General features: G+C 43.7%; 4 protein-coding genes, 1 long non-coding RNA gene, 1 other non-coding gene and 4 pseudogenes across 15 annotated transcripts; 7 read left to right on the top strand and 3 right to left on the bottom strand.

Moving 5' to 3' along the window:
- Positions 1-791: 791 nt before the first annotated feature.
- LOC129022342 (mitotic-spindle organizing protein 2B) lies at positions 792-9,570 on the bottom strand. Of its 3 annotated transcripts, XM_054468458.2 has the most exons (5): positions 9,004-9,565; positions 8,683-8,830; position 8,464; positions 7,544-7,723; positions 792-1,050 (listed from the first exon to the last, which is right to left on the bottom strand). In XM_054468458.2, the coding sequence occupies exons 1-5, from the start codon at positions 9,171-9,173 to the stop codon at positions 893-895; spliced, it is 657 nt and encodes a 218-aa protein (XP_054324433.1). In that variant the 5' UTR covers positions 9,174-9,565; the 3' UTR covers positions 792-892. The 3 variants fall into 3 exon arrangements, with proteins under 3 accessions (XP_054324433.1, XP_054324431.1, XP_054324432.1); XM_054468456.2 differs by lacking the exons at positions 7,544-7,723; position 8,464 and having other exon boundaries at positions 792-1,052; positions 8,684-8,830; positions 9,004-9,553; XM_054468457.2 differs by lacking the exons at positions 7,544-7,723; position 8,464; positions 8,683-8,830 and having other exon boundaries at positions 9,004-9,570.
- A 317-nt stretch (positions 9,571-9,887) lies between these two features.
- LOC129022344 (sphingomyelin phosphodiesterase 4-like) lies at positions 9,888-39,514 on the top strand. Its single transcript, XM_054468460.2, is given in 21 exon segments — positions 9,888-9,949; positions 14,303-14,386; positions 15,935-16,021; positions 17,261-17,403; positions 17,563-17,638; positions 18,027-18,145; positions 18,247-18,298; positions 18,423-18,574; positions 23,392-23,523; positions 26,517-26,589; positions 29,694-29,780; positions 33,579-33,724; positions 34,242-34,332; positions 34,785-34,885; positions 35,657-35,820; positions 36,434-36,639; positions 36,993-37,226; positions 37,476-37,607; positions 37,755-37,788; positions 37,791-37,882; positions 38,041-39,514. Coding segments are annotated over 20 exon segments (2,490 nt in total). The 5' UTR covers positions 9,888-9,949; positions 14,303-14,347; the 3' UTR covers positions 38,371-39,514.
- Positions 39,515-45,966: 6,452 nt separating this feature from the next.
- On the top strand, positions 45,967-51,824 carry LOC129022339 (coiled-coil domain-containing protein 74B-like; annotated as a pseudogene).
- Positions 51,825-53,344: 1,520 nt separating this feature from the next.
- LOC129022705 (mediator of RNA polymerase II transcription subunit 15-like) lies at positions 53,345-55,520 on the bottom strand (annotated as a pseudogene).
- Positions 55,521-61,634: 6,114 nt separating this feature from the next.
- Positions 61,635-151,971, top strand: LOC129022338 (POTE ankyrin domain family member J-like). 7 transcript variants are annotated; one of them, XM_054468449.2, is made up of 18 exons: positions 61,648-61,974; positions 73,200-73,312; positions 84,054-84,165; positions 100,026-100,192; positions 102,476-102,589; positions 109,566-109,678; positions 111,375-111,486; positions 119,658-119,960; positions 124,616-124,730; positions 124,891-125,064; positions 127,816-127,922; positions 129,236-129,373; positions 131,843-131,913; positions 137,627-137,697; positions 139,105-139,149; positions 140,136-140,302; positions 148,950-149,070; positions 150,576-151,970. In XM_054468449.2, the coding sequence occupies exons 7-18, from the start codon at positions 111,443-111,445 to the stop codon at positions 151,902-151,904; spliced, it is 2,685 nt and encodes an 894-aa protein (XP_054324424.1). In that variant the 5' UTR covers positions 61,648-61,974; positions 73,200-73,312; positions 84,054-84,165; positions 100,026-100,192; positions 102,476-102,589; positions 109,566-109,678; positions 111,375-111,442; the 3' UTR covers positions 151,905-151,970. The 7 variants fall into 7 exon arrangements, with proteins under 7 accessions (XP_054324425.1, XP_054324424.1, XP_054324427.1 ...); XM_054468452.2 differs by having other exon boundaries at positions 119,769-119,960; positions 150,576-151,969; XM_054468453.2 differs by lacking the exon at positions 109,566-109,678 and having other exon boundaries at positions 119,769-119,960; positions 150,576-151,969.
- On the top strand, positions 130,620-130,726 carry LOC129022737 (U6 spliceosomal RNA). Its single transcript, XR_008496534.1, has one exon. It is a non-coding gene; the product is annotated as a U6 spliceosomal RNA (small nuclear RNA).
- Positions 151,972-163,670: 11,699 nt separating the features above from the next.
- Positions 163,671-197,812, top strand: LOC129022337 (uncharacterized). Its single transcript, XR_008496373.1, has 4 exons — positions 163,671-165,761; positions 170,887-171,156; positions 192,749-193,051; positions 197,360-197,812. It is a non-coding gene; the product is annotated as an uncharacterized LOC129022337 (long non-coding RNA).
- An 11,903-nt stretch (positions 197,813-209,715) lies between these two features.
- On the top strand, positions 209,716-253,411 carry LOC129022336 (spidroin-2-like). Its single transcript, XM_063659651.1, has 7 exons — positions 209,716-209,835; positions 211,923-212,033; positions 213,290-213,436; positions 213,557-213,678; positions 215,410-215,547; positions 250,587-253,087; positions 253,309-253,411. Exons 6-7 carry the CDS (start codon positions 252,363-252,365, stop codon positions 253,373-253,375), a joined length of 792 nt encoding a protein of 263 aa, XP_063515721.1. The 5' UTR covers positions 209,716-209,835; positions 211,923-212,033; positions 213,290-213,436; positions 213,557-213,678; positions 215,410-215,547; positions 250,587-252,362; the 3' UTR covers positions 253,376-253,411.
- LOC129022334 (ribosome biogenesis protein BMS1 homolog) lies at positions 229,760-236,671 on the bottom strand (annotated as a pseudogene). The gene is made up of 7 exons (XR_010125247.1): positions 236,444-236,671; positions 233,529-233,717; positions 233,265-233,445; positions 232,971-233,027; positions 231,756-231,878; positions 230,418-230,565; positions 229,760-230,071 (listed from the first exon to the last, which is right to left on the bottom strand). The product of XR_010125247.1 is annotated as a ribosome biogenesis protein BMS1 homolog (transcript).
- A 5,247-nt stretch (positions 253,412-258,658) lies between the features above and the next one.
- LOC129022333 (double homeobox protein A-like) lies at positions 258,659-259,281 on the top strand (annotated as a pseudogene).
- The last annotated feature ends 28,615 nt before the right edge of the window (positions 259,282-287,896 follow it).

The following is a 287,896-nucleotide window of genomic DNA, read 5'->3' as shown; positions in this document are numbered from 1 at the left end:
GATTTCCTAAATTCTAGGAAAGCAGAGTCAGGGTTTTCAACTGAATCTGTGATTTTTGGGCTTCTTTATTGATGGGTCATGCTGGCTAAAAGGGAGACTAGAAGTGTTGGAGGTCTGTGGATGGGGCTTGTCCATGAAGTCTCTAAAGCTGTGGGTCAAATGTGTAAGGTCAGGACGTTTTAGAGGGGGAAAGAGTATTAACCGAGTTCGGCACAGCATTCGTGACCCACAGAAGGTCACAACGCACCCATGCTGACCCCAGTGCTCCACGGTAACCTGGAAGGCAGAGTTCGCCCTCTGTGCGCACACACAGCCACCCTGTCCCTCAGCACTGTCAACTGTCTTGGTAGAAAACCTCCCATGAGGTGGGAGATCGAGACCATCCTAGCTAACACGGTGAAACCCCGTCTCTACTAAAAATACAACAAAATCAGCCGGGCGTGGTGGTGGGCACCTGTAGGCCCAGCTACTTGGGAGGCTGAGGCAGGAGAATGGCATGAACCCAGGAAGCGGAGCTTGTAGTAAGCCAAGATCACACCACTGCACTCCAGCTTGGGTGACAGAGCAAGACTGTTTAAAAAAAAAAAAACCTCCCACATTTCACTCCAAGTGAAGCTTGTTGAGTGAAGACCTGGCAATCCAGACACCTTTTCTCAGAACCCAAATCAGGTTCAGGAAGTTGACCCATGGTGAAGGGACCTGGTTAGTTCACTGTGGCACAACCAGGACCGGCACAGAAACTTCATTCTAAGTGTGCCTTAATATAAAAAAAAAAACCGGTAGAGAACGTCTGACCTGGACCCTCTGCATCTCAGAAAGGTTTATTATCAACCGAAGGAGATAACATGCAGCCTTTGCTGGGGACAAAGATGTGACAAGTCTCTGCCCCATCCTAGGTGCTGCCCCGCGTAGGGCTCTTCCCAGGCCCGCCCCCCTTGGGCAGCCTGGTAGCGCTGGGCTGGCGTGGCATCCTCTGGCTGGATCCTTCGCGGCTGCTGCGTTCCGCCAGGGCCAATGCTCCCCCGAGGGCAGCGCTGCCTTTGTTTCTCCCTGAGGAGACACAAAGCACAATGATTAGGAATGGGCGCGCCCCGTAACTGCAGCACCTGCTGTACTCGTGCTCCTTGGGCAACATTTGTGTCTACACATTTCCATCAAAGCCACTTCAGCTAGAGGCCCTGCATCAGCTCCAAGTCCTGAGACTCAGAACCACTAAAGACAGGTCACGCCCCAGAAGACCTTGGCAGTGTGCAGGGGACCCTTTAGGATGTGTCCTAGGAACGAAGCCACGCAAGGAGCACACTGCCAAGGGAACATTTTGAAAGGACACATGCCACGGGCCCATTTAGGGAAAGGTAGGTGCGGCTGGTCCACACCCAGCCTGGTCAGCAAACCTAGTCTGCCCTGATGGTGCCATCAGCGGCAGCGGCAGCAGGGACACGCTGCCTCATCCTCAAGGCGTGTTCACGCTGGACTGTACATCTGAGCTGCCCCAGATGGTGACAGGCAGGAAGTACTGCAGTCACCAAGTCCTGGAATTGGGTTTCTGATTTTGATTTTGGAAGCTCTTTCATTGTTTCCTACCTACCTGAGTGTTCTGCAGTGGTCAAGCCTCTTGCTTTTGGGTTTAGCTGCCAGATTCCAGACAGGGTTCCTGCCACAGTCTGAATGCTTGAGACTTTCCTTCTGACCACCAGAGGCTCTCTCGGATGAAGACCACTGGTTCAGTTTCTTTGATTTGTAATTTGCTTACTTTATTCTTTAAGATAGCCAAGAAAGATCTGCAACCACACTTGGGCCAGAGCTTTATTTTAATGGGATGGATTTCCCTGGGCTCAGGATGTTGACAGCATCAGCAAGACTGACAGGACCCTCCAAGATACAAACGTGCCTGGGTAGCAGGCTTGCCCATGGGGTCACAGCCCCCATGCAGAGTGCCTTGGCCAGGGCTCTCCCCTGCTCTGGCCTGGTGGGGTCTGGCCCATGGGCTCTAAACAGGGCATGTGTCCCCTGCCTGACTCAGTGTTGGGTCCCCCATTTCGTCCCCCCAGCGTTTCCTTTGTCCTGACTGAGGGAGTGCCTTGACCACTCTGACCTAATCAGTTACATGTTCCTCCTGCAGGCTCAAACCCTGGCTGGGGCTTGCATGTTCCCAGACACTGATACACGTTTAGGTTGTTGCCTGGAACACTGAAAGATCTGACATGTTGCTAAGCACGTGGAAACTTGTCCCACCCCAGCCAAATTCCTTGCAGCCTCATAGAAACTCCACACCCCACCCCCTCAGTGGGGTGTGCCTAGGCACAACCTCTTTCCTGGCTGTTCCTCATGAGGGCACACTGCAGCCCCCTCTGTATGTAAGTTCCCTAACAAATGCTTTGGACTGACCACCTTGGCATTAAGTGTTTCTTCCTTTGGAATCCCAACTGGCTGTCATCCTGGAAAGGTTTGGGGCAGTCCCTTGTGGGAACTCCCCTGCCACCACTTTTAGGGTGACTCCAGACAAGGGTTCAGCCAACAGAACACCCAGCCTCAATCCTGGTCCTTCCCTGGCCTCTTATCAAGTGTAGTCAAATACCCTGCAATGGGAAACTGGATTCCTGGAGAAAAGATGCAACCGGGTGTCTAGGGATCCATTAGGTCATTTCTGTTTCACCATCTGTCACCTTGAACAAGCAGAGACTCCTGTGTCTGAGATGCCGTGGACCCCTGCTCTTCCAGAGGTACCTCCAGCTCCCTTTCTATGCTAATACCACAAAATTCTCCCCATATCCTGCAGCGATAGGACGGCCCTCCTTATGAGTTTCCGGGGAGTTCTTCCTCAGAGAATGAGATCTTTGCTCATTCTTGCCTGGTGGTGGTGAGGGTTACAGCGGTGTCATGCTTGGGACTCTGTCAGCTTGGCACACTTGACTCAACAAAGATGGAGTCAGGGTTGCCCTGAGCCAAGGAGGAGCGCAGTCAGGAACACGTGGTGGGTGACGGTTGGCCACCTCAGCCCAGCAGTGACTCGTAAAAAAGGCACAAAGCAGACAATGGCCACCACGCATCTCTTGTGGTACAAACTGCCATTATTCTAGTCCCCATTGACTGGTCAAGGGGCGAGGATTCTGTCTTCCATGAGCAGACGGGCCCCGCCACCCTGCAGCACCTCCCACACTGGGCCAGCATCCTCCTCTGAGGCCACAGTCCCTCCGCAGGCCAGGCCAGACAGTCAGATCTTCTGTGGCCGTGGCCTAATTTGGGTGCTTAGGTGCCCATGCGCTCTCAGCTCCCCACAGCACCTGGCATGGCAGGCCGCAGACTTGGGCCTGATTCAGAGCCAGCTTCCCTTTAGCTTGCCGCCATCTGAGCTTCCTCTCCTCCCCTCAGTAATGACCCAGTCCTTTCTGGAAACAAGGATGAGAGGCAAGCAGAAAAGAGCAAATAATGCTTTTTTTTTTTTTTTTTTTAACAGTGGTGGGGGAGCGGGGTTTAGAGACTGAGTCTTGCTCTGTCACCTGAGCTAGAGCACAGTGATGCAATCACAGTTCATTGCTGCCCCAAACTCACGGCCTCGAGGGATCCTCCTGCCTCAGCCTCTGATGTAGCTGGGACTACAAGCATGGGGCCACACCTGGCTAATAATGCTTATCTTTAAATCTGACAGGGTTGACAAACCCTGGAAATGGGAAACCAACGTAACTGTAAGCCATAACTGATATTAAGAAAATCCTGGAAATCTTCAGGAATTTCATGCTCTCGGGGTTAGTGGGGAGCCCTGTTCAGGCCTCCTCACTTTATGAAGGATGAGAAGGCCCAGAATAGAATGGCCTGCAGTGCCTTGCAGTGGGAAAACCAGCTTTGCTTAGCCCTGCTCCCTCGGGAGGGGCCACAGAGTCAGACGGGCTAGACAGTGGGATTGAACCAAGTGTGGCTGCAGGTTGGGGTGTGAGGGCGGGGTGACTGATGCCCTTATGCCTGGTCCCTGGAGGGCCCTCCTAAGCGCCAAAGATAGTCAATGACCATTGAATGTTAAAAACAGCCTGGCTCAGCAGGGGTCAGTGGCTCATGCCTGTAATTCCAGTGCTTTGGGAGGCCAAGGCAGGAGGATCCTTTGAGGCCAGGAGCTAGAGACCAGCTGGGACAACACAGTGAGACCTCCATCTCTACAAAAAATTAAAAAATTAGCCAGGTGTGGTAGTGTGCACCTGCAGTCCCAGCTACTCAAGAGGAGGTGGGAGGACTGCCTGAGCCCACGAGGTTGAGGCTGCAGTGAGCTATGAGTGTGCCACTGCACTCCAGCCTGGGTGACAGAGCAAGACTGTCTCAAAAATAAATAAATAAATAAAAAGTAAAAGAAAATGCAGAATTAGCTCAAATACTTTAATTAATCTAAAATATCCAACGTATTATTTCAATATGTAATCAGTACATAAGTTATTCATAAGATGTTGCATTCACCTTTGTTCTTTTTCTTGTTTGTTTGTAGAGATGGGTGGGGTCTTGCTATGTTGCCCAGGCTGGTCTCAAACTCCGAGCTTCAAGTGATGCTCCTGCCTCAACCTCCCAAAATGTTGGGAATACAGGTGTGAACCAATGCCCAGCCTCATTCACTTTGGGTTTTTTTGTTTATTTTTGAGACAGGGTCTCACTCTCTCACCCAGGCTAGAGTGCAGTGGTGCAGTCACAGCTCACTGCAACCTCAACCTCCCAGGCTCAAGCAATCCTCCAACCTCAGCCTCCCAAGTAGCTGGAACTACAGATGTGTGCCATCATGCCCTGCTAATTTTTGTATGTTTTGTAGAGATTCAGTCTCTCTGTGTTGCCCTGGCTAGTCCTGAACTGCTGAGCTCAAGAGATCCAGTAGCCTCGGCCTCCCAAGGTGTGGTGGGTTTTTTGCATTCCCTTTTGTACCGGTCCTTTGGCATCTGCTGTGCATAACACACGCAGTGCAATGACCACGCCAACCATGTGTGGCTCGAGGTTCCTGTATCAGGCAGCACAGCTCAGGTGAGACTCACGGCTTCCACACTCCAAACGTCATCTTACATGCATGCTCTGGACAACTTTTAAAACGTATAGTTTCCCTAAACTTAAATAGAACGCTTGACTGAATTTATTTTTCCCTCAATGACTCCAGACTCTCACCAAGACAAGCATCACCCCTCTGTGCTTCTAGGGTTTTCTGTTTCCCCTTCCCTGTGGGTATGAGTCTGGTGGTGGTTGTCCCCACAGGCCGTCTGGATGGCTGGGGGTCAGGCATCTGGAGGACCCAGGGTGCCTGCTGCAGCTCACAGAGGCAAGCTCAAAAGGGCCTGGCCCACAGCCTGGATAACTCCACACCTGAGTCCTGTGGGAAACCTATGGCCTCCATGCCCCTTAGCCAGATCACTCCAACAACCCCCCTTAAGTCCTCCACCCCAGATTCTGCCATTAGCAGGGCAGCCAGAGGTCTGTGTGGTCAGATGCTGTAACATGTGGGCCTCAGAGAGCTCTCAGCATTCCATCTGTGGCCTCTGCCTCTCACTCAGCAGCACACTCCTGGTGTGGCCCCACGTCTGCCCCATTCCCCTCCACTGCCTCCTCAGGTTCCACTCTATCCCCACGGGGCCTCTGTGCCCTCATGTCCTGGCTTTCTGCCACCCAGCCTACAGGACCTGGGCTATGCTTCCAGGACAGAGCCCTTGAGGAACAAATGACCCTGACAGGCCCAGCACTCCAGGCCACTCCTGTCCTCGGGTAAATTCTCTCGGAGCCCCCATTCGCTCACATGGCACCCCCTAATCCTCCCGGCCCCTCTATGCCTGAATTTCCAGTGCCACAACCCCCACATACATCTTGACTGTGCCCCCCACCTGCCTCCTCTCGCCCCGGGCCTACCAGCACCTGGACAGCACTCTGCCTCTCCCACCCCTCCCACTGCCCCAGCTCACACCTGTGGGGCTCTGCCGGCCCCTCCTGCTCCGCCCTGTGTAACCCTTGCTGTTCTCTGGGCTCTGAAGCCTCCTCCCATCTCCATTGCTAGTGGTTTTTCTTTTCTTTTCTTTTTTTTTTTGGGATAGGGTCTTGCTCTGATGCCCAGGCTGGAGTCCAGTCACAAGCTCTCGGCTCACTGCAACATCCCCCTCAGGCTCAGGCGATCCTCCCACCTCAGCCTCCCAAGTAGCTGGGACTACAGATGGGCGCCGCCACCACCACGCCCGCCTGGCTAGTTTTTTTTTTTGTTTTGTTTTGTTTTGAGACAGAGTCTTGTTCTGTCACCCAGGCTGGAGTGCAGTGGCGCGATCTCGGCTCACTGTAAGCTCCACCTCCCAGGTTCATGCCATTCTCCTGCCTTAGCCTCCCAAGTAGCTGGGACTACAGGCACCTGCCGCCATGCCTGGCTAATTTTTTTTGTATTTTTAGTAGAGATGGGGTTTCACCGTGTTAGCCAGGATGGTCTCGATCTCCTGACCTCGAGATCCGCCCGCCTCGGCCTCCTAAAGTGCTGGGATTACAGGCGTGAGCCACCGCACCTGGCCCTGCCTGGCTAGTTTTTGTATTTTTTGTAGAGATGGGGTCTTGCTATGTTGCCCAGGCTGGTCTTGAACTCCTGAGCTCAAGGGATCCACCTGCCTTGACTTCCCAAAGTGCTGGGATTACAGGTGTGAGCCACCACACTGCTCTCGCTGGTGGTTTTCCTCACTGCCTCTCACTGGACTAAGTGTGATCATCTCACTTCCCTGCCACGCCCTCTGCCCTGAGAGCTGGGCCTGGCACCCAGAGCCCTGAGTGAGTGCTGAGTGAGCAGCAACATCCCCTGGAGTGACAAGGACTCTGTTCCCAGTTTCTCCCTCCTGCTGGACACTTGCCCTCAATTGCTCATCTCAGCCTGCAGTGCATATACCCCTACTCCAGGCCTTTTCCCTCAGCCCCTCTCCATCTCTCTTGGGCCTGAGCTCTAGGTGGCAGTGAGGTAGGCGCTGTTAGGAGGCGCATGCAGGAGGTGCGACCAAAGACCCCTGGCTCTGGGCCCCTGATCACACCTGGTGACACCTGGAAAGTGTCCCAACTCAGGAGTGAGGCGGACAAGGGAGCTGAGTGCTGGAGTGTGGCCATGGGACCAGCACATGGCATCTGTGTGGCACTGCCCAGGAGACTCTGGGAAGGTGGGAGTCTCTGTTTCAGCCTCCAGACTTCCTGTCCAGGTAGGGGACAACTTCTAAGAGGCTGAGGTGTTTGTCACGCCTGGGGCTGTGCTCTCCAGCACAGCACACCGCGCCCTGGCCGGCTGTCTTCCCCTGGAGCGGGGCTCTTTACACTCACCACAGTTCGCCTCTGGGGTGTGGGAGTGTTGGTCCTGTCCCCGGATGCCAGCCCGACTGTGGGGTCTAGAGACTGCCACATCATGTCTCTAATAAACCGAGTCAGAAATCGTGCCCTGTTGCTAAGCAGCAGGGCAGCAGTGGCCTGCATGGTGCTGCCCTTGCAGCTCAAAGCTGCTTGGGCCTCCTGGGGACAGGCAGTTTCCATGGAAACAAGGGAGAGCACCAACCCCCATAGATAAGCCAATAAACGCAACCTGCAAAAGGAGAGAACAGGCAGCAAGAGAGGCGGAGGGAACCCGGGGGGCCTGGAGAGAGAGGCGAGTGTGTGGCAGCCGGGCTGTGGAGCAGAACCGGAGACGCCGCAGGCTGCGGGCTGGAGGAAAAGGAGGGCCTTGCAGGGGGGCTACTGTTCCTGGCAGAGAGAAAGTAGGCCTCTGGAGGTCAGAAAGAGACACAAAGAGATCAGACAGAGCGAGGGTCAGTGAAGAGGCCAGCACGAAGGTGCCCGGGCCCTCTTGGGTCAGGAGGCGTGGGTGCCCAGGCCCTGGCACTCCCCCCATGAAGGCAGCCTGCTCTCCACGCCTTCTCAGGATGCCTGTGCGGGTCTCCTCGTGCTTCCAGGCAGGGAGCCAGCTCTGGGCCTCCTTCCTTTGGCCTGGGAAGTTGTGCTGCATTTCAGAGAGCCATCGGGAGCAGAAGCAACATGCGGAGAGGACGAGCAGGGACGGAGGCTCCACCATGACACTCTCAGTCCCAGCATCTCCTCAGCCCAGTCACTACACTGGAGAGGGAGGCCCTTCAGACCCCGCAGGCCTCTGCACCATGGGAGTTCTGCAATCATCAGAGGCAGGAACTGGGCCCAGGTGGGGTAAAGGCAGGAAGACCTCTGCCTGTCCTGCTTCCTGGGCACTTCCCTGGATGCTGTGTACCACAGGACAGAGATCGAGACTGTCTTTTGAAAAACATATTTAGAGACAGGATCTCACCCTGTCACCCAGACTGGTCTCAAACTCACGGCCTCAAAGGATCCTCCCGCCGTGGGGTCCCAAAGATTATAGGCGTGAGCCACGGCGCCCAGCCCCAAACCGTCTTGATTCCCGACTTTATAGGATGAAGGCCTGAGTGAAGACGTGGGGAGGAGCTAAGCGGAGAAGCCCTACCCAGCCTGGACCACCCTGGGACACACACTCTGCGTCCACCTGACCTGGACGTGCCTCCTAAGGCTGGCAGCGAAGCCCGGGAGCAGAGCCCACGGATGGGCCCTACAGGTGCTGGGCCTAGACCGACAGACAGGCCCGGCCACTCAGGGCCACGCCACCGCTGTGCCGCGCCTGCCCCCTCCCCGCCCGCCACCCCCGCCACTGGGGCAGGGACAGCGGGCCCAGCTCTGAACTCGGGTCTCGGGCACGCTCGACGTGGGCAGAGACACGGCCGCAGGGTCCTGGGGCTCGCTCGCTAGCCTCTGCCCGGCACACATGGACTTGAGCATCTGGAAGACGGCGAGGGGGGCCACGTTCAGCTTCAGCAGGTCCACCAGGATCCTGGCGGGGACAGACGCGGGGCCGGTGAGCCCTCTCCGCCCGGCGCGGCCACCTCCCTGAAGACCCGACAAGGACGGGAGCGGGGGCTCCTCCCGACCAGCGGGCCGGGCGCACCCGGAGAGCAGAGGTCGGGGGTGTCTGGCGAGCATGCGGCCCCCACCCGCCCCGCTCACTTGAACACGTCGGGGTCGATACCGCCGCCCGCCGCCTGCGCCAGCTCGTACAGCTCCATCTCCTCGGTGCTCAGCACCTTCTTCCGCCGCAGCGCCAGCTTCTGCCGGGCCGCCTCCAGCCCCGGGGGCGCCGCCGACCCCGGCCCAGGCCCTACACCCTGCGCCGCCATCCGCGCGGCCCGCGGAAAGGTGCGCCCCGCCCCGCCGCGCCCCCTAGCGAATGCGCCCACCGCCCTCTCCCTGCAGGCCAGCGTCTGGCCTCCAGGGCGGTCTTGGCGGGAGCTGCGGGTGCGGCGGGAACGGCGGGACCGGCGGGAGCGCGGGGACGGGGCTGCCTCCGCTGCGTCATTGGAGCCCAACAGTTAGTGGGCGCTCACGGTGTGCTGAGCGGCGCGCTAGGCGTCGGGAGTGGCATGGCGGACTGCAGGGGCCAGCTGCTTGGCGGTTAGGGCCTCTCTGATAGATTGCATTGGTCGTGCTCGCTTAGGTGGCAGCACCCAGCCCAGTGCCAGGCATACATTGGGCGCTCAGTAAATGCCTCTTTCAAGAAAGCGTGTAATTTTCTGGTCCACACCGGTGCACCACTAGGGGTCGCTCTTGGGGGGGGGCACTAATCAACAACCCTGCTTACGCGCACGCGCATTTCTTGCTGGGGAGAAAGTGCGTGAGCACTACCTTGGGGCGCCAGAGGCCGCCACAACCCACGCGCATTCAGCTGCGGACCACTCCCTCCCCCCCGCACTCCTGCCTCGCCACTTCCCCTCCCCGCCCGGCCTGCCTTCGCTTTGCGCACGCGCCTTTTGACGTAACGGCCCCAAGAGGTAGAAGCGCTTTTTCCGCCCGGCTGCGGGGCGTGGCTCTGCGCGCAGTTTGATGACGACGTTTCGGCGCCGTGGCGGAATGGCGGCTTCTACCTCTGAGGCGGGGGACGCTATGGGTCCCACAGGTGAGTGGCGCGGGACGCGCGCGTGAGACGGTCCGGCGCCCTGGGGGCTTCCCCGAGCCCCTACGGAGGCCATCTCCGTTCCTCCGCGAGCCGCAGGACTCGGCCTGCCCGGCGGCTCTGCCCAGGCCGGGCACGCTGGGGAGTGGAGGGCTCCGGTTGAGTCTTCCTGCCACCCCTCTGGGCCATGCCTTTGTGCCACCTTCCGCGCGGCTCGTACACTCTGTCCTGGTCCGGTAGGTGTTCTTTGAAGGTTAACCGTCGTTGAAGGAATTGAGGGAAGGAGAGCTTTGTGTTGAAGTTGAGCTTTGGGCTCAACAGGCGGTGTGGGAGGCAGAGCCGTGTGTGGGTCCCAGCTCGACCCTTCCCCTGTGTGCTCCACTTCTCCGAGCCTTGGTTTCGGAGGCTCCCGAAGCCCAATTCGCAGGAGAGTTGGGAACAAATGGGCGCGTGTTGCTAAGGGAGGTCTTGGCATGACAGAATTTGCTTGGAATGATTGGCGTTGCCCAAGGGCTGTCGCTGTCAGAAAAAAACAAAACAAAACAAACAAAAACAACAAACGGGTTCCGAAGCAGCTCCTGGAGAAAATAGATGTTGGAGAGTCGCGACGAAGTGGACTCTAGGTGCATGGCAAGCAGAGACCTGTGACGGGGGAGGGTGGCCATGGCAGGGTCAGAGAACAGGGGTGTGGGAGACACCTGTTGGGAATTCTCGGGTTTGAATTTCCTCTCTTGGAAATTTCCTAGAAATTCCTCTGGGCCTCATTCTTTCAGTCGCTGCCCATGAAAGCTTCTTCTGAGCAGAGGTGCTTTCCCCTTCATCATCTCTAGAGCTCCGCACTTATCCAGCAGTCCACAGTTTAATGCTGCTTTGATCATTTTGCAGTAGTGCAGTGCTTTCTTGACCAAGTGCCTTAGGACTGAGGCGTTTTTCTTTAACACTGCAATTGATAGCTAGGTTAAGAATTGAGGCCTGGCGCGGTGGCTCATGCCTGTAATCCCAGCACTTTGGGAGGGATCACGCGGTCCCTGATCATGTGGTCAGGAGTTCAAGACCAGCTTGGCCAAGATGGTGAAACCTCGTCTCTAGTAAAAAATACAAAAATTAGCTGCGCGTGGTAGCAGGCGCCTGTAATCCCAGCCACTTGGGAGGCTGAGGCAGAGAACTGCTTGCACCCAGGAGGCGGAGGTTGCAGTGAGCTGAGATCGCGCCACTAGACTCCAGCCTGTGCGACAGAGCGCAGAGCGAGACTCCGTCTCAAAAAAAAAAAAAAAAAAAAAAAAGCTGGCCGGGTGGGGTGGCTCACGCCTGTAATCCCAGCACTTTGGGAGGCTGAGGCGGGCGGATCACGAGGTCAGGAGATCGAGACTATCCTGGCTAACACGTGAAACCCCGTCTACTAAAAATACAAAAAAACAATTAGCCGGGCGTGGTGGCGGGCGCCTGTAGTCCCAGTTACTCGGGAGGCTGAGGCAGGAGAATGTTATGAACCCGGGAGGCGCAGCTTGCAGTGAGCCAAGATCGCGCCACTGCACTCCAGCCTGGGTGACAGAGCGAAACCATCTCAGAAAAAGAAAAAGCGGCCGGGCACGGTGGCTCACGTCTGTAATCCCAGCACTTTGGGAGGCTGAGGCAGGCCGATCACGAGGTCAGGAGTTCGAGACCAGTCTGGCCAACATAGTGAAACCCCATCTCTACTAAAAATAAAAAATTAACTGGATGTGGTAGCATGTGCCTATAATCCTGGCTGCTCAGGAGGCTGAGGCAGGAGGATGGCGTGAACCCAAGCGGAGCTTGCAGTGAACCAAGATAGCACCACTGGACTCTAGCCTGGGCGACAGAGTGAGACTCCGTCTCAAAAAAAAAAAAGAATTGAAAAAACTTGGGAGATGTTCCTATCGCCGAGAGGCAGAGATTCCTGTCTCCTCTCACTCTACAACTGCCTACATGGCCTCTTTACACCCAGTCTCTCTTCCTCCACAGACTGCCAGGTGCCACCCCAGTGCCTTTACTTGTGTATGGGCAGAGCTGGGCCAGGAAAACTGTAACTAGCCTACCAGTGGGACTTGGCAGACTTCCTGTCTGTGAAGTCTAGGTCTGAGCATTTTTCATTTCTGACCTGGGTGAGCTGAGAGGTAGGAATCTGGAAAGCTGATCTTAGTTTTCTTTCTTTTTTTTTCTTCCATTTTTTGAGACACAGTTTCCCTCTGTCACCCCGGCTAGAGTGCAATGGTGTGATCTTGGCTCACTGCAACCTCCGCCTCCTGGGTGCAAGCAGTTCTCTGCCTCAGCCTCCCAAGTCGCTGGAACTACAGGTGCCCGCCACCACACCTGGCTAATTTTTGTATTTTTAGTAGAGATGGGGTTTTGTCATGTTGGCCAAACTGGTCTCGAACTCCTGGCCTCAAGTGATCTGCCCACCGTGGCCTCCCAAAGTGCTGGGATTACAGGTGTGAGCCATGGTGCCTGGCCTTTGATCCTAGTTTTCTGATGGCTTATTCAAAGGCTCCCTTGGCAGAGCTTGCTCTTCTCCTCCGTTCATTGCATAGTGCACAGGTAATATGGAGGGGATTTGCCCCTGTCTCAGTTTTGTGAGGTGGTCTTTGTATTGGAATCTTGATTCTGCCACTTACTAGCTGGGTGGGAGTAAGTGAGTTATCCCATTTCTGCCTCTCCTTCATCATCTGTACTTATCTGCAGTCATAGTACTTCTGTACCCATCGGGTTGTTGTGAGGTTGGTTTTTCTATTCTTGCATGACAAACTTAGCAGCTTAAACCAGCACCCGTTTATTATCTCATAGTTATGTATGCAGAAGTCCAGGCAAGCTCAGCTGTGCATTACAAGACTAAAATCAAGGTGTTGGCAGCTGCTCTTATCTGGAAACTCTAGGGAAGAAGCTGCTTCCAGGTTTATTTAGGTTGCTGGCAGAATCCATTTCCTTGGAGTTGTAGAACTAAGGTCTTTGTTTCCTTGCTGGCTGTCAGCTGGGGACTACTCTGTAACTTAAGGTCCACTAACTTAGGACTCTAATTGGATGTGCAAAATGCCGTCACAGCAGTACCTAAATGAGTATTTGATTGAACAAACAGGGGTCGGGAATCTTGGGCTGCTATCTTTAGAATTCTGCCAACCACTGAGGATTAAATGAGGAGATACATAGAGAGCATTTAGAGTGAGTCCTGGTATATAACAAATGCTGTACAAACATTACTAAGGATTCAGTACCACAAACTTGGCTCTGAAGCTGGCCACTGTGGGCTGCAGGAAAACAGTGTTTCTTTTTTTTTTTTTTTGAGTTGGAGTCTTGCTCAGCCTCCTAGGCTGGGGTGCAGTGGCGTGATCTCAGCTCACTGCAACCACCTTCTCCCGGGTTCAAGTGATTCTCGGGTCTCAGCCTCCTGAGTAGCTGGGATTATAGGCACCCGCCATCATGCCTGGCTAATTTTTGTATTTTGGTAGAGACGGGGGTTTCACCATGTTGGCCAGGCTGGTCTTGAACTCCTGACCTCAGGTGATCCTCCTGCCTCAGCCTCCCAATGTACTAGGATTACAGGCGGGAGCCACCGTGCCCGGTTGAGAACAGCATTTCTATAAAAGATGGGAATAGCTGGCCGGGTGTGGTGGCTCACGCCTGTAATCCCACACTTTGGAAGGTTGAGGCGGATAGATCGCTTGAGTCTGGGAGTTCAAGAGCAGTCTGCGCAACATGATGAAACCCCCATCTTTACAAAAAGTACAAAAATTAGCTGGGCTTGGTGATGTTTGCCTGTAGTCCCTGCTACTTGGGAGGCTGATGCAGGAGGGTCACTTGAGCTCAGGAGTTTGAGGTTGCAATGAGCTATGATCACACCACTGTACTGCAGCCTGAGCGACCAAGCAAGACCCTGTCTCTAATCAATAAATAAGACATGAGAATTGGCAATGTAATGTGTGTTGTGAATTGGTAATGTAATGTGTGATATTCTCCTGGGCATTGTGAAATTATGTAATATTTTATCAGGGCCAGGTGCAGTGGCTCACACCTGTAACCCCAACACTTAGGAGGCCAAGGCAGGAGGATCAGTGGAGCCCAGGATCCTGGGCATCATAGCCTGACAAACTAGCCCGGGCAACATAGCGAGACCGTGTCTCTAAAAAAAAGAAGAAAATTAGCCAGGCATAGTGGCACGTGCCTGTACTCAGGAGACTGATGTGGGAGGATTGCTTGAACCCAGGAGTTTGAGGTTGCAGTGAGCTATGATCATGCTGTCGCATTCCAGCCTGGGCAACAGAATGAGACCCTGTGTCTAAAGAAAAATATAAAAAGATTCTGCTGTGTTGCAGATGTTGAGATTTTGTCTTTGTTTTTCCACAGTGGTTTGCTAAGAAGGCCATTTTCAACTCTCTACTGGAGGCTGCTATGGCGTTCCCTCACCTGCAGCAGCCCAGCTTTCTACTGGTAAGTATCAACTGCTTGCATGAGTGTCAGTGTGGCCATAGTTTTGTAGCTGTGGGACTTGAGTGTTCTTCCCATTGCCTTGAATAATTCTATAGTGGTTGTTTTTTAGGGGCATGTGATGGAAACAATGGCAGACTCCTTAACTTGACTGTGCCTCCTTATTACTACAGGACCTTGGGGTTACTCAACCTCTGGGCTCTGGGTTTTCTCATACAAGTTCATTCAAATTCTATCTTCTCTACTTCCCAAGGGTATGAGGAGGAGGAAGAGCAAGTGAGAAGGACGTATATCAGAATGTTCATGACTTGTAAATTCTTAAATAGATACCAAGCATTCTAATGATCAGTCATAACTGTCATCAGTGAAAAACGGAGACACTGTTGTACTGAGGGCTGCTAGGTTGCACTTTAAGTATTAAACATGATGCTGAGAACTGAGTGCAGTGGCTCATGCCTGGAGTTCCAGCTACTGAGGCGACTGAGGCAGGAGGATTACTTGAGCCCAAGAGTTTGAGACCAGCCTGGGCAACATAGTAAAGACTTAGAAAGAAAAAAAAAAATGACACTGAGAAGTGAGAAGTTAGATATGAGGCAAGTATTGGTGATGAAAGTTCCTAATTTTAGTTCTTAGGTGTTTTTGTAAACATTTATGTGGAAGGACATTCTTCCTCAGTGCACCCCACTAGAGTCAACAGGTCTGGCCCATGGCCAGATAGCTCAGGTCTCCATCTCTGTCTCAATCACTGTGAAATCCACCCTCGTTTGGAGGTAGACAAGGTCTTAGATATCCTTTGGCAAAGATCTCTAGGTTGAAATTATAGCCGTTTCTCCTGATCTTTATCCATTCGCACAGATGCCCTTTTTCTCCTTGTAGTCAGGGTGCTTTCCTCACATCCCACGGCTAGGTAGATTTCATTAGTCCTTGTCCTGAGTCTTTTCTGGCCTCTTCATTGCCTTCATGATTAGTGTCTGCTTGGCTGAAGCCGTCTATAATGTTTGTCTGCCCTGTGTTTTAAGGTTATTGGTTTAGTGGTTCAGTGTCTACTGAATAAAGGACAGCTCATTTAAGAGAGCTTCTGCCATAGCCATGATGTTGGGCGTTCTTACTGATGATCACAACGGTGTAATCATGGTGGTCCATCAGGCTGGAAATTTCCAGTTGATGCGTATAAACTCAGTGGTACTCTGTGGTTTGTGAGGAGTGCCCTTAACACAATCAAGATCCTCTTCTGGCTCTGGGGCTGACTCTGGGACCAATCCCTACTTATGGATTGTAGAAGTCAATCCTGTTCTGATCATGTGCAGCACTCTGAGGGGGTACTGGGAAACAAGGCTGATAGTTCCTGGTCCAGAGAGCATAGAACTACGGCCTCTCCTAGTAGTACTCTTTGGGCCACTGACACACATGAGGGGCTGGGGAACCAGGCCAGTGGTTATGGGTCTGACTCATAACCTATTGCTTGGATTTCTGTTTGACTCAAGCCAGAGTATCACTAAAAGCGGCAGAGTGAATGTCCTCGTGATTTTTTCACTTTGTTCTGTCTTCTAGGCTAGCCTGAAAGCTGGCTCTATAAATAAGCCCTTTGCACAGCAGTGCCAAGACTTGGTTGAAGTCATTGAGGATTTTCCAGCAAAGGTATAGTTCTGCTAATGTCTCTTTTTGGAGCATGTCTTACACATTCGTTGAAGAACTTTATTATAATTCCTAATTTCCCTCCCCGCCCCCACCCCGAGCACTGCCTGGCACAGAGGCCTGGCCATTATCATGACCATTATGTTTATGGACACATCTAAACATGTGAACTTGTAGATCAGGGGTTCTCAGCCACAGGTGCTCTGTCCCTCAAGGGGACACTTGGCAATGTCAGAGACATTTTTGGTTGTCACATCTGGAGGTAGATGGGGAGTGTGTGCTACTGGCATCTAGGAAGTAGAGGCCAGGGTTGCTGGAAACATTCTGCAAAGCACAGGACAGCTCCCTGCGACAAAGAAGTATCTAGCCCAAAATGTCAACAGCACCAAGGTTGAGAAACCCTGATGTAAATACTAAAAATATGTATTTAAATCACACCTGGAATTGTCAAGCCCAGGAAGCTGGCCTAGACAAGGAGTTAATACCAAATGGCAATAGGTTTCAGGGGCTTCACTCTGGAAAGGATGTTGCTTTCCTTTCTGATAGAGCATCCTTCAAGTCAGAAGTTTGCATCACTTTTTAAAGAATCTTTTTTTGTGGTGGCTCATGCCTGTAATCTCAACACTTTGGGAGGCCGAGGTGGGAGGATCCCTTAAGCCCTGGAGCTCAAAATCAGTCTAGGCAACATACTGAGAACCTATCTCTACAAGAAATTTAAAAATTAGCTGGGTGTGGTGGTGTGTGCCTATAGTCCCAGCTACTCAGGAGGCTGAGGTGGGAGGATTGCTCGAGCCCAGGAAGTCAAGGCTGCAGTGAGCCATAATTGCACCACTGCACTGCAGCCAGGGCAACAGAGTGAGACCCTGTCTCAAAAAATATGTATTTTTTTTTTTTAATTTTATATTTTTTAATTTTCTTCATCGTTTCTGTTTATTTATTAATTTTTCTTAAGTTTTCTATCACACACAAAAAATGTATTTTGATCAGAGGCTGACTTACTTAACTGGCCCAAGTCTAAAGCAACACTGCTTGGTATGCCATGTACCCCATTGGAAGAACCCAAAGCTGCTCTTGTCGTTGGCACCATGGCACCAGGCTTCCTTTGGGTGCAGGGCTGATCCCGTAGGTCTCAGCCAGGGAGTGGCCTCCTCAGAGGGAGCTGGGCGGCAGGTGGTGCAGGACTAGAGCCGGGGCAGGAGTGGGTGCTGGTCCTGCCTGCGGCTTCACCACACATTGTTTCAGGAGCTGCACACCATCTTCCCATGACTGGTAGAGAGCATTTTCGGCAGCCTAGATAGTGTCCTTGTTGGCTGGAACCTCCGCTGCTTACAGGGGCGCGTGAATCCCGTGGAGTACAGCATCGTGATGGAATTTCTCGACCCTGGGTAGGTAGGTTGGTCACCGGAGAGAGGCTGGGTGATTCCTTACGGTGATTCCACCTTTAAACCACTCTCTGAATTTTTTAAGATTAAGAAACAATCAAAGCAAGATAATTTGCATTTCCTTTGCCCTGTTTTTGTTTGTTTGTTCAGTTTCATGTTCAGTGGCCCAATGATGAAGTTGGTTTATAAGCTTCAAGCTGAAGACTATAAGTTTGACTTTCCTGTCTCCTATCTGCCTGTAAGTAAACCACAGTGGCGAGAGTGGTGCTCGGGGCAGTGGGCCTTGCACAGCCCTGTGGTGATGGGCAATCTTCTCCAGTCCTCTGAGGGCAAATTGAGGAGTGATTCGTTCCGGGGGTATGAGAGGCAAAGGAAATGGGTATTGCATGGCTGCTACCCTTGCTGTCTGCAGCTTTTTATGAGATGGTAGGAGAAGTTCTAAGCAAAGACTCTTGTTCAGGCACTGCTCAGAGGCAGGGCACTGTCCCCACAGGTGGGTTCTGTGTGTGGGTCTCTTCCCCAGCAGCCTTCCCCGAGTGCTCCTGTGCATGTGGGGCACTGCGTATCGGGCACTACGCACCAGCACCTGCCCACAAGCCTCACTGCCTCTCTGCCTCTCTCTGCAGGGTCCTGTGAAGGCGTCCATCCAGGAGTGCATCCTCCCTGACAGTCCTCTGTACCACAACAAGGTCCAGTTCCCCCACACTGGGGGCCTTGGTCTGAACCTGGCCCTGAGTATCCTTTGGTGGCCCTGAGGTAGGGAGGCTGTGGGTGGTCCAGCACTTGACACTAGAGGGTGGAGGTGGCTCATCAGCCCTGCGTGTTTGACCCTGACGTTGCTCTCAGATCATTCGAGTATTACATATTCTTCTTTGCCTTGAGCCTCATCACTCAGAAGGTAGGGAAGGGATGCCTTTTGCTGGGAGAGGTGGGGCCACAGCCCAGGGCTTCCCTGCACTTGTTGGTGCTTGGTGGCCTGGCAGTGTCCAGAGCCCACGCTAACAACTAGCTTGGTTTTCCAGCCACTCCCTGTGTCCCTCCACGTCCGTACTTCAGACTGTGCCTATTTCATCCTGGTGGACAGCTACCTGTCATGGTTCCTGCCCACCAAAGGCAGTGTGCCCCTGCCACTCTCCTCCAGCCCAGGGGGGACCAGCCCCTCACCACCTTCCAGGTAAGGCTGCCCTTTGTTAAGACCTGGCCCTTCCATAAGGGAGTGGCCTGGTCACTTGCATCGCCCACAGGGACAATGTTGCCACTCTTTGTCCAGGGTTCCCCAATTTTTCTTATGCCTCATTCCCCACCCCCAGCTGTCTTAGCACAGACTGGAGGGTGGGGGTGTGGAGGGCAATCTGTCCTTAGTGTTCAGTGTCTTTGGCCATCACTGAAGCTATCAGGTCCCTGGAGGCCTGCATGGGAATGGGTTGTGTTGTGTGTGGAGCAGCCCTCCCCACAGGCGGTGTCTGAGGCAGTGAGCAGGGTAGAAAGGTTGTCCTATGAGCAAAAAAAAATGGAAATCTCTGTGGGCCCCAGGAGCAGGTCTTGAAGGGGAGGCCCTGGGCCAAAGAGCCTGTTTTGCCAGTCCAAACAGGCTGAGCCTGATGCGCGCCTGCACAGGTCGGGAGTGTGAACCAGGGGCTCTCATGCCTGGCTGTCCTGGGTCCTCAGTGGGCACTAATGCAGGGCCTCTTGGCCGACTTCCCAGGAGACCCTCTTGCCCCAGCAGCAGCTGCTTGTGTACCTTTGACCCTCCTTAATCTCACTGGCCTATCGCCTTCCCCAGGAAGCTGCATGCAGGCCCCTTCCTGCAGATGCTGGCCCACCCCAGATCTGCTGGCATGTGTAAGGCAGGCCAGGCCTTTACCTACAATTCACGTGTGGACAGATTCCCCAGAGGGTGGAGGGGAGAAAGGGAGCGGCAGGGAGGAGACGCTGCCCAGGTGGCGGCAGTGATCAGTGACCCTGAAATGTTGCTGATCCTGTGGAGGACTTGGAGGTGAGGCGGATTCACACCCTCTTAGATGCAGAATTCAGCTGCCAAGCAGTTTTTGATGCCTGGTTTTTTTGCTTGTTTTAACTTTTTGGGTTTTTTATTTTAATTTTTTCTTTTAGAAATTGTATATGTAGGCTGGGAGTGGTGGCTCACGCCTGTAATCCCAGCACTTTGGGAGGCTGAGGTGGAGGGATCGCCTGAGGTCAGGAATTCGAGACCAGCCTGGCCAACATGGTGAAACCTCGTCTCTACTAAAAATACCAAAATTAGCTAGGCATGGTTGTGCACACCTGTAATCCCAGCTACTCGGGAGGCTGAAGCGGGAGAATCGCTTGAACCCAGGAGGCGGAGGTTGTGGTGAGCTGAGATTGCACCACTGCGCGCGCGCGCACACACACACACACAGACACACACACACACACACACACACACACACACACGAAAAGAAATTATATACATATGGTTTGGGTTTATTTATTTATTTATTTATTTTATTTTATTTATTGTTTTTGGAGACGGAGTCTTGCTCTGTCGCCCATGCTGGAGTGGTGCAGTGGCACGATCTTGGCTCACTGCAACCTCCGTCTCCTGGGTTCAAGCGATTCTCCCGCCTCAGCCTCGCAAGTAGCTGGGATTGCAGGCACAGGTCAGTGTGCCCAGCTAATTTTTGTACTTTTAGTAGAAATGGGGTTTCACCATGTTGGCCAGGCTGGCCTCAAACTCCTGACCTCAGGCAATCCGTCCACCTCGGCCTCAGACAAAGTGCTGGGATTACAGGTGTGAGCTACTGCGCCCAGCATTTTTTTTTTTTTTTTTTTTTTTTTTTTTTTTTTTTTGAGACAGGGTCTGGCTGGGTTGCTCAGCCTGGAGTGCAGTGTTGTGATCACAGCTCACAGCAACGTTGACATCCTGAGCTCAAGTGATCCTCCCACTTCAACCTCCCAAGTAGCTAGTACTATAAGCGTGCACCCCCACACCTAGCTTTTATTTTATTTTTTTGTAAGATGGGTCTTGCTATGTTGCCCAGGCTGCTCTAGAACTCCTGGGCTTGAGTGATCCTCCTGCCTTAGCCTCCCAAAGTTCAGAGATTACAGGCATGAACCACTACACTGGTCCACTGTGGGTTTTTTTTTTTTTTTTTTTTTTTGACAGGGTCTTACTCTGTCGCCCAGGCTGGAGTGCAGTGGCGCTGTCTCTGCTTCAAGTGATTCTCCTGGCTCAGCCTCCCAAGTAGCTGGGACTACAGGTGCCTGTCACCACGCCCAGCTAATTTTTGTATCTTTAGTAGAGACAGGGTTTCACCATGTTGGGCAGGCTGGTCTTGAACTCCTGACCGCAAGTGATCTGCCTGCCTCGACCCCCTAAAGTGCTGGGATTACAGGTGTGAGCCACTGCTCCTGGCCTAGCCATTATGTATTTTTAAAGACGGTCTTACTTTGTCACACAGGCTGGAGTGCAGTGTCACAATCATCACTTGGTGGCACAATCATCACTCAAGCCAGCCTGTCACCTCAGTGACTATAGGCATGCATCACCACAGCCAGCTAATTTAACATTTTTTTTTTTTGCAGAGATATGGGGATCCCTCGCTGTGTTGCCCAGGCTGGTCTTGAACTCCTGGCCTCAGCAATCTTCCTGCCTCAGCTTCCCAAGTAGCTGGAATTACAGGTGCAAGCCTCCACACCTAAATTTATTTTGAAATAACTTCAGACTTACAGGTAAGTTTCCATGCATAATAAAAATAACTTGCAGGCCGAACACCGTGGCTCACACCTGTAATCCCAGCACTTTGGGAGGCCAAGGCGGGAGGATCACTTGAGGCCAGGAATTCAAGACCAGCGTGGGCAACGTTGGGAGACCTCATTTCTACAAAAAAAAACATTAGCCAAGTGTGGTGATCTGCAACTATGGTCCCAGCTACTCAGGAGACTGAGGTGGGAGGATCACTTGTGCCCAGGAGCAGTGAGCTGTGAGCTGTGAGTGTGCCACTGCACTCTAGCCTGGGGTAACAGAACAAGATCCTGTCTCGGGAAAAAAAAAAAAAAGAAACTTTCATAGACCCTTCACCCAGATTTCCAAATTGTTAACAGTTTGCTGCATCTGTTGTTTTCCACCTCTATTGTATGTGCTTTTTTTTCTCTAAGCCAATATGAGTAAGCTACAGGATATGACACCCCTTGACCTCTTAATATTTCAGTGTATTTCCTAGAAGTGAATGCATTATCCTATATAGTCACAGTGCCTATAACCACACCAGGAAGTTAGTATTGCCACCAGGCAACACACTGTGTGCAGTGATGTTTCACAGGCTCACCCACTGTATGCAGTGATATTTCTAGTCCCCTTCAGTCAGGAATGGTCCCTTGCCTTTCTGTCTTTCCTGACCTTGACCCCTCCAGAGCATGCGGCCGCCCCTTAGGCTGACTGGTATTTGCTGGTGACTAGGCCAAGCATGGGCTTTGTTGGGAGGAGCACCGTAGTGGGACACCTGGTCCTTGCCAGGTGCCCTTTTATCACTGGGTGTAAAAGGTGTTGGTCAGGTTTTTCCATTGTAAAATACTTTGTGCCCAGATTAAATAGTAATGAGGCTGGGCACGGCGGCTGATGCCTGTAATCCCAGTACTTTGAGAGGCTGAGGTGGGAGGATCGCTGGAGCTCAGGAGTGTGAGACCAGCTCAGGCAACATAGCAAAATCCCATCTCTACCAAAAATTTAAAAATTAGCCAGGCATGGTGGTGTGCGCCTGTAATCCCAGCTACTTGAGAGGCTGAGGTGGGAGGATTGCTTGCATCCAGGAGGCGGAGGTGGCAGTGAGCAAAGATCATGCCCCTATACTCCAGCCTGGGCTACGGAGAGAGACCGTATCTCAACCAAAAAGAAAAAAATTAATAGTGAGTGCCTGGGCCACATAGCACGACCTTGTTTCTACTAAAAAGGACAACATCAGCCAGGCATGGTGGTGTTGGTCCCAGCTACTTGGGAGGCCTAAGTCTAGGAGGTTGGGGTTGCAGTGAGCTGTGATTGCATCAGTGCACTCCAGCCTAGGCAACAGGATACGATCCTGTCTCGAAAAAAAAAAAAAAAATTGATAGCGAGAATTTACTGGGAAGATGTATGGAGACTATGTAATTATCAGTAGTATTAACATCCACTTTTGATTCTCCCCTTTTTTCAAATTGATTTTATTTGCAGACAGGGTCTTGTTCTCTTACCCCAGGCTACAGTGCAGTGGTACGATCTCTGCTCACAGCAACCTCAACCTCCTGGGCCCAAGTGATCCTCCCGTCTCAACCACCCAAGCATCTGGGACTACAGGCAGGCATCACCACACCTGGCTAATTTTTGTATTTTTTGTGGAGACAGGGTTTTGCCATATTGCCCAGGCTGGAAATTTCTTAATTTTTTAGAAACAGGGTCTTGCCCTGTCACCCCAGGATGGAGTGGAGTTGGTACGATCATTTGTCACTATAGCCTCAACTCATGGGCCCAGGCCATTCTCCCTCCTCAGCCTTCTAAGTAGCTAGGACTACAGGCACATGCCACCAGGCCCAGCTGTTTTATGTTTCAGTGTTTTTGTGGAGATGGGTTCTCACTTTGTTGCCCAGGCTAATCTCAAATGCCTGGCCTCAAGAAATCCTCCTGCCTTGGTCTCCCAAGGTGCTGGGATTACAGGTGTGAGCCCCTATGCCCAACATCACTATTGAGTCTTGACCAAATCAGCTATTAATAGGGCGGTTACCAAACGGTGGTTCTCTAACTTTATCCCTCCTTCATTGATTAGTGGGTCAGTGGTCACTCTGTGGTAAGGAAGACTTTTCTCTTGGCTATTTATTTATTCAGGTATATCAGTGTAGATCAGGGGGCTGGGGGGGAGGTATGCATTGTGCTATTGAACAAGTTGTAATCTGTCCCTGCTCTCATTGATTTTGATATCCAGATTGCCCCTGGCTAGGCCAGTGGGAGCCTTTAACTCGGGCCTGTTTCTGTGTCTCCCTCAGGACACCAGCCATGCCCTTTGCTTCCTATGGCCTCTACCACACTAGCCTCCTGAAGCGACACATCTCTCATCAGACGTCTGTGAATGCAGACCCCGACTCCCATGAGATCTGGAGGTCAGAAACTCTGCTCCAGGTGAGAGTTGAGCTGGTCAAAAGAAACTCTTCAGCCAGCTGGGCACAGTGGCTCACGCCTATAATCCCCAGCACTTTGTGAGGCCAAGGTGGGCAGATCACCTGAGGCCAGGAGTTTGGGACCAACCTGGCCAACATGGTGAAACCACGTCTCTACTAAAAATACAAAAATTAGCCAGGCACGGTGGCAGGTGCCTGTAATCCCAGCTACTCGGGAGGCTGAGGCAGGAGAATCGCTTGAACCCAGGAGGTGGAGGCAGCAGTAAGCTGAGATAGTGCCATTGCACTCCAGCCTGGGTGACAGAACTAGACTCCATCTCAAAAAAAAAAAAAAAAAAAAAAGAAAAAGACAAGAAACTGTTTACCACCTTCCACTATGTGGGGCAGAGTCCCAGAGGCAGCCCCTCAGCCCGGGGCTGATTCTAAATTGTTGGTATTTTCCTGCTATGACATTTAGAAAACATGAAAATAAATCTGCCCACCCTTCTAACTTAAATGTCATTGACGGTGTTTTTCATCCCAGGATCCCCTGTCCATGGAAATTGTTTCGTTTTGCCTGTGGTGATATTATTGTTGCAGAGTCTTTTGGTTTCCATGACATTGAATGGTGAGGGGTCTGTGCAGCCTCCACAGGCCTTCCATTGATTCAGGGGATCCAAGTAGTAGGTGACTGATTTCCTTGTCTGCCCAGAGGGGCTCCAACCTGTCAGGATGGTATGGGCTAGCTCACTTCCTGAGTGCTGGCCAACTCCCAGGTCCTGGCTATGTCTTCTAGGCACACATCGGAGAGATTCAGCAGGTGCTGCTTCTAACACTGGATCCTGGGGCTGACTTGGTAGCCACAGCCTTGCTTTTGACAGCCTGGCATGTAGATAAGATAGGTTTCTATCTCCCATCTTGTATATAACTCCTAGTATTTGGGGTGCTGCACTTTTTGAAGCCTCCATACCATTTCACAGCATCCTTGCAGGGTGGAATGGTAAGAACTGTTGCGCCTGTTCACAGAGGGGACCATGATGCCCAGATGACTCTTGGCTGTGTGGACTGTGGGCTGTGCTGGCCATGAAGAGGGCACAAGATCATGACACAGGGCTTATAGGGCAGAACTGGAAGGTTCTGCTGTTCCCTGGACCAAAGCCTTTTTTTTTTTTTTTTTTTTTTGAGATGGAGTCTCCCTGTGTTGTCCAGACTGGAGTGCAGTGGCACAATCTTGGCTCCGTGCAACCTCCACCGCTCAGGTTCAAGTGATTCTCCCGCCTCAGCCTCCCGAGTAGCTAGGATTACAGGTGTCCACTGCCATGCTCAGCTAATTTTTGCATTTTTAGTAGAGATGGGGTTTTACCGTGTCTCGAACTCCTGACCTCAAGTGATCCGTTTGCCTCGGCCTCCCAAAGTGTTGGGATTGCAGGCTTGAGCCACCGTGCCTGGCCCTTTTTGTTTTTTTAATTAAGAAAAAAAATTTAATTGTAAGATATACATAACATAAAATTTATTGTCTTAACCATTTCCAAGTGTACAGTCAGTAGTGTTAAATACAGTCATGTTGTTGTGCATCCAATCTCCAGAATGCTTTTCATCTTGCAAAACTGAAACTGAACCAGCCCGGGCGCAGGGGCCTCACACCTCTAATCTTAGCGCTTTGGGAGGCCAAGCAGGGAAGGATTGCTCAAGGCCGGGAGTTCAAGACCAGCCTGGACAACACAGTGAGACCCCATCTCTTTGAATAAAAAACAAAGAAATCAAACCATTAAACAATTCCCCACCCAGCACCTGGCAACCACTATTCTGCTGTTTCTATGGATTTGACTCCTAGATCTCATACCCAGAGTATTTGTAGCACATAGTACTTATTTGTGTGTGACTAGCATGCTTCACTTAGCATAATGGACTAAAGATTAATCCATGTTACAGCATGTGTCAGAATTTCCTTGCTTTTTAAGGCTGAATAGTGTTCCATTGTGTGGATGTACCACATTGTGTTTATTCATTCATCTCTCGGTAGACACTTGAGTTGCTTTTTTTTTTTTGGAGACCAAGTTTTGTTCTTGTTGCCCAGGTTGGAGTGGAGTGGCGCGATTTTGGCTTACCGCAACCTCTACCTCCTGGGTTCAAGTGATTCTCCTGCCTCAGCCTCCCGAGTAGCTGAGCTGGAATTACAGGCATGCGCCACCATGCCCGGCTAATTTTGTATTTTTAGTAGAGACACGGTTTCTCCATGTTGGGTCAGGTTGGTCTCAAACTCCTGACCTCAGGTGATCCACCTGCCTTGGCCTCCCAAAGTGTTGGGATTACAGGCGTGAGCCACTGTGCCCAGCCCCTTTTTTTTTTTTTTTAATCAGAGTCTAACTTTGTTGCCAGGCTAGAGTGCAGTAGTGCAGTCTTGGCTCACTGCAGCCTCAAACTCCTGGGCGCAAGCAATCCTCCCACCTCAGACTCCCAAGTAGCTGGGATTATTGGTGTGATGCCCCACCACACCCAGCTAATTTTTGTATTTTTTGTAGAGACAGATTTTCACTATGTTGGCCAGGCTGGTCTTGAACTCCTCGCCTCAGGTAATCCACCCACCTCAGCCTCCCAAAGTGCTGGGATGACAGGGTTGAGCCACCGTGCCTGTTGGTTGCCTTTTTACTCTGTCAATAGTATTTTTTCATGCTCAAGTGTTGATTTTGATGAAGTCTAGTTGTCTATTTTTTTTTTCCTTTTGTTGCCTGTGCTTTGGGCATCATATCTAATTAATCATTGCCCAATCTAGTGTTACGAAGTTTTCTCCCATGTTTTCTTCTGAGAGTGTATGGTTTTAGTGCTTATCCTCAGGTCACTTACCCATTTTGAGTTATTTTTTGGCGATGGTGTGAAGGAAGGGCCCAGCTTCACTGTTCTGCACATGGGTATTCTGTGTTCCCAGCTCTGCTTGTTGGAGACACTGTCCTTTCCCCACTGGATGGTCTGGCACCATTGTTGAGAATGGTTTGACTAGCTAATGCTTTTTTGCCGGTTTTTGTTGAAATGTGGGTTCATCACTATTCCTTGGAGATGTATCAAAAAATGCAGTCCCCTCACGCCACAGTATGTTTCCACAGTTTTCCTTCCCACCTCCTGCTTCTGACCCTGCTCAACCTGCTGCTTCTTATCCTGCCTCTGAGTGAGTTTTCACAGGCTGGATGGTGAGAAGCAGAAACCCACCACCCACCTGTCACTCAGAAGCCGAATAAGAAGTGGGCATCGTTCTCTTGTTTCCGGTGGCGGGCAGGGGGCGTTGCACCCTGACCTGTAGATATTTGAGGCCTGGAAGTCTGGCCTCTCCGGGTCCATCCCTGTGCAGCTTCCTGAGCCCCCTCCCTGGCAGCGGGAACAGATGAGGTTGTGGTGCTCTTGCTCTGGGGGCAGGGGAGCTGCGATGCCTCTGGGAGCCACTTTCTTGTCAGTCTCCTTGACCATCAGCAGTGCCTTTGTGCTTTCCCACAAAGGGGTGGCCTGGAGCCTCCTTTGCCTGCTCCCCCTACTCCCCCACCTCCTCCAGAGCATGAGCAAGCAGCCGTTCTCGTGGCGAGTGGCACCTGTTGGCCCCTGCATGCAGCCTGGCTTGCCTCCTCTCCCTCTGCCTCGCCTCTCCCCACTCTCTCTCTGGGCAGCACGCTGCTTTCAGATGCATGGAGGTGGCAGAGGCCCTGGGTCGTTCTTGCTGTTGCTGTTCCTGGAGCTAGCACCACCCCTGGACTGGTCAGAGTGAGAAAGCAGCTAGGTGAACCTTACATCTCCAGTCAGTCATCCTCCATGGAGCAGCTTGACTCATGCCCATCCAGGCCCTTGCCTAAAGTGGCATCAGCCACGTTGTCTGGTGCCCATGGCGTCTGTGCATCAGCATGCTTGGGAAACTTTGGCTTTGTCACTGACAGAATTATTGAGGGCTTCCTCCAGAATGTGGGTGATGGAGTTAAACTTCAGAAGAGCATCCTGTCACTTTTCCTCTGGTTCTGGTGAAGAGCTGTGGGTGTGCTTCTGCCACAGTCTCTGCAGCCAGTTCCATGGCCCCATGCTTTGCCATGTGGAGGCTTTCTCAGAGCATAGGGTCCCCCAAATCCTCACCCTCAGAATCACATGGGTGGAGAATGGGGAAAAGCTGAGGACCCCATCTTGGGCCTCCTGAGTCACAAAGAGCCTGCAGTGCCCTTCCTGTTTCCAGAGCAGACTTGCTGCATGACCCTGGCTGGTGCCTGGGGGCCTGGTTATTCCCTGGGCCCGCTCCTCCCGCGGGGCTCTGGGACACTCACTCAGCACTCATGCATGTGGCGTGGCGTGGCCTGGCAGGGGCAGGGGCCACTGTACTGCATTGTGTTCCTGTTGCTTCTTCTGCCTTCTGAGGGAGTGGAAGCACACCTACTTTCAAGAGTCAGCCAGAAAGGCTCTTTTGGGCTGTCACCTGTGAGGATTCTGTGTCCTCACGGGCCAGAGGAAGGGCAGGGGGCTGTCCCTGTGGAGGGCAGGAGGTGCAGTTCCCTTCTTCCCCACATTTGCTTCCTCTTGGCCAGACCTTGGGGTGGGTGGACCCTGCTCAGAATACCTTGCAGTGGCCGGACCAAGTACCCAGAGATGCTCCGCTCTTCGCCTCTTCCAGTTCAGGCAAAACACAAAACGCAAGAAAACTTGGTGGGTGGGAGCCAGAGAAGGGCAGCTGTGGAGGTCTGTGTCTCCCAAGGCTTCTTGCCGCTTGCCCAGGCCTGTGCTACATGTACTGCCATGCAGAAATCCTTGCCCATCCCCACTAGCCCTTATTTTCAGATGCAGGAAGTGAGGCTCCTGGGGTCATCCTCCTCACCCTGCTTGAGTCTAGGGTGCGTGCTTGCTCCCCAGTGGCCCTGTGGGCAGTAAGGATGGCCATGGCGCTGTAGGCCACTGTGTTCCTGCAAGCAAGGGCAGAGCCACACTGGGGAACTATGTGTCTGATTCCTCCCTGAGCCCCAGGTCTGGCACAGAGGAAGGCTGTGGAGGGCAACACCTCCCTGCCCTGCTTTTTCACTCCATGCTCTGCGTGTCATGGCGACTGGCGTGTGTTCTGATTTCTCCTGTGTGGAGCCCAGTGGGTGTGCTGCTTGGGCAGGAGGCATGCTGCTGGCGGGGCAGGATGTGCGCCAGGCCGGCTCTGGCTGCACTGGGCTGAAGGGGTGCTTCGGCAGGCCGTGGTGCTGCAGGGCAGTAGGTTGGAGGGTCCTGGCTAGGAGCCAGCTCAGCCTCAGGTTCCTGCTGCCTCTGGGTTTGTGTGGCTGTGGCCAGATCCTCGGGGGCTCCCGCCCTTGGGAACCCACTGTATATGGAGGGTGGGAGTTTCTGGTGCTGTAGGAGAGGCTGCCTGCAAGAGTCAGAGCTGATGTGCACACCGCCTTAGCTGACGTTCGGACTGTGAGGGTGGAGGGCAGGGCCTGGTGGCTTGAGCCTATGCTCCTCGTGTCTGTGCTACCCTTGGGGACCTGTCCTCTCCCTCAGTTCTCAGAGAGCCAGTCATGGAGGAGACATTGATTGAGTTTTAGACACATAGGGATTGATCATGTCTTATACCAATTTGGTAAATTTCTTAAGGCAACCCAGGGAAATCCAGTCAATTCCACATGTGTCTTCTGGGCAGAGTCCTCCTCCTGGAACATGTTCCGCTGGTTTCTTTTCTGAGCCTCAGGATCTTGAGGTCTTGGTGGCTGGCAGTGTGTCCCAGCAAGGGCCCTGGGCTCTTGGAGGGCTCTGGTTTGCATGTGCCACAGATAGTGTGACCTCAGAGTCACTGGGGAGAGTGGGTCCCATCTTGAAGGGCAGTGAGTTGGGCCCCTCCAAGGAGCTAGAGAGGCCTTTAGGCCCCAGCAATACTGAGGGGCCACCCAGGTAACCTGGAGGGTCCCTCTGCCCGGGCCTCCAAAGCGAGGAGAATGTGGCCACAGCCCTGGCCTGGCTGCGGAACGGGGTGCTGCGCTGGCCCGCGGCTGCTGGGATTGCAGTTGTTTGGATTGTCACTGACCGTGCTTTGTTTTTGTTTTTTTCTCCTCACTCCTGGGCTCGTTCTCATTGCTTTCTTTCTCTCTCTGCTTCCCCTTCCCGCATCTGGTCCTATCTCTCCCCTTCCCCACCCCATCCTCTTGTCCTCTGCTCTTCTGCCTCTTCTGGCATCAATCTGTTCCATGTCTCAGCTGATGGTTCTGCACTACCGACTCAGTGTCTCCAACGCCCTCTATAGCCCCGCCCAACCCAGCCTCCAGGCCCTCCATGCCTACCAAGTACTGGCTCATTCGTTCCCTTCCCCCTGCCCAGAGTGCGTGTCCATGCCTGGCAAAGCAAGGGGCCGCTGGGGCCGGCCACTGGTGACTTAGAGGCTAGCTCCAAGCAGAGCAAAGCCCCTGTGTCGGGGGGAGGCAGGGGTCAGCCTCCAGCCTGGCTTGGCCCATGGCTTTGTAGACTAGCTTGGTTGGGGGTGGGGGTGGTGGCTGTGTGGCAGAATGAGGCATGTGGGCATGTGGCCCTGGCTGTCTAGGCTCCCGGCCAGTGGAGGTGTCACAAGATCTCCAGTATTGGAGGCCCCATGCTTGGCCCTGGTTTGAAGAGCTGGAGTCCTCAGGCATCAGCAGTGGCTGGGTTCACTGCACTCTGCAAGGTCTGGCACTCAGGAAGGAGCTGAAGACGCAGAGGCCTGGGACTTACGGGTGGTGTGGGTTCTGCCTTGTTCAGAACTGTCACCCAGCCTGGAGGTGCTGTGACCCAGAGCCTGTGTGTGAGGCAGGGGGGTAGGAAGGACCTGGGGCTTGACCCTTATAGCCCACAGAAGCTGTCAGTCCTTGACAGCCCAGCCAGGACCCGGGCCTTCACTCGGGGAGCCCTGGCCACTCATACACACCTCCAGAGGCAGATTAGAGTGGGTGGTGACCTCATAGAGGTTGTGGCTGCCTAGGCAGAAATGACAAGTGTGTGGATGGCTTTGAGGTCAGGGAAGCAGAGTTCAGACCTGTAGGGGACTTCAGGGATGACAGAGGAATCTGTGAGAGCTGGGGGAGATGGGTTGTGCTCACAGCCAGTGATCTGTCCCGTTCACCTGGGAAGGAGCACACATGAACAGGAATTTGAGCATAAGATGAGAAAATGTGTTGGCCCCGAGCGCTGGTGGGCTGGGATGGCGGCCACAGCACATGGGGGCACCTCATTCTGCAGGAGCCACTGCAGAGGAGAGGAGGGACCTGAGGGCTTGCGCCAGGGAGAGAGGACAGTGTCCAGAAAGCATCTGGCAAACCCCATGGTGGGATGGGTGACCAGCGAGACCCAGGTGGTGTGAGCTGAGGTGCTGTGAGTCTCAGCCCAGTGGGAAATGTGTGGCTTTGGGGACACATCCTTAAGAAGCAAGCAGGTGTGACTGTGGCCAGGGACTCCATGTGGGAACATGGCCCAGGAGGGGTGCAGAGCTGAGGGAGAAGTTTGGCTCAGCAAACCTGTGGGAAAATAGCCTGAGAGGGTTCCATGTGACTGCCGGGGGCAGGGGCGGACAGTGGGCCCTCCAGACTTCAGAAGGACCAGGTGAGGTGGGGCAAGTGCACCAGCAGGGGAAGGCAGTTTTCCAGTTCCCATGTGGAGGTCGTCCCCTCCCCTGAGCTGCAGGGTGGATGTTACAGCTCAGGATCCCAGGCCAGGATTGGAGGGAGGGCCTGGGCTGAGACTGGAGGAGGAGAAAGACCGTGGTCTAACTTCCCACCCCACTGGTGCCCTTCTAGTTGCGCAGTATAGGTACAGGTATTATGTCTCATACTTTTCTCCTTCCGTCTTTTTTTTTTTTTTTTTGAGACGGAGTCTCCATTGCCCAGGCTGGAATGCAGTGACATGGTCTCGGCTCACTGCAATCTCCACCTCCCAGATTCAAGTGATTCTCCTGCCTCAGCCTCTTGAGTAGCTGGGATTACAGGCATGTGCCACCCACCCGGCTAATTTTTGTATTTTTAGTAGAGACGTAGTTTCACCATGTTGGCCAGGCTGGTCTCAAACTCCTGACTCAAGTGATCCGCCTGCCTTGGCCTCCCAAAGTGTTGGGATTATAGGCGTGAGCTCCCGCACCTGGCACTTTCTTCCAAAAGAATGCAAATTCATTGCCCAAAGACTTAACAATACAGATAGAGGAAAATAGCCAGCCGCGATGGCTCACGCTTGTAATCCCAGCACTTTGGGAGGTTGAGGCAGGCAGATTGCTTGAGCTCAGGAGTTTGAGACCAGCCTGGGCAACATGGCGAGACCCCTGTCTCTACAAAGAAATACAAAAATTAGCCTGGTGTGGTGGTGTGTGTGCCTGTGTTCCCAGCTACCCAGGAGGCTAAGGTGGGAGGATCCCTTAAGCCCTGGAGGCAGAGGCTACAGTGAGCCCAGACCACGACACTACACTCCAGCGTGGGTGACAGAGTGAGACCCTGTCTCAAAAAAAAGAAAATGCCTCCCACCCCATAGCTCCATCTTCAGACTCAGCCACTGATCTGTGGGGTGTGTCACCTGGATCTGTGGGGACAGTTTCCTGACGGGGAGACTTGAGTGGGTAGCGATATGGGCAGTGGCCCGTGTGGGGTCTACAGCATCCCAGGATATACCCGGAGGCCGGGCCCTGTACCAGCCTCAGCAGCACAGATGTGTCAAGGACCAAAGGGCTAGTGGACAAGCATGGAGAGGTGAGCATGTCCACTGAGACTCAGGATTCTGCCTTCAGCGCCCCACTTCCCTGCCCTCGTCTACTCTCGATGCTCCCACCTGCCCTTCCAATGCTAAGCAACCAGAGGAAGCCCATGGCCACCAAAAAGGCTTTCCTCTCTGGCTAGATCTCCAGGATCCTGCTTGTATGTTACAAATCAAAAGTTTGGCCTAGGCTGGATGCAGTGGCTCATGCCTGTATTCCCAGCACTTTGGGAGACCTGAGCTCTGACCAACATGGTGAAACCCCATCTCTACGAAAAATAAAAATTAGCTGGGCATGGTGGCACACACTTGTCATCCCAGCTACTCAGGAGGCTGAGTCAGGAGAATCGCTTGAATGTGGATGCGGAGGTTGCAGTGAGCTGAGATCGCACCACTGTGCTCCAGCCTGGGCGACAGAGGGAGACCTTGTCTCAAGAGAAAAAAAAAAAAAAGTTTGGCCTAATATGCTTGACTGTGCTTTTGTCTTGGGGTTTTCCTGACCACAGGTCCCTGGGCAACAGAGGAAGTGACGCCCGGGGCTTCTACTGGGCCGAGTTCTCATCTGGCTGTGTCCGGATGAGGAGCAGGTGGAAGGAATTGGGGAGGAAAGTGAAGCCATGGGGTTCTTATTTTTGAACAAGGTCTTACTCTCACCAAGGCTGGAGTTCAGTGGCACGAGCCTAGCTCACTGCAGTCTCAAACTCCTGGGAGCAAGTGATCCTCCCACCCTAGCCTCCTGAGTCATTAGGACTATAGGTGTGCACCACCACACCCAGCTAACTTTTAAAAATTTTTTGTAGAGACAGGGTGTCCCTATGTTGTCTAGGCTAATCTCGAACTTCTTCTTAGCGATCTTTCCGCCTCGGCCTCCCAAAGTGCTGGAATTGCAGGTCTGAGGCACCACACCTGGGTTCCATGTGCTTTTTGCACACACTTGGGAGGCAGGTGGGAGACCCTGGATCCAGAGCTTGTGGGTGATGCTGGCTTTCTCCTGCCCTGGGGATCAAGACAGGCACCAGTGCCCAAGGACACAGCCTGTGCCACCTGCTGCGAGTTTGCAGCGGTGCAGAAGCAGGGCTGGGAGGCCCTCTGCAGATGTGTCTGTCTTAGTGAGGCCTCCCCAGGGTGGGCTGTGTGGGCGCTGGGCCAAGCACTTCCCTACCACAAGCTGGTCACAGTTCAGACCAAGCAGTGCAAGGCACATCCGCTGGGTGCCAGGCACAGTGGTGCCCCAGGGGGTGGCCCCACTCCTGGCCTGGCTGTGCCTCCTATGGGGAAGCAGAGCAACTGGCTCGGGGCGGGATGTGGTCAGACCTGGAGGCCGAGTGCTATAGGTGCTGTGTTCCGTCCCAGGCCCTCACCCCTCCTTCTCCACCTAGGAGTCGTTCACGCCTACTGAGGAGCATGTGTTGGTGGTGTGCCTGCTGCTGAAGCACCTGCACGCCTTTGCCAACAGCCTGAAGCCAGAGCAGGCCTCACCCTCTGCCTACTCCCATGCCACCAGCCCGCTGGAGGAGTTCAAACGGTGGGTGGCCCTTGCGGCTTCCCACCGCTGCTGTCTCCCCCACTTTCCCCTCCTAAGGTGTCGCCCACAGCGACCTCTCCCCAGGGCATGGAGGGCAGGGTGAGGGGAGTCCCTTTCTGCTCACAGAGCACGTGAGGCCTCTCCAGACTGGCCAGAGAGGCCCCATTGTGCTGCCATCTCTTGCATCTCATATTCTTCAATCCTGTCAGAAGAGCTGGGGTGGCCCTCACTGCCAGGCCCACCAGGGCCAGCAGAGTGGGCTGTTTGTATGGGACTGAGGTGAGGTGTGTGCAGGAGCTACACTGACTCGGCCGCCTGCGTGCTGTGTGTCCTTGGGATGTTCCCTAACCTCTCTGAACCTTGGTTTCTTCCTCTGAAGAATGGGGCTGAACCTCCCAGAGGTGCCCAGTGCTCTCCCCAGGCAGAGCCGACCCTCACTGATGGGAGCCCTGGGCTCATCTGTGAGCGGGGCCTCCTTACTGGGCAAGCAGCAGGTGACCCTCCCCATCCCCTGCAGGGCCGCTGTCCCAAGGTTCGTCCAGCAGATACTCTACCTCTTCTTGCAGCATTGCTTTGGCCACTGGCCCCTGGACGCATCGTTCAGAGCTGTGAGTGTTGGCCCCGTCACACGTATGCCTGTGTCCTCTGTGTGCCTTGAGGTGGGAGGTCCTCTGGGGCAGATAAAGGAGCAGAGCAAGTGTTATCACAGAGGCCTTGGCAAGGAGGGGGTCTTGGAGGGCCACATTGTTTTTTCTGTTTGAGTTTCCAAAGCTAACGCTCAGGAAAGCCCTGCCCTGTCCCACCTTTCTGGTGCAGGGCAGGTTCCCACCCTTTCCTGACCAGGGAGCACTCTGCCCCCTGGGCTGGGAAAAGCCCACCCTGGCTTCTGGAGGGCCAGCAAGAGAGCCAAACCTCACAGGGCTGTGCGCGTCTCTCCTGCGCCCTCTGGGGGAAGTGGGAAGAGTCAGTCCCACCCAGCTGCCTCCTGGTACCTGGGCTCCAGGCCACCGGAGGATTTGGCCCCCAGCCACTGAGCCCTCAGCACACACCTCCCCCACAGGTCCTGGAAATGTGGCTGAGCTACCTGCAGCCGTGGTGGTATGCGCCTGACAAGCAGGCTCCGGGCAGCGACTCCCAGCCCTGGTGTGTGTCGGAGAAATGGTGAGCCTCAGCCCCTCTCACAGACAGGCCACTGGCTTCCACGGGTGGATATTGCTCCAGTGGGTGGAGACCAAGCCAGCGGCCTGTGCTGGGGTCAGCCTGGCCCTGGTCCCCGTGGCCTCCTGAAGTCCTCTCCCAGCCCCTGCCGAGTGGAACACAGACCAGCCCTTCCTAGGCTCAACTTTGCCAGGCCCTAGAATTGGTTTCTCATGGAAGCCGTGGGTGACCCATCCTGCCCTGTCCTCTCTCCCTTCTGTCCCACATGAGTGTTCAGCCACCCCCAAACTATCCCTTGACCTTCATCAGCACAGAGCAGAGCAGTGGTGATCAAGCAGGGGATGAGGGAGGCCGTCTTCCCCTCATGCCCTGCTTGATCCTCACAGCAGACCCCCAGGCTTCTGTGGCACCTGGCATGGCCCCTGACCCCTCCCCTCCTTGCTAAAGGCATTCCCCTTTGGACCTTCTGGGGGATCCTCCCTCAGCCCCCTCAGGCTCTGGGCCGGCCTCTGCCGTGGTGGCCTCCGTCCACTTGGAAAGGGGCCTCAGCCTTGCTAAGGATGTGGCGTCCTCAGAGGGCCTGGGTCTTACCTGCCTCTGTCCTGCCCTCCCTGCCTGCCCGTGACCCCCTGAGCTGTCATCTGTGACAGCTTGTCATCTTGGCCAGGGAGAGTCTGAAAGCCCAAGGGTGAGCAAGGGCATTAGGGGCATGGACCGGCGCAGACCCTGCCTCCAGTTGGAAGGCTGGCCCCAACCTGCCACCTCGGTCCCCAGGGCACCCTTTGTCCAGGTGAACCTGCTGATGTACACCAAGTTGTTTGTGGGCTTCCTGAACCGCGTGCTCCGCACAGACCTGGTCAGCCCCAAGCATGCGCTCATGGTGTTCCGAGTGGCCAAAGTCTTTGCCCAGCCCATCCTGGCTGAGATGATTCAGAAAGGTAAGTCCTCAGCCTGAGTCAGCCGGGTAGATGTCGACCCAGCCAGACCAGGGCCAGGCCCTTAGCTGGTGGTGGCTGGTCTTTAAGAGGGACCCACATGCCCACAGTGGGCCCCGGCAAAGGGTACTGTGGAGACTCCTGGGACACATCTCTGTGGTGAAGTCTGAAACCGGCTGCATCCTGCCTGCCCTGCAGCCGCCAGGTACTGGGTGGGGGATCGCAGGTGTGCCCACAGAGGGGGGCTGCACGGTCCAAGCCGCGTCCCCGTGACCCCGCTGTTTCTCCCTGGCAACTCGTGTTGGCCGCTTCAGGAGGTGAGCCTGGTCTCTGCCGTGCATTCATCCTGGCTGGGTTGCGCGTTGGTTTCTGTCGATCCTCCTGTTGTTTACCTCCTGCAGACACCGCTAGGGGCTCTGTGAGCCACCAGCTCCCCCATCCGCCCTCCCCAGGTCAGCCACCTACTGTGTGGGAGATGCTGCCAGGCAGGGCCTCAGGAGTACACCCCTGGGTCATGGCTCCCCAGACACCTCGGAGGCACCCCAGAATCCTAAGGGCAGCAGTCAGGTACTCTGCCCCCCGGAAGTGGGTGCCAGGTTCGTCTCCTGCCTTCTAGGTGAGCAGCTATTCCTGGAGCCAGAGATGGTCATTCCCCACCGCCAGCACTGACTCTTCACGGCCCCCACATTCACTGGGAGCTTCCTGTCACCCTGGCCATCAGCGGTCACAGATGCCTCCTTCAAGGTGAAGAGCCACGTCTACAGCCTGGAGGGCCAGGACTGCAAGTACACCCCGATGTTTGGGCCCGAGGTCCACACCCTAGTGAGTGGGTCAGCGGTGCCTGTCCTCAGGGCCCCTGGAGCCATGGGGCTGAGCAGAACCCGGGAAGTGCTGTGATCCAGCAGGAAGGAGGGAGGCTGGGTGTAGATTTGACGCCGTATGTCCTTCCCCCGTTTTAGTAAAGTCTAATTTTTTCCTGATAATGAAGGCAGTGTTTATTGGGAAATTTCAAATGTAGAAGATCATCCTTTAGTCTTTAAAAGTCCTCTGGCAGAAGCCACTCCTCCTGACACTCGGCAGTCTGGCTGTGCATTGCTCTTGGGGCCCCTGGCTGGCCTGCCTGGGTGGCAGCACAGGCCTGTCCTGCTGGTGACCTGCCCACGCCTCCCTTGCAGGTCCTGCGCCTCGCTCAGCTCATCACACAGGCCAAACACACAGCCAAGTCCATCTCGGACCAGTGTGTGGAGAGCCCGGCTGGCCACTCCTTCCTCTCATGGCTGGGCTTTAGCTCCATGGACACCAGCGGCTCCTACACAGCCAACGACCTGGACGAGATGGGGCAAGACAGCGTCCGGAAGACAGATGAATACCTGGAGAAGGCCCTGGAGTACCTGTGCCAGATATTCCGGGTATGAGCTTTGGGGCCTGCCCCATGGCCATAAGGGTCCCCTTCCCTGAAGGATCCACTCCACCCAGCCTGTGGTCAGCCACGTACCAGTCCCAGGCCCCACACATGGACCCAGTGTTGTGGGAGGCAGGCCCACACCCCGAGCATCATATCTGGATCCCCTTGTTGCCACTATTGTAGGCTGGTGGGCTGAAGACTTGTCCCCTCCCTTCATCTTGATGCTGAGGGCAGTGGCACTTCTCTCTGGCAGCTCAGCAAAGCGCAGCTCAGGCAGTTCACACTCGCCTTGGGCACCACCCAGGATGAGAATGGAAAAAAGCAACTCCCTGACTGCATCGTGGGTGAGGACGGACTCATCCTTACGCCCCTGGGGCGGTACCAGGTGAGAGGCCTGTGTCTCAGAGGCGCATGGGCTGGGCCCTGACCCGTCCCCAGCTCCCTCCTCTCTCGTGAGCAGAGGCCATCAGGTTCCTCTGAGTTGTGTGCGGGGCTGTGTTTTCTGACCCGTCCCCATGGCCTGGCTTTCTAGATTATCAATGGGCTGCGAAGGTTTGAAATTGAGTACCGGGGGACCCGGAGCTGCAGCCCATCTGGAGCTATGAGATCGCCAGCTTGGTCCGCACGCTCTTCAGGCTGTCGTCTGCCATCAACCACAGAGTGAGTGGGCAGGAGGGCTGGCCTGGCCTCTTTGGAGAGGGTTCTAGATGCTCCTGCCTGGGGTGCAGTCCTGGGGTGACCTGTGAGGGTGGGGTACTGCTGTCCTGAGGCCTGTGGTGCCACCACCCCACACCCCCATGCCTCTGTCTGTGCTTCAGTTTGCAGGACAGATGGTGGCTCTGTGTTCCTGGGATGACTTCCTCGGCCGCTTCTGTCGCTACCACCTCACAGAACCTGGGCTGGCCAGCAGGCACCTGCTGAGCCCTGTGGGGCGGAGGCAGGTGGCCGGCCACACCCTCGGCCCCAGGCTCAGCCTGCGCTTCCTGGGCAGTTACCGGACGCTGGTCTCACTGCTGCTGGCCTTCTTCGTGGCCTCTCTGTTCTGCGTCGGGCCCCTCCCGTGCACGCTGCTGCTCACCCTGGGCTACGTCCTCTATGCCTCTGCCATGACACTGCTGACCGAGCGGGGGAAGCTGCACCAGCCCTGAAGGTGTCAGCTGCCTTCAGAGCAGGCTGGAGGGATTTGCCACACAGCCCCACCCTCGGGCCTGAGAGGACCTGGGAAGCCCCTCCAGGAGGGAACACGGTCATCCTCGGGTTTCTGGAGTGGGGTTCCTGCAGCCGCAGAGGCATCTAGAGGAAACGCAACCAAGAAGGGAAGGCAGGTGGGCCCCAGCAAAGGAGTGGCTACCAGGGCTCAACAGCCACGCTCTGTGACAGCGCAGAGCTCAGCGCCGGCCTTTCTCTCCCTCTGCCAAGGACTCATGGCCAAGCCAGCTCTCGGGGCCTTTTTTCCAGTGCCCATTTGGGTACTCTGCTGCACCAAGCTTGGGAGCCAGCCTGCCAACAGCCGCCTGGGCCTGGCCTCCCCACTGGCTGGCCTTGAGGTGGGCAGAGTGGGTTGTGGCTCGTCCTCTCCCTGTGTGGGACCAGGATGGTGGCTCAAGTCTCCACTCCAGGAAAGAATCAGTTTCTAGAGTTGTGAGAAAACTAGAGTGGCTCTCCTGATTCTTCACTGTGAGGGGCATTCTTCATGTTCTCCCAGCTGTTCCAAGACTGGGCTGTAGAATTCCATGTTTCAGGAGCCTAAGACCCTACCAGAGCCTGGGTGCTTCACCGCAGACCCCAAGCCATTGAGCACATCACCCAGAGCAGTGGCCAACATCGCAGACCCCTGTGCCTTGTCACAGATGGGTGCTGGTCCTCAGGCGTTGGGGACACTGCTGGGTCAATGGGGTCGGATTCTCCCAGTTTCTGCTCTGCAGCCAAAGATGGTTAGAAGCATTCTCACTTCACTAACATCAAGTGCTCAAAGACATGGCAACCGTTCAATGGTACTTAAGTATTCAAAATATACAACTAAAGATTCTCTGACAGAAACCAGCACGGGGTCTTCACCTTCATTCACCCCACAGACGACATGTGAGGGAGAACAGCATCTCAGTGGTGATTTCCAAACCAAGCCTTTGTTTTCAGTGTGGGGTTTCGGAGGTTTGCTTTAATGTTTTTCAAATTGTAAATGTTGGGCTTTGTATTTTGATGTAAACTGAGAATAATGGCATTTTAGGGCCTGTGACCAAAAATCAAGCTTGTAATGACCATGGATCTGAATAAACCTGTCCTTGATTCTAAGTCTTTTGGCACCTGGGCTCAGTCTCTAGGAGGTTCACCTGTGCAGAGTCCCCGAGCACACGGGGGCTGCAGAAACAACTGTTGGGCACCCTGTTGGCACCTCCCCCCAGTGTCCACAGGCCTGGGCCTCTGGCTTCCTATGCTTTCCTCTCAGAGGCACAGTAGACTTTGCCCCGTCTTTACAAAAGATTCAAAAAGTTAGGCATGGTGGTTCACATGTGTGGTCCCAGCTACTTGGGATGCTGAGTTTGGAGAATCGTCAGGGTCCAGGAGGTCAAGGCTGTAGTGAGCCTTCATCATGCCACTATACTCCAGCCTGGGTGACAGAGTGAGACCCCGTTCTCAAAAGCTGACCACTGGGAACATGTGCCGCCAAGTCTATGGCTTCCAAGTCTATGACTTCCAGAAGCTCCGAGGATTGCGGGAGTTGCTGGGGGCTGAACTGTTTGGTCAGGAGTGGGGGGCAGACAAAAACGCATTGAGAACCAAGAACAGCAATGCTGAGTGAGGGGTCAGGGTCTTGGTGGCTGGGACCTGGACAGCGATGGCCACAGGCCAGCTGGTGCTCAGTGGCTTCTGCCTGGGGAGCGAGGGCAGCAGCGGGCAGCTAGTTTCCAGCCACTTCCAGGTAGGGGGGTAGGGACTTCGCCAATAAAATGGGATTTAAATTTTGCCAAGAATTCTCACTGTAGAGAAAATGGGACTGCTGGGACAAGAGCAGAATCAAAATGCAGTTGTGGGTGCCCGACCAGGAGGCACTTGTGAGGGACTTCTGGGGAAGGACTGGAGTTGGAGCAACTCAGGGGAAGGGGAAGCAGTTCTGTCTGGGGCACAAGGAGGAGGGAGGCCAGGCTGGAGGCAGGAGCTCTTGCACGTTCTCGTCTCCACCCCGGACGCTTCCAGAGTGGTTTGCCCTAACTGCCACTGCCACTGCCTCCTCAGCTCCTAGGATGCCCTTGACTTTTTGCCATCGGGCCACACTCCCCTGCTAACAGGCCAAATCCAGATGCTTTTCTGACCACGTGGCCCAGAGCCTCTGGCAGCGCAGCTTCAGGCTGTCCTGACACCACCCCTGCCCCCTGCACCTCTGCATCGTCCTCCTTGCCCCGAGGCAATCCTGTTCCCTGGATCCCATTCGTGGCCTACTCCCTTCCACGACCAACACATTCTGCTGCTAGGATATACCAGCGCCCCCATGATCTGAGGTAAGTCAGATTCTGATCATCTTGTGCAAGCAACTCACAAGCAGAGGCCCTGTACAGTCAGGAGAAATCTATACCTTTCCCCTTGGACATCCAAGAGCAAGTTAGATCCCCTAAAGGCCAGCTCTCACCAATAACCCTGACATTTCTAATATAAATGAGAGAGAACTCTTTTTGAGACAAGGTCTTGCTATATTGCCCAGGCTGGAGTGCACTGCACCATCACGGCTCACTGCAGCCTCTAACTCCTGGGCTTAAGCAATCCTTCCGCCTCAGCATCCCAAGTAGCCAGGACTACAGGCATGCGCCACCGCACCCTGCTAATTTTTAATTTTTTTTGTAGAGACAGGGTCTCACTGTGTTGCCAGGCTAGTCTTGAACTCCTGGGCTCAAGTGATGCCACCGCCTCCGCATCCTGAAGTGCTAGGGTTACAGGTGTGAGCCACCACGCTGGAGAGAGGACCCTTATGTAGCCTTCACGGTAAAAATTAAGCTAGCTTCCCTTGACTCCCAAAACCAGAATTCCTAACATAATTTTCTCAAGTCACAAGGTGCCAAAATATATCAAATTATTTCCCAGTCAAGAATTCCTACTTTTGGCCAGGCGCAGTGGCTCACATCTGTAATCCCAGCACTTTAGGAGGCTGAGGCAGGAAGATCACTTGATGTCAGGAGTTTGAGACCAGCCTGGCCAACATGGTGAAATCCCATCTCTACTAAAAATACAAAAATTAGCTAGTGTGGTGGCGCATGCCTCTAATCTCAGTTACTTGGGAGGCTGAGGCAGGAAAATCGCTTGAACCTGGGATGTAGAGGTTGCAGTAAGCCAAGATCGCACCACTGTACTCCAGCCTGGGTGACAGAGACTCCTTCTCAAAAAATAAATAAATAAAAAATAAAAGTGATAAATTGGCAGCTGGCGCCAGGGAGCGGCCATTTCCTGATGGGCCACATCTATTTCACTAAAGTGTTAATTGAATGCAGATTCCAGGGAGAAGCAACTTCCCAGGCATGTGCATTAAGAGACAAAGTGGTGGAGTATGACCTTTGGGGGGCACCCCACCCAAAAACTTCAGATGGGCATGCATACAGTTTCCTAAACACACTGCATGTGCTCAACTCCCAAGGGTAAGGAGGGTACTGTACATGTGGGTATCCCACCCTAAGGGAAGGATCATGGGAAAGGGGCCAGTCTAGAAAGTCCTAGGATCAAGGTTAAACACCACACTTGACCTGCATGTGCCCACTTAGGTCTCTTCCAAGCATACTTTCTTTCTTTCCTGTTTTAAAGCCTTTTAAAATACACTACCACTCCTGCTCTGAAACTTGCTTCGGTCTCTTTTTCTGCCTTATGCCCCTCAGTCAAATTCCTTCTTCTGCGGAGCCAAGAATTGTGGTTGCTGAAGACCCATCCGGATTCACTGCCAGTGACTTGGACACCTTCCACTGCTAACACTATTAACTCGGACACCTTCCACTGCTATCACAATAACACTTGGTTATTGTGTTTATCGGGAGAGTAAGTATGGTTTAAGGAGATGTGTATGGGTGCCAGGTTGACAAGGGGTGGATTTGTGATGGTTAATTCTATGTCAACTTGTCTGGGCCACTGGATGCACTCATATCTGGCTACGCATTATTTCCTGGCAGGTCTGTAAGGGTGTTTTCAGAAGAAAGTAGCATTTAAATTGGTAGTGCAAGCAGCCATGCATGCATTTCTGGAGTAGCTTCCCTATAGTTTGCAGGAACCAGGGCAGGCAATAAGAGCCCCATCCTCCAAATACTGGGGATCTCTGCTCTGATTGATGATGGCTGCTGTTGATTGTGAAAATGCAGACAGAGGCAGGCAGCCACTGCTGCAATCTCTACCGCTATGTTTGCAACCTCCCTCCTCAACCCTCACCGCCTCCCTGGGGACACACCTTCCAGGAGGTTTTTATGGATCAGCACCTCCTCCTGCCTTCATTTTTCTTTTCTCCTTCTTGGGAACCAGATGTTTAGGACTAGGACAGTCAAAAGCAACCATATACCAGGCACAGTGGCTCATACCTGTAATTTCAACACTTCTGGAGGCTGAGGCAGGAAGACTGCCTCAGTCCAGGAGCTTGAGACCAGTCTAGGCAACACAGCAAGACAAAAAAAAAAAAAAATTAGCCAGGCATGGTGGTATGTGCCTGTAATCCCAGTTACTAGGGAAGCTGAGGCAGGAGGATGGCTTGAGCCCAGGAGTTCCAGGCTGCAAGTGAGTTATAATCGCGCCACTGCTCTCCTGCCTGGATGAATTTCTCTCCACTCAGGAGATCCTCCCTCCCAGCAATAATATTGCTGCTATTCATTCCAGCTATCCATAAACCATAATTACTGAAAACATGTTGCCATAATTTTTTTGAACAACCTGTCATCTGTTAAAAATAATAATACAAGATTATATTTTATCTTAATTTATTCCTTCTCTAATGCACTTCCCTTTTTTTAGATCCAAATTTCCTATATCATTTTCCTTCTTTTTTTTGAAACAAGGTCTCTCTCTGTTGCCCAAGCCGGAGTGCAGTGGTGCAATCACGGCTCGCTGCATCTCAGCCTTCTCAGTAGCTGGGACTGCAGGTGTGCACCACCATGCAGGCAAATTTTTTAGTTTTTTGTGGAGACAGGGTCTGGCTATATTGCCCAGGCTGGTCTCCAACTCTTGGGCTCAAGAGATGCTCCTGCTTTGGCCTCTCAAAGTGCTGGGATTACAGGCATCAGCCATGCACCTGACTTTTCATTTCTGTTGTGTTTTTGACTTCCTACATTTTCTTTTTGTTTTTTGAGACAGAGTCTCACTCTGTTGCTTGGGATGGAGTGCAGTGGCAGGATCTCAGCTTGCTGGAAACTTTACCTCCTGACTTCAAGCAATTCTTCGGCCTCAGCCTCCTGAATAGCTGGGATTACAGCCATGCACCACCATGCCTGCCATTTTTTTTTTTTTTTTTTTTGAGGTGGAGTCTTGTTCTGTCACCCAGGCTGGAGTGCAGTGGCATGATCTTGGCTCACTGCAAGCTCCGCCTCCTGGGTTCACGCCATTCTCCTGCCTCAGCTTCCTGAGTAGCTGGCACCACAGGCGCCCGCCACCATGCCCAGCTAATTTTTTGTATTTTTGGTAGAGACGGGGTTTCACCATGTTAGCCAGGATGATCTCGATCTCCTGACCTCGTGATCTGCCCGCCTCGGCCTCCCAATAATTTTTGTATTTTTAGTAGAGATGGGTTTTCACCATGTTGCCCAGGCTGGTCTTGAACTCCTGACCTCAAGTGATTCGCCCATCTTGGTCTCTCAAAGCGTTGGGATTAGAGGTGTGAGCTACTGTGCCTGGCCAACTTCTCACATTTTCTTTCTTTTCTTTTCTTCTTCTTCTTCTTCTTTTTTTTTTTTTTTTTTTTTTTTTGAGATGGAGTCTTACTCTGTTGCCCAGGCTTGAGGGCAGTGGCATGATCTAGGCTCACTGCAACCTCCGCCTCCTGGATTCAAGCGATGCTCCCGCCTTAGCCTCCCAAGTAGCTGGAATTACAGGTGCATGCCACCACGCTAGCTAATTTTTGTATTTTTTAGTAGAGATGGGGTATCACCATGTTGGCCAGGCTGGTCTGGAGCTCCTGACCTCAAATGATCTGCCCAACTCAGCCTCCCAAAGTGCTGGGATTACAGACATGAGCCACCCTGCCTGGCCTTCAAATTTTCTTTAGATTATTTTTTAGAATGTCTACCTCTCTGTTCCCATTATCAGTCTGTAATCTCATGTTGTCCACTTTTTCCATTAGAGCCCTTAGCATATTAATCATAGTTGTATTCCATTTCTTGGTCTGATAATTCCAACATCTCTGCCATATTTAAGTCTGGCTCTGATGTTTGCTGTGTCTTCAAACTGTGTTGTTTTTTATTACACCTTGCAAGTTTTTGTTGAGGGCTGGTCGTGCTCAACCAGTAAGAGGTAAATGGACTTTCTGTGTGAAGTTTTATGTTGGTCTGGTTAGGGGTTGCGCCATGTGTGCTGTTTGTTAACTGGAGGTGTCAGAGGCTTAAACCTCCTCTAGTGTCTTAGTTTTTGTCTCCCTGTTGTCTTTACGGTTTCCTAGAGATTTCTCGAATAAGCTCTGAGATGAGCAGTTCTTTCACTTGTATCCCCTGTTATTATACAGGAGCCCCGTTGATGTGGCAGTAAGATGTGGGGAAGGGGAGGCAGAGCAGGCTGGGGTTAGCTATGTTCCCTTCCTCCAAGTTTGTTGGTATCTGGCAAAGTTACGATTGGCCTGGCTGTGATTTCTTTCTTTTTTTTTTTTTTTTTTTTTTTTTGTGAGGGCAGGCCTTGTAAAGAAAAAAAAAGACTTATTTTTATTTTTATTATTTTTGAATTTATTTATTTATTTATTTATTTATTTTTTTGAGATGGAGTCTCACCCTGTCGCCCAGGCTGGAGTGCAGTGGCGCGATCTTGACTCACTGCAACTTCCACCTCCTGGGTTCAAGTAATTCTCCTGCCTCAGCCTCCAGAGTAGCTGGGATTACAGGCGTGAGCCACTGCGCCCGGCCTCTATTTTTAGGCAGCATCTCACTCTGTCACTTAGGCTGGAGTTCAGTGGTGCCATCATAGCTCACTGCAGCCTCGACCTCTGGGGTTCCAGCAATCCTCTCACCTCAGCCTCCCGAGTAGTTGGGACTACAGGCGCAAGCCACCATGCCCGGGTTTTTTTTCTTTTAATTTTTATAGAGACGGGGTCTCACTTTCCATCTAGCCGGGAAAGGATGCCTGGATGCCTTTTATTATTATTATTATTATTATTATTATCATCATTTTTTAGACAGTCTCTGTCGCCCAGGTTGGAGTGCAGCGGTGCGATCTCGGCTCACTGCAACCTCTGCCTCCGGGTTCAAGCTATTCTCCTGCCTCAGCCTCCCGAGTAGCTGGGATTACTGGCTCCTGCCACTACGCCCGGCTAAATTTTGTTATTTTTAGTAGAGTCGGGGTTTCCCCATGTTGGTCAGGCTGGTCACGAACTCCTGACCTCAAGTGGTCCGTCCGCCTCGGCCTCCCAAAGTTCGGGGATTACAGGCGTGAGCCGCCGCGCCCAGCCCTGGATGCCTTGTAAATCACTGCTCACCCAGGAAGAGCCAGCGACAGGCCCCGCCCCCGCCAACCGCCTCGCGCCCTCCGTGGCCCGGTTTCCATGGTGACGGGGCGCCAGGCTAGGGCGGCCTGGCCACTGAACCGGGGTGCAGTGGCAGCGGGAGGGTACCTGGCGATGGCGATATGAGCGGTGCGGGGGTGGCGGCTGGGACGCGGCCCCCCAGCTCGCGGACCCCGGGCTCCCCGGCGCCGGCGCCAGCGCCCCTCTGTGGGTGTCCAGTCCTTTAGGCCGCAGAGCCCGCAGCTCAGGCAGAGCGACCCGCAGAAACGGAACCTGGACCTGGAGAAGAGCCTGCAGTTCCTGCAGCAGCAGCACTCGGAGATGCTGGCCAAGCTCCATGAGGAGATCCAGCACCTGAAGCGGGAGAACAAGCGTGAGCCGGCGCGGGGCCCTAGGCCAGCCCTGCCTCCCCAGGCACACTCAACACTGCGGCTCGCGCAGCACAGAAACACAGCCACGAACTCCAGCACACGCCTGGGCTCAGGGGGAACACAGGACAGCAAGCCCGCCCTGGGTCCTGCCACGCTGAGCTGCCCCCTCCTCCCAGAGGGAGACCCGCGTGGCCCCCGGGCACTGCCGACCCTGTCTGCCTGTCTGGTGGGGCAGCATAATTTCAGATGCTGACTCCGCCAGTCCTCTCCTCTCCAGGCAAGGTCAGACACACCTGTTAAAAACTTTATAGAGGGGGCCGGGCACGGCGGCTCACGCCTGTAATTCCAGCACTTTGGGGGGGCCGAGGCGGGCGGATCACGAGGTCAGGAGATCGAGACCATCCTGGCTAACACGGTGAAATCCCGTCTCTACTAAAAATACAAAAAAATTAGCCGGGCGTGGTGGCGGGCGCCTGTAGTCCCAGCTACTCGGGAGGCTGAGGCAGGAGAATGGCGTGAACCCAGGAGGCGGAGCTTGCAGTGAGCCGAGATCACGCCACTGCACTCCAGCCTGGGCGACAGAGCGAGACTCCGTCTCAAAAAAACAAAAACAAACAAACAAAAACTTTATACAGGGAAACGTGCCCAAGTGCGAGTGCACAGCTCTGTGAATTTCTTCTAGCTAAACACATCGGATCAGGAGCAGGAATCCCCCCGCCCCCCACCCCATCCCCGCTTCGCCTGTGCCCACGCTGTCCTCCGGTGGGGCCTTGCCACCTGCACCCTTAGCTGCTCCTCACCCCCACGCCCCCCCTTCTCCCTCCCTCCTCCCCCATCCCTCCTGCCCCGAGCAGAAGGAGGGCCCGCCAGGATGTGGGATGTGGCTCCGCTCCTCGCTCCTGCTTCAGGAAGGCTCCAGCAAGGGCACCAGTGCCCGCGGCCTCCTCTCCCGCCCCGTTCCCTGGTGCTGCCTTACCTGAGTGTCGAGTATCCCATCACCAGGCGTCTGTTTTGTCAGGACCCCCCCCTCCTCATGTCTTCTTGAGCCTCAGGACGCCCCGTTCCTCATATCTTCTTGAGCCTCCCCTCAGTCCCTGATGCCCACGGGATCATGACACCGCCATAGCCAGGGGTTCCAGAGTTCACCTCTGTACCCCTAAAGCCCAGGTTCTGCCTGGCAGTGTGGACGCCCTCCAGTCATCTCAGATGGATGAGGCCGATATGCTGGGTGGGCTCTGCCTAGGGAACAGCCAGGGCCATTCCTGGCCTGCCACCCACGGTAAAGGCGTGGTGGAGAGCGGAATCCATGGGGCAGGGCCCAATCAGCCAGTGGTGGGGCAGAGCCCAATCAGCCAGTGGGGAGCCAGGACTCTCGGGCTCAGCAGCGGGGAGAGGACAGGCCAGGCTTCTTCTCTCAGAATGGCTGTAGTTTCACAAGTGCTGAGGAGAGCGTGTGCTTGCTTTCAGATCTCCATTACAAGCTCATAATGAATCAGACATCACAGAAGAAAGGTGAGAATTGGGCCCTTCAGTGCCTGATGGGTGGGATGCTCTTGCCACCCAGGGGAGCCCCTCCAGACTGTCCTTGCCCACCTGGCTGCACTGGCCCCTGTATGCCAACCCAGTGGGGACAGGTTTTGGGGGACCTGGACAGATGCTGCTACCTCTAGCCGTGGCTGGATGATGTTATGCAGCCAAGCACAGCAGGTGCTGCTCTCAGTAAGCCCAGGGCCTGAGGTCATTGCGGTGGGGAGGTGGGTACAGGGTGCTTCCCAGACCCTCCCTCCTCCAAGTAGAGCTGAAATGGGAAGGAACCCCTGGGACGGCCCCTGGCCCTGCTAGGTCTTTCCCTCAGATTGCTGCTGTGGCCAGACCCAGGATTTCCAGCCCCGTGACTCTGAGTCCTGACGTGCTGGGGGCCCAGGGGCTCTGGACACACTCCACCCAGGGATCCACCAGGGACAAAAGAAGGAAGCAGAGTCCTGTTTCCTTGCCACTTGTCCAAGGTACTTCCCATCCTGACAGCGGCCCCCACCCAGCCCAGGATTCTGGGTTGTGGTCTTGAGCTCACTTCCCAGTATCTGGGGCCGGGGCTGACATCAGGAGGACATCTGACTGATGGATGGAGCCAGCCTGGGAACATCACAGCTGGGGCAGTGCCTAGGGCTCTCCCTTTCCAGGGAGACATGGAGAATGGGGTTGAGGGAGGGCCCTTCCCTAGCCGCTGTGGCAACTCCAGTGAGCTGTTCTTGGCAAAGTGTGGCCCAAGTCAGCAGCCCCAGCCCTGCAGTGCCGGGGACCCTGACAGGACATGGAAAGAGGCCATGCTCTCCCTCGGGACCTGCTGTTCCATGTGTCCCAAGCCCTCCTGCTTTCCAGATGGCCCCTCAGGAAACCACCTTCCCGGGGCCTCTGCTCCCTTGGGCGCTCGCTGGGTCTGCGTCAACGGAGTGTAGGTAGAGCCGGGAGGACTCAGCCCTGCCAGGCTGAAGGAGGGCTCCTCACGGACACACAGGCCAGGAGGCAAGCGTGGGCGTCTTGCGGGCGGTAGCGCCAACACTGTGCGCTCTCCTGCAGACAGCCTCTCCACGTCAAGCTTCCAGTCTGTCAAGTCCATCTCTAATTCAGGTGAGCTGGCTGGCGTCCATGTGCTCACAGGGGTGAGTGCCCCACGGGGACCCCAGCCTGGGTGGCCTCTAGGGGTGCTGACCAGGCGCCCTCTGCTGGGCCAAGCTCCAGGATTTGGGGCTGAAGGTGCAGCTGAAAAGAGCCCTGCAAGCTGAAGCCACCAGGAGGGGATTAAGGGGGGTGGGCAGGACCAGGGACCAGTCACAGGGCAGTAAGGCCTCACAGCAGGCACCCCAGGGTGGGGCAGCAAGCAGGCAGGAGGGACCTCCCCGGGTGGCCTTCTAGGGAGGATGTACCCTGGCTGCCCAGCAGAAGCCCTGCTTGGCTGTGTCCCCGCCACAAGCAGGCAGGACACAGGAGGGATGGCACTGCCCAGAGCCCTGGGCTCATGGCACCTTCTGCAGAGTGAGCCGGGAGCAGAGAGCCTGTTTTCCCCACTCTGTGAGGCCGGGCATTTTCCTCAGCCCAGCCCTAACCCCCACCATTCCTGTGATGGGCCCAGGCGCTAGATGGGCCTTGTCCTTGCCGAGGAAACCTATGCAGGCTGGGTCCCAAGCCTCTCATGCAGTTTCATTTTACCCAAAATGGGGCCAGCTTCCACTATCTTGATTGTTCTAGAGTGTTCACAGGCACCACCCATGGGCTTCACCCTCAGAACCTCATTGATACCCCCAGAACCCTCCAAGGCAGGCTGCCCTTTACAGAGGAGGAAACTGAGGCAGGGGCAGGGGCTTCTTGCGTACACACAGCTGATCCTGGAAAACCTGGGCAGTGACTGTCGGTGCCTGCAGTGACTGGCCTTGTAGGGTCTGACTTGCAGCCAACTCTCAAGGCAAGGCCAGGCCCCAGTCCGGCTCCTTCAATAAGCAAGATTCGAAAGCTGACGTTCCCCAGAAGGCAGACCTGGAAGAGGAGCCCCTACTTCACAACAGCAAGCTGGACAAGGTTCCTGGGGTACAAGGGCAGGCCAGGTAAGGCTTGGGTGTTCCTGGGGTGCAAGAGCAGGCCAGGTAAGGCTTGGGTGTTCCTGAGGTGCAAGGGCAGGCCAGGTAAGGCTTGGGTGTTCTTGGGGTGCAAAGGCAGGCCAGGTAAGTCTTGCCTGCACCCTAAGAGCCCCATGACTACATTTACTAGGCTCATGCCCTGCAGTCAGCCAACTGCTCTGGCCCTAGCTCCAGGGGCCTGTCTCCAGGGCTCATGATAGCAGATGATGGCCACGCTCTACCCATCGGTGGGCGCTGTCTTCCTCCCCTCCCCTGGGGGTCCTGCAGAGTACCTGTGCTGACCTGAGCCCACAAGGGGGGCCAGTAGCAGCCCCTAAACCACTTCCTCAGAGAAAAAGTAAAGTAATATTCTTACCAAGAAAAGTGAGTTGCATTCCTACTGCCTCTGGCCACAGCCTGCCTTTGGAGGGCACTAGCCAACAGGTCAGAGCAGGACCAGGTTCTGGTGATCCTGAGTTTCTGGGACTGCCCTGGGATGCTACAGAGTGCACACTTTCAGTAGTGCAACCAGCAGGACAGGCTCCTGTGTCTGCACATCCCGAGACCAGGCCTGGAGCAAGATGCCCCACTGGGTGTGGGGTCATGACCAAGAGCAGCCTGGCAGCTAGCTGGTCACCCACTGAAGCCCATCTGACCCTTAGGGCACCTTCAGAGAGAAGAAAGGGACAGGCCCCAGTCCCAGAGACCCCCATCTGGTGCCCAGAGCACCCTGCTGAGTGGGAGAGGGGAACCAGGCCCTCTTCCCCACATTGGCCTGGGCACTGCCTGGGGAGGTATGCTGGGTGGGTGGTTAGATGCACCTGGGCAGGTCACCTCTGGCTGCTGCAATGACTGTTTCAGAAAGGAGAAAGCAGAAGCCTCTAACGCAGAAGCTGCCTGTATGGGGAGCAGCCAGCACCAGGGCACGCAGATGGGGGCGGGGGCACACCCCCCAATGATCCTACCCCTTCCCCTGCGAAAGCCCACCACACTTAAGCAGTGCGAAGTGCTCATCCACGAGCTGTGGAATACCAACCTTCTGCAGACCCAAGAGGTGAGGCCCTGGGTTGTGGGGGTGGCCCTGGGTTGTGGGGGTGGCCCTGGGCAGTCTGGTGCTGCCATAGGCCCCACCATGCACCTGCGCCTGCCTTTGAGCTGCAGCACCTCAAGTCCCTCCTGGAAGGGAGCCAGAGGCCCCAGGCGGCCCCAGAGGAAGCTAGCTTTCCCAGGTAAGTGCCTGGTACACCCCTGCCCCATCCCTGGGGGCCTATCCACAGCTCACTGCTGAGTCTTCCTTCACCCAGGGACCAAGAAGCCATGCATTTCCCCAAGGTCTCCACCAAGAGCCTCTCCAAGAAATGGTAAGTCCCACAGGCATGGGGACAGTGGGGCAGCCCTGCAGCCTGGGCCCCAGGGAGGGAGTGGGGAAGGGAGGGTGGCGATGCAGAAGCAGAGCTCGCTGAGGCCTCTCTGTGCCCCCGTGAGGGCCATGCAGGCCCCACTCCCCAAACACTCCACTCCCAGGGATGCTCACGGTGGCAGTCCCTCTACCTATCCCCAGCCTGCTTCTGAGCCCACCTGTGGTGGAGCGTGCCATCCTGCCCGCACTGAAGCAGACCCCAAAGAACAACTTTGCTGAGAGGCAGAAGAGGCTGCAGGCAATGCAGAGACGGTGCCTGCATCGCTCAGTGCTTTGAGCCACCCGCATCTGGTCAGTGCCAGGCCCACCAACCTGCAGCTGAAGACTGGCTCTCTATAGCATTTCCTGATACTTCCACTACTTTTAGGCCTGGCTAAATTCCAAGATAGATGACACTCAAGATAGATAAAGTACTTGATCTCCAAACTGACAAACTGTTTATTTTCTAGCTGTTATTTTGCTATTTGGCATTTACATAAAAGCACATGATGAAGTAGGATCGCCTTACCTGTTGAAACTGAAAATAAAGCTTGTTTATTTCCAAGTTGTGTGCCTGGTTCCTCACTGGCTATCAGGCGTCACATCCCTTCCCAGTCCCAGACCTTGGCCTCTAGCCCAGCCCCCGCTGTCTGCAGGGACCTGCCTGGGCAGCCCAGTCTTGCTCATCCTGGGACCTGCCAGCGGCCCTGGGAGAGAAGCATTGGCAAAGCCGTGCACATCCTCCCTGGAAGTGGGAGGGCTTTTCTGGTACCCTGGCTGGGCTGGAGCTGCGTTCCAAACACATAATCACTCTATCTCTTGCCCAGACTGCACACTCCTGGGGGCAAGAGGCTGTCCTCTCCTGCCCTGACACAGCACTGCAGCCAGGGGGTCCGGCCAGGCTCGCCCTCCTCCTCGGAGGGCTGTCTCCAGTGCTGTGGCCATGCCTGCACCACCCCTTCCGCCACAGCACAGCCATGTCCACTGTTGGGGGTGGGGTGGCCAGCTTAGTGCCTACCCTCAGCCAGCCACACAGTCTTCCCAGGCCCATGGCCCCACTTCCTTGGCATTAATCTCAGCCTCTTCCTGCTTCAGGGAGCAGGAACTTTGCCAGGAAGCTGGGAGATGAACCAGGCCAAGGAATGGGACAGTGTGTCAGAAAGGACAGCCGAGGCCCAGGGGCTTACAGCATCCTAACAGGACAGTGGGCCCAGTTTCATGGAGCGGGGGACACCGTGAGGAGTCCTGACAAACAGAGGAATAACAAGATTATAACAATCACAGATGAGGGGGTGGTACACATAAAAAGGGGGGACTCTTGTCACCAAAGGGCTGCTGGCCAGTGCCCAGGGTAGCGGGCAACATAGGGAGGCGCTCACTGCATGGCCCCACTCACCGCCAGGCCTGCTCTCTCTGGGTGGCAGCGCGTAGTGTTCTGAGGATGCGGGTCAAGAGGGCCTCGCTCTTCATCCTTCACAATGGGGACACGGCCCTCACATGAGTGACACAGGGGTGCCGGCAGCAGGATCCCTCATGCCCCTGCTCCCTGGGGGCCCCACAGTGCTCAGCAGGAATGCCGTGAGGGCTGAGGCCCAGCTGGTGGTGGGGAGCTGGCAGCAGCCACGGGCCAGCCCTCCCTCCGATAGGCAGCCTGTGCCCTGGACTTAGGGGCTTCCCTGGGGGGTGCCCCACCTGCCCAAAGCAGCACAGCCTGAAACCAAAACTGTGAGCAGAGAATCTGATGTGTGTTTGAAGGGTTTCCTACGTCCTCTGTGTTCTCCTATAGAAAGGAGCAGGGGTGTGTCGAGCACACACAAGGAGCTCTAACAACACCCTGAGTGCACCCTCATGCTGCTGAGACGGACCTGGACCCTGGACAGGCCACAGCAAGCAGCCCACTCCACCGCGCCCGTCTCAGTCTGTACAAGTGCGGGATTTCATTTGGCAGATCCCCAAGGCAGGAGAGAAAAGGAGGAAAGCTAACCTAACTCCAGGCTCTCCATGGACGCCAACACCTAGAAGTGTCTGACAGGAGGCATGCGTCCTGGGCCCCGATGAGGCTGCGGGCCATCCCTGCACTCCTGGCTAGGCAGCCAAGAGGCAGGCCTTGTGGATGCTCCGGGCACAGGTGCTGAGCAAGGTGGTAACCGAGTGCTTGTCCGGGAGCTGTGGCCGCCTGGAGGTCACGCAGTGGTGCACCGACCTGAGGAAGGGGTTGGTGCCTGCAACAGAACAGTGGGCATGAGCCTGAGGCAGCTGGTGCTACACCCACGCCCTGTACACCCGGCAGTGCTCTGGGAAGTGGCAGCCCCAGGACTGGCTGAAGCACCAGGAGGAGCTCTGCATGCTGCCTGCCTGGCCATCGGGCTCTCCTCCCAGAGCCTCGTCAGTGAATAACTGAATCTGAATGGGATTTGGATCCCAGGGCTTTGCCTCTGACAACCTTGGGGACCCAGCCCTGGCTCTGCTGTGTGCCAGCACTGGGCTCAGGGAGACTGACCCCTGTCAACATGACTCTCTGGAGCCACATCACCCAGATGGGGCCTTGTGTGCCCAAGCTACTGGTAGGACCTGTCAGCCCCGCTGAGCTCCCTGGTGGCCTCTGGGAAAAGCAGGGTTTGTCCTTGAGCCGTAGGCTTTCTCACCCCTCAGCCACTGAACACAGCCACCCTGGAAAACTGACCTGACACAAGATGAAGGGGCAAAGGGACACAGAAGAAGAGCAGAGACCCCTATTTCTCAGGTGACCACTGGAAAACCCACTCCTGCCCGCGCAGGGGGAGTCAGAAGAGGGGAGGGAGGGGCCTGAGCTGGGAGGTGCTGGAGTGCACAGAGGCTGTCCCTGCAGCACTGGAAGCCTGGTTTTCCAGAATAACCGCTGCCTGCCCTGGGCCCCCAGACAGCTCCCTCTGGGTCTGCCCACTGTATAGCCACTGCCAGTCCATCCACAGTGGACTCTGGGTAGGGTAGTCGATGGGCACATGGCGGCACACTTGGGAGGTCCTTGTTGTTTGCAACACACGAGGCTGTACCTGTGACCCAGACAAGCCCTGGCCTGCCCTGCCTCACAGCCCTGCTCCCACACAGGACTCTTCACACCCCGGGAGATTCTGATGAGGCTTGCGGCAAAGCCTGGATCTCTCTGACTCTCGGATTTCCAAACCTGAAGCCAGAGTCCCCTTCATCGATGGGTGCCCAGAGGTCGTGCCTGCCACCTCCCTAAGGCCCCAGGCAAGCAGAGCCGCATCTGTGTTGGGGAGGTGAGGGTGCGTGGGCTCTGGGGGTGGGGACAGAGGCAATGGCCAGTCTGTCCTGGGCCCAGTGTATGTGAAGACAGAGCAGACAGCCTGCCGGGACGTGAACACAGGATGGGGTCTGGGCACTGTGCCCTCCGGCTTGGACAGCAGAGGCCTGGGGCTGCGGTCGGGGGTTGCTCTCCTGCGCCAGCCTGGCCCTCCTGGACACGCCCAGCTTGCAGATCAGGCAGACAGTACCATTGTTGCTGCAGTGAGAAGGGTCCAGGTTTATCATGCACTTGGGCTCCAGCCTGGCCACCAAGCCCTGGAGCATGCTGGGGGATCACACTGGGCACACATGGCCCAGGGCCAGGCAGCCACCCTCCGTGAAGCCCAGCCCAGCTGGATGTACGTGATGGGTGGGCTGTGGATGGCAGTGGTAGTTGGAATGAATGTGTGGTACAGGGGATGGTTGAAGAGGGTGAGTGGATGTTGGCCAGGACAGCATCCAGGAGCAGCTGGCATAGATACTGCTGTTTGGTCGGTGGCACCAGGGGCAGTGGGGGAGTGGGCTGGAGGCAGGATGGGCACGGTCAGCAGCCCGGAACCCGAGCGTTCCCGACGTAGGGGGCTTTCCCACCCCAGGCCCGTCCTCACAGCCAGATTCCTGAGGCCTCTCTCTCAGCCTCCACCCTTGTGCAGACAATGTTGGCCGATCCTGGGTATAATCCCCACCCCCACAGCCTTGTCCTCCCCAGAGTCCCTGACCCCTCTGGGTTGGGTGGCAGAGGCACCGATGGGGGCCGCAGACAGAGAGTGACTTCTCCCATGTTCCCACCCAGCACAGCAAACCTGGCCTGGAAGAGGCCTGGTGGGCAGGGTCTCAGGTCAGGCCCAGCCCCTACCCAGCCACCCTAACCTTGAAGGCCCCTCCCAGCGGTGCTCCCAGAAGTTCTTGGGGGAGCCCCAATTCTCCCAGGGATGCCCAGGATCCCACTCACCACTGCCATGTCAGTCTTGAGTTTTTTTTTTTTTTTTGAGACGGAGTCTCACTCTGTCGCCCAGGCTGGAGTGCAGTTGCGCCATCTCGGCTCACTGCAAGCTCCACCTCTCAGGTTCACACCATTCTCCTACCTCAGCCTCCCGAGTAGCTGGGACTACAGGCGCCTGCCACCACACCTGGCTAATTTTTTTTTTGTATTTTTAGTAGAGACGGGGTTTCACCGTGTTAGCCAGGATGGTCTCGATCTCCTGGCCTCGTGATCTGCCCGCCTCGGCCTCCCATAGTGCTAGGACTGCAGGCATGAGCCACTGCGCCTGGCCGATATTTTTAAATAAAAAATTACAAAGCTGTTTTTCTTAAAATGTTACAATAAAATTGTATCTGTGTGTAAAATGTATCTATTTTATGTGTACGTGTGTGTGTCTGTGTGTGTGAGTGTGAGTGTGTGTGAGAGACAGAGAGACAGAGACAGAGAGAGAGTTATGAATTAGGAAGCATATGTACCAAAACATTAGTAGTAGTTATATTTGAGTAATGAGATTATGAATGATTTTCACTTTCTTCTTTATACCTTATCAATCATCATCTCAAAATGTACAATCAGAATTCATTATAAGCTATTGTTTGTTTATTTATTTATTTATATTCACAGTGGTGCGATCTCAACTCACTGTAACCTTGGCCTCCCAGGGTCAAGCAATCCTCCCACCTGAGCCTCCGGAGTAGCTGGGACAAATCAAAGTTAAGTCTTCTTCAGTTTAAAATAACTTGTTATAATTATGTTGTTTAGCCTCATGGTAACCAGAAAACAAAAATCAATAATAGACACCCTAAAAATGGAAAGCAAGCAATTAAAACACACTACCAGAAAGAAAAAGTTACCTCACTACAAATAAAGACAGGAAGGAAGGGAAGGAGGAAAGAAAAGAAAGAAAGAGAGAGATCAGAGAGAAGAGAAAGAGGAAGGAAGGGAGAAAGAACAAAAGAAAAAAGAGAGAGTAGCAAAACAACCAGAAAACAAGTAAAAAATGGCAGTAGTATGTTTTTACCAGTTAATAATAACCTTTAATATAAATGAATTAAATTCTCCAATTAAGACACAGTGGCTGAATGGATTAAAAGACAAGACCCAATTATATACTGCCTACAAGAAACTCAGTTCACCTATAGACATACATAGACTGAAAGTGAAGACATGATAAATGATATCCCATACCAGTGGAAACAAAAAAAGCAGGAGTAGCTCTACTTAGATTATATAGACTTTCAGTCAAAAAAAGAAAAAAATGAAGATAACTATATGAGAAAAAGTAAACAGCAGCATAACAATTATAAGTGCATATGCAACCAGCACTCAAGCAACTAAATACTGAAGCAAATATTAACAGACCTTAAAGGACAGACTGCAATACAGTAACAGAATACCTCAATCCTCCGCTATAATCAACACCCCACTATCATCAATGGACAGATCATCCAGACAACAAAACATCATCAGTTAAACTGTACTCTATACCGAATAGACCTAACATTTACACAGCTTTCCACTCTGCAACTGCACAATGCACATTCCACTGAATAGCATATGGATTATTCTCCACAACAGACTATGCGTTAGGCCAAAAAACAAGTCACAACACATTTTTAAAAACTGAAATCATGGCAGGGTGCGGTGGCTCATGCGTGTAATCCCAGCACTTTGGGAGGCCGAGGAGGGTGGATCACAGGGTCAGGAGACAGAGACCATCCTGCCTAACACAGTGAAACCCCGTCTCTACTAAAAATACAAAAATTAGCTGGGCGTGGCGGCGTGCACCTGCAGTCCTAGCTGCTGGGGAGGCTGAGGCAGTAGAATGCCATGAACCCGGGAGGTGGAGCTTGCAGTGAGCCAAGATTGCACCACTGCACTACAGCCTAGGCAACAGAGCGAGACTCCGTCTCAAAACAAAATAAAACAAAAAAAAACCTGAAATCATATCAAGTATCTTTTCTGACCACAGTGGAATAGTACTAGAAATCAATAACAGGAGGAAAAACTGTACAACTATATGGAAATTAAAATACATGCTCATGAACAACCAATAAATAAATGAAAAAAAAGAAAATTAAAAATTTATTGAAAAAATAATAGAAACACAACATAACAAATCCTGTGAGATGCAGCAAAAGCAGTTGTAAGAGGAAAAGGGCATAGCTATAAACGCCTACATCAGAGAAGTAGAAAGATCTCAAATAGCCAACCTGATAGTACACCTGAAGTAATGAGAAAAATGAGAAAAATAAAATGCTGAAATTAGTACAAAAAAAATCATAAAGATTAGAGAAGAAATTTTAAAAATAGAAACAAAAAATACAAAAAGTCAATGGAACAAAGAGCTGGATTTTTTAGAAAAAAATCAAAACTGACAAGCTTTAACTAGACTAAGGAAAAGAAAAAGAAAACAAAATCATAGATGAAAAACAAGACATTACAAGTGATAACACAGAAATATGAAGGCGTGTAAGAGATTACTAAAAACACCTATATAAAAACAAATTGGAAAATCTAGGAAAAGTGATAAATTTCTGGACACATAACAAATTCCCAAGATAGAATGATAAACAAAAAACCAGAACAGATCAATAATGAGTAATGTAATTAAAGCAGTAATAAAAAGGCTTCTGTCAGACAAAAACACAAGAATCATGGTTTTACTGCTGAATTCTACCAAACATTTTTAGAAGAGCTAATGCCAATTTTACTCAACATATTCCCCAAAAAATGAAGAGAAAGGAAGTCTTCGAAACTTGTTATATGAGGACAGCATGACCCTGGTACAAAAACCAGACCAGGAAACAACACAAAAAGAAAGCCACAGGCATTTTAAATATCCCTGATGAACACAGATGCAAAAAAATCCTCAGCAAAATACTTGAAAATTGCACTTGATAACACAATAAAAAGATGATCTGCCATGATCAAGTGGGATTCATCCCAGGAATATGAGGATGATTCAATAAAACACAAATAAATAAATGTGCGACATCACATTCAGCGAATCAGGAACAAAAACCATATAATCATTTCAGTAGATGCTGAAAAAAATAAAAATCAACATTCCTTCATGACGAAAACTGAACAACATGAGTACAGAAGGAACATATCTCAGCGCAATAAAGGCCATATATGACAAACCCACGGCTAACATCATAATCAATGGGGAAAGGTTAAACTCTTCCTTTAAGGCCTGGAACAAGTGTGGCTACTTTGACGCCACTTTTATTCATCATAGTACTGGAAGTCCTAGGTAGGGCAATTAGACAAGAGAATGAAATAAAAGGCATCCAAATTGGAAAAAAGGAAGTCAAACTGTCTCTGTTTGCAGGTGACATGATCATATATATACATAAAGAGAGAACCCTAAAGATTCCACAAAATCACCTACTAGAAATAATTTAGTCAAGTTGCAAGATACAATATCAACATATAAAAATGAGTAGCACACCCATGCACCAACAGTGAAATATCTAAGAAAGAAATCAAGAAAGCTATTTCATTACCAAAAAAATTATATCTAGGGATAAGCTTAACCAAAAAGACAAAAGATCCCACAATGAAAACTATAAAACACAGATGAAAGCTATTAAAGCAGACACAAGTAAATGGAAAGACATTCCATGTCCATGCACTAGAAGAATATTGTTAAAATATCTGTATCACCCAATGTGATCTACAGAGTCAATGCAATCCACGTTAAATTACAAAAGACATTCTTCATAGAAACAGAAAAAAAAAATCCTGAAATTCACATGGAAATGCAAAATACCTCAGATAGACAAAAAAATCTGGAATAAAAAGAAAAGCTGGAGGCATCACACCTGACTTCAAAACATACTACAAATCTGTAGTAAGCATGGTAATACCAAAACAGCATAATAGCATCAAAAAAAGGGGCGGGGGAGAAACGGAGAAACGAAGGAATGACAGACATAGACAAGTGAAACAGAATAGAGAAATCAGAAATAAATTCACGCATTTATGGTGTACTCATTTTTAACAAAGGCACCAAGAACACACATTCGGGAAGGACAATCTCTTCAATAAACTGCTGGGATAACTCAACACCCACATGTACAAGAATACATCTAGGCTTTTATCTTACCATATACAAAAATCTACTCAAAATAAAGATTTAAATGTAGGACCTGAAATTATAAAACTACTAGAGAAGAAAACATAGGATAAATGCTTCATGAAACTGGTTAGGACAAGGAATTTTCAAATAGACATCAAAAGCACAAGCAACAAAAGCAAAGATGTAATTACATTAAACTTGTCAAAAGCACAAGCAACAAAAGCAAAGACGTAATTACATAAAACTTAAAAGCTTCTGCAAAGCACAGGAAGAAATCAGTAGAACGAAGAAACAACCCAGAGAATGGAAGAAAGTATTTGCAAACTATGCATCAGCCAAGGGGTTAATACACAAAATATATAAATAACTACTCAAAAGCAAAAATACAAATAATCTGATTAAAAAAAAATCTACCCCAAATCTTTGTCTCCCACCATTATCTTCCCACCTTCTTTTCCCGACCGTCTTTGGCCTCCTCCCCCTCGCCACCCGTTTTCTTCCACCATCTACCCCAAAACTTTTTCCCCACCATTTTTCCCCACCGTCATTTCGCAAAGCCTTCTCTGCTCTCTCACTCACCACCCTTTTCCCCATCCATTTACCCAAACACTTTCCCCACTGTTTTTTCCCACCATCTTTTCCCTTTCTCCCTGGCCACCTTCTTCTCCCCCATCCCACTCTCATCACCCTCTTTTGCTCCTTCATCTAAGCAAAAACATTTTCTCCTGTCTTTTCCCAAAGCCTTCTCCCCACTCCTGCTGCTCACCACTGTCTTTTCGCCCTTCATCTACCCAAAAACTGTTTTCCTCATCGTCTTTTCCCCCGCTCCTCCTTGCCACCCTCTTTCCCTTCTCTACCCAAAAACATTTCACCATAATCTTTTCGCAAAGCCTTCTCCCCACTCCTGCTCACCTCCCTCTTTTCCCCCTCCATCTACCCCCCAGAATATTCCCTACGGTCTTTTCAGTCTTCCCCCTTCCCACTCGTCCTCTTCTTTGCCCTATCCTGCTTGCCACTCTCTTTTTTGCCTTCCGTGTACCCCAAACTATTTTCCCATTTTTTTCCCAACTCTCTTTCCCCGCTCCCTCTCGTCACCCTCTTTCCTCCTCGTTACCCTCTTTCCCCCCTCCATCTACCCAAACACTTTTTACCCACTGTCTTTTCTTTCTCCACCGTCTTTCTTTTCTGCCCACTATCTTTTTGCAAAACCTTGTCTTCCTCTCGCTGGCTACCCTTTTCCCTTCCCCCACCTGTTACCCTCTTTTCCCCCTCTATCTACCCAAAACCTTTTCTCCCCGCTGTCTTTTCACAAAACCTTCTCTCTCGACTGCTCAACGCTGTTTCTCCCCCCACACCACCCTCTCTTTCCTCCTCCCCTTGCCACCCTCTTTTCCTCCTCCATCAACCCATAAACATTTTACCCACCATCTTTCTGCAAAACCTTCCCTCCCTCCCGCTCCCCACCCTGTTTTTCTCCCTCCATCTACCCAAAAACTTTTTTTCCCACTCTTTTCCCCACCGCCTTTTTGCAACGCGTTCTCCTGCTTGCTATCCTCTTTTCCCTTTGGCACTAACCACCGTCTTTACCCCCTCCATCTATCCCAAAACTATTTTCCTCCTCTTACAGCTCCCGCCACACTGCCGTCTCGGTCGCGGTTACCACCAATCGCAGCGAGGCAAGCCACGGTGGAGCGGCTCCAGCCTCCAGCGTACGGCTAGTGATTACCCATTCCCGGTCCTCTAAGCCGGGCACTGAGCAGCTCCACAGCAAAATACAAGAACCTGGAAGAGCCTGACTTCCCTTCAGCAGCAGTCATATACGAGGTTATATACAGGAGGATTCCTGACTGCATTTTCTGATTGGATGAGAAAAACCCTCCAGGGTTACTCGGATTGGACTTTATTATCATGTTCTGATTGGATGAGAGCCTGTCTTAAGGCAACCAATCACAGCATGAAAATAAAGTCCAATCAGAGTAGGCCTAGAAGTTTTTCTCTCATCCAATTAGAACATGTAGTCCGGGAGCCACATGTAGGTAACCTCAGTACGTAAAGCATACGGAGGCGGTGTCAGGTCATTTCAGGCTCTCCAGTTTGGGCTTTTGGTATCCGGCATGGCTGCTACCTGTTTCTTGCTGGAGCCCCGGACACTGGCTCACTGCAGTTGGTGGTGTTGACAGAGCGGTAGGAGGGCGGCCGGTAGCGGGAGCTTCTCCTGCCGGGCAGGAAGACGAGTAGAAGGGACTGGCACCGACGCATGCTGGAGGCTGGAGCCTGAGCCACTGGGGCTCGCCTCGCTGCGGTTGGTGGTGACGTGGGACACTGCAGCTCGGCCAGAGTGGTAGAAATGTCCTGGTGTAGGTGAGTTATCCGGGGATGTACTGCCCGCCTGTGGGGGCAGGGGTTGGGTGTCCTATTGGGGCTCACTGCCCGAGGCTGCACTGCCTGTGTCAGGGGGCTGGTTGGGGGCACTCTCCGAGGTTGCATTGCTGGCAGTGGGGGGGGGGGGGGTTGGCTGGCTATCGCGGGCTACACTGCCCGCGGTGGCGAGGGTGTTGGGGGGGAGGCAGGTTGTGTGCACTAACGTGTACTGCCAGTGGCGGGGGGCGGGTTAGGGGCGCTATTTTCTGCTGCACTGCCCGGGGCAGGGAGTGATTTGGGTGGTTATTTGGAGCTACAATGCTGGCAGTGGGGGGTGGTTTAGGAGTGTTGTTGGGTGCTGCACTGCCCTTACTCAGGGTGCGCTATCAGGAACTGCGCTACCTGTGGTGGGGTGGGGGCGGCGATTTTGGGGCACTGTCTTGTGCAGCAACACCTGTGGCTGGGTCAGGTTGTGGGCACTATCGGGTGCTACACTGCCTGTGGAGGGGGTAGTTGGGGGGGGTATTGGGGTTACACTGCCTGCAATTGGCACAGGGTGTGTTGGGTGTGCTGTCCGGGGGCTACATTGCCGGCGGCAGGGGTCAGGTTAGGGTTGCTATGGGGGCTATACTGTCAGTGGTGTTGGTCGGCTGCAGAGGTGCTAGCGACAGCAACAGCCATGGTCTCCTTGCTCCTTCGGGTGACTCTTCTCGTTTCCAGACTCCAGAGTGTAGAGGGTGATCTCCTGCTCGTGCAATCTTGAGCATGGCAGGGCCCCCACACCCACTGTGGTTCTCCGGCCTGCATCTCCCACCCACACCCCATGCTCTGTGTTGGGGAGACCACCTGGGACTACCGGGTGGGATTAGTGGGCATCGCGGGGGACTGTGGGAACAGGGCACTGTGGGTGGAGGTGTCAGGAACAGGAACCAGCAGTTCAGTGGGGAGGACTGGCTGGGTCTGAGTTTCTCCTACTCCTGCTCCCCGAGGAGTGCAGCCCTGGTGGGCCCAGCAATTTCTGGCCAGCTGCACCTGGATGGGGGCGGTTTCAGCGAAGGCACTCACACCCACTCCAGTTCCTGGTCAGCTTTTGCCAGAAAGAAAGGCTGGACTTCGGAGGGTGGGTGTGAGTGCCTCAGCTGAAACTGGTTCCTGCCACCCAGTGGCCAGCGTGACAAGGTGAGGCTCTAACGTTACCACTCCCTGCATCCCATTCTAGGTTTTTCTGGCTTTGCCTGTCTAGCTGCTCCAAGCCAGGCTAGAGGAGGAGGAGAAGGAATCACCTGTGGTACGCTGGAGCCAGCATATGGCGTGACTCTGCAGCTCACCTCGTGTGATTGGTGGCAGCCACGGAGACTGCAGCTCGATAGGAGTGGTAGAGGGTGCCCGCGGGGGCAAGGTGGTGGGAACCTTGTAGGGTGGGCTGCTGCGCTGATGGCGACAGCAATTGTATTGGCATTGGTGTTAGTGGTGGTAGTGGCAGCAAGTCTGGGGACCGGGAAGGGGGAGCAGGAGCGCTGCAGGGCCCAGCCCAACCTGGGGTGGGGAGGAACCTGCCGGTGCTGTACCATGGGCCTCGGTGGCAATGGTGGAGGTGCACTTAGGGAAAGGAGTCCTTCCCTTTCTCTTGCAATCTTTGGAGGGTGCCCTCCTTCTGAGCCAGGCATGAGTGGCAGCATTGTCTCATTCTTATCCAAATTTACGGGGTGACTGTGTGTGTGTGTGTGTGTGTGTGTGTGTGTGTGTGTGTGTGTTTGAGACAGAGTCTCGCTCTTTTGCCCAGGCTGGAGTGCAGTGGCGCGATTTCGGCTCACTGCAAGCTCTGCTTCCTCGGTTCACACCATCCTCCTGCCTCAGCCTCCCTAGTAGCTGGGCCTACAGGCACCTGCCAATTTTATTTTTGTATTTTTAGTAGAGACGGGGTTTCACAGTATTAGCCAGGATGGTCTAGATCTCCTGACCTCATGATCCGCCCACCTTGGCCTCCCAAAGTGCTAGGATTATAGGCGTGAGCCACCGCACCCGGCCATTTTTTCCTTCTTTTTTGTTGTGATAGTCTTGGACTTTTTCAAATTTTGTGAATTGGGGAGGGGATAAAAGGTGTCATAATAGGCCTTCTAATTCCTGCACCTGTTCTTTTTGCTTTTTCTAGTCTGTATATTCTTCTTCTTATCTTCTTGTTCCTCTTCATTTTCTTTTGCTTCTGCTTCTATTTCATGTTTCTATTCTTGTTTCTCCTCCTTTTTTTGTTTTCTTTATGCCAAGCAATGGCCTTAACAAACAACAAGCCAAAATTGTCACTGTGTTGTATTATTAAAATAACTGGTCCCTTACTATGTTTTAGGGATGAGGAAAAAAAAATAGGTTGTATAATTAGTTACTTGAATAGCTATGCTTTCATGATTGTGTTAACCCACTTATGCTTAGTGTTCCATTATTGGAATGGTAAGCATGAGGGAGTTAATTACATCCTACTGCTCAAGGTCATTGAGAAGGTCTGATTTTTCACTCATGCAAAAATTCAAAAAATTGCTGCCTCTGGCATAAATGGGCTAATGCGTTATGAGTAGTTATTCAGAGAATCAAAAAATGAAGCATCACATAAAATATTGGTAGCAAACAGCCATTTCATCTCTCTCACATATTTGGAGCTATGCAAGAGTCACGGGGTAAGTTCTAATTTATGAGATTATTAAGTGAACCGTATTGCCTTCATTTTCTTTCTCTGCCACCATTTCCTTTTTTTTTTTTTTTTTTGAGATGGAGTTTCGTTCTTGTTGCCTAGGCTGGAGTGCAGTGGGGTGATCTTGGCTCACTACAACCTCTGCCTCCTGGGTTCAAGCAAGTCTCCTGCCTCAGCCTCCCGAGTAACTGGGATTGCAGGCATGTGCCACCATGCCCAGCTAACTTTGTGTTTTTAGTAGAGACGGGGTTTTTCTATGTTGGTCAGGCTGCTCTTGAACTCCCGACTTCAAGTGATCCACCTGCCTCAGCTTCCCAAAGTGCTGGGATTGGAGGTGTGAGCCACCGCGCCTGGCTCTCTGCCACCATTTTCAAGAGTATTGTCATCTGCCTGAGCAAACCTGGTTCATCACCATCTCTTTGCAAGAGAAAAAGGAAGTGGGGAGAATTGTGTGTAATTTTTTTTTTTTTTTTTTTTTTTTTGGGATGAAGTCTCGCTCTTGTTCCCCAGGCTGGAGTACGATGGCCCGATCTTGGCTCACTGCAACCCCCGCCTCCCGGGTGAAAGCAGTTCTCCTGCCTTGGCCCCCTGAGTAGCTGGGATCATAGGGGCCTGCCACCATGCCTGGCTAATTTTTGTATTTTTAGTAGAGATGGGGTTTCACCATGTTGGCCAGGCTGGCCTAGAACACCTGACCTCAGGTGATCCACCCACCTCGGCTGGCCGTGTGTATTTTAAGGCAAAGATTCACAACCAAAAACAAGGCTTTATTAACTTTTGTATCTAAGAACCTGCAGTGTTGAGCCCTCTTTTATTCCTAGTATTACTACTTTCGGTATGAACTTTTTATTTTTATTTCACTGATTCCTCTAGAAGTTTATGCATTTTCTTGACTGCTTTAAAGACAATCTATATTGTATCATTTTTCAAGCCCCTAGAAATGTGTAAGGCCTATAATTTGGACACTTGTTATTTTTAAGGTTATGAGCATGTAATATACTGTTGATACATGGAAGAATATGTATAAATACCACTAGATAGCTTATATTGAAGAGATAATATCTAAATTTTTGTCCAGAGTTGATTGGGTGCAGTTTCATAGGTGTGTTTCTCAATACATTGTGTCCATGTTTTAAAGCATATAGAAATTTGAATACTGTCTAACCTCATATAGTCCTTGTTTATAGGTTTAATATTTCTAAAGACTAAAGACGTCACAGCTCCCTTTAAGATTCAGTAATATTAATAAAATTTGAGATATACAGGGTTAGAATCCAACAAATTCAAAGGAAAATTGTTAAATTATATAGCTGTATAGCAGGAGTGAAATCCAGGCTCTAAGTTCCAAGGGGGCCATGAGCTATCATCATACAGGTGCATCAGTGACTGGGCATAGAGTTGGCAAAATTATGTAAGAGAGCGAGCTATGGATCCTAATTATGTGAACATGAATTTTTCAACTGCATGGTGCCTCACTTTATCCATCATTATAGTGGGGACAGTAGTAAGTTTTTCTTTTTCTGCTCAGTTGTCTGAATTATTACCCCAGTCTGTCTTGTTGCCACTCTTGATGCCCACATGAGAGGATCTAAGGTAATTTCTGACAACCTGGGACTCCTTAAGGAAAAACAGAAGGTTCCATAAACCCCATTTTAGGACGAAACCTCTGTTTTCCTCATGGAACCCCAAGAATTTTAAGCAGACAGGTCCATCTCAAAAATCTAAGGCTCTTCTCTGTTTTGCCTTGCATTGACCTTTTTGGTTTGGGTGGGCATCAGAAATTAGGGGAGAGAGATCTAAAGAAAATTGTTGATATGATGATGTATTTATTGTAAGAAGTGTTATGAAGAAAAGAAATGTTATATGAGAGAGGATCTTATATGGCAAATTGTTGTCCTAAAGTAGAATGACTAATTATGAAAGAGGGAAATACAGGACAGGTCAGATAAATTTAATCATGTCATAGATGGTCTGTGGAAGTTGTGTTATGGTTCATAAAATGGGAAAGAAAAACTTAACAACTGCTAGATCTTTTCTTGTCTAGAAGTGTTGTGTATGTGATGTATATATAATGGCTCGGCTTAAAAGAAGATGAAAGCTCTTAAATATTTTGTAAGAAAAATAGAAGCTCTAATGCCTTTTATTTCATGTGACTTCAGTAATCTTTGGGAAATAAAGATGGTGTTAAAATCAGTGGTAAAATAGAAATATCTTCAAAATTTATCCATTTGGTCTAATTTAAATCAGAGGTTAAGTTTTAGAAGTGTTTTAATGTCATAAATTGATTCTTTGACTTTGGAAAATAGTTTTGTTTACCTGGTTTGGAGCCGTTAGATTTCTAGGTAAGGTCTCCGGACAGGTGGAGTTAGCCATGTCTCCTAGCTATGCTGGAAAGAGTCAGATTTTATTTGCAGTTCTGTCTTGTATCCTAGACTCTGCACCTGGTATGCAATTAAAACTTACTGCTGCTGCTAATCTCTGGGTTCCATTTAAAATCCTTCCATCACATGACTACTATCCCTTGTACTAAATTTTTCCACAATTAAATACTTAAAATCATTTTTGCTGACTTGACCCAACCATTAGTGATATATTTTAAAAATGCTTATAATGTGTCACAATATATTTAGCAAATGTAGGGGATGACGTTTTTACTTTTGTCAGCATTTACATAGCATTTATGTAGCAATGCTATCTCAAGTATTTTTAGTCATTTAAATGTTAGATATGCTTTTGATTCCTTTGTTTCTATGTAAATAAATATAATTATGAGATATTTAGTAAGTAGTATCAATTACATGTTTCACTTACGGAATATACAATAAAGTTAGGATTATTTTTATACACTACATCATATTTACTTGTTGGCTTTACAATAACTTAGAAATAATATTCTGGATTAACTGTGTGACTCTTGAGAGAGGGAGTTTGTGCAATTATAGTCTTTCCAAATTTTTACTAGATTTTCAAGACTTACGCTAGAACTTTGAGAACAAGGTAATAAATAAGCATATCTGTTAATATCACCTTTGGTCAACTGTTGGCTAGACCCAATGATAATGTAGGAATTAACATAATTTTTCCTACTAAAGGTGTTGGATTTGTTCTGAGAGACCACAGTTTAAAGTCATTGACAAAGAAAGTTTAAAAATTGTTAGATTAAAAACTTTTAGTGTGTTTGAAATTGTTTTGTAGAAAAATATCCTGGTTTGCATTGATAGGTTTTTTTTTTTTTATAAGAACTAGACCAAGAGAAAGGGAGAGTAGTGATAAATGTCCATGTTTTCAAGTTGAGAAGTAACAATCTGTATTACAACAGATGGATTTGATGTCAAATTACAAATGCTGAGAACGTTATATGTAACTGACTTGCCAGAGTAATTATACAAGGCAAAGAAAGGAAAGGCATCTAAATAGGAAAGGAAGGGGTGAGATTGTCTGTGTTTTAGACTCCACAAAAAACCCATTAAAGCTGATAAACACTATATTCAATAAAGTTGAGAGTTACAAAATTAACATTGGTTTCTATACACCAATGACAAGCTATTATCTGAAAAATAAAGTAATTCCATTTATAATAGCAACAAAACTAATATATAAGTAAATAAAAGAGCAAGGAGTAATTTTAATGTAGGGTGTGAACAATTTGTATACTGAAAATTATAGCACATTGATGAAAGAAATTGAAAGCGACAAATAGAAAAAATCCTATATTTATCAATTGAAAAAATTAATATTGTCAAAATTTCAATGCTACTCAAAGCATTCTACAGATTAAATGCAACCACTATCAAATTCCAATGTCATTCTTCACAGAAATAGAAAAATTAGTACTAAAATCTGAATGGAACCACAAAAGATGCTGAAAAACCAAAGCAATCTTTAGCAAAAAGAACAAACCTGGAGGCATCAGACTACCTAATCTTTGACAAAGCAAACAAAAGAAAATGGGAAAGGACACCCTATTCAACATATGGTGCTGGCATAATTGGCAAGCCACATGCAGAAAAATGAAACTGTTCTTCAAAAGGTTAAGTACAGCATTACCACATGACTCAGTAAATTCACTCCTATGTATACACCAAAAATAAATTAAAACAAATGCCTTACACATACAAGTATTTATATCAACAAAAAGTAGGAAACAACAGAAATGTCCATGAATGGTGGAGTGGATTAATAAAATGTGGTCTGTCCATAAAATGAAATATTACTTGGCAATGAAAAAGAAAAACATGTTAATACATGCTCCAAAAAGGATGAACATTGAAAACATGATAAGTGAAAGTAGGGAGTCACACGTAACTATATTATTATGATTCCACTTACATGAAATGTCCAGAATAGGCAAATCCTTCCAGAATAGGCAAATTCTTACGAAGTAGATGGATGATTGCCTAGGGCTGGGAGGGGTTTAAAGGAAGAATGGGGAAAATGGGAAAAGATTGCTAATGGGTGCAAGGTTTGTTTTAAGGAGCATAAAAATGTTCTAAAATTACATCGTGATGATTGTTTAACCAGTTAATACACTTAAAAAATTGAATTTTATACTTTAAATGAGTGAATTAAATAATATAGAAATTATATTTCAATGAACCTGTGAAAAAAGTTTAAAAATATGTGGTATGCATAAACAAAAAGTTCCTTATTTTATTTCCATAGGGTTTTGGGGAAGAGGTGGTGTTTGATTATATGAGTAAGTTCTTTAGAGGTGATTCACGAGATTTTGGTGCACCCAGCACTTGTGCAGTATACACTGTATCCAATTTTTAGCCTTATATTCCTCACCCCCTCCCACCCTTTCTCCCAAGTCCCCAAAGTCCGTTGCAGTATTCTAATGCCTTTGCATCCTCATAGCTTAGCGCCCTCTTACTAGCGAGAGCATACGATGTTTGCTTTTCATTCTTACGTTACTTCACTTAGAATGATAGTCTCTGATCCCATCCAGGTTGCTGTGAATGCCATTATTTTTTTCCTTTTTATGACTAAATAGTATTCCATAAGATGTATATATGTATGTATGTATACGTGTACATGTATATATCATAATTTCTTAATCTATTCATTGATGGGCATTTGGGCTGGTTACATATTTTCGCTATTGTGAATTGTGCTGTTATAAACTTGCATGTGCAAGCATCTTTTTTATATAATGATTTCTTTTCCCTTCTGGGTAGATACCCAGTAATGGAATTGCTGGATTAAATGGTAGTTCTACTTTTAGTTCTTTAAGAACTATGTTTACCATAGTGGTTGTACTAGTTTACATTACCACTAGCAGTATAAAAGTGTTCCCTTTTCACCAAATGCCCACCAATATTTTTTGTTTTTTGATGTTTTGACTGTGGCTGTTCTTGTAGGAGTAAGGTGGCATGGCTTGGGTTTTCTTTTTTTTCTTTTTTTTTTTTTTGAGATGGAGTCCGCTGTGTTGCCAGGCTGGAGTGTAGGTAGTGGTGCAACCTTGGTTTACTGCAACTTCCACTTCCCAGATTCAAGTGATTCTCCTGCCTCAGCCTCCCAAGTAGCTGGGACTACAGGTGCCTGCCACCATGCCTGGCTAATTTTTGTATGGTTTTCACCATGTTGGCCAGGGTGGTCTCAATCTCTTGACCTCGTGATCCACCCACCTCAGTCTCCCAAAGTGCCGGGATTTCAGGTGTGAGCCACTGCTCCCGGCCCGACATTGTGGTTTTGATTTACATTTCCCTGATCATAGTGATGATGAGCATTTTTTCATGTTTGTTGGTCATTTTTTATATCTCCTTTTGAGAATTGTCTATTCAAGTCCTTAGCCCATTATTTGAAGGGATTGGTTTTTTCCTGCTAATTTGAGTACCTTGTAGATTCTGGATATTAGTCCTTTCTCAGATGTATAGATTGTGAAGATTTTCTCCCTTTCTGTGGCTTGTCTGTTTACTCTGCTAATTGTTCTTTTGCTGTGCAGAAACTTTTTGGCTTAATTAAGTCTCGCCTGTTTATCTTCATTTTATTGTCGCACTTGCTTTTGGGTTCTTGGTCATGAAGTCTCTGCCTAAGCCAATGTGTAGAAGGGGTTTTTCCAATGTTATCTTCTAGAATTTTTATGGTTTCAGGTCTCAGATTTAAGTTGACTTTTGTCATCTTAAGGTAAGATGTCTCTTAAGGTAAGAGATGGGGATCCAGTTTCATTTCTTGGCATGTGGCTTTCCAGTTATCCAAGAACCATATGTTGAGTAGGGTGTCTTTTCCCTACTTAATGTTTTTGTTTGCTTTGTCAGAGACCAGTTGGCTGTAAGTATTTGGATTTATTTCTGGGTTCTCTATTCTGTTCCATTGGTCTATGTGCTTATTTTTATACCAGTATTATGCTGTTTTGCTGACTATGGCCTTGTAGTATAGATTGAAGTCAGGTAATGTAATGCCTCCAGATTTGTTCTTTCTGCTTAGTCTTGCTTTGGCTATGCGGGCTCTTTTTTGATTCCATATGAATTTTAGAATTATCAGGAGCCACTGGGTGCCATGGAAGCTTTGGGATAACTTGAGGGCGCATCCTGGGGAAAAAACACCTCCTGTCTGTGGCGCTGACTGCTGAGGACAGCGCTTCGGCGTGGCTTCTCCGTGGCCCAGCTTCTTTGGGGCGTTTTTCTTTCATGGTGAGTACAGAAGCTTTCGTTTTCTGGAATGTTCTGTGTATTTCTGCTAGATTCTCAGTCTTTTTTTTTCTCTCTTGATATCTTACCATTAATTTTACAGTAATGCTCATTCCCTGAGGGCTTTTGAGGTTGGAACGTGTAGGAGGCTTTAGGGCTGTTTCTGAGGGAGACTCCCCATGTAGGCGGAGAAAGAGGAAAGCTCTGGCTGTGGGAGGAAGGGGAAGCCTGGCCCAGGTGGGGTGTAGGGGCCAGGCCCCAGTTTGGCTTCCTTGCTTTCAAGCCTCAGGTGGAAGGAAAGGATCCAACTTAGCCTCCAGGGTTTGCTGATTTTGGAGATACAGTCTCGCCCTGTTTTTGGAGATATGGTCTCGCCCTGTTGCCCAGGCTGGAGTGCAGTGGTGGATGTCAGTTTACTGCAGCCTCCATTTTCTGGGCTCAAGGGATTCTTCAGCCTTAGCCTTTCCAATATCTGGGCCTATGTCCCATGCCCAACTATTTTTTTTTTTTTTTTGTATTTTTGGTAGCGACGGGGTTTCGCCATGTTTCCTAGGCTTGTCTCAAACTTCTGAGCTCAAAGCAATCCTCCCGCCTCAACTTACCAAAGTGCTGGGATTACAGGCGTGAACTACTGCGCCCGGTCTGGTGAATTTTTAAATCTGTGTCCCTGACTTCGGGACATAGGGGTCACTTTTCTCCACTCCCTGCAGTGCCTGCCTAACTCTGTCCCTCTAGTCATGGCCACCTGACTGGGGGAAGGGACCTTGCGTGTGGTTTACTGTCCTCTTTGCAGAAATGTCTATTCAGGGTCCCTGCTCAGTTTTGGGTGGATCATTGGTTTTTTTGTTGCAACTTAGTACTGTTAATGTGTTGTATATTTTCCATAACAACCCCTTAGCCGATTCGTGATTCCTCAAAACGTTCTTCCAGCCTTTCTTTTTGGGTTCATTGTTTCCTTTTCCTTGCAAAAACTTTTCACTTTGATGTAGCTATGCATGATTTTTTATGGCCAGGCATGATGGTTCATGCCTGTAATCCAAGCACTTTGCAAGGCCGAGGTGGGCAGATCACTTGAGCCAAAGAATTTGAGACCAGCCTAGGCAACATGGCAAAACTTCATCTCTACAAAAAATACAAAAAAAATTAGCCAGGCATGGTGGTGTGTGCCTGTAGTTCCTTCCAGCTATTTAGGAGGCAGAGGTGGGAGGATCACTTGTGCCGGAGAGGTCAAGGCTGCAGTGAGCCATGATCATGCCACTGCACTCCTGCCTGAGTGACAGAGTCCCTATAGTTATCACTTCTATGATTCCCTCAAATTTTCTAACAATTTTTTTGAGACAGAGTCTCATTCTCTTACCCAGGCTGGAGCACAGCGGCATATCAGGGATTGTGAGTCCTCCAACTTAGTTTCTGTTTCTCAGGATTCCTTAGACATTCAGGGCCATTTGTGGTTCTATGTGATCATCAGCACTGTGTATTCACATTTCTTAAATTTCTGTGCATAATAAAGAATATAACTAGAGAGTATGCCGGGACTGTTGTTCCTCTGGGACATTTTGATTCATGTATATTTTTAGTAATGATCAAATCAGGGTACTTGGCATATCTGTTCTCTTATACAGGTATTCTTCTTTTTGAGAACATTGGAATTGCTCCCTTCTAGCTTTTCTGAAAAATAATAGCATTTTGTTAACCAGAATCACCGAGCTGTGGTATAGAACACAAGAATGTATTTGTCCTAACTGCAACTTTGTTTCCATAACCAATCCTCCCATTCCCTCCTTCCCCTCTCCTCAGAAAACCACTACTGTGCCTTCTACTTATGGAAGGCAAAGTTTTCTGGATTCCATATAAGTGAGATGAATCTGCTTGTTTTTCTATGCCTGGCTTATTTTATTTAACATATTTTCCAGGTTCATCCATATGGCTCCAAATGAAAATTACGTTACTTTGTTATGCATGAAGAGTATTGCGTCGTGCAGATAAATGCTGCAGTTTCCTCATCCCTTCATCTGTGGATGGACAGGTAGGTTGATTCCATATCTTCTATATTGTGAATAGTGCTTCATGAAACATGGGAAGGCAGGTAACTCCTTAAGGTACTGGTTTCCTTTGCTTTAAATGCATATGCAGTGTGAGGAACATCCCAACTTTTTCACAGTATATTCACTAATTCACATTGGCATCAATAGCACGTAAGTGTTTCCCTTTTTGTAAATCTACATTGGCTGCTACTTTCCAAAAATGTTATTGCTGTTTTTGGTAATATTCATTCTCAATGGAGTTTGATGGTATCTGATGTTGGAGCGTGATTCTGACTTACATATTTGGAGTATTTAGTGATATGGAGAAACTTTTTTTCACCTGTGAATCAGTTTCATGTCCTTTGCAGAAGTGGTTGTGCAGGTCCTTTGCATATTTTTAGCTTGTGAATTTTTTTTAATCTTTTCTCCACTTAGTAGCTTTAGTGCTTGAATATGTTAGATAACAACCCCTTCCAAAATTGCGATTTTCCACAATTTTAACCCAATCATCCTTTCCGCCAAGGTAAGATGCTTTCTCTTTGGGTTCATTGTTTTTTCCCCAGTGCAGAAGCTCTAAAGTGTTGGTCTCACAGTTTTTTATTTGCTTTTGTCAGCAGGGATTTCTGTGTCCAATCAGAGAGGGGAAAAAGAGATCACAAAGTCATTGTATTGTGTATAGGTATTTTTGCCTGTAAGACCATGTGTTATTTGGTTTTCTGTTATTGTGTTAGTTTGCTTAGCATAGTGACCTGCAGGTCTATCCTTATTGCTGCCAAAGCCATTAATTTTTTTTTAAGCTATGTAGGATGTTGTGGTATCTATGTACAGCACTTTTAAAACATGTAATCAACTGTTAAGGGGGTACATAGGTCGATGTTATTTTATATTTCCATGTGAATAGCACTTCCAAGAACATACCCATGCCTGTGTCATTTTGAAAGGAGGATTTATGATTTATTTTCCTTTGTGTAGATACCCAGTTATGCGATTGCTCATTTGGATGGTAGTTCTAAGTTCTTTGAGGAACCTCCAAACCACTTCTCATAGTATGAGAACTAGTTTTTATTCCCACCAAGCATGTAGCGGGGTTTGCTTTCCTCCGTTGCCTTGCCACCATGTTAATGCTTGGACTTAGGACAAATGGCCATTCTGACCGATGTGAGATGGTATCTCAGTGTGCCTGAGAGTTGCATTTCTCCAATGATGAGTGATGTTGATGTGTTTGTTCATGTTCTCTATCCATTGTTTGAATGGTTTGTTTTTCTGCCTCTTGATTTTTTTAAGGTCATGTTAGAGTCTGGCTATTAGACCTTGGTGAGAAGCATAGTTTGGGAACTTTTTCTCCCATCCTGTAGCCTATGTGTTTACTGTGCTGGTGATTTATTTTGCTATCTGGCAGTGTTATAGTTTCTTAGGCCCAGCTTGTCCTTTTGGTTTTTCTTGCTGTTGCTTTTTGTCTAACTGCTTTCCAAAGCCCGTATTGAGAAAGATATGTCCTAGGTTTCCTTGTAGGACTTTCAATAGTTTGAGGTCTTCTGCTGAAATCTTTCATTGACCTTGGGTTAGTTTTTGCATCTGATGAGAGTTAAGGCTCCAGTGTTGTTTATCTGCATGTGGCTAGCCACCTAGCCCAGTGCCCTTCATTGCGTAGTGAGCCTTTTATCCATCTGACGTTTGGTATTTCAGCATGGCTTTGGAGTTTCAGGACATTTTGTGGTCCCACGGGAATTTTAGCATTGTTTCTCTATGTTGCTTTCAAGAAACAAAATTAGCCCTGTCCTAAAGATGTACAACTAGAGGATAGAGTGGGACATTTGGGTCCATGCATGCATCCTTTAGGGATGAAATCAGGGTGTTTAGCGTCATTTTTTGCCGTGTAGAGTTTTCACGTCTTTGAGTGAGGAGAGTGAGAACCCTCCTTTCTGGCTGTCTTGAAAACTACCCTTTGGTAAAGTTTTCTGTAATCATCCTGCTGAGGAATAGAACAGCAGGTTTCATTCCTCTTATGCAATGTGTCACTTTGTACCTGTTTCCTATGCCCACCCATGCCCAGCCTTCTGTTCCAACCCTGGCAAGCACGATGGTGCTTTGTAGGTCTGTGTGAGATAAAGTTTCCTAGATTCCTCATGAGTGAGGTGCGCCAGTGTTGTCTTTCCCTGCCTAGTGTGTTTCATTTACCATAATGTCCTCCAGGTTCCACAGTGTTGCCACGGATGACCTTATTTCAGTACATGTGTCTGGCTGAAGAGTATCTGGTTGTGACTGGATACTGCAGTTTCTGGATCTCATCCTCTGCGGGTGGATAGGCAGGTTGATTCCTTATCTTGGCTATTGTGACTGGTTCCACAGTCAGCGTGGAAAGGCAGATACGTCTTCTGTGTACTGATTTCATATGATTCCAGTAGCGGCACAGCTCAGTGAAATGGTAGTCATATTTTTAGTTTTCTGAGGAACCTCCAGGTGGCCTCTGTAGTGTGCGTACTAATTTACCTGTTAACAGTTGTGGATAAGAGAGCTCTCCTCTTTGGAAATTCACAGCATTTGTGGTTTCCCTTCTTTTAAGATACATGAAGGTCTTTGTTATACTCATTCCACCGAGAGAGACACAGTAACTGAGTCTTGCTCTGATTTTCATTTTTGCCATGATTAGTGATGTTAACCAGGTGTTAACAAGCATACTTGTTTTCAGTTTTGCGTTCTTTGCAGAAAAGCCTCTTTAGTTTCTTTATCCAGTTTTGGTTTGGTAATTAATTTCTGTTTTCTGGTGTTTTTTGCTAGTTGGTAATGTTAGTTACTTACACCTTTTCCAAAAAATGCCTCATCAGCTGTGTTTTTCTCCAAACGCTTCTTATCATCCTTTGTATGTTTCTTTCTTTTCATTCATATTTTTCATTCTTTCTTGCCCACAAGCCATGTAATCTGATGCAGTTTCAGGTGTGTGCAGTGTTCTGGTTTTCCCTTACGTTGGTGACTGATGAAGTTAAAGAAATTCACTAGCATATCAGTCTGTTGCCAGTGAGTTTTGGTTGTTGCTTGTTTGTATTCTTTTTTGTCTTCTTTATTTTTTTGTTTTCCTTTTTGCAAACCATGAGCATAGATCCAGGTTGACCCTGGTATCTGCACACTATATGCTTTCTTCTTAGAGAGTGACTTTTATCAAGTTCTGGGTTTAGGTCTTTCATTGACGTTGAATGAATTGTTGCGAATTTCACACAATAAGAACCCTATGTTATATTGCCTAGGGATATCCAGTTCCCCGAACACTGTATTAGACAGACTCTCCCTTCCCAGGGTGACTTTTGTGGTTCTTTTCAAACATGTGCTTACTCTTATGTTGTGAAAGGAAAATATCTTGGTCCCCCGAAATCATTAAGGAAAACTCAGGCTGGAAACTGCTTAGGGCCAACCTGCTAGGATCCTATTCTATTGAAAGTCACCCCTCTGCTCACTGAGATAGATGCATATCTGATTGCCTCCTTTGGAGAAGCTAACCAAAAACTCTAAATAATGTAATTATTTGTGTATCACTTATCCGTGACCTTGAAGCTCCCTCCCTGCTTCCAGTCTTCCTGCCTTTGCTTAAAGTTGTTCAGCCTTTCCAGAACAAACCTATGTACTACTTAACATATATTGATTGATGTCTCATGTCTCCCTAAAATGTATAAAACCAAGCTGTGCCCTGACCACCTTGGGCACATGTTGTCATGACTTTTCTGAGGCTTTGTCACGAGTGTGTCCTCAACCTTGGCAAAATAAACTTTCTAAATTAACTGAGACCTGTTTCAGATTTTCTGGGTTCACCTTTTGGTAACCATGGGGGATTCTGAGTGGAGATGCCCCTGACCTTTGGCAAATCTCCTGTCAGTGCTTGGGACCAGCGTGAGCTCACTTTATGACCCAAACCAATAGGACAATTTGCTGAGGTCTGAGAGCACCCCCTCCAGAGAATCCCTCATCCCCAAAAATTTGGTCAAGATCTAAAGTTTATTTTGCTGTACAACTCCTCTTTTTTTTTTTGGAGTTTTACTTGCGTCCAACAAGACAAGTTTTCTTACCTCCATGATGTTGGAAGGCAGGTAACTCCTTTATGGAGTTTGAGCTCACTTCTTCTAATAGGCAAGTTTGTTTTTTGTTTTTTGTTTTGAGACGGAGTCTCGCTTTTTTGCCTAGGCCGGACTGCAGTGGCCCTATCTTGGCTCACTGCAAGTTCTGCCTCCCAAATACATGGCATTCTCCTGCCTCAGCCTCCCAAGTAGCTGGGACTATAGGCGCCTGCCACTATGCCCGGCTAATTTTTGTGTTTTTAGTAGAGATGGAGTTTCACCTTGTTAGCCAGGATGGTCTCGATCTCCTGACCTCGTGAACCACCCGCCTAGGCCTCCCAAAGTGCTGGGATTACAGGCATGAGCCACCGTGCTGGGCCTGTTTTTTTTTTTTTTTTTTTCCTGCTTCTAGGATGGTAGAGAGCAGTTTACAGCCTGATACCCATCACTACTAGCTAAGAAACTGATTTTGGATTCTGTCTTGCAAATTCCTTTTAAAGAATCAACATTTAACAACCAGCTGGTGTTAATTTTTGCTTACACTTGGAGTGCTCAGAAATCATATAATTTGTGTGACCATTGTTTGGCAGCATTTTGTCCTCGCTGAAATATGGTAATAAGATTAAAAGAGTTGTTTAAAGGAGCACAATTGTGTAAAAGTCAGCTTAATTAAAAGGGTAACATCCGGATGTGTGTGCGTGTGTGTGTTTGTATTTGGAAGACCTTCATGTTTTTGTTTTTTTTTTTGTTTGTTTTACTCTCCTAAGACCTTGTCTTTTTGTTGTTGTTGTTGAGTAAATGTGTTTTTTTTTTTTGTCTTTTTCTTCTCTGTTGACTGAATTCTGTTTTCACTTGATTTTTTTTGTGACTAAAATAGTTATTGCAACAGAGGCTACTACTCTTGGGTTTTTAAGGAAGAGTGTAGTTTAATTTTATGTTTAATTTGGCTCGAAGAAAAATATTAGTGTCTCCCTCTAGCACCACCAGACTCTTTCTTTCTGTGCTTTATGAAGTAAATTTCACTATTTGATTTTCACCTGAGTTGTTTGCTTTAATGTTCAAATTTAAGGGTAGTTGACAACTGCCTAGGGTTGTGAAACAAGTTATCAAGAATCTGAAAGTCTAAGATAGAAAAAAAGGGGGGAAGTCTTTAAATCTATAAAATGTACTGTGACAGCCCAATGCGTTCACCTTGCCCGCTACCTAGACAGAACCGATTTATCAAGATAGAGGAATTGCAGTGGAGAAGGAGTAATTCATGCAGAGCCGGCTGTGTGGCAGACCAAAGTTTATTACTCAAATCGGTTTCCCCGAGCATTCGGGGATCAGAGTTTTTAAAGGTATTTGGTGGGTAGGGGCTTGGGAAGTGGGGAGTGCTGATTAGTCAGGTTGGAGCTGGAATCATAGTGGGTTGAAGTTAGGTTTTCTTGCTGTCTTCTATTCATGGGTATGATGGCACAACTGGTTGGGCCAGATTACCGGCCTGGGCAGGGTCTGCAACACATATCAAGCCCTGATCTTAGGTTTTACAGTAGTGATGTGATGTTACCCGCAGGAGCAATTTGGGGAGGTTCAGACTTTCGGAGCCAGACACTGCATGACCCCTAAACTGTACATTCTAATCTTGTAGCTAATATATTAGTCCTGCAAAGGCAGACTGCTCCCCAGGCAAGAAGGGGTTCTTTTCAGGAAAGGGCTATTACTAATTTGCTTTCAGAGTCAAACCGTGAACCAAATTCCTTCCCAAAGTTAGTTGAGCTTACACCCAGGAATGAACAAGGACAGCTTAAGGGTTAGAAGCAAGATAGAGTCGGTTAGGTCTGATTTCTTTCACTGTCATAATTTCATTAGTTATAATTTTGTAAAGGTGGTTTCAGTACTTCCATCGATACGCCTAATAGATTTTTATATGTATTTGTGTGTTGTGTACAGAATGTTCCACTACTAAAAATATATAAAAGAGCTCTAATTAATTGGCTTAAAGAAAAATGAAAGCGCTTAAGTTAGATACTAAAAAAGACTAGTCAAATGCTTTTTCAACTTTATGTAACTTAAGTAAAATCTTTAATAAATAAGCTAGCATTAAAATTATTGTAAAATAATACTAGAAATGCCTTAAGAATTGGCAGCATACATTTTTCTTTACATTTAGTAATCAACCGATTTCATACATATTCCTGCCAAATACTACAAGGTGTCAAAATTTGGCATTGGGGTTTCAAAACTATAAACCCAGCCCAAAACGGGATGCTCTTTACTTGAGTAATTTTTAATAAGTAAGACATTGATGTGGGTTTAATAAAAATAGCTGCATGTTGAATTTAACAAGATTACCAGCACTTCTCATCCTGTGGCTTTTGGCAGTCTAGTCCACAGACAATAAGGAAAGGACTGTTACTGCCTTTGTTTCAAATCTAAACTATAAACCAGGTTCCTCCCAGTGTCAGTTCTGCCTGTGTGCAGGAATGAACAAGGACGGTTTGGAGGTTATGAGCAAGATGGAGCCAGTTAGGCCAAATCTTTTTTCACTGTCTCAGTTATAATTTTGCAGTGGTGGTTTCATAATTTTAAATCATGACTATCAAAGATTTCATAAATCTAGGTAAACAATTAGGTAAATGTAATGGGATAAATACTTGTAGACAAACATAATTTAGAATATAAAGTTAAATTAAATAATAGATAATTCATTATTTGGGTATTTTCCAATAAACATATATTGTAGGAAAACATTCTTGCCAAAAAAAGTGTGTCTTTTTTCTAAAAAAAAAAAGGTTGAACAAGTTTTGTGTAATTCAAAGCTTATTTAAAATTATGTATAAAACAAGGTAAAAGGAACCGGGAAATAAAAAAAAGATGTAAAGAGGTTGTTTTTGAGGTAAAAAGAGCTTAAAGAGAAATACTATTACATAAGAAAGAATCCTGTCTAGTAAGTTTAGTCCTAAAATAAAATACTTGGTTGTTTAAAAAGAGGGGATGTTCAGAATAAATCAGAAAGTCTGACCATGTCATGAACAGTCAGTGTAAAGTCACAACAAGGATTTATATGTTTAAAAAACCCAAAAAGTTTTATATAATAAAGTTGTCATATTAAATTTTAGTTTGCTTTGGAAAAAACTGAGATTTTTAAAAAATTGAGGTTACTACATCCGTGTGTCTTCCTGTATATGCTTTCAAAATCCTTGCAACATTGAGTTACAGGGCTTTTTTAACTCCTAGGTCTAAAAAGGACACTTAAGTCCTGCTAAATCTTAAACACCCACAGCAATTAAAGGCTCATCTTCAGGCCCCATAGAAGATGCCAATTCAAATAAACTGCTGCATTCCTGAGACACAGGGCAAGAAATGATGAAAGCTATTCAACTCCTCAAGACCCAGGGACTATTGTGAAAGAGGTGGGAGCATAAGATTGTAAGGGCAGATTTTGAAACATAAAGTAGGTTCAGTTTCTCTATACATTAATTATTAATGTCAAAGGCACACTGATGCAAAACCAGTATATGGCTGCTTGTGTCAGATTAACAAAGTTTTCTTGAAGCATTAACCAACTGCTTAGTACAGGTTATAAAAGGCTGATGGAAGTTATATTTTGTAATCAAGATACATTTTATAGATTGTTTACAAAATTTTTAAAAACAAATGTAATTGGCTTCATGCTGTTTTTAAAAAATCCTTGAATTATCACTTTGGTTAAATAAATGACTTTACAATGACCTGTAATCCTATTTTTAATATCAAATGTGTTAAACATTTTATATTTGACAAACTTTCCAAAATCAAATTATATATTATGTCTTTTTCTATCCTAAATAATCCTTTAAGACATTAGGTTCTCTAAAGTCTGAAAATGACATAATTTGGCCTTTTTCTATCCTAAATAATCCTTTAAGACATTAGGTTCTCTAAAGTCTGAAAATGACATAATTTGGCTTATCTGGTATAAAACATTTGGAAATGTTGTCAAATATGAAATGGTGTTTGGCTTTCTTTCAGATCCATTTGTATATGTTTTTGGTATGTTTCCAAAATGATGGGAAACTCCTGTAATTCTGAAATAACTTAGTATACATTATTCATAATAATCATAATTGTTATGTTAAAATCATTGTGTGCCATGGAGGAAACAAAGTCACTTGTCAATTGTGTCTTTTAACTATGGCTGCCTTAACTTTTTTTCATCAACAGACAGTTGTCTTGTTTTGAACCCTCTTTATAAGGTGGGTTTATAATCAGCTATAGGACTCTTAACAGGTGCACTTAAGTTCAGGTTTTCTGATAATTTTAGAAATTGTTACATTGGAATAAAGCAAAAAATTTAAAAATTCTCATGGAGAGCTGAAATGTTCATGACTATCAAACAGAACAGGAATTAACTGAGATAACTGAACCAATAGAAAACTGAAGTAATCTTTTTGACTTTTTGCTTAAAACATTGCTAATACTTTTAGTTTTTTAGAGTTAAAAAAAGTTTATTTACAGCTTTTAACAATAACATTGTATATTCTTGTGAACAAAATTTGGAGCATATTTGTTTTTCTCTCCCTAATTTCTCTAGAATTTGGAAACTGAGTATTCTTAATTTATGGCAGTATAGTTACTTGCATAAGTGCAATAAGAATCTTTTATTTTGGAATAGGATACAGTTGGAGAATTTGGTTATTTTATCAAGGGTTTGACTGAAATGGTGTGCTTCCCTTTAAGGAATCAAAACTGACTTATGAAGCCAATAAAACCCTTGGAAAAACTGGCCTCATATTTTGTGTACACAGTCCCTGTACAGGGTTTTGACCTGTCGTAAATAAAGAATGTCACTTTCTGACAGGTGCAGAAGCCCCAGGTTTATATTGGAACCTCAAGAGGAGAGGAAATTCACTGAAATCATAGGTATTTGATGGCACAAATCCATGGCTGGGCTTGGCTTTAAAAAAGTCTTATCTAAGATTCCTGCTATGGAACAAAGTTCCATCAAAGCCAATTTAAAAGTCTATGTAAAAAATAATTGTTGCACTATATGCAAATAATTAGGCCAAGTAAAATAAAGCAAATTAGTTCTAACATGATTCATCTTTAGTAGAAATTTGAAAACTGGAGAGAGAAAAAATTATGTTTCAAAACTACAGTAGACCTGTTTTTAGATTCTAGTCTTGCCTAATGTTTTTTCAGTTTTTATTATTTTCTACAGTTTGGACCGAATTCTAATTTTTCTTGGCTACAAGTCTTTAAAATAATGTTTTCCGTTTTTTTCAATTATTCCTAAACGAAGCTGTGCTTTCTTAAAACCCTGCGAACTGAAGCCAGACAACTTAAACTTCAGAAGAAAATAACAGCAACCGGTTTACATACATAAAAGCCACTTTCATACCTGCCTACTGAGGTATGGACTGCAGAGTAATGTGGCTTATATTGATTTTTCCAGGATTGTTCTTTTGTTTGTTGTTGTTGTTTTCTCCCTTCCTCCCTACTATTTTATCTTCACAGGATGTGAGACTTCACAACCTACTAAAAATGAGCTTTTGGGACCTACTTATCTAGGAATAAACCCTCCTAGCCATGGGAGATCAGATGAAACCCTAGACCAGGGACTCATTTTCTTGTAAAATGCTGTTTCCAAACGATTTTTTAAAAAGAAAAGGGGGGAAATGTGAAAGGAAAATATCTTGGGCCCCTAAAATCACTAAGGAAAACTCAGGCTGGAAACTGCTTAGGGCCAACCTGCCTCCCATTCTATTCAAAGTCGCCACGCTGCTCCCTGAGATAGATGCATATCTGATTGCCTCCTTTGGAGACTAATCAGAAACTCAAAAGAATGTAACCATTTGTGTATCAGTGATCTGTGACCTGGAAGCTCCCTCCCTGCTTCCAGTCTTCCTGAGTTTGCTTCAAGTCACACGTTTCTAGACCAAAGCAATGTACTTCTTACATATATTGATTGATGTCTCATGTCTCCCTAAAATGTATAAAACCAAGCTGTGCCCTGACCACCTTGGGCACATGTTGTCGTGACCCTGAGGCTGTGTCACGAGTGTGTTCTCAACCTTGGCAAAATCAACTTTCTAAATTAACTGAGACCTTCATTTGAGTTTGCTGCTGGACACCCTCATTGTGTTCATTGGCCTGTGTTTCTCTGTTAATGCCTATCACGAATCGCTTGGGTAACTAAAGCTTTGGGAAGTAATTTAAAGTGGAAGAGTGTGATGGCACTCCACTGACTTTGTATATAGTGTAGGAACTGCTTTGGGAATGCGGGGCATGTCATTGTCCCACGGGATTTTTGGTAGTGTGTTGTGATTCTATTTGGAAAACAAAAATAGGACATGGTCTATGTTTTTATTTAAAGGGTGCAACGGGCTTTTTTACATGAATCAGTGAAACTGCAGGACCTAGCATCTCTGTTTCATGCTACAGTGAGGATTTCTTGATGGAGAGAGCATTCCAAATCCTTTCCAACAATATTGAATATTGTGCTAAGATATTGTTAAGCCTAGTCACACTGCTGTGCCGTAGAACACCAGAGTACCTGCGTCTCATCTGAGCATCCCTTTGTAGCCATTTCCAATCCTCCCCCGAGCCTCTGGTACCCACTGTTGACATTGCTACTCTATGAGATTCACTTTGTTAGGTTCCATGTGCATGAGATTGCGCAGTATTTGTGTTTGTCTTCCTCTGCCTGGCTCATGTTTTTTAACTTAATGTTCTCCAGGTTTCTCCATCTTGCTGGTAGTGAACTCATGTCCGGAAATTTGATGGCCAAAGAGTATACCGTTGTGCATATATCCTTCAATTCCTGCATTTTTTCATCTGTAGAAAGACAAGTAGGTTGATTCCCCACCTTGGTTATTGTCCAGAGTACTTCATGAAACATGGGAAGGGAGATACCTCCTTAAGGTAGGTTTCCTTGGCTTTGCAGGTATACCCAGTGTTGGGATGGCTAGAGGAACTGGTGGTTATGTTGCTAATTGTTTCAGAAACCTCCAGGTGTCTCCCAGTGGGTATACGAATTTGCATTCAAACCAGTAGTATGTAATAGTTCCTCTGTCTGCAAATCTACACTGCCCTTATCTTCCAAAGTTTTATTGCTGTTTCTGATCATACTCGTTCTCTGGGGAGAAACTCTTCTGATGTGGAGAAACTTTTCTGTTACCTGAGAGTCTGTTTCAGGTTTTTTCGGAAATGCCTATGCTAGTCTTTTGGGCATTTTTAGCATGTGTATTGGTTTTTGTGTTTTTGTCCACTTAGGACCATTAGTTTCTTGAATATGTTAGATAAGAAGCCCTTCCAGATCCACAGTTTTCCATAATTTTCTCCCAGTCTGTGAGATGTCTTCTGTTGGGTTCAGTATTTTCTGTCTTGTTTTGAAGCTGTGTGAAGCTCTGAAGTTGTCCTTAGTCTCACATGGTTACATTAGCTTTTCTTAGTGGTGATTTCTGTGTCCCTTTGAGAAGAAAAGCGAGATGGCGAAGCCATTGTATGGTCTATGGGTATTTGGTTCCTATGTCTTCCTTTTTTGTTTGTAGTTTCAAGGTTCAAGTTTCCCCACAGTAGACACACACCCTATGTGTTTTCCTTGGAGATTTTGGTTTCAGGATTGAACTTAGGTGTTCAGTAGATTTTGTGTCGCTTTTTGTGTCTTGGGTAAAGGAAGGGTTCAGTCCTTTGCACATGACCCCCCAGTTTCCTGAACCATTGTGCCTTTGGTGTGCTTTTGGGGGGAACAACAAGAATCCCATAGGTTCATTGTTTATAATTGTGGGTTGATTATTTGGCTCCTTCACTGTGTCCATTTCGTTATCTTTCTGTGTTTATGCCACTAATGGATGGATTGGGTCACCGTAGCCTTTTTGTTTTGTTTTGTGTGTTTTCTTATGTTTGCTTCCTTTTTTCTATTTTTATTCCCAAAGCTGGGTTTTCTAAAATGATAGGTACTTTTATTGTGATTGAGGAGTACACCTGCAGGTTCACTTCACTACATGGCTCTACAGTAGAATTTTGATGCTTGGGGTCCTAACGTACCTGTCACCCAGGCGGTGACCACAGCACCAGTTGGATCATTCTTCCTCCAAGGCTCCCTGTCTCCCTCCTTTTTCTGTCTGGTAGTACCCAGCGTCTGTTGATTTCATCTTTATGTTGATGTGTATTGGGTGTTGAACTTCCACTTATAAAATGAGAACCTGCAGTGTTTGGTCTTCTATTCTTGCCTCAGTTGCTTAGCAGTGGCCTCCAGTTCCACCCATGTTCCTACCGAGGGCATGATTTTGTTTCTGTGTTTGATTTTCCTTAGTGATTTTTTAGCATTCTGTGATGTATGGGTACCACATTTTAAAAAAATCTCATTTTCTGTTGGTGGGCATCTAGGTCAGTTCCACATCTTTATTCCTGTCAGTAACACTCCTGTGGACGTGTGAGTGTCTGTGTCTTTTTGATAGATGCATGTGTTTTTCCCTGGGGTAGATGCACGGGGTGGGATTGCTGGGTCAAAGTGTAGCTGTGCTTTCCATCTTTTTTTTTTTTTTTCCAGAAATCTTCAGATTGATTTCCCCAGTTTGAGATCTAGTTTCAAGAGAATAGCCATGTTTGTTTTTCTCTGCTGCCACACCAGCATGTTATGTTTTGACTTAGGACAAATGGCCACTCTGACCAGCATGTGATGACACTGGTACCTCATCTCATGTTGAGCGTTCCCCATGCCTGTTGGAATGGCAATCCCTTGGAAATGTCTTCTCAGTTACTACCCATATGTATGTTGCTCAGGCCACTGTGTGGCCCCAGCACCGTTGGTTTGCATTGGGACTTGGGGATTGTTTGTCATTGTTAGCCAGGACAAATGTTACACTGCTGTTCCTACAGTGAGTAGTGGGAGTGGGGTATGGGGACATATGCTTACGCCCACAGTTCCATCAGAAATCCCACTGCCTTAAGACAGTCTCATGGAAACCCAGTCCCAGCCTTGCAGCACTGGGTAGCCCTGTGGCGTTTTGACATTGGGTGTGTCTGCATTGTTGAAGTCACTCAGCATGTTGCCATGTGTTTATCCACTTAGGTCAGTGTTAAGGGAAGTTCATCACCTCTACTTCTTCAGTAACTGCTGTCTGGTGCATCAACTGAATGCATTTCAGGCTTATAAGCAGTTCCTCCAGATCTATGGGTGAAAAAGGCTTTCACCTTGCCCACCTCCCCAATGAGTGACCAATGTCTCATTGTTAGTGCATCTGATGCACAGAGATTTAGTGGTCTGAGGGAGGTCAGTCGCCAAGCAGAGATTGAAATCACATTTGTATTTACATTATTACTTTTCTACAGCTTGGTTTCTTGGAGGGTTTCACACTATTTAGTCTGGACTGAATCCTTGAATTACTTTACTTTGTCTACCAAGGCTTTCAAAGAACTTGATAAACTTGTTCTAATTAGCCGACGTATTCATCCATGATGTCCGTATACCAGGTCTAAAAATAAAACATTTCTTATTGCACACAGGACATGGAAGGCAATCTACACATTTTCAAGTGTAGACTTTGCTTGTGACTCTTTTGTGAGGAATAGTCATTGTTACTTTAGGAAAACCCTGAGTTTATCCAACTCTTGTTAGAATTGGATAAGTGTAAAAACCTACAATAGAATGCAAGTGTGAGAGCCAAGTCCTCTGGTAAAATAAACTCATATTATTATTTGTATGTGTCTGGTCATTGTATTAATAAAATCAGTTTGTTTTGGCCGAAACACATGGTTGGCCTTTACAATAGATGTGAAAATGGGCTTATAGATCATTGCTCTTTATTGTGACTATTAGGTTATATTTATTGCCAAACTCTTTAAACACCTTCTAAGCAGTGAATTTTCAGTGCATTGTTGTTTTTCTTCAAGTACAAGCAGCCCCTTCAGTTTTACCACATTCATCTTCCACACACTGATGAACCCTATGGAGACAGCAGGAATTGACGTAGAACCAGAGGGAGTAGTTAGGACAGACATTCTGGTTCATTCATTCTGATTCTCACTATTGTAAGTGAGTAAAGTTCATTGAATTTTTCTTCTGATGAATAAAATGGACAGTTTTCTCGGTGCATTGGCTTACTTTTGAAAGAGCAGCCCTAAAGACTTTACTACTGATTAGTAAAGTCTAAACTGCTTTCTGTGTATTTTTTTAATTCAACTTTTATTTTAGATTAAATAAAAATGTGCAGGTTTATTGTGTGATACTGAGTTTTGGGGTACGATTGAAGCCGTCACTAAGGTAGTGAGCATCTCACCTTCTCCTTCTCTTCACTCTGTTACAGAGAACAGACCCTCCCGGTCTTCAGTGCACTCTAAATACTGGCTAATTCTGGCCAATGGAAGGCATCTGTGGAAGAAAAAAGCCTCAGGTCGTGTGCTATCTGTCTTTATTCACTGTGACATATTAGGTAGTGGTCACAGCCACTCACCATGGCCCCAGTTTTTAATAACGTGACCCTGCTTTTGTGTTCCAGTAACTTCTGTTGTTTTCCCAATCCTAAGTATGATAGAAACTTCCTGCTGCTGCTAATCTCTGGGTTCCATTTAAAATCCTTCCATCACATGAATACTGTGCCATGTACTAAATTTTTCCATAATTAAATAGTTAGAATTATTTTTGCCTACTTATTTGAGCCCCTTAGTGATATGTTTTAAAAACACTTACAATGTATTACAATATATTTAGCAAATGTAGGGAATGACATTTTTACTTCCCATCAGCATTTATGCTAGCATTTATGGAGCAATGCTATCTAAAGTATTTTTAGTAATTTAAACGTTATATAATAGATATGCTTTTGATTCCTTTGTTTCTATGTAAATAAGCATACTTGCGATATTCAGTAAATAGTATTGAATACATGTTTCATTTATATAATATAAAGTTATGATTTTTTTTAAACTACATCATATTTGCTTGTTGGCTTTATGATAACTTAGAAATAATATTCTGGATTAACTGTGTGACTCGTGAGAGACTTTGTGCAACTATGTTTCCAAATTTACTTGATTTTCAAGACTTACACTAGAACTGTGAGAACAAGGTAATAAGTAAGCATATGTATTAATATCACCTTTGGTCAACTCTTGGGTAGCCCCAATGGTAGTGTAGGAATTAACATAATTTTTCCTACTAAAAGTATTGGATTTGTTTTGAGAGACCACAGTTTAAAATCATTGACATACAAAGTTTAAAAATTGTTAGATTAAAAATTTTTTAATGCATTTGAAGTGGTTTTATAGAAAAATAGTTATCTAACTTGGTTTACATTGATAGGTTGTTTTCTTGGATAAGAACTAGACGAAGAGAAAGGGAGAGTAGTGATAAATATCGAGATTTTCAAGTTGAAAAGTAACAATCGGTGTATTACAACAGATGGATGTGATGTCAAATTACAAATGCTGAAAATGTTATATGTAATCATGTAGCCAGAGTAATTATACAAGGCAAAGAACTGAAAGCCATCCAAATAGGAATGAGGCTGGAGTTCAGTGGCACCATCTCAGCTCACTGCAACCTCTGCCTCCTGGGTTCAAGTGATTCTTCTGCCTCAGCCTCCCAAGTAGCTGAGACTACAGGCATGTGCTACCATACCCAGCTAATTTTTGTATTTTTTTTTAGTAGACACGGGGTTTCACCATATTGGCCAGGCTGGTCTCAAACTCCTGACCTCGTGATCCACCTGCCTCCTTGGCCTCCCACAGTGCTGGGATTACAGGCATGAACCACTGTGCCCAGCCAACATAGAGATAATCTTAAAGACTCCATCAAAAAAAAAAAAAAACTTTTAAAGCTGATAAACACATTCAAAGTTGAGAGTTACAGAACATACAAATAGTATTCTTGTTTCTATACACCAGTGACAAACTATTAACTGAAAAACAAATTAATAAAGTAATTCAATTTATAATAGCATCATAACAAATATATAAGTAAATAAAAGACTAAGGAGTAAGTTTAATGAAGGATGTGAAATATTTGTATACTGAAAATTTATAGCACTGTTGAAAGAAATTGAAAATGACATAAATAAGTAGAAAAACATCCTATATTTATGGATTTGAAAAATTAATATTGTCAAAATTTCCGTGCTACCCAAAGCAATCTACAGATTAAATGCAACCACTATCAAAATCCAATGCCATTCTTCGCAGAAATAGAAAAATTAGTCCTAAAATCTGAGTGGAACCACAAAAGACGCTGAAAAACCAAAGCAATCTTGAGCAAAAAGAACAAAGCCAGAGGCATCAGACTACTTGATTTCAAACGATATTAAAAAGTTATACTACTTAAAACAGCATAGCACTGGCATAAAAACAGACACCTAGACCAGTGTGAAGGAATATAGAACCTATAAATAAATCCATGTGTCTGCGGCCAATTGATTTTTGATAAAAGGACAAAGAATACACAATGGGGAAAAATTCTCTTCAATAAATAATGCAGAGAAAAACTGACTATTCATATACAGAAGAATAAAATTGGATTGTTATTTCACTGTTTATACCAACATCAAATAGCAGTGGCTAAAAGACTTAAATATAAACCTGAAACTGTAAAACTGCTACAAGCAGAGATAGAAGACCATATGACGGTGGCCTGAGCTGTGATTTTCTACAGATGACCCCAAAAGTACAGGCAACAAAAACAAAAATACACAAACGAGATTCCATAAAACTAAGAAGCTTCTCTGCACAGCAAAAGAAACAGTAATAGAGTGAAGAGACAACCCACAAATGGGAAGAGAATATTTTTAAACCATACCTCAGGTAAGGGGTTCATACCAATAATATGTAAGGAACTCAACCCAGAAATGAGAAAACAAGCTTACTAAAAAATAAGCAAAGGACTTGAATAGACATTTTCTAAAAAGTGACATAAAAAAGGCCAGATTTTTATCAAAAATGTTGATAAAAAACATCAACATTCCTAATTATCAGAGAAATAGAAGTCAAAACCACGAAGATATTACCTCACAGATGTTACTGAGGCTATTATAAAAAAGATGTGGCCGGGCACGGTGGCTCACACCGGAAATCTCAGCACTTTGGGAGTCCGAGGCAGGTGGGATCGCCTGGGGTCAGGAGTTCCAGACCAGCCTGGCCAACATGGTGAATCCCCGTCTCTACTAAAAGTACAAAAAATTAGCTGGGCATGGTGGCACGCACCTGTAATTCCAGCTACTCGGGAGGCTGAGGCAGAAGAATCGCTTGAACCTGGGAGGTAGAGGTTGCAGTGAGCCAAGATCGTGCCACTGCACTCCAGCCTGGGTGACAGAGCAAGACTTCATCTCAGTAAATAAATAAATAAAAATTAAAAAAGGATGGAAGATAACTGTTGATTAGAATGTGGAGAAAACCGTTGTACACTGTTGGTCAGAATTGAAATTAGTACCACCATCTTGGAAAATAGTATGAAGCTTTCTCAAGAAATTATAAATATATTTACATTATGATTCATCAATGCCTCTTCTGGATATATGTCTAAAGAACTTAAAATCAATATGTCAAAGAGATCTGCATTTCATGTTCATTGCAGAATTATTCATAATAGCTATGACTTAGAAACAACCTAAGTGTTTATCAACTGAAGAATGGATAAAAAATATATGAGAAATTGAAACCCTTATACACGATGATGAGACTTTAAAACAGTCTGGCAGTTCTTCAAAAGGATAAATATAGAATTACCACATGACTCAGTAAATTAACTCCTGTGTATACACCAAAAAGAAGCTAAAACAAATGCCTACACAAAAAGTAGCATACAAGTATTTATAGCAACAAAAAGTAGGAAACAACAGAAATGTCCATGAATTGCAGAGTGGATTAATGTGGTCTGTCCATATAATATAATAGTATTTGGCAATAAAAAAGGTATTAATACATGCTTCAAAAAGGATGAACTTTAAAAACATAAGTGAAAGCAGTGAGTCCCAAGTAACTATATATTATTATGATTCCATTTACATGAAATGTCCAGAATAGGCAAATCCTTAGGAAGTAGATGATGATTGCCTAGGGCTGGGAGGGGTTTAAAGGGAGAGTGGGGAAAATGAGGAAAGATTGCTAATGGGTGCAAGGTTTCTTTTAAGGAGTATAAAAATGTTCTAAAATTATATTGTGGTGATTGTTTATCCACCCAGTTAATACACTAAAAAATTGAAGTTTACACTTTAAATGAGTGAATTAAATACTTTATTTTTTTTTCTTTTTATTATTATTATTATTATTATTATTATACTTTAGGCTCTATGGTACATGTGCGCAACGTGCAGGTAAGTTACATATGTATACATGTGCCATGCTGGTGCGCTGCACCCACCAACTCGTCATCAAGCATTAGGTATATCTCCCAATGCTATCCCTCCCCCCTCCCCCCACCCCACAACAGTCCCCGAAGTGTGATGTTCCCCTTCCTGTGTCCATGTGTTCTCATTGTTCAATTCCCACCTATGAGTGAGAATATGCGGTGTTTGGTTTTTTGTTCTTGCGATAGTTTACTGAGAATGATGATTTCCAATTTCATCCATGTCCCTACAAAGGACATGAACTCATCATTTTTTATGGCTGCATAGTATTCCATGGTGTATATGTGCCACATTTTCTTAATCCAGTCTATCATTGTTGGACATTTGGGTTGGTTCCAAGTCTTTGCTATTGTGAATAATGCGGCAATAAACATACGTGTGCATGTGTCTTTATAGCAGCATGATTTATAGTCCTTTGGGTATATACCCAGTAATGGGATGGCTGGGTCAAATGGAATTTCTAGTTCTAGATCCCTGAGGAATCGCCACACTGACTTCCACAAGGGTTGAACTAGTTTACAGTCACACCAACAGTGTAAAAGTGTTCCTATTTCTCCACATCCTCTCCAGCACCTGTTGTTTCCTGACTTTTTAATGATTGCCATTCTAACTGGTGTGAGATGGTATCTCATTGTGGTTTTGATTTGCATTTCTCTGATGGTCAGTGATGGTGAGCATTTTTTCATGTGTTTTTTGGCTGCATAAATGTCTTCTTTTGAGAAGTGTCTGTTCATGTCCTTCGCCCACTTTTTGATGGGGTTGTTTGTTTTTCTCTTGTAAATTTGTTGGAGTTCATTGTAGATTCTGGATATTAGCCCTTTGTCAGATGAGTAGGTTGCGAAAATTTTCTCCCATTTTGTAGGTTGCCTGTTCACTCTGATGGTAGTTTCCTTTGCTGGGCAGAAGCTCTTTAGTTTAATTAGATCCCATTTGTCAATTTTGGCTTTTGTTGCCATTGCTTTTGGTGTTTTAGACATGAAGTCCTTGCCCATGCCTATGTCCTGAATGGTAATGCCTAGGTTTTCTTCTAGGGTTTTTATGGTTTTAGGTCTAACATTTAAGTCTTTAATCCATCTTGAATTGATTTTTGTATAAGGTGTAAGGAAGGGATCCAGTTTCAGCTTTCTCCATATGGCTAGCCAGTTTTCCCAGCACCATTTATTAAATAGGGAATCCTTTCCCCATTTCTTGTTTTTGTCAGGTTTGTCAAAGATCAGATAGTTGTAGATATGTGGCATTATTTCTAATGGCTCTGTTCTGTTCCATTGATCTATATCTCTGTTTTGGTACCAGTACCATGCTGTTTTGGTTACTGTAGCCTTGTAGTATAGTTTGAAGTCAGGTAGCGTGATGCCTCCAGCTTTGTTCTTTTGGCTTAGGATTGACTTGGCGATGCGGGCTCTTTTTTGGTTCCATATGAACTTTAAAGTAGTTTTTTCCAATTCTGTGAAGAAAGTCATTGGTAGCTTGATGGGGATGGCATTGAATCTGTAAATGACCTTGGGAAGGATGGCCATTTTCATGATATTGATTCTTCCTACCCATGAGCATGGAATGTTCTTCCATTTGTTTGTATCCTCTTTTATTTCCTTGAGCAGTGGTTTGTAGTTCTTGAAGAGGTCCTTCACATCCCTTGTAAGTTGGATTCCTAGGTATTTTATTCTCTTTGAAGCAATTGTGAATGGGAGTTCACTCATGATTTGGCTCTCTGTTTGTCTGTTATTAATGTATAAGAATGCTTGTGATTTTTGTACATTGATTTTGTATCCTGAGACTTTGCTGAAGTTGCTTATCAGCTTAAGGAGATTTTGGGCTGAGACAATGGGGTTTTCTAGATATACTATCATGTCATCTGCAAACAGGGACAATTTGACTTCCTCTTTTCCTACTTGAATACCCTTGATTTCCTTCTCCTGCCTAATTGCCCTGGCCAGAACTTCCAACACTATGTTGAATAGAAGTGGTGAGAGAGGGCATCCCTGTCTTGTGCCAGTTTTCAAAGGGAATGCTTCCAGTTTTTGCCCATTCAGTATGATATTGGCTGTGGGTTTGTCATAGATAGCTCTTATTATTTTGAGATACGTCCCATCAATACCTAATTTATTGAGAGTTTTTAGCATGAAGGGTTGTTGAATTTTGTCAAAGGCCTTTTCTGCATCTATTGAGATAATCATGTGGTTTTTGTCTTTGGTTCTGTTTATATGCTGGATTACATTTATTGATTTGCATATATTGAACCAGCCTTGCATCCCAGGGATGAAGCCCACTTGATCATGGTGGATAAGCTTTTTGATGTGCTGCTGGATTCCGTTTGCCAGTATTTTATTGAGGATTTTTGCATCAATGTTCATCAAGGATATTGGTCTAAAATTCTCTTTTTTTGTTGTGTCTCTGCCAGGCTTTGGTATCAGGATGATGCTGGCCTCATAAAATGAGTTAGGGAGGATTCCCTCTTTTTCTATTGATTGGAATAGTTTCAGAAGGAATGGTACCAGCTCCTCCTTGTACCTCTGGTAGAATTCGGCTGTGAACCCATCTGGTCCTGGACTTTTTTTGGTTGGTAAGCTATTGATTATTGTCACAATTTCAGCTCCTGTTATTGGTCTATTCAGAGATTCAACTTCTTCCTGGTTTAGTCTTGGGAGGGTGTATGTGTTGAGGAATTTATCCATTTCTTCTAGATTTTCTAGTTTATTTGCATAGAGGTGTTTGTAATATTCTCTGATGGTAGTTTGTATTTCTGTGGGATCGGTGGTGATATCCCCTTTATCATTTTTTATTGCATCTATTTGATTCTTCTCTTTTTCTTTATTAATCTTGCTAGCGGTCTATCAATTTTGTTGATCCTTTCAAAAAACCAGCTCCTGGATTCATTGATTTTTTGAAGGGTTTTTTGTGTCTCTATTTCCTTCAGTTCTGCTCTGATTTTAGTTATTTCTTGCCTTCTGCTAGCTTTTGAATGTGTTTGCTCTTGCTTTTCTAGTTCTTTTAATTGTGATGTTAGGGTGCCAATTTTGGATCTTTCCTGCTTTCTCTTGTGGGCATTTAGTGCTATAAATTTCCCTCTACACACTGCTTTGAATGCATCCCAGAGATTCTGGTATGTTGTGTCTTGGTTCTCGCTGGTTTCAAAGAACCTCTTTATTTCTGCCTTCATTTCGTTATGTACCCAGTAGTCATTCAGGAGCAGGTTGTTCAGTTTCCACGTAGTTGAGCGGTTTTGAGTGAGATTCTTAATCCTGAGTTCTAGCTTGATTGCACTGTGATCTGAGAGATAGTTTGTTATAATTTCTGTTCTTTTACATTTATTGAGGAGAGCTTTACTTCCAAGTATATGGTCAGTTTTGGAATAGGTGTGGTGTGGTGCTGAAAAAAATGTATATTCTGTTGATTTGGGGTGGAGAGTTCTGTAGATGTCTATTAGGTCCGCTTGGTGCAGAGCTGAGTTCAATTCCTGGGTATCCTTGTTGACTTTCTGTCTCGTTGATCTGTCTAATGTTGACAGTGGGGTGTTAAAGTCTCCCATTATTAATGTGTGGGAGTCTAAGTCTCTTTGTAGGTCACTCAGGACTTGCTTTATGAATCTGGGTGCTCCTGTATTGGGTGCATATATATTTGGGATAGTTAGCTCTTCTTGTTGAATTAATCCCTTTACCATTATGTAATGGCCTTCTTTGTCTCTTTTGATCTTTGTTGGTTTAAAGTCTGTTTTATCAGAGACTAGGATTGCAATCTCTGCCTTTTTTTATTTTCCATTTGCTTGGTAGATCTTCCTCCATCCTTTTATTTTGAGCCTATGTGTGTCTCTGCACGTGAGATGGGTTTCCTGAATACAGCACACTGATGGGTCTTGAGTCTTTATCCAGTTTGCCAGTCTGTGTCTTTTAATTGGAGCATTTAGTCCATTTACATTTAAAGTTAATATTGTTATGTGTGAATTTGATCCTGTCATTATGATGTGAGCTGGTTATTTTGCTCATTAGTTGATGCAGTCTCTTCCTAGTCTCGATGGTCTTTACATTTCGGTATGATTTTGCAGTGGCTGGTACCGGTTGTGCCTTTCCATGTTTAGCGCTTCCTTCAGGAGCTCTTTTAGGGCAGGCCTGGTGGTGACAAAATCTCTCAGCATTTGCTTGTCTGTAAAGTATTTTATTTCTCCTTCACTTATGAAGCTTAGTTTGGCAGGATATGAAATTCTGGGTTGAAAATTCTTTTCTTTAAGAATGTTGAATATTGGCCCCCACTCTCTTCTGGCTTGTAGGGTTTCTGCTGAGAGATCCGCTGTTAGTCTGATGGGCTTCCCTTTGATGGTAACCCGACCTTTCTCTCTGGCTGCCCTTAACATTTTTTCCTTCATTTCAACTTTGGTGAATCTGACAATTATGTGTCTTGGAGTTGCTCTTCTCGAGGAGTATCTTTGTGGCGTTCTCTGTATTTCCTGAATCTGAATGTGAATGTTGGCCTGCCTTGCTAGATTGGGGAAGTTCTCCTGGATAATATCCTGCAGTGTTTTCCAACTTGTTTCCATTCTCCCCGTCACTTTCAGGTACACCAATCAGACGTAGATTTGGTCTTTTCACATAGTCCCACATTTCTTGGAGGCTTTGCTCGTTTCTTTTTATTCTTTTTTCTCTAAACTTCCCTTCTCGCTTCATTTCATTCATTTCATCTTCCAGGGCTGATACCCTTTCTTCCATTTGATCGCATCGGCTCCTGAGGCTTCTGCATTCTTCACGTAGTTCTCGAGCCTTGGTTTTCAGCTCCATCAGCTCCTTTAAGCACTTCTCTGTATTGGTTATTCTAGTTATACATTCTTCTACATTTTTTTCAAAGTTTTCAACTTCTTTGCCTTTGGTTTGAATATCCTCCCGTAGCTCGGAGTAATTTGATCGTCTGAAGCCTTCTTCTCTCAGCTCGTCAAAGTCATTCTCCATCCAGCTTTGTTCCGTTGCTGGTGAGGAACTGCGTTCCTTTGGAGGAGGAGAGGTACTCTGCTTTTTAGAGTTTCCAGTTTTTCTGCTCTGTTTTTTCCCCATCTTTGTGGTTTTATCTACTTTTGGTCTTTGATGATGGTGATGTACAGATGGGTTTTTGGTGTGGATGTCCTTTCTGTTGGTTTTCCTTCTAACAGACAGGACCCTCAGCTGCAGGTCTGTTGGAGTACCTGGCCGGCCGTGTGAGGTGTCAGTCTGCCCCTGCTGGGGGGTGCCTCCCAGTTAGGCTGCTCGGGGGTCAGGGGTCAGGGACCCACTTGAGGAGGCAGTCAGCCCGTTCTCAGATCTCCAGTTGCGTGCTGGGAGAACCACTGCTCTCCTCAAAGCTGTCAGACAGGGACATTTAAGTCTGCAGAGGTTACTGCTGTCTTTTTGTTTGTCTGTGCCCTGTCCCCAGAGGTGGAGCCTACAGAGGCAGGCAGGCCTCCTTGAGCTGTGGTGGGCTCCACCCAGTTCAAGCTTCCAGGCTGCTTTGTTTACCTAAGCGAGCCTGGGCAATGGCGGGCGCCCCTCCCCCAGCCTGGCTGCCGCCTTGCTGTTTGGTCTCAGACTGCTGTGCTAGCAATCAGCGAGACTCCGTGGGCGTAGGACCCTCTGAGCCAGGTGCGGGCTGTACTCTCCTGGGGCACCGTTTCCTAAGCCCGTTGGAAAAGCACAGTATTCGGGTGGGAGTGGCCCGATTTTCCAGGTGCCATCTGTCACCCCTGGAAAGGGAACTCCCTGACCCCTTGCGCTTCCCGAGTGAGGCAATGCCTCGCCCCTGCTTCGGCTGGCGCACGGTGCACTCACCCACTGACCTGCGCCCACTGTCTGGCACTCCCTAGTGAGATGAACACGGTACCTCAGATGGAAATGCAGAAATCTCCCGTCTTCTGCGTCGCTCGCGCTGGGAGCTGTAGACCGGAGCTGTTCCTATTCGGCCATCTTGGCTCCTCCCCTTTAAATACTTTATAAATTATATCTCAATGAACTTGTGAAAAAAGTTAAAAAATATGTGATGCATACACAGATACACAAAACCTTCTTTTTATTGTATTTTTTTATTTCCATAGGTTTTTGGGGAACAGGTGGTGTTTGATTATATGAGTAAGTACTTTAGAGGTGATTAGTGAGATTTTGGTGCACCCGACACCTGAGCAGAATACACTGTATCCAATTTGTAGTCTTTTATTCCTCACTCGCCTCCAACCCTTTCCCCCAAGTCCCCAAAGTCCATTGTAGTATTCTAATGCCTTTGCATCCTCATTGCTTAGCTTCCACTTGCGGGTGAGAGCATACTGTGTTTGGTTTTCCATTCTTAAGTTAATTCACTTAGAATAGTACTCTGCGATCTCATCTTGCTGTGAATGCCATTATTTTTTTCCTTTTTATGACTGAATAGTATTCCATGGAGTGTGTGTGTGTGTGTGTGGGTGTGTGTGTGTATTATATCTATAATATATATAATAATTTCTTAATCTCATTGATTGATGGGCATTTGGGCTGGTTACATATTTTTGCAGTTGTGAATTGTGCTGCTATAAACATGCGTGTACAAGTATCTTTTTCACATAATGACTTCTTTTCCGCTGGGTAGATAGCCAGTAATGGAATTGCTGGATTAAATGGTAGTTCTACTTTTAGTTCTTTAAGAAATTTCCACACAGTTTACCATAGTGGTTGTACTAGTTTACATTCCCACCAGCGGTGTAAAAGTGTTCTTTTTTCACCATATTTCCACCCACATTTATTATTTTTTGATGTTTTGATTATGGCCATTCTTGCCAGGAGTAAGGTGGCATGGCATTGTGGTTTTGATTTGCATTTCCCTGATCATTAGTGATGATGAGCGTTTTTTCATGTTTGTTGGCCATTTTTATATCTTCTTTTGAGAATTGTCTACTTAAGTCCTTAGCCCATTCATTATTTGAAGGGATTGGTTTTTTTTCTGCTGAGTTATTTGTAGATTCTGGATATTAGTCCTTTCTCAGATGTATAGATTGTGAAGATTTTCTCCCATTCTGTGGGTTGTCTGTTTACTCTGCTAATTGTTTCTTTTGCTGTGCTGAAACTTTTTGGTTTAATTAAATCTCACCTGTTTATCTTCATTTTATTGTTGCACTTGCTTTTGGCTTCTTGGTCATGAAGTCTCTGCCTAAGCCAGTGTGTAGAAGGATTTTTCCAGTGTTATCTTCTAGAATTTTTATGGTTTCAGGTCTCAGATTTAAGTTGACTTTTGTATAAGGTAAGAGATGGGGATCCAGTTTCATTTTTTGGCATGTGGCTTGCCAATTATCCAAGCACCATATGTTGAGTAGGGTGTCCTTTCCCCACTTTATGTTTTTGTTTGCTTTGTTAAAGATCAGTTGACTGTAAGTATTTGGGTTTATTTCTGGGTTCTCTATTGTGTTTCATTGGTCTATGTGCCTATTTTTATACCAGTATCATGCTGTTTTGCTGACTATGGCCTTGTAGTATAGATTGAAGCCAGGTAATGTAATGCCTCCAGATTTGTTCTTTCTGCTTAGTCTTGCTTTGGCTATGCGGGCTGTTTTTTGGTTCCATATGAATTTTCAAATTATCTTTTTTAGTTCTGTGAAGAATGATGGTGATATTTTGATGGAAATTGTTTTGAATTTGTAAATTGCTTTTGGCATTAAGGTCATTTTTACAATATTGATTTTACCCATCCATGAGCATGAGAGGTGTTTCCATTTGTTTGTGTCATCAGTGATTTCTTTCAGCAGTGTTTTGTAGTTTTTCTTGTAGAGGTCTTTTACTTCCATGTTAGGTATATTCCTAAGTATTTTGTTTTATTTTTTTGCAGCTATTGTAAAAGGGGTTGAATTCTTGATCTGATTCTCAGCTTGAACATTGTTGGTGTATAGCAGATCTATTGATTTGGGTACATTAATTTTGTATCCTGAATTTTTGCCGAAATTATTTATCAGTTTTAGGAGCTTTTTGGAGGAGTCTTGAGGGTGTTCTAGGTATACAATCATATCATCAGCAAACAGTGACAATTTGACTTCCTCTTTACCGATCTGGATGCCCTTTATTTCTTTCTCTCATTCGATTGCTCTGGCTGGGCCTGTCAGTGCTATGTTGAATAGAAGTGGTGAGAGTGGGCATCCTTGTATTTATTGTTCCAGTTCTCAGAGGAAATGCTTCTAACTGTTCCCCATTTAGTATTATGTTGGCTGTGGGTTTGTCACAGATGGTTTTTATTACCTGAAGCTATGTCCCTTCTATGCATTTTTTGCTGAGGTTTTTAATTATAAATGGATGCTGGATTTTGTCAAATGCCTTTTCTGTGTCTATTGAGATGATTATGTGACTTTGCTTTTAATTCTGTTTATGTGATATATCACATTTATTGATTTGTCTGTGTTAAACCAGAAGAGCTAAGGTGTTCTCAGGAGCCACCGTGTGCCGCAGCAGCTTCGGGATAACTTGAGGCTGCGTCCTGGGGAAAAACACCTCCTGTCCGTGGTGCTGACGGCTGAGGACAGAGATTTGGTGTGGCTTCTCTGCGGCTGGCTTCTTCGGGGAGTTCTTCCATCGTGGTGAGTACAGAAGCTTTTGTTTTCTGGAATGTTCTATGTATTCCTGATGGGTTCTCCTTTTTTCTCTCTTTCCATCTTAGTGTGAATTTTATAGTAGTACTCATTCCCTGAGGGCTTTTGAGGTTGGAACGTGTAGGAGGCTTTAGGGCTGTTTCTGAGGGAGACTCCCCATGTAGATGGAGAAAGAGGAAAGCTCTGGCTGTGGGAGGAAGGGGAAGCCCGGCCCAGGTGGGGTTTTGGGGCCAGGCCCTAGTTTGGCTGCCTTGCATCCAAGCCTCAGGTGGAAGGAAAGGATCCCAGCCACCTCCAGGGTTTGCTGATTTTTTAATTGTTTTTATTTTTTTGGAGATAGGGTCTGGCCCTGTTGCCCATCCTGGAGTGCAGTGGCAGACCTCAGGTCACTGCAGCCTCCACTTTCTGGGCTCAAGGGATTCTCCAGCCTCAGCCTCCCCATTAGCTGGGCTTGTGCCACCATGTCCAGCTATTTTTTTTTTCATATTTTTGGTGGCCATGGGGTTTTGCCATGTTGCCCAGGCTTATTTTGAACTTCTGAGCTCAAAGCAATCCCCCCACTTCAGCTTCCCTAAGTGCTGGGATTACAGGCGTGAACTACTGTGCCTGGTCTGCTGAATTTTGTTTTTCTTTTATTTTTGGTAGAGGCAGAGTTTTGCCATATTGCCCAGGCTGGTCTCAAACTTCTGAGCTCAAAGCAATCCTCTCGCCTCGGCTTCCCAAAGTGCCGGGATTACAGGCATGAACTACTGCACGTGGTCTACTGAATTTTTACATTTGTTTCCCAGCCATCGAGACATAGGGGTCACTTTTCTCAACACCCCCCACCCCCCACAGTGTCTGCCTCTAGTCACGGCCACCTGACTGTGGAGGAAGCTCCCTTCCATGTGGTTTAATGTCTTCTTTGCAGAAATGTCTGTTCAGGTTCCCTGCTCAGTTTTGGATGGATCATTTTTTTGTTGTTGCTACTTAGTACTATTAATGTGTTGCATATTTTCCGTAACAACACCCATTAGCAGATATGTGATTTGTTCTCCCAGCCTTCCTCTTTGGGCTCATTGTTTCCTTTTCCTTGCAAAAACTTTTCACTTTGATGTAGCCATGCATGTTTTATTATGGCCAGGCTTGATGGTTCATGCCTGTAATCCAAGCACTTTGGGAGGCCAAGGTGGGAAGATCACTTGAGCCAAACAATTTGAGACCAGCCTAGGCAATGTGGCAAAACTTCATTTCTACAAAAGAATACAAATAAATTAGCCAGACATGGTGGAGTGTGCCTGTAGTTCCAGCTATTCAGGAGGCAGAGGTGGGAGGATCACTTGTGCGGGAGAGGTCAAGGCTGCAGTGAGCCATGATCATGCCACTGCATTCCAGCCTGAGTGACAGAGTCCATGTCTCAAAAAAAATTTTTTAATCTTTTTAGTAACATTCATTTCAATAAGAGTGAAATGACATCTGAGTGTGGTTTTGAAGTACTTTTTTTTGATGAATAGTGATGTTGAGGACCTTTTCTCTTACCTATTAGTTTTATGTCATCTTTGCAGATAACTCTGTTCAAGTTTTTTGCTCAATATGAGTTCAGATATGTATTTTTATGCTACTTAGTATTGCTTTTTTCTGTGTACATGTTTGGTAACAACAATTTATCACTTCTATGATTCCCTCAAATTTTCTAACAATTCTTTTTTTTGAGACAGAGTTTCATTCTCTTACCCAGGCTGGAGCACTGCGGCATATCAGGGATTGTGAGTCCTCCATCTTAGTTTCTATTTCTCAGGATTCCTTAGACATTCAGGGCCATTTCCATGTGATCATTAGCATTGTGTATTCACATTTCTTATATTTCTGTGCGTAATAAAGTATATAATTAGAGAGTATGCTGGGACTGTTTTTCCTCTGGGACATTTTGGTACATGTATATTTTTAGTAATGATCAAATCAGGGTACTTGCTGTATCTGTTCTCATACAGGTATTATTTCTCTGTTGTGATAACATTCAAACTGCTCCCTTCTAGCTTTATTGAAAAATGTACTATTTTGTTAACCAGAGTCACTCAGCTGTGGTATAGAATGCAAGAATGTATTTGTTCCAACTAACTGCAACTTTGTTTCCATAACCAATCCTTCCATGTCCTCCTTCCCCTGTCTTCGGAAAGCCACTACTGTACCTTTTACTTATTGAAGGCAAAGTTTTTTGGATTCCATATAAGTGAGATGAATTTGCTTGTTTTTCTATGCCAGGCTTATTTTATTTAACAATATATTTTCCAGGTTCATCCATATGGCTCCAAATGAAAATTACATTATTTTGTTAAGGATGAAGAGTATTATTGCATTGTGCAGATATACTGCAGTGTCTTCATCTCTTGATGTGTGGTTGGATAGGTAGGTTCATTCCATATCTTCTATATTGTGAATAGCGCTTCATAAAACATGGGAAGGCAGATAATTTTTTTTTTTTATTTTTTTTTTTTTATTTTTTTTTTTTATTGAGAAATGCAGCTCTAGTGCCTAAATTTATTTTTTTTTTATTTTTTTTTCTTTTATTGTAATTATTATTATTATTATTATTATTATACTTTAGGTTTTATGGTACATGTGCCCAATGTGCAGGTAAGTTACATATGTATACATGTGCCATGCTGGTGCACTGCACCCACCAACTCGTCATCCAGCATCAGGTATATCTCCCAATGTTATCCCTCCCCCCTCCCCCCAACCCACAACAGTCCCTGAAGTGTGATGTTCCCCTTCCTGTGTCCATGTGTTCTCATTGTTCAATTCCCACCTATGAGTGAGAATATGCGGTGTTTGGTTTTTTGTTCTTGCGATAGTTTACTGAGAATGATGATTTCCAATTTCATCCATGTCCCTACAAAGGACATGAACTCATCATTTCTTATGGCTGCATAGTATTCCATGGTGTAGATGTGCCACATTTTCTTAATCCAGTCTATCATTGTTGGACATTTGGGTTGGTTCCAAGTCTTTGCTATTGTGAATAATGCGGCAATAAACATACGTGTGCATGTGTCTTCATAGAAGCATGATTTATAGTCCTTTGGGTATATACCCAGTAATGGGATGGCTGGGTCGAATGGAATTTCTAGTTCTAGATCCCTGAGGAATCGCCACACTGACTTCCACAAGGGTTGAACTAGTTTACAGTCCCACCAACAGTGTAAAAGTGTTCCTATTTCTCCACATCCTCTCCAGCACCTGTTGTTTCCTGACTTTTTAATGATTGCCATTCTAACTGGTGTGAGATGGTATCTCATTGTGGTTTTGATTTGCATTTCTCTGATGGCCAGTGATGGTGAGCATTTTTTCATGTGTCTTTTGGCTGCATAAATGTCTTCTTTTGAGAAGTGTCTGTTCATGTCCTTCGCCCACTTTTTGATGGGGTTGTTTGTTTTTTTCTTGTAAATTTGTTGGAGTTCATTGTAGATTCTGGATATTAGCCCTTTGTCAGATGAGTAGGTTGCGAAAATTTTCTCCCATTTTGTAGGTTGCCTGTTCACTCTGATGGTAGTTTCCTTTGCTGTGCAGAAGCTCTTTAGTTTAATTAGATCCCATTTGTCAATTTTGGCTTTTGTTGCCATTGCTTTTGGTGTTTTAGACATGAAGTCCTTGCCCATGCCTATGTCCTGAATGGTATTGCCTAGGTTTTCTTCTAGGGTTTTTATGGTTTTAGGTCTAACATTTAAGTCTTTAATCCATCTTGAATTGATTTTTGTATAAGGTGTAAGGAAAGGATCCAGTTTCAGCTTTCTACATATGGCTAGCCAGTTTTCCCAGCACCATTTATTAAATAGGGAATCCTTTCCCCATTTCTTGTTTTTCTCAGGTTTGTCAAAGATCAGATGGTTGTAGATATGTGGCATTATTTCTGACGGCTCTGTTCTGTTCCATTGATCTATATCTCTGTTTTGGTACCAGTACCATGCTGTTTTGGTTACTGTAGCCTTGTAGTATAGTTTGAAGTCAGGTAGCGTGATGCCTCCAGCTTTGTTCTTTTGGCTTAGGATTGACTTGGCGATGCGGGCTCTTTTTTGGTTCCATATGAACTTTAAAGTAGTTTTTTCCAATTCTGTGAAGAAAGTCATTGGTAGCTTGATGGGGATGGCATTGAATCTGTAAATTATCTTGGGAAGGATGGCCATTTTCATGATATTGATTCTTCCTACCCATGAGCATGGAATGTTCTTCCATTTGTTTGTATCCTCTTTTATTTCCTTGAGCAGTGGTTTGTAGTTCTCCTTGAAGAGGTCTTTCACATCCCTTGTAAGTTGGATTCCTAGGTATTTTATTCTCTTTGAAGCAATTGTGAATGGGAGTTCACTCATGATTTGGCTCTCTGTTTGTCTGTTATTGATGTATAAGAATGCTTGTGATTTTTGCACATTGATTTTGTATCCTGAGACTTTGCTGAAGTTGCTTATCAGCTTAAGGAGATTTTGGGCTGAGACAATGGGGTTTTCTAGATATACTATCATGTCATCTGCAAACAGGGACAATTTGACTTCCTCTTTTCCTAATTGAATACCCTTGATTTCCTTCTCCTGCCTAATTGCCCTGGCCAGAACTTCCAACACTATGTTGAATAGAAGTGGTGAGAGAGGGCATCCCTGTCTTGTGCCAGTTTTCAAAGGGAATGCTTTCAGTTTTTGCCCGTTCAGTATGATATTGGCTGTGGGTTTGTCATAAATAGCGCTTATTATTTTGAGATACGTCCCATCAATTCCTAATTTATTGAGAGTTTTTAGCATGAAGGGTTGTTGAATTTTGTCAAAGGCCTTTTCTGCATCTATTGAGATAATCATGTGGTTTTTGTCTTTGGTTCTGTTTATATGCTGGATTACATTTATTGATTTGCGTATATTGAACCAGCCTTGCATCCCAGGGATGAAGCCCACTTGATCATGGTGGATAAGCTTTTTGATGTGCTGCTGGATTCCGTTTGCCAGTATTTTATTGAGGATTTTTGCATCAATGTTCATCAAGGATATTGGTCTAAAATTCTCTTTTTTTGTTGTGTCTCTGCCAGGCTTTGGTATCAGGATGATGCTGGCCTCATAAAATGAGTTAGGGAGGATTCCCTCTTTTTCTATTGATTGGAATAGTTTCAGAAGGAATGGTACCAGCTCCTCCTTGTACCTCTGGTAGAATTCGGCTGTGAACCCATCTGGTCCTGGACTTTTTTTGGTTGGTAAGCTATTGATTATTGCCATAATTTCAGCTCCTGTTATTGGTCTATTCAGAGATTGAACTTCTTCTTGGTTTAGTCTTGGGAGGGTGTATGTGTTGAGGAATTTATCCATTTCTTCTAGATTTTCTAGTTTATTTGCATAGAGGTGTTTGTAATATTCTCTGATGGTAGTTTGTATTTCTGTGGGATCGGTGGTGATATCCCCTTTATCATTTTTTATTGCATCTATTTGATTCTTCTCTCTTTTTTTCTTTATTAATCTTGCTAGTGGTCTATCAATTTTGTTGATCCTTTCAAAAAACCAGCTCCTGGATTCATTTATTTTTTGAAGGGTTTTTTGTGTCTCTATTTCCTTCAGTTCTGCTCTGATTTTAGTTATTTCTTGCCTTCTGCTAGCTTTTGAATGTGTTTGCTCTTGCTTTTCTAGTTCTTTTAATTGTGATGTTAGGGTGTCAATTTTGGATCTTTCCTGCTTTCTCTTGTGGGCATTTAGTGCTATAAATTTCCCTCTACACACTGCTTTGAATGCATCCCAGAGATTCTGGTATGTTGTGTCTTGGTTCTCGTTGGTTTCAAAGAACATCTTTATTTCTGCCTTCATTTCGTTATGTACCCAGTAGTCATTCAGGAGCAGGTTGTTCAGTTTCCACGTAGTTGAGCGGTTTTGAGTGAGATTCTTAATCCTGAGTTCTAGCTTGATTGCACTGTGATCTGAGAGACAGTTTGTTACAATTTCTGTTCTTTTACATTTATTGAGGAGAGCTTTACTTCCAAGGATATGGTCAATTTTGGAATAGGTGTGGTGTGGTGCTGAAAAAAATGTATATTCTGTTGATTTGGGGTGGAGAGTTCTGTAGATGTCTATTAGGTCTGCTTGGTGCAGAGCTGAGTTCAATTCCTGGGTATCCTTGTTGACTTTCTGTCTCGTTGATCTGTCTAATGTTGACAGTGGGGTGTTAAAGTCTCCCATTATTAATGTGTGGGAGTCTAAGTCTCTTTGTAGGTCACTCAGGACTTGCTTTATGAATCTGGGTGCTCCTGTATTGGGTGCATATATATTTAGGATAGTTAGCTCTTCTTGTTGAATTAATCCCTTTACCATTATGTAATGGCCTTCTTTGTCTCTTTTGATCTTTGTTGGTTTAAAGTCTGTTTTATCAGAGACTAGGATTGCAACCCCTGCCTTTTTTTGTTTTCCATTTGCTTGGTAGATCTTCCTCCATCCTTTTATTTTGAGCCTATGTGTGTCTCTGCACGTGAGATGGGTTTCCTGAATACAGCACACTGATGGGTCTTGAGTCTTTATCCAATTTGCCAGTCTGTGTCTTTTAATTGGAGCATTTAGTCCATTTACATTTAAAGTTAATATTGTTATGTGTGAATTTGATCCTGTCATTATGATGTTAGCTCGATGTTTTGCTCGTTAGTTGATGCAGTCTCTTCCTAGTCTCAATGGTCTTTACATTTCGGTATGATTTTGCAGTGGCTGGTACCGGTTGTGCCTTTCCATGTTTAGCGCTTCCTTCAAGAGCTCTTTTAGGGCAGGCCTGGTGGTGACAAAATCTCTCAGCATTTGCTTGTCTGTAAAGTATTTTATTTCTCCTTCACTTATGAAGCTTAGTTTGGCAGGATATGAAATTCTGGGTTGAAAATTCTTTTCTTTAAGAATGTTGAATATTGGCCCCCACTCTCTTCTGGCTTGTAGGGTTTCTGCCGAGAGATCCGCTGTTAGTCTGATGGGCTTCCCTTTGATGGTAACCCGTCCTTTCTCTCTGGCTGCCCTTAACATTTTTTCCTTCATTTCAACTTTGGTGAATCTGACAATTATGTGTCTCGGAGTTGCTCTTCTCGAAGAGTATCTTTGTGGCGTTCTCTGTATTTCCTGAATCTGAATGTTGGCCGGGAAGGCAGATAATTTTTTATGGTGCCAGTTGTCTTTGCTTTAAATGCATACCCAGTATGAGAAACTCCCAACTTTTTTTCACAGTATATTCACCAATTTACATTGACATCAATAGCATATATGAGTTTCCCTTTCTGTAAGTCTACACTGGTTGCTGCCATCCAGAATTTTTATTGCTGTTTTGGTAATATTCATTCTCAGTGGAGTTTGATGGTATCTGATATCGGAGTGTGATTCTGACTTACATGTTTGGAGTGATTAGTGATGTGGAGAAACTTTTGTTTCACTTGTGAATCAGTTTCATGTCCTTTGCAGAAGTGGTTGTGTATATCCTTTGCATATTTTTAGCTTGTGTATTTTTTTAATCTTTTCTCCACTTAGTAGCTTTAGTGCTTGAATATGTTAGATAATAACCCCTTCCAAAATTACGATTTTCCAGTTTTCCCCCAATCATCCTTTCTGCCAAGGTAGGATGCTTTCTCTTTGGGGTCATTGTTTTCTCCCACATGCAGAAGCTCTAAAGTGTTGGTCTCACAGGTTTATATTTGCTTTTGTCAGCATGGATTTCTGTGTCTCATGAGAGAGAGAGAGAGAAAGTGAGAGAGAAAGAGATGGCAAAGTCATTGTATTTTCTATGGGTATTTTCCCCCTAAGTGAGAACATGTGGTATTTGGTTTTCTGTTCTTTCCTTAGTTTGCTTAGCATAGTGGCCTGCAGGTTCATCCTTCTTGCTGCCGAGAGCATGAATTTGTTCAAGCTGTCCTGTGTCATTTTGAAAGAAGGATTTATGATTTGTTTTCCTCTGTGTAGATACCCAGTTATGCGATTCCTCATTTGGATGGTAGTTGTTAAGTTTTTTGAGGAACCTCCAAACCGCTTCTCATAGTTTGAGAACTAGTTTTTATTCCCACCAAGAGTGTAGCAGTGTTTGCTTTCCTCCACTGCCTTGCCAGCATGTAAATGTTGGACTTTGGAGAAATGGCCATTCTGACTGACGGGAGATGGTATCTCAGTGTGTGTGTGAGTTGCATTTCTCTGATGATGAGTGATGTTGAGGTTTTTTTTTTTTTTTTTTTTTTTGTCTATTGGTCACTTGTACATCTTATTTTTACAAGAACGTCTTCATGTCTTTTTGCCCATCGTTTGATTGGGTTATTTGTTTTTCTGCCTCTTGATTTTTTTAAGGTCACGTTAGAGTCTGGCTATTAGACCTTGGTCAGAAGCATAGTTTGGGAACATTTTCTCCCATCCTGTAGGCTATGTTTTTACTATGCTGGTGATTTATTTTGCTGTCTGGCAGTGTTTTAGTTTCTTAGGCCCAACTTGTCCATTTTGGTTTTTCTTGCCATTGCTTTTAGGGACTAAGTCATCTAAATTCTTTACCAAAGCCTGTGTTGAGAAAGGTGTTTCCTAGTTTTTCTTGTGGGACTTGTATAGTTTGCAGTCTTCTACTGAAATCTTTCATTCACCTTGAGTTAGTTTTTGCATCTTGGGAGGGAGAGGTAAGGCTCCAGTGTTGTTCATCTGCAAGTGGCTAGACACTATCCCAGTGCCATTCATTGCACAGTGAGCCCTTTCTACATCTGAATTTTGGTGTTTCAAAGGTCAGATGGTTGCAGGTATGTGGGGTTGCTTCTGGGTTTTCTATTCTGTCTAGGTGGAGGTGGGTCTGTAGCTTTTCTATGAAATTTGAAATTGGAGAGTGTGGTCCATCTGACATTGTCTGGATCTCCCAGCATGGCTTTGGAGTTTCAGAGCATTTTGTGGTCCCATGGGAATTTTAGCATTCATTGTTTCTTCACATTGCTTTTAAAAAACAAAATCGACCCTATCCTAAAGGTGTACAAGTAGAGGGTAGAGTGGAATATTTGGATCCATGCATGCATCACATAGTGATGAAATCAGTGTATATAGTGTCATTTTTTGCCTTGTAGAGTGTTCCTGTCTTTGAGTTGAGGAGAGCCAGAACCCTTCTTTCTGGCTGTCTTGAAAACTATCCTCTGGTAAAGTTTTCTCTAGTCCCCTTGCTGAGGAATAGAACAGCAGGTTTCATTTCTCTTATGCAACGTGTCACTTTCTACCTGTTTCCTGTCCCCACCCATGCCCAGCCTTCTATTCCAACCCTGGCAAGCACTATGGTGCTTTATAGGTCTATGTGAGATAAAGGGTCTTAGATTCCTCATGACTGAGGTAATGTGAGGTTTGTCTTTCTCTGCCTAGTGTGTTCCATTTACCATAATGTCCTCCAGGTTCCACAGTGTTGCTGCAGATGACGTGATTTCAGTACCTGTGTATGGCTGAAAAGTGTTTGTTTGTGAATGGATATTGCGGTTTCTGGATCTCATCCTCTGCTGCTGGACAGGTAGGTTGATTCCTTCTCTTGGCTATTGCGACTGGTTCCAGATGTGGAACCAGATGGGAAGGCAGATGTGTCTTCTGTGTACTGATGACATATGATTCCAGTGCACACCCAGCGGTAGCATGGCTCAGTGAAATGGTCGTTGTATTTTTAGTTTTCAGAGGAACCTCCAGGTGGCCTCTGTGGTGTGCATACTAATTTACCTTGTCAGCAGTTGTGGATAAGAGAGCTCTCCTCTCTGGAAATTCACAGCAGCATTTGTGGTTTCCCTTCTTTTAAGATATATGAAGTTCTTTGTGAAACTCTTTCCTTTGAGAGGGACATGATGTCTGAGTCTTGTTCTGATTTTAATTTTTCTTATGATTAGTGATATTAACTAGGTGTTAACAAGTACATTTGTTTTCAGTTTTATGTGTTCTTTGCAGAAAAGACTCTTTGGTTTCTTTGCCCAATTTTGGTTTGCTAATTACCTTCTCTTTTCTGCTGTTTTCTGCTAGTTAGTAGTGTTAGTTACTTACACCTTTTCCAGAAAAGTCTCCTTAGCTGTGTTTTCCCCTATACCTTTCTTACCATCCTTTGGATATTTGTTTCTTTTCATTCATTGTTTTCATTCTTTCTTGCCCCCAAGCCATATAGTCTGATGAGTCTGATGCAGATTCAGAGGTGTGCAGTGTTGTAGTTTTCCACTACATTGGTTACTGATGAAATAAAGGAAATTCACTAGCATACAAATCTGTTGTGAGTTTTGCTTGTTTGCTGTTTGTGTTCTTTTCTTACCCCCATATTTTTTCATTTTCCTTTTTGCAAACTGTAAGCATAGATCCAGGTTGACCCAGGTATCTGCACACCATATACTTTCTTCTCAGAGAGTGATAGTTTCAAGTTTTGGGTATAGGTCTTTCATTCATGTTGAATAGATTATTGTGAATTTCACACAATAAGGACTCTATGTTGTTATTTTGCCTAGGGATATCCAGTTCTCAGAATGTGGTATTGGACAGACTCTCCCTTCCTGTGGTGACTTTTGCGGTTCTTTCTAAACATGTGCTTACACTATATCAATTTGAATTTACTCCTGGGCACCCTCATTGCGTCCATTGGCCTGTGTTTCTCTGCTAATGCCTATCATAAATCAGCTGGGTAACTAAAGCTTTGGGAAGTAGTTTAAAGTGGAAGAGTGTGATGGCACTCCATCGACTTTGTGTGTGTAGGAACTGCTTTGGGAGTGCCGGGCATTTCATTGTCCCACAGGACTTTCAGAAATGTGTTGTGATCCTATTTGAAAACAAAAATTTCACATGGTCTATGCGTTTACTTTAAGGGCACAAGGGACTGTTTGACATATGGATCAGTGCTGTTGTGATCAAATTACAGGACCGCGCATCTCTGTTTCAGGCTATAGTGAGGATTTCTTGGTGGAGAGAGTATCCCGATCACCCCTTCCCGCTATATTGAATATCATGCTAGGATATTGTTAAGCCTAGTCACCCTGCTAAGCCATAGAACACCAGAATTCTTTCCATTCATCTGAGCGTCACTTTGTAGCAGTTTCCAAGCCTCCCCTCAGCCTCTGGTACGCACTATTGACGTTGCTCCTCTATGAGATTCACTTTGTTAGATTCCACGTGCATGAGATCATGCTGTGTTTGCATTTGTCTTCCTGTGCCTGGCTCATTTCCTTTAACTTGATGTCCTTCAGGTTTCTCCACCTTGCTGGAAGTGACCTGATGTCTAGAAGTTTGATGGCTGAGGAGTATACCATCGTGCATGCATCCTTCATTTCCTGCATTTCTTCCTCCCTGGATGGAAAGGTAGATTACCTCCATACCCTGATTATTGTCCAGAGTACTTCATCAAACATGGGAAGGCAAATATCTCCTTAAGTTTCAAGTTTCCTTGGCTTTGCCGGTATACCCAATGTTGGGATGGTTAGAGGAACTGGTAGTTGTATTGTTGTTTCAGAAACCTCCTGCTGTCTCTCCCAGTGGATGTACAAATTTGCATTCCTACCAATAGTGTGTGAGAGTTTCTCTGTCTGCAAATCTACACTGCCCTTATCTTCAAAAAGTTTTATGCTGTTCCTGGTCATACTCGTTCTCTGGGGAATTTGGCAGTATCTGAGTGTGGTTGAGATTTACATTTAGGGGATGATTACTGATGTGGAGAAACTTCTATTACCTGCGAGTCTGTTTCAGGTCTTTTCAGAAATGCCTATGCCAGTCCTTTGGGCATTTTTAGCGTGTGTATTGGTTTTTAGCTTTTTTTCCACTTAGGACCATTAGTTTCTTCAATATGTTAGATAAGAAGCCCTTCCAGATGCACAGTTTTCTGTAATTTTCTCCCAGTCTGTGGAATATCTTCTGTTGGGTTCACTATTTTCTCTCCAGTGTTGAAGCTGTGTGAAGCTCTGAAGTTGTCTTTAGTCTCACATGGCCACATTAGCTTTTGTTAGCAGTGATTTCTGTGTCCCTTTGAGAAGAAAAGCGAGATGGCAAAGCCATTGTATGGTCTATGGGTATTTGATTCCTATATGTTTTCTGTTTGTAGTTTAGGTTCACAAGTTCAAGTTTCCCCACAGTAGACAGGCACCCTATGTGTTTTCCTTGGAGGTTTTGGTTTCACAATTGCCCTTTGGTGTTCAGTGGATTTTGTGTTGCTTTTTGTGTCTTGTGTAAGGGAAGGGTTTATTTCAGTCCTTTGCATGTGACCCCCCAGTTTCTTCAACCATTGTGCCTTTGGTGTGCTTTTGGGGGAAAAGCAAGAATTCCATGGGTTCAGTGTTTATAATTGTGGGTTGATTATTTGGCTCCTTTGTTGTGTCCATTCAGTTATCTTTCTGTGTTCATGCCACTAATGGATGGATTGGGCCACTGTAGGCTTTTTCTTTTCTTTTGTGTGTTTTCCTGTATTTTCTTCCTTTTTTTCTATTTCTATTTCCAAAGCTGGGTTTTCTAAAATGATAGCTACTTTTATTGTGATTGAGGGGTGTACACCTGCAGGTTCATTTCACTACGTGGCTATACAGAAGACTTTTGATGCTTGAGGTCCTAATGTACCTATCACCCAGGCGGTGAACACAGCACCAGTTGGATCATTCTTCCTCCAAGGTTTCCTGTCTCCCTCCTTTTTCTGTCTGGTAGTACCTAGCATCTGTTGATTTCATCTTTATGTTCATGTGTATTCAGTGTTGAGATTCTGCCTGTAAGTGAAAACCTGTGGTGTTTGGTCTTCTGTTCTTGCCTGAGTTCGCTTAGCAGAGTGGCATGCAGTTCTGTCTGTGTTGCTGCTGAGGGCATGATTTTGTTTCTGTGTTTGATTTTCCTTGGTGTCTTCTTAGTATTCTGTGGTGTATAGGTATCACATTTAAAAACATCTGATTTTCTGTTGGTGGGCATCTAGGTCTGGTCCATGTCTTTATTCCTGTGAGTAGCACTCCCTTGAACATGCAAATGTGTGTGTCTTTTTGATAGACACATGTATTTTTCCCTTGGGTAGATACACAGGGTTGGATTGCTGGGTCAAAGGGTAGCTCTGCTTCCTTTCCGTCTTTGTTGTTGTTGTTGAGAAATCTTGAAACTGCTCTCCGCAGTGTGAGACCTAGTTTGCATTACCCCAAGAGTGTAGCCGTGTTCACTTTTATCTGCTGCTACACAAATATGTTTTGTGTTTGGACAAATGGCCATTCTGACTGGTGTGTGATGGCACTGGTACCTCATCTCTGATGATTAGTGATGTTGAGCATTTTCTTGTGTCTGTTGGTCTTTTTTAGGTCTTGTTTTGACTAGTGTGTTTGTGTCATTTGCCCATTTTTTACATGTGTTATTTTTCTGCTTCTTGATTTAGGTAAGGTCCTCTAGATTCTGGCTTTAGAACTTGGTCAGATGCTTGGTTTGGGAACATTTTCTCCCATCATGTAGGCTGTGTGTTTACTGTGTCGGCAATTGCTTTGCTGTGCAGCAGGTCTGTAGTTTCTTAGGCCAGACTTGTACTTTTTGTTTTTTCTTGCATTTCTTTTGGGTACTAAATTGTCTAAGTGGTTTGCAAAACCCTATGTTGAGGAAGGTGTTTGATAGGTTGTCTGTTAGGACTTTTATATTTGAAGTCTTCTATTTCAATCTTTGGTTGATCTTGAGTTAATTTTCCATATGATGACAAGCAGGGCTGCAGTGTGAATTCTCCTGCACATGGCTAGTCATGTATCCCAGCGCCATTCGTCGCATAGTGAGCCTTTGCTTTATTTCTTATTTCTGTGGTTTTGTCAAAGGTCAGATGGTTGCAGTTCTGCCAGGCTACTTCTGCATTTTCTAACTTGTCTAGGTGAAAGCTAGGTCATTTTTTTTCTGTTATGATCTATTCTGATTTCTTGGGTTCAAGAACAGATAAATAAATTTTAGAAACTGAAGAACCCACTTACATTCTCAAGGTTAGAAACCATCACCTTCATCCTATTCTGTGATGTTATGGGCTTTATTGAGTTACATCTTTGCCTTTTTCCCTCAAGTCTCTCCTCTGGATTTATTTTGTGAAATTAGATTCTGAGTCACATTTTGTTGCATAAACTGTGCTTGAGCAAAAAAAAGTTTGTTTTTTTTTTTTTTTCTAAAAACATCCTTAGTATACATGGGGTGAAGAACAACAAACATGTCTCCTCTTTTCACTAGTTACACCACTACACTCCTTTCCAGCCTCTTTGCTGCTGCATATGGCCATTCAAATGAGCCCTGGCTAAGTACATGTCGACAGAAGTTAATGTTTGCTTCTTGCAAGCCTGGCCCATGATTCTATGTTCTGATTTAGAACATTCTGATTTAGAACATAAAAAGGAAGTGAGACTTGCTGAATGAGATAGAGAAAGCACTCTTGAACGCTTCCTCTGACAAGCTCCGAGGCACACTAGTTGTCTTGCAGTGCTTTGGACAGCTACTCGTTTGTTGGACAATAATTTCCAACATGGGGACAACCCAGAGCATTTTCCACGTTCATATTCTGCTTCAGTTGCTCATGGTTTTGATCAAAGCCAGACAGTGACTAATCCAGGAGACTCAGACCCCAGGCCAGTGTGGAGTCCTATAGTTGAAGACAGGCTGGACCGTCAGAGGAAGAAAACAAGTAGCCATTTTTTCTGGATTTTCACTTTCTCTGTTTTCAGGAAACCTGAAGCCAGTTATGTTATTCAGGCATGACTGAAAAGAGATTATTTGAATTGTTTTGGCGGCACCAAGAAATGTGCCAATGTGACAGCCAAAAAAGCAGAAAGACCAAGGCATTGAGAGTGGGAGAGCCACTGATGATGCTGGGTCTGGTAGGCTTTTTGAGATCTCCCAGCCCCAAAACAGCCAAGCAACTCTGTCCTGGGCTGTGAGTGGGCTCAGCCCCTGTGTACACCCATGCTTGGATTCTGGCACACATGGCACCCACAGGAGGCAGCGCCCCCCCAGGAGACCGGTTGGCAGGACCCTGTCTCCACACGCGAAGACGGCAGGCAGAACCCACACGTCCTCTACTTCTCCCAGTGCCAGTCGCCCGTGGGGGTTCACGATGAGACCCATGGGTCCAACCTGCAGGCAGAGTTGCCACCCCAGCCTGAGGCAAAGTGGCCCTTTTTCTGCCAGAGCGGTCTGCTTTCCCTTGGCCAAAATGGCCTCAAATGACAGGGACAGAACAAGGCACAAGTGCCCATTAGAGTGTCTGAGCCCACCTGGTGTCTGCTCCCACACATCTCCTGGGAGGTCGCAGCAGGCACCCAGGCCTGGGCCACAGCTCACCCCACATTCAGAGGTGGATAGCACAGCTGCCCTGTGCAGGCCTCAGGGAGGAAAGGGAGAAAGAGAGATGACAAAAGCGAGACACAAGAAATGCAGCAAAAGCACACAAACACACACACTGACACTCATCTGGGGCAGGCCATCCTCTCACCGTGACCAGCAGTGCAGGCAGCCAAGAGCCGGGCAGGAGGCGGTGCCGCTATCCCCTGAGTTAGGGTCTGGATCCAGGGAAGAACATAGAGTCCATAGAGTCAAGGGCCACTCACCTCAGGACCTGCAGTTTGCAGGGAGGGGATGCTGTGAAAAGAACTATTCCAGGTCACAGCTAAATATGTCTGACTTCAGGAAAATATTTCAAACCAAAGTACATTTATGGAAGATTCTCGATGATATAAAAAAGCACAGTTTAGAAAATGTGAAAGCAATCACCAGACAGATTCATGTATTTTCATCTAAATTTAGTTACAGAGTTTTTCTAAAACTGGGATCAGGCCAGGTATGGTGGCTCAGGCCTGTAATCCTAGCACTTTGGGAGCCTGAGGCAGGAGGATCACTTGAGGCCAGGAGTGGGAGACCAGCCTGGGCAACATGGGTGAGACCCCTCATCTCTACCAAAAATACAGAACTTGGCCAGTCATGGTAGCACACCCCTGTAGTCCCAGCTACTCAGAAGGCTGAGGTGGGAGGATTGCTTGAGCATGGGAGGTTGAGGCTGCAGTTAGACAAGATTGCACCACTGCATTCCAGCCTGGGTGACAGCCCGTCTCACAAAATAATAACAATAATTCCCAATTTTAATAACTATTCTGGAGTTGTGTAGGTTCTCACTCACGTGGGAGCTAAAAAAACTTGATCCCATGGACAAAGAGAATACAATGGCAGTACCAGAGGCCGGGAAGACTGGGTATCTGGAAGGGAGAATGAAGAGAAGTTGGCTATTGGGTACAAACCTACTGTTAGAGGAAATAAGCTGTAATGTTTGACAGCAGGCTGTGGTGACTAAGTAACATTAGTATGTGTAAATATTCAAAGTAACCAGAATACACATTTTATGCATGTAACAAGTATTTGTATGTACCCTACAAAGAGGTAAAACATTATGTGTCAGTAAGATGGAGAGGTTATGCCCAAGCCTCCAGAGAGGGGCTCCTTGGATCCGCACAGCACGTCCTGCCCACCTGCATCCACTGCTGCACTATGCTCCTCGTATCTGGGCCTTCATGCTCTGCTCCCCAAGGCAGGTGGTGCTGACTCAGGTGGCCACACTGTGGACCTGGGTGTTGGTGGCCCAGAGGGTGGGTGCTAGAGGCTTGCTGCCCTTCTTGTTCCACTGGGACCAGATGGAGCCAGGCAGTGATAGGGTATCACCTTCTTGACCAGATCCTGGAACACAGGAGTGTCACCTGGCCCCTCGTCATCCCAACTTAGCACCCAAAGTACCTTCGGGCCTGGGCCATGGCTGGCTGGAACCCAGGATGGTTAGGATGCAGCTCAAGCCTTGTGGCATCTCTGGGTTCTCTGTCCACTGAGGGTGCCCTGGGACGCAAAGCTGGTGGGAAGAGGTTGGCATTTCCCCAGCCTATCCTCACTCATGCCAAGCACCCCAGACTGTCCTTCCTGGTGCATTGCCCTGGTCACATTCTCCAGGGCAGCTCAGGGCTTTGTTCAGGGATTTCCCATAGTCAGGTGTCTGATAAGTGTTGAGACGTGCAAGGCCATGTGGGCAGATAGGTAGGTGCTCTTTGGTGAGCACCCCCAGCAGGGCAGTCCCCCACCCAGGTGTCTGCCTGCTCCTGCTTGTGTTTTACTGTTACAGCACTTCATGCCAGGGCCACCAGCTCCCATCCCTCCTGTCAGGAAGGACATAGACAGCAAGTGCCTGGGGGTAAGGCATTTGCCAGGTGACACAGGTGGCGAGTGCCGGAGCTGGGATTTGAACCCGGATCATGGCACTCTGTATGGGGCAATGGAAGGTTTGAGGATGCCCATGTAGGAAGGAAGGGCAGCCTGGCCCCACTGAGCCCAGCTGCTCCCTGTGACCCTGGAGGAAATTGCTCAGCCCCCAGCTGGGGAGACAGTCCAAGAGGCCAGGCTTCCTCTTGCTTCCTGGCTCAGGGGATCACAGAGGAACAAGGAAATTTAGTGTGGGTGTCTTCTTTTGTTTCCTTCAAAATTTAATTTAGTATAAGCAAGAGGAGCTTTAGCTTAACCCTGCATATCAGGCAAGACTTCAGTTACAAAATAGTACTTTTTTTTTTTTGCACTTGTGATTGGCTTTCTCTCTACTTCTTTTGGTAAGAGCAGGTTGGTGTCCAGGCTCAGAATCCATTTTTCCTCCCACACCAAAGCACCTGTGGTTTGGGTGAAGCAGCCTGGAGCCTGGCTGCATAAAACTTCGCAGCAGGAGGGTCCTGGCAGGAGTGTTGAGGTGCCACTGCCCTGGTCCAGCTCAGAGGCCAGCACCAGGGAGGCTCAGTGTCCTGTTCCCAGGATCTGCACATGGGGTTGCCTTTCTGCATCTCCCCATCAGTAGTAGGTGCTCCTCCAAGCCCCCTCTTGCCGGCCTGGACACAGCGGCCTGCACCTTGACCCTATTGCATGCCAGTGGAGCAGAGCCCCCCAGGCCAGAAGCCCCACAGCTGTTGGCCCTGGCTTGGACAGGCAGGGGGCACCAGGGCAGGAGCTGGCTGCAATCCTGTGGCCCCAAATGCCCCCTTGCTGATGGCCTCGTGTTCTGGGTGTGGAGCAAAGAGGAGCAGGTGTCGAAGGCACCTCAGGCAGGTGCTGGGCTCGGTGGGCGTCTTGTGCTCCATGATTTTATTTTAATTTTATTATTATTATACTTTAAGTTTTAGGGTACATGTGCACAAAGTGCAGGTTTGTTACATATGTATACATGTGCCATGTTGGTGTGCTGCACCCATTAACTCGTCATTTAGCATTAGGTATATCTCCTAATGCTATCCCTCCCCGCTCCCCCCACCCCACAACAGTCCCTGGTGTGTGATGTTCCCCTTCCTATGTCCGTGTGTTCTCATTGTTCCATTCCCACCTATGAGTGAGAACATGCTCCGTGATTTTGAGGCCATTTGCAGCCAGCTCCGCCAGCCCATGCTCCGAGCTGCAGCAGCTACCATGCACAACAGCACCGCCAGGAGTGTCCTGGGGGCTTTCTTCAGAGGAGGCTGTCAGCATCCTCAAGTTCCAGCCGCTTAGCCCCAGTCCTGCTTCAAGAAGCTTTTTTTTTCACCAGAGGCTTCTCAATGGCCTGAAAGCTCGGCTGACTCCCAGGAAGTTTGCAGGGAGCACCAGGCTGTCAGTGACATTCGTGGCGCCAAGACTTACGCGGGTTGCACGCATCGGCCACTGTCTGTGCCACGTGCACTGACGCCACCTGAGATGCCCACGCCGCATGGCACGCGCACGCCGCACTCGCACTCCGCACGTGGGCAGCGGCTTGGCTGGCTTGTAACGGCCTGCACGTGCATGCCGCGCACGCACGCTGCACGCGCACGCCAGACGCGCATAACGGTTTGGCTGGCCTGTAACTGCTTGCATGCACATGCCACACGCACGTAACGGCTTGGCTGGCCTGTAACGGCTTGCACACACATGCTGCACGCGCGTTAATGGCTTGGCCGGCCTGTAACGGCTGGCATGCGCACGCTGCTCGTGCGTAATGGCTTGGCTGGCCTGTAGTGCTTGGCTTGGCTTTGCGTTCTTTGCTTGGCTTAGCATTTGTCGCTTGGATTGACATTTCCTCCTTGGATTGACGTTTCTTCTGTCACGTTCCTTTGCTGGGCTTGACCTTTTCTCTGCTGGGTTAGGCATTCCCTTGGGTGGGCCGGGTGTTTTCTTGGGGGGTGGGGTTGGCCATTCCTGGGGTGGGCATGGTGTCGCCCTGGGTGGGTGTGGGCTTTCCCCGGGTGGGTGTGGGTTTTCCCTGGGTACGGTGGGCTGGGCTCCCTTGCTGGGGTTGGCAGGTTTTGGCTGGGATTGACTTTCCTCTTCAAACAGATTGGAAACCCGGAGTTATCTGCTAGTTGGTGAAATTGGTTGGTAGAGGCGATCTGCTCGCTACTACCGGCCTCCCCTGGCTGTTAAAAGCAGATGGTGGCTGAGGTTGGTTCAATGCCGGCTGCCTCCTCTGTGAAGAAGCCATTTGGTCTCAGAAGCAAGATGGGCAAGTGGTGCCGCCACTGCTTCCCCTGCTGCAGGGGGAGCGGCAAGAGCAACGTGGGCACTTCTGGAGACCACGACGGCTCTGCTGTGAAGACACTCAGGAGCAAGATGGGCAAGTGGTGCCGCCACTGCTTCCCCTGCTGCAGGAGGAGCGGCAAGAGCAACGTGGGCACTTGGGGAGACTACGATGACAGCGCCTTCATGGAGCCGAGGTACCACGTCCATCAAGAAGATCTGGGCAAGCTCCACAGAGCTGCCTGGTGGGGTAAAGTCCCCAGAAAGGATCTCATCGTCATGCTCAGGGACACTGACGTGAACAAGAAGGACAAGCAAAAGAGGTAACCAGGCCTGGGCTGGGAGGAGGTGGGATGTGGGAGGATGATGGGGACATACCCTCCTGGCGGGGGAGGAGGGGAGCCTGGTTTTCTCGCCTCCGCAGGCCTCACACCACCCTGGATGTGGAAACCTCAGAGAGGTCAGGGCACAGGCCCCTTTATGAGCAGCAACACAAAAACAAAACTTTAGCTGATTTCCAATCAAATTATAATTTCCCTCATAGAACACTAATAAACTGTTTTAAAGTGATTTAACTCGCAAAATTGTCGATGCAGCAGATTATTTTTAATCTACAGATTTTAAAACAATGTTCTATACATTATAGAAAAGTGTATATTGAAAACTAAGAATGAAGCCCCATAACACATCAACTTCAGGGCTAAATATTCTTCAAATAAAATCCAGTATGGATTTTATATCAATGTACACTATGTAAGTATGTTCTTTACTGAGGAACCTTAGAAGGAAACTGAAATGGGAAGATGGTTCCTGTGCTTGAATAGGAAGATTGAATTTTCTTAAGATGTGAGCTTTTTGGCTGGGCACAGTGGCTCATGCCTGTACTCCCAGCACTTTGGGAGGCCGAGGTGGGCAGATCACAGGGTCAGGAGATCGAGACCATCCTGGCTAACACGGTGAAACCCTGTCTCTACTAAAAAATATAAAAAAAATTAGCCAGGCATGGTGGTAGGTGCCTGTAGTCCCAGCTACTCAGGAGGCTGAGGCAGGAGAATGGCGTGAACCCAGGAGGCGGAGCTTGCAGTGAGCCGAGATCACGCCACTGTATTCCAACCTGGGAGACAGAGCAAGACTCCGTCTCAAAAAAAAAAAAAAAAAAAGTGAGCTTTTTCTATTTATCACTTTTACCTAAGCCAAATAAAAATAGCAGTTTTAGCGTTTTTAAATTACACATGCTGTCTTTTATTGTTGTGATAAATTAATTTTTTTGTAGCAGAATGGAAAAAGGCTTGCTTTTCCAGATGTCAAAATGTGCATGTTATTTATTTCCACAAATTGTTTACTAGCAGCTGAAAAGACATCAATGAATAAAACAGAATAGGAAATTTAGAAATACCCAAATATATGTAGGAATTTAGTGCTTGATAATGGGACGTTTTGTATTATTTAAAAAAGATGGGTTGTTCATAATTCATTTTTGGAGAAAACTAGCTAGATGTTTATATCACAAAAATCCGAGTATAGATTAAAAATTTTAAACATACAAAAAGAGAAACATACCAGAAGGAAACACAAATGCCTATTTATATATGCAGATATATATATATAATTTCTTTTTTTTTTTTATGGAGTCTCACTCTATTGCCCAGGCTGGAGTGTGGTGGTGCGATCTCGGCTCACTGCAACCTCTGCCTCCTAGGTTCAAGCAATTCTCTGCTTTAGCCTACTGAGTAGCTGGGATTACAGGCGCCTGCCACCACGCCTGGCTAATTGTTTTGTATTTTTAGTAGAGATGGGGTTTCACCATCTTGGCCAGGCTGGTCTTGAACTCCTGTCCTCGTGATCCACCCACTTTGGCCTCCCAAAGTGCTGGGGTTACAGGCATGAGCCACCGTGCCTGGCCTATATAGGCAGATATAATAAAATAAGCACATTTTAAAATTGGGCAAAGTACTTTTTTGCATGTCTACCAGTGACCTATGCACACAGGAAAAGATAGCGTTCCTGGTAGAAGAAGGAATTTAAGTTAGAAGAGGAATGAAATGCTGTTTTCTATTTAAGTTAGAGGAGGAATGAAAGGCCGGGTGCAGTGGCTTACGCCTGTTATCCCAGCACTTTAGGAGACTGAGGCAGGTAGATCATGAAGTCAGGAGTTTGAGACCAGCCTGGCCAGTGTGGTGAAATCCTATCTCTACTGAAAATACAAAAAATTAGCTGGGCATGGTGGCATGCACCTGTAATCCCAGATACTCAGGAGGCTGAAGCAAGAGAATTGCTTGAACCAGGGAGGTGGAGGTTGCAGTGAGCCAAGATCATGCCACTACATTCTGGCATGGGTGACAGAGTGAGACCCCATCTCAAAAAAAAAGGAATGAAATACTGTTTTCTATCCACAAAGTTTGTGAGGATGAAGAACAGTGGTACTTATATAGCTGTTTAAAGTTCAAGTTGCTGCAGCTTTTCAAACAGGCACTTTAGTGGTAAGAACCACATTTTAAAAATGTTATGCTTTTTACTCATCAATTCCATTCCACTGAAATATCTTTACCAAATAGATGTCTGTTTTTCTTAGTATTGCTTAAAATAGCAGTGTATTTAGAAGAGCCCATATAAAGATTCCATGAACAAATTTCAGTGCATCCATAGGATGGAATAATATGTAACTATTGAGGGTGTCAGTACATAGAGATATATCGACCTGCAAAGATGTACTTTGGTATATCAAGTGAGAAAAAAATCAGTTGGTTACACATATACACGAACAGAATCTGCTCTTGTGTTAGCTGAAGATATGTAGAAAATACAATCAAACTTGTTTCTGGGGATTTGTAAATGAAGTTTTTCCTTTTCTCTTATCTGTGATTCCTGCAATGCATATCTGAACTTTTAGTTTAGGTTCATTAGTAATGAAATAATCCTTGGGAAGAGACGGAATATGCTTCTTGCATAGATGCAAATAATTTCTCACAGTCTATTATTTATTCTTATTTCTGTGGTTGGCTATCTTCTGTGAACTTTTACCCTCTTCAGAAGTAGAGGCATTGTGTTTACCTGTTCCTGTAGATTTTATTGTATATACATTTTATTACATAATTACCTTTTCATTATATATAAACATGTAAAAAGTATGAATTAATCATTTTAGTTGAGTTATATATTTATGAAAATTAAAATAACAAATATAAATGATTATTACTATTGCAAATGTATTGCCCTTCTCTACAGGAGTTTTCTTTAAAAACATTGAACTCCCAAGCTGTGTTCATCCATTCTTTCAGTCCATTTAGTCATCAGACATAAGCCAGACATCTATTATGTGGCAGGCATATTCTACTATCTCTCAGGATCCTTCCATCTTTGAAAACTTCATATTTACCTGCTGGGCTTGAGCAAGCCGAGAGATTTAAAATTGTGGCATTAGGACTTAATCTCAATTGAAGCTTTTCCTGCCTCCTTTCAAACAGAAGCGTTTCTGAACGTAGAAAATAGTAAAAGACAACCCTTAACTGCCCTTTTGAAAATGTATAAGTCTTGGATAGAGACTGTTTTAGTTTTAAGAACTAAAATGTGGTACATAAACAGCATGGAATATTATACAGCCATAAAAGAAGGAACAAGAGCATGTCCTTTGCAGGAACATGGATGGTGTTGAAAGCCATTATCCTTAGCAAACTAACATAGGAAGAGAAAACCAAATACTGCGTGTTCTCACTTATAGGTGGGAGCTAAATGATGAGAACACACAGATACCTAGAGGGAAGCAACACACACTGGGGCCTATCAGAGGGTGGAGGGTGGGAGGAGGGAAAGAAGCAGGAAATAGAACGAACGGGTACTGGGCTTAACACCTGGGTAATGAAATAATCTGTTCAACCAACCCCGTTGGTGCACGTTTACCTATGTAACAAACCTGCACATCCCGCACAAGTATCCCTGAATGTAAAAGTTGAAAAAAGCTCCACAAATAGTTTCATAAATCCGTTTTAAAAAGAGAAAATTTATATCAGTCTTAAATCCTAATATGAATGATTGGAAATATCTGATGTACATACATTGTATAAATCTAAGTATTGAAAAAAATGAGCTCATGCTATTCATTTCAATTCCAAGTTTTCTTTGGCTTAAAGTTTATTAAAAACCAAAGTAAGAATTGGTTTATTTTGGAAATTTGTTTTTGTTTTCACTTCAGCTCTCTTATTCCATAGTACTTTTAAGAACTAAAATTTATCTAAATGCTGGTCATCTGACTGGAACTGCTCCAGACCTGTTATATTATAACATATTCTACTTAATGTAAGGCACCAGGGATTGTATGATGCCCCATTATTTTATGTCTCAATAAGAGAATTATTTAAATGCTGCCAATTATAGTAAATCATGAATTGTAAGTGGTATTTCAGTGGAGACAACATGGAGAAAATGATCATCTTGGAATCACTAAAATACAATGTTACCTGTAATATTTAAAACATACCTGAAAGTGTAGGTATAATTGTATCATCTCACTTAATTCAAATGTTGTCTTTAGTAGTGTTAGTAAAAATTATAATATCTAACAATTACTGAGCTGTTATTTGTGTTAGGAACTATTCTGTATCTTTTGTGCAGAGTCTCATTTAAGCATTACAGTGGTTTCCTGTGAGAAAGCTACTATTTTCATTCCTATTTTATTGATGAGGAAACTAAGACCCCAAAAGGCTAAGCAACAGCCAGAAAGTGACAGAGCTTCAAGTAGGATTCCAGCCCAAGTTGAATGTCATCCAAAGGCTATACTCTTTGTATTCATATAGGCTGCTCTTTCATTAATACAGCGAGTAATGAGAGATAATAAATTGTGTGCTTTTTTCATGGGAAAGTTAGATGTTTGTTTTGAAGGCAGACTAATAGCAGGCTATTCAGTGTTTGCAATTATGTGGATCATTGATATGGCTGTAGCCAGTGCACTACAATTTCCTAAAAAGTCTTCTCACTCTCATAGGACTGCTCTACATCTGGCCTCTGCCAATGGGAATTCAGAAGTAGTAAAACTCCTGCTGGACAGACGATGTCAACTTAATATCCTTGATAACAAAAAGAGGACAGCTCTGACAAAGGTATGCAGTAGCCAACTATGTCAGTGTGAGGTGGGTTTGATTTCAATACATAGCATAAAAATGAGTTTTCTCCTTTAAATATAAGTAGTTGGTGAAAGCTGTGGAATGTTTATTTTGAATTCCTAGGATTTGTAATTTGTTTTTGGTCTAATACTGACAGACCGTACAATGCCAGGAAGATGAGTGTGCCTTAATGTTGCTGAAACATGGCACTGATCCAAATATTCCAGATGAGTATGGAACTACCACTCTGCACTACGCTATCTACAATGAAGATAAATTAATAGCCAAAGCACTGCTCTTATACGGTGCTGATATTGAATCAAAAAACAAGGTATAGATCTACCAATTTTATCTTCAAAATACTGAAATGCATTCGTGTTAACATTGACCTGTGTAAGGGCCAGTTTTCCATATTTGGAAGTTCAAGTATAACCTGAATGAAAATATTCTGAAGTGACCTAATTATCTAAGATTTTATTTTAAATATTGTTACTTTCAAAGAAGCATTAGAGGGTACAGTTTTTTTTTTAATGCACTTGTGGTAAATACTTTTTTTGAAAACACTGAATTTGTAAAAGGTAATACTTTTTTTCCCCTAATGAATGTAAAATGGCAAAATTTGCTCTGAAATAGGTTTTACATGAAAACTCCAAGAAAACTTAAACATGTTTCAGTGAATAGAGATCCTGCTCCTTTGGCAAGTTCCTAAAAAACAGTAATAGATATAAGGTGATGCACCTCTCAGTGGCAAAGCTTAAGATATTTCTGATTGCTCATGAGGCAGAAGTGGAAAGGGAAAAAGAGAGCAATGAGAAATATCAGGGCCAATTTGGAAATTAGGTAATAGAGGGAAAAGACCACGAAGAGGTTGTGTGTGTTGTTGTTGTTGTTCATTTATTTGTTTCCTTTGTATGGTGAGACAAAGTTCTCTTCGATTTTAGAGAATGACAGTTTTCAGTTTGGGAGAGGGAGTTAGTGGGTTGTAAACTGCCTAGAGATTAATTTTAGGAGGCCTCTGAGGAACCAGATTGGCAGTGAATAGGTGGTAATGTAAGGGGAAACCCTTGAGCAGGGGGAATATCAAGTAATTAACTGACTTAGTATCCTATTCTGGTAGAAATGGCCAATTAGAGTCTCAACTCTGCTTTCAAATCTAGAGTGTCTGGATGGGAAGGTGGAAGATAAATAAGTAACAAGATCAAGTTGGATTTTGAGTTGACTAGACCCTGTTCTCTTACCGGGAAAAATTATGTGGTGTTTTCAGCAAATGGGTCTCTCTCCTAATCTTGACTCTTTTCGGGCAAATCTTCAAATGAGAAAGGGAATTGGTCATGTGGGTGAGAAATGAGACTGAAGTAATTGTCTATTGCACTAGCTTTCAGCTAGAATTGTGCATCCCAGTAACCTGAGGAAAATTTTTAAATAATCAACAAGTCTAGGCTTTTTCCTGAAGATTTTGATACAGTAAGTCTAATAAAGCTTGAATATGTATATTTAAAAATATTTCCTTGAAGCCAGGCATGGTGGTGCTTGGCTGTAGTCCCAGCTGTTAGGGAGGCTGAGGTGGGAGGATTGCTTGAGCTCAGGAGTTCGAGTCTAGCCTGGTCAACATAATGCGATCCTGTCTCTAACAACAACAGCAACAATAACAACAACAACAATTTTCTCAAAATCTGGATACACTCCTGCTTAAGAACCACTCAATACATAAATGTAATATGTAAATTCTTATATCTCAGAAACTTAAGGTATCTCTAGAAGAGTTGGAGTTGGATATGTGCTGATTTCTTTAAATCTTTCCTTTCCAATAACATTAATCTTTTTTTTTTTTTTGAGATGGAGTCTCACTCTGTTTCCCAGGCTGGAGTGCAGTGGTGCGATCACAGCTCACTGCAGCCTCGACCTCCCCAAGCTCAGATGGTCCTCCAACCTCAGTTGTTTTTTTTCTTTTCTTTTTTTTTTTTAGTAGAGATGAGGTTTTTGCCATGTTTCTCAGGCTGGTCTTGAACTCCTGGGATCAAGTGATTCACCCGCCTCAGCCTCCCAAAATGCTAGGATTACAGGTGTGAGCCACCATTCCTGGCCTAGTCTGACTTTTATCTCTGTGGTTGAGACATTAAAATGAACATTATTGGTAGTGTCTGTCAGGTTACAGAATAATACATTTTCCTTTCTATCATCAGTTATTCACTGCCATTCAGAAGGTCTTTAGTAATTTGCTGTGAGTAGTCTTTCAATAAGTAGAGGATGGCCCTCTCAGGATTTTGTGTCCCTTTGTTCAATCATTCAAGTGCTTAGGTCAGTAAGTCGTTAAGAGCAGAGTTTTCTCAATTAGAATTATAGCAAATTCTAAACTGTTTTTTGTCAATTGAAGCTGTATTATGGACTATCCAGTGTGTCTCTTAAGTATGTAGAGCTTTGGCATAATCAGCATGGCAGTTTTAAACACTAAAAACCATGGAGTTATTAAGAATACAGATAGGAATTCTGTTAATTTAGTTTCAGTAGTCCTGTGAACTGATGATTTAGTAAGAATCTGGGAAAATCAAATATAAATAGATTTTAAATAAATAAATGTTGGAATTTTTTTCAAATGGGCTGTGGGAGTTTTAATAGCAATTTTTGTTGCATGTTGGAGGTTGAACTTTCAGTAAAACATGAAACTAAAGAAATATTTTACATGCAAATTCTTGCTTTATACACAATTTGTCTTAGGGTTGAGGATATAGAGACAAAAGATACAGCCCCTGCCCTCAAGAAGCTCTTTGTTTAGATGTGAAAAATATTATCATCCAGTAATACCATGCCAAATGCTGGGTTAGAGGCAAAGAGTGTTGGAAGCAATAAATGTTTAAAGTGAGTTTTTGAGATGATTAGAGTTAATGTGGTGAGGCAGAGAAAGGGTGTTTCCAAGGGAAGGAGCAGTGTGTGGGAAAGCAAAGAAGAGTGAGAAGGAAGTGACTACATTTTATTTACTTTCTATGCATGTAAGTCCATAAGATCTTATATAAAGTTTCCACTTCAGTTGAGGAATATGTACTTTTCTGAATTACATACGTTTTTGCTTTATATTGTTTTGCAGCATGGCCTCACACCGCTGTTACTTGGTGTGCATGAACAAAAACAGCAAGTGGTGAAATTTTTAATCAAGAAAAATGCTAATTTAAATGCACTGGATAGATATGGAAGGTATAGTTCTTTCTTTTAATGTGTGTGTTCTAGATGGATAGCAGTCACTCAAGTCATAAATATTAAATTAATAAGATTAATGTATACTTATTGGGATATTGTGATCAGTATGAACACAAATCAGTTAGGTAGAAAAACAATTATTTGGACTGGGCAACATAAAAGTTTTAGTAGGATTCATCTTTTATTATATTGACTGATGTTATTTGCTATGTGACGTTTTTGGTTACATGATCTCATGTTAGCTAAAGGAATTTCATATTAATTTTATGAAGTTTGAACTTTAACTTTTAGTTTACTTTATGACTCAGTATTGAACTTTTTAACCCTTTCTAATAGTTTTTAACCTCTGTGTCTTACATGCTTTTCCACTAAATATGCTGTATTAAACATAAATAGGGGTTGAAAAGCCTTTTGTCTTTTCAATGACTCTGCCTTAAGTTGCTTTCTTTGAAGAATATTAATGTTAGCTTATATCCCTACATGACAATTAATTGCTGTTCCCACATACTGTGGGTTCAAAAGCTTTTTTCCTTTTTTATTTCCAGTGTATTTTGATGTTTTTATTTTTAATTGGTATGGAGAGAGGGAGTGAAGATAGTTTTAAGTGGGTACACTTTTCCTTTAATGAAGACAAGCCATAGATGGGTGATAAAGAGAAAAGAGCTAGGCTTTGGATTCACACAATGCTGGGTTTAATTCCTAACTTTCTTACTTGCTAGGTGTGTGACCTTGGGAATGTTATTTACCACCAAATATGTTGTCATATATGAAAAGTAGGAGAATATATCCTTCAAAGTTGGCTGTGCATAAGAAAGATATATGTGGCATTTAATTCAGTGCCTAGCACATGCTTATTGGCATCATTAACTGATACTCCTGTGACTACTATTCTTACCATTATTATTAATCTTACTGCTTTCAGCATGCAGAGAGCTCTTATTTATCTGACACCCTAGCTGATTTTCTGTTACAGCCTATCAGTCTAGGGAAGCTGTGATGAAATCTTCACTTAAATCTTTGTCCACTTCAGATAAGTGGCCCTAACATTATTTCTTGCCCATCAAGGGACTTTAAATTAGTAGCTTCTGCTATGCAATACCCCACTGAGATAAGAGGGTTTTTTTTTGTCCCTTCCTTTTAACCTTGGTGGTATTTTACGAAGATGAACACTTGAGCACTGAAGATGCTTATGTCTTTTAGTGCATGTAAATGTTTGATTCTGCATGGACAGGCAAGATGTGAAATTGGTAAAGTATATCAAATTAGCTTTTGAAATAACTTCATTACAGTTCCTATCTCTGTCATTTTAGAACTGCCCTCATACTTGCTGTGTGTTGTGGATCAGCAAGTATAGTCAGCCTTCTACTTGAGCAGAATATTGATGTATCTTCTCAAGACCTATCTGGACAGACGGCCAGAGAGTATGCTGTTTCTAGTCATCATAATGTGTAAGTGTTTACATTAAAAGGCTAGTTAATGCTAAATTCAGGTTTAAAATAATTATAACAGTTGCATCTTACATATCAGGTGAGATGTCATAGTTTCGTTCAGGTAGTTTTCGAGTGGCAGTGAGTTAGTCCCCTGCATCAGCCAGAAATCAGACAAAAAGCAAGACAAGTTAGAAGTACGAGTGGGTGCAAGATTCTTTATCTCAGAACTTTTAAGACCTTTATTCATAGAGATCCCAACATTGTTCATTTGATCCAAGTGTAACACCTATGCATGGGATAAAAAATAGTGTCACATCTTTGATTTTTTTGATTAGTTATTTGGGTCTTGAAATGTCCAGTTTATCAGAAAGTCTTGTACTGTCTTCTGGGGACTATGTCCTGCATACTCCTTGAATTTTTCAGGAACCGAAGGGGTTCACTAAATCCAAGGAAGACAGTCCCCTTTTATCAAGTCAGAAGGAGGAGAAAAAAAAAGGACATTGCAATCATTCTGTTGTTTCCACTGATTCTGCTGCCGCATTGTTGCCACTCAAACTGGTCCTGCTGCCTTAAGATGAATCAGTAGATTCAGGTCCCTCAAGTCTTCATGGCAATTCATACAGTGACTTTGATGTTTTTTGTTCCCATACCTATGGTTATATGCTCAGCCGTTGTTCCCAAAGCACCAGCCCCCTGCTCTGGCCCCTGGGCATTGTGACTTTATCCACACACAAAATGAGCAAATTGACCCTTTCCCCCCATATTCAGAACCTAATGTGGAACCCACATCTTAGCCAAGAATTAGCTGAGACCTTCATGGTAAGAGATCCTTTGAGTCCGTTGTTGGTCTTTTCTCTAGCAGATATTAGGTAGGCTTGTTCTAAAGGGTCAGAGGGGTTCTAAAGGGTCAGAGGGGTGGCAGAAAGAGATCAGTGTTTGTTTCTTCTTCTTTGCTACCAGATCTATACTGTGAGGCACCTTTATATCCTGTATAGAACCTTGGGCAGTAGAAAGTCCCATATGAACCTTCCCCTGAGCAGTGGCTCCCAGCTGTGCTTGGCCCCTTGAGTGATCTGATTTACATGATAATGAAAATCGTCCAAGCTACTTCCATCTCTAGCTCAAGATTTTAAAATATTTTCAAATTCTAACTCACAGGAAGCCATTGAAGAGAATTCTCAGAATCTCAAGTAGTTTAGTTGGACTTAACAGAGCCAAGCCTTGTCCATGACTCATCACTAATCATGTGTAAAAGTAGGGCTTTGTGCTTGCTTCTGTGGCACATATCCTAAAATTAGAACAATATGAAGAAAGTTAGCATGACTTCTGCATAAGGAGGCAGCACAAATCTTTGAAGCATTCCATATTTTGTGCAGTCACTGGAAGGTCATTTGACTATTTGCTGACTAGCTCTAAGGAAACAGTGTGAATCAAAGCAAAATGGGTGCCACCAAAATATTGAAATTGTGATTTGCGCTGCAAAAATAGTCATGTAAGATGGTCTATGAGATGACTTAGAGCTGAATAACGTGTTTGGTGCAAAATATATTGTTAGTATGTATGTCAAAAATTACAGAATGTCAACTTGCAACTTCTTCATGGAAACTAAAAAAAATAAAAGTAGACTTTTGGTCTCCCATGTCAGCTGGAATTGAACATCAATATAAAGCATCATCATAACAAACATCTGCTGGCTCAGAGTTTGAGTCTGTAGAGAAGGATCATTGGTCGAAACCAGGTCTTAACATCCATTGGTTTTCCTGCCCTTGATGTGATTGATCAACTCCGTAATAGTGGACAATCACATTATCTACTTTAATGAGATATTTATGAATAAATTTAGTTACAAACTATGACATAGTTGAGATGCCCTGAATTATAAGCCATAAAGAGTAGGACAACTAAGAGGCAAAATTAGGACTTAATAACATTTTCTGAACACTACAACGTTTGCATATTAGAACCTATGAACAAAATACGCATTGGGTTTTATTTGGGATTCTGAGATAATTTTAGTCATAAAGTTTAGGAAGAGATTCCATTGCTTTACTACTTATCTCAGCATTTAAACAATGTTATCTTGTTAAATTTTTATAACAACATAGGGAATTAAGGCAGCAAAGTCCTCACTTTTTTGAAGAAGACATTGAGCCTAAGAGAAGTGAGTTGTCCAAGAACAAATAGCTGTTCATTATGGAGCTAGGACTTATGCAGAGTTGGGACACTTTCTATTATGTCAGGTTAATGCAACCTAATTTACTGGGTCACATGCCCTCGATTTATGAGTATTTCACCCTACTTTTTTTCTTCTTTAATTAGAAGCTTAAAGAGAAGTTTGCAGAATGTACTTATAAGTGGATGGGATAATACTATTAAGTTCTGATATTCTGATATTGTTTGAAATACTCTTAAGAAATTTACATTTGGTAAGTATTTTTTATATCAGTATTAAAATAGTAATTTGGTTTACTACAATTTTATACATAGAATTTGCCAGTTACTTTCTGACTACAAAGAAAAACAGATGCTAAAAGTCTCTTCTGAAAACAGCAATCCAGGTAAGACTTACGACAGTGAATTACTTTAGGTCAGTTGTCCCCAACCTTTTTGGCACCAGGGACTGGTTTTGTGGAAGACAATCTTTCCATGGGCTGCGGAAAGGTGGGGATGGTTTCAGGATTATTCAATCATGTTACATTTATTGTGCTACTTTATATTATTATTACATTGTAATATATAATGAAATAATTATACAACTTACCATAATGTAGAATCCGTGGAAGCTCTGAGCTTATTTTTCTGCAACTAGATGGTCTCATCTGGGGGCAAAGTGAGACAATGACAGATCATCAGGCATTAGATTCTCATACAAAGCACACAACCTAGATCCTTCGGATGGGCAGTTCACAACAGGGTTCATGCTCCAATGAGTATCTAATGTTATCACTGATCTGACTGGAGGCAGAGTTCAGGAGGTAATATGAGCCATGGGGTGTGGCTGTAAGTACAGGTGAAGCTTCCCTGGCTTGCCTGCTGCTTACCTCCTCCTGTGTGGTGTGGTTCATAATAGTCCATGGACTCGTATGAGTCTGTAGCCTGGGAGTTGAGGACCCCTGCTCTGGGTGGTTCTACCATAGATGAAAAAGTAAAAGTAAGGAATTTTTGATCACAAAAGAACACTGAAGCACAGGTCATGTTACATATGCTTGTCCCAATAAGGTCTCACTATTACTGACTTCATTCCTCCTCATTTGAAGTTGGAAAGAGATATATTTACTTTGTTGGAACAAGATGTGTTCCTCTACCTGCTGGTTAATTGTCATGATAACAGTAATTTTGTTAGAAAAAGATGCTCTGCTACCATTTGCCAAAAGATTGTCATAATAATTAAACAAATTGCCCAACTCTAGGCTCAGCAGATTATCATAAAAGTAGAAAAAGGTGTCACACTAACAAAAATGCTAGTATGCTACCTGGTTGTGGACACCTAATACATTGTATAGTCCAAACTGTATGAGGACACCTTTAATTTAGCCATCTATTTATCAAAGAGCTTCTGTAAGTTAGGTTTTATAAGTTGCAGGAGACAAAGATGGAATAGATGTAGTTTTAGTCTTTAAGGTGCTCATAATAGAGCTGTCTCTATTTCATTTCTGCGCTTTTTCGACAGAATTTACAAAGAAAACATTTCTATTTATGTTTTCACCTGTCCACTTAACAAATAACTATCAAATTTCTTTTAGATACTAGCCATTTTTTCGAATGCTACAGAACACAAACAATTAAAAATAAAGACAGGAGCTTGTTATTATCATTGTCATTTTCATTATTTTACTACTTTATTCAGTGCTTACTGTGTGCTCTATGCCCACTGGAAGCTTATAATTATGATTTATTATATATTGATTATGTGCCAGACATATGTAATGAGGAATGAAAATTTTGGAAAAAAGTAGGTATGATTTAAGGTAAGCATGCAGAGAGAAAAGAATTTTTCTAGGTAAAGAAGCAGAAGAATAATGTTTGGCAGAAGGAACATGCAACGAGGTTGTGTGTTTGCCAGAAGGAACATCTAATGAGATTGCCTGTTTGGCAGGAAGAGCAGCAAGTACAAAAGACAAGACGCTTGAGTGAACTTTGCAGGGTTTGTGAGCAATTCACTTTTGCTAGTATCAAAAGTGTGAGATACGAGAGGTTCGGAATGAGGTGAATACTTAGCTAAGGCAAGTTTATGATAGACTTTTTAATACTATAGAAATGAGTAGGTCTTATCCTGTGGGCCATGGGAAGTTTACCAGGTAGAATGCTTTGGACTGCAAATACTAGATGAGCAATGGCTAAAACAGTAGAACCAGAGTTGTTTTGTTTGTTCATTGATATCCTAGGATCCCACCTGTCCCTCTTTCAGCTGTGCTGTTGGCAGTGTTTTATTCACGTAACTGGGAGAAAACTTAGAAGCTTGCAAAGGCTTCCTGTAACATTTCATTGGCTGGGTCACAGTACCTGCTCATTTCCAAACCAGGCACTGGGAAGGAAAATACATGATTAGCTTAGAATAAACATTTCTCTTTCTGAGGCTGAGGAGGGGGATTGGGATAATAAATATCCCAATAGACTTGTGTTTCTTCTTCAAGAAAGAATAAGGAATGGCTATTGATAGGGAGCCAACAATGTTTGCTGCAGGGGCTCATTGGAGAAATTTGAGCAGGGGAGTCACAAGATTAAATTTGAGTATTAAGGCATTCTGGTTATGGTGTAAAACGGGTTAGCAAGCTTTTTCTGTAAAGGAGCAGGTGGGAAATATTTTAGACTATGTGGTCTCTGTCATGTCTACTTAACCCTGCTGTTGTCTGCTGTTGTAGTATGAAAGCCACCACAGTTATATGTAAGCAAACAGGCATGACTGAGCTCCTATAAAACTTTACTTACAAAGCCATAATGCAGATTGGATTTGGACTGTAGCCTATAGTTTGCTGGGATTGATGGAAGGTTCTTTGCCATGTAAAGAAACCAGGAGACAAAGGAAGCTTTTGCAGTAGTCAGCTATGGTTTCCTTGTCATACATCCTTGGAGTAGCATCAATGTATTACAAGGTTTTCACCCGTCCATAGTGAAATAAATATGTCAGAAATCTCAATTACTCATTTTAATATGTTGGCCTTTGTTTTTTTTTTGGTGTTATGCTTTTTTCATTTGTTTAGCTTAATTTTTTCCTGTAAGAAATAACATTAATAGTTGGCAGGTTTTTTTTTAAATAAAAGCCATTTTGTAAATGTTTATGTTCCCAGTGGCAATGGGAATACAAAGCAGAGGCAGAAGAGAGGTATCGTCAATATGATTTAGTGATAATTGAATGAGAAAGGCTTGGGGGACAGAGAGAAATCTCAGATGATGTACAGGTTTCCAGGTTGTACACTAGTATTTAACCTGGACTTGAGGAAGGAGTAGGAAACTTTCTGGTGAATACAGAAGAGCAAAAAGCAGCAGGTCAGCAGGAATGACTAATGTTTTTCTATGCATGTTTAATGGAATTTTCGTGTAGGATATTTTGAGTAGGTAATTGGATAATCAGCATTTATAACTTGCATCCTACTAGTTTGACTCTCAGTAATAAGATTTGTCAAAGATCCAAGAATCTGAAAGTGGATGATAAATGTCCATGTGTATCACCATCCGTGACCGAAAGTCAGCATCCACAGAACACAGAATTGGGACAGATGAACTTAATAAATAAAGATGAATATCGGAGTTGTTCCTCTTAGGGAATGATATTCTCCATGACCTGTGTGAGTCACAGCTGCCAGAAAAGAAAGAGCAAGAAGCGTATTAAGGCAGCACAGCAAATTCAGTCCTAGAGTGCTCTGCTTGGCTTCATGTCATAGTTCTGACTTCTAAAAAATCATTTTATGCAAAATACGCTTTGTGTTTTTCCCTCTTGCAGCCTGTAGCCAAACAGAATCCCTTTAGCAGGGCATTTTTGTGTTCTTCATTTAAACAAAGCAACATATAAATAACAAAATGAAGAAAGAGGTGTTTTTTGTATAGGCTAGTATTTAACATAAACTTGAGAGTGCGTACCAGGATTATAGTTAGAATTTACGTAGTGGGTAGGAAGACTAGATAGAAATCTAAAGTGCTAACTCAAACACAGTGTGGTTTCTTTGCTTTATTGTCACAGCTCTGACTTCACAACTATTAGTTAAATTCATATGCATTATAACTTTAGAAAGCACCTGCCCAAACCAAATATTAAGTGATTTATTATAATTTCTTTGACTTATTATAGAACTGACTTTCCACATGTTCATGAGAATTGAGAATTTGCTACATAGTATCATCTTAGCTTTGTGCACATGAGCTGTCACCTTGTCTTAATGAATAATAGTTCACTAAGAATATTGGTTTTGGCATTAAAATGATCTATATCTAAATGCAGATAGGACCAGGGACCACTCTTGAACATTAATGTCCAAGCATCTTAAAATTACACATAAGGCTTTCATTATCTGACTTCTTCCCCACTCTCCATCTTTAGCCCTTTTCCCTGTGTGCCCTTTCTCTGGCATTACTGAGCGGCTAGTAGTGCCCTACTCACTCATCCTTTTATTGTAGGCAAATACTTTCATTCTTTCAGGCCTCGCTCCCACTCTTGCTGCTGCATGGCATGCTGTCACCCTTTCCTGCCCTCTACCCCTTTTAATCTGGCTAGCCCCAATATTTAAATCTCTGCTTGGGCATGTGTTCTAGAAAAGCCATCCCTGACATGCTTTATTTTCATTCTTTTTAAACCCTAATGCCTAACATGCATTTAGCAGGACTCAATAAGAAATGTCTGAGTAAAATGTGAGTAAGATGATGCGCAAGACTGTCCTTTGCAGTTTTGGAGCAGAGGGGACAGATATGTGGAGGAATAATGTACAGTTCAGGTGATAAAGATGCAGTAGAAAAATTAGTGAAGTACTAAGGCAGCCTCAAGTAAGGAGGTACCTGTTTATCTGGGGAAAGACATGCAGAATCAAGGAAGACTTCTCATAGCATTGTTTTAAAAGATGAAAATAAGGCCGGGTGTGGTGGCTCACACCTGTAATCCCAGCATTTTGGGAGGCTGGAGCAGGCAGATCACAAGGTCAAAATATCAGGACCATCCTGGCCAATGGTGAAACCCCAACTCCACTAAAAACACGAAAATTAGCTGGGCATAATGGTGCATGCCTGTAATCCCAGCTTCTCGGGAGACTGAGACAGGAGAATCCTTTGAACCAGGGAGTCGGAGGTTGCAGTGAGCTGAGATTGCACCACTGCACTCCAGCCTGGTGACAGAGCAAGACCCTGGCTTAAAAAAAAAAAAAAAAAAGAAAAAAGAAAAATGAAAATAAATATGTCATAATAGTGGAGGGAAACATTTTTAGATATTAGGAAGACATTGTACACTAACAAAGGTGTCAGTAGTAATTTTGGAAATCATTTATAAGGTACTATTGTTGCAGAAAACAGGAGGTAGGAGAGACCCAGTGGGTGAAACAAGGATTTCACTTAGGTGCGCACCAGCTCAGTGGATTTGCAGCCAAAAGCTGAGCCCTGAACAAAGACAGGGCTTGGCTTATGTAGGCAAGCTTACAGAAGCAGAAGAAAGGCAGTTAATCATATAGTGACAGTTTTGCAACCTCAGCATAGCTTATGACCTTGCAGCTGCAATGAAGGAAAACAGGAACTTGCAAATAATATGCATTTGTAAAAATAGCTATGAGTAAATGCTGAGGGGAAAGGGAGACAGTAAAGGAATTTGTTTTCTTACCCTTGCTCTGGGATGTCTGGAGCCCATACCTGTGGGCTCTGGCTTCTCAGGCAGGGTCACCACGACCTTTCCTGGGCCCTGCTTGTTACTATCCTTAGAGTCAGAGTAGCTAAGTGCAGGAAAACTTGTTTCTCTTTAAAACTGAATTTCCTTTTCTTTACATTTACTGCTTCACTATTAGGAAGTGGAGAACAACATACTGTGTTACCTTATATGCTTCTACTGTATTTTAGAGCTGTGTTTCTGGTGGTTTTGTTCATTTATGTTGGGTGGATGAATTTGTGAGTGAATGACAGGTGTCTCCCCAAGTGGTTTGTTGAAGTTTTGGAGAATTATTTCCTAAGTAACTATTTCACGAAAAACTAAACACTCAATTTATGAAATAAAATGTTGCCTTACATCTATTTTTATAAAGGCAATAGTTTTTAACTGTTCTAAGTGGTTCATTTTAACTGAATATATGGATTTCCCAACAGAACAAGACTTAAAGCTGACATCAGAGGAAGAGTCACAAAGGCTGAAAGGCAGTGAAAATAACCAGCCAGAGGCATGGAAAATTTTAAATTTAAATTTTTGATTTAATGTTGTTTTCTTTGCTTTAATAATATTAAATAGTCCAAATGAAATTACCTTTCAGACTAGGTTTTGAGAATCAATAGATTCTTTTTCTATAGAATTTTTTAATAGATTTTTAAAGTTTATTTTAATAAATTCAGCAATCTCATTAACAGAAGAATGAATAGATGCTAATTTAACATTTGATATTTAACTTAAAAAACATAACCACTATAAAATTTAAAATATTCTTATTTTACAATATTCTTATTTAAAATATTTTCATCTGCCTTTTTGATTAGCATATAACTAATCTTTCCTTTTGGAATAGGGGCAAAAACAATTCTAGAACTTTATTTATTGTTTTATTTTTACAACACGCTAACATGATGAAGAAGGTAACATCAATTATTGGATTATATTATTAAGCAATAGAATTATGAACAATGTAACTCTGATGATCCCTGAGCTGGATTCATGGTTAAGGAGTAATCATGGCCAGTGATTGAAAATCTGCAGTTTTATATTGTCAGTCACTGATACCAAGGTTAAAGATATATTCTGCCTTGTAGTCTCTCATTGAACTTAGCATTTCTGTTCAGGGAGAGAACCAGGTCATAAAAGCAACCCAACTGTCTATTACAAGAATCATATCTTGCAGAATGGGACCTTTGGTGTTAGTGCACAAACACAATAACATTCTAACTTATTTCAGTTGCAGAAAATCAGTACATATTATTAAAAACTTTTTATCTGCTCTAATTAGTGCACATTAGAATATATTAGAACTGGACTTAAGCAGATAATCTAGATACATAACACTATCATATTATAGTATATAATTTCAATTAAAATTTAAGAATTTGCATCTCCTTCTGTTTGGTGTTGATTTCAGCTCCTAATAGTTTAAAGGGTGCCTACAATCCAGTTAGGAATCTTTTAAAAAAGCAATTCAGTGGACTGTAGGAGCTCACTAGTTAGGGTTTCATGAGGTAAACTCTTTTCAAGTGAGGAAGCCTTTGGAACACTACAAATCATCTGCTAATTCATTTTTGGTAGATTTAACACATAACAAATTAAGTTTAGTCCGAAAAAATAGTGACCAAGTTAAGTTTGCTGGTTCATGTTTTTCTTTTCCCTTTGGCTAAGGTGAATTATTTTTCACATGTTAATCAGAAGCCAGTGATGTGGCAGTAGCTAAACATAGATTAAAAATTTAATTCTTAATTTTAATTATTATTTATTTTAATAGTTAAATTTTAATTTTAATTATTTTCTACTTTTTAATTGTCCATGCTTGATTACTTAAGAATAAAATTTTTTTAAAATATGCACTCCAAAAGAGGAGACATCACAGAAATACAACAAGCAAATTAACCTTCTGTTTTTGCATCTGCAGAAAATGTTTCAAGAACCAGAAATAAATAAGGATGGTGATAGAGAGGTATACCTCATATTCAAATGTTTGTGTTGAATTAGATTTTTACGTTATGTTGTTCAACAAAGTGTAGTAAGTGTAGGCATACGTGATCCTATCATGTAAGTAACATAAATCATCAGTGAAAAAGTTAATATTTAACTCAGAAAGAATTCAGTACATTGAGTTTTCAAGAGATACAAACCCTAGAGATGTTCGTTCATTATTATGGAACAATCCTGAATGGTGCCATAAAATGCTAGGTAATGCCACTTTAGGAGCTTTGGACCAATCATTTTATCTTTCTTGGTTTTAGTCTGATTATCAATAGATTATGTGGCTAAAGAAGATTAATTTCTTATTCTGTGTATCTTCCAGCTAGAAAATTATATGGCTATTGAATGTGAAATTTGGGGAGCATCTCATTTTCTGGAATTCCACGTTTGCACCTCAGCAGTTTCACTCTGCTCCTTGTGTTGTGGCAAAATTTGGTTCCCATGTTTCAGTGAGCACCTTCGTGTTTTTGATATCCCAGGAACCAAATGAAAAAAGAATGCTCAAAGGCAGTGGGGGAGAAGAATATCTTAGCACAGAAAAGGGCAAACTTCCTTTCTATTCCTGAAGCCCCACAGTGTCTCATCCTCTAAATGTGACTGTTTAATGTAAAATCTAGGTGGTAAAGACAGAAGAAGACACATTTTGCATCCTTCTTTGTCTTTTTATTTGTGTGTTCCCACGAGTCAAATGGGGTAAATACATATATAAGATTCTGAAGAGTGATTGAGAATAAAAGCACAAAATGAAGGAGGGCCCTTTTTGAATTTTGGAAAATTATGTTTTATTCATTGAAACAGAAATGAAGCAAATATGGTAATAGTTCTGTATATATGATCAAATTTAAGTGTGAAATATTTTTAATGACAAAAATAATGACAAACTGAGTTAATTGATAAAACCTTTTTAGGTTTTTTTAATTCAATAAAGTGATAACCATCCTTAATATCCCACTCAAGGTTGAAGAAGAAGTGAAAAAGCACAAAAATAATAATGTGGGATTACTAGAAAACCTGACTAATGGTGTCACTGCTGGCAGTGGTGATGATGGATTAATTCCTGAAAGGAAGAGCAGAACACCTGAAAATCAGCAATTTCCTGACACTGAAAGTGAAGAGTATCACAGGTAAGCCTATGGCAACATTGAACAGGAGATAACTATGTGCTGTCAAACTAACCCTAATTTGGGCTAATATTCATGATGAACAAATTTTATAGTTTTACTAGGATATTCAGCCTTGCCTGTTAATCAGAAAAATGAAAATCAGCAAACAATGAGTTACCATTTTTTCCAGTCATTAATTTATTTGAAAAATAACCAGTATTGGCAAATGTGAGGGAAAAGGCATTTTCTTTTCTTTTTAGTGAACTTTTCTTTTAGCTTCAAGGGTACGTGTGCAGATTTGTTATATAGGTAAAGTGTATCATGGAGATTTGGACTACAGATTATTTCATCAGCCAAATAATAAGCAAAACACCTGAAAGGTAGTTTTTCAGTCGTCTCCCTCCTGCCATGCTCCACCTTCAAGTAGACCCTGGTGTCTGTTATTCTCCTCTTTTTGTCCATGGGTTCTCATTGTTTAGTTCCCACTAATGAGTAAGAATATGTGACATTTGATTTTCTGTTCCTGCGTTAGTTTGCTTAGGATAATGGCCTCCAGCTCCATCTGTGTTGCTGCAAGGGAAATGGTTTCATTGTAAAAGACATTTCATACACTGTTGGTAAATACATTTTGAACATTAATTTAGTAGAATATTCACAAACATATATAACATGAAGGATATGTAATATATGTAAAGGATATTTGTATAGATTTGTTACATACATACTTATGTATAAGGACATTTATTACAGCATTATTATATCAAAAAGATGGATCCTTATCAATAGGAAATTATCCTTATCAAAAGTAAATCCTTACCAATAGGAAATAGCTCAATTTTCATACCCAGAAATTAATGTAGTATGCAGCCATTTTTTACAAGTGAGGTTAGATCTAGAATATACTGATTATTTCATAATTAAAATGTATTTAAAGCATTAGTGATAACACATCTTAAGATAATTTTGTAATATTTGCTGTGTTGAAAATGGAAGCTACATGCTACATTGACACTGTACCTTGTTAGCAACAAGATTGCTAGTTATTAAATTTTTGTTGTCAGTGCCTGAGTGCTAAAATATTGGACCCTCAGTCTGAATATTGCCAAGGGATTGTACATGGGGATCTATATTTAATATAAACATTTCAGTATATTGGATAAAACTTTTATTAAAATACATCAAAGATCTTTCATCTGCTAAACCAGGAGTAGGCCAGCTTTTTCTGCAAAAAGCCAGTTAGTAAATATTTTAGGCTTTGTGGACTACATATATTTATTTTCTTAAGACAGGGTCTGGCTCTGTTTCCCAGGCTGGAGTGCAGTTGTGTGATCATGGCTCACTGCAGCCTCGACTTTCTGGGCTCTAGTGATCCTCCCACCTCAGCCTGTCTACTAGCTGGGACCACAAGTGTGCAACATCACACCCAGCTAATTGACACTATGGACTGTAAAGTGAATAAGCATGGCTGTGTTCCAAGATACTTGACTTACAAAAACAGGTAGTGGGCTGGATTTGGCCCATAGGTGCTTATTTGCTGACCCTTGTGCTAAAAGGAAGGTCTGCTAATGCAGTGACTCTTATTTGTAAAAGTGCCTTGCATGTGTGAAATTATCCTTCCTTTGAGAAACGGATATATTTCAGTATTCACCTCACCATATTTTTTCCACAGTGACTTCATATAATTTTAAAAACTTCATTTATAAAATAAGATTATTTTCTGCATTTCTCCCACTTTATTCCTGTTAATAGAACTGAGTATTTTACTGTGATCAATTACTTTGTGTATTTGATGAGTGTCAACTGTCCTAGAATTGGCTGATTTCATCAAGCAAGAAATACTCTCCTTGAAACTTTTAGTATTTCTTCGTCTTGTAAGCATGAACAAAATGATAATCAGCTTATGTGATCTAGAAATGTTCAAGGCAACTTTTATTCTATAGTTTTAAGAATTTAACACCTCGGTCTCGCATTTGTAATGCCACATGTGTATAATTTTTATAACCTTTAAAATATATAATTGTTATATAAAATTTGAAAACTACACCTGTTATATAAAATTTGAAACTATTTGTCTATTACTTTTCCATGACTGTGGAAGAAAATTACAACATTCTCAGTCATGACTCCTAAGTATGATGTCCTTAAAAGAACTGTCTACACTCACGAACTCAAATTTTCTTTTCATTCACTCTTGATCTCACACCAGTGTCTTCAGTTTCAGCAGTCCTCCAACGTTTTTCCTCAAGATTATCACTAATTTTTTTCTGTAATAAATCTATGCATTTTTCTTACACCTCATTTTATTTAATCTGTCAGCAATATTTGAGCCAATGGAGGGCATCTCCTCCCTAACGGTGTCTTCGCTTGGCTTTCAGGACCTCACCCCCTCAGGCTTTTCCTCCTGCCTTTCTAGTCCATTCATCATGGTCTGTTTTGCTTGCTCCTCCTCATCTTTCTCCTTTTGGACATTGTTGTTTCTCATGGCTCAGTCCTCAATCTTCTTTATCATGACTTTTTTTTCTTTTTTTTTTAAGATGAAGTCTGGCTTTGTCCCCCAGGCTGGAGTTCAGTGGCACGATCTTGGCTCATTGCAACCTCTGCCTCCTGGGTTCCAGCGCTTCTCCTGCCTCAGCCTCCTGAGTAGCTGGGATTACAGGTGTGCGACACCATGCCTGGCTAATTTTTGTATTTTTAGTAGTGACAGGGTTTCCCCATGTTGGCCAGGCAGGTCTCAAACTCCTGGTGTCAGGTGATCTGCCCGCCTTGGCCTCCCGAAGTGTTGGGATTACAGGCATGAGCCACCGCACCGTGCCTGGTCCCTTGTGACTTTTTCTACTGCGTATATGCTAGTGATTTCCAAATGTATGTCTCCAACTCAGATCTCTTTCCTTAATTCCAGATCTCTATATCAGCCCACCTACTTGACAGGCCTAGCCTATCAGATGTAGCTACCTAATAAATAGGTATTTGATTAGCTGTTGGGTATCACACACTTGTCAGATCAAAAATTGGGCTACTGATTGCCTTACTGAAATCTACACCTCATGTAGTCTTTCCTACTTTGGTTAATGGCAACTCTTCCAGTTGCTCTGCCAAAAACCTTGGTATCATTCCTGACTCACCTTTCTCTCTCTCGACACTTCACATCTAATCTCTCAGTAAATCTCATCATGTCTACCTGAAGAATATGTCCAGAAGCCAGTCATATCTTGTACATCTGAGCCACCATCATCTGCAGTCTAGATGAGTGTCATAGACTGGGAATTGATAGTCCTGCTTTTTAAAAACTTCCTCTTTAGTCAATTCTTAACTCAGTGGATGTATTTAAAACATAAGTCAAATTGTGTCATTCCCCTTCCCCAGCCCTTCTGATTGCCTCCCATTTCACTCTGAGTATGTGTCAGATTTCCTCCTAATAACTAAAAGGCAGTCAACCATCTGGCATGTTATCTCTCCTGCTTAAACTTCTGTTTCTTATCTCTTTTGCTCTGTTTCAGCCACACTGAACTTCTTGCTATTCCTTACCTATCCCTAGTGCTTAAAGACACCAGGCACACCTCTGCACTTAGAAGTTCCCTGTGTCCGGAATGCTTTTTCCCCAGATATCCTCCTAGCTTACTCCTTCCATTACTTCAGTTCTTTACTTAAAATCCCCTTTCTAAGAAGAAGAAAAAGGGTAAAAAGAAACACAGTAAGGAATAACCACTTTCTGAGGAAGAACCATGTACCAGCGCAATTCGTAGTCCAGAGAAAAATGAAGAAAAAGAAAAAGAGATAACGAGGACTAACAGAAAGGAATTACGATTGTATCACCAGGACGCATGAGGCTTAAGATTCAATTGGGAGTATACCAGGGATGCTCTCTAACGTAATTGAGGGAAGGTTCAATGAAACAGTGATTTAACATCTCTAACTTCAAACCTATTTGTGTCTTGACATCAACTCTGTTAACATCATCATTTTTTAGAGTCTTTGATGTACAAATAAAAGTTTCTTTGTATTAAAGAAAAATCCTCTTTCTCACCAGGGACTTTTCTGGCCATCCCAACTTTCCCACCACCCTTCCCGTCAAACACATAAACATTTCATTTTCCTACTTTAGTTTTTCTCCTCTAACGTACTGTATATTTTGTCGTACTTGTCTGTTGTTATTGTGTGTTTATCTCACTCTCATGAATAGGGTTTTTATTGTTCATTACCATATCCTCACTTCCTAGAAAAAGGCCTAGCCTATCAGGCGTAGCTACCTAATAAATAAATCTTAAATGAATGAATGGAGTTTATCCTGGGCATATTGTTTGATTGATTCTCACTTAAAAAATGTTTGACAAGGTTCATTTTAACAATTTTTCCTGGTAATTATATATATTTTAAAAATTTTTTTGGCTTTTTATAATAAGCTACATTCTTTATATTAATATTTTTTCACTTAGGGAGAAATGTCCAATATTGTGGTTATTCACTATTCTTTTACTGGTAATCATGATAATTGCATTTATGGTAAAATGAGTCAGAGGAATTGCAAACTTTACTGGTATAAAATGTATTTAGAGACAGTCTCTCGCTCTGTCACCCAGGCTGCAGTGCAGTGGCGTGACCTCGGCTCACTGCAACCTCTGCCTCCCGGGTTCAAGCAGTTCTCCTGCCTCAGCCACCTGAGGAGATGGGATTACAGGTGTGTGCCATGATGCCTGGCTAATTTTCGTATTTTTAGTAGAGATGGGGTTTCACCCTGTTTGTCAGGCTGGTCTCGAACTCCTGACCTCAGGCAATCCACCCGCCTCATCCTCACAAAGTGCTGGGTGGATTACAGGCGTAAGCCACCACGTCTGGCCACTAGTATTTTATTTAAAAAAATATTAGGGTGGTAAATGTAATGGACTCACAGATTCTTTCCAAGGGATTATGTACCTTCGGTATTTGAAATAAAAAGACAGTTGGAATTTTTTGCTTCGGATAGGAAGACTATACTGGTCAGGCACTGTCTATTCTGATGGAGCAGCTGTTGCTGCTTGGCTGTCTTTCAGAAGCCAGCTGCTCACATTGATATTGGTTGGTGAGCAAGGCCAATGGTCATTGATCGATTGACTAGATCTTGAACTGGCTCTGGGTGGCTTCTTGTTACCATGGCTGCAGGTCAATTCTTTGCTAAGTTTGAGTCTACTTTAAACAGAAATTTTCGTTCAAAAGTTGCCTTCCATTAACTATGTTCAAAATGAAACTTTTTAATATTTCAGAATTGTGGATTTAAAGTTTTGGTTATGATGACTTGGTTAATAATAACTCTCACAAAGATTTTTTTTTTGATACATCGTCTTAACCAGAAGAGTTCTTTGTATAATTTATTTCTTAAAAATAATTTTTTTTTGTTTTTGGTATTTTTAGAAGCTTTTGCTCAAGTCCTAACATAATCTCCAGTAGGAGATTTTAGTCTGTCAGTTCATGTATGTCTATGATAGTCATATTCTGTCTTTTAAAATTCTTTTTCATGTTCACTTTTTTCTCTGTACAGTAATAGTGATATTGTTATACATTTTTATCTCATTAAAAAATAGTTACAATATTCTGCTGGCAAATCTAGCTTTTTATATATTTTGACTGAATAGGTTAAAAGTGAAGAAAATTTACCAGATCATTTTATTTACAAACAAAATCATAACAAATAAAAATTACTATTTTGAATGATAAATAATGACATTTAGATATTTTAAAAATAAGGATGCCCCCCCAATAGTTTGGCTTTGTGTTTCCATGCAAATCTCATGTCAAATTGTAATTCTCAGGTGTTGAGGAAAGACCAGCTGGGAGGTGATTGGATCATGGGGTCGGTTTCCTCCATGCTGTTCTTGTGATAGTGAGTGAGTTCTCACAAGAGCTGATGGTTTCATAAGGGGCTCTTTCCCCTTCCATTCTCTCTCTCCTGCCGCCTTATGAAGAAGGTGCCTGGTTTCCCTTCACCTTCTACCATGGTGGTTAAGTTTCCTGAGGCCTCTCCAGCCGTGCATAACTGTGAATCAATTCATCCTCTTTCCTTTATGAATTATCCAGTCTCAGGTATGCATGTGTATGAATTACCCAGTCTCAGGTATGTACATATTTATATGTGTGAGTGTATATACACACATGCATATATATGATACATATATGTGATGTGATATATATATATATGTATATATCTCTATTTTCTTTATTCCACTCATCAGTTGATGGACACTGGTTGATTCCATATCTTTGCATATTGTGAATTGTGCTGCAGTAAACATAGGTGTGCGGGTGTCTTTTTGAGAGTACGATTTCTTTTATTTTGGGTAGATATCCAGAAATAAGCATGCTGGATAAAATGGTAGGATCTACTTTTAGTTCTTTGAGAACTCTCCATACTGTTTTCCATAGATTTGTATGAATTTGTATTCCCGCCAGCAGTGTATCACTGTTCTCTTTTCACCACATCCACAACAACATCTGTTGTGTTTTGATTTCTAATAGTGGCCATTCTGGCTGCAGCGAGGTGATATCTCACTGTTGTTTTATTGTGCATTTCCCTGATGATTAGAGAGATTTAGCATGTTTTTATATGCTTGTTTACCGTTTGTACATCTTCTTTTGAGAAATGACTATTCATGTAATTTGGCCACTTTCTAATTGAATTATTTGTGTTTTTCCTGTTGATTTGTTTGAGTTTCTTGTAGGTTATAGATATTAGTCCTTTGTTAGATTCATAATTTTCAATTTTTTTCCCCATTGTATAGGTTGTTGGTTTACTGTGATGATTATTTCTTTTGCTGTGCTGAAGCTTTTTAGTTTAATTAGGTCTTATTTATTTATTTTCATTTTTGTTGCATTTGCTTTTAGGGTCTTCATCATAAATTCTTTGCCTAGGCCAATTTTTTCAGGTCTTAGGTTTAGGCCTTTAATCCATCTTGAATTAATTTTTGTATATGATGAGAGATAGAGATCCAGTTTCATTCTTCAACATGTGGCTATTTTTTTTTTCCCAGCACTATTTACTGAATAACCTGTACTTTCTCCAGTGTATGTGTTTGTATCCTTGCTCAGAGATCATTTGGTTGTAGTGGCTTTATTTCTGAGTTGTCTATTCTGTTCCATTGATCTATGTAGCTATTTTTATACCAGTACCACACTGTTTTTGTTACTGTGGCCGTAGAGTATAATTTGAAGTCAGGTAATGTGATGCCAACATATTTGTTCCTTTTGCTTGGTATGGCTGTTGCTATTCAGGCTCTTGTGGTCCTACATGAATGTCAGCATTTTAAAATAATTCTGTGAAGAACGACATTGGTACTTTGGTAGGAATTGTATCAAATGTGTAGACTGCTTTGGGCACTGTGGTCATTTTCACTATATCAGTTCTTTCAGTCCATGAACATAGGATGTATTTTCATTTGTTTGTGTCAGCTATTATTTTCTTTAGTGGTGTTTTCCAGTTATCTTTATATAGATCACTCACCTTTTTCATTAAGTATTTTCCTAGGTATTTCACACTTTTTTGCAGCCACTGTAAAAGGGATTGGATTGTTGATATGAACTCTCGGCTTGGTCGTAGTTGGTGTATAGTGGTGCTACTGATTGGTATTCATTAATTTTGTAACCTCTGAGACTTTACTGAATTCATTTATCAAATATAGGAGTGTTTTATAGGAGTCTTTAGGGTTTTCTAGGTATAAGATCATATCATTGGTGAAGAGAGAGTTTGACTTCCTCTTTTCCAATTTGGATGCCCTTTATTTCTCTTGCCCAATTGCTCTGCCTAGGACTTCCCAGTTTTATTCTTAATATGCATGAAATAAAAGTAAAATGGAAAGTGCTTAACGATGAGTTTATTTCACATCTCTCTCTCATACACAGATAAAATTAATTCAAAATCCTATGTTAAAAACATAATATTAGACCCTGTCTTGTTCTAAAAGGAATTTCTAAGTTGTTTATAAAATACATAGGAATCAAGAATACAAGTGGAAAGTGTTTCCAAAAAATAAACATAAAAAGTATGAGTTACAGGCCACAGACCAGTACCAGTCCCTGGCCTGTTAGGACCTGGGCCACACAGCAGGAGGTTAGAGGCAGGTGAGCAAGCAAAGCTTCTTCTGTTTCCAGCCACTCTCTGTTGCTCGCATTACTGCACAAGCTCCTCCTCCTGTCAGATCAGCGGTGGCATTAGATCGTCCTAAGAGTGTGACCTGAACCCTGTTGTAAGTTGCTCATGCAGGGGATATAGGTTGTTCACTCCTTATGTGAATCAAATGCCTTTATGATCTGTCACCATCTCCCGTCACCCCCAGATGGGACCATCTAGTCACAGGAAAGCAAGCTCAGGGCTCCCACTGATTCTACATTTTGGTGAGTTATATAATTATTTCATTATATATTAATAATAATAGAAATAAAGTGCACAATGAATGTAATGTACTTGAATCATCCTGGAGCCATCCCAAACCTCAGGTTCCTGGAAAAATTATCTTCCGCAAAACCAGTCCCTGGTGCCAGCATGGTTGGGGATACCCGGTTAACAGATGTGAGACCCCTTTGCCTTGTCTTGGAATAATGTGCAGATATACATTGTGTGAATGACATCTGATGGCGCCATCTTGCCCTGTAGATCATTTTAGGGATACCTCCAGTATTTCATGAAAATTAAAATTTCTTCTAGTGACGAACAAAATGATACTCAGAAGCAACTTTCTGAAGAACAGAACACTGGAATATTACAAGATGAGATTCTGATTCATGAAGAAAAGCAGATAGAAGTGGCTGAAAAAATGAATTCTGAGGTATTTAGTTATTTTCAAATGTTTTTATATGTGTATATATTTTCTAAAAACTATATTTTGGAAATATAAAGGATTTTTAAGTCATATATATGTGTGTATATATTCTATATATCCTTTGTCATGTATCTGTATATGTACATATAGGATAAAGCCATGTTCTTAATTCAACTCCATTTGCCTGCAACAGTCAAGTAGTGATCTTCACAATGGCCTCAATCCAAAGAAGAAGCATTTGATATTTTTCATAAGAATTGATGATTTTTCCATATCAAAAATAAGTTTTGCTACTAAAAAAAAATTTTCCAGTTTTTGGACATTAGTTTTTTAAAAACATGTTAATAGAGAAGTCAATTGATTGTTTTCACTGATAGGAAAGTAGGAAATGTATACCTGGGTCAGAGGCCACATTGTGGATGTCATCATCCTTACTTTTGTGGAGAAGAACACTTTGCTCCAAGTAGTTTCTCATTTCAATGTAAAGAGGTTTGAAAACAATGACATGCCATGATACACATTTAGTGATAATTTATTGATAAGTATTTTGTTCCTAGAGAAATAGTTACGTATATTTCCCCTATTTCACAGTTACTACTCTTTCAAACATTATAAAGAGGAAATAAAAGTTATCACAATGGCAAATAATCTCATGATTTCTAAGAAAATCTCTATAAGTTGTATCTTACCATTCATATTTTGAAACAAAAGGCTTCTTTTGTATTTATATATTTACAAAACCACAGAAGTAACTGTGGTTTTGTGGAGGATCACTAGAAGTAGCATCAGCAGACCTGGGGAAAATCCTGCATCTTGTATATATTTTTTGACCTTTTCTTTTAAGAATCACGATCTTAAATGAGTTCAGTATTGTATGTAGAGGTGCAATGCTTACATACAGATGTGTACAGTGTAGAAGGGTACAGTGCTTAGATTTAAGTTATAAATAAATATAATTCTTATAACTGAGTATAAAAATATTAGAAATGTAGAATATCGGTAAAATGTTCTTCAGTAAAAGTAACTTAAAGAACTTTGAGAAATTGCTTCTGTCCAAATATATGCATAGCTAAGGCTCTTAGGATGGTGTGGTTGATAGGTTAGATATCAGAATATAAACCTAATCTTAAAAATATAGTCAAATGTATTAATCTTATATTTTATGCCTCTGGGTTTTTTGTAACTCAGAGAAAGGCTTTTTTTAATTCTGAGATTCTTAAAAATCCTCTAGTGATTTATTTTTCATCATCTTTAAATAAATATTTAAACTTTTAGGAATTCAGGAGCAGATTCCTAAAAGTTTAAATCTTTATTTAAAGACCATGAAAAATAAATCACTAGAGGAATTTACACTCTATTAGGTTTGAAGTTTTGTCCAGTTTTTTCCAGTTAAATATCCACTATGGGGATTCTTTCATTATATAAATACAGATGTTATTTTTTAATTTCAGAAGAAATCATGATATATCAATCTATTGAGTGCTAACTAAAAGTTCCCTTTGTTTACTTAGCTTTCTCTTAGTTATAAGAAAGAAAAAGATCTCTTGCATGAAAATAGTACATTGCAGGAAGAAATTGCCATGCTAAGACTGGAACTAGACATAATGAAACATCAGAGCCAGCTAAGAGAAAAGAAATATTTGGAGGAAATTGAAAATGTGAAAAAAAAGAATGATAATCTTTTAAAGTCTCTACAATTGAATGAGCTCACCATGGATGATGACGCCGCCGTGCTCGTCATTGATAATGGCTCTGGCATGTGCAAGGCCGGCTTTGCAGGCGATGATGCCCTCCGGGCTGTCTTCCCTTCCATCGTGGGGCGCCCCAGACACCAGGGCATGATGGGGGGCATGCGTCAGAAGGAGCCTTATGTGGGCAATGAGACCCAGAGCAAGAGAGGCATCCTGACCCTGAAGTACCCCATGGAGCATGGCATCATCACCAACTGGGACGACATGGAGAAGATCTGGCACCACACCTTCTACAATGAGCTGCGTGTGGCTCCCGAGGAGCACCCCATCCTGCTGACCGAGGCACCCCTGAACCCCAAGGCCAACCGCGAGAAGATGACCCAGATCATGTTTGAGACCTTCAACACCCCAGCCATGTACGTGGCCATCCAGGCTGTGCTGTCCCTGTACACCTCTGGCCGTACTACTGGCATAGTGATGGACTCTGGTGACGGGGTCACCCACACTGTGCCCATCTATGAGGGGAATGCCCTCCCCCATGCCACCCTGCACCTAGACCTGGCTGGCCGGGAACTGACTGACTACCTCATGAAGATCCTCACCGAGCGTGGCTATAGGTTCACTACCACGGCTGAGCGGGAAATCGTGCGTGACATCAAAGAAAAGCTGTGCTATGTTGCCCTGGACTTCGAGCAGGAGATGGCCACGGCGGCCTCCAGCTCCTCCCTAGAGAAGAGCTACAAGCTGCCTGATGGCCAGGTCATCACCATCGGCAACGAGCGGTTACGCTGCCCCGAGGTGCTCTTCCAGCCTTGCTTCCTGGGCATGGAATCCTGTGGCATCCACGAAACTACCTTCAACTCTATCATGAAGTCTGACGTGGACATCCGCAAAGACCTGTACACCAACACAGTGCTGTCTGGTGGCACCACCATGTACCCTGGCATCGCCCACAGGATGCAGAAGGAGATTGCTGCCCTGGCGCCTAGCACGATGAAGATCAAGATCGTTGCTCCTCCCAAGCGCAAGTATTCCGTGTGGGTCGGTGGCTCCATCCTGGCCTCGCTGTCCACCTTCCAGCAGATGTGGATCAGCAAGCAGGAGTATGATGAGTCAGGCCCCTCCGTTGTCCACCGCAAATGCTTCTAGGTGGACTCTGACTTAGTTGCGTTGCACCCTTTCTTGACAAAACCAAACTTCGCAGAAAACAACATGAGATTGGCATGGCTTTAATTGTTTTCTTATTTCATTTTTTGTTTTGTTTTTTATTGGGTTGACTCAGGATTTAAAAACTGGAATGGTAAAGGCGAGAGCAGTTGGTTGGAGTGAGCTTCCCCCAAAGATCTACAATGTGGCCGAGGACTTTGATTGCCCATTGTTGTTCTTTTCAATAGTCATTCCAAATATTGTGAGATGCATTGTTTCAGGAAGCCCCTTGCCCTTCTAAAAGCCACCCCACTTCTCTCTAAGGAGAATGGCCCGGTCCTCTCCCTAGTTCACACAGGGGAGGTGATAGCATTGCTTTCATGCAAATTATGTAATGCAAAATTTTTTGAATCTTTGCCTTAATACTTTTTAATTTTGTTTTATTTTGAATGATCAGCCTTCGTGGCCTCCCTTTTTTGTACCCCAGCTTGGGGTGTATGAAGGCTTTTGGTCTCCCTGAGAGTGGCTGGAGGCAGCCAGGGCTTACCTGTGCTCTGACTTAAGGAGAGTTGGATAAAAGTGCACACCTTAAAAAAATTCAATGAGGAAGCATTAATAAAAACAGTATTTCAGTACAGTGGACAGCTTAGCATGTTGACAACTGAGAATAAAATGCTCAATTCTGAACTGGACAATGTAAGACACAACAATGAAACACTGGAAATGGAAATTCAATTACGTCATGGTAGACTGGCTACTGCTCTACATGATTGTGACCAAAGTCAGATAGCTGAAAGAGACTTCTTTCCAGAGAACAAGACATGAACAGGTTTATTTACAGAAGACAATGAATTCTCATTTATCTAACCTAAAAGATTACAGATTCTTTCTCAACAAGTCTAATGTAGACAGTAAAATCAACAGGCTAAAAGTTAAGCTCCATGAAACAAGATGAAACTCTGAGAGAAAAGATGGGGCAGGCCGCCATCTTTCCCGTTCAGGCAACTTAGTCATTACAGCCTGCGGGCTTTGGAGAGTACAAATCCACCAGGGACAGAAGAGATCCCACAGCACAGCATAGCTGCTTTACCAAATCATGGCCAGACTGCTTCTGTAAGCAGGCCCCTGATCCTGTTCCACCTCACTGGACAGGACCTCCCAACTGGGACCTCCAGCTACCCCCACCAGCATTCCTTTGCCAGTGTAAATTTGAAATGTTCCTGGGACAGAGCTCCTGGAGAGAGGGGCAGGCCACCACCTTTGCTGTTTGGGTGACTAGCCATTCTGGCCTGCAGGCTTTGGAGAGCCCAAGCTGACAAGGGATAGAAGAGATACCTCAGCACAACACAGCCATGCTATGAAAACATGGCCAGACTCTTGCTTAAATCAGTCCCTGACCACATTTCTAGTCAGCGGGTGAAATCTTTCAACCAGGGTCTCTGGCTACCTTGACTGCTGTTCTCTGGCCAACAGAGGTCTCAGGTCTCCCTGAGTCAGAGCTCTCAGGGGGAGGAGCACATGGTCATCTTTGCTGTTTGGGCGACCCAGCCATTTCAGCCTTAGGGCTTCAGAGTGTCTGAGGTGGCCAGGGGCTGACGTGAACCCCCAGCACAGCACAGCTGCTCTATAAAAACGTGGCCAGACTTTTTCTTTAAGCAAGTCCCTGTTCTTGTTCCTCCTGACTAGGTAAGACTTCTCAACTTGCCTCCAGCCACATCTTATAGGTTTGTTCAGATTGGCAACAGGTTCATATCTCAGTGGTACAGAGCTGCCAGAGGAAGGGGTAGGCTATCATCTTCCCTGGAAAATACGAGGCAATTAGGGACTTGAGGGGACTCCCAGCATACTACAGCAGCCCTTCAGAAAAGTCGCCGGACTCTGTAGTTGATGGGCAGGTACTCCTAGGCTGGGTCTCTAGCCAGCCCACCACTGGAGCTATCAAGCCAGTAGCAACTCGGCAGTTCCTTGGACAGAGCTTCCAGGAGAAAATGAAATCCTTTCTGCCACTGCCTTTGCAGTGAACTGCCCTTGCTACCCTCAGAAGATATATCAACGGAGCAAAGACCCTAAGTGCCATATCAACACCTTCAGTAAGCTGCAGTTGACCCAAAGAACAAGCCAATTCATCTCCCATGGGTACCACACACCCTCCACTACTCATCACCAGACAGGGAAGCCTGGCTTGGGCCCACAGCACAGACCCTCCATCCTTGGCTGATTACACTAAGTGATTGCTAACTCACATGTCTCTGGGATGGAGCACCCAGGAGATAAGCAAAGTGGTGGAGCAGCAAGTCAGGTGATGTGGAGCCCAGAAGGCAGGGACAGCTATCTCTCTAGGGTCCACTTGCCCTTGTGAGGCACTTTATCCCAGCACTTTAGGAATGCTGAGGTCAGACCAGCCACATCTCGTGCAAGATTGCCCAGCAGACATCAGGTCCGAGAGTTCCCCTTTTAAAAAAGGGGACTTGCTTAAAAAAGAAGTCTAGCCACATTTGTGTAGAGCAGCTGTGCTGTGCTGGGGATTCACTTTTGAGAGAGTTCTCCTCTGAGACCTGGTCTCTGGAGGCTGGGCAGTCTTGCACATGAGATGGGGCTGGTCTGATCTCAGCACTCCTTAGTCTACTTGCCTCTCCCAGGACCCCAGCCTGGCCACACCTGCTTACAGGGCACTCTCGGATGCCCACACCATAGCTTCCATGCTAGTGGACCATACCTGATCAGTGGAGAGCTGCAGCAAGGTGGCTCCTACAGCCATGCACCAGCCTGCACATTACCTCTCCATACTGCAGCCCTTTATATGGAAACTTCCTACATCACTTCGCTGTGTGTGTTTACACAGGTGGATTTTGCTTTACTTGTCCTGACAGCACACAGGAGTGCAGCACACACCCCAACCCACATCAAATGCCATTAAAGAAAAGAAATTTCAGCCCAGAATTTCATGTCCAGCAAAATTAGGCATCATAGTGAAGGAGAAATAAGATCCTTTTCAGACAAGCAAATGCTGAGGGAATTCAGTATCACCAGATCTACCTTATGAGAGCTCCTGAAGGAAGCACTAAATATGGAAAGAAAAGACCATCACCAGCCACTACAAAAACGCACTGAAGTACACAGTCCAGTGATGCTAAAAACCAACCACATACATAAGTCTGCAAAATAACCAGCGGACAGCATGGCGACAGGATCAAATCCACACATATCATTACTAACCTTAAATGTAAATGTGCTAAATGCTCCCATTGAAAGACACGGGGCAAGCTGGATAAAGAACCAAGAACCCACTGGAGTATGCTGTCTTCAAGAAACCCATCTCACGTGCAGTGCCATACATAGGCTCAAAATAAAGGAATGGGGAAAAATATTTCAAGCAAATGGAAAACAGAAAAAAGCAGGTGTTGCACTCCTAGTTTCTGACAAAACAGACTATACCAACAAAGATAAAAAAAGAGAAGGACATTACAAAGGTGGTCCAGACCTTTGATAAATCTCATTGCTTGATACCAACCTGGGCTGCTTTAATTGCCCAAACCCATAGGATAATTTGCTGAGGTTGTGGAGCTTCTCCCCTGCAGAGAGTCCCTGATCTCCCAAAATTAGGTAGAGATCTAAGGTTGATTTTGCTGTACAACTCCTTTTCAGAAGTTTTACTCATTTCCAACAAGGAAGGCAAGTTTTCCTGCTTCCATGACAATGGAGAGCAGGCACCTCCTTTCCTGAGTTTCAGCTTGCTTCTGACAGGGAAGGTGAGTGTAAGTTTTTTCCAGCTTCTAAGATGGCAGAGAACGATCACCAGCCTGAGCCATATTTCCAGGTAAGTAGCTGAATTAGAGTTTTGTCTTAAAATTTTTCCTTAATGGTTAAAATTTAAGATTACCCACCAGCTGCTTTTAATTTCTCCTTACCATTAGAACACTCAGTAATCATATGAATTGTGCATTTGTTTGTTTTGCTTAACTCTTTTTGTTTGTTTATGTTTGGGGCTTTATTGTTGTTGTTTCACTTTTCTCCCATCTCTTCCTGACTTGGTCAAATCCAAAGGAATGTTCCAAATTGTGGGGAGCAAGGCATTTGAAATGGCTAAAACTCCTGTGGCTAAAAAAACAAAAAAACAAAAAACAAAAACAAAAACAAAAAACACACACAAAAAACAAAAACCCAAAAAAACAAAAAAAAGCAAAAAAAAAAAAAAAAACCAAAAACCACCAACAACAAAAAAACTCCCAAAACACACACAAAAAACAAAAAACAAAAAATCCAGTTGGAAATTTTTAAAAACTTTTTTTTTTTATAAGGGTCTCATCTACATAACAAGGCCATCTTTTGCTAGCAAAGGCCAAACTGAAGGAGTAATGGTGGCGACCCAATGTTAAGATTCTGCCCTGTTCACTACAGAAACCTGAGTTTGGTTCCTAAGTCTAGTTCTTTCTGTTTGATATTTGTGTTACTTCTAAAATATCAGCAGTTTGTCCCAGCTATGATGTGGTAGTAAGAGACTCAAAACGATTTTCTTTACAAGTTCTATGATTAAAAGCTTGATTAAAAGAAAATTTCTTTTTTTAAAATTGTACTTTAAGTTCTGGGGTACATGTGCAGAACACGCAGGTTTGTTACATAGGTATACACATGCCATGGTGGCTTGCTGCACCCATCAACCCATGATCTACATTAGGTATTTCTCCTAATGCTATTCCTCTCCTAGCCCCCCACCCTGACAGGCCCTGGTGTGTGATGTTCCCCTTCCTGTGTCCATGTGTTCTCATTGTTCAACTCCCACTTACGGGTGAGAACATGCGGTGTTTGGTTTTCTGTTCTTGTGTTAGTTTGCTGAGAATGATGGTTTCCAGCTTCATCCATGTCCCTGCAAAGGACATGAACTCATCCTTTTTTATGGCTTCATAGTATTCCATAGTGTATATATACCACATTATCCAGTCTATCACTGATGGGAATTTGGGTTGGTTCCAAGTCTTTGCAGTTGTGAACTGTGCTGCAGTAAACATACGTGTGCATGTGTCTTTATATTAGAATGATTTATTATTCTTTCAGTACCCAGTAATGGGATTGCTGGGTCAAATGTATTTCTAGTTGTAGATCCTTGAGGAATCATCACACTGTCTTCCACAATGGTTGAACTAATTTATACTCCCACCAAGAGTGTAAAAGCGTTCCTATTTCTCCACGTCCTCTCCAGCATCTGTTGTTTCCTGATCTTTTAATGATGGCCATTCTAAGTGGCGTGAGATTGTATCTCATTGTGGTTCTGATTTCCATTTCTCTAATGACCAGTGATGATGTGCTTTGCTTCATGAGTTCTTTGGCTGCATAAATGTCTTCTTTGGGAAGCGTCTGTTCATATCATTTGCCCACTTTTTCATGGGGTGGTTTATTTTCTTGTAAATTTGTTTAAGTGCTTTGTAGATTCTGCATATTAGCCCTTTGTCAGATGGATAGATTGCAAAAATTTTCTCCCATTCTGTGGGTCGCCTGTTCACTCTGATGATAGTTTCTTTTGCTCTGCAGACACTCTTTAGCTTAATTAGATCCCATTTGTCAATTTTGGCTTTTGTTGCCTTTGCTTTTGGTGTTCTAGTGGTGAAGTCTCTGCCCATGTCTGTGTCCTGAATGGTATTGCCTAACACAAGGACATTTCTGTGCCTGAGTGTCATACCACCCAAAGTGATTTATAGATTCAGTGCTATCCCCATCAAGCTACCACTGACTTTCTTCAAAAAATTAAAAAAACTACTTTAAATTTCATATGGAACCAAAAAAGAGTCCGCATAGCCAGGACAATCCTAAGCAAAAAGAACAAAGCTGGAGGCATCACAGTACCTGACTTCAAACTACTCTGCAAGGCCACAGTAACGTAAACAGCATGGTACTGGTACCAAACCAGGTATACAGACCAATGGAACAGAACAGAGGTCTCAGAAATGACACCACACATGTAAAACCACAAGATCTTTGACAAAACTGACAAAAGTAAGCACTGGGGAAAGGATTGCCTATTTAATAAATGGTGTTAGGAAAACTGGCTAGCCATATGCAGAAAACTGAAACTGGGCCACTTCCTTACACTTTATACAAAAATTAGCTTAAGAAGGATAAAAGAGTTAAATGTAAGACCTAAAAGCAAAAAACCTAGAAGAAAACATAGGCCACCAGCCTTAGGGTAAATGCACTTGTAGTGAAATGCATGGTACAAACACGCATCCCCTGTTTCCTTGAGTGGGTGAGGTTGGTGGCTGGTCCACCTGCTCCAGGTGGACCCTTACATAGGTGGCTGGTTGCTCTTTGAAGCAGCTTGGCCTTGCCTGGCATGCACAAGCTTCAGTGCAACAACTGTCCTATAAATGGAGCCACACAGAGGAAATGAGCAGCAGGCTTAGGACCAGGGTGTGCACTGCCTTTGGGGCTCCAGTCCGTGCCTCAGGGGTGGTATGGCACTGCGAGCTTCTTGGTTGCCAAGAGGAAGACCACAGGTCGTTTTGAGAAGGACTTCATGTTCAAGTGCAGAAAGCAGCCAGGATTATCATCTAGGGTACTTGTTCCTTCTGTGGCCCTGGCTAGAATTAGAATTTGGGCCAATGCAGGACAAGCTCACTCGGAGCAGTGTGGCAGTACCTCGGGCCTGCGTGTGCCAGGCAAGGCCAAGCTGGCTCAAAAAGCAACCAGCCACCTCTGCAAGGGTGCACCTGCAGCAGGTGGACCAGCCACAAACCTCACTCAACCAAGGAAGTAGATGGCCTGGTTCCCACAGCTCTAGTGGCTGCCACGTGATGACTGATAGAGCAGACGCCTTAGGAAAAGCAGATGGCCCTGTGGCCCTACCTTTAGGGAGGAAGAAGTGATGTCCATGTCTGGCTGCTAGTTGGTGACTGGTGCACCTGCTCCTGGCACACCCTTGCAGAGGTGGCTGGTTGCTCTTTGAGCCAGCTTGGCCTTGCCCCGGCATGCACAAGTTTCAGTGCAACAACTGTGCTACAAATGGAGCCACAGAGAGGAAACAAGCAGCAGGCTCAGGAGCAGGGTGTGTCCTGCCTTTGGGGCTCCAATCCATGTCTCAGGGGTCGTATGTCACTGCAGCCTTCTTGGTTGCCAAGAGGCAGACCACAGGCCGTCTTGAGGAGGACTTGACTTTCAAGGGCAGAAAGCAGCCAGGATTACCATCCAGGGGACTCGGCCTTCTGTGGCCCTGGCCAGACTTAGAATTTGTGCCAAGGCAGGACAAGCTCACTCAGTGCAGCGTGTCAGTAGCTGGGACCTATGCATGCCAGGCAAGGCCAAGCTGGCTCAAAGAGCAACCAGCCACCTCTGCAAGGCTGCGCCCAGAGCAGGCGGAGCATCCACCACCTCACCCACTGAAGGAAGTGGGGATGGCCAGGTTCCCACAGCCTGAGTGGCTGCCACCTAATTGCTGATGGAGCAGAGGCCTTAGGAAAAGCAGATGGCACTGTGGCCCAACCTTTAGGGAGGAAGAAGTGGTGTCTATGTCTGGCTGCTAGTTGGTGACTGGTGCGCCTGCTCCTGGCACACCCTTGCAGAGGTGGCTGGTTGCTCTTTGAGCCAGCTTGGCCTTGCCTGGCATGCACAAGCCTCAGTGCGACAACTGTGCTACAAATGGAGCCATATAGAAATGAGCAGCAGGCTCAGGAGCAGGGTGTGCCCTGCCTTTGGGGCTCCAGTCTATGCCTCAGGCGTCATGTGGCACTGCGGGCTTCTTGGTTGCCAAGAGGCAGACCACAGGCTATCTTGAGGAGGACTTTATGTTCAAGTGCAGAAAGCAGCCAGGATTACCATCCAGGGGACTTGGCCTTCTGTGGCCCTGGCCAGACTTAGAATTTGTGCCAAGGCAGGACAAGCTCACTCTGAGCAGCGTGTTAGTACCTGGGGCCTGTGAATGCCAGGCAAGGCCAAGCTGGCTCAAAGAGCAACCAGCCACCTCTGCAAGGGTGCGCCTGGACCAGTTGGACCAGCCACCAACCTCACCCACTCAAGGAAGCAGGGATGGCGAGGATACAACAGGCTGAGTGGCTGCCACCTGATGGCTGATAGAGCAGAGGCCTAAGGAAAATCAGATGGCAAGTTTAACTCTTTAATGGATCTTAAGTTAACTTTTCTATAAAGCAGATGGCACCAGTCCATGCCTCAGAGCTCATATGGCACTGCGGACCACAGAAGGCCGAGTCCCGTGGGTGACAATCCTGCCTGCTTTCTGCACTTGAACATAAAGTTCTCCTCAGGATGGTCGGTGGTCTGCCTCTTGGCCCTGCATTTAGGGTAGAAGAACGGATGTACCATGTCCGGCAGTGAGTGAGGTTGGTGGCTGGTCCACCTGCTCCTGGCCCAGCCTTTCAGAGGTGGCTGGTTGCTCTGAGCCAGCTTGGCCTTGCCCGGCATGCACAAACCTCAGTGCAACTACTGTGCTACAAATGGAGCCACAGAGAGGAAACGAGAAGCAGGCTGAGGAGCAGGTTGTGCGTTGCCTTTGGGGCTCCAGCCCTTGTCTCAGGGGTCATATAACACTGCGGGCTTCTTGGTTGCCTAGAGGCAGACCACAGGCCATCTTAAGGAGGACTTTATGTTCAAGTGCAGAAAGCAGCCAGGATTACCATCCAGGGGGGACTTCTGTAGCCCTGACCAGACCTTGCAGAGGTCGCTGGTTGGTCTTTGAGCCAGCTTGGCCTCCCTGGCATGCACAGGCCCCAGGGAGTAACACGCTGCTCCGAGTGAGCTTGTCCTGCCTTGGCTGCCACCTAATTGCTGATGGAGCAGAGGCCTTAGGAAAAGCAGATGGCACTGTGGCCCACCTTTAGGGTAGAAGAAGTGATGTCCATGTCTGGCTGCTAGTTGGTGACTGGTGCACCTGCTCCTGGCACACCCTTGCAGAGGTGGCTGGTTGCTCTTTGAGCCAGCTTGGCCTTGCCCGGCATGCACAAGCTTCAGTGCAACAACTGTGCTACAAATGGAGCCACAGAGAGGAAACAAGCAGCAGGCTCAGGAGCAGGGTGTGTGCTGCCTTTGGGGCTCCAGTCCATGCCTCGGGTTGTATGGCACTGCGGGCTTCTTGGTTGCCAAGAGGCGAGACCACAGGCCGTCTTGGGGAGGACTTTACGTTCAAGGGCAGAAAGCAGCCAGGATTACCATCCAGGGGACTCGGCCTTCTGTGGCCCTGGCCAGACTTAGAATTTGTGCCCAGGCAGGATAAGCTCACTCAGAGCAGCGTGTCAGTAGCTGGGGCCTATGCATCCAGGCAAGGCAAAGTTGGCTCAAAGAGCAACCAGTCACCTCTGCAAGGGTGCGCCTCAAGCAGGTGGAGCATCCACCACCTCACCCACTCAAGGAAGTGGGGCTGGCCAGGTTCCCACAGCCTGAGTGTCTGCCACCTTATTGCTGATGGAGCAGAGCCCTTAGGAAAAGCAGATGGCACTGTGGCTCTACCTTTAGGGTGGAAGAAGGGATGTACAGGTCCGGACGCTAATTGGTGACTGGTACACTGGCTCCTGGCACACCCTTGCAGAGGTGGCTGGTTTCTCTTTGAGCCAGCTTGGCCTTGCCCGGCATGCACAAGCTTCAGTGCAACAACTTTCCTACAAATGGAGCCATGTAGAGGAAACAAGCAGCAGGCTCAGGAGCAAGGCGTACCCTGCCTTTGGGGCTCCAGTCCATGCCTCAGGCATCACATGGCACTGCAGGCTTCTTGGTTGCCAAGAGGCAGACCACAGGCCATCTTGGGGAGGACTTTATGTTCAAATGCAGAAAGCAGCCAGGATTACCATCCGGGGGGCCTTCTGTAGCCCTGGCCAGACCTTGCGGGGGTGGCTCGTTGGTCTTTGAGCCAGCTTGGCCTCCCTGGCATGCACAGGCCCCAGGTACTAACACTGCTCCGAGTGTGCTTGTCCTGCCTTGGCTGCCACCTAATCCCTGATGGAGCAGAGGCCTTAGGAAAAGTAGATGGCACTGTGGCCCACCTTTAGGGTAGAAGAACTAATGTACCATGTCCGGCCGCTAGTTGGTAACTGGTGCACCTGCTCCTGGCACACCCTTGCAGAGGTGGCCGGTTGCTCTTTGAGCCAGCTTGGCCTTGCTGGGCATGCACAAGCTTCAGTGCAACAACTGTGCTACAAATGGAGCCACAGATAGTAAACAAGCAGCAGGCTGAGGAGCAGGGTGTGCGCTGCTTTCGGGGCTCCAATCCATGCCTCAGGGCTCCTGTGGCACTGCCCGATTCTTGGTTGCCAAGAGGCCAACCACAGGCCATCTTGAGAAGGACTTTCTGTTCCACTGCAGAAAGCAGCCAGGATTACCATCCAGGGGACTTGGCCTTCTGTGGCCCTGGCCAGACTTAGAATTTGTGCCAAGGCAGGACAAGCTCACTTGGAGCAGCGTGTTAGTACCTCAGGCCTGTGCATTCCAGGCAATGCCAAACTGGCTCAGAGAGCAATCAGCCGCCTCTGCAGGGGTGCGCCTGGAGGAGGTGGACCAGCCACCAGCCTCACCCAGTCAAGGAAGTGGATGACCAGGTTCCCACAGCCCGAGTGGCTGCCACCTGATGGCTAATGGAGCAAAGGCCTTAGGAAAAGCAGATGGCCCTGTGGCCCTACCTTTATGGTAGAAAAACTGATGTTCCATGTCCTGCAGCTAGTGAGGTTGGTGGCTGTTCCACCGGCTTCTGGCATACCGTTGCAGAGGTGGCTGGTTGCTCTTTGAGCCCTCTTAGCCTTGCCCAGCATGCACAAGCCTCAGTGCAACTACTTTGCTACGAATGGAACCATATAGAGGAAAGGAGCAACAGTCTCAGGAGCAAGGTGTATGCTGCCTTTGGGGGCTCCAGTCCATGCCTCAAGGGTCATATGTCACTGCGGGCTTCTTGGTTGCCAAGAGGCAGACCACAGGCCGTCTTGAGAAGGACTTTATGTTCAAGTGCAGAAAGCAGCCAGGATTGCCACCCTCGGGACTCTGCCTTTTGTGGCCCTGGCCAAACTTAGAATTTGACCCTAGACAGGACAAGCTCACTTGGAGTAGCGTGTCCATAGCTGGGATCTGTGCATGCCAGGCAAGGCTAAGCTGGCTCAAAGAGCAAGCAGCCACCTCTGCAAGGGTGCGCCTAGAGCAGGTGGAGCAGCCACCAGCTCACCCACTCCAGGAAGCCGGGGTATCCAGGTTCCCACAGCCCGAGTGGGTGCCACCTAATGGCTGATGAAGCAGAGGCCTTAGGAAAACCAGATGGCACTGTGGCCCTACCTTTATGGTAGAAGAGCTTATTTTTAGCCTGACTGGCAGCGTGTGAGGTTGGTGGCTGGTCCACCTGCTGCTGGCACATCCATGCAAAGATAGCTGGTTGCACTTTGAGTCACCTTGCCCTTGCCCAAAATGCACAAGCCTTGGTGCAACAACTGTGCTACAAATGGAGCCATATAGAGGAAAGGAGCAGCAGGCTCAGGAGCAGGCTGTGCACTGCCTTTGGGCCTTCAGTCCATGCCTCATGGGTCGTATGACACTGCGGGCTTTTTTGTTGCCAAGAGGCAGACCACAGGTCGTCTTGTGGAGGACTTTATGTTCCAGTCCAGAAAGCAGCCAATATTACCACCCAGGGGACACGTGCTTCTGTGGCCCAGGCCAGACATAGAATTTGACAAAGTCAGGACAAGCTCACTCAGAGCAGCATGTCGGTCCCCAGGGCCTGTTCATGCCAGGCAAGGCCAAGCTGGCTCAAAGAGCAAGCAGCCACCTCTGTAAGGGTGTGCCTGGAGCAGGTGGAGCAGCCACCAACCTCACCCACTCAAAGAAGCAGGGATGGCCAGGTTCCAACAGCCTGAGTGGCTGCCACCTGATGGCTGATGGAGCAGAGGTCTGAGGAAAAGCAGATGACACTGCTTTGTAGTGCCCTTCTTTGTCTGTCTTGATCTTTTTCAGTTAAAGTCTGTTTTATCAGAGACTAGGATTGCAAACCCTGCTTTTTTTTGCTTTCCGTTTGCTTGGTAAATATTCCTCCATCCCTTCATTTTAAGCCTATGTGTGTCTTTGCACATGAGATGGATCCTGAATACAGGACACCAATGGGTCTTTACTCTTTATCCAACTTGCCAGTCTGTGTCTTTTAACTGGGGCATTTAGCCCATTTACATTTAAGTTTAGTATTGTTACATGTGAAATTTATCCTGTCATGATGTTGCTTTTTATTTTTCCCATTAGTTAATGCAGTTTTTTTATAGTGTCAATGGTCTTTACAATTTGATATGTTTTTGTAGTGGCTGGTATTGGTTGTTCCTTTCCATGTTTAGTGCTTCCTTCAGGAGCTCTTGTAACGCAAGAATGTGGATTTATTTCTTGTAAGGTAAATATGTGGATTTATTTCTCGGTGCTGTATTCTATGGCCTTTACCTCAAGAATCATTACTTTTTAAAATGCAATTCAAATTAGCATAAAACATTTACAGCCTAGGGAAAGGCTTGTGGCATTAGAATACTTATTTATAGGATTATTTTGTGTTTTTTTGAGATATGGTCTTTGTCATTGAGGCAGAAGTGCAGTGGTTTGATCATAATTCACCACAGCCCTAAACTCTGAGTCCAAGCCATCCTTTTGCCTTAATCTCCCAACTAGTTGGATCTACAAGCATAAGGCATCATGCCTGGCTAATTTTTTTACATGTTTTTTTTTGTTGTTGTTGAGATTATGGTATCACTGTGTTGCTCTAGCTGATCTCAAATTCCTGACCTCAAGGGATCTTTCTGCCACAGCCTCCTAAAGTGCTAGGATTACATGCATGATACACCATGCCTATTGTAGAGTATTACATTATTTTCAAAGTCTTATTCTAAGAGCCATTTATTGACTTTGGCCTAAATAACTCAATATAATATCCCTGAAACTTTTTTTTGACAAATTTTGGGGCATTATGATGAGAGAAGGGGGTTTGAAACTTTCTAATAAGAGTTAACTTAGAGCCATTTAAGAAGGAAAAAACACAAATTATAAGAAAAATAAAAGTAAGATCAAGTGCAAAAGTTGTGTGGCAAAGATGATGAGAGTAAAGAATATATGTTTGTGACTCATGGTGGCTTTTACTTTGTTCTTGAATTTCTGAGTACGGGTTAACATTTAAAGAATCTACATTATAGATAACATTTTATTGCAAGTAAATGTATTTCAAAATTTGTTATTGGTTTTGTATGAGATTATTCTCAGCCTACTTCATTATCAAGCTATATTATTTTATTAATGTAGTTTGATGATCTTACAGCAAAGCTGGAAGCTGTATCTTCAAAATATGTCTATTTGACTAAAAAGAAGTTATTCAACAGGAGTTATTATCTATGAAAAAAGTACAACAGGAATATAAAAAACTTGAAGAGGATAAAAAGATGTTGGAAGAAGTAATGTTAAGTCTTAAAAAACATATGGAAAGTACACATTGGTGAAGACACATTGGTGAAGTACAAAAATATAAATCAGATCAAGAAGAAAGGGCAGTGCAGGCAATAGAAAAATTAGTAGAAATCCCTTTACAGGTTAGTTTGTAAAATTGGGTAAGTTTATTTATAAAGTGCTTTCATTTATTTCACTGCAAATTATATTTTGGATATATATATATATTGTGTTTCCTCTGCCTCTCTTATAGCAATTTGCCTTGTAGAGTTCTAGCAAAAAGGTGGCATCTGTTTTTACTTTCAAATATTTAAATTTCCATCATTATAACAAAATTGATTTTTCAGAGTAATGATTCTCACTGTGGAGTCATTTGATTATTAAGACCCGTTGGCATAAGATTACATCCTCTGACTATAAAAATCCTGGAAGAAAACCTAGGAAATATTCGTCTGGACATCGCACTTGGCAATGAATTTATGGGTAAGTCCTCAAAAGCAATTGCCAGAAAAATGAAAATTGACAAGTGTGATTTAATTAAACTAAAGAGCTGCTTCTGCACAGCATGAGAAACTCTCAAGGGGGATTGAACAGACAGCCTACAGAATGGAAGAAAATATTCACACACTATGCATACAGCAAAGGCCTATTATCCAGAATCTATGAGACTTAGACAAATCAACAAGCAAAAAATAACCCCATTAAAAAACGGGCAAAGAACATGAACAGACAGTTTTCAAAAGAACACATATGTGGCCAACAAACATATTAACACATGCATATGATCACTAATCATTAGAGAATGCAAAACAAAACATCAATGAGATACCATCTCACACCAGTTAGAATGACTTCTGTTAAAAAGTAAAAATAATAAAAATATTTAAATATTCAATATTAGAATGTTATTTAGGCTGAGATAAATTAATTTGTCATTATTCTCAAAACATGGATATTTAAGAATAACCTTACTTCACATGTAATAACACAACAACCACCTTAAAAAATAAAAGCTGGGGCCTAGCACGGTGTCTCAAGTCTGTAATCCCCGCACTTTGGGAAGCTGAGGTGGGCCAGATCACGAGGTGAGGAGTTTGAGACAAGCCTGGCCAACATGGTGAAACCCCATCTCTACTAAAAATACAAAAATTAATTAGGCGTGGTGGTGGGCACCTGTAATCCCAGCTACTTGGGAGGCTGAAGCAGGAGAATCATTGGAACCTGGGAGGTGGAGGTTGCAGTGAGCTGAGATCAGGCCATTGCACTCCAGCCTGGGCAACAGGGTGAGACTCCATCTCAAAAATAAATAAATAAATAAATAAATAAATAAAATTAAATGAAGAAAAACAAAAGCTGGAAGTTCTATGAAAATATTAATGCATGTACCATCTTTTGAAAATGTTCATGGTTTCTCTAGAGATTTCAATACCTATTCTAGCTTATTATAGTAACCTATAATTTGTATTATACCAACTATGGTATAAAAACCTTAAAATGTATATTTCTGTTTCCTCTCTCCTTTATACTATTTATGTCATGCATTATAGTCTCAAATATTATGAATTCCATAACATAAAGTTACTCTTTTTTTTAAAAAAAAAGACAGTTATCTTTAGAGCAATGGAAAATAATTGGGCTATATATCTTTATATCTTCTCTGGCACTCTTTATTTCTTTGTGTAGTTTCAACTTTCATCTGCTTCCATATTCCTTTTGCCTCAAGAAATGATTTTGACATTTATTTTAGTGCCGACCTGTTAGCAAGGGACTCTTCCAGTGTTAATCTGAAAATGTCTTCATTTAATTGTTATTTTCGCTATATAGTTAATGGATATAAGATTGGGGGTTGACTTTTTTTCAGTTATTTAAAAATTTTGTGTCATTGGTTTCTGACTTGTAGAGTTGCTGACAAGCAGTTCACTGTAATGTCTGTTTCTTTTTATCTCTCTACAGTGTTCCTATTTTTCTGTGACTGAATTCAAGATTTTTGCTAATCGTTGGTTTTCAGCAGTTTGACTAGTGTGTTTATTCTAGCGTTCTTTAAATTTTGTATTAATCTTTCTTGGATCTTTTTGAGGTTATTTGGTCTCCTTAGTCATCATTTTCAAATTTGTCTTCTCTTACATTCTGTTTTTACTCTCCTGGGATTCCAATTAATTGTATTTTAGTCAATTTCATATTACCAGAGAATTCTTCGATTCACTGGAGTATTTTGTTTGCTTGGCTCATTGGTTTATTTTGTTTTTCTCTTTCCACCCTTTGTGCTACCATTCAAATAATTTGTATTGACCTAGCATAAAATTTACTGCTTCTTTCTTTAGCTCTGATGACCAGTCTGCTAATCAGCTTGCTGTTGTAATTCTTCATCTCTGTTCTCATGCTTTCACTTATTTCTAGCTTTTGCCTTTTACTGTTCTCATCTCTGCTGAAATTCCTCATTTTTCCATACATGTTGTCTTTTTTTAAGTAGATTCTTTAACATTTATATCATTATTATTTTAAATTAGTTGCATTTAGTTCCAACATCTGAATTGTCTCTGAATTTGATTCTGTTGACTTTTTATCTTTTGAAAATATTATAACCCATAACTCAAATTTCTAACTTGCTTTTATATGTCTCCCAATTTCTAAAAAATGCAAATCATGAGATGTAGAAAAACAGTAGATCCTGAGATAATTATGTCGAGATTGTTTTATATTTCTGTTTCATTTTGGTTTGTGTCATGCTGTTAGTGTGGACAGGAACAAAGGTTGGTTTTTGCTGCGGTGTCTGAAACATTCAGTGAACCAAGTAACAGATTTCTCCAGCAGTAGGCTGCTATATCATGTGCCTTGTGTGGGGCCTTAGGCTCTGGAGGGCATATGCCAATGCTCCTGTTCCACAGTTATCTTTCCATAGTCCTTACCACATATGTCATAGGAGGGTCTCGCTCCACTTTTTTGTTCCTCTCTAACTGTAGAACATCATTTTGTGTGTGTGTGTGTGTGACTAGGCAGAAAATTCAGGTTGGGGGCAGAGGGATGATTCATGTTATTTTTGAGCCAGTTTCATCACTGGACACTCAGAGAAGGGGTATTTTTAGCACTTCCTGATTCTTATTCTAGTGGGAGTCAAACTGTCTCTTATCTGTGTTGTTTTTTGAGGAAGAAATAATACCTTGCCCTCCTCCCACCTCAGTGGTAGAAAACTGATTTATATCATTGCAAGTTTTCAACCCCACAATAAGGGCATACTATTTTATTTCTTCCATAGGAACAATGCACCTTCGTCTGTGGTCACTGGATGGAGATTTTCCAACCCTTTACCACAGTAGCACGACTCTGCATTAGTGCAAAATCCTGGGCCCCAAAACAATCCTTGTTCCTCTCCTGATGGAGAAGTATTTTTCTTGCATCCCTCCCCCAGAAGCAGTGATCCTCTGCCTGGTCTCAGGTGGGATAGGGTATGGTATGAGAGGTTCCTTAACCTTATCGGAAAGCTGATGTGTTTTGCTTCTTCTTATCTCCCAGAAACAGTAGACTTTTGCGTGGGTTCATGGACCCAGATGGTTTTTTGCCACAGCAAATTAAGAGTTTTGTTTCTTAGGAGAGAAGCAAATGTTCATGTAGTCAATTTTTTTCTTATTTATTTTTTGCTTTGTTTTCTTATTTCAGTAATGATGAGTTGAATATGATCATTATTTTCCACTTACGCCGCTTGCAACTCTAATATTTTGTTTTTATTAGCCCCCCTTTGACAGTTCAGCACTAAATCAAATGCAGATGATCATCAGTTGTGTGAATAAAGTGTTTTTATTGAGAACAAAATTGTTGATATAGACACAAATTAGGATATTATCCTACTTAGCACAATATGTCACTGGCTCAAAATGTAAAATCCTCTTTAGGCTGAACAAAGAATGGTTCTTAAAACTATTGTCCCTTTTTGACAAATAAACCCAATGCTTTTTATCTCATGGATAGATTATTAAAATAATTACATACCTGATCTTCATTTTATGTTCTCTCTCTTCAAGATATTTCCTTCAAAACTACTTTGATTGATTAGTGTCTTTTGAATTATGTTAGACTTTTGTATTTTCTCCACAAGCTCATCAGGGTAAATCCTGCCTTTACATTTTTTATAAAAATTCTCTTTTTTTTTTCAAATCTTAGTTGAGCTGAAAGATTTCCACCAAATGTCTCCTATGCCACAAAGCCTTATTTTATTTATCTCCCCGTTCTGCTTGCTCAAGCTCATTTAGGAATATTTTTATTAAAACATTCATGCAATACTGTTTTTTAAAAAATCTGAACATATAGTATTTTCAATTTGAACACAAAGTAGTGCTCTAACTTGAAAACAAGTTTTAGAAACAAATGTTTCTAGAAGGAGGATCAACAGTGTCATAAATATCATAATCCAATTTTCCTGTTTGTACTAAAATATTAGCAAATATTTATAGAGAAATTGCTGTCTGCCTGAAAGTATAATGCTTTTGATACACATTATATCATAAAAACTATGTACTATTAGTAGTAGTATCTTAAGAGTAAAAATATCGAGTCTTAGAGATGTTAAGCAATGTGCTCAAATAGCATAGGGAAAGTTGGAATTCTGAAATTCCGACTATGCCGTAGGTATGATAGGAGAATCAATGTCAAATGTAACTGTCAAGTCATTGTGGGGATTCAGAGACCTCTGATTGCTAGGGTCAATACACTTAAGCAGATCATGTCACTACTTAGTTAAATCTATTTTATTAAAGCAAAATTCCACAAAGATTATTGGCACCAAAACCATTATTTTCCTTCCTTCCTTCCTTCCTTCCTTCCTTCCTTCCTTCCTTCCTTCCTTCCTTCCTCTCTCTCTCCTTCCTTCCTTCCTTCCTTCCTTCCTTTTCTTTCTTTCTTTCTTTCTTTTTCTTTCTTTCTTTCTTTTTCTTTCTTTCTTTTCTTTCTCTCTCTCTCTCTCTCTTTCTTTCTTCTTTTTCTTTCTTTTCTTTCTTTCTTTCTTCTTTCGAGACAGGGTCTCAGTCTGTTGCCCAAGCTGGAGTCCAGTGGCACAATCATGGCTTACTGCAGCCCCAGCTTCCCCAGGCTCAGGTGATCCTTCCACCTCATCCTCCTGAGTAGCTGGGACTACAGGCAAGCCACTATGCCTGGCTAAATTTTTTTTTTTTGGTAAAGATTGGGTTTCACCATGTTGCCGAGCCTGGTCTGCAACTCCTCAGCTCAAGCAATCCACCTGCCTTTGCCTCCCAAACTATTGGGATTCCAGGTGTAAGCCTCATGCCTGGACAAAAATATTATTTAACAAGTTCAATTTAACTATTAGATTTTGGATAATGAGGGATAGAATTTTCTACATCATAATTCATCTTGGGTTCTTTATTTAAAGTAATACATAAGGATTTCAATTCAATTCAAATATATTTATTAGCAAATTAAATGTCTTTTTCAGGATTCCAAACTTTTGTTGAAGACATAAATGTTAAATGATGTCACTGATTTTAATTAGATTAGCAGAAACATATTCCGGTGTGTAATAACAGTGACAGAATGGGCTATTAATTTTATTTTCTTTCTCTTTCTCTCTTTCCCCTTTTAAAAATATTTTACTTTTTAGGCTCTTTGGAATCCTGCAGATATAATCATGATAATTAAACAAAACACTCAGAGAAACTGCCAACCCTAGGATGAAATATATTGTTACTGTGCTTTGGGATTAAAATAAGTAACTACAGTTTATAGAACTTTTATACTGATACACAGACACTAAAAAGGGAAAGGGTTTGGATGAGAAGCTCTGCTATGTAATCAAGAATCTCAGCCACTCATTTCTGTAGGAGCTGCAGGAGCTCCCTGTAAAGAGAGGTTATGGAGTCTGTAGCTTCAGGTAAGAGACTTAAAACCCTTCACAGTTTCTCCATTTTTCCCATAGTTTCCCCAAAAAGGTTATGATACTTTATAAGAATGCTTCACTTGTGAAAAACAAATATCAAAGTCTTCTTGTAAATTATATTTAAGGACAAATCTTTATTCCATGTTTAATTTATTTAGCTTCCCCTGTAGCTAATATTTCATGCTGAACACATTTTAAATGCTGTAAATGTAGATAATATAATTTATGGATCATTAATGCGTAGTTTAGAGAAAACGTCAAAAGAAATGGCCCCAGAATAAGCTTCTTGATTTGTAAAATTCTATGTCATTGGCTAAAATTTGTATAGCATCTCAAAATATAAATATATAGACATCTCAGATAATATATTTTAAATAGCAAATTCCTGTTAGAAAATAATAGTACTTAACTAGATGAGAATAACAGGTCACCATTATTTGAATTGTGTCCTATTAATTTTTCTTTTGTTGTGTTACTCATGTTTTACTTATGGGGGATATATATAACTTCCGCTGTTTTCAGAATTATTGTATGCAGTCTGTATGAGAATGCAACTTAAGTTTCCTTGATGCTTTTTCACACTTCTATTGCTAGAAATAAGAATACAGTAATATTGGCAAAGAAAATTGACCAGTTCAATAAAATTTTTTAGTAAATCTGATTGAAAATAAACATTGCTTGTGGCTTTCTTACATCAATATTGTTATATTCTAGACTACCCTATCTGAAATTATGGCTTCGAAATTCCAATTATGTGCAAATGTGTAAAATATCAATATTTTATGTTCAAGCTGGGGCCTCCTGAGGCGTCCTGGGCTGAGAGGGAAAGATGCCAGCTCTGCAAGCCGGGGAGGGAACACCGCCATTGTTACAAGGACACACCGCCACATGGACACACGACCAGACTCACATGTACAGACACATGGAGACATTACCACATGGACACACCGTCACACGGTCACATGGACACACTGGCATAGTCACATGGACGGGGACACAGACATACAGAGAAATCACCACACAGACACACTACCACACTATCACAGGGACACACGGAGACATCACCACACTGTCAAATAGACGGACACACGGAGACATCACCACATGGACACACCGTCACATGGAAACACTGGCATAGTCACATGGATGGACACACAGACATACAGAGAAATCACCACACAGACACACTACCACACTATAACAGGGACACACAGACACACGGAGACATCACCACACTGTCAAATAGACAAACGGAGACATCACCACATGGACACACCGTCAGACCACCACAGGGACACACAGACACACAAGAGACATCACTACACTGTCACATGGACACACCATCACACACACAAACACACAGACACACTGCCACATGGACACTGCCACACACAGACACGCCGCCACACTGTCACACTACCACACACACTGCCATTTGGACACAAGGACACACAGACACAGATACAAAAACACTGTCACATGGATACACCACCACACGGAAATGCGGACACACTGTCACACAGACACACCACCACGCTGCCACACAGAGACACCACCACATGGTTGCCACACTTTAATGTGTCAGCTGGCGGTGTGGGCCCCACGACTCTGGGCTCTAATCGAGAAATTACTTGGGCATATAGTGAAGGCAAAATATTTTTTTTTTTTCTGAGACGGAGTCTCGCTCTGTCCCCCAGGCTGGAATGCAGTGGCGCGATCTCCGCTCACTGCAAGCTCCGCCTCCGGGGTTCACGCCACTCTCCCGCCTCAGCCTCCCGAGTAGCTGGGACTACAGGCACCCGCCAACTTTTTGTGTGTTCTTAATAGAGACGGGGTTTCACCTTGCTAGCCAGGATGGTCTTCATCTCCTGACCTCGTGATCCGCCCACCTTGGCCTCCCAAAGTGTTGGGACTAGAGGCGTGAGCCACCGCGCCCGGCCAAGAATTTCTTTTATCTCCTGTGTCATTGCTTTGGCAGTGGAAACCCACGTGGCCTCTAAAGAGTGGGTCCCAAGGTCACGAAGGCCTGTGGGGTGGAGGGCAAGGTCTCTATTTCCAGGCTGGAATGGAGGAAGACGCGGCGGCCGAGTGGCTGCATGTCCTCGCAGCAGGCCCCTGAGGACCTTTATCCGCCTGAGCCGCGAATGTCCCTCAGGGGTGTCTAAAGTGCCCGGTGGGGCAGGGGGACCCATATAGGCCTTAGGAGCTCTGGCCAATTAGTGGTCAGTAAAACGCAGAGGTGAACACCATAGAACAACAGGTCCAGGAGAATTTTGCAAAAGCGCTAAGGATGCCCTTTTTTGTTCTCCCACTGCAAAATTGTTTTAAAAAGGAAAAAATCCAGCAATGTCTGGGGAAAGTCAGTACTGAGTGTCAGCGCGGGATGCTGCCGCTGATAAGATCCCGGCGTCCTGGCCGAAAGTGGCCTCGGGGACCACATCTCCGCGCACCATGTCAGCAAACGCCAGCGGTTTGTGGGCGGATGGCGTCCCTGCGGCCATCCCAGCTCCTGAGTGCGGAAGGACAGACAGGAGCGGGGACTTCTGGGTGTTCCTGGTGTCAGCCAGCTTGACGCCGTTGCTCCTCCTTGAAGTCCGGGATTTGGAGAAGCACCTGGTTCCTGATGGAGGCCGTGGGCCTCTTGGTCCCCGCTTACCAGGCAGCGGCGCCAGCCTAGTTCTCAGCCCCGCCCCGGATGGGCACCGCCTTCCATCACGCCAAAAACTTTCCAAAACTGCCCTTCTTGGGGCCGGGAAACAGATCCTAGGCCTCCCTGGGGCCTGTGGCGCTGGCAGCAGCTCCACGTTGAGGTCGCCTGCAGCCCGCACCGCGGAGGGCTGGGGGTCCCTGAGCCTGGCGTGGGGAGGCCAATCCGCAGGTGCCGGGTGCCCGGTGCCGGTCGCAGTCTCAAAAGCGCCTGGAGGTGACATCCAGGAGCACCACCGCGCCGCCCGCAGGGAGACCCACGGAGAGGCGCACCCCCTAAGGCGGCCAAGGAAGAAGCAGAAGGACAGGAAAGCTCCCCAGAGCTCGATCTCAGGCCGCGAGCACCGACCAAGTTCCTGGTCTCCGGGAGGTCTTTTTTTTTTTTTTTTAAATTTCTCCATATTTCATTATTATTATTATTAACTTTTCAAGATGGATTAAAGACTTAAATGTTAGACCTAAAATCATAAAAACCCTAGAAGAAAACCTAGGTAATACCATTCAGGACATAGGCATGGACAAGGACTTCATGTCTAAAACACCAAAAGCAATGGCAACAAAAGCCAAAATTGACATATGGGATCTAATTAAAGTAAAGAGCTTCTGCACAGCAAAAGAAACTACCATTAGAGTGAACAGGCAACTTACAGAATGGGAGAAAATTTTTGCAATCTACCCATCTGACAAAGGGCTAATATCCAGAATCTACAAAGAACTTAAACAAATGTACAAGAAAAAATCAAACAATCACATCAAAAAGTGGGCGAAGGATATGAACAGACACTTATCAAAAGAAGACATTTATGCAGCCAACAGACACATGAAAAAATGTTCATCATCACTGGCCATCAGAGAAATGCAAATCAAAATCACAATCCGGGAGGTCTTGCCAAAGACGATCTGGGGTTTCCGGGCAACGTCCAGCATGAGCTAGAGCTTCTGGGACGCAGTCAAGTGGCCCTTTGGAGATTCCACGGCTTCGGATCCTACTGCAGGATGCTCCACTGTGTCTGCCAGCCTCTGGCATTTTGCTGAGGGGTAACCTCGGAATGGCTAGAAATAAGAACACTGGGATGGCCCAGTCGTGCCCCAGGCATTCCCGCACACGTGGTGGCAAAGGCAGGTGGGCAGACAGAGTGCCCAGTCGGCTTGGTCAGAGTTCTTTCCAGGTTAGTGACAGACTTGGTCCCATGCTTGTGTCCTCTCATGTTTTCAGTTAACCTGCGGACACCCAGGGGCTCCTCCGTCTCCACCGTATTCTCCTCGGGCTGAAGCCCAAAGCCCCCCATTTTCTCCTCACACAGGTCTCAGAGCCACTTCTGCAGGCAGGAGGACAGGGTGTGGACTCAGTGTCTGACTTGGGAAGCCACATCTGAAGGAACTGCTGGGTGACTATGGTCGTAAGTCAATCAAAGCAGACTTTCCCTGGCTTGCTGCGCTACATTGATTTTGTTTTCTTATTTTAAAAGAGGCAGAAGGGAGGTCCTAGGAAATTTGCCCAATGCAGATGCTGACAAGAGTGGTGACACGAAAAAGATTACCCAGAAGGAAAACAAGAACTATTTTCTAAACATCTGAAATCTGTGTAGGCTTTTGGAAAAGTGAAACTAGATGCAAAGCACAATGATGTAATTCTGGCAATTTCCACTGACACAGAACTCAGTCAATCTAAATTAATCTAAGGGTTATAAGGAAAATAGCACTCCAAGAAGTACCTATTAACATCACTCACCTGCTGTGAAATAGGCTTACAGGCAACATGGAGTGTCAATTATCTGGTGTTTAAAGTCAGTGGTACAGGTTGGACTACAATCTCTAAGTCTCATAAAGTCTTCTTCAAAGGACTGGCAGATGGTTTATCTGATATGTAGACAATGATTCTCAGCTAGCACAACTTGCTAATATCAACTGCTTGAGAAAATCAGATAATTGCTTGAGAAAATTATGACATTGCTTGAGGAAGTTAGGTAATTAAATAAATTACTTTTTTTAAGAATAGATTAATATTTTGGCAAGTAGACTTTGAAATAGATTGGTAATATTTTAAAGGCTACTTTTAAAGAAGTAGCAATATAACATGTTTAATTATGAAAAATAATAATGTTGGAAACAATTCAATTTTCTATCACAGATAATTTCACAAATATAGAAATACCATCTCAATAATTAGAAGAAGTAGCAGCAATTTCTGTCATTTTTATGCAAGTTACTCCTAGTCCACTTATTTGGTTTTAAATAGTGTTTTTAAAATTTGTTTTCAAACAAGGCTTATCATAAATAATAGAATATATTTTACAATACTTGAAGGTAACAAAAAGTAAGTACCATTTAAAAAATTGTATTAGAGTGTTTAAAAATGTTGTGGGTACATAGTATGTGTATGTATCTGTGGGGTCCATGAGTTGTTTTGATACACGCATGCAATGTGAAATAAGCACATCATGGGGAATGGGGTATCCCTCCCCTTGAGCATTTATCCTTCAAGTTATAAAAAATTCAATTACAGTCTTAGTTATTTCAAAATGTACAATTAAATTATTATTGAATATAGTCACCCTATTGTGCTATCAAATAGTAGGTCTTATTAACTCTCTATTTTTATACCCATTAGCCATCCCCACCTTCCCACAAACCCCCCGCCACTACCTTTCCCAGCCTCTGATAACCATCCTTATACTGTCTATGTCCATGAGTTTGTTTTGATTTTAGATTCCACAAATTAGTGAGAACATGTGACATTAGTCTTTCTGTGCCTGGCTTATTTCACTTAACATAATGATCCATAATGTTCCATCAATGTTACTGACAATGACTGGATCTTATTCTTTGTTATGGCTGAATAGTCCTCCATTGTGTATATGTACCACATTTTCTTTATCCATTGATCTGTTGATGGACACTAAGGTTTCTTCCAAATCTTAGCATTGTAAACAGTGCTGCAACAAATACGGGAGTGCAGATATGTATTTGACATACTGATTTCCTTTATTTTTGGTATATACCCAGCAGTAGGATTGCTAGATCATATGGTAGCTCTGCTTTTAGTTTACTGAGAAACATCCAAACTGTTCACCTTAGTGGTTTTACTAATTTGCATTCCCAGGAGCAGTGTACAAGAGTTCCCTTTTCTCTGCATCCCTGCTAGCATTTGTTACTGCCTGTCTTTTGCATACAAGTCGTATAAACTGTGGTGAGATGATATCTCGTTGTAGTTTTGATTTGAATTTCTCTGATGATCGGTGATATTGAGCACCTTTTCTTATACCTGTTTGCCATTTGTAGGTCTTCTTTTGAGAAATATCTATTCAAATCTTTTGCCCCCCCTTTTTTTAACCAGGTTATTAGATTGTTTCTTAAAGAGTTGTTTGAGCTTTTTATATATTCTGATTATTAATCCTTTGTCAGATGAGCAGTTTGCAAATATTTTCTCCCATTCTGTGGATTATCTCTTAACTTTGTTGATTGTATCATTTTCTGTGCAGAAGCTTTTTAATTTAATGTGATCCATTTGTCCATTTTTGCTTTGGTTGTCTGCTTGCAGGGTATTGCTCAAGATATTTTTGCCCAGACCAATGTCCTGGAGATGTTCCCCAAAGTTTTTTTGTACTAGTTTCATAGTTCGAGGTCTTAGCTTTACATCTTTAAACAACTTTGATTTTACTGTTGTATTTGGTGATAGATACTAGTCTGTTTTCATTCTTATGCATATGGATATCCAGTTTTTTCAACACCATTTCCCACCAGTGTATGTTCTTGGCACCTTTGTCAAAAATGAGTTCACTGTAGGTATGTAGATTTGTTCCTGGGTTGTCTATTCTGTTTCATTGATCTATGGGTCTGTTTTTATGCCAGTACCATACTCTTTTGGTTACTATAATTCTGTAGTGTAATATGAAGTCAGAAAATATAATTCCTCCAGTTTTATTTATTTATTTATTTTTGCTTAGGATAATATTATTTCTTATACTGAAAGCATTCTATGTTATTTATTATTAGTCTAATTTTGTAGTTTTGCAATGCTATCCTCTTTTACAAAGCTATGATCAACTCAATGTGTCCAGATCAGGGTCAGTTGTAGCTATTTGCAAAAGTAGCAATATTCTGGCTGGGCGTGGTGGCTCGTGCTTATAATCCCAGCACTTTGGGAGGCCAAGACAGGCGGATCACCTGAGGTCAGAGGTTCAAGACAAGCCTGGTCAACATGGTGAAACCCTGTCTCCAATAAAAATACAAAAATTAGCCGGGGATGATGGCAGATGCCTTTAATCCCAGCTACTCAAGAGGCGGAGGCAGGAAACTCACTTGAACCTGGGAGGTGGAGGTTGCAGTGAGCCCAGAATGTGCCATTGCATTCCAGCCTGGGTAACCAAGTGCAACTCTGTCTCAAAAAAAAAAAAAAAAAAAAAGTAATATACTGTGTAATTGTTGATAGCACAATTCACTATTATATAGATCAAAGAGCAGAGGATTCTGAATGCATGAACATATCTTTAACATTTCAATACATTACTCATAATTACTAATGAACTAAAGAGAAACCAAGAAATTATGGTGATAGTTATATTGACCTGGAGAAATGTAGACACAAAAGAACAGTAAGATGAGAAATGTGTTAACACAGTCTATAAGGGCATGCAAGAATAAAAATAGGAGAGAAAACAGGAGAGTTTTTCAAGAGCTTTGTGGTCATGTAAGTCAATTTGTATCGGTTAATTTTTAAAAGGTTTATTTACATGGAATAAACTGCACATACTTCAATTGTACATTTTGATAATTCTTGGCATTTCTAGCTCTATAAAACCAGCAACATATTAAAATAGCAAACATATCCATTACCTTTACCACCAAAGTTTTCTTGTGTTTTTTCTACTCACTTTTTCCTGCCTATACCCATCCCATCCACAGGCAACCACTGATCCACTTCCAGTGGCTATCTGTGAGTTTTTATTTCCAAATACATGAAATCATAGGGTATGTATACTTTCTGATCACTCAGCATCACTATTTTTGAGATTTATTCATGTTGCGACATCTATCAATTGTTCTATTCTTACCAGGGAGTATTATTTCATTATATACATATACCATAGTAAGTTTATAAGTCACAAATTCACCTGCCATGGACATTTGGAATGTTTTCAGGTTTTGGCTGTTACAAGTAAAGCTGCTATGAAGATTAATGTAAAATCCTTTGAATGGGCATATGCTGTTAGGTTTTCATCTCTAATAGAAGTGGAATAGACAGCTATCATGTCTGTAATATGCAAACACAAAGCCTGACAAAACTGATTTCTAAAGTGGAAACTCCACTGGAGAACCTTGACTCCAGCCTGGCTTTTGAGATTATCTCCTATGTCTGGTGCAATGATTGGTCCTGGGGTAGCCACGTGACCCAAGGAGGCCCATGTTTAAACTTCTGCGTTTTCACCCAGATTAACATGCATCGGTTGAAAGAGAAACCCCTTTTCTCCTACTCCCCCAGCTGCAAATGCTTTCAGGGATCACATCATGTTGGAACATTTGGTTACAGTGTTTCTTAAACTCCGAGGGTAAAAATTGTTCAAGTAGGTAAAAATGGAGCAAATACAAAGAAAAAAGGAGTCCAGAAACATCAAATAAAAAAGGGCCTCCATAAAATCATTTGAACTTATGATTAATTCATTAGTCATTAAAACAAGTTTAGTGTACAAAGAATCATCCCCCCAACCACCCCTTTATTCCTTCACCAAGTTTAAGTTACATTTTTTTAACTTGCAAACAAAAGATTTGTCATTAACTTAGACATCAAAATCCCTTGTCTCCAAGAGCAATCATTCAACTCTGTCCCTCTCATTGTTGCAATATGTTCACTTCATTCTGCATACACCTGCTCTTTGCCCTTGTCTCCCTATTCTATTCTATTAAAGTTATATCCAGACATTTATTTCATTTTATATCAAAGAAACTGTATACATGTTTTTAATCTTAGAAAAATTTCTGAGTAATTTTTTGTCTCATATTCGATTTCAAGCCACCCAAGAAGCATTATTTTTTCATTTAGTATTTTAACTTTTCTAACCCAGGACTTTTATAGTAGATATTATGTCTTTTTCTAAATGCTCTGCTTCAATTTACATTTTAAATCTAATTTTTAAAAAGTGTATGTTTTGAATATTTGCGTCATGCATCTCAGGCCTAAATATCCCTTGATAACAAATACTGTCTTTTTTTCTCTACATTTTTCACATATTTCAATAGGGAGCTATATTGCCTGACACAATAAAAGTTTTTGTCAATATAACATAACACATAGGCAAAATTTTGTTTCCAAGTGATTGATGATGTGGTGCCTTCAGTCTAGTCCCAGTCCCTCAATGTAATCATCATCCCTAAATCTAATGAAATATGAAATAAATATTTCACTTTGTTTCTAAAATTCAGCAGACAAATATATAGCCTGTCACATATAGCCTGTAACACCAACATATAAAAATTAAAGCAGTTCCTTCTCCACTCCTACTGCTTCACTTGACTAGCCTTGAAAAATAATAATAATAATAAAAATGAAAGCAAAATTTTTCCTTTACTTATCTTTGAAATTTAATGGCTATACTGTCAGAAAAGCTCTTATATATATATGGATGGCCTCAATAAAATATAAACTCTTAACTAGAAAAGTAGACTTACATGATGGTTAAATTTAAAACACAATTATATATAGTACCTTCACAAATGCACCAGTACTTATTTCAGAATGCATGATGTAATTGACTAAACCATTTAGGGCTAGACCTCTGAAATAAAAGGCATTCACACTTTGTGATTCTCAGGGGAAAATATTATTCAAAACAGAAGCATGCAGAACCTTTACCTGATCATGATAAAAATTTTCCTACTTGTTAATATGCCACAAGCCTTTACAAGGTCAGCAAAAAGAGATTATCCCACAATATAAGCTGATGGCCAAAATTATCTGCCTACTTTAGTTACCATAATATCTATTAAGTGTAAATTTCTTCTGAAAGAAAACATACATTTTTCTCAGAAATGTCTTTAGATGAAGATCTAGCACATCTGTTTTTCTAACTTTTGAAAATTTTGTTTTTATTGATAAATAAGTATATATGGGGTACAATGTGGTACAATACATGTAAATATTGTGAAATGGACAAATTAGGCTAAATAACATATCCTTCACCTCAGAAATTTATTACATTATGGTGAAACATTTAAAATGTACTATTTTAGCGCTTTTAAGATATGCACTACATTATGAGTAACTGCAGTCACTTTGTTGTGTACCATATCACCAGAATGTATTTCTCCTATCTGAAGCATTATCCCATTCAATATTTCCCCTTTTTCCACCCCCACCGCCCACCCTGCTCAGCCTCTGATAAACCACCATTCTACTCTTAACTTCTATGAGTGCACATTTTTGGATTTCACATATAAGTGATATTATGAGATATTTGTCTTTCTGTGTCTGGCTTATTTTACTTAGTATAATGTCCTCTAAATTCATCCATGTTTTTGCAAGTGGCAAAATTTCATTCATTTATAAAGATAAGTAGTATTTTTTATGCATCCTACATATACTTTTAATTTTCCACAACTTTATTGAGATATAATTTATACATTATGTAATTCACTCATTTAAAGTACAAACTTCAAATTCTTTTAGTATATTAACTGGATGGACAAATAATCATCATAAGATAATTTTAGAACATTTTAATGCTCCTTAAAAGAGACTTGCGCCCATTAGCAATCTTTCCCTGTTTTCTCCAGCCTTTTTAAAACCCCTCCGAGTCTAGGTGAACACTCATCTAATTTATGACTATGAATTTGCCTATTCTGGACATTTCACATAAATGGAATCATAATAACACATAGTCATTTCTTACTTCTTTGGCTTAACATATTTTTAATGTTCATCCATTTTGGAGCATGCATTAACACTTTTTTCCCTTTTGTTGCCATATAAGATTCTATTTTATAGACACACCACATTTTATTTATCCACTCCTCAGTTGATGAACATTACTGTTGTTTTCTACTTTTTGTTGCTATAAACATTTGTGTACTACTTTTTGTGTAGCATTTGTTTTATTTTCTTTCTGGTAAACGCATATGAGTGGAATTGCTGGGTCATGTGATAACTGTATGTTTAACCTTTTGAAGAACTGCCAGACTGTTTTACATTTTAAAGTCTCACCAGTGGTGTAGAAGGGTTCCAATTTTTCCACATATTTTTATCCATTCTTCAGTTGATAAGCACTTAGGTTGTTTCTAATTCATGTCTATTATGAATATTGCTGCAATGAACATGAAATTGCAGATGTCTCTTTTTGACATACTGATTGAAATTCCCTTGAACACATATCCAGAAGTGGGATTGATGCATCATAGAGTAAATATATTTATAATTTATTAAGGAAGCTTCATACTGTTTTCCAAGATGGCTGTACTAATTTCCGTTCCTACCAACAGTGTACAGGGTTTCTTTTTCTCCACATCCTCATCAACACTTATCTTCCATCTTTTTTTATAATAGCCCTAATAAAATGTGTGAGGTGATATCTCATTGTGGCTTTGATTTGCATTTCTCTGATAATTAGGAATGTTTATGATTTTTTCATGTACTTGTTGGCTTTTTGTATGACGTAGGAAATGTCTATTCCGATTCTTTGCTTATTTTTTTAATAAGCATAGTTTTTTTCTTATTTTTGAGTCGGTTGAGTTACTTATATATTATTATATGAGCCCCTTATCTGAAGTATGGTTTAAAAATATTATCCCATTTGTGGGTTCTCTTCATTCTATTATTGCTTCTTTTCCTGTGGAAAAGCTTTTAACTTTTATGCAATCTCATTTGTGTGTTTTTGCTTTTGTTGCCTTTTGGAATAATCTACAGAAAATCATAGCTCAGGCCAATGTCATACAGTCTTCTTCTATATTTCTTTGTAGTAGTTTTACATTTAAGACTTTAATTTTGATTTGATGCTTGTATAAAGAGCAAAATAAAAGTCAAATTTTATTCTTCTGTATGTGGATAGTCAGTTTTTTCTACACCATTTATTGAAAATATTTTTCTTTCTTCATTGTGTATTTTTAGTTATTTTATCAAAAAATCAATTGACTACAGACACACGGATTTATTTACAGGTTCTATATCCCTTTGTACTGTTTTACGTGTCTGTTTTTATGCCATTGCTATGCTGTTTTAATTACTATAGCTTTGTAATATAGTTTGGTAGTCTGATGACTCCAGCTTTGTTCTTTTTGTTCAAGGTTGCTTTGGTTGGTCCAGGTCTTTTGTGGTTCCATACAAATTTTAGCAGTAATTTTTCTATTTCTGTGAAGAATGACATTGGAATTTGATTGTGGTTGCATTTAATCTGTAGATTGCTTTGGGTAGCATTGACACTTCTACAATACTAATTTTTGAATCCATCAATAAAGGATGTTTCTCCATTTATTTATGCCATTTTAATTTTTTCCATCAATGTGCTATAGTATTCAGTATGTAAATCTTTTGCATTTTTGATTAAATTTACTCCTGTCCTTTATATATTTATATATCTGTTTTGATTCTATTATAAATTGAATTGCCTTAATTTATTTTTCAGGTAATAGTTTGTCATTAGTTTATAGAAACAATAATGATATTTGTATGTTGATTTTGTAACTATTAACTTTATTGAATTTCTTCATCAGCTTTAACCATTTATTTTGGTGGAATCTTTAAGATTTTCTCTATCTTAAGATTATATTTTCAAAAACAGAAACAATCTTACCTCTTCCTTCCCTATGTGGATTTCTTTTACGTCTTTGTCCTGTGTAATTGTTCTGGCTAGGCAATTACACATAATGTTTTCAGCATTTGTAGTTTTACATCAAATCCATCTATTGTGGCACATTGATTGCTACTTTTCAAATTGTAAACCTGGACATTTGTCACTACTCTTCCTCCAGTACAGGAGTCTATGGAGCCGTGTGGGCCCTACTGTGCCACAGTCCAGGGCACGGCTGGGCGGAGGTTCTCTTGTGCGAGTCCGTGGCTCTGCAGAGCAAGAGTTCTCCAGTGCCTTAGTCCAGGGTTAGGCAGGGGTGGGGCTCCTTCAGTAGCTTAGTCCAGTGCGCCGCCCTGTGAGGGTCCTCCTGAGCAGAAGTACACGATGCCGTGGGGTCCTACTGTGCCTTAGTTCAGGAAGTGGGGGGCTGGGTTCTCTGGTGCCATAGTCCAGACTGCCAGGAGTTGGGTCCTCTGGTGCCATAGTCCAGGCCGCCGGGAGCTGGGTCCTCTGATGCCATAGTCCAGGGTGCAGCAGAACAGGAGTCCCGCGGAGCAGCAGTCCAGGGCGCACTGGGGCGTGGATCCTCAGGTGCCACAGTCCAGAGCACGACAGGGCGGGATTCCTGCCTTGCTATATCCAGGGTGCAGGGGGGCGGGGATTCTCTTCTGCAGGAGTCCAGGACGTGGCAGAACAGGAGTCCTCCGTGTAGGAGTCCTCCGGTGCTGGAGTCCAGAGCGCAGTGAGGCTGGGTCCTCCCGTGCCATAATGTAGGGCATGGCGGGACAGGGATCCTGCCCTGCGATAGTCCAGTGCCTGAGTCCGCAGCAAGGCAATGGTCTTCCAATGCTGGAGTTCACCGCGTGGTGGGGTCACGGTCCTTCAGTGACTTAGTCCATGGGTACCAGGGCGGGGGTCCAGAGTTGCCATAGTGAGGACCTGGGAGGAGTGTGGTTCCTGCCTTGCTGTAGTCCTGGGAGCAGGGGGCAGGGGTCCTCTCTTGTCAGAGTCTCTGGCGTGGGATGGGGGTGGGGTGGGGGTTTTCCTATGCGATAGCCCACGGGGCGGTGAGGCCACGTCCTCGCTTGCCTTTGTCCTGGTCGCAGGGGGTTGAGGGTCTTCGGTGGTGGAGTCCGCAGAGCGGCAGGACGGGGGTCCTCTGGTGCCATATTCCAGGGCGTGGCGCAGTGGGGGACCTGTCCTGCAGTGGTCCAGGGCATGCGGGAGTTGTGGTCCTCCTGTGCCATAGTCCAACGCGCGGCGGGGAGGGGGTCACTTCGTCCTGCAGTCCATCACGCACGAGACCCCGGTCCTGCTGTGCGTCAGTCTAGTGCGCGGTGGGACGGCAGTCCTGCTGTGCTGTAGTGCAGGACGCGGTGGGGCAGCAGTAGCCCAGAGAGCGCCGTGGCAGGGGGTCCTCCGCTGCTGGAATCCAGTGCATGGCGGGTCAGGGGTCTTACTATTCCGAAGTCGGTGGCAAGGATCCTCCCGTGCCATAGTCTAGGGGGCGACGGGGCAGGGTTCTCTAGTGCAGGTGTCCAGGGTGCGGCGGGGCAGGAGTCCTCTGGTGCAGAAGTCCAGCATATAATGTAGTGGGAGTCCTCCAATGCCAGAGTCCAGGGCTCTGCGGGGCGGGGTTCCCCTATGCCAGAGTGTAGGGCGCTTTCAGGCGAGGGTCTTGGCGTGCAATAGTAGTTCAGGATGCGGTGGGGCAAGGATAGTCCAGACTTTCATGGCGGGGGTTCCTCTGTGCAGGAGCCCAGTGCCCGGCGGATCGGGGTCCCTCCGTGCTGTAGTCCAGGGCACGGCAAGGTGTGGGTCCTCTGGTGCCCTATCCAGGGGGCGGTGGGTCAGAGGTTCTCCTGTGTCTTGGTCTAGGGCCTGGCGGGACTGGGGTCCTGGAGTCCACGCGGTAGCCCAAGTTGCCTCAGGACCAGGACCTCTGGAACCACAGTCCAGAGCACAGAGGGGCAGGAGTAGTTCAGGGCGAGCCAGGGCTGAGGTCCTCAGGAGCTAGAGTCCAGGGTGTGGAGGGGTGGGGGTTCTGCAGTGTTACAGCCCAGGATAGAGAGGGGCGGGGCGGGGCGGGGCGGGGATCCTCTGGTGCCTTAGTCCAGGGCGGAGCCGGGGGAGAGGTCCTTCAGTAGCACAGTCTAGCACATGGCGTTGCAGGGTCCTCCAGTGCCTGAGGCCAGGGCTGGTCGCGGGTCCCACTGTACTCTCGTTCAGGGCGGAGCAGGTCTGAGGTCTTCTGCTTCAGTCTAGGGCGCTGGAGAGCGGGGGTCCTCTGGTGCCAGAGTCCGTGTAGCCATGGGTCGGGGTCCTCCCATGTCTCAGCCCAGGACCAGGAGAGGCGGAGATCCTCCTCTGCCCTAATCCAAGGCATTGTGAGGCCCCGCTCCTGCACAGAGGCGGTCTGTGCCTCTACCGCCGCAGGGGAAAACTGCACCATCTCTGGCAAGCCTAACACAGCAGCTGTCCTTAAAAGATTCCCAGTTGAGTGTGGTTTGGAGCAGGCCTGAGAAGTGTGCCCTTAGATGGCTTCAAGGGCTCTGAGCATTGTTTAAGGAATCCAGCTGACCTCAGTTACTCCAAGCTCTTTTCCACGCAGCAAAACTTATGGCCACGGGGTCCCCTATCTGCGGAGCCGTTCTGTCATCCCAGATCCCCACAGGGTGGACTCCCTCTCATCCTCACAATCTCAGCTCACGCCTTATTCATCACCACATTCCTGGCACCAGGCCTGGCCCATGAGAAATGGGTCAGATTAAGAGCTAAATGTGTTTTCATGGTCACGTGTTTTCTTCAGGCCTCCTTTCTTTGTGCCAACATCTTTGGGTTTCTGGTTAAAGTTTTCAGCAGCTGCATGCAGTTCCATTTTTCTTACCAGGTAAGAGACATAGCTTCATGAAAACAAAGGGAGATCGCTTGTGACCAGAGAACTCCCAGTCCTCTCCCTGCATAGGAAAACTGGACTTCTCCAGAAGGCTCCAGCTCCTGGGCAAATCTCTAGGGCCACTTAATTGGGCTGTCCGCCACCTTTGTTTCTGGTTTTGAAGGGGCCGAAGTTGGGAATCCTTTCTAAGTCTCTACACACGGAGCCCTTCTTTGGTGGGAAAGTCTTGACATATACCAGGATTCTCATTTACCTTTCAGAGCCTTCAAGAATCCTGAGCTGCTTTGGCTTCTGTTCCTGGAAGAGAGGCCGCTGAACTGCTCTGGAGCTGGAGTTCAAGTTAAAATATTCATCACTGTTACTAAGCCTTTACATAGCATGTGATTGCTTTCCAGCAGGCTCATGGGCACTTAGGTTTGCTTGTGTGTAGATGGAGGGTCTGCATCCTCATTCAGGTAACACCCTCAGTCTTTCATGCTGAGATTGGCCATTTTATTTGTAACTCACTGTACAATCCATTTGCTCTTCCAGTGTCCCTTAGAAGGATGCAGAGTGTTCTGTAGAATGCCATAGAGACCTGGGTTTAGGGAAAATATTTGACCAAAAGTCCACCAACTCACATGAGTATCACCCCACAACTTGTACAGGCTAGTCTCTGGGTATATAGTAAATGAAACCGTGCCTGAGCAGATGATACTAACACCCTCCCCTGAGATACTCCAGGGTTGCTTTATTCAAGCAAAACAGTGTGCTCTAATAAGCTCAGAGTTGAGAGAAACAAGTTTTCATTCCAGCTTTCTCAAAAATTCCCTTTGTGACTTTAGACATAATAATAATAACACTACCTAGGTCATGAACACCTCTGTGTCAAGAAATATGATCATTGCCTGAGTTGTAATTCTCACAGTAGTCCTACAGGATAGCTGCTGTTACTGCTTATGACACAGATGGGAAACCTGAAGCTCAGATGGAGTTAAGTGGTAACTGGTAGCAATAGAGCCAGGATTTGAACCCAGGGCTGCCTGATCACCAAATAAAATTGTATTGAACATGATGCACTTAACTTTTCTGGCCTCATTTCTCTCACCTGTAAAAATGCAGGTTTCAGATGTTTGTAACATTTTACCTGTGGTTGAAAGAGTTACCAGCCCTTCCTCCATGACCCATGGTAAGCCCCATGAGCCTTTGAATATAATTATAGAAAACATTTGTAGAGGGATAGAGAGAGACAAGATCATGCCTCCTTTGATAACGTCAAATTTTCAGTGCATGAAGCCATACATAGTGCAGTTTTCTAGCTTCCCTTCCACAAATGGTGTTGAAGAAAGTAGATAAAGCAACTCAGCTATCACTGCGAATGCAGTAGAAGTAATCAAGTCCAGTGCTGGGAGATAGTTGCCATGATATTTCAACATGGACGCCAGGATCACAGTCGATGACTATGCCCTCCTTTGAAGATGGTGGCTTGCCTCTCTTTCTGTAGGCAAATGTCATGTCATAACAGTAATAAACAATTACAAGTAATGTCCCCATCTACTTCTACACTGCCTTTGAAATATTATTTTAGATCTGCCAAAATAAATTGCGAACTCATTAACAAGAAAGCGGCGTGGGGGGTGCATTCATCCCTGCCTTCCTGAGTAGTCTATTCACCCAAAGACAAAAGGATGACCAGCCTCCATCCGGGATATTCAAAGACACAGTCACCCTGCCATGCAGCCTGAGGCTGGCAAAGGTCCAATCCCCTTTTTAAGTAGCTTGTTGGATGAGCTCTTTAAACATACAACCACAAAGGAAAGGCACAGCCAGTGTGAGGAAGGCTGACAAGATGGGCATTTTGTTTGCCTCAAGGTTAGAATGCAACTTCTCTATCAAAATGTGGTTATCTGACCTCCACAATGCTGCAGTCCAGCTAAATCCTGCAAATATTCATCCACCATTTACTATGGATAAAACAATAATGTGCTGTGGGGAATCCAATTACACACACACAAGAAAGTGCACACACACATGCGTATACACACACTGCTCCTGCTGCCTCAGAGCTTCCAGGCCGGCAAGGAGGAAGTGCAAACATTAGTAGGTAAGTCTGCTGCCAGGAAGAATATGATAAGTAGATCCAACAGTACAACACAGTATGATAGAAGCAAACAAGGTGGAGATGAGTTCTGACTCCCTTTCACTTATGAAACTGATTATGGAATAGTTTATGAAAGACTTGCCTGGATGAATCTTTTATTTTCCAAGTGTTTTCTACCCCAGTGATTGGAACTTTTATTCATCTATACCATTTTCCAAAAGGAAAGAACAGGAGATTTTCCTAAGACCATCTTCTGTCTTATCCCTCATATCCCAAACATCACCAAGCCCTGTCCACTTTTACCTACTCAGTTTCTCTCCACTTGCTCTGTTTTCTCCATAAGCACTAGCAATACCTTGGTTACATGATGACCACCAGCAGCAGCTGGGGAAACCAGAACCCTGTGGAACTGCATAGGGTGCATAGAATACGTTCTCCCTTCAGTCAGCTTGGGTCAGCTTAGGTCATGGGCTACCTGGGCTGATTGCAGTTTCCGCAGAAATGCCTCAAGATGGTAGAATAATCCAAATCTCTTTGCATGGGGCATGCTGTGGCTGTCTGAGAAAAACCTGGCTTTTATAGGAAGGAGAAAGAAGAATGCTTCTTAAGGGGAAGAAACCAACAGGAATGTGCCTCAGGGAAATGTCACCAGAGGAGAGTGAGCTGTAATGAGTGTTCTGGCAGATTATTTCTTGTGGTTCTTGGGTTCCTTGGTCCTGCACAGAGCTACCATTTCTCATTTGACAAATATTTGCGTGGTAGACTCCAGGGTTCAATAATGATCAAAAATGCACAGAATTTATTCCCTAGTGGAGCTTAGAATCTAACAGAAAGAGCTGACGTTAGTTATAAAATTATGTAATAAGGGAAAATGCAGCAGACCCAGGGGTGCTACAAGATCCTGTGAAGGCAGACTGACCCCAAGACGGAGGCAGGAAAGGCTGCCCCTAGGAAGCAGCAATTGAGCCAGAATCAGGGAGAAAACTAGGCAAAGACACAGTATTCAGGAGGAGGTAGAAGCTGGCCCATGAGGACGGTGGTGTGGAGAGGTGAACAAATACCCAGGCCCTTGGATTTGTTGTTGAGCTGCTGAATGAACCAGGGCTGGCTCTTGCCCAACCTCTGTACTTCTTGTTTCACAAGGTTATAATTTTTTTTATTTAAAAGCTAGTATGAGTTGGGATCTGTTGCTTTTCTGAGACCCCATCCTGTGAGGTAGACAGGGAGCCTCACTGTACTCTGGGGAAGCTAAAGATGGAGAAGGGTTTTAGAGTGCCTGGAGAAGAGGCCCTTTAATGGATCATTTAAGAAGAGGGTGCTACCCTAGACTGCCCGGATTCCCTTCTGGCTTTGTGACCTTGGACTCTCTGTGTCTGTTTTTCAATCTGAAAAATGAAATAATGATAGTATCTTCCTCTGCCTGCAAGACCCTGACCTATCAGACCAACTACCTTTTCACTAGAACTCTCTTCTTGCACTGTACCCCAATTGGACCACTCGTTAATGCTTAAAATGGGCATGTTTTCCTTTTCTAGATTTTGCTCAAGACATTTCCCTCATCAAAATTAACTTTGGTCCATCTCCCCCTATTGGAATTCAACCCATTCTCCAGAAATCAGTTCAAATTTTATCACCAGAAAGCCTCTCTCAATTACCCCCACCCTCTTTTATTCTTTGGGCCATTTCTGCTATCATTTCTATGTTTTTCTTTTTTGCTACATATTGGTATAGGTACATATGATCTCCACTTCCCCTGAAATATGAGGTTACTGCAGGCAATCCCTATGGGTATGTCATATCCCAAGAGTCCTGGGTAGAGGGTCTCCCTCTTGCACCCAGGCTGGAGTGCAGTGGTGCAACCAGAGCTTACTGCAGCCTCGACCTCCTGGGTTCAAATGATTCTCTCACCTTAGCCTTTCCAGTAGCTGGTACTAAAAGGCGGGCACCACCATGCTTGGCTAATTTGCATATTTTTCATAGAAATGGGGTTCCACCATGTTGCCTTGCTTGGTTTCAAAGTTCTGAGCTCAAGCAATCCACCTGCCTCAGCCTCTCAACATCCTGGAGTGACAGCATGAGCTACCACACCTGGCCACATGCCGAATACTTTAGTCATACATGCCTGACACTTCCAGGGCATGCAGAACCATGGTGGCATTAACCAACACATTAACCAACTGCCTCGCTTACTTTTCTTTTGACTCAGTTTATAAATTTTCTTAATTTAAATTTTAATTTCAACATGTATACATCTTTGAAATAAATAAAATAATCTCTTTGAATGTTTGACATAATGTAGAAGAAATTGACAAATGGATATCTTTACTTCATTTTCCGTCTCAAAATGTGGTACAAATACGCTCCCCTAAAGTGATCCCAATTATTACATAGCCATCTTGCTGTGGCTAATGTAGAATGTTTTTGCAATATCACATGCATGAAGGGCACATCCAAAAAACATTTGAGTGAAGATAATACTAGATTCTAGAAAGTATCTAGACACTTAAGAGCAGGCAGTGATGATGTTAATTAACAATAACAATGTCGAGGGGCTGTCTTTTGCCCTTCCCTAATAAGCATAAAGAGCATAGAAACTCAGCAAATTTGCTCTTATTTTCTTCATTATTTGGTTTTTGAATCAGTAAATGCTTTCCACAGGGGTCATCTAGTTAGTCATCTTGCCATTTTGCTGTGTCCCATCTTCATCCTTGCACTTTTTCCTTTCTCCCATTTTGGCATGTATTGAGAGGAGTATTATGCTGATGGAATGTGCTGTCCTGAATTGCCGTCTGATTAGAACTTCCCTCAATTTCTAAAATGCTTCTTGACATGGTTTGGATTTGTGCACTCCCCACCCCCAATCTCATGTGGAATTGTAATTGCCAGTGTTGGAGGAGGGGCTTGCTGGAAGGTGTCTGGATCATAGAGGTGGTTTCTAATGGTTTAACCTCATCCCCCTCTTGCTGTCTGATGATAAAGTTCTCCTGAGATCTGCTTGTTTAAAAAGTGTGTAGCATCTCCCCTGACTCCTTTCAGCCGTGTGAACATGTGCTTGCTTCCTTTTCACCTTCTGCCATGATTGTGAGTTTCCTGAGGCCTCCCTATAAGCATAAGTCCGTACAGCCCACAGAACTGTGAGCCAATTCAATCCCTTTTCTTTTTCAATTACCCAGTCTCATGTATGTCTTTATAGCAGTGTGAGAACAGATTAATACACTCCTCCTCAGAAAGCATTCAATTTAGCTGTGTCTAAAGTATGCCAGGTATCCTAGGGTATTATCTTAGCCAATAATTCTTCCTCTTCAGCAAGATCTATTTGCCTATGACAGCTTGACCTACAGTTCCTACCATGCTTGTCATAACAAGTAGCCCATAACATCTGAAGAGACTTCATTGAAATCACAGAGGTTCCTTAGTTCTTTACTTTATTAGCAGGCATTAGGGAAGCACATCAACTTTCTTATTTAATAATGTGCCTGTTGCTTTGAAAAACTGCTCAAAAGAAGATAGGAGAGGCTTACTTAAAGATATCAGTATAGGCGTGGCATGCTGGTTCACACCTGTAATCCTAGTACTTTGGGAGGCTGATGAGAGAGGATCACTTGAGTCCAGAAGGTCAATAGCAGCCTAGGTGACATGGCAAAGCCCCATCTCTACAAAACAAAACAAAATACAAAAAATATTTAGGCATGGTGGCATGTGCTTGTATTCCCAGTTACTCAGGAGACTGAGGTGGGAGAATCACTGAGCCCAGGGAGGTTGAGGCTGCAGTGAGCCATGATCATGCTGCTGCATTCCAATCTGGGTGACAGAGCAAGAGCCTGTCTCAAAAAAAAAAAAAAGAAAAAAAAAGAAAAAAAAAAGGCTATCACTATACTATCTATAACTATTCTTAATTAGAATAACTAGGTTTTTTTCAACAGTGGAAACTCAAAACAGAAAAAATTGTTTTACCTTAAGGTGAGTTGTCATAGTCAGTTAAGTCCTTTGCTTGCAACTGCCCAATAAATGGATGAGGACTCACTTCACCCATAAATAAGAAAGGTGAACAGCACATAGGGCCTGTAGATGCCTTTTGCAGGGCCCTCTTTTTCTCTTCTTAAAGTTGCAATTTGTGTATTTCTCTAGATGGGCACATCATAGAAACTGTCATCCTAGATCAGAGCCTGGAGAGAGAGATACAGGTGTCATGCTTACATCTGTAGAGTGGGAACAAGCCCAGAAAAGTCAAGACGATTAAGCAGAGAGCTTCCATACTGGAGATAAACCAGCTGTGTAAAAAATCATGCTTATGGTACAAAAAAGCATTGCACCATCGAAATAACTGCTTTGACTAAGAAGTAAAGGAACTGATGCCCCAGCAGAGCACAGAGAGCCACAGAGACAGGAGCTGCGTTTCAAACAAGGTCATTGCTGCTGTCCCCACACTGAGTTAAGTATCTCTGCTTCACCCTTCCTTACCAAAGTTCTGCTTGATCATCCTTTTGTTTTGTTTTCTTTTTTCTGTACTTCACTTCTTTGAGAAAATATAAACCAAAACCTTACATAAAACAGGAATTGAGCTTTTGACAATGTTAGCCCTTGAAACAACTAAACAAAAAGGTTTCTATTATTTCTCATCTCTGTGCTACTCAGTACAGTAGCCAATAGCCACAGATGCCTATTAAAATTAAAATTAATTCAAATAAAACAAAATTTACAATTTAGCTGGTCAGTCGTACTAGCCTCATTTCAGTTACTCAATAGCCATATGTGGCTAGTGGCTACTGAACTGGCCAGCACAAATGTAGAACATTTTCATCATCATAGTTCTCTAGGCCATGGAAAAATGACTGAACTCAATTTCCAGTGTGCACATTTATTTGCATACCTAGGAGCTTTTTGACCCTGTGTTGAGATGACTAACCAGCTTCCTGATTGACCTCCTGATATTTCTGCAAATGTGGACTAAGAGGCCAGGATTCCTCAGGGTCCAGGTGACTCAGGTTATTCCGAAATTATATTTGGACTACCAGTCCTCTGCTTGATTTGGGATGCAAAAGGGGACTTCTCTTCCTAATCACTAAAGTAGCTTTTCAAGGTCTCCCTCTCATCACGGTAAGAGTCTCATTTCTTGAGACTCTCATTTCTTTCCATGACTTATGTTATGTTTTGGAGAGAGGGGATTCAGACAGAAGAGCTGGCTCTGTGCTGGTTTTCCAGGGGTCAACCCCTTTGTCAGTGACAAGTCTGCCTGTCTACATGATGTACATTGTGTCCCACTACTGGTAATAGAAGCCCAGCAATTGATTCACTGTTAGGTTATTTTCAAAGCTCAATATTCACAATAATATAAAAGACACCCACATAACCACAAGGACAGACAGGGCTCTCATAACCTGCAAAAGACAAGGTGCAAATTTCTTCCTTCCATCCCAGCAACAAATCGACAACTCAGCCAGCACGTAAGTTGGGGTAAAAATTAATTAAAAGAAGAATGTATCAAAGATAGATAAAAGAACAAAAAAGCTATTGCAGCTGTCTTCTCCATGACAGAGGCCTATGATTTGAATTTTAATGTTTTCATCTACTTTCTGCTTTTGTTTCTTTTATTATTTTTTCACTATCTCTTATTTGTAGATACAAATTTTTCGTATTTAAAAGCTATTTTAAATATAATCTTTAAAAGGAGAAACATTCTTTTTTTTAATTGCACAAAATACTGAAGGTGAGATCCACTGATTGCAATGCAATGGGACAATATCTCTGGAAGCAATTTTATCCAGACAAATCAATAGCTTTAAAACAACTCACAACGTTGGACCTAATACCTCTACTTCTAGGAAGCTAGCCTGTGAAGGTTTCTGCTGAAGGATGTTTATCACAGTATTATTTATAATGTGAAAAAGCCAAAGAGGAGACCTGAAATGTTTCAAAGATGAAAATGGTTTGATAAAATCATTTTTTTTTTTTTTGAGACAAGGTCTCGCTCTGTTGCCCAGGCTGGGGTGCAGTGGCACAATCTCGGCTCACCACAACCTCCACCTCCCAGGTTCAAGCACTTCTCCTGCCTCAGCCTCCCAAGTAGCTGGGAATACAGGCACACTCCACCATGCCTGGCTATTTTTTTGTATTTTAGTAGAGATGGGGTTTCACCATGTTGCCTAGGCTGGTCTCAAACTCCTGAGCTCAGGCAATCCACCTGCCTTGGATTCCCAAAATGCTGGGAATACAGGTGTGAGCCACTGTGCCTGGTGATAAACAACATATTTAAAATGTTATGCAAGCATTCCAGGCATGCTTTGGAAAAACAATTAATCCTACAAAAGATGCTTATGTTATTATGTAGACTAACAGACCAAGATTCTCCAGGACACTTACTTTGTTAAGTGTCTGAAGTACAATACAATGCTGTATATAAAATGTGACCTCAAGTCAGGCCCCAGTCTTTTCATCTGGAAAATTCTGTAAATTATACTGCCCTTCCCCTTTATTGGTTTTCTGTAGGAATTAAATAAAATACACTTTGTCAATTGCTTAACACAATGCTCAACACTGGTAGGGGAGCTATAAATGTCAGCTATTGTCCTATGTGCCAAAAAAAAACCCACACAGTCAGACAGACAGACACACACACACACACACACACACACAAAGACACACATGGAGGGAGAGGAAGTAAAGATTAGGAAGCAGCACATAGTGTATCGGTAGGCAATGGGACCACTAGTGATTTTCATATTCTTTTTTATTTTCTTCTTTATACTGCTTACATTTTCAGTGTTATATAATGAACATGTACTACTTCTGTAATCAGAAGAAGGTGGTATAAACCTCACCTTAATATAATAAAACAAAATTACTGGCCAGGCACAGTGTCTCATGCCTGTAATCCTAGCACTTTGGAAGGCTGAGACTGGTAAATCTCTTGAGCTCAGGAATTTGAGACCAGCCCGAGCTCAGTGAGACAGTGAGACCTTGTCTCTGGAAAAAATACAAAAATTAGCCAACGATAGTGGTGTACACCTATAGTCCTAAGTTACCTGGGAAGCTGAAGTGGGAGGGTGGCTTGAGCCCAGGAAGTGGCTGCAGTGAGCTGTGATTGCACAACTGCACTCCAGCCTGGGTGAAAAATCCAGACCCAGTCTCATACAAAAATAAAAACGAAAAAAAAGTTATTACTTAAATCTCACATGCTGTCTTGGAGCCGTCTTAGTGTTGAGGGATTCAAGAGACTGGAGAGACCAATGGGTGAGACAGGAGGATTTTATTAAAGTGACCACTTGCCTAGTGGATTCGCATCCAAAAGGCTGAGCCTGGAAAAAAATGGGGCCTGGTTTTTAAGCATGCAGCTGTGCAAAACTTACAGGGTGGGCTTAGCAAGCTTACAGAAGCAGAACATAGGCAGTTAATCAAACAGTGACAAGTGTATGACTCAAACATGTCTGGTGACCTCTGCTGGGCCACCCAGCAGGCTGTCAGCAGATGGTCACTATTTTAGGCTTGCTCAGGCATGTCTTGTGACCTTCTTAGGGTCACACAGATGGAAAACATGAACTTAAAAAATTCTTATAAACTTAGAGAGAAATAGTTACAAAAATAGTTATGAGAACAGAGCAAAGAAATATTGGCCTGGGAAAGAATCTCAAAGGGGGAAGGCTGATAAGAAGAACTTGTTTTTCTCATCCCTGTTCCTGGAGTCTATTCCTTCTGGGCTCTTCCTGGCCTTGTATATAAAGTTATCTTAATCCTAGCAGGGCCTTGGAGTGAGTCAGCCTGGAACAGGCAGGAACTTAGGTTTTCCTCTTTAATTTCTGCTTTAGTAGGCCAGGGTTCTGACTGTCACTGCTGAGAAAGTAAAGTGTGTTCAGGCTTCCCATGGTTCTGGGCTCCCCAGGTCTCTGAGGAGGGCTGTCCCCTCCATCACAGAGAATATCAGGACACTAGCCTGTTTCTAGTTATACTTACACACTTCTCTCATGTTGTCTATGGAGTGGTGGATGCTGCAGGGAGGGCGACATCCTAGTTAGTCCTAACAGCCAGACTGCCTGAAGCTCACTGTAACAAGTCCTGCCTTGGGGAAGAAGGAAGTGTGTCTCTGTGAACCTCCCACCTGGGCCGAAGGGAGGCCACTCTCTCTGCTGCCTCTCCCCAGTCTTGGCCTTCTGTGCTCCTAGTGAACCTCTCACCCCCTGCCTACAGGCCTGGAATCTCAAGACCATGATGACCTCTGGTCACCCCTGAATCCAGACCTTTCCCTTTACAAAGGGGAAACTGAGACTTGGAGCAGGGCTGATGTTCAGCCAGTGCACAAGGGAATGGCCGAATTGGTGGTAAAATACTGAAATAGTTCCAGTGTGGATGGAAAGGGGCCGCTGCCCTGAGCATCTCTACCGCCCACCTCATCACTTCCTCCAGGACCCTGAGTCAGCACCAGGAGTGTCAAAGTGGCCAGGATTGGCCGGAGCCCATGCTAATGGCTCTGCCAGCCCTTCTCCCCACCAGAGAGGGCAGGGGGATTCAGGCCATCTGGAGGTAGCATTGTGACCGTGTCTGCAGTGGTCAATCCTTGTGTGCCACGGTCCCTGACTTTGTTGATAAGGGCATCAGCCTACATCCCTCTGGTACTCAGTGATAAACATCTAAAATCTTCTTAAAGAAAAAATTTAAAAAGTTTTCAAAATATACGACTTAACATACGAGGCTGCATAAACATCTCTAGCAGTCGTCCAACTGGTGTTTCTTGTTCTGCCTTCCCAGAAAGTGGATGACCTGGGCCACCCTCCGCCACTGCCCTGTAAGGCCATGGGACACACAGCCCATCAGATCTCTTCATGTGGTCATCCCCCGTTAGATGGGAGAAAATACACCTGCCTCATTTTTGTACCTTCTGTGTGAACATTCCACGACAGAGCTTCACTAAATGTGTGATGAAGAACTGAATGAATGAATGAATATGAGAGAAAATGAATAAATGGCTCAGATCCTGGGCTGGAAAACTGTGTATGAGGATGGTGGGTAGAGGAGGGTCTGTTTTTCTTGCCTTTAAGTCATTACTTGTCACTTTGGGGCAGGAGCACAAGCTTTGAATGCAGACCGACTGGACTTTAATTTTGGCTTTACTAGTTGTGATTGTGTGACCTTGTGCAAGTTACTTAAACCATCTGTCCTGTTTCTTCATCTGTAAAATGGAGATAATAAGATGTCAAAGGACTGTGGTAAGAATTAAATGCTTTAAAAAAATCGCAGTTCATATTAAGTCCTCAATAGATTGGGTTTAGCACCATGAGTGCATGTGTTTCTGGAGCAATGTTCATCTTGGGCTGGTACCTACACAGAGAAAGACTGGCCTCTTCTCATCCACATGTATCTGTCTTATGCCTGGTTCCCATTCCCAGATCCTTGGAAGATCCATATTGCTGAGACAGTGAAGGGTGATAGGCACCTCAGGACAACTAAGCTGCTCCCCAAACATCTTCTCCTTCCCAAACGCTCCTGTGGTCTTTAGCATTTAACAGGAATCTCTCAACACTCTCAAGGGGTGATCCTCTCATGGAAGGCCAGTGGGGAGGAGGCTGCGGGAAAGGTCAGGCACTGTGCACTTCCCTGACAGCTGCAAATGGTTTTGTTTCCAAGCCCACGGGTCACTACAAATGAGGCAAGTTATATGACATAATAATGTGATTCTTTGGTGCCTCAGTCCACACTGGCACTTTAATACTCCTAGAGTGGATTGCATGGTGGTCTATCAAAAGATATGTCTACCTGGAACATGTGAATGTGCCTTTATTTGGAAAACAATCTGCAGATGTAATTAAATCCAGCACCTTGAGATGATTAGGATGGGCCCTAAATCCAATGACAAGTATCCTTATAAGAAAAGCGGCAGGTAGGGCACAGTGGCTCACACATATAATCCCACCACTGAGGGAGGTCAAGGTGAGAGGATCCCTTGAACTCCAGGCTTTCAAGACCTGCCTGGGCAACATGGTGAGACCCTGTCTCTCCAAAATGTATATAAAATATAATAGCCAGGCACCATGGCACCCGCCTGTAGTCCCAGCTACCAGCTACTCAGGAGGCTGAGGTGAGAGGGTAGCTTGAATCTGGGAGGCTGAGGCTTCAGTAAGCTGTGATCATGACACTGCTCTCCAGCCTGGGTGGGCCCTGGCCCCTCCACAACCTGCGCTAGAAGAGCTGGGCCCTGGCTCTGGGCACCATGCAGCCTCTGAGGTGAGGCTGAGCGCCAGTTTCTGCCCTCCTGCAGCTGGGGACCAACACCCTGACTTAGGCGTCGTGGAGGCTTCTGGCCCAAGGGTCCGCGCTGCTGGTGGCGCTGGCAGGGTCGGAGTTTGCCACAGCTGCTGCTGCGCGCCTTGTGCAGGTTACCACTGCAGCTGAACCTACAGCAGAGGCAGGCAGGGCTGGTCCCAGACAGCCTGGGGGTCGCTGAGTGGACGGCCCTTTCACCCTAGAGTCAGCTCGCTCTTGTGGGCGCCCAGATCAGGGTGTGCAGGCGCTGGGCACGGGGCAGCCGCCAGGAAATGGCTGAGCTGCCCGTTCCCGCCCTCCTGCAGCTGCGGCCGGACCACCTGAATTAGCCGCTAAGCGGTGTCTGGCCCTGGAGTCCGCCTGGCTGGTGTAAAAGCATGATCTGGGGTTGCCACCAAGGCTGCTCCACGCGCTATGTGCAGGTGGCTGCTGCAGCTGAGCCCATGACGGAGGCTGGCAAGGCGTTTCCCAGGCAGCCTCAGGGTCATTGAGTGGACCACTATCCCACCCTAGGGTCCGCTGTTCCTTTGCCTGAGCCCAGAGTTCCGGGTCGCGGGCACTGGGAACTGTGCAGCCAAGGAGACTGGGCCGAGGGCAAATGTTTCTGCCCTGCTGCGGCTGCGGGGCTGACTGCCTGAATTAAGCGTTGAGGCGGCGTTGTCCCCGGTGTCAGGGCTCTGGTGCAGGCAAAGTGCCGGGTTGCTCTGCTGCTGTCGCGCCCTTGTACAGGTGGCAGCTGCAGCTGAGCTCTCAGTAGAGGCCGGCAGGGTTGGTCCCAGAAAGCCTGAGGATCGCGGTGTGCACCACCCTCCCAGCCTAGGGTGCACTCTTCCTTGGCCCGCGCCCAGAGCTCCGGGTTTCGGGCGCTGGGCCCTGTGCAGCTGCCCAGAATAGGCTGTGCGGCTGGTTCCCGCCCTGGCAAGGCATCCAGCCATGGAATCTGCACTGCTGTTGAGGGCAGGCAAGGTCGGGGGATGGGGGTGTGGTTTCCACCATTGCTAACGGGCGCCACCTGGCGGTGGTAGCTGCAGCTGAGAGCATGGCAGAGGCTGGCAGGGCTGGTCCCAGACACCCTGAGGGTCGCTGAGTGCACCGCCCTACCACCCTAGGGTCTGCTGTTCCTTAGACTGCTCCCAGGACGTGGTGTGCGAGCGCTAGACACTGAGCAGCCTCCAGGATGGGGCTGAGCGGCCGATTCCCGCCTTGCTGCAGCTACAGTCTGAATTAGGCGCCACCGCAGTATCGGCCCTGGCGTTCGTGCTACTGGTGGCATGGACAGAGATGGGGGCTGCCACAGCTGCTATGGGGCTGAGCAGCCGATTCCCGCCCTCTTGCAGCTATGGGACCGACCACCTGACTTAGGTGCCTTGGAGGCGTCCGGCCCTGGGGTCTTTGCTGCTGGTGTCTGAGGGCAGGGTCAGGGCTGCCACTACTACTGCCATGCGCCATGCGCAGGCGCCAGCTGCAGCTGAGCCCAAGGCAGATGCTGGCAGGGCTGGTCTGAGGCTGCCCAAGGGTGGGTGAGTGCACCGCCCTTCCACCCTAGGGTCCGTTATTCCTAGACCAGCGCCCAGATTGCGGGGTCGTGGGCGTTGGACACTGCAGCCATGAGGATCTGGTTGGGCGCAGATTCCTGCCCTCCTGCGGCTGAGAGGCCAACCTCCTAACACACGCTGCAGTGACCTCTGGCTCTGAGGTCCGCGCTCCTGCTGGAGCTGGCAGAGACCAAAGCTGCCACCGCTGCTGCTTCCAGGAGTGTGCAGGTGGCAGCTGCCGCTGAGCCCGCGGCGGAGGATGGCAGGGCTTGTTCCAGAAGGCTTGAAGGTCCCCGAGTGCACCGCCCTCCCACCCTAAGGTCCAGTCTTCCTTGCCCGCGCCCAGAGAGTGGGATTACGGGCGCTGAGCACAGTGCAGACGCTGGGATGGGGTTGAGCTGCAGGTTTCCCCCCTCTGGCTGCTGGGGGGCCGACTGCCTGAGTCAGGGGACGAGGCGGCTTTTGGTCATGGGGTCTGCACTGCCCGGTGGCTTGCACAGGGTCGGGGGCTGCCACAGCTGCTATAGTTCACCGTGTGCACGTGGCAGCCGCCCCTGAGCCCACCGCTGAGGCTGCAGGGCTAGTCCGGTCCCAGACGGCCTGAGGGTCATTTGCCCGCGCCCAGAGCACCGGGTGGCGGGCGCTGGGCACTGTGCAGCCTCCAGTAATCCGCTGAAGGGCGGGTTGCAGCTCTCCTGCAGCTGTGGGCCGACTGCCTGACTTTGGCCACTAGGTGGCCTCTGGCTCTAGGGTTTCGGGGCCGCTGGTGTCGGCGGGCGGAGTCCGGGTTTGCCACCGCTGCCCACAGGCTCACCATGGCCTGACTAAATGCTCGCACTGCTCATACATCCACTTTTAAAAATTGGGTTGAACGTGAGAACATAATCATTCATATTTTATCCATTTGCATGTATTCAATAACATCCTTTCCCTGTTCTCGTCTCTGCTTTACCACCTTTTTCTTTAAAGAATGAATGTTTGGGTGTTTTATACCCACAGAATTTCTGGTTTTTCCCGTTGGAGCCCAAGGAACAAGGGCAGAATGAGGAACATGATGTTTCTTACAGACAGTTACTCATGAGGCTGCAGCACAGAAACTGCAAGAAATGTCAGTCATAAAATGTCCAAGTGCATTTTAAATTGATGGTTATTAAAATCCTTCTTTATCTATAGGGGATCTAAAAAATTAAACAATTCATAATTTAAACACAGTTGCCAGGTAACCTGAGTCAAAAATCAGGAGAGGCTCCGTGATCTGAAGTCTCCTAGTGCTCACCTTGGTGAGGGTCTAGTTGCCTAACGGGTTGGTGTAATGAAGTCATTCTAACACAAGCAAAACACGACTCCCTTAGTTGTTCAAAAAATCAGGAAATAGAAAAAAAATAAATAAAGGAGAATAAAATATTGACAGGAGAGAAAAATGAAGAGTTACTTGGAGATTTGAAGGAGGTGAAATGGACAAAAAGTAACTTTAGCAATTAGAATTTAAAGTCAGTGGATAATTAAGTCGAATAATTTATTCTTATGTCCATGTATTTTGGTTTCAAAGTTTTGATTAATACTCACTCAACACTAATTTCTAACAAATTAGAATATTTTCACATTGTCTATTTTTACCAGTGAGCTTGTAACAAAGATCCACTAGTAATCTTAGTACACCAAAAGAAGCCCATAGAATAAACTAATTTTTAAAGAGTCACATTTTATTCAATGTCTATTTATACATGTTACTAGCAATAAACTCTTTTATCTTTAATTTTGAGAAGTTTTACAAATACAGAAAAGCAGAATGACTAATAGAGCCGGTAGCCAGGACACAGATTTGGAAAAATAGGTCTAATTGGTTGTTACACTGTGTTTATGTCATACATTTCACTTATTTTTATCAAATAAAAATCAGAACTTATAAAACGTTAATTAAAAGGAAAACATTCTGAGTAAAGTTTAGTCCCGTGTTTCCTCCTCCAAATCTCTTTGTTCTACACTAACAGGTCAGGATAAGTATGGATGGGGAGGCTGGAAAAGGGGCATCCTTCCCCATGCAGTCTCCAGAGCCACCTTCTCCAAGCAGGACTTGGGGAACATCTTTCCCCATTCAGGACTGGGGGTTGTCCTTCTCCATGTAGAACTAGGGGGCATCCTTCTCCATCCAGGACTTGAAGGACCATCTTTCTCCATCCAGGACTTTGGGGACATCCTTTATCATCCAGTAACTAGGGGGCATCCTTCTCCATCCAGGACTGAGGGGGGCATCCTTCTCCATCCAGACTGAGGGGGGCATCCTTCATCTAGGACTGGGGGGCATCCTTCTCCATCCAGTATTGGGGATCATCCTCCCCCATCCAGGACTTGGGGGTCATCCTCCTCCATCCAGGACCTGAGGGGTGTCCTTTTCTGTGCTTCCTTGGATGGCAGCCTTTCCTGTGGAGTTATTCAGAAAGTCAGGCTGACACATGTTGTCGTCTTGAACTCTGGCATCTCATCTCTATTCTAGGTGAATCCCTTCATGTTTATAGTGATTTACCATTAAATCACTGTGCCGTTTTTTCCTAAAATATATGGGGCATGTTTTTTGTTCCTTTGGTCCCTAGCTCCAGTTTTTTTTTGTAATTTCTTTTGCAACCTAATATGGGTCCCATTTAGTAAGTATTACATATACTAGAAAGTGATGTATATTCAGCATTTGTTGTGATTTTAAAACCTTTTATAAACACACAACATCTTTGTCTATTTCCCATTTAAATTCAGAAGTATGAGTTCCAGCGTCCCTCTCTAGACCTACTCTTCCTGTTAGCTTCTTTGTATGTCCTGGAGGCAAGGACAGCACTGGACTTGACGTTGCTTCATCTACTTGGTTCTATTGTCCCTCCATGTGCAGTGTCTATCCTGTTGTTTATTATTTCTTCCTTAAATTTTATTTGAACCAAAATTAATTTTGTGGTAGCAGCTTGCTTTATGAATATTTACTTAAAATTTTTATTCCCACTATTTTTCTTTCTTTAATTTGAAAGTGCTGCTTTGTTATTGATAATTTTGTATTTTAATATATGAGGTTAATCCCTCTGTTTGGTAGGAAAAAGTGATATATTTGAACTTATTTCTATCATTTGATTTTGGATTTTGTATCCCAAAGCTTTATCCTCAATTCTCTTTACTTTTTTCAGATTTCTTTTCTTTTCTTTTCTTTGGGGGGAGGGGGATGGAGTTTTGCTCTTGTTGCCTAGGCTGGAGTGCAACGGGGTGATCTCGGCTCACCACAACCTCTGCCTCTCAGGTTCAAGTGATTCTTCTGCCATAGCCTCTGAGTAGCTGGGATTACAAGCATGTGCCGCCACACCTGGCTAATTTTGTATTTTTAGTACAGACAGAGTTTCTCCATGTTGGTCGGGCTGGTCTCGAACTCCTGACCTTAGGTGATCCACCCACCTTGGTCTCCCAAAGTGTTGGGATTACAGGCATGAGCCACTGCTCCCGGACTTCCAGATTTATTTTCAATCAACATTTCATTTTCCACTTCCTTCCTATGCTGGCTTTTAGGTTTTCCAGACTATTTACCTTCATTTAGTGTCAAAAATTCTTTTGGGAACTTTTGAGTTCTTAACCAATATTGTAAGCATATTGGATATTGCTGTTTTTCTCCTGGTGCTCTGGTTATAATCTCTCCTATTAATACCTGGTAGTCTTATTGTTGTAGTTATTTTTTTTCTATTAATTTCTGAGATATAAGAATTAGAATTGTCAAATTGTGGATTTATGCATTTATCCTTTTAACTCAATAACTTTTGCTTCGTGTATTTTGTTATTTTTCTTAGGTGCATACATGCTTATGATTATTAGGTTTTCTAAGCAAATTGACTCATTAGCATAAAACATCCTTCTTTATCCCTGTTGATGCTTGTCTTTCTCGTAGTCTGTCTTATCTGCCATTAATACACTGGCTGCAGTTTTTGATAACAAAGATTTGCATGGTGTATATTTGTCCATCTTTTCAGTTTGAATCTATTTGTATCTTTATCTCATAAGTGTATTTCTTTTTAAAAACTGATATTGAGGTTTCCTTTTTACCTACTTTGACAGTCTCTGTTATATCTTCCTGGTCTTCTGGATTATTGTAGTTTTCATTTGTTTGTTTGTTTTATGAGGTTTTCTTTTTTTTTTTTGTATGGATTTTGTATCTTGTGTTTTTTTAACTATGACTCTTTGTTTCATTTATTTATTTTTAGTGAGTTCTTTGAAATTAAAATAAAAATACTTAACATACATTAAATATCATAACACTGTATATAAAATATAAAAACCTTACCTTACCCTCCTCCCTCCTCTCATCTTTTGTGCCATGTTGTCATAGATTTTTCTTCTGCACATGTTGTAATTCCTGGAGGATGTCATTAAAACAGTAATTTCCCCTCCGCATGTTTACTATTTTTGGCACACTTTCATCTTTTCTGAGAACTAGAATTTCCAATTGTTATCATTTTTCTTCAACCTGAACAACTTTCTTTTGCATTTATTGTTGTTTGAGTGTGATGGCAACACATTCTCTCAGACTTTCTTTAATTGAAAATGTACTTTTCTCAACTTCAGTTCTGAGGGCAGCTTCAGCAAGTTCAGAATTCTAGGGACACCTTCAATTTTGAACAGTATGAAGTCTCTGCTCAGCAGTGTTGTAGGCACCATCTAACATATTATTATATCTAGTTGTGTCAAATCTGTCATCGGCCATAGAACCCTTTGACAGGTGCTTCTTGTTGCTTCAGTTCTAAGTATTTCATAGTCTTCAGAGATATGGAGAAGTAGCAGTGCTAGTAACAGTACCAGTGAAACCAGGATAAGCCCTAAAATAATTAAGAAGCCATTGCATGCACACACGTGAACGTTTGACTGCAGCTAAAATGCTTTCAAGTGTACTATTTTATCTTTGCACAAGGCTATAATACAAATTAAAATTTTAAAAATATTTTCACTTTATATATGTGAAAACTGCAGCTCAAAGAATTTAAAAGACATGATTGAAATCCCATAACTAGGTAAAGATGGTCACATGTCTCGGTCCCCCCACACCCTGTTACAGGGAGTGCGAGGCTTCACCAGGAAGCTCTTTCAGCTCAAGGATTAGCTCTGGGGAAGTGCAGAAGGCAGGCCTGTTTTGCATCCTTTTTCCAGAAGAAATCCTATGTTTGTTTCAAGTTTCTAGTTCTTTTTGTTTTGTTTTGTTTCTTACCAGCATGGCTCTGGGAGTTATTTACACAATTTAATTTTAAAAGAGACAGTACCCATCACTAAGCTTCCTTGGAAACTTATCATGCAAAAAAAGAAAGAATAATAATAAATGCTGGTAGATGAGAAACTTCTGCAAAATTGTTTTATATATATATAATTGTAACTAAAGAAATATGTGTATTACAGTAATAATTTATTACTGTAATTTTCTTGCCAGATTTGAAGGCAATTTTTAAAGCTCTCCACATGTGGTTTACTGTGGACCAAACACTGGCAGCTTCAGGCTTACAATCTGCTGACAAACCCTTCTTAGTTCCTTCACTTGAAAAATGTGAGCTTGCACTGCTCATGTGCCTGGCAAGCACACAAACCACTCAGGAGAAGGACAGTGGCCACTCAGGTCATGAGATGAACTTGTGACGGGGCCATCAAGAGGCTGCACGTGAGCTCCAGAAAATGAAATTCCCACTATCAACCTATTTTCCATTTCCATTCAATGCCCCACCCCTACTCCAAATCAAGGTCTCTGCCTCTTAGAAATGCTTGATTTTCAGTATTGCTAAATGGGTCAAAGAAAAAAAACTGAACAAAGAAACAAATAAAGCCTTTAACACAGTGAGCAAAGATGCAGCACCCACCCCTTCCCGGGGCCCCACAACAGCTCCAGAGCTGCACAGCTGCTCCCAGAGCCTGAGCACAGACCTGAGCTCTGGCCCATGGATCTCACCAATGCATTTCTTCCCTCTGTGTCAAAAAAGCATCCAGAAATTGGATTCTTTTACTTGGGACATAAAATAATGTATACCTATAGTTTTGTCCAGAACTGTTTAAACCAGCATGCTGCCTGCCACAATACAGTCCTCCCCCTGCATCAGGAGCTCAGATGGGGGAAGTCAGCAGGGCTGGAGGCCTGGGAGTCACAGGTGCTTGGAGGGGAGAGAAAAGCACCACAGAGAGCCAGGCAGGACCTGCCTACAAGTCACATTTTTAGGGGTCTAGTGGTCTGTGCAGGCTGGGAGATGATCTCTAAAGGAAAGGCAAGAAATATTGCCCCACATCTCCCACCACCAAACAGAAAGTGCAGGTGGTCAGCCCCAGGGCTCACCTGCCCTTTGCCAGGGTCATGAGCTAGGCCCAGGCTGTGCTCTCCACACAACCATCAAGGGGGCTGCCCGCCAGGCTGGGACAACTGCACCAGGCCCTGACGCCCTGCAAGGGGGCTGCCTGCCAGGCTGGGACAACTGCACCAGGCCCTGTCGCCCTGCAAGGGGGCTGCCTGCCAGGCTGGGACAACTGCACCAGGCCCTGACGCCCTGGGAAGAACAGGGTTGTATTTAACAGAAACAGCTAAAACTGCAGGGATGAACTTGCCTTTCCCCAGGGCCATGGGATGGTTTATAGAAAGTTCTACCCATCAGGACGAGACCTCACATGACACCATCAGAGGAACTGATTTCACGCCACAGAGGGAGGAAGAGGGTACATGCCATAGATCTGCTAGTCACAGCACACACATGCTCCTGGGAGCTTCAGACCCAGCAGTGTGGCTCAGGTGCCAGGTCAGGATGTGGGAGGACACACTGTCTGGGTGAATTGGTCACCTTTGCTAGCTGCCTTGTCCCACCAGGTAGAAGATGTGGCAATGGGAGCACAGCAGTTGGAAGCCCAGTGTCCCCCAACCTTCCACCTCACACCCAGGACCTCTGAGGGGCATCTATATCCTGCACATCTAGGCTCTGAAAAGCAGGAGGCCCTGGTTTCCACAGCTGTGGGGCTTCTAGACAGGACACGGCCAGGTTCTCTGAAAAAACAAGCTCCAGGTGCTGCTTTGTCCTCAGGCTGCTCCTCCATGGGACCTGTGGGCAGAAAAATGTGTACCACCTGGACCGTGGTGTCAGCAGAAGCAGGGTTGTGCTGCCTGGGGCAGGAGGGGCTCTACGCAAGCGCCTCTCAGTACAGAGAATTTGATGGTACATGGACAAGTGCGGGAGCCCTAGACCAAGGACTCCGTGGTGAGCAAGGCTCAGGACCCCTTAGGGGTGAGGGCCTGGGTTATACCACCAGGGGGTCACCCAGACCCTCAGCAGAAGGTAGAGGGTGTGGTGATCATTACCTTTGCGACCCTGAAATGGGTGGCAGCCACAGGACATAGCGTTCATTGAACCCACCTTGTGTAACTATTGCCCAGGAAAAGGGCCAGAATTTAATAAAGATGAGGCCCCTGTCAGTGGAGTGCTGGATGGGGCGAACCCCCTGGGGCACACCTGAACCTCCCCCAGGGCCTCGGCTGTGAGCTTTGATTATAGACACACCTATGCCACAGCCCCTTCAGACTGCTCCCTTCACCTCTGAAAAACCAGACAGGATGCTTCTGTTCCTGGAAATGTGAATGCCCTTCGTGTGTTTTTTACTTTGACTAGAAACTCGTCTGCAACCAAAATACAGACTCCCACACAATAATAACGGGAGACTTTAACACCCTACTGTCAACATTAGACAGATCAACAAGACAGAAAGTTAACAAGGATATCCAGGAATTGAACTCAGCTCTGCACCAAGCAGACCTAATAGACATCTACAGAACTCTCCACCCCAAATCAACAGAATATACATTCTTCTCAGCACCACACCACACTTATTCCAAAATTGACCACATAGTTGGAAGTAAAGCTCTCCTCAGCAAATGTAAAAGAACAGAAATTATAACAAAGTGTCTCTCAGATCACAGTGCAATCAAACTAGAACTCAGGATTAAGAAACTCACTCAAAACCGCTCAACTACATGGAAACTGAACAACGTGCTCCTGAATGACTACTGGGTACATAAAGAAATGAAGGCAGAAATAAAGATGTTCTTCGAAACCAATGAGAACAAAGACACAACATACCAGAATCTCTGACACACATTTAAAGCAGTGTGTCGAGGGAAATTTATAGCACTAAATGCCCACAAGAGAAAGCAGGAAAGATCTAAAACTGACACCCTAACATCACAATTAAAAGAACTAGAGAAGCAACAGCAAACACATTCAAAAGCTAGCAGAAGGCAAGAAATAAGTAAGATCAGAGCAGAACTGAAGGAAATAGAGACACAAAAAACCCTTCAAAAAAATCAATGAATCCAGGAGCCGGTTTTTTGAAAAGATCAACAAAATTGATAGACCGCTAGCAAGACTAATAAAGAAGAAATGAGAGAAGAATCAAATAGATGGCAATAAAAAGTGATAAAAGGGATATCACACCGATCCCACAGAAATACAAACTACCATCAGAGAATACTATAAACACCTCTATGCAAATAAACTATAAAATCTAGAAGAAATGGATAAATTCCTCGACAAATACACTCTCCCAAGACTAAATCAGGAAGAAGCTGAATCTCTGAATAGACCAATAACAGGTGCTGAAATTGAAGAAATAATTAATAGCCTCTCCCTGGGAATGGGCGGGCCTGGGTCCAGTCCACAGGGCCCCTCACGGGCCCTGACGCAGAATGGAGTTGAGGTGGGGGCAGCGCTGGACCCCAGGGCCCCTGCAGGCCTCCTGGGGAGCCTGGCGACCCAGGCAGCCCTGGTGAGGCTGTGGGTGTCTGGGCCATAGCGAGGCCCCCGGGCTCCCACAGGACAGATGCGGACAGTGAGGCCGGGGAGGCCCTGCTGCCCTCCGGATTTTCCCTCCAGCCCCCAGGTTTCTGTGGTTCTCTGGGCCCCCTCTGCAGAGAGGCAGGGGAGCCCACCCTGGATCCTGAGACGCCGAGCTTGAGGGACCCCAGAGCTCTAGCGAGGCTGCTTCCTTTGCGGATGGTGAAGGTGAGGTCCAGAGGCGGGCAGGGGCAGGTCCCAGGCGCTCCCTAGGCAAAGGGAGCCGATCTCGGGGAGGGGGTCACAGGGAGCGCTCCTGCGACTTCTAGGGCCCGAAAGCTGGGGAGGATGAGAGACCAGGGGCCTTTCGTCGTCCCCTGGGGCTGGGCAGAGGCTCAGCCTGTTCCGCAACCCAAAGCTGCTTCTGGCAAGTCCGAGCCGCGGTCCCTTTAAGAGGGGGTGGAGCTTCAACCTGGCACGAAGGATGCTGCCAGCATGCGTGTCCCTAGGGAAGCTGAGACTGCACTTCTTGCGAGGCTCCGGTAGCAGCAGCGGCGTGGTCAGAGCGAGCTTCGGAGAAGCGGTGGTGGGTTCCATGTGATGGTGGAGTAGGAGGCAGGTCTCCGCGGTAAGTGGCGGGGGCGTGGACCCCACCGGGAACCCTCCCTGCTCCTTCCCTGCCTCTCCTTGTTTTCGTGCCCTCACTTCTTCCTGGGCATCTGGGCCCGAGTCCTCTGCGTGGGGGCGGTTGTGGGGTCCTGGCTGCTGCAGCATCTGCACCCCGGGAAGGCTCTGCCAATGTCCGACCTGTGTCCAGCGTATAGGAGCGCCCTGGCCCACAGCTAGCGGTGAAACGCGGGACCTGGTTCCCTCCGAGCCCCAGGGGCCTCTGAGCTGGAGTCTAGGATTATTTTTGATGCCTCTGCACCTTTAAAAAGAGACCTCGCTAGAGCAGGGGACATCTGTATTTTCAGTTCTTTGAGGAGTCTCCAGCTATTTAGCTGTTTTCCGTGGTGTGTATCCTAATTTTCATTTCCACCTACAGGATATGAGTTTCCCTTTCTCCAGAACCACAGCCGCATTCTTATTATTTTTGGTTTGGTGTTTGTTTTGTTTTTGTTTTGAGTCAGAGTCTTGCTCTGTCTTACAGGCTGGAGTGCAGTGGCGCCATCTCGGCCGACTGCAACCTCTGCCTGGTTTTAAGCAAGTCTCCTGTCTCAGCCTCCAGAGTAGCTGGGACTACAGGTGCCCACCACCATGCCCAGCTAATTTTTGTATTTTTAGTAGCGATGGGGTTTCACGATATTGGTCAGGCTGGTCTCAAACTCCTGACCTCAGGTGACCCACCTGTCTCAGCCTCGCAAAGTGCAGAGATTACAGCCCCTCCTATTTTTTTAAAAAAATTTAGGAATATTCAATAAGTGTGAGATTATCTGTGTGTGGTTTTGAATTACAGTTTTCTAATGAATAGTTTATTTTGAGGACCTTATCTCTTATTTGTTGTTCGATTTTATGGCTGTGCAGAATTGTCTGTTCGGGTTCTTTGCAAAATATTAGATTGGATGCTTTTGCTACTTTGTAGTGTTTTTTATGTACATGTTAGGTGACAACTCCTCGTGAATTACGTGATTGCCTGAAATTTTTGCCTAATCTATAGGATGCTTTTTTATTTGGAAAGTAGTTTTCTTTGATGTGCAGAAACTTTTCATGTTGATGTAGTCCCATATATTTATTTTTGCGTTTCATGCATGTAATTTTCGTCACCCATATAAGACAATATATATCAGTGACAAAGCATTTAATTGTCAGTGAGGTTTTTCTTCCAGGGTGTTTGTTTATTTTCCTCTTTGCAAAGGTGAGCAGAGATTCAAATGTCCCAAAATGTATGCTCATCCTGTGTTTTAGTTAAAAACATTTTGTGGTTTATGGTCTTTTGTTTTGCCTTCAATTTGGGGGAGGGGATGTTCATTTTCATACATCATGTAAAATAAGGTCCTATTTCTCGCTTCTGCATCTGGATATCATTTTTCTCAAAGGTATTCATTCTCTGCCTTCCACATTGCAGTGTTCTTTATCAAAGTCAGTTGATTGTGTCCATATTTGTGTTGATCATGTTTTTGCCCTCCCTGTTCTTGTCCATAGTTTATGCAAGTATCATATATCAGCTGTATAACTACAACTTGGCAGTGTAATTTGATATTGAGGATTGTGGGTCTTTGTATTTCTCGGGATTCCTTTAGATATTCATTGCTTTTGTGGTTCCCTGTGATTTTTAGCAATACGTATTTATTTCTGTTAACTTTTTTTCACAACATAAAGGTCCATAATTAGGGGTACATTTTCATACATATAGATTGGGTAATGATCAAATCAGGGTACTTAGGATCTCTATTTGCTCGTCCAGGTATTTTTTTTTTGTGTGTGTGTGTGGGGAGAACATTCAAAATTCTCCCTTCTTGCTCTAGAAAAATATGATATTGTTAACTCTAGTCACCAGGCTGAGGAGGAGAACCTCAGATTTATTCCTTTAATGTTAAGATAACTTTGTTTCCATAATCAATCCTTCCCCATTCCCCCTCTATCTCCCAAACTCTAGTAACCAATATTGTGCTTCTACATCATTAAGATAAAAATCTTAAGATTTCACATGAGTGGTATCATGCAGTGTTTGTCTTTCTAGGCCTAGCTCATTACATTTAACATAATGTTTTCCAGGTTCATCTGCGTTGCTCTAAATGACACTGTTTCATTATTTTGATGGCTGGAGAATATTTCCTAGTGCATGTATATGAGAGTTCCTTGATCTCTTTTTCTGTGGATGAACAGGTAGGTTGAATTTATACCCAGTAATGGGACTGCTAGATGGTATGGTATTTCTTTTTTTCCTATTCTTTGCAAGACCTCTAACTATTTTTTATAGTGTTAATACTAATTTATGTTTCCACAAACAGTTCCCCTTTCTGGAAATTCATACCAGGAATTGTCTTTTTAAATATTTTGATCTTTTTGTAATGTTCATTCTATTGGAGTGAGATAAGATCTGAGTGTGGTTTTGATCTGCATTTTTCTTATGAGTAGTAATGTTAACCACGTTTTTGTAGACATTGGGTCCGTTTCCTGTCTTCTTTGGAAAAATATCTAATCCGGTTATTTGCCCAGTTTTTGTCTGGCAATTGTTCTGTTGTTTTGTTATTTTTTTGCCAGTTGGTAGTATGACTGGCTTGTACCTTTTCAAAAATAATCCCTTATCCCAAGCTTGTAATTTTTAGTGTGCCCCTTTTTATTTTGTTTATTGTTTACTTTGTTGGGAACAAACGCTTCAGCTTGACGTGGTCCCACATGTGTATAATTTCTTGGTGGCTGTGCTGTTGGTTACTCATCAAGAAAAAACAAAATCACAAATCACTACCAAAGCAGTTCATTGTCAATAATTTTTTCCCTTGTATTTTTGTTTACTTTTTGTGAACCCTGAGCATACATCTAAGTTGCCCTAAATATACGCACACCCGAGGTTGTCTTTATAGGAACTTTATGGTTGCAAGTTTTGTGTATAATCTTTAATCATTTTGGGTTGATTATTGTGTATTGAGTACCGTAAGAGTCCTGTATTATTCTTTCGCATATGGATATCTAGTTTTGGAAATCTTCCCCGTTGTGTCATTTTGGTGGTGTTTTGAAAAATGTGTTCATTCCATATAAATTTTTGTTTATTATTGAGCACATTCATTTTGCTCACTGGTCTGTGTTTCTCTGTGTATGCCAGTAACATTTGGGTTTGTTAACTACAGATTTTCATTTAATTAGAACTCAGGGAATGTGATGCATCCCATATGGTTTGTATTTCTCAGAATAGCTTTGGAAATTCAGGGTGTTTCACATTTCCACATAAATTTTGGCATTGTTCCTTTATATTTCTTAAAACACTATTTGTCATATACTAAATGTATACAATTAGAAGGTACGAGGAAGATTTTGATACATGTATATGTTGAGTAATGATAAAATCAGGTTATTTGGCATCTCTTCATCTCATATAGTTATTATTTTTGAGTGGTAACAACATTCAGAATCTTTCCTTCTAGCTACTTTGAAACATATGATACATTTGTGTTAAGGCTAGTCACCCTGCTGTGGAATAAAAGACCAGAATGATCAGTCTCATCTGAGAGTAACTTTGTACCCATCACTGGTTCCTTCTGAGACCGCCTCCACTTCCCCAGCAGCCTCTGGTAAGCCTTATTGAACTTTCGACTTCTAGAAGATAAAGCTTTCTTCAGTCTACATGCCTGAGATCATGTGGCATGGGACTTTCTCTAACAGGCTTATTCTTTGGACCTCATGTTCTTCAGGTTTCTTCATGTGGCTTCAGGTTTCTTCATGTGGCAGGATTTCCCAAAGGTTTATGGCTGAAACATATTCCGTGGTGTATCTGTACAGCAGTTTCCTCATCCCTGCAGCTGTGTTTGAACAGGTAGGTTGGTTCTCTACCTTGGCCACAGTTAAGAGTGCTTTAGTACCCATGGGAAGGCAGATAGCTCTCTTCAACCTAGGGACTTCAACTGCTTTAAATGTGGAACCAGTGGTGGGGCTGTTAGCTGACATGGTAGTTGTACTGTGAATTTTTTCAGAAATCTCTAGCTGTTTTTCGTAGTGTATATACTAATTTACATCCTCACCAATAGTGTTTAAGAGGTTACCTTTCTGTAAGTCTACACTGGATGTCACCTTCAAAAATTTGTGTTTTGTTTTTAGTAGTACTCATTCTGAGTGGAATGAGATGGAATCTTAGTGTGGTTTTCATGGACATTTTTTTGTGAGGTTTAGTGATGTCGAGAAAGTTATTTGAGAAATCCCCACGTTGCTTTCCATGATGTCCGAACTAGTTTGCATTTCCACCAACAGCAGACCAGCATCCCTCCTCCTCTGCCTTGCTGGTGTTTATTCTTGTGGACTGTGTCATAATTGTCATTCATCAGAATGTGTGAAGTACTATCTCATGGGCCTTTTGCTTTGCATTTCTCTGATGATTCCTGAGGTAAAGAAACGTTGTCTTGTCTGTTGGTTGCTGTAAACCTTCTTTTGAGATGCATGTTTTCATGCCCCTTACCCTTTCTTCATTGAGTTTTTGTTTTTCTGATTTATTTGCTTAATGTATTTGAGGTAGATCGTGGATATTAGACTTCATCAGATGCGTATGTGGGAACATTTTCTCCCATTGTGTAGGCTATCTGTTTAATGTGTTGGTAATTGCTTCTGCTGTGCAGCAGCTCTTTTGTATATTAGGCCCCACTTGTCAGTAATTGTTTTAATTGCACTTGCTTTTGGGGACTTAGGCATAGCCATGCTCTGCCAAATCCTCTGTCAACAAGGGTATTTCCAAGTTCTCTTGCAGGCTTTTCATAGTTTGAGGTCTTGCATTTACATCTTTCATTCATCTTGAGTTAATTTCTGTACAGGGTGAGACACAGGGGCCCACTGTTTTTCTTCTGCAACTGGCTAGCAGTTTATCCTGGCACCATCTATTGAGAGGAGGGAGTCCTTTCTCCAAAGCTTATTTTTGTGGATTTTTTTGAAGATCAGATGGTGTTAGGGGTGCGGATTTACATCTGGGTCCTCTAATCTGTTCCACTGCTCTGTGTGAAATGGGGTCTCTAGCTTTTCAATGAAATTTAAAATCGGGAAGTGTGACACAACCAATGTAGTTTAGACTTCTCAGGATTGCTTTAGAAATTCAGGGTGTTTTGTGGTATGCATGAATTTTAGCATTGTGTATTTGCATATTTTTTAAAAGGTTGGCCATATAGTAAAGGTATACAATGGGGGGAGTTAGAGTGGGGCATTGTGGTTAATGCAGACACAGAGGAATGTTAAAATCAAGATATTTAGAGTCTCTGTTATCACAAACAGTTGTTAATTTCTTTGTGATGAAAACATTTGGAATCTTCTTTTCCAGATTTTGTGAAAAAGGTGTGATGTTTTGTTAACCTCTGGTCACTGGGCTGTGGAACACAGAGGAACGATTCATTCCTCTCATCTAAGTGTAATTTTGTACCTATTTCTGATCCCTGCCCATGCCCCTGCTTCTCTCCAATCTCTGGAAACCACTGTTGTGCTCTCTAGATCTATTGCAATGAAGCCTTTTATTTTGGGTTCTACATGAGTGAGATGTGGCAATGTTTTTTTTTTTCTCTACATGGTTTAGGTCATTTACCATGCTGTCCTCCAGGTTCAACAGTATGGTTCCAAATGATGAAATTTCATTTTGATTTTCTGGCTGAAGACTATTCTGTTTGTGTACATCCACCACAGTTACTTTATCCCTTCATCTGTGGATGGGCAGGTAAGTTTATTCCTTATCTTGGTGATTGTGAATAGTGCTGCAGTCCACATAGGATGGCTGATACCTCTTGTGTAAACTGATTTCTTTTGCACTGAAAGTATACTTAGTAGTAGAATTGTTAGATGAAGTGGTAGTTGTAGGTTTAATTTTTGGAGGAACCTCCCACTGGTTTCTGTAGTATGTATACTAACGTTCTTTTTTTTTTTGGATGGAGTCTCGCTCTGTTGCCTAGGCTGGAGTGCAGTGGCACAATCTTGGCTCACTGCAAGCTCCGCTTCCTGGGTTCACGCCATTCTCCTGCCTCAGCCTCCTGAGTAGCTGGGATTACAGGCACCTGCCACCATGCCCGGCTAATTTTTTGTATTTTTAGTAGAGATGGGGTTTCACCGTGTTAGCCAGGGTGGTCTTGATCTCCTGACCTCGTGATCTGCCGGTCTCGGCCTCCCAAAGTGCTGGGATTACAGGCGTGAGCCACCGTGCCCGGCTGTATACTAATTAACATTCTTACCAAATGAGTTCTTCTCTGGAAATTTCCACCAGCATTTGTGTCTCTTTTAATATATTTTATCACTTTGATAACATCCATTTGAATTACAGTGAGATGATATGTGTATTGTTTTGATTTATATCTTTCTCATGGTTTGTGATGTTTTTCAAGTTTTTAAAACTTGTTTTCAATGTTATGTCTTTTTTGTAGAAATGTCTATTCAGGTTTTGTTTGGTTAGGTTTTGTTTGGTTATTAGTTTCTCTTTTGTGTTTTTGCTAGTAAGTAGTGTTAGTTGCTTAGACATTTTGAAGACAGCCTTTTATCAGATGTATGTTTGTCGAAACGTTTCTTGTAGAATGAAACATATATGGAAATGTTCTGTGCAATAAAAACAGCAGTGGTAACAGAGGAGATGTAGGCTCTGAGTGTCTCACTGGAGACTGAAATCCGCAGATAAGCAACAAAGCCTTTGTCTCCCTGATGTTTTTGCCTCCTGCTGGTCATGTGCTTTCACACATCAAGAGAGGACATTTAACATTTGAGCTACAGTGTCATTTGCTGTTGTCTGATGGGTGAGATTTTTGCTGGCGTAGTCCATATTGTCATATGTTCTTGGGGCCCACAGGATTATTCTTGGTCATCTAAGATGTTACTGACATCACCTTAAGATGCTGCTGACTTAATCACCTTCAACTGACTCCTATTCATTCTTTGAAATAAGCAGACACATGTTGTTTCAGTGATTCTTTCAGTTGGTGATTTGCCTGGTGCATTGCTGTGGGAGGTCACCTCCCGTCAAATGACCCACAGGTGGTAACAGTCTGTGAACAAACAGTTTACAGGAGGGACCAACCTTGTGTGGACATGGGGTGGGTCATTTCAAAGTGATGTAGTCAACCTGTATCCTAGATTGGCACAGACAGAAGAAGCCACAATCCTTTAGAGAGAAAAAAATTACAAAGTATAAATATCCTTTGTTAAGAGAAACAGAGACCATTTTCAGAGGGCTTAATAGTATTAAAATGTGTTCTCATTGTTCACCTCCCACTTATGAGTGAGAACATGCAGTGTTTGGTTTTCTGTTCCTGTGTTAGCTTGCTGAGGATGATGGCTTCTAGCTTCATCCCTGTCCCTGAAGAGGACTTATTCTCTTACCTTTTTATGGCTGTGTAGTATTCCATGACATATATGTAGTACATTTTCTTTTTCCAGTCTATCATTGATGGGCATGTGGGTTGGTTCCAAGTCTTTGCCATTGTGAATAGTGCTGCTATAAACATACATGGAGCAGATGGTGCTCAAAGCAAGATGGACCTCTGAGCAAGATGAGCTCCAAGCTTGATGGAGCTCAGAGCAGATGGAGCTCCAGGTGAGATGGAGCTCCAATTAATATGAAGCTCAGAGCAGATGTTGCTCAGAGTATGGTGGAGCTCCAAGCCTATGGTCTCAGAGCAAGATGGAGCTCCGAGCAAAATGGAGCTCAGAGCAGATGGTACTCAGAGCAAGATGGAGCTGGGAGTGACTGGGGCTCTGAGCAAGGTGAAGCGCAGAGCAGATGGTGCGCAGAGCAAGATGGAGCTTGGAGTGATTGGAGCTCTGAGCAAGATGGAGCTTGGAGCAGATGTAGCTCTGAGCAGATGGAACTCAGAGCAACATGGAGCACGGAGTGTCCAGCTCAGAGCAAATATAGCTCAGACAAGAAGGAGCTCCAAGCAAGATGGAGCTTGGAGCTGATGTTCCTCTGTGTAAGATGGAGCTCAGAGCAAAATAAAGCTTGGGGTCATTGGAACTCTGAACATCTCTGAGCAGTTGGAACTCTGAGCAAGATGGAGCTCTGAACAAGATGGTGCTCAGAGCAGATGAAACTCTGAGCAATAAGGAGATCTAAGCAAGATGGAGCTTGGTGCAGATGTTGCTCAGTTTCAGATGGTGCTCAGAGCAGATGGTGCTCAGAGCATGATGGAGCTCAGAGTGATTAGAGCTCGAAGCAAGATGGAGCTCAGGGAAGATTGAGCTTGGAGCAGATAGAGCTCTGAACAAAAAGGAGCTCCAAGCAAGATGGAACTTGGAGCAGATGTTGCTCGGTGTAAGATAGAGCTCAGAGCAGATGCTCATAACAACATGGAGCTTGAAATGATTGGAACTTAAAAACTTTGCTCTGGAGGATTGGAGCTCTGAGCAGATGGTGATCAAAGCAAGATCAGCCTCGTAGTGATTAGAGCTTCGAGCACAATGGGGCTTGGAGCAGATGCAGCTCTGAGCAAGATGCAGCTCAGAAAACATGTTGCTCACACTAAGATGTAGCTTGAGCAGATGGTGTTCAGAGCAAAATGAAGCTGGAAGTAATTGGAGCTCTCAGCAAGATGGAGCACAGAGCAGATGGAGCTCGGAGCAAATGAAGTTCTGAGCAAGAAGGCGCTCTAAGCAAGATGGAGCTTGGAGCAAATGTTGCTCAGTTTCAGATGGAGCTCAGAGCAAGATGGAGCTCCGAGAACATGCTGCTTATAGTAAGATGGAGCTTCGAGCACATGAGGCTCAGAGCAAAATGGAGCTGGAAGTGATTGGAGATATCAGCAAGATGGAGCTAGAAGATGCAGCTCCGAGCATATGGAGCTCTGAGCAGAGGGTGCTCAGAGCAAGATGGAGTTTGGTGTGATTGGATCTCTGAGAAAGATGGAGCTGGGAGCAAATGGAGCTCTGAGTAAATGGAGCTCTGAGCAAAATGGAGCTCAGAGTGATGGGAGCTCTAAGCAAGATGGAGCTTGGAGCAGATGGAGCTTCAAGCAGATGGTGCTCAGAGCAAGATGGAGCTTGGAGTGATTGGATCTCTGAACCAGATGGAGCTCAGATCAGATAGATCTCTGAGCAAAAAGGAGCTCCAAACAAAATGGAACTTGGAGCAGATGTTGCTGGTGTAAGATGGAGCTCAGAGCAGATGGTGCTCAGAGCAAGAGGGAGCTCAGAGTGATTGGCACTCTGAAAATTGCTCTGAGCGATTAGAGCTCTGAGCAAGATGCAGCTCAGAGTAGATAGAGCCCTGAGCAAAAAAGGAGCTCTAAGCAAGGTGGAGTTTGGAGGAGATGTTGCTTTGTTTTAGCTGGAGCTCAGAGCAAAATGGAGCCCACAATGATTACAGCTCCAAGCAAGGTGGAGCTCAGAGCACATGTAGCTCAGAGTAAGATGAGCTCCGAACACATGGTGCTCAGAGCAAAATGGAGCTAGAAGTGATTGGAGCTCCCAGCAAGATGGGGCTTGGAGTGATTGGAACTCCCGGCGAGATGGAGCTCAGAGTAGATGGATCTCTGTCTAGATGGAGCTCTGAGTAAGATGAATGTCTATTCAGATGTTGCTCACAGCAAGATAGTGCTTGGAGCGACTGGCACTTCGAGCAAGATGGACCTTGGAGCAGATGGAGGTCTGAGCAAGATGGAGCTTGGAGTAGATAGAGCTTGGAGCAAGAAGGAGCTCCGAGCAAGATGGAGCTTGCAGCAGGTGGAGGTCTGAGCAAGATGGAGCTTGGAGTAGATGGAGGTCTGAGCAAGATGGAGCTTGGAGTAGATAGAGCTTGGGGCAAGAAGGAGCTCCGAGCAAGATGGAGATTGCAGCAGGTGCTTCTCAGTGTAAGATGGAGCTCAGAGAAGATGATGCTCAGAGCAAGCTTGAGCTCAGGGTGATTGGCACTCCAAACATTGCTCTGAGCCCATTGGAGCTCTGAGCAAGAAGGTGGGAAGTGAACAAGAAGGAGAAGAAGTGATACAATCCCACAGAACATTACAAGTTTAGCAGAAGCTATTATTAAATGTAAAGAGAAGAATGCCCCAGAATTCTATGTGGATTGTCAGGGGACAATACTCATTTCTGTAATCAGGCATACTTTCTTTGAAACAGTTTATCATATCAGACCTCACAAGGACAACCAGAACTCTGCAATATCCACTCTACAAACCTCAGACCCCTACAGTGTAGTAAAGGTGACAGCCAAGATAGAAAGACAGAAACACACTGTTTGATGACCAATCTTTGGAAGTTGAGATGGCAAATGTGGATTTACTCAGATTATTTTCCTAATTTTGCTTAAACATTCCAAATGCAACAAAAGCCAACTAGGCTGCTGCTAACTCCTTTTTGGACATCTTCTGCCACTATCACAGGAACTGTGATCTCACTGGACAATTAACTAGGGAGCCTTTAATCTTGAATGACTGCTGCACAAATAATCTTCAAAGCATTTTAGCCACCAGAGGAATTCTCTTCAAATACCCAAAATCCATCGGTATCTTCAATCATGCTGGATTTTAACAAGCCATGTAAAGGGGGCTCTCTGGCCTTGAAATAGTGATTTTTTTTATACAGAAAGGAGAATGCAGAATGGTCAGACTACCATGCACTGTTAAATTTGATTTCAAGAAATTACAGAAAACTTTCCAAAGTTCCGTCTCACAGAATTTATTTTACAAAGAATTCCAAGATAAGTTTAGTTTTATGGAAGATTTTTATGTGGTTTTTACTCACTCTTATCTCAGATATCAACAGATGATTATATCACTTATTTAGCTAGTAATTTATTAATATAAAACTCAGAGACATTCCAATATCCACATTGCTTACACCATTAGGCATAGATTCAATGTCAGCTATGACAATTGAAAATAAGCTGTTTTGTGATTTAAAGGTTTAAATTTCTCTAACCAAACTGCTTGATTCAGATGCAGCACTGCAAATGTTAATATTTGTTCTGGAAGAACAATTAAATAAGACTTAACAGGAAAAGGAATGGCCACAATCCACCTGAAATTTTTTTTTTTTTAAAGTGTGCAGCCTACTAAATCAGAATGAAAATAGAAGTACAAGACTATAAACAAAATGCAATCAAACTTTTCTTAAGCTTACCTAAAGTTATTTTATCTGAAAATTTCAAGCAACTTTGTTCAACATTAAATTGACAATCTAAACTGACAAGTCTTTTGAATTTATGTATGGTAGTAAACATTCTTTCTATTAACTTTATTACCTAAGGCTAAACCCAATGTTAGTCTAGATGCCCAAAAATCTATGTAGACATCACAGTAGAATGGAGAGGAATCTTGACCACAGGAAGCTGTGTTGTGGCATTTATTTTGAAATTATTTTTTCTTGATTTTTTTGCCTTTTAATTGTTTTGTGAGTTTTATAATGTACAGAATATTTTTAAATTATTATATATATAAACTGATTAGTCTCCATTTTAAACTTATGCCTCTAGGGTCTTACTTGGGTTTCTCCTAATAATATTATACACATATTTGCAATAATTTCTCTCATACTGCTTTTAACTCATTTAATTTTTCAACTTTTTAAGAATAACAAAAGTGATATTAACTGTAAAAATGCTGAAGTGACATATGAATTTATGAAGTGCATATGTATTTTTTATTTTACCAATGAGATGGGAGAAATGCTGTCTTATATTTTAACATATATTTTGGCCATTACACAGATGAAGCAACTTTTCATTTGTTAATATATAATGCATACTTTTTCTTCTGTGCAATTCCTCTTTATATTCTTTGCTCATTTTCCCACTGGGATTTGCAAGTTCTTTATTATTTGATACTCTCTATACATTCTAAATATCCATTTTTTTGTTATATATACCATGTAAACATTTTCTTCTAATTTTTTATTTGTCTTTTAATGGTACTTATCAATTGTTTGCTAAAAATGAGTTTCTTTAGTTAGTAAAATTTGTCTGTCTTTTACTTCATGATATTTGTATTTCATGTCATGAGGAAAAGGCATGAAACAGAGAGCCAAATCATGAGTGAACTCCCATTCACAATTGCTTGAAAGAGAATAAAATACTTAGGAATCCAACTTACAAGGGACGTGAAGGACCTCTTCAAGGAGAACTACAAACCACTGCTCAATGAAATAAAAGAGGATACAAACAAATGGAAGAACATTCCATGCTCATGGGTAGGAAGAATCAATATCGTGAAAATGGCCATACTACCAAAGGTAATTTATAGATTCAATGCCATCCCCATCAAGCTACCAATGACTTTCTTCACAGAATTGGAAAAAACTACTTTAAAGTTCATAAAAGTTCAAAAAAGAGCCCGCATTGCCAAGTCAATCCTAAGCCAAAAGAACAAAGCTGGAGGCATCACGCTACCTGACTTCAAACTATACTACCAGGCTGCAGTAACCAAAACAGCATGGTACTGGTACCAAAACAGAGACATAGATCAATGGAACAGAACAGAGCCCTCAGAAATAACGCCACATATCTACAACTATCTGATCTTTGACAAACCTGAGAAAAACAAGCAACGGGGAAAGGATTCCCTATTTAATAAATGGTGCTGGGAAAACTGGCTAGCCGTATGTAGAAAGCTGAAACTGGATCCCTTCCTTACACCTTATACAAAAATTAATTCAAGATGGATTAAAGACTTAAACGTTAGACCTAAAACCATAAAAACCCTAGAAGAAAACCTAGGCATTACCATTCAGGACATAGGCATGGGCAAGGACTTCATATCTAAAACACCAAAAGCAATGGCAACAAAAGCCAAAATTGACAAATGGGATCTAATTAAACTAAAGAGCTTCTGCACAGCAAAAGAAACTACCATCAGAGTGAACAGGCAACCTACAAAATGGGAGAAAATTTTTGCAACCTACTCATCTGACAAAGGGCTAATATCCAGAATCTACAGTGAACTCCAACAAATTTACAAGAAAAAAACAAACAACCACATCAAAAAGTGGGCGAAGGATATGAACAGACACTTCTCAAAAGAAGACATTTATGCAGCCAACAGACACATGAAAAAATGCTCATCATCACTGGCCATCAGAGAAATGCAAATCAAAACCACAATGAGCTCCATCTCACACCAGTCAGAATGGCAATCATTAAAAAGTCAGGAAACAACAGGGGCTGGAGAGGATGTGGAGAAATAGGAACACTTTTACACTGTTGGTGGGACTGTAAACTAGTTCAACCATTGTAGAATCAGTGTGGTGATTCCTCAGGGATCTAGAACTAGAAATACCATTTGACCCAGCCATCCCATTACTGGGTATATACCCAAAGGACTATAAATCATGCTGCTATAAAGACACATGCACACGTATGTTTATTGTGGCATTATTCACAATAGCAAAGACTTGGAACCAAGCCAAATGTCCAACAATGATAGACTGGATTAAGAAAATGTGGCACATATACACCATGGAATACTATGCAGCCATAAAAAATGATGAGTTCATGTCCTTTGTAGGGACATGGGTGAAATTGGAAATCATCATTCTCAGTAAACTATCGCAAGAACAAAAAACCAAACACTGCATGTTCTCATTCATAGATGGGAATTGAACAATGAGGACACATGGACACAGGAAGAGGAACATCACACTCTGGGGACTGTTGTGGGGTGGGGAGGGGGGGAGGGATAGCATTAGGAGATATACCTAATGCTAAATGACGAGTTAATGGGGGCAGCACACCTGAATGGCACATGTGTACGTATGTAACTAACCTGCACATTGTGCACATGTAACCTAAAACTTAAAGTATAACAAAAAAACAAACAAAAAAATTCTTTGTAGTATTAATTTTATTTTTTATTTCATTCTTTAAGTTATTTGAAATTTATTGTTTATTTCTTCAAATTCCAAATAATAACCAACTTTCTCAAAGCAACATTTCTTTCTACTGATTTCAAACGTTACATTTGTCTTCTCTGAAGTTCTTGTCTATTTGATACCTGACTGTCACACTACTGCTGTGGATGTGCTTTTACCATCACAGTACTGCAGGGTTATGAGATTATCTGATAGCCAATAGAAGCAGACCTCTACTCACTGTCATTCTTTTTTCTTTTGGAGAATAAAGTTAGCTATTTTTATCTGGGTTCTCAATTTTTTTTTTCTTTTTGAGATGAAGCCTTGCTCTCTCACACAGGCTAGAGTGCAGTGGTGCAATCTTGGCTCACTGCAACCTCTGCTTCCCTGGTTCAATTGATTCTCCTGCCTCAGCCTCCTGAGTAGCCAGGATTACAGGCATCCATCACCACGCCTGTCTAATTTTTTTATTTTTAGTAGAGACAGGGTTTCACCATCTTGGCCAGGCTGGTCTTGAACTCCTGACCTCGTGCGCCCACCTCTGATTCCCAAAGTCCTGGGATTACAGGCGTGAGCCACCATACCTAGCCGGGTTCTCAGTTTTGTATAAACTTTAAAGTAGATTATCAAATCACATACCAATTACCATCTGATTGAAATTTCAATGTTTTTATATGTAAGTTTCGAGACTAAAGCCATCTCTATTCTTTCAGCACTTCAGATGTTTATCTTTCAATTCAAAATATGTTCTAAATTTTATTTTGATGTTTCTTTGTGAATTATTTAGAAGTTTGTTGTTTGATTTCCAAACACTTGTGTGTTTACTAAGTATCTTATTGATATTCATTTTTTTCTTTTTTAATTTATATTTTATGTTCAGGGGGTACACGTGCAGCTTTGTTATGTAGGTAAATTGCATGTTGCTGGGGTTTCGTGGAAAAAATAATTTAGTCACTGAGGTAGTGAGCATAGTACCTGATAGGCATAAGTAATTTTTCAATCTTCACTGATTTTCCACCCTCTACCCTCACACAGGCCCTGGTATCTATCTATTGGTCCCTGTTTTGGACTATGTGGAGCCAATGTTTATCTCTCATTTATAGGTGATAATATATGCTTTCTTTTTCTGTTTTTGTGTTAATCTGCTTAATTTGTGGGATGTAGCCTCCAGCTACATCCATTTTGTTGCAAAAGCCATAAATTTATTTTTTTTTGTTGCTATGCAGTATTTCATGATGTATATGTACCAATTTTTTTTCTGAGATAGTCTCACTCTGACACCCAGGCTGGAGTGCTGTGGCATAATCTGGGCCCACTGCAACTTTCGCCTCCCAGGTTCAAGCTATTCTGCCACCTCAGCTTCCCAAGTAGCTGGGTCTACAGGCATGTACCACCAAGCCTGGCTAATTTTTGTATTTTTAGTAGAGACGGTGTTTCACCATGTTGGCCAGGATTTTCTCAAACTCCTAATATCAAATGATCCACCCATCTCAGCCTCCCAAAGTGCTGGGAATACAGGCGTGAGCAACCACGTCAGGCGGTACACATTTTTTTTTTTTCTAGTCCACCACCGATGAGCCTCTAGGTTGGTTCCATGTTTTTGCTACTGTGAATAGTGCTGTGATAATCATACAAGTACATGTGTCATTTGGTAGAACAATTTATATTTCTTTGTGTATGTACCCAGCAATGAGATTGCTGCACCAAATGGTAGTTCTGTTTAAGTTTTTTGAGAAATCTTCACACTGCTTTATACAACGGCTGAATTAATTTACATTCCCAATGGAAGTGTATAAGATTTCCCTTTTCTCTGCAACCTCAGCAACATCTGTTATTTTCAGACTTTTTATTAGTAGCCATTGTGATTGGTATGAAATGGTATCTCGTTGTGGTTTTAATTTGCATTTCTGTAATGATTAGTGATTTTTAAAATGGAGCATATTTTCATATTCTTGTTGACAGCATGTATGTCTTTTTTGAGAAGTGTCTGTTCTTGTCCTTTGCCCATTTTTCAATGAGGTTTAGTTTTTGCTTAAAAATTTTTTTAAGTTCCTTACAGGTTCTGGATATGAGACCTTTGTCAGATCCATAGTTTGCAAATATTTTCTCCCATTTTGTAGGTTGTCTGTTTACTCTGCTCATAGTTTCTTTTGATGAACATAATCTCCTTAGTATACTTAGGTACCACTTGTCTATTTATGTTTTTGTTGCAATAGCTATTGGAAACTTGATCATAAAATCGTTGTTATTGCCTGTGTCCAGAATATTATGTTCTGGGCTTTTGTCTAGGGTTTTTATAGTTTTAGGTTTTACATTTAGGTCTTTAATCCATCTTAAGTTGATTTTTTTAATATGTTGGAAGGAAGTTGTCCATTTTAAATCTTCTGAATATGGCTAACCAGTTATCCTAGTACCATTCATTGATTAGGGAGTCTGTTCCCATTGCTTCTAATTATAGACTTTGTCAAAGATCAGATGGTTGAAGGAGTGCAGCCTACAACCTTCTCTAGTCTGTTCCATTGGCTTTTGTGTCATGGTTTTTGTACCAGACCTATGATGTTTTGGTTACTATATCCTTGGAGTATAGTTTGTGAACCCTCAAAATCTGAGACAGGTCTCAATTTACAAAGTTGACATTGCCCAGCTAGCCATATGTAGAAAGCTGAAACTGGATCCCTTCCTTACACCTTATACAAAAATTAATTCAAGATGGATTAAAGACTTAAATGTTAGACCCAAAACCATAAAAACCCTAGAAGAAAACCTAGGCAATACCATTCAGGAAATAAGCATGGGCAAGGAGTTCATGTTTAAAAACACCAAAAGCAATGGCAACAAAAGCCAAAATTGACAAATGGGATCTAATTAAACTAAAGAGCTTCTGCACAGCAAAAGAAACTACCATCAGAGTGAACAGGCAACCTACAGAATGGGAGGAAATTTTTGCAATCTAATCATCTGACAAAGGGCTAATATCCAGAATCTACAATGAACTCAAATTTACCAGAAAAAAACAAACAACCCCATCAACAAGTGGGTGAAGGATATGAACAGACACTTCTCAAAAGAAGAAATTTATGCAACCAAAAGACACATGAAAAAATGTTCATCATCACTGGCCATCAGAGAAATGCAAATCAAAACCACAATGAGATACCATCTCACACCAGTCAGAATGGCCATCATTAAAAAGTCAGGAAACAACAGGTGCTGGAGAGGATGCGGAGAAATAGGAGCACTTTTACACTGTTGGTGGGACTGTAAACTAGTTCAACCATTGTGGAAGTCAGTGTGGCGATTCCTCAGGGATCTAGAACTAGAAATACCATTTGACCCAGCCATCCCATTACTGGGTATATACCCAAAGGATTATAAATCATGCTGCTGTAAAGCATATGTTTTACATTTATATGATTATAAATCATGCTGCTATAAACATATGTAAAGCATATGTTTATTGCAGCACTATTCACAATAGCAAAGACTTGGAACCAACCCAGATGTCCAACAATGATAGACTGGATTAAGAAAATGTGGCACATATACACCATGGAATACTATGCGGCCATAAAATGGATGAGATCATGTCCTTTGTAGGGACATGGATGAAGCTGGAAACTGTCATTCTCAGCAAACTATCGCAAGGACAAAAAACCAAACACCACATGTTCTCACTCATAGGTGGGAATTGAACAAAGAGAACACTTGGACACAGGAAGGGGAACGTCACACATTGGGTCTGTTGTGGGGTGGGGCGAGGGGGGAGGGATAGCATTATGAGATATACCTAATGTAAATGACAAGTTAATGGGTGCAGCACACCAACATGGCACATGTATACATATGTAACAAACCTGCATGTTGTGCACATGTACCCTAGAACTTAAAGTGTAATTTTATATATATATATATATAAATGGCTGATGAGGAAAAAAAATTTAGGAAGTAGAATTCAACAACACATCAAAAAGATTATATACATCATGATTAAGTGGGAATTATCTCTGGCATGCAAGGCTGGTTTAACATATGTAAATCAATCAATGTGATATATCACATTAACAAAATGAAAGATAAAACCACATGGTCACCTGAATTGATGCAGAAAAAGCACTTAACAAAGTTTAGCAACCTTTCTTGATAAAACCTCTTAATAGTTTATGTATAGAAGGAAAGTTCCTGAACATAATAAAGACCATTTATGAGAAACCCATGGAGCACTTTTATTCAACATAGTACTTGCAAGAGCAATCTGATGAGGAAAAAAAAGCAACTAAATTAAAGAAGTAAAATTATCTCTATTTGCAGATGACAAGACCCTTTATGTAAAAAACTCCAAACATTCCACAAAAAACTCTGAGAACTACTAAATCAATTCAGTTAAGCTGCAAAGTATAAACTCAACATATAAAAATCAGTTGCATTTCTATATACAAATAACGTAGCTGACAAAGAAATCAAGAAAACAATCTCATTTACAAAAACACCAAAGAAAAACATATACTTAGGAATGAATTTAACCAATAAGATGGAAGATGTGTACACTTGAAAACCATAAAACATTGATGAAAGAAATTTAGACATCAACAAATGAAAAGATATCCTATGTTTATGGATCAGACGAATTAATATTGTTAAAATGTTCACACTACCCAAAGCAAATATACAGATTTAACACAATCCTCATCAAAGTTCTGATGGCATTCTTCACAGAACAGAAAAAAACAATCCTGGCCAGGTGTTGTGGTTCACGCCTGTAATCCCAGCACTTTGGGAGGCTGAGGCAGGTGGATCTCGAGGTCAGGACTTGGAGACCAGCCTGGCCAACATAGTGAAACCCTGTCTCTACTAAAACTACAAAAATTAGCCGGATATAGTGGCACGTGCCTATAGTCCCAGCTACTCAGGGGGCTGAGGCAGGAGAATTGCTTGAATCCGGGAAGCAGAGGTTGCAGTGAGCTGAGATTGTGCCACTGCATTCCAACTTGGGCAACAGAGTGAGACTTCATCTTAAAAAAAAAAAAAAAAAAAAAAAAGAAAAAAAATATTGAAACTCGTATGGAACCACAAAAAACCCCAAACAGCCAACAGGTTACTGTGAAAGACAAAGTTGGAGGCATCACACCTCTTGATTTAAAATTGTATTACAAAGCTATAGTAATCAAAACAGTATGATACTGGCATAAAAACAAAAAATATAAACCAATGGAACAGAACAGAGACCTTTGAAATAAATCCAAACATATACTGTCAACTAATTTTTGACAAGGGCAAACAAGACAACACAATGGAAAGAAAAATAGTCTCTTCAATAATAGTGCTGGGAAAACTGGATTTTCACATGCAAAAGAATAAAAATGGACCCTGATCATACACCATACACAAAAATCAACTCAAACAGATACAAAACCCAAGACCCAAATAAGACCTGAAACCTTAAAACTCCTAGAAGAGAACATAGGGGGAAAGCCTCTTGACATTGGCCTTAGCAATTATTTTTTGGATATCACACCACAAGCCAGGCTACAAATGGAAACATAAACAAGGAGGACTGCATCAAACTAAAAAGCTTCTGCACAGCAAAGGAAAAAACCAACAAAATGAAAAGAGAACCTACAGACTGGAAGAAATATTCGCAGATCGCATATCTGATAAAGTGTTAATGTCCAAAAATCAGTAAAGAACTCTTTTAATAACAGAAAAACAACCCAGTTGAAAAATGAGACAAATAGGAAATGACCAATAGCAAATGGGGAGACATATATTAAGAAAATACAAAGTAGCAGACATATAGGATGATCAAGTTAGAGATCTAATGTACGTCATGAGGACTATAGTTAATAAAAATGTATTGTCTTTAGGATTTTTGTTAAATAAGTAGATTTTAGCTGTTCCTGTCACACACAAAAAAATGTAACTATGTGAGATGGTAGATATGTTAATTTGCTTCACTGTAGTAACCAGTTTACTGTTTATATGTATCCTTAAGGTCATGTGGTCAACCTCAAATATATAAAATAAAATTTATTTTAAAGAAGAAAAATTTGTCTTCAATCCAGAAAGAACCACTATTACCATTTTTTGGTATTCCATTCCAAAATATTCCATGAATATACAATTGTTCAATCAAATTTAATGTTAGACTTTCTACTTGAACATTCAGAGCACTTAAGAAATTATAGAAGTGTCTGTGTGACTCCCTGTCTGCAGAGCACAGGCTGCATCTCCACTAACACACATACCACGGGTACTTTATACAGAGTCCTTGTTCACCTTTAGTCTGATGCCGTGGGTGAGCCTGAGTTGTCCTGTGGTCCGCATTCCTGACCAGGTGTCTTTCTCACCCACTGGTTTCAACAAAGATGTTACTGGGTTATAGAAGGCTGGGATGGAAACAGGATACGAAGTTTGCATGAAGACAGTATCTGAAAAGAGAGGTAATTTACTTTAACATTTTCAAAAGAAGATTCATATCCATATTGTGAAGAAACAAAGAACAAAACCTTCACTCCAAACTTCTCTACCTGGTTGCAAAGTATTTGAAGGGAAAGCTCACTAAGGAAGCTACTCTCATAGATCCCAGAACTGTTACTGGGTGTGGCCAGGGGGCTGCAGACACAAGGTGAATGGGCACACCGCATAAGCCTGGGAGATCTAAGGCTGGAGCTGCTCAACTCTCTAGAGACCTGACTCCAGCCTCTCGTCACACTGGCTAGAAGTCAAGCATGAATGGTGTAACACCCTGCCCTGAACACTACTCCAGACACTCACTGTTCATCAGCAGCTTATGCTCAAAGCTGGCCTGGAAGGCTCCTTCTGGAGCCCGGAGTGCTTTCTTGATCTGCTGCCTTATCTCGCTGACAGTTTGAATCACAATACCTTCAAATTTGGCCACTTCTGAGGCAGAATTAAACATTCCCTATGGGTATAGCAAGATAAAAACACATAAAAAAATCATATACTTTATGCTTTACTTCTTACCTCAAACATACATCCTTGGTTAAAGAACAAAAACAACTCAAAATGTATTTGCCCCTGAAAGTGGAATTACCACCACAAAAATAATACAACTCTTTCATTTTTCCCAAAATAATCATGTGGGTTCATGGGCATGCTCATCACTGTTGTCTGTGTGGAAGAGAAGATTAAAGAGGGATTTACTGGACTGCACTGGCCTAGGCGGCCTTTGCTGGCATCTCTCAGCCTAGACTGCAGCCCAGATCCTTTTACTCAGGTGCATGCACTTAGAACATGAAAACAGTTAAATAAACGCTGGTGGTATTATTACTTTATATTGCAAGAACACTTAATGATCTTACTATGAGTTTTAATAGAAACATCCCCACTAATGAAATTGTCAATAAATACTGCTCAAACCACCTTCCCCAAATGCTGAAAAACAGTACATCTATTTCTCTACCCTTGCCAAGTTGTCTGCAAATGCTCTATTTTTCCACTGAATGGTTAGACAAACTTGTGATTTTTTTCCCTTAACACAAATCAAAAAAGTAGGAAACAAAACCCAGTGGATAAAATGACATTTTTTTTTTTTTTCTTGAGACAGAGTCTTGCTCTGTCACCAGGCTGGAGTGCAGTGGTGCGATCTCGGCTCACTGCAACCTCCACCTCCCAGGTTCAAAAGATTCTCCTGCCTCAGCTTCCCAAGTAGCTGAGATTACAGGTGCACACCACCATGCCCAGCTAATTTTTTTGTATTTTAGTAGAGACGGGTTTCACCATGTTGGCCAGGATGGTCTTGATCTCCTGACCTTGTGATCCGCCCACCTCGGCCTCCCAAAGTACTGGGATTACAGACATGAGCCACTGTGCCCAGCCCCAAAATGACATATTTTCAATCTGAGTTCTGTAGCAGTCTCACATGGTAGTCATGAATAACAGCCTCAATTCCTAAATAGCTCTGTTTTACTACTGCTTTTTTGGGCATATTTAAGTAATACAATATAAAGGAGCAAACAAACAAAACAGGAAGTTTATAAAAGATTTCAAATACTTGTGTAAAAATATGAGGCCCATATTCTAGAAGTATTTCATTCCTTTTCTCAAACAATATGGGCATTTATAAATATGAGAATATATAGATATACAAACCTTAATAAATGAAGTGTTCTTGAAAATTTTATATGGAAAACCAGTTAGCTTCAATTTCTTCACAATTTTTATGGATTTATCCAGATCAAAGACAATTCCTGTGGCAGCTATCCAAAAATCAGGCTAACAGGAACCCCAAAATTTGAAAATAGGAATAATATCAGCAAGAGAAAAACTTCAATTCTATGTGACATAATAAATTACCAAAGTGAATTTAACTTACAATTAGCTAAGAAAAACAAGAAAGACCATCTGAACTTGCAACCCAGTGGTTTGACAAAAGCAATCCAAAACTTTAAAGTTGGTAAGCCAAACTAACAAGACTGACTTGAGGCCAAATGTGGTGGTTCATGCCTGTAATCCTGGCTGTTTGGGAGGCCAAGGCAGGCAGATCACCTGAGGTCAGGAGTTTGAGACAAGCCTGGCCAACATGGCGAAACCCCGTCTCTACTAAAAATATAAAAATTAGCTTGGCACAGTGGTACACACCTGTAATCCCAGCTACTCAGGAGGCTGAGGCAGGAGAACTGCTTGAACCCAGGAGGTGGAGGTTGCAGTGAGCCAAGATTGCGCCACTGCACTCCAACCTGGATGACAGAGTGAGACTTTGTCTAAAAGAAAAAAAAAACAGGGAGACTTGAGTACTTTCCTGAGAGTGATTTCAGAGGAACATAATTTCACTATAATGATCTATTTGGAATGAAATGGAAAAGAAAAATACAGTTGCAATGTTTAGGAAATTAAAATTTGAACCTCTAGGGCAGATTCCGTCTGCTCATTATTCTGGTTTCTTCTCTGTTAAATGGGACCAATAAACCCTGCCCTGTCTGACTGGTCAAATGAAAATGTAGTGAACAGACTGCTACCCCAGCACAGCTGCAGGGGGTCTCATGTCTGCCTGGTCTCCCATGGCTCCTCACAACCTCATATAGTGGTTAGCACATGGTGAGCACTGCTTAAGTACTTGCTTAGATAAATAAATCCAAAAGATGCACAAAAATAGGAAATGTCTTCAGTACCATTATAATTCTTCCACTTTCCCTCCTCTACTCCCACACCCTACTGAAAAGGATGTAGGAAGATTAAAAGCAAAGGGAAATTTACTTTATATTACTAAAAATGAGTAATTTTCAACTTAAAGTCTCATGTACATAACCCACATTCAGGATATATTTCTCAAGCCAATCTGTAAAAGAAATCATCCAAGATAGTTACCATTATGCCACTGACAGACTATTGCCAAGAAGCCAGTTCCCTGTGAAGTGATAGGGCCTTAAAGGAAAAGGAAAAAAAGAAATATAGCAAACCACAAATTTTAGATTCTAGTTTTACATAATGGATAGGGACATTTACATTTGGATATAGATTTACTCCAAACCACCTCCCTGCTCCCAGAAAAGAGAAAAATCTTAGGAATGGAATTTTATGAAGGAAAAACACAAAGCTATAATGATGCAGCCTGTAAGGCTTAATATTGGCAATAAGCAAGTTATTGTAATCATGTTTTACCCCAAAAGGCTGCTCTGCAATGCATGTGCTGTGTGGTTTACTTTAGAAGCCTTTGTCTTCCATTGTGGTCTTCGATATAATAGAGTGGGATGGTCTGAAACCTCCTTCACCCTACAGAAAATATGATTGGATCTTGAGGCTTGAGGATTTTCTTATACCAGCGATGTTTCTTCAGATGCATCTGACGGGACAAGAGGGCAAGATGATTGATGGAGGGGAAATCCACAGAGCCTCAGGCACCAAATACGCAGCAAAGGGACCCACCTGCATGTATCCAACATTGCCTTCACTGTTGCCCAAGCCACCCAGGATAATGGGGTAATGAGGGTCAAAGATATGCACAGATTCACAGAGAACATTGTCAATCTCAGTGCAGACATACATCCCAGATGGAAAACCCTCATACTGAACTCTGGCTTGATCATCTTGATCTTCAAATTCTGCACGATTCAGCTATACATGACAGGAAAAAAACCCATATGCTGTTATCTATAATAAACATAAGATTAATATGAACAAATGAGCAATTTCTAAGTAACAAACTGTGGACAGAATTATGTAGGCTTTATCCTATTAAAAATACTACACATTTAGCCAGGCATGGTGGCTCATGCCTGTAATCCCAGCACTTTGGGAGGCCAAGGCAGGTGGATCACTTGAGGTCAGGAGTTCGAAACCAGCATGGCCAACATGGTGAAACCCTATCTCTACTAAAAATACAAAAATTAGCTGGGCGTGGTGGCGCGTGCCTGTAGTCCCAGCTACTCAGGAGGCAGAGGTGAGAGAATCGCTTGAACCCAGGAGACGGAGGTTGCAGTGAGTCGAGATTGTGCCACTGCACTCCAGCCTGGGCAATAGAGCAAGACTCCATCTCAAACAAACAAACAAACAACAACAACAAAAAACCTACACATTTTACCTCTACAGTCTGCTCAGAATATGTCCCAACCATTTTCTTCTCTGCTGCTCCAAGGGACAGCAAATGTAGATTACTCTGTGGGGCCCTGCGTGCCTGAACACTGGAAACGTCCCCAGTCCACACCTTTTTTTCCTTCCTCTCCAAACCTGTCACACTTTTCCCATCTTTAAACACCCAACACCTCCCTCACTTTCACTCAGCTGATGGCTGTTTCCTGATTCACTCCCAAACTGAAAGAACCTTCACAGTCAATCTTCTACCCGGGTTTCCTCCCTTATCCAGCCTTATCAGAGCTCTGACCTGGCCCATAAGGGAGCTATGTGTGGCTATTTAAATTAAAATTAATTACAATTACATAATATTTAAAATGCAGTTCCTCAATCACACTGGCCACATTGGAAGTGGTCCATATCAACCTGCTGCCAGGATTACAGTATTGGGAAGCACAGACGTGCATCTCCATGATCACAGAAAGTTCTACGGGCAGCTCAGGCACAGATGATTTGTCCATGTCCGCTCAGGGCCACACATCACTTGCTCAGTAGACACCATCCACTCTTCCTGGACTTTATTCCAACAGCTCTTCCCTCTGTTATCTCTCTTATCTCAAAACCTTTTGATTCCACTTCTTCCACCAACAACTGCTCCATTTCTGTGCTTCTCTCTGCAGCAAAACCCCACAAAAGTTTTCTGCAGTCACAGCCTCCAGTTCCCCTGCTCCCGTTCCCCTACATCTATGAAAATCGGTGCTTGCCAAGATTGCTGAAGGCCTCCACGCCCCTCCTCCAGTGGTCAACTCTGCCTTCACCATAGTTAACATGGCAGTGGGATCTGAACAACATGTCACCTCCATGTACAGCTGGCCTCCCACGTGCCTGCATGCTCACACTGCTTCTCCCTCCTGGGCACTGCTCAGGCCTCATGGCTGCAGTCACCCCCTCTCACCGACACCAGTCCTGCTCCTCCCGATCACTCTGCACTCACTCCCTGGCCACCTCACAGCTTGAAGTGGCATCTGCATGCTGAGGGCTGTACATCTAAGTCCCTGGCCAGACCTCTGTCTCCACACCTGACACTCCGCTTGTCTGCATGACACCCAGCCGACCCAAACATCGTCTTCCCAAAGCTGCATCTGCAGAGGGTTTCCTATCAAACTTACAACAACCCATCCTTCCAGGAACTTCTAGTCGCCATCCTCATTTCTTCTCACACACCCCACATTCAGTCCACCAGGAAATCCTACTGACTCAGCTTCCAAATAAAGTCTATCCAAATAAAGTCTGGCAGTCATCTCCACTGCCAGCCCTCTGGTTTGTGCCACCCAACTGATCTCTTGGCAGAGTGATCTGATTAACTGAGTATCTTTCCTCTGCTCAGAACCCTCCAAGGACTCCCATTTCAGAGTGTAAAATTCAGCCTTTTCCAATGGCCCACAAGGCTCTAGCTAACTTTAAATTGTAAATGATGTGAAGCAAAGACTTCACAGTTAGTTGAGTCATGCCTGTCAAAGGTCAACCCAGACTTGCAACCATTAAGCTAATGCCTAATCAGGAGATAGTTCTTTGGCTAGATGAAGACCTAGGCTGAGCAGAGCCTTTCAACTCCATTTCACAAATCATATACCTAATCTGTTCCAGCTTACAGAGGCACTCCTGGCCCCCCTAACAAGGCGCAACTCAGATGCTCGCCATCAACTGTACACACATTTCTGTGTCTGCTTCATAGTGAGATCACCGCCTCCAGCAGCCTGCTCAGCGCCCCCAGGCAGGACGGCCACACCATCTCCCTTTATCTCCGCATCTGACCTTACACTCCACATGTCTTTCTGAACTCTGACCAGGATGAGTTTTCAGAGCACTCCTCCTGGGAGCTGTTGTGTGTCCATAAGCCATACAGGCCACTGATCACCTGCCATTCAAATCAGGAAGCAGCGATTGGAATAGGCAGCCAATGCTTGCACTGAAGTGAACATGGTGTCTCAGATCACTACACTGTCAAAGTCTGAAAAGTAGAGACCATGTCTTGGTCATTTCTGTTTCCTAATTGTTGGTACAAAATAGGTATGCAAATTTTTCTGGTGATTTCCTGACTGCAGAAACAATGAGCTCACTGCATGAATAAACTCACTCACATGCATCTCTACCCAGGGGTCCAAATGAAAGGCACAGAAGCAGTATAGGAAACAGAGACCCAAAAAAGTCAGGGTTTCCTGCGCTATGATAGTCTTGACAAACGGCTGAGAGGAACTGAGGGTTCTCACCTGTGCTTGTTTCTGCATTTCTCCGTTAAGATCATCAAAATATGTGCTTTCTCCTTCATCATGTTCTGCATCAAACATCTCCTTCAATTTTCTCTTCTTATTCAAATGCTTTTTCTTGGCACTTTCCTCTTCGTTGGGGTCAATTTCTTCCTTAACTTCTTTCTCTACATCTTCATTCTTAAATTTCCACAAGAAAAAATTTTGTGTATGTTTATGAAGGTTTTTTCTTTAAACATTAGATTTTTTTAAAGTTCCATTTGAACAAAAATCTTAGGAAAATTATGTTATCATCATCAATAAAACAAAACAAAACACAACTTTTGTCTCTGAATAATGTGGTACTGCTACAGGAAATGGTTACATCTGCATTACAATTAGCTACCATTCCTTAAGCTGGCTGGGAACACAAACTGGAATAAAAATAACAGACGTGTCCCTCACCCAGATGCTCCCACTGGCATCTGGACTCACCCACCACAGGCCCACAGAGCGCTCCACGTTCCAAGCCTCATTCTCACTGTTCCCATGACTACAAACACACACAGAACTTTGCAGTAAGGAATGTTTGTAAAACAATATTTCATCATCTGTTTAGGTAAATTAAATGGACCCAATCCTCCTTTCCACACTTCACATCAAAATCGCAATCTCAATTTTTCCAGTATAGGTAATGGGCATTCTTTCTTTTCTTTTTTCTTTTCTTTTTTTTTTTTTTGAGACAGAGTCTTGCTCTGTCACTCAAGCTGGAGTGCAGTGGCATGATCTAGGCTCCGTGCAACCTCTGTCTCCCAGGTTCAAGCAATTATCCTGTCTCAGCCTCCCGAGTAGCTGGGATTACAGGTGCATGCCACTGGGCCTGGCTGATTTTTGTATTTTTAGTAGAGATGTGATTTCACCATATTGGCCAGGCTGGTCTCAAACTCCTGACCATGTGATCCACCCGCCTCACCCTCCCGAATTGCTGGGATTACAGGCATGAGCCACCACACTTGGCCAGTGGACACTATGAGGGACACAGAGGTCTATCTGTGTCCCCCAAATGAATAGTTCAGAGTGAATAGGAAAGCTCCATGCTGATACCAGCACATGTGAAAAGGAGTCTCAATGTAAGTTCAATACAACACAATCGTGTAACACACCTAGGGGAAATCTTAGATTATATAAAACATAGCATTTAGATTAAAAGTAGAGCCCCAAACCACACCAAACCCATAAGAAGAGCTCATTCACTCATTCATTCCTTCATTTGTTTTTGGAGCTTTGGGCTCAATTGTAGATCCCACTCTTAAAAGAAATAGACAAGTAAGGCTGGGTGCAGTGGCTCATGCCTGTAAACCCAGCACTTTGGGAGCCTAGGAGGTGGAGGTTGCAGTGAGCCATAATTGCATCACTGAACTCCAGCCTGGGTGAAAGAGTGAGACCCTGTCTCAAAAAATGAAAAGAAAAGAAATAGGCAAGTTAAAACTTTAGGAGAGCAACATTTAGAAGGCTGTTAAAACATTTTCACATAACAGCCAAAGAACCAGGTAGAAGATATGACAGGAAGCTATTTGTAATAAAAGCAAAAAAGGATAAAATAAGAATAAACCTAACAAGAAATGCGCCAGAACTTTATTTTTTTTTAAAAAAAAAGAAGAAAAGCTTTAATATGCTACCAAATGACAAAAGGAACAGCATCGCCACCAACACTCATAAGTGCTCTCCACACCAGGCACTGCATTAAGTACTTTCCTTGCCTTACCCACATTCTTCAACCCAAAGAAGTAGGTGTTGTAAATATTATCTACTGAATAGTGATATGCCACCATTTGAAAAGAAAGACTAGGCATCACAAATATGCCAATTCTCCCTTTAGCACAGTTACAACCCAAAACCACCACTAAGGATTTCTAGTCTAGAGAAGACAACACATTATTCCCTCCTAAGAAGTGTAACCTAAACTCTAGAAATAAGAGATGAGATGATCAATGGAGAATTCTGAAACGTGGAAAGAAAAAGGCTGCTGAGGGACTCTATGACTAGGCAATGCATAGTGGCCAGGTGTCTCCCTGGACCCCATTCAACAGGAAGGTGACCCAGGCCCAGTGTTTCCCAACTCCCAATCTAGCACTGGAAGGCAACCTAGGCAGGCTCAATGCCCCCAGATCAAAGGAGATCTTCCCCACAACAAGAAAACCAGCTCCACAGACCAAGACAACCACCATTCCCCACCCACCTAGCTGCAGCAGGTGGCCCAGCCTGGGGCAGCTCCCTGTTCCCTCAGGTAAGCAACAGCAGGGACCGGTGGGAGAGACCCAGTGATACCAGATAAGCCAAACAGACCAAAATAGCACCATGAAGGCTCTGAAATTAAATTGTCAATGGAATCACAGCCCACAGAGTAGACCAGGACCTACATACTAAACCTACACAGGAAGACTGCCTGCAAAAATAAAAAAATTACATAGGCCTCCTAACAGAATAATCAAAGTGTACCATTTTTTTTCTTTCATGCATTGTGCTTTTGATTGTATCTTATTTATTTATTTATTTAGAGATGGAGTCTCACTCTGTCACCCAGTCTGGAGTGCAGTGGCACAATCTCAGCTCACTGCAACCTCTGCCTCCCAGGCTCAAGCAATTCTCCCCCATTAGCCTCCCAAGTAGCTAGCCCCACAGATACGTACCACCACACCTGCTAATTTTTTGTGTTTTTGGTAGAGATAAGGTTTCACCATGTTGACCAGCCTGGTCTCAAACTCCTGAGTTCTAGCAATCTGCCTCCCTCAGCTTCCCAAAGTACTGGGATTACAGGTGTGAGCCACTGCACCTACACTTAGCTGTCTCTAAAAATGCATCACCAAACTCAAGGTTACCTGGATAGTCTTGATCTAGAAGTTTTGCGATTCTGCATTCTACATTTAGTTCTTTGATCCATTTTGAGTGTTAATTTTTGAGAAGGTTGTAAAGTCTGAACTTAGATTCTTTTTTTTTTGTACATGGATGTCCAGTTTTTAAGTACCACTTGTTGAAGAGACTATATTCCTTCATTTAATTGCCTTTGCTTCTTTGTCAAAGCTCAGCTAACTATATTTGCATAGGTCAACTTCTGGGCTCTCTCTTCTGAACCATTGATCAATCTGCATGTTCTTTCACTAACGCCATGCTATCTCAATTATTTAGCTGGAGAATAAGTCTTAAAGTTGGGTAGTGTCAGTCCTCTGAGGTGTTATTCTTAAGCATTTTGACTATGAGTCTTTTGCATCTTCATATAAGCTTTAGAATAAATGTGTTTATATCCACAAAATAACCTGCTAGAATTTTAATTGGAGTTGAGTTGAATCTATAGATCAAGAAGGGGAGTATTAACATCTTAACAATACTGAGTCTTGCTATACTTGCACATGAAATATCTATCAATTTATTTAGGTTTCCTTTGATTTCTTTCATTAAAGTTTTGAAGTTTTCCTCATATAGATCCTGTTCATATTTTGTTTACTTTATGCCTACATATTTCATTTTGGGGGTACTCATGTAAATAGCATTGTATTTAAAATTTCAAATTCCAATTTTTTTCATTGCTAGTATATAGGAAAGCAGTTAACTTTTAATACTAACCTTATGGTTTGGATTTCTGTCCCCACTCAAATCTCACGCCTAATTATAATCCCCAGTGTAGGAGGAGGGGTCTGTGCGGAGGTGATTGGATCATGCAGGAGGATTTCTCCCTTGCCATTCTTGTGGAGTAAGTTCTCACCAGATCTGATTGTTTAAAAGTATGTAGCATCTCCCCTTTTGCTCTCTCTTCCTGCTGCTTCAGCCATGTGAGGCATGTCACCTCCCTCTTCACCTCCTGCCATGATGGTAAATGTCCTGAGGCTTCCTCAGCCATGCTTCCTGTGCAGCCTGCAGAATCGTGATCCAATTAAACCACTTTTCTTTATAAATTGCCCAGTCTCAGGTAGTTATAGCAGTGCAAGAACAGACTAACACAGAAAATTGGTACTGGGAAGTAGAGCATTGCTATAAAGATACCTGAAAATCTGGAAACAACTTTGGAAGTGGGTAATGGGCAGAGGTTGGAGCAGTTTGGAGAGCTTAGAAGAAGACAGGAAGGCTTAGGTGCAGTGGCTCATGCCTGTAATCCCAGCACTTTGGGAGGCTGAAGTGGGCGGATCACAAGGTCAGGAGATTGAGACCATGCTGGCTAACACGGTGAAACCCCATCTCTACTAAAAATACAAAAAAAAAAAAAAAAGAAAGAAAAGAAAAGAATTAGCCAGGTGTGGTGGCATACACCTGTAGTCCCAGCTACTAGGGAGGCTCGGGCAGGAGAATTGCTTGAACTCAGGAGGCAGAGTGGTGAAAATGAGCATCTCTTGTTCCAGAGCTTAGAGGAAAGGCTTTCAGTTTTTCTCTCATTCAGTAAGACACTATACTTGTGGGAGTGTCTTATATGGCTTTTATTGTGTTGAGGTATGTTTCTTCTATACCCTGTTTTTTGAAGGGTTTTTACAATAAAATGTTGAATTTTATCAAATGCTTTACCGCATCAGTTGACACTATTATGTAAATTTTGTCCTTCATTCTGTTGATATGATGATCACATTGATTTGCGTATTTTGAACCATCCTTCCATTCCTGGCATAAATTCCACTTAGTCATTATGAATAATTTTCAATATGTTGTGGATTTGTTTTGTTTGTAAATTTCCTTGAGGATTTTTGCATCAATTTTCCATAGGGATATTGGCCTGTAGTTTTCATTTTAAATGTGTCTTTGGTTTAAGTATCAGGCATTGAAATATTCCTCCCTCCTCTATTTTTTGGGATAGTTTGAGTAGGATTGGTGTTAGTTATTCTGTAAATATTTGGTAAAATACAGCAGTGAAGCTATTGCTTCCAGGATTTTCTTTGTTGGTAGTTTTTATTAAGGCTTTGATCTCATTATTTGTTATTGGTCGGTTCAGGTTTTGAATTTCTTCATGGTTCAATCTTGGTAGGTTGAACTACTACAAGAAGACATTGGGGAAATTCTCCAGGACATTAGACTAGGGAAAGATTTCTTAAGCAATACCCCACAAGCACAGGCAACCAAAGCAGAAGTGGACAACTGGGATTGCATTAAGTTAAAAAGCTTCTGCACAGCAAAAGGGACAATCAACAAAGAGAAAATCCAAAAAATGGGGAAACATATTTGCAAACTATCCATTTGACAAGGGATTAATAACCAGAATATATAAAAACTCAAACAACTGTATAGAGAAAAATCTAATAATCTGATTTGAAAATGGGTAAGATATCTTAATAGATATTTCTCAAAAGAAGAAATACAAAAGACTAACAGACTTAGGAAAAGGTGGTCAACATCACTGATTATCAGACAAATGCAAATCAGAACTATGAAGAGATATCATCTTACCCCAGTTAAAATTGCTTTTTTTTCAAAAGGAAGGTGATAACAAATGCTAGTGAGGATATGGAAAAAAGCGAACCCTTGCATACTGTTGGTGGGAATGTAAATTAGTGCAACCACTATGGAGAACAATTTGGAGGTTCCTCAAAAAACTAAAATTAGAGCTACCATATGATCCAGCAATCTCATTGCTAGATATAGACACAAAAAAGAAAATCAATATATCGAAGAGATAACTGCACTCCTATGTTTATTGCATTACTATTCACAATATCCAAGATGTGGAAGCAACCTAAGTGGCCATCAACAGATGAATGGATAAAGAAAATGTGCTTATATACAATGGAGTACTATTCAGCCATAACAAAGAATGAGATTCTGTCATTAGTGACAACATGGAATGGTGCTGTAGGATATTATTTTAAGTGAAATAAGCCAGCCACAGAAAGATAAACTTTGTACATTCACATTTATTTGGGGGAGCTAAACATTAAAACAAACTCATGAAGATAGAGTAGAATGGTTGTTACTTGAGGCTGGGAAGTGTAGTCAGTGGGGGGAAGTGGGGATGGTCAATAGGTACAAAAATAAGATCTTTTATTTGAGAGCACAACGGGGTAACTATAGTCAGCAATAGTTTTTTTGTACATTTTAAGATAACTGTGTATAACTGAATTGTTCATAATACAGAGAAATGATAAATGTTTGAGATGATGGATAACCCATTTACCCTGATGTGATTATTATGCATTGTATGTTTGTATCAAAATATCTCATGTACCCCATAAATATATATACGCCTACTGTGTACCCATAAAAACTACAAAAGACCCATAGATGGTGACATCTGGGGATTTCCTGATACAATAGTGGGTTCTGGCTGATCATCCCACAGGGAAGCCACTCAGCAGCCACACAGTTCCCCCTACACACACACCCCTAGTAATCAGCTTTGTTAGTATATAAACCTTAAAATACGTGCAGACAATATCACAAGTCATACGGGAAATGGAAAGCAAGATCACAATGAGGTACAACTTCATACTCATTAAAATGGCAATTATAATGCAAACAAAAGATGGAAAATAAAAAGTGTTGACAAGGATATGGAGAAAATGAAACCCTTGTGCATTACTAATAGTAGTGTAAAGTGGTGGACTGCTCTACAGAGCAGCACAGTGGTTCCTCAAAAAGTTGAACATAGACTTACTATATGACCCAGTAATTCCACTTTGAGGTATACAGTCCCAAGAATTAAATGCAGGGACCCAAAAAGATACTTGCATAGCAATGTTCACAGCAGCATTACTCACAGTAGCCAGAAGGTGGAAGCAACATCATGGCCACCGGTGGATGAATGGATAAACAAATGTGATATATGCATGCAATGGAATATTATTGGAATATTATTCCTTTTTAAAGGAAGGAGATTCTGACACATTTCACAATGTGGATGAACAATGAAACCTTGAATACATTATGCTAATGGAAATAAGCCAAACACAAAAAGACAAATACTATATGATTCCACTTATATGAGGTACCTAAGATAGGCAAAGTCATAGAGGCAGAAAGTAGAATGGTGGTTAATAGGGACTGGAAGATGACAGGAGTTAGGAATTACTGTTTCACAGGTACAGAGCTTCACATGAAAAAGTTCTAGAGAGGAATGGTGGGAATCATTACAAAACATTATGAATATAGTTAAAGCAACTGAATTGTACACTTAAAACAGTTAATGTGATACATTTTATGTTACATGTATTTTGCCCACTGAAAAAATAAAAATATATAAGCACACAGCAAATGATGACCAGGCCTTTGAAGAAAGCTTATAAAACAAAATTAAGAAACCAAGGCCAGGCGCGGTGGCTAATGCCTGTAATCCTAGCACTTTGGGTGGCCGAGATGGGCGGATCACGAGGTCAAGAGATCGAGACCATCCTGGCCAATGTGGTGAAATGTATGTTTAGTCTCTACTAAAAATATAAAATTTAGTTGGGTGTGGTGGCATGTGCCTGTAGTCCCAGCTACTCGGGAGGCTAAGGCAGGAGAATTGCTTGAACCTGGGAGGTGGAGGTTGAGACCATCCTGGCCAACATGGTGAAATGTATGTTTAGTCTCTACTAAAAATACAAAATTTAGCTGGGTGTGGTGGCATGTACCTGTAGTCCCAGCTACTCGGGAGGCTAAGGCAGGAGAATTACTTGAACCTGGGAGGCGGAGGTTGCAGTGAGCTGAGATCGCACCACTGCACTCCAGCCTGGCTACAGTGAGACTCCATCTAAGAAAAGAAAAAGGAGAGGAGAGGAGAGGAGAAAGAAACCAAAACACCAGGTGGCAATGGGGAGAATCGAAGAGGTGGGCAGAGTAAACAGAACACAAGGGCAAGGTCAGGAGAAGGCGTTTGACAACTGAAAAAGTGAGAGCATATGAAAATGTCACCAGAAAGATAGAAAATCAAGGTGAATTAGATACCAGAAAATTAAACACAAAATACAAAAAATGAGAGAGGGAGATGACAAAAATTAGAAAATCAACTCAAGAGGTTCAATACCTAACAAGAGATCCAGAAGAAAAAGGGAAGCTAGAGGGGAAGAAAATTAACAAAGAAATTAAAAGAATTAACAAGAAAAACAGACAGGTACCACTAGGGGTTTATTAAATGCACAAATTAAAAAAAAAAAGCCTACCCCAAGATTCGTGATTGGAATGATATATGCTAAGGATATGCAGGAAATTTTAAATATTCTGAAGCGGGTAAAGCCAGAGTGGGGCAGGATGGGTGAGAGACAGGTCACATAAACATGTTATTTTGAAATATAAAAATACGTTTTTAAAGTAAAAAATGTTGAAGTTGGCTGTGTCTGGGGAGTAAATAGGAAGTACTGAATGAAGAGCAGTCTGTTTTTTTGTGAAATCTTATACTACCATTGGACTTCTAAAACCATGTTTCTTTAAATTTTATCTTGGCTGTCTTTCAAAGTAATGCATTTGCAGCTTATATTTACATGTAAAAATATGCAGGTGAGAAATGCTAATATAAAATTATTCCAAAGCCTTTTCTAAAGTGTCAAGAAGTGCTAGGCTTTACTTAGCAGAAATCATCTCAGGATTAATTCCTTGTCAATTCTGGGAAATGATTGCCAGAGAGAGGAAAAACAGAGTGGTCACAAAACTGTGATCAAAAGACAGCCTGATCAAAACATACACTAAGAAATTCATAAAACATACACTAAGAAATTCATAACTGTTAGATAGAAAACACAAATATGCAGATTCCCTGGCATTTCTCACTAAGTTAATATTTGCAGAAATAAACCACGTTTTAACTGTTCAGTTTCCTTTGGGATGCATTTAGTTTTAAATACATTCAATATTAATGAAATACCTAAATCTATTATAAATGTTATTTCAAAACATCAGAAAGTCAAGATAATTTGACTAAGTATCTAAAAATGAACTCATTTTCCTGAAAGAATGCAAGTAAAATGTTCAGTAAGTGATTAATACACGTACCACAGGTTACTCTGGCAATGTTGTGCTTCCTTTAGTTCATGGTAGTCTATGTAAGAGTCCCAGTCTTGTCAGAAAGGAGGTATTTTACCTAAATCAGAGAAACAAAAATATAGTATTCTGTTGTTTTTGACTCCACCTCTAGTTGAATTCAGAAGGCATATTCTGAAATAGCACAGAAAAACACGAAAAGTTTCTCAATCACTGTCACTACCACAATTAAGATGCATCTAAAAACAGCATGGGTCTGCTACAGATTATGTCACTTTCCAAGATGCAAAGTTTTACAGACTTAATACACAAAGCTCTCAACTCACAAAGGTGAAAAGATAACTGACTGAGTAGGTCAACAAGCAAACCATCTCAACAAGATTAAATGAAAGCAAAACAGATGCACTCCAAATGCAAATATGGTATGCAGATTATGTTACCTCTGGCCATAGGTACTAAAGAAGGGGGAGAGAACTCAAGGCCCCAGAACAAGAGAGAAGTCTAGGCCAGGCTCTGGGCACTAACTAGCCATGTGGATTGTGAACAATCACCTCATCCTTCATGGCCTCAATTTCCACATCTATGAAATAAGGGGTCTGGTCAGGAGACACATAACAGCATTCTACATGTAACTGGAGAAATTGTGTCATGGATAGGGAAGGGAGGGTAATTAACAGAATTGCCTCTAGAGGGCAAATAATTAACAGAATTGCCTCCAGTTTCTCCATGGCTTTCTAAAGAGGGGTCAAGACTTGCTGGATGCCAGATGTTTTCCAGGGATCCCAGAGAATTGTGTACGGAGGCGATGCTTTACTGTATTATAGAAGAGGAATGAATCACACTAATTGCTTACTCTACTTTTGCTTAATGATACAATATAAACAAATACAATGAGAAATAATTTTAAAGCAATCAAATGGCCTTCGAGTTATTAAAGCTCCTGAAGAATCAAACATTACCTCCATATATAGAATTATTATACTAGGTGCAATTAATGATTTGATTTATAGATGTTTTTACATAGGTTTGATATGCAACAAATCTAGGGGTATAAAATCAATAAAATCTGCCTTCTAATAAGCAGTGGTTTCTGCCTTTTCCTTTAAAAATTATATCAAAATAGTAAAACATGAATATTTTAAAATAAAAAATTATTGACATTTATTTTCATTCTGCTTGCTGAATTTTAACTTTTCCTCAAAAAGAAAAACTTCTTTCTCATGCAAACTATCCCCATATCCCTAATTAGGATGAATTATTGAAGCATCCTCGGTGATTTCTGAACACTTTCAATCCTTCAGTTATTCAGGTCTAGTTTAATGGCACCTGAGAACAATTATATACTGAGAACTGTCCTAAACTGACAAAGGCGACCAAAGAGCTTATACAGGAGCATACCTGTACCCTCACATTGGCTCCAAAGTCTCCAGAGGGAAACGGACAGGACATGATGAATCAGCTCTCTTTTTACTGTATTATGCTTCGAAAGATTGTTATGGGAACATAGAATAAATAGATAGATAAATCAACCTTGCCTGGAAAACTGGAAAAAGGTTCAAAGAGGAGGCAAATTTAGACCAATATGTACCAAGAACTCATTGATTCTTATGGGAGTAGGATATTACCAGACAGACAAGTGAAATTCAGTAGGCAGAATGATAATAAATGTCATTTATTAAATATTAGGAAGACAAATACCTTCCCTATTTTAGCAGTGGAGAAGGTAGGCAAAGGAACTGAGGAGTGGAAGTTGAAGGCCAGCTCTGGGTGCTTTGTGAACAGAGCCCAGTTGACAGTGGGAACATTTGTGCTCTATGCTAAGGACCTTCTCTGTAATGACCATCCACTTGGTTGCACTAAGAATTCAAGAGCATTTATATGAATATATACAATTTAAGGAAAGATAAAGAGAAAAATTTGCTATCAACTCTGTGTAGATTTGGGAAATGGTATCAAAGGAACAGTTTCACCTGCATTTCTTTGTCTAGAAAGTTTTATTTTATTAAAAAATGTAGTCTACAAAATAGAGCCTCAATTTTTGGCAATAAACTCAAAAATGCTACACAAACCATCACAGAATTCAGTTTGTCCTGGCAGGAAAGAAAAAAGAAGAAAACAAACCTCCATACGAGAGGGGGTCTAAAGGAACTTCCCAAACCTCCATGATTTTGCAGGAGACAAGATAAAGGTAATCACCCGCAGCACCTGGACCCATCTAGATTAACTACATTTACTGAGCCTCCAGAGGAAGGTCTTCAGGACTCAGACCTTAGTTATAGATTAGAAGTTAATCACTTATGTCTTCAGACAGGCCCCGTTCCATGTTTAAAGAGAGATCTTTGAGCACCCATCTTCATATATTTGAGAACAGGGTCACTGAGAGGGAGTCTCTGAGGTCACAGAGTTTATTAGTTCATTTTCACATTGCTATGAAGAAATACCCAAGACTGGGTGATTTATAAAGAAAAGTTTAATTCACAGTTCCACATGGCTGGGGAGGCCTCAGGAAACTTACAATCATGGTGGAAGGGGAAGAAAACACATCCTTCACATGGCAGCAGGAGAGAGAAGTGCAGAACGAAGAGGGGAAGGTCCCCTTATAAAACCATCAGATCTCGTGGGAACTCACTCAGTATCATGAGAACAGCATGTGGGAACCACTCCCATGATGTAATGCCCTCTCATGAGACCCCTCCCCCAACACGTGGGGATTACAATTCAAAATGACATTTGGGTGCAGACACAGAGCCAGACCATATTACAGAGCCAGAAGAGCTGAGCAGTGGGCGCTAAGTAAATGTTCATTAAACCAAACCACTACACAAGGCTGGCTTCATAGAGGTGCCACCTGTGCAGTGGCAAAAGCCCCACTGTCAGAGGGGCCCTGAACTTGGTTTAGTGCTATGTTGTCACTGCCTTCAAATTCTTAACAATTTTTGAACAACAGACTCACATTTTCAGTTAGCACTGGGTCCTGCAAATTATGTACCCAGTCCTGCCCCTGAAACAAAGATACGGTTTGTTCATGAAGGGACTCACTCGACCCCTCCCTGCCCATCTCACTCCAAGATGCCCTAAGTAAAGGGCAACACAGAGCTAGGAGAAGGTAGGATTTGAGGATGATCTTGGAGGTCCTACCTGATCATGGCTGGCGATGCACGTGTGTGGGCGGGAGAATTTGGCTGCTCTTTTTTGGCACCCTCCATCCCATGCACAAGGCCTGCACTTTGCCTGTCTGTCCCCCCAAGCCCTCCTACCTGACTCAGACCAGGAGTGTGGATGGGGGTGCACTGGGGCCCAGTACTCCTGGTCCCAGCTGGAGTTCCCTGTTGATTGGGGAGATTTGGCCCCTCTGACGACTCCTACCCCATCCCCTTTAGGACAGGAGTGGGTGAAGGGGACAGGGTGGGAGACTTAATTAGTAGCCAGGGCCAGGCGGTAGGCAGTGGGGCGAAGATCAGGCTGAATTTTCCTGCTACAGATCTGCTCTCTGGAAGAGGCATTCATGAACTGGCTTAGGTTGTGGCATGGCTATTTTAGGAATATTCTTAACCCTTCCTGAGTCACTGCTGCCATCAGACTTCTCTCCCAGAACACAGAGTACCAGACTGTTCCCTCTCCCTGTCACCTCCTCCCAAGCCCCTGCTTTCCTCCCTGGCAGCTGAGGTCAGAGTTTTCTCAGGGGTGGGGCAAGTTGACTTTTGCCAAGGAAAACTCCTGGGTCCCTGAGCCCCCTTCTTTGTCCTGTGACTGACTTCTTCCTCTTCATCACAGCTCTGGACTCAGCAAAGTGGCAGAATGGGCATCACCTCAGCCCTTCTTCTCATCTTATAAAATTGGAACCTCAGCATCTCTCATCTGAGGGAAAACAGTTGACCTGCATCCCCAGAGTAAGATGGGAAGCTGCAGTCCTGATTTCCAGCCTCTGGCAGAGCAGGAGCCCCTGCCTGCCTGGCTTTGATGCCCCATTAGGGGCACGTTTCCAGCAGGGAGTCACATACAGCAGCCAGAGCCCCTCATGGGGTTACCTCTGCCTGGTTTTTCCCTCCACTCCAGGTCCTTCCCAGAGTCTGGCATTTTGGAAAAGCCTAGGCCATGATATAGGCATTACCTGTGTAAGGCTAAGGGGGGGTCCCACTGCGGGCCAGGAGGGCTCAACATCAATATATCTGAATTTCAAGCCAAGACAGGGGGAAAAGATCTTGGCTCAGTGTCAGGGGTTTCTGTGTCCATGCTGGGCTTGCCTGAGCTGGGAGGCCCAGGATATCTGGGCCTTGTGATGCCTTCTGACAGTAGGAGTTGGAGTTTGCCACCAACTGCTATTGGGAAAGCTTGACATGGTGATCCAGGAGTAAGGCTGATGATGCCACAAAAATGCCACAGGGCCTGTGGTGTGCCTGACAGTGTCCTGGGAAGTGGGTATAGAGGATCAATAATCAATAATCACTCTTTTCCTGAGAAAGGAAGCTCTCTTGGGGTGCTTAACCAGGCGTCTGGCCACAAGCCTAGGCCAGGGTTGATGGGCTGGGGCAAGTGAGTCATCCCAACTAATTCCCCCTCCTCCAGGTTATCACAACCAGCCCAGATCCAGAAGCGAAAGAGCTGGCTGCAGCTGGGCATGAGGCCAAATGAAAATGCTTTCACTCCCCTCAAGGGCTGCAGAGGGGGCCCTTGCAAAGAGGTGGGGGGTCACCGAGCTGCAGTTTTCTTCTGCCTCCAATCCAGAAAGAGCCTGAAGGATTGATTAAGGTGTCCTGGGAAAGATTTTGATTTCAAAGAGACAGCCCCCTCCGGGAACTCCAGGAGAATTTTGTGTGGCATTTAAAGAGTAAGAAGCTGCTGGGTGTGGCAGCTCACACCTGTAATTGCTGTGCTTTCGGAGCTACAGGCAGGAGGATCACTTGAGGCCAGGAGTTAGAGAACAGTCTGGGCAACACAGTGAGACACCCCCCACTACAAAAAAAAAAGCAAGAAGATCCCTCTTTTTACCCCTAATTGAGAGATGTGACTAGAAGGCAGAAAGCTGGCTGTTGAAGCGGGAATCTCTCTCTTCAGGCAAAGGTAGGGCTGCTTCCTGGGGCAGAGGCGTGGATGGTATTTCTGCCTCTGCAGTTCCTGATGAAGACATACTGGGGCGCCCAGGCTAACCTTTGGCAAAACTAGGAGCTGAACTCAGGAGTCCCTGATGCCAGCCTTTCTGATGTGGCCCCCACTCCCCTACCCCATGTGTTTCACTCCATAGCTCCAGGCCAGGAGCCCCAACTGGCTGGTGGAGGATGTCTTGCTCCTCAGCAGCTGAGATTTGTAAGTATTTATAGGAACATGGAACAGATCAGTGGCTGACAGGCCCAGGAAGCAGACAGTCCCCTTCCCATAGGTCACCAGCTTCACTTCCCCTTCCCGCACCCCATCCTGATTTGAGGGAGCCCAGGATGACAAAGAGGGAGTAGTTGAGCAAGGTATGGAGTAGCAGCCTCTAAAGGAGCTCAAAGGATGCAGTTGTCCATCTGCCCTGGGCTCAGCTTCCACACTCAGAGTCACTCACATCCCTCCACCGTCGCCACAGCTCACCTATGTGCCCACACTGACCAAGGCCACACTGACCCCAAATGCACACTGTTTCAACTCTCAGCACTTCACTGTCACACTCGCGTGTGTACACACATGCTAATTTCCACAGCCACGTGGATGCTCACAGGCTCACACCTTTGCACACACACAAGCTGGCTCACAGACACACTGGGGGCCCAGATCCCGGTCATTCCCCACAGGTCTTAATAAAGGTTCTCAGAGGGAAACTTGTTTCCTAAGGTAGGGTGGGAGTGTGTGTGAGTGTGTGTGGGGGAGGGGGTGAGAGTGAGAGAGTGCGTGTGTTGGTGTGTGAGTGTGTGTGAGGAGCAGGAGTGACTAGGTCCTGAGTTTAGGGAGTTGGGAAGAGAAATGAGAGATGGAGACAAGCCTGGACCAAGAGCCACTCAGAGCTGCCTGGAAGGGAAGCCAGGCTGAGATAAAGGCAAGGCAAAGAAATAGACACCAACAAGGATCAAGCCAGGGTGGGGTAGGGACTGGGGACAGAGTCTGCCTCCATGAGAAGCTGTCACATTGCTGCTCTGGTGCCCTGTGACAGCGGCACCATCTACAGCTGGAGACTCCCCACTCTGGATCTTGTCATTGTGACTTTGCTTTGTTGGACAACCAGGAGTGGTGACAGGCAGGGAATATGGTGCCCAGGGCAGCTAGCCATGCCACTCCAGCCCGGCTGCCAACCCACCCGTCACTGCCCATCTCCTCATCTGCCGGAGGGGGTGGGGTGGTGCAGATGAAAGCAGCGATCAGCTTGGCTGCCCTTGCCTCCTAGTGCCACAGTGGAGGCTAGGGGAGCCACTGGCCTTCCTCCCCAAAAGGCAGGCAGGGTTATCCACACTTTGCCCAGGTCCCTGAAGCCTGCGGCTGAGCTCGGGGAGAACAGGGGCCAAGTCTCCGGTCCCAGACACCTAGGAACTATTAGAGACAGGAACCAGCATATGAGACAGGGGCCTTTAAGTAGGAGGTTGGAGAAGACACGTTTTTGGCATAAACCGGGGGCCCCTCTCTTTGCCCACTGAGCCGGCGGCCTGCGCGGTGCTGAGTCCGCCTCTGGCCGCCTCCGCCGTCCGCCTGGGACAGCGCCTGAGACGTGGCCGATCCCACCTGGATGTCCCGGGCCGGCTCCCACCTGACGCCCGCCATCCCCGGACGCGGTGGGGAGAGGCTCGCGCTGCTCCTCGCCATGCTTGGCGGCCGCTGCTGCCCGGCTCGGGGTCCTGCGTCGCACCCGCCCCGCCAGCCCTGGCCACTGATCCGGAGGGAACGCCCTGGGCTGCGGGCCGGAAGCCAAGAGAAGAAGTAGGTCCCAGGGCCGACTCCGAAGCCGCATCTCCAGCTTTGTTCGTGGGTCCGGGAAGCAGAGGCCGCCGCCGGCCACCGTCGTAGGCGAGAAGAAGGGCACGAGGCAGTCGGGGCTCCTGCCGGGCACCCCATGTGCGCGCCAGGCCCCGCTTCTCCATCGCAGTTGCGGCCCGGTTGCCCGGGGCCTGCGAGTTTCCCGCCAGGGCCTGGGGCTCTGGCGCGGTCGGGACGCGAGGAAGGAAGGCGCGGCCCTGGTGGGAGTAACGGCAGGGCTGTGGCTGCAGCCACGGGGCGGGGGCAGAAAAACGACCCCGGCGCCGTCCAGGCGTTCAGCTCGGTTCCCGCTGCGGCCAGGAGACTCCCGGGAGCGCTCTGTGGACCACAGAGCCCTGGAACTCACCGGGCAGCCTCCTGGCGCAAAAGCGGACGGAGTCTGAGACAGCGCGCCGCCAGGCGGTCACGCTCCAACCCCGCGGGGCGGCAGGACTCGGATTTCGCCCCTGGTTTTAAAATTGTGCCGGCAGAGCCCGGGACGCTGGGAAGAGCGTTCTGCGCCCCTCCAGTCGCGGTCTCTGCCCTAAACCGACTTCCAGAGCCGCCTCCGCTCCCTGGAGGGGCGCAGGGGCGGACACGGGCGTCCCACGAAGTCGCAGGTCCTCAGTCTGGGGGCTGCCCCGCACGCTTGGGATGCAGGACGGTCTCCGCTTCGCTGCGCTGCCACCTGGGGGCCGAGGCATGCGCTGCAGGCCAGAGAGGCGGCCCGGTATGGATGGAGAAGCGCGGAGGGCTTCCAGGTCGCGACTTCCCGGTAGCTGAGCGGAGCTGGGAGTCAGGTTCCAAAGGGACAGCGCTCAGGTTTGTAATCACCACCCGGCCCACAGCTTCCGCAGCCGAGAGTCTGGGGCGGAGCTGTTGGGTGGACCAAGCGGGCGAGACGCAGGCAGGCAGCGGGCGAGACGCAGGCAGGCAGCGGGCTCCACCTCGGAATCCGCCTCCAACCGGGGCCCAGGGGCCCGCCCCACCTTTCCCTCGGTCACCCCCCAACCCTGCTTCCTCGACCCCCACCACCTCTCCAGGCCTAGTTCGCTTCAGAGGCGCAAGACCCGGAAAACAACTTTTGGGACCGCTGCGCTGGAGAATTGAAGGGGGCGGACCCCGGATTAAAGCCGCTCCCTTCCCAGCCTCGTCTCGCTTTCCTTCTGTCCGTGATGATTTCGTTATTGGCGGGCAAGAGCCAGGCTCCCTGCGCTCCCAGGACGGGGCGATTGGGAGGGGGTTCTGGAGCTCACGCCTGGGGTCGGCCCGGCGGGGGGTGACCCCGGGCCCTGGCCCGTGCAGGGAGAACAGCTGGTTCCCGCCGGGGCAGGGAAGCGTGGACGGTGTGGGCTCAGGCGCTTGGCAGGCACGCGGGGCCTCTAAAGCTTGGTCACTGTCACAGGTCATGTGGTTGTTTCTTCCACACCCGCCACGCCTTCCTCCTGGGATGGGGATTCATTCCCTGGCAGGTGTCGGGGACCTGGCCCCCTTGCAGGGTGCGCGCCCCGGAGCTGAGGCGGGAACTTTAAAATCAGACACTTGGGGGCCGGGCTGGGAAAAACTGGCGGAAAATATTATAACTGAACTCTCAATGCCAGCTGTTGTAGAAGCTCCTGGGACAAGCCGTGGAAGTCCCCTCAGGAGGCTTCCGCGATGTCCTAGGTGGCTGCTCCGCCCGCCACGGTCCTTTCCATTGACTCACACGCGCCGCCTGGAGGAGGAGGCTGCGCTGGACACGCCGGTGGCGCCTTTGCCTGGGGGAGCGCAGCCTGGAGCTGTGGCGGCAGCGCTGGGAGTGGGGCCTCGGAGTCTGGGCCTGGGGACCCGAGGTTGGGCGGAGCGCAGGAGGTGGGCTCAGGGTTCTCCAGAGCATCCCCCTGAGCTGAACCGCAGGGCAGCCAGGCCAGTAGGCACCGGGCCCCCGCGGTGACCTGAGGCCCCGAAGCTGGAGCAGCCACTGCAAATGCTGCGCTGACCCCAAATGCTGTGTCCTTTAAATGTTTTAATTAAGAATTATTAATAGGGCCGGGTGTGGAGGCTCAAGCCTGAATCCCCAGCACCTGGCGAGGCCGAGGAGGGAGGATCCCTTGAGCCCAGAGGTTCGAGACTAGCCTGGGCAACAGTCAGACTCCATCCTTAAAAAACAAACAAACGAAAATAAAACAAACAGAAAACGAAATTAGCCGGGTGTGGTGGTGCAGGCCTGTGGTCCCAGCTTCTCGGGAGGCTGAGGCAGGAAGATGGCTTGCGACTGCACCACTGCACTCCAGCCTTCGCGACAGAGCAAGACCTTGTCTCGAAAAATGTGTATGTCTGGGTAAGAGTACAGATTTTACAACTATTTTGAAGGCGACCTTTTTAACTTTAAACAGACCACTCTGGAGAAGACGCCTGACCCAGAGCACTTTACCTAAAGTTCGGTGCCTAAAGTGCACCCTTCCTCTGGCTGATGTCTCTCCCTTCTGCCAAGCCATGCCTCCTGTAGAGGTGGGCTCTGTGGTGTCTCCCGCTCTGCCCCAACTGGAGAACGGTGTAAAGAACTGTCAGCGGGGCGCAGTGGCTCACGCCTATAATCTCAGCACTTTGTGAGGCTGAGACGGGCGGATCACTTGAGGTCAGAAGTTCCAGACCAGCCTGGCCAACATGGTGAAACCCCGTCTCTGCTACAAAAATTAGCCAGGAGTGATGGTGGACGCCTGTAATCCCAGCTACTCAGGAGGCTGAGGCAGGAGAATTGCTTGAACTCGGGAGGCGGAGGTTGCAGTGAGTAAGTCGAGATCACGCCACTGCACTCCAGCCTGGGCGACAAGAGCAACTCCGTCTCCAAAAAACAAAAAACAAAAAAACAACAAAAAAAAGAATTGGCAACAAGAGGGAGCGGCAATTCAGAAGCACGTTTAAGCCAAGTCCTCAAGACTAGAAAGCATGAAGCAGAGGAGGCGTTTTTAAGGACAAAAGACCGTGGGCATGGATGGCCGAGTCTGGGGATCAGCATCGTAATTTGTTGAGAAGGAGGCCATGCTGTGCTGCCAGTTATTAATGGGTTTAATCGGTTGATACACAGCCCTACTGGCCTAACAAGTAGCTCAGGGCCCGGGAGGAGTTGCAGGTCCTGTCAGACTTTGATTGCAGTTCCTTCCACTTGACATAAGGAGACACTATCAGCCTGATTGGGAGGGTGATGGTGGGATGGAGCCTGCCGAGGTGGCGGCGCTGAGCTGACCACACCACCGGCCAGAGTGGGAGCCTTTCCTGCCCTCTTAACTGCAGCTAATATCAAAAGCACTGGTATGGGCTGTCTATCTGCGCTGGAACCTGAGTTTGTCTTTGTCTGCAATTACTATTCTTCTGGGTTTATTTTGCCAGCTCATTATCCAGCCCCCTGGAATCAGGCCTCCCAAATTTAGCAGGTGCTGGGGAGGACCCTAGGGAGTGGCTTATGTGGGGGCTAGCTGGTGAAACAGCCCTTTCCTTTCTGTTCTATGAGTGTGATGGTGTTTGAGAAAATATGGGGCTATGGTTCAGGCGCACTTCACATGTGCAAAGATGGAGAAAGCACTCACCTACACGTTCGGGCTCAGAATATTGATTGAAACATTTTGAATGATCAAAAATAAAATGTTATTTTTAAAGTTTCTCTTTGAGATTTCGCTGAAGTTTTGGTAGATATTCTTAAGTTTTAGTGACCTCAGTTTGGGAATTAAGTAAGCTATTGTGTCCTTATTATTAGTTATATAAAACTATGCTTTAGACTTTGTTAGAAACTTCTGCCCCACCTTGACTGACTTCTTTTCCATTTCTGGTTGTACACAATGAATTCACACTTTAATGCTGTGGCCACCTTTAAATAAAGTACAGTGTAACCAAAAAAAAAAAAAAAAAAAAGAACCAATACAAATGTTTTCAGAGACAAATACATTCTTTGACATCTGAGGTTACAGCAAATCTCTTCTTCACCTGTTTGCTTGTTCGGAGTTGCAATATTTGCTTTGGTGTAGAGCTGAAGACATAAATTGGTAACCGATGGAATTATCTGGCCTCAGACTTTATTTATTTTCATCATTTATTTCACTGATATGCAAATTTATTCTGTACTGGCAATTCTACAGTACACAGTGAATCATGTATATTTAGTCAAGTTGTAAATACACTAAACCATATAAACTCACAACAATATATCAGCTCATGATGGGTAAGTGACTTTTCCCTGAGAAAGAGTATCTGTTTAACCTGCATGATCTCACTCTTTAGTATTTGCTTCTTTAGTCTACATTTGTTTTCCAGTTTTGAGTATAATCATGATATGGAGAGACAAGTGAAATCACCACAATTTGGTTTTCCAAAATGTGAGACTATGCAAATGCTGAAATGAGAATTAATACATCCAAAATATCAAATCACAATTATGGCTTTGCTTTACTTTTTGCCCGTAAGAGACATGTGGCCTAGAATAGGTGGTAGGTATTCCTACTACAACCTTGCTTAGCATAGTGGTTGAGTAAATATAAATTTTAGAGATGAAGGTTGTTCTATACCCAGATTTCAATGTGATTGTTATGCCCACTTCACTTTCTTTAAAATACATATTTTTCTTACTTCTCACTTTCTTTTTCTTACTTCTCACTTTCTTTTTCTTCTTGGTTGACATTTTTTGACTCAGGGATCTTTTTTTCTTATGATCTCAAGCAATTTTTCTCATGTAAAAAGACATAATCATGCTGGGAACTATGGCTCATGCTTGTAATCCCAGCACTTTGGGAGGCTGAGGCTGGTGGATCACCTGAGGTCAGCAGTTCAAGACCAGCCCAGCCAAAATGGTGAAACCTTGTCTCTACTAAAATTACAAAAATTTGCCAGGCGTGGTGGCAGGCACTTGTAATCCCAGCCACTCGGGAGGCTGAGGAAGGAGAATCGCTTGAACCCAGGAGACAGAGGTTGCAGTGAGCCAAGATCATGCCATTGGACTCTAGCAGGGTGACAAGAGCAAAACTCCATCTTAGGAAAAAAAAAATCGTAATTTTTCCCATATTAAAAAAATAACACAAGATCCAGAATACAGAGAGGAGCATAATGCTTTGCAGGTCATATATGCAATCTTTCTTCCAGGAAAAATTTATTTCATATGAGACCAGAATTGGAAACATATTCCCTGCTGTCAGATAGCACTGGCTTAGGAGATGAATGAGGAGGAGCCTGCAGGCTACCTCAAGGATAAAAAGCAGGCAAAAGGCGAGCACAGTGGCGGCATGCACTCGGACTAGGGCTGCTCCTTCCTGGCAAGTTTCAGAAACTCACTGACAGAGCTAGAAGCTTCCATAGAGATGAATGCTTATGTTTTCCAGATGGGAGAACTGATGCTTAGAAAGGCTGAATGACTTGTCTAAGACTCTGGGGCCAGAACAAGGATCTTATTCCAGTATCTCTTGCATGAAGCCATTCTACTTCCACGTTTCTAATTTATAACTTTTAAAAGGTCATTTTAAAAATGAAATAGTATAAACATCAAGTCTGGAGGCTAGTGGTGGGATTCTTCACATTTATTTTTCCACTTGACATTTGAGGGCAATAGTGATGCTTAAGTAAAACCAAAATTATTCTGGGAGTATAGAAAATAATATATCTGTTTACATTTTGGTGTGGGATGAGTAGAATCTTGTTTTCAAATTCCTTGTTTGAAAGGCTATTAAGAAGAATAAATCCTCACTTAACAGTTTTCTAAATCCTTGGTGGTATCCTCTGTCCTTTGGTAACATGTGAAAGTAGAACACTCTTTTCTACTTTTGTTCCTTCTGCACCCCTCATAAGGTGAAGCATGGATAGAGCACTCCCAGGGTCAGTGTGAGCCCAGCAGCAGCTCAGGCTGCCAATGCTCCAGAGTTGGATTCCACCTTCCACTTAAATGGCAGCCACAGGTAGACGTGCCCATCATAACCAACTCTGCGCATTCTTAATTTCTGCTTATTCTACAGGTGGTTTCCACAAGAAAAATGGCACAATGTTTCTCAGAAGACAATTACATAAAAGTCAGCATACTTCAAATTCACAGCAAATAATCAGACAATTGATGAAAATACTTACCCAAACACTAATTGTAGACTATAACTTCTGAATATATTTGTCATAAACTTGGAGTAAGGAATTCTCACAGGCACTGAACAATTCAAAAAATGTAAAGTTGTTTGTTAGAATACTGGTGCTTTTGGGTAGAAACCCTCTTCCATATCATGGTAAGGCTTGAAGTTGCACAGGTGTTTTCATTTGTCAAAACCCAGAAAACCATAAGCTTTAGATTTGTGAATTTTATATTGTATTATATGTGACCTTTCTTTTTAAAAAATGAGCTGTAAGCAGTCTCCCAGACAGTAGCTCAGCCTCCAGGACTCTTCCTGTATGGCTGAAGACACCTCTTCACTCAAGATGGTAGCAACAAATCATAGGTGCAATTGCACCAATTTCACAGAAGATCAATTGAAAATCCTCATCAATACCTTCACTCAAAAACCTTTCCCAGGTTGTGCTACCAAACAAAAACTTGCTTTAGCAATCAATACAGAAGAATCTAGAATCCAGATTTGGTTTCAGAATTGAAGAGCTAGGCATGGATTCCAGAAAAGACCAGAACCTGACTTTAGATTCAGGCCAGAGCCATCGGCAAGATTAACTTGGTGTGGAGTTTCAAAATAGAGAAGCCAGACAGTGTCATACCACCTATAGCACCTTTCAATTACACACTGTCATCCATGCATTTATGAAAAACCCATACCCTGGGATTGATTCCAGAGGACAACTTGCTGAAGAAATTGGTGCTCCAGAGTCAAGAGTCCAAATTTGGTTCCAAAATTGAAGATCTAGATTTCATCTCCAGAGAAAAAGAGAACCTGTTGTGTCCTTAGAATGAGAAGACCAGAGAAGACCAGGGGCAAGATTTCTGAGGGACTTCAAGGTACAGAAGATACACAAAATGGCATCAACCTCACTAGCACTCTCATTTCTCAAGAGCCAGAACATGGTGAATACAGTCAAGTTCAGTGTATTTGATATTATCAATTTGGGTCCCAAATCTCTCTCACAGTCTTCCTGGGAGTCTATTCTTCTTCTGAAAGTGCAAGCTAAGCCTTCTGAAGATGGTAAAGAACTTGGCTGGGTGTGGTGGCTCACGCCTGTAATCCCAGCACTTTAGGAGGCTGAGGCTGGAAGATTGCTTGAGCCCAGGAGTTTGAAACCAGTCTGGGCAACATAGTAAGACCCTGTCTCTATTCTAAAAAACAAAATAAATAAAAAGGACTGTAGGAGGCCAAGACAGGTACAGGAGGCCCCACACTACCCTGTTGACACAGCCTGGATCCAGAGCTCAGCAGACCTTGAGACAATGAAGATAACTTAGTAATAATCATTTTTCAATCATTGCAGTAATTATTGATTTGGACAAAAATCAATTGACGTTAAAACAAAGTGATGCTTCTCTGCCTATGGAGTAGCCATTCTTTTATTCCTTTAGTTTCATAATAAATTTTCTTTTACTTAAAAAAAACTTATAGTTTGATGAAGAATGAGATATATACCTCATCTCAAAGAATCTTCTCTCACACACTTATTAATTACCAAAGGAAAATCAGTAATTTTGCAGTGGAGAAATATGGCCAACTCCACCTTAACCAAGTGGCTGAAAGTCACTGCACCAGTAATGGCACAAACCAATGTGAGATGATTCCTGATATGATACACTAAAAAGGGTCTCTTCTGCAGAAGAGAACAGTCTCTTCTGCATGTTGCTGACAAAAAGTGGGTAAGCTGAAAGTGAAACTAATAATTAGGCAATGTCAAGCAAATACAAATTCAGGTTGACAGTCTGCAAAGTAACATCCATGTACTCTTCAATAGTGGGTTGACCCTAGCTATTCAGGAGGCTGAGGTGGGATAATTGTTTGAGGCCAGGAGTTCCAGATCAGCCTGGGCAACATCATGAGACCCCATCTCTACAAACATCTTTTTAAAAATGAGCCAGGTGTGGTAGCATGCACCTGTAGTCTCAGCTACTCAGGAGCCTGAGGCAGGAGGATGGTTTCAACACAGGAGATCGGGGATGCTGTGAGCTATGATCGTGCTACTGCACTCCAGCCTGGGTGACACAGCAAGTTCCTGTTTCCAAACAAGAAGAAAACAAAACAAAGCAAAACAAAAAATTGATAGAATAGTGACAATAAAAATGGAGAAAATGTAGGCTGACTCAGGAAATGCTTAGAAAGTACAGCCATACCTCAAAGATATTGTGGATTTGATTCGAGACCACCACAATAAAGCAAATATTGCTATAAAGCAAATCGCACAAATTGTTTTGTTTCCTTGTGAATATGAAGTTATGTTAGCTGGGTGTGATGGCTCATGCCTATAATCCCAGTACTTTAGGAGACGAAGGTGGGAGGTCACTTGAGCCCAGGAATTGTGAGGTCAGCCTGGGCATATAGGGAGATCCTGTCTGTATTTAAAAAAAGAAGGTATGTTTACACTACACTGTAGTCTATTTAAAGTGTGAAATGGCTTTATGTCCTTAATTTTAAAACTCTTGATGCTGGCTGGGTTCGGTGGCTCATGCCTGTAATCCCAGCACTTTGGGAGGCCAAGACAGGTTGATTACTTGAATTCAGGAGTTCGAGACCAGCCTGGACAACATGGCAAAACACGTCTTTAAAAAAAAAAGAAAGAAAAGAAAAAAGAAAAACAGAAAAACAGAAAGAAAAAGAAGAAAAACTACTTGATGCCCTTACTTGAAGCTCAATTATTTAAAACAAAGAAAAAAATATAAAAATACTTTATTGCTAAAAATGCTAATGATCATCTGAGCCTTCAGGGAGTCTTAGTCTTTTTGCTGGTGAAGGGTCTTGCCTTGATGGTGTTGGCTGCTGCCTGATAAGGGCGATGGTTGCTGAATATTGAAGTGGTTGTAACAATTTCTTAAAAGAAAACAGTGAAATTTGTCACATTAACACCTAACTCTTCCTTCCACGAAAGATTTCAGTGTAGCATGCGATATGGTTTGATAGCATTTTACCCATAGTAGAACTTCTTCCAAAACTGGAGTCAGTCTTCTCACACACCCTGCCACTGTTTTACTGTGTTTATCAATATTCTAAATCCTTTGTTGTAGGCTAAACAATATTTACAGCATTTTCACCAGGAGTAAATTTCATCTCACAAAACCACTTTCCAGGCTCTTTCTGGACTGTAGAGTTCTTTCCAGGCTACCTTGTGGCAGTCTGAGAGTCTGGCATCATTTTCTGCTGGGACCCAAGGATCAAGGAGGTGCTTGTGACTAGACTGCCAATGGACCCATCACAAAGTTTAACCCAACCTTGATCCCCAAGTCTTCACAAATGCTCACTGAAGAAAATTCCTAGAACAATTCAGGGTCCTTTCATAACCTCTACTCTGAGGTGTTAATAAAAAAACCTTAGTAACTTAAAAAAAATGAGCTGTACACAAATACTGAACAATAATGATACATATGTTAAGTATGTAAGAAAAATATATACTTTGACATAAGTAAGAAACGGTGAGTTGATAATTGGGTAGAATGGTGGATAGAGTGATAGATATGTAATAAAGCAAATATAACAAAATGATAATTGTACAATCTAAGTGGTTAGACTATAAATATGAACTTCCCACAACCTTTTTATATGTTTAAACAGTTTTATAATAACATATTAGGGAAACTGTTTGTCTCAAGGAAATAGAGATTGTGATATATTCTAGTACAATGAAGTGTAATCATGTAAAATAAAAGATTTTACTTCTGGCAATTAAAGTTAATCATATTAGAACACTGTCTAGGAATGGTTGGAAAATAATATTTTATTTTCTAATCAATATATTTATGTCATCTGTCAATCAGAATTACACTGACTTTAAAAAGCAATAATATGACTGTATATTCATGATGAAATATAGCCTAAGAACAAAATAATGCACAAAAATAATCTCAGATTGCTTATTTTTCAGAAAGCTGTATTTTTAGTCTTAGGCTATTGGTTTGTCTTATATTGCAGGATTTTAAAAATATGGTTAGTTTCCAGCACTTTGGGAGGCTGAGGCGGGCAGATCACAAGGTGAAGAGATTGAGACCATCCTGGCCAACACGGTGAAACGCCCTCTCTACTAAAAATACAAAAATTAGCTGGGCGTGGTGGCACGTGCCTGGACTCCCAGCTACTCAGGGGGCTGAGGCAGGAGAATCGCATAAACTCCAGAGGCGGAGGTTGCAGTGAGCCGAGGTGGTGCCGTTGCACTCCAGCCTGGGGACAGAGTGAGACTCCGTCTCAAAAAAAAAAAAAAAAAAAAAAAAAAAGTAGTTATGGGGCTGGGCACGGTGGCTCACACCTGTAATCCCAGCACTTTGGGAGGCCAAGATGGATGGATCACGAGATCAGGAGTTCAAGACCAGCCTAGCCAAGATGATGAAACCCCCATCTTTACTAAAAATAAAAAAAAAAAAATTGGCTGGGCACAGTGACTCATGCCTATAATCCCAGCACTTTGGGAGGCTGAGGCGGGTGGATCACGAAGTCAGGAGATCAAGACCTACCTGGCTAACACAGTGAAACCTCGTCTGTACTAAAAATACAAAAAATTAGCCAGGCATTGTGGCACGTGCCTATAGTCCCAGCTACTCGGTAGGCTGCGGCAGGAGAATCACTTGAACTCAGGAAGCGGAGGTTGCAGTGAGCCAAGATTGTGCCACTGCATTCCAGCCTGGGCAACAGAGCAAGACTCTGTCTCAAAAAAAAAAAACAAAAAAACAAAAACCGGGCACAGTGGCTCATGCCTGTAATCCCAGAACTTTGGGGGACTGAAGTGGGTGGATCACAAGGTCAGTGGTTCAAGACCAGCCTGGCCAACATGGTGAAACCCCGTCTCTACTAAAAATACAAAAATTGGCCAGGTGTGGTGGAGTTTGCCTGTAATCCCAGCTACTCTGGAGGCTGAGGTAGGGAATTGCTTGAACTCGGGAAGTGGAGGTTGCAGTGAGCCTAGATCACACCACTGCACTCCAGCCAGGGTGACAGAACTAGACTCCATCTCATTATGGGTGTGACATTGAAAACTGGTACTTTTCTAATGAAATAGAAGAAGATACAGATGTAATATCTCTGAGCATAATTAAAATCCTCTAATTAAGACTGTTAACTGAAAGGTTTGTTTAAAAATTATAAATTTTTATTAAAAAATACACTTATCTTTTAGACTTATCCACTGAAAAGTCCTGGAAGCATTAAACAAAACAGAAGCAGAAAGCACCTTGGTACCATAACTTTGGATTCTCCATATCATCATTCACTAAAAGGAACCAAAGCTTCTTGGAGAAATGGCTGCTTTCTGGCTGCAGGCAGGCAATGTACAAAATCAATCTAGAGCATCTCGTCATACTGGAATGCAACGGCACTTTTATACCCCCCAGGGTCATGTCCATAGGATCCAAGAGGCAACTTGAAGGAGGTCCCACTATCCAAACATGAACTAAGATAAGCATCAATAATATTTATGACCACAAGCCAGGCATGGTGGTTCACACCTGTAAGCCCAACACTTTGAGAAGACAAGGCAGGTGGATTGCTTTAGCCCAGGTGTTCAAGACAAGCCTGGGCAACATGGTAAAACCCTCTGTCTACGAAAAATAGAAAACAAAATTTAGCCAGGCATGGTAGCCTGTCTAAGGAATGGTTGGAAAATAATATTTTATTTTCTAATCAATATATTTATGTCATCTGTCAATCAGAATTACACTGACTTTAAAAAGCAATAATGTGACTGTATATTCATGATGAAATATAGCGTAAGAACAAAATAATGCACAAAAATAATCTCAGATTGCTTATTATTTTTCAGAAAGCTGTATTTTTAGTCTTAGGCTATTGGTTTGTCTTATATTGCAGGATTTTAAAAATATGGTTAGTTTCCAGCACTTTGGGAGGCTGAGGCGGGCAGATCACAAGGTGAAGAGATTGAGACCATCCTGGCCAACACGGTGAAACGCCCTCTCTACTAAAAATACAAAAATTAGCTGGGCGTGGTGGCACGTGCCTGTAGTCCCAGCTACTCAGGGGGCTGAGGCAGGAGAATCACTTAAACTCCAGAGGCGGAGGTTGCAGTGAGCCGAGGTGGTGCCATTGCACTCCAGCCTGGTGACAGAGTGAGACTCCGTCTCAAAAAAAAAAAAAAAAAAAAAGTAGTTATGGGGCTGGGCACGGTGGCTCACACCTGTAATCCCAGCACTTTGGGAGGCCAAGATGGGTGGATGACGAGATCAGGAGTTCAAGACCAGCCTAGCCAAGATGATGAAACCCCCATCTTTACTAAAAATAAAAAAAAAATTGGCTGGGCACAGTGACTCATGCCTATAATCCCAGCACTTTGGGAGGCTGAGGCGGGTGGATCACGAAGTCAGGAGATCAAGACCTACCTGGCTAACACAGTGAAACCCCGTCTGTACTAAAAATACAAAAAATTAGCCAGGCATTGTGGCACGTGCCTATAGTCCCAGCTACTCGGTAGGCTGCGGCAGGAGAATCACTTGAACTCAGGAAGCGGAGGTTGCAGTGAGCCAAGATTGTGCCACTGCATTCCAGCCTGGGCAACAGAGCAAGACTCTGTCTCAAAACAAAACAAAACAAAACAAAACAAAACAAAAACCGGGCACAGTGGCTCATGCCTGTAATCCCAGAACTTTGGGGGACTGAAGTGGGTGGATCACAAGGTCAGTGGTTCAAGACCAGCCTGGCCAACATGGTGAAACCCCGTCTCTACTAAAAATACAAAAATTGGCCAGGTGTGGTGGAGTTTGCCTGTAATCCCAGCTACTCTGGAGGCTGAGGTAGGGAATTGCTTGAACTCGGGAAGTGGAGGTTGCAGTGAGCCTAGATCACACCACTGCACTCCAGCCAGGGTGACAGAACTAGACTCCATCTCATTATGGGTGTGACATTGAAAACTGGTACTTTTCTAATGAAATAGAAGAAGATACAGATGTAATATCTCTGAGCATAATTAAAATCCTCTAATTAAGACTGTTAACTGAAAGGTTTGTTTAAAAATTATAAATTTTTATTAAAAAATACACTTATCTTTTAGACTTATCCACTGAAAAGTCCTGGAAGCATTAAACAAAACAGAAGCAGAAAGCACCTTGGTACCATAACTTTGGATTCTCCATATCATCATTCACTAAAAGGAACCAAAGCTTCTTGGAGAAATGGCTGCTTTCTGGCTGCAGGCAGGCAATGTACAAAATCAATCTAGAGCATCTCGTCATACTGGAATGCAACGGCACTTTTATACCCCCCAGGGTCATGTCCATAGGATCCAAGAGGCAACTTGAAGGAGGTCCCACTATCCAAACATGAACTAAGATAAGCATCAATAATATTTATGACCACAAGCCAGGCATGGTGGTTCACACCTGTAAGCCCAACACTTTGAGAAGACAAGGCAGGTGGATTGCTTTAGCCCAGGTGTTCAAGACAAGCCTGGGCAACATGGTAAAACCCTCTGTCTACGAAAAATAGAAAACAAAATTTAGCCAGGCATGGTAGCCTGTCTAAGGAATGGTTGGAAAATAATATTTTATTTTCTAATCAATATATTTATGTCATCTGTCAATCAGAATTACACTGACTTTAAAAAGCAATAATGTGACTGTATATTCATGATGAAATATAGCGTAAGAACAAAATAATGCACAAAAATAATCTCAGATTGCTTATTATTTTTCAGAAAGCTGTATTTTTAGTCTTAGGCTATTGGTTTGTCTTATATTGCAGGATTTTAAAAATATGGTTAGTTTCCAGCACTTTGGGAGGCTGAGGCGGGCAGATCACAAGGTGAAGAGATTGAGACCATCCTGGCCAACACGGTGAAACGCCCTCTCTACTAAAAATACAAAAATTAGCTGGGCGTGGTGGCACGTGCCTGTAGTCCCAGCTACTCAGGGGGCTGAGGCAGGAGAATCACTTAAACTCCAGAGGCGGAGGTTGCAGTGAGCCGAGGTGGTGCCATTGCACTCCAGCCTGGTGACAGAGTGAGACTCCGTCTCAAAAAAAAAAAAAAAAAAAAAGTAGTTATGGGGCTGGGCACGGTGGCTCACACCTGTAATCCCAGCACTTTGGGAGGCCAAGATGGGTGGATGACGAGATCAGGAGTTCAAGACCAGCCTAGCCAAGATGATGAAACCCCCATCTTTACTAAAAATAAAAAAAAAATTGGCTGGGCACAGTGACTCATGCCTATAATCCCAGCACTTTGGGAGGCTGAGGCGGGTGGATCACGAAGTCAGGAGATCAAGACCTACCTGGCTAACACAGTGAAACCCCGTCTGTACTAAAAATACAAAAAATTAGCCAGGCATTGTGGCACGTGCCTATAGTCCCAGCTACTCGGTAGGCTGCGGCAGGAGAATCACTTGAACTCAGGAAGCGGAGGTTGCAGTGAGCCAAGATTGTGCCACTGCATTCCAGCCTGGGCAACAGAGCAAGACTCTGTCTCAAAACAAAACAAAACAAAACAAAACAAAACAAAACAAAAACCGGGCACAGTGGCTCATGCCTGTAATCCCAGAACTTTGGGGGACTGAAGTGGGTGGATCACAAGGTCAGTGGTTCAAGACCAGCCTGGCCAACATGGTGAAACCCCGTCTCTACTAAAAATACAAAAATTGGCCAGGTGTGGTGGAGTTTGCCTGTAATCCCAGCTACTCTGGAGGCTGAGGTAGGGAATTGCTTGAACTCGGGAAGTGGAGGTTGCAGTGAGCCTAGATCACACCACTGCACTCCAGCCAGGGTGACAGAACTAGACTCCATCTCATTATGGGTGTGACATTGAAAACTGGTACTTTTCTAATGAAATAGAAGAAGATACAGATGTAATATCTCTGAGCATAATTAAAATCCTCTAATTAAGACTGTTAACTGAAAGGTTTGTTTAAAAATTATAAATTTTTATTAAAAAATACACTTATCTTTTAGACTTATCTACTGAAAAGTCCTGGAAGCATTAAACAAAACAGAAGCAGAAAGCACCTTGGTACCATAACTTTGGATTCTCCATATCATCATTCACTAAAAGGAACCAAAGCTTCTTGGAGAAATGGCTGCTTTCTGGCTGCAGGCAGGCAATGTGCAAAATCAATCTAGAGCATCTCGTCATACTGGAATGCAACGGCACTTTTATACCCCCCAGGGTCATGTCCATAGGATCCAAGAGGCAACTTGAAGGAGGTCCCACTATCCAAACATGAACTAAGATAAGCATCAATAATATTTATGACCACAAGCCAGGCATGGTGGTTCACACCTGTAAGCCCAACACTTTGGGAAGACAAGGCAGGTGGGTTGCTTTAGCCCAGGTGTTCAAGACAAGCCTGGGCAACATGGTAAAACCCTCTGTCTACGAAAAATAGAAAACAAAATTTAGCCAGGCATGGTAGCTTGTGTCTGCAGTCCAAGCTATTTGAGAGGCTGAGGTGGAAGTGTCACCTAAGCCCAGGAGTCTGAGGATGCAGTGAGCTGTGATTATGCCACTGCACTCCAGCCTAGGCCATAAAGCAAGATCTATCTCAAAAACAAACAAACAAACAAAAATAATGATGATGATGATGATGATGATGATGATGATGACTGCAATGAGCAGGTGCACACCTGACATGTTTAAATCGTTGAGCTTATAATGATATTAAAGCATGCAGTCAATAGAATAAATACATTATCCAGATATTGGAATTAGCATAAAAAGACTACAGTATTCCCCCTTTATCTGTGGGGCATACTTTGGAAGGCCTCCAGTGGATGTCTTAAACCATGGATAATACCGAACCCTACATTAACACTTACTACACACTGTGGCTGTGACTTTTGAAGTTTGAGGTACAAAAGCAAAACTAGCAATAATTTATTTTTCCTTTTCCACAATTGTACAAATAAAAGATTAGTTCTTACCCTAGATGTTAGCAATGTCAGCGTATCTTTTTCCTCATTAAGTGGAAAACTTTCTGCTTTTCAGTTACTGAAAGCACTTTCAGGTTTCTCTTTTGCATATCTGAATTGCCAGCATCAATACTATTGCATATTGAGACCATTACTAAGTCAAATAAGGGTTACTTGAACACAAACACTGCGATACTGAGTTAGGTCCATCTGATAACTTAGACCGCTGCAAGTGTCTAATGAGCAGGAAGCAGGAAGCAGGAATTGTGCATCTGCCGAGCAAAGGGATATGTCACATCCTGAACTGGATACAGCAGAATGGCGGGAGGTTGCATCACATTCCTCAGAACAACGCGTGACTTAAAATTTATAAACTGTTTACTACTGGGATTTGATATTTAATATTTTTTGACTGTGGGTGACTGAAAGTGAGGAAAGTAAAACCACAATAAGGGGATACTACTATATTATAAACATGCTCAAGGACTGAAATAAAAATAAAATTGAGTAAACAGATGTGAAGCCTCAGCAGAGATAAAAACTTTTTAAAAAAATTCTAGTACTTAAAAATAAACATCTTACAGAAAAATTTCATCAGACTGAGAAGAAGCAGGAGAATAATTCCCAAATTTAATTTTTAAAAAGTCAATCCATTTTTAATTTCTTCAAGTACTTTCTAGGATTTTAGGAAACCATATTACTACTTAGAAAACCGGCAAATAAAAGAGTAACTGATAAATAGAAAATGGTAGATAAAGGGAAAGAATCACGTATCTATTCTACCTTTTCACTACAAGCAGTACCTCATGGTAACCAAAGAGACAGTGAAGAAAAACTATCTACAAAAATTTTCTACTTAATATATGAAAGAATAATAGAATTAAAACAGCTCCATTTATTGACCTCTAATTATCAGTTTTGAAGGTTATCATCCCTTATGCTCTTGGTTTGGTTCAGCCAGGAAAACAGCCAATTAAGTATTATATAAATAAACAGTTTAATTTAAGAATTAGTGCTTACATTTATGTGCATGTAAGCAAAAAAAATGAAGGTTTGGCAGGTTGCCTACAGAAAGTCAGAAACACAGTCACAAATGACATCAGCTGAAAACACTGATATAGGAGCGAAAGCAGTAGCTCATCAAGGAGTCCAGGAAACTTCTGTATTCACCAGGATTATGAAGTACACGCTTGTGTGATGTCTATGATGGGCCTGTATCTGGATACTAGAATTGCTGAGAAGAACCTTGTTAAAAAAAACTCTGGGCTGGGTGCAGTGGCTCACGCCTGTAATAGCAGCACTTTGGGAGGCCGAGGCAGGCAGATCATGAGGTCAGGAGATTGAGACCATCCTGGCTAACATGGTGAAATCCTGTCTCTACTAAAAAAAAAAAAGAAAAAAAAATTGGCCGAACATGGTGGCATGTGCCTGTAGTCCCAGCTACTCGGGAGGCTGAGGCAGAAGAATTGCTTGAACCCGGGATGTGGAGGTTGCAGTGAGCTGAGATAACACCACTGCACTCCAGCCTGGGCAACAGAGAGAGACTCTGTCTCAAAAAAAAAAAAAAAGTCATTAGAATGATGGGGCCTGGAAAAACCAATCTTGGGTCACGAATACACATTCAAAAGTAGATTAGAACATTTATAAGTTTAAATTTGAAATTTTGAAAATATTTTCTTTTAATCTGTGTGAGTCTAAATATTTGCCTTTCCTTAATAATTTTGAAATTAATACTCATCAATGGGGCTGGCAATCGTGGCAAGTGGCTATTAATGACTGATTTAAAAATAATGCTAATTGCATTCATTAATTCCTTTATACATTTTTAAAAGTCCTCCAACATTTTTTCTTATTCTCGTTTGCTCATAATCTTCAATATCCATATTCTCTGATCTGTATTTTGATCTTTTAAAATACCTGTTGAGTATCCCTTATCCAAAATGCATGGAACCAGAAGTATTTTGGATTTGGGATTTTTTTCAGATATTGGAATATTTGCATTATACTTACCAGTTGAGCATACCTATTCTCCTTTGCAACAGAGTGCTAATATTCTCTTCTGTCTTTTTTGTTTTGTGTGGTAGTCTATTTCCATCTTCTTCTGGAAGTTAACATCTATGCCAGCAACAGTTCTCTAAATTTGTCCTCATTTATCGTGTTTCCTTCTTCAAAGATCTCTTGAGATTTTTGGTTTCTATGCCCCACTTAATTTTTCTTTAGAATCTTTAACTAGTTGTCCAGTCCCAAGAAACCCATCAGACTTCACATGTCTTTACTGACAAATGGACATTGCATTTCTCATTGATTTTACTGATCTCTGGGGAGGCGTGCTCCCTGAAGGCAGCACATTTTTTCCAGTGAAAAAGGCACAGTTAGGCAATATGGGAAAGGCATTTCTGAATTTCAGGACCAGTCCTAAAATTGAGTTTGCGTCAGTTCTCTCTAGAAAATATTCTATTTAGAACGCAAAATTATTTTATTCCTTACAATAATATCAGAGACAGTTTTGCTACTATTTACATTCAGGCTTTTGCCCTAAGTCAAATAATCAACTCTGGGAGGAGGAGATATTTGAAATAAATTTATTCTGTACCTTATGGACAGACACAAATTCTTTGGAGGCCTTTAGTTATATCTCCCTAAGAACTATTAGGGAAGATAATAGGCAACTGACTTCAAAAAATTTTGTTCTATTTTTTTGAAAACTCGACTCATTTATGCTCTCCAGTGTCTTATCTCCATGCTGCTCTGTGTTTTACTTCTGAATCAATCTTCCCTCCCTCCCAAATATTTTCAATGTGACTTCTGGAAACCTCATTAGAGGACATTGAGTCCATTTCTTTGCTTTAATTAAAATTCAGCTATCTCTATGGGGACATTGCTTCACTTGACATGTGCTCCACTGAAGGCTAGTCATTTTCCCAAAGGCTAAGGTGTCATAGAATTTATTTAATAGAAGTGGGTTGGCATAAGTTTAGCTCCATATTTCCTATTCCCAACCACTATTCCTCTATTTTAATACAAAAGCCCCTTCTTTATGTCTATCCATCTAACTATAATGTCTTCTAACTATAATGTCTTCTAACAACTGCCACATTTTTTCCAGAACTTCCTCTCCACCCAAGCAACATCATTTTCTCATTTGGCCTCCCTTTCACACTCATGTGGTTGACTCATTTAACACCTTAACCTCATAGGTTCTTTGTTTCCTCAGCTCTGAGACTTTTTCTTGAATTCAGCTTTCCACTGCCTATGTCTTAGACATTTTTTTAATGGTCTCAACTGTTCCATGTAAATAACCATAAGCTTAAATATCCATATTCTCTTACCCTTATTTTGATCTTTTAAAATACTTATTGAGTATCCCTTATCAAAAATACGTGGGATCAGAAGTATTTTGGATTTTGGATATTTTTCAGATTTTGGAATATTTGCATTATACTTACCAGTTGAGTATCCTTAATTTGAGAATCTGAAATCTGAAATGCTCCAATGAACATTTCCTTTGAGCATCATGTAAGTGCTCAAAAACTTTCAGATTTTGAAGCATTTCAGATTCAGTAACAGTGTGCATGTGTGATAAACAAATTATATATGGAACTGACATGATCCTACAACATAAACTCTTTGAGAACTAAGGCTGTGCATTTTTTAGATTAGTAGATACTTTGCAATTGTTTTAGTGGAGTCTCACTCTTCTGCCCAGGCTGGAGTGCAGTGGCATCATCTCAGCTCACTGCAACCTCTGCCTCCTGGGTTCAAGTGATTCTCCTGCCTCAGTCTCCCGAGTACCTGGGATTACAGGCATGCGCTACCATGCCCGAATATTTTTTGTATTTTTAGTAGAGATGGGGTTTCACCATGTTGGTGTGGCTGGTCTCGAAATCCTGACCTCAAGTGATCTGCCTGCCTCAGTCTCCCAAAGTGCTGGGATTACAGGCGTGAGCCATCTCGCCTGGGCAATCTTCTTTCAACTTAATCAGCCCTTATACACTCAAAGAGTTACTTGGGTGCATGCTTTCTCATTATCTATTTTCATCATTGCATATATGTGAGGAAGGATAATGAGACTCTGCTGTCAGTAGAAGGATGCTTGGATTATCAAGTGCAACACTTTATAGCCTATCTTGACTTTTCTCCCAAACTTCATAGAAGAAAAGATGAGATTTTCTGACTCTTTTTAACTTCCTAGGACTAGAGAGCCAGGAAGGCAGAAAAAAGGGGCAAAAGGGGCCTTACTTTTAACTTGGTACAAAGTTTATAATGGGAACATAACAGTTCCAGGAAGCAGAATAGAAGAATCTTATTAAAGAAACCAAGACAGGGAGCTTCATTAACATTCTGCTCTTGAACTCATGCTTTTATTATGTACTTATGTGTAGGGTTATTCTGAGGACCTACTATTCATTTTTTCAAATAATTCATATTTTAACGTATTTAGATAGGTAATTTACATGACATTATTTTTAGAAATCATGACCTATTTCAACCTGTCATTGTTATCTATGACTTAATTTCTGTGAAAAGCAATGAAGTCTGTCTGCAGTGTAGCTATGATGATCTCTAATTTTGTAGTTCTTTAATTTGTTCACACATTTAGAATGACCTTTTATGCCTTTCCAACTATGGCATCTTCTATTGTTATATGATTTGGGTTCAAATGTTCACCAATATATAGTGCTTGAAATGCGTAATAGAAGTTGATACAGAAGCAGTAATACACAGTGTTCTCAAACAATCCAGCTAAGTTGCCATTTCCAGTTTCATATCTCATAATTCAAAATCCTGGGGAGCTGCCACTGAATCATTTCTTCTCCTAATCATAAATATCTAGACCCAATACACCAGGGAATACCAGGATCTTGAAAAAGATGAAAGAATGGAATAAACAATAGTCTCAGGAAAGCAGCCTAAATATATTTGAAGATGACAGATTGGTAGGTAGGTAGATAGATGGATACCTAGATAGACAGATAGACTAGATAGACAGACAGACAGATAGATAGATAGATATTCCAAGACTATAAAACTATGAACCAATTTTTAAAATCATATAATCTTCTAATATTATGCTGAGCTGTGATCATCTGCTTATATAAAATTCAAGACACATTCAAAGAGATCCTTCAGTGATAATTTTTTAATCAGAAGGAAAAAGTTTTAGATGTTACTTGAAAAAAGGACAAAGTATAGGTGGAGTTTTTTTTTTTTTGCCAGTTGTTATTACTTAATTACACTATCTTTCTGGCCATAAAATGAACAAAAGCATTCATTCACTTGTCTCATTAGGTATTAAGCATCAGTTGTCGATTCATTCATTTCACACATTTCACTAGTGACACTGAATACTGCAGAGCCAAAGATGAAAGGGAAAGCAATTCACAGGCCGATGAGAAGATGCACGATTGTCATTCAGGTACTGAGGGCTGCAACGGAGGAAGGGTGGTGAGAGCACTAATGAATTCTTGCTATGTTCCGGTCATTCTCTCATCCTAATAACAGCTCCCTGGAAAAGGTACTTTTAATCCCTAAAGAAACTAAAATTCAGAGAGATTAAATGACTTTCCCAAAATCACAAAACCAATATGCAATAGAGCCATAAATCCAATTCAGGCCTGTCTCATATCACAATTATTTTCTATCTGCTACGCCAAGTGGCATCCTTGAGTTTTGCAAGATGCCCTCAGTGCCAAGGCATGAGCCCTTACCAGGGAAACTTTCTTTCTTTCTTTTTCTTTTCTTCTTTTTTTTTTTGATGGAGTCTCACTCTGTAGCCCAAGGTGCAGTGCAGTGGTGCAGTCTTGGCTCACTGCAACCTCTGCCTCCCAGGCTCAAGTAATTCTCCTGCCTCAGCCTCCGGAGCAGTTGGAATTACAGGCGTGTGCCACCATACCTGGTGAGTTTTTTGTATTTTAGTAAAGACGGGGCTTCACCATGTTGCCCAGGGCAGTCTTGAGCTCCCGAGCTCAGGTGATCCACCTGCCTCGGCCTCCCAAAGTGCTGAGATTCAGAGAAATTTTCATGGAGAGGGGACAGATGGAGTCAATTCTTGTGGGGTGAACGAGTACCACAGGTAGACTGAGGTTGGGAAAGATTTTCCAGACAATTGGAAGAGCATGAGAAAGACACAGATTTTGAGAAATGTCAAGTCTAGGGAACTGCAAGCCTTTTGGCACAAGAAAGCCACTGTGGACTATAGAGGCAGGATGCCTAGATTCAAATCCCAACTGCTACACTTCTAAGCTTTGTAATTTTGGCAAGTTTTTACCCTCTATTTTCTTATCTATAAAATATAGATTTTATATATATAGATACAGATATATGTAATAGATAATAATTGTACCTGCCTAATAAAGTTGTCAAAGATTAAATGTTATATGTGAAGTATTTTGTACAGTGATAGGAACCCAGGAAGGGCTCTATGAATATTATATATTATTATTATTCTAAAGTAGCCAGAATACAATGTTCAAAGGGGATAGGGGCAGGAGATAAGTTTGAATTGAAAGATTGAGGCCAGAACATAAAGTGCCTCCTATATTATATTTTATATAATTGGAACATCATTGAAAGATTTAAGTATTATTTATGTATGTATGTGTGTTTTATATAATTAATTCTAGTTCATCATTTTAAAATATCTTTCTGATGTCACTGTGAACAACAGATGAGAAGAAGTGAATCCTGAGTTAAGGACACCAGCTCTCTGATTACTGCAATAATCCAGGGAGGGTACCATAAGGATTTCAACTGGAAGTGAGTTCATCATGATGGAGAGAAGGACAGGGCTGAAAAATACTTAGGAAGCAGTATCAGTAGGACTTGGTTAAGAGAGAGCAGAGGCAGGCTACAGGAGTTGGAGGTGTCAATCACAGAGATAGGGAAAATGGGAGGAGAAGCAGGCTTTGAAAAAGTGGCTTGTCTTGTAAAATTATGTCCTGTTAAAACAGTAAAAGAAATTAATATATTCAATCCCAAAATACAGGTACAATTCTTTTTGAAAGAGTTACCCAGATAATCTTGCTTGAAGTTTTCAGTTAAAGAAATTTCTTGTTAACAAGTAATGTAGTCATAGAAGAAAACACTTAAAACTTTATTGAATAAAGCTAATAAATCATTTAATATAATTTATAGGAAACTGTTACATAACACACACATTCAATACTTTTTGCTAAAGTATAAATTAATGGAAGGAGAGCACACACACAGAGGTTGAATTATGTTTATGACTTTATTAGTCAAGAATACAAAATTGAGTAGCTACATCAAGCAGAAGCACATGCTTTACAATCCAGCACAGAATCCCTTGACTTCCAAACTCCCGAAACAGACACATAAATACAGATGACATTGTCAGAACAAAATAGGGTCTCACAAGACCTATAATGTTCTTTTCTTGATACAAATATGCACATGAATTACATATGGTCATATGGTGCCAATTACCATTATTTTCTCTGGGCTTAGCTATCCATCTAAGGAGAATTTACACCAACACTGTACTTCTACTTGCAAGAATATATGAAAGCATAGTTAACTTCTGGCTTAGGACCCCAACTCAGGATCAACAAAGCAGTCCTCTTGGGAGAAGCCCATTTTGCTACAATTTAAAGTCATTATAAGCATTAAATAAAAGCTAAGTACTTGTAATCAAGTGTGTTATAATGCAGTTAGGGAATTAGATTTCAGGTGTTTATTTTTAACACAAATCCATTAATTCTGACACCTAAGGCAAATGCTAGTCAACTTGATTAGTGGTATATGTTTTCAGATTTCTGGAACATTCATAGACTCTTCAATGTCTTATGTACTGAAATTTTTTAAACCATTGTTTTCTCTAGAAACTAATGAAGCTCATTATAAACTCATTTTTCAATATTAAAACATAGTCATAAGTAGAATATTAATCTTATATTAATTAAGATGTTAACATATGTGAAATTTAAGACTTCCTTTAAGGTATGAACACTTATCCAATTCATAATTTTAATGAAAGAAAATGTCCAAAAAAAACTGTTTTAATTCTTCAACCGCAAGGACTACACAGAGCAGTTTCAGCACCAGGGATAGTTTTCTTCCTGGATAACAGCAAATGCTCTAATACTGATGAGTAAATCCTGTGTGTCTAACTTCAAATTAATTGTTAGGTTTATATGAATGAGTATAACATGATAGTTAGGAGCATAGGCACAAAGGAAACATTCGAATTTGTTGTTGTTGTCTTTACTATTATTCTTGTTGTATATGAGGCTGATATGATAAAAGATACTGATTTAGGTCAAATACACATATTACTTGTGGAAAATTAATAACTCTAATTAAATATTTCTTGTTTCATACACGTTAATTTTAAATACAGCCGAACAATGGACCACTATTTTTCAATACAAGAAAGTAATATATAAAAATCATGAAGTTCTTCAATCAAACTTAAATAATGCTTATTGCAAACATAAAACTTAAAAAAACACATTTTTAAAGAAATATTATCTTTCCAAACATAGCCATATAATTCCTCTGTATTAGAATTTTTCACAGGAATTCTAACTAGTATATTTTTTGTACATGCTTTAAAGAATAAAAAAATTTGAACTGTTGACCAAATGTGATATATTATACACTGTTGTGTGTATTTTAAAATGAGGGTAAAAAAAGACACCAAAGCCTCTGGGAAGTTAAACTATAAATTAACTTACAGAATTAATTAATTAGGAAGTTAAACTATAATTAACTTATAGAAGTTACCAAGAAGTGTTAATGCCTACCCTAGGAATGACTATAAATCTATTAGTTAGAATTTCCATATATCTCAATTTTTAATATGTAATTGTTTTGAAAAATTTGGCCAATTTGAAAAAAACCATTAATATGTAAATAAATATGTCTACATTAATAATACATATTCTTTATTAGTTCTTTATTAGATACTAATCTGGGTTCTGCACAATTTTGTATCTGGCCATTTATTTGTTTTATATGCCAGTAACAAATATACAATTTTTTGAAACCACCAATACCAATATATTTTTAATGGATGGAGCCATGTCTATGCTGATATATCATGGTTACTACACCAATTTATAGTTAAGAGATATCCGAATGTGATGTTGGACCTAGGAAACTAGTACCTATAAACCCAATCACCAGGAATGCATGGTTGAATGGCCAAAATTCAGGAAACGTATAGGTGGATAAACCAACGATCCATTAACCTAACGGTATAATGGTTCCCAGGAACCAAGGGGAACAAAATTGGTTGGAGAAGAAATATACGTTACTTGCAGAAAAAACAAACAACTTGCTGCTAAGGCCAGGTTCCTTACTGGCATGCCACCCCTCCATCCTGGGGGTAGCCAGTCCTGAGTGAGCCTGGCCTGAGGTTCGCTGGTAATCACTACACATGTCTAGCTAGTGGCATTCCTTGGTCAGTTTTGCATGTAGAGATAGAAAGCAAACAAACAGTTACCTAAAGACAGTAATTCTCTCCCACCCACAGGAGGGTTTTGCCTAGCATTCACATGCATGTTGCTACAGTATAATTGATTCATTAATTAACTTTAGCCAATTACTTAGTAAACTCAGGTCAACAAGAAAGGAGGCAATGCTTTCATTCCTACCTGAAACCATACATACTGAGGATCTAATACTGAGTGCATGCATCGACAATTGAGTTTTTTTACTTTCAAAATATTTTGTGGTATCATGAAAACATGGCGTAAGTCCCAAGGGAAATTTGTCTAGAGATTTGATGAAGCTTTATCTTGCTGTCCAATTAGAAAATGGATGACTGGAAAGATTCTTCTAAAAACTGGCTAAGATATTTATTGCCAGAATTTTCTTGAGGAGAAAGTGTTGGTTCGGCTCCACCTACATTCCCTTACCTCAATCATGTAATCCTGAGCACCTGCTCCTCAAGAGTCAATGCTTTTCTTCAAAGGATCCTTATACATACACTGGAGCTGATGCACAAAACTGCCTTGCTGCATTTTTGAAGATCTCAAATTTGGCCTCTCGTTTACATTATCCTTCGTTTTGTTCATCACATTTCCAGATTCCTGACTGTTTACCAAACTTTATATTGCCTTCCTATTCTGTTCTTGAGGATCCATGGTCACTGCAACTGTCTTTTCAGGTTTGCCCCAACTGTGGCTTGTGTGACTAGTTTTGATTCCTTGCCATTTGATTTCTAACCACTAGCTCTGGGCGTGGAACCTGCCTAGCTCCGATTTTTTTTTTTTTTTTTTTTTGAGACGGAGTCTTGCTCTGTTGTCCAGGCTGGAGTGCAGTGGCCACTGCAACCTCTGCCTCCTGGGTTCAAGCGATTCACCTGCCTCAGCCTCCCGAGTAGCTGGGATTGCAGGCATGTGCCACCACGCCAGGCTTATTTTTGTATTTTTAGTAGAGACAGGATTTCCCCATGTTGGCCAGGCTGGTCTGGAACTTCCTACCTCAGGTGATCCGCCCGCCTCAGCCTCCCAAAGTGCTGGGATTACAGGCGTGAGCCACCGCGCCTGGCCCTGCCTAGCTCCTTTTAACATCCCCCACAACTTGTCACACACTTTATCCAAACCAGTTCCCTGCTCTGAGTCTACAGCCATGACTCACTACTGCCTGTGTTTCCAGATGACTGGAATTACTGCTCCATTCCAGACTGCTGCCAGAATTAATGCTATTGCTTTCTCTGTAATACTTTGTACTTTTCAAAGGATCATAATTTATCTCATTTGTGCTTACAACCCCTTTCTATAATGAGAGCTGTTCATTCCTATGCTCTCATTCCTATTTCATTGGTAAGAAAATCAAGACTCCAAGAGGCCAAATAATTTACTTAACACAACAATGATGGTTTAATACTTTGAGTGCTAGTTTTGAGGAACTTATTATTCCCCCAAAATCATGTTTTAGGGAACTTAACAGTCCTTTAGAGGAATGATTTTATTCTGACTTTAAAACCTTTTGTTTTTCTTCTTTTAATATGTGACATTGCCTTGTAATGTAAGTAATCTGTATCAAACTATTGAACGTATTGAATTTTTAGAATTTTTACCTTTAAGTTATTTCCTCCTTTCTTTCCTTAATTAAAACATTTATCAAGTATTTACCATGTATCAATCAATGAGCATAGCTTATTGCTGCAGAGTTTATTTATAAGCTATAGTCCCTGCCTTCAAGTAGTGCTAACATAGTCAGGAAAAAATTGTATAACAAATTACTACGAGACTATATTTTTTTCATAAAAATAAATACCATAAAAAGTATCATTTTCTGAAATCATATTTTTTATATACATTTTACTAGTTTATTGTCTGTGACCTGTATTAGAACATAAGCTATATGAGGACAGGGACTTTGTTTCATTTACCGCTATATTTCCTGTACCTTGAAACTACACATGGCTTGCAAAATACATTCAATAGATACGTGTAGTATCTCTTTTAGGCTTTTAAGGGCGCCTGTAGTCCCAGCTACTAGGGAGGCTGAGGCAGGACAATGGCGTGAACCCTGGGGGCGGAGCCTGCAGCGAGCTGAGATCGCGCCACTGCACTCCAGCCTGGGCGACAGAGCGAGACTCCGTCTCAAAAAAAAAAAAAAAAAATTCTCTTATGTTTCTAGTGAATGAAGACTATTTATTAGATACCACATGAGTGGCACTCATTGCATAATCGGTTAGTAGATTTACTTTTACATCTATCTTTTGTGTGGTCCCAGCAATAATTAGTGAAACATAGTGTAAGAACCAACCATTACCCTTGTTTTATAAATGAGGAAACATACTCCAAGATTATGTGAATGGAAAAGGAAACATGGGAAAATCATATTTCTGAACATGATTTGTACAATTATCACGTTTTGCTTTAGGAAGACTCACTATTAAATGTGTGAGTGTGTGTGTGCATATGTGTGTATGTTTTTTATTATAATAGTATATATGCTCATTGCAAATCATTTAAAAATATATGTGAAGAAGAAATGGAAAGTCGCCAGTAATCTCATTGCTCCATGGTCACTATTGTAAACATTTGACTTTTGTTAAATCTATTACTTATGTCCTGTATTCAAAATAGTGTGGAGGTAGGCAAGATCACTGGACTAGTCAGGAAATTTGAATATTCTACCTGTCTGTTACCTTAGTTTTTGACCTTGGTGTAGGGATTCCATGATTACCAACATTTAATTTTTAAAATTATTTCTTACCTTACCTTCTTTTACTGTTATTTCTATTAAATAAATATGACTTTGTTTTCCAGTGAGATAGCTAGATTAACAAAATTACCTTTATAGTCAGTGAAGAATAAAAGATGATTTTTCACTTAGCACATGTAGTTCTAGTTCTCAAGAATATGATATGTGATACTTTTTGAAATATTAAAAGTCACTTAAACAGTATCCATTTGACTCTATAAAATCCTAGCTAGGCTCTCCATGAAGGGAGCAATTCAAATAGATGGCTTGTAACATCTTTTTCAGTTTTAAAATATGGATACTCTGATTCCTTTGCACATTGATATATGAACTCATTCTTCCTTATTATTATTCCCCAAGTGGTAATTATTTTGCTTCTAGACCAGCAAGCGAATATATCAAAAACTCTTACATGTAAATGTAGTTGTTTAAAAATATTTATGCTGTGTAATGTCAGTAATTTATGGGTTACAGACATGATATCCCTTATATTTTTGCTTAATAATTCATTTTTAGGAAAAACTAAGAATAAAGTTATTATTTGTATTTTTACCAATCTTTTCCCAACCAAGTGTTGCTGAAACTGTCATCCCAAAATCTTTTTACCTTTTAAGGTTCTCACTTTTGAGGCTGAGAACTATGAAGCTAGTATTCAAATTTGCATTCATTGTTGTAATTTCTGGCAGCATGTCCAATTTACTTCTACTCTTAGGTGCTTGTTTGTTGTACTTATGAAGAACCAAGAAGGATTTTCTAGTAGCCCAGAGTTATGTTATTTTTTGCTTAGTGACAATTTTTACAAGAGACCTTATTATAATGAAACCAATGAAATGCATCACAGTACCTTTTTCAGAGTGCCAGTGGCGAATAAGATATTTTTTGATGTAAACTTGTTAAAGCCATGTAACTAACCAAGCTTATATCCTTACTGTAGAACTAGAGGCATATTATAAATATTTATAACAAACAAAATTGGGGTAAGAATCCTTCATTTGTTCTATTTTTTGGTCAGTAAATAAATATATTTTTAAAAATTTTTGTCTGTGGCTGGTTTTGGTAACAGGGTAATACAGGCCTCATAAAATGAGTTTGGAAGTATTCCTTCCTCCTCTATTTGGGAGTATGCCCTTCTCTATTTTGCAGAATAGTTTGAGTGGGATTAATATTAGTTCTTTAAATGTTTGGTTAGAATTCAGCAGTGAAGCTATCATTTCCCAGACTTTACTGGGAGACTTTTATTACAACTTCAGTCTTGTAACTTGTTATTAGTCTGTTCAGGTTTTGGATTTCTTCCTGGTTCAATCTTGGTAGTTTTATGTGTGTAGCAATTCATAAATTTCTTCTAGATTTTCCAATTAATTTGCATGTAGTTGCCCACAGTAGCCGCTAATGATCCTTTGAATTTTTGCAGTATCAGTTGTCATGTCTCCTTTTTTATTTCTGATTTTCTTTATTTGGATCTTCTCTCTTAGTCTGGCTAAAGATTTGTCAATTTTGGTTAGCTTTCCAAAAAATAAACTTTTCATTTCTTTGATCTTTTGTATTTTTTTCATTTCAATTTTATTTCTGCTCTTATCTTTATTATTTCTTTTCTTCTGTTAATTTTGGATTTGGTGTGCTCTTGATCATTCAGTTCTTTAAGTTGCAGCATTTGATTGTCTATTTGATATTTTTCCTCTTTCTTGATATTGACACTTATAAACATCCCTTTTAGTACAAATTTTGTTGTGTCCCATAGATTTTGGTATGTTGTGTTTCTATTATTATTTGTTTCAAGAAATTTTTCAATTTCCTTCTTAATTTCTTCATTGACCTACTTGTCATTCAGGAGCATATTGTTTGATTTCCATGTATTTGTATAGTTTCCGAAATTTCTCTTGGTATTTCTAGTTTCATTCCATTGTTGTCAGAGAAGATGCTTTATATTATTTCATTTTTTGGAATGTTTCAAGATTTGTTTTGTGAACTAACATATGGTCTGTCTTTTCAACAGATCCATGTGCTGAGGAAAATAATGTGTATTCTGCAGCTTCTAGATGAAATGTTCTGTAAATATCTATTAGCTCAATTTGGTCTGTAGTGAAGATTAATTCTGATGTTTGTTTTCTTTCTGGAAGATGTGTCCAATGCTGAAAGTGAGGTTTTGAAGTCTCCAGATATTATGGAGCCTATAGCTGTCTTTAGCTGTAATAATATTTCCTTTATATATAGGTGCTCCAGTGTTGGGTGCATATATATTGAAATTATTATATCATCTTCCTTAATTGACCCCCTTATCTTTATATAGTGACCTTCTTTGTCTCTTTTTATAGTTAGTTTTTGTCTTGAAATTTCTTTTGTCTAAGTATAGTGACTTCTGCTCTGTTTTTGGTTTTCTTTGGCATAGGATATCTTTATCCATCTGTTTATTTTCAGTTTTTGTGCGTCTCTATAGGTGAAGTGTGTTTCTTTTAGGCAACAGATCAATAGGTCTTGTTTTTTCATCTATTTAGTTAGTCTGTGTCTTTTGATTGGAGAGTTTAGTGTATTTATATTCACTGTTATTATTAAGTCAGGATCTACTCTTGCCATTTTGTTTTTGGTTTTCTGGTTGTTTTGTGGTCTCCTTTCTTGCATTCTTGTCTTCCTCTAGTGAAGATGATTTTCTCTGGTGATTTAGTTTCTTGATTTTTATTTTTTTTGTGTGTCCATTGTATGTTTTTTGGTTTGAGGTTACCATGAGCCTTGCAAATGCTATCTTATCACTCATTATTTTAACCTGATAACATGACACTATTTGCATAAGCAAACAAACAAGCAAAAAGAAAACTAGTAAAAACTTGCCTTAACTTAATTTCCTCGCTTTTTAACTTTTCGTTGTCTCTGTTTATATCTTATTATACTGCCTATGTCTTGAAAAGTTGCAGTTATTGTTGTTTAATTCATCATTTAGTCTTTCTACCTCGGATAAGAGCAATTTGCAAACCACAGTAACAGTGTTTATAATAGTCTGTATTTTTCTGTGTACTTGTATTACCAGTAAGTTTTGTATTTTCAGGTGATCATTTATTGCTCATTAATGCCCTTTTCTTTCTGATTGAAGTACCCCCTTTAGCATTTCTTGTAGGACAGGTCTGGTGTTGATGAAATCCCTTAGCTTTTATTTGTTTGGGAAAGTCTTTATTTCCTCTTCATGGTCAAATGATATTTTCACTGGATATACTATTCTAGGGTAAAAGTTGTTTTCCCTCAGCAATTTAAATATATCATGCCACTGTCTCCTGTCATATAAGGTTTTCACTGAAAAGTCTGCTGCCAGATGTATTGGAGCTCCTTTGTATGTTATTGTTTCTTTTCTCTTGCAGCTTTTAGGATTCTTATTTTATTCTTGACCTTTGGGTGTTTGATTATTAAATGTCTTGAGGTAGTCTTCTTTGGGTTAAATCTGCTTGGTATTCTATAACCTTCTTGTACTTGGATGTTTTCTCTAGGTTTGGGTAGTTCTCTGTTATTTGAAGGTTTACTCAAAATAAACTTTCTAACCCTGTTCTCTACCTCTTTTTCAAGGCCAATACCTCTTAGATTTGCCCTTTTGAGGCTATTCCCTAGATTGTGTAAGCATGTGTCATTGGTTTTTATTCTTTTTTCTCCTCTGTATGTTTTCAAATAGCCTTTCTTCAGAAGCTCATGAATTCTTTCCTCTGCTTGATCCAGTTTGCTCTTGAAAGACTTGATGCATTCTTAAGTATGCCAATTGCATTTTTGAGCTCCAGAATTTCTGCTCGATTTTTAAAAATTTTTTCAATATCTTTGTTAAATTTATCTGATAGAATTCTGAATCCCTTCTCTGTGTTATCTTGAATTTCTTTGAGTTTCCTCAACACAGCTATTTTGAATTCTCCATGTGAAAGGTCACATATCTTTGTTTCTTGAGGATTGATTCTTGGTGCCTTATTTAGTTCATTTGGTGAGGTCATGTTTTTCTGGATGGTGTTAATGCTAGTAGATGTTCCTCGGGGCCTGAGCATTGAAGAGTTAGATATTTATTGTACTTTTCATCGCCTGAGCTTATTTGTAGCCATCCTTCTTGGGAAGGCTTTCCACTGACACTGTGGTTCTTGCAGACTTGTAGAGGTACTGCCGTGGTGGCCTTGGATAAGATCTGGGATAATTCTCTAGATTACCAGGCAGAGTCTCTTTTTATCTTCCCTTACTTTCTCCCAAGCACACAGAGTCTCTATATCTCTCTGTTCTGAGACACCTAAATCTGGGGCTGTTATGATGTATGACACAAGCACCCTTATGACCACCACCACCATGACTGTGCTGGGTCACACCTGAAGCAAGCACAGTGCTGGGTCTTGCCCAAGGCCTGCTTTAATCACTCCTTGGCTATAGCCTGTGTTCACTCAAGGCCCTGGGGCTCTACAATTAGCAGGTAGCAAAGTCAGTTGGGCCTGTGTCCTCCTCTTCAGGGTGGCAAAGTCCCCCTGGCCACCAGTGGGTCCAGAGATGCCATACAGGAGTCAGGAACTAGAGTCAAAAACCTTAGAAATCTACCTGACATTCTGTTGTATTGCGGCTGAGCTGGCACTCAAACCACAAGACACAATCCTTCCCACTCTTTCCATTTTTTCCCCTTTCCAAAAGCTGAGGAGCCTCACCCCGTAGCCACTGCCACTCCTGGCCATGAGGAGTACTGCCAAAGTACCACCGATGTTCCCTTAAGGACCAAGGGCTCTTATATCAGCTTGTGGTGAATACTGCCTGGCCTGGAACTCACCTGTCAGGGCAGTGGGCTCCCCTTTGGCCCAGGGCAGGTCTAGAAATGCTGTCCAAGAGTCAAGTCCTAGAATTGGGGACCCCAAGAGCCCACTTGGTGCTCTGCCTCACGGTGGTGCTGTTGGTACCTAAGATGCAAGACAAAGTCCCCTTTACTCTTCCTTCTGTTTTTATCAAGCAGAAGGAGTTTTGCCCCATAGCCACCACAGCTGGTAATGTGCATAGTCTCACCTAAAGCCAAGAAGTCTCAGAAGCTCACCAAGGCCCTCAACGTAGTACCCAGGTATCACTGCTGGCTATTCAGGACCCAAGGGCTCTTCAGTTAGCAGATGATGAATCCTGCCAGGACTGAGTCCTTTCCTTCAAGGCAGTGGGTTTCCTTCTGGTCCAGGGTGTATCTAGAAATGTCATCCCAGAGCTAGAGCCTGAAACAAGGGCCTCATGACCTCAAGGTGCCCTGCCCTTCTGTGGCAGAGCTGATAAGCAAGATGCAAGACAAACTGCTCCCAACTCTTCCCTCTCCTCTTCTCAAGTGGAAGGAAGGGGTTTCTTTTGGATCCACAAGCTGTGCAGTCTGCGGTTAGGGGAGAAGTGATGCCAGCGTTCCCTTAGCTGCCCCAGCTGGTATCTCAGTAAGTCCCATGCCAATTTAGTCCATTGTCTTTGGGCCTAGTTCAGCACTAGGACTCACCTATGAGGTGCAGTTCTTATGGCCTAGACTACCTTTCAAGTTTACTTAGACAACAAGAGCACTGTGGCCTTTGGTACTGAGGTTTGTGGGCAGTCAGGTATCAATGATTGCTCTCTGGCTAAGGCTGGTTGAGATGCCTTCTTTTGGGTGGACATCAGCTTAGTTTGGTCAGGTTTTCCTTTTTGCTGCAACAAAACGGCACTGAGTTCAGTGCCTCACAATTGCTCTGTTCTCCCTTCACCAGCACCCAGAGATGCTCTTGGCACCAAGCCATGCTGCTGGGGTCAGGGAGGGGTGGCGTCGGAGACTCAGAATTGTTTTTCTATCTTTTCAGTGTCTCTTTCAGTGATATGAGTTTAAAACCAGGTACTGTGAGTGCTCACCTGATTTTTAGCTCTTATGAAGATGCTTTTTTCTGTGTAGTTGTTTGTTAACTTAGTATCCTTGTGGTAGGGGTAGGGGGATGATCTGTAAAGTTTTCTGTCCTGCCATCTTGTCTCATCTCCCTCCTAAAAAAATTCTTAAATGAGATTGTAATGTTTGTATGAACTTGCAGGAAGACAGACTTCTTGTGCTTGGATCCTGGCTCTCTTACCCGTTTTGTAACATTCTTCAACATACTTATAACTCTGTGCCTATGATTCCTTCTCTGTAAAATGAAGATAATAATAGTGTTACAATGGACATAAAACCTTTAAAACAGTACTAAATGCCATGTAAGTTTAGGTGGTGGTATTATTACTATTTATCTTATTTATATCATATTCTGTGGTGATCTGTCAGTATTTGTGAACCCCTTTCAGTGATAGGAAATTAATTCTACTTCTTGATCCTAATTCTACTCCCTGTCTTTTCCTAATCTTGTTTTTCCTTTGCTTCCTCTTTTCTCATCTACTCATATTTTATGCCTTCCTTCATGCTTTATATAACTTGTGGCCATCTTCAGTGTTTTTTTGGAATAAAGTAGTGTATGCATACATACATATAAATCTTTGTTTCTAGAATTTAGCACTGTTAGTGCATGGTCTTTATCTTGGATGTTCATATATTCTAGTTCCCAGAACAGTAACTTCTAGACCTTAATAAATTATTTATTGAATGAACAAAGGAATTAATGACTTCGAATTTGTGAGGTGTTGTATATGATTATTATTTTATTCCTAAATCTTATCATTCTTTAGACCAAAAGGATATCCAGTTTGACAGTGTTCTTTTTTATGAATGATGCTTATAACTGAATATAATAGTTCCTGTGGGATTCGATCAACAGAGAGTAATAGTGTATTTTTATGTTATTTTATTCTGTGTGTATTTGTCTATTACTGTACTTAAAATACCAAACGGGAGGGGCAGTATGACTTTGGACTCATTTGCCATAATGCTGAAGTCAAATGTGTTGCTGTTAAATCAGCTTTCTTTACCCAATTCACATTTGTGCTTAAAAAAAAAAAGCATTACAAGACCTTGCATATTTCTGTTCAACTTATTTTTAACATTCATTTCATTATCGCAACATTTATTGTAAGTTGTATCAGTTTCATATTTCTTCATCTTCTATATATGGAGATTATGCCGCAGTTACATCTCTCTATCTGTAAGACTAGTAATACCAAAAAAGAAAATGAATTTCGTGTCTCAAAATTTATCCTTAGTAAATTCTATATTTTCTGTTGATTATCACTTTTAAAGCCCAAACCGTCTTTTTAGGAATTTTTCCTGACTCCCATCCAGGAATCACATGCTGTTTGCTCTGATTTACTAGATTTGAAATCACTCTTTCCCATTTATGTGAAAATTAGATTTCTGTTTGTAGGGAAAAGAAAGAGAGATCAGACTGTTACTGTGTCTATGTAGAAAGGGAAGACATAAGAAATTCCATTTTGACCTGTACTTGAACAATTGCTTCGCTGAGATGCTGTTAATTTGTAACTTTGCCCCAACATTGAGCTCACAAAAACGTGTGTTGTATGGAATCAAGGTTTAAGGGATCTAGGGCTGTGCAGGACGTGCCTTGTTAACAAA

The sequence above is a fragment of the Pongo pygmaeus genome, chromosome 22 (genome assembly GCF_028885625.2).
Source record: "Pongo pygmaeus isolate AG05252 chromosome 22, NHGRI_mPonPyg2-v2.0_pri, whole genome shotgun sequence".
Taxonomy (NCBI): Eukaryota; Metazoa; Chordata; class Mammalia; order Primates; family Hominidae; genus Pongo; species Pongo pygmaeus.
Note: the sequence above shows the minus strand (reverse complement) of the source record. Positions and strands in the feature narration are given on the sequence as shown.

Coding starts and splice junctions, on each gene's coding strand:
- LOC129022342 (XM_054468458.2), bottom strand. CDS start 9,173: ATGGCGGCGCAGGGTGTAGGGCCTGGGCCGGGGTCGGCGGCGCCCCCG. Junction 8,831..9,003: donor ATCGACCCCGACGTGTTCAA/GTGAGCGGGGCG, acceptor TGTCCCCGCCAG/GATCCTGGTGGACCTGCTGA. Junction 1,051..7,543: donor CCTGTTCTCTCCTTTTGCAG/GTTGCGTTTATT, acceptor GTGTCTCCTCAG/GGAGAAACAAAGGCAGCGCT.
- LOC129022338 (XM_054468448.2), top strand. CDS start 119,551: ATGGTGGCTGAGGTTGGTTCAATGCCGGCTGCCTCCTCTGTGAAGAAG. Junction 119,961..124,615: donor AAGAAGGACAAGCAAAAGAG/GTAACCAGGCCT, acceptor TCACTCTCATAG/GACTGCTCTACATCTGGCCT. Junction 131,914..137,626: donor TTCTGAAAACAGCAATCCAG/GTAAGACTTACG, acceptor ATTTCCCAACAG/AACAAGACTTAAAGCTGACA.
- LOC129022336 (XM_063659651.1), top strand. CDS start 252,363: ATGTGCGCGCCAGGCCCCGCTTCTCCATCGCAGTTGCGGCCCGGTTGC. Junction 253,088..253,308: donor TCCAAAGGGACAGCGCTCAG/GTTTGTAATCAC, acceptor CCACCTCTCCAG/GCCTAGTTCGCTTCAGAGGC.